This window comes from Parasteatoda tepidariorum, chromosome 11, assembly GCF_982258835.1.
Source record: "Parasteatoda tepidariorum strain Cologne lab strain chromosome 11, Ptep-v5.0, whole genome shotgun sequence".
Classification (NCBI taxonomy): Eukaryota; Metazoa; Arthropoda; class Arachnida; order Araneae; family Theridiidae; genus Parasteatoda; species Parasteatoda tepidariorum.
This window is the reverse complement of record NC_141765.1, coordinates 4,545,382-4,833,739: the sequence shown is the minus strand read 5'-3', so window position 1 is coordinate 4,833,739 and position 288,358 is coordinate 4,545,382. Positions and strand designations below refer to the sequence as shown.

At 30.3% G+C, this 288,358-nt stretch overlaps 3 protein-coding genes across 8 annotated transcripts; 1 reads left to right on the top strand and 2 right to left on the bottom strand.

Annotated features, from left to right (window-relative positions):
- Positions 1 to 21,341: 21,341 nt before the first annotated feature.
- On the bottom strand, positions 21,342 to 52,269 carry LOC107437020 (uncharacterized). Of its 2 annotated transcripts, XM_016048883.4 has the most exons (4): positions 50,167 to 52,269; positions 33,725 to 33,854; positions 27,982 to 28,188; positions 21,342 to 24,176 (listed from the first exon to the last, which is right to left on the bottom strand). In XM_016048883.4, the coding sequence occupies exons 1-3, from the start codon at positions 51,724 to 51,726 to the stop codon at positions 27,992 to 27,994; spliced, it is 1,887 nt and encodes a 628-aa protein (XP_015904369.1). In that variant the 5' UTR covers positions 51,727 to 52,269; the 3' UTR covers positions 21,342 to 24,176; positions 27,982 to 27,991. The 2 variants fall into 2 exon arrangements, 1 of the variants encoding a protein (XP_015904369.1); XR_006226203.3 differs by lacking the exons at positions 21,342 to 24,176; positions 27,982 to 28,188 and adding an exon at positions 36,866 to 36,946 and having other exon boundaries at positions 33,728 to 33,854; positions 50,167 to 52,255.
- On the top strand, positions 25,905 to 26,273 carry LOC147801191 (major centromere autoantigen B-like). The gene has a single exon (XM_087155179.1). It carries the CDS (start codon positions 25,905 to 25,907, stop codon positions 26,271 to 26,273), a length of 369 nt encoding a protein of 122 aa, XP_087011305.1.
- A 51,476-nt stretch (positions 52,270 to 103,745) lies between the features above and the next one.
- Positions 103,746 to 277,136, bottom strand: LOC107454254 (retinoid X receptor ultraspiracle). Of its 5 annotated transcripts, none has more exons than XM_016071379.4 (8): positions 276,995 to 277,136; positions 162,787 to 162,863; positions 136,667 to 136,761; positions 130,098 to 130,255; positions 114,904 to 115,049; positions 111,973 to 112,126; positions 106,152 to 106,376; positions 103,746 to 104,756 (listed from the first exon to the last, which is right to left on the bottom strand). In XM_016071379.4, exons 1-8 carry the CDS (start codon positions 277,026 to 277,028, stop codon positions 104,506 to 104,508), a joined length of 1,140 nt encoding a protein of 379 aa, XP_015926865.1. In that variant the 5' UTR covers positions 277,029 to 277,136; the 3' UTR covers positions 103,746 to 104,505. The 5 variants fall into 5 exon arrangements, with proteins under 5 accessions (XP_015926865.1, XP_015926864.2, XP_087011097.1 ...); XM_016071378.4 differs by lacking the exon at positions 276,995 to 277,136 and adding an exon at positions 209,081 to 209,377; XM_087154971.1 differs by lacking the exon at positions 136,667 to 136,761 and having other exon boundaries at positions 276,995 to 277,130.
- Between the last annotated feature and the right edge of the window lie 11,222 nt (positions 277,137 to 288,358).

Genomic DNA, 288,358 nt, shown 5'->3' with positions numbered 1-288,358 from the left:
ACTTCGATGTTCTACTGGGAATCATGTCTTTACGATCAGTCCACAACGGGACCAGTAAATTAATTTTTTCACAGAAATAAAGATGACAAATATCTTCAGTTATCAAAGATGATAGGATGTATATCTAATACTTATAAGATCAGTAAAGTACGGAAGCGATTAAAAATGATACATTATAAAATCATTTAACACAAAAAATTAAATTATAATTATTGCACAACTAAAAACACACATATTTGAACGTCAAATTTTCATTTCTGTTGTTGAATATAACCACTCTTACCAGTTCATTTCGGATTGCAAACAAACTATGGCGATATTCAAAGTGCGCCAGCATCGGTGCTTTTGGATGTGAAAATAATTCTCGTCTAGGGTGAAAGTTTAGTGTAAGCCTATTCAATTGTATGTGTTTAGACTTTAATTATGCATTTCAAGTTGTATATGTACATTCACTTTGGTGTTAACCTGGAATAAAATATTATATATACTATTTTTTTAATTGTTCAACATCTTATTCGAATAGAGATCAGTTTTTACATCGCATGAAAAACAAAATTTGAGAAATAAATGTATCATTTCATGAAAGGGACTAAAAAGGAAATAATTTATGAAAAAAACATAAATTGCCGATTTTCATTGTTAAAGAAATACGTTGTCGCAATCAGAAAACAACCATAAAGATTAAAAAAAGCCCAAGGATATGGCCTAAATAAGGGTGTGAGAGTAAATAAATTGCCTACCAGAGAATTTATTATTTTTTCTGCTATCTCGAAAAAATAATACGCAATAAAGTATTATATTAAAAGGAAAAAACTTTTTTCGAATATTTTTACAAATCGAGGGTAAATCATAAAATGTTACTCACTACTATAATAAAGAAAACTCATTGAAATTCTTTGTTAACAATTAAAATTGTATTTATAATCTGTTTTTATTATTTTACTTTTATTTCTTTTAACTTTTTAGATCTTAAATACTCTCGTATTGCTGATTTCAAATCTACTTTCGGTTTTTTTTCACAAAGCTACAGATTCTTTTTAAAATGACATTTTAAGTCTATTTTTTGTCGAAATGAAAAAGTTTAGAAGTGGTATATGTAACAGGGAGTGGCTTAAATGTTACGACAAATTTCTAGAAGACATATCATCAGGATTAAAATTACACAGAAACCCATGACCGGAAATGCCGCCAGGGGCACTTTCCTATTACGTGTGCCTCTGAACAGGTCATAATAAGAGAAGCACCCATTTATATATAACAGCCTGTTTAGTGTGGGAGCCTAATATGGTGCCCCCTTCAGATGCCTGTATGACATTCTCCAGCCGGGAACTGAAAATAGAATTTTAAAAGCTTTATGATTTCACATTTGAAATCCCTACACCCAAATTAGACAAGATTAAGTATATTTGCTCCCTAGTGTTGTTTCATTATAACCACATACACCAGGGGTGTCAAACTCAAAAGCTAACAAATAAACAATGCTTTACTTTAGGTGGGCCACACAAAAAATCAATGTTCATTGAAATAAATATTTTTATTTTGAATAGTACATTGTAATAAACATATATAAAGTTAAATTATTCTTTGATACTTGACATCTCTTCTCTGCTACTATCTTTCCCATTTCGGGAGAAATTTTATTGGCCGAGACTACTTTCAAAATTGACCCAACGTGAGCGTTATTAATACGGTTTCGGACAGGAGATTTATTTCCATTTATAACAGAAAATAATTGCTCTCACTGATAAGTACTTCCAAGCATAGAAATAATTTCATGTGCGAATTTTCGAGTATTTTCAAACCTTGCCGGTAAATATTTGTAAAATTCAGTCACACTCGCTTCTTTTGCCTTCAAAATTGAGTCGTACTGAATCTCAAACACTTCCATTTGCATATTACTGGGTACTGAGTCTATATTTATTGAGAAAATCGAAGAAAACAAAATCTGTCTTCCATGGAATTAAAATCTTTAAACCTTGTTTCAAATTCGGTTCTAAGATTTGAAATTTTTTCTGCGTATTTTTGATACGATGCAGTATCCCTGGAATGGCAAGTGCCGCAAGCCAATTAGAATTTAACATTTTCGCTCGTACAATTTAAAATGATCCGTATAGTTTATAAATAAAGTATATTCTAATTTTATACGCTAGTTTTCTTTCTAATTCACATTTCTATTTTATTTTTACTTTGCATCGGATATATTGACATGGCCGCACAAATGTTCATCTCAGGCTGTGAGTTTGACACCCCTGGCATACACCAAATGGTTCAATTTTTCATTATTCTCTCATTAGCTAAAAAAAAAACTCTTGACAAGGATAACCTTTGAGTATTACTAATACTGAGACAGCCTGTTAACATTATTTTCTGATGCCAAAATCGAAAATCGCTAAATCTAGCGTCTAGGTAACATGTCCTTCACGACATGTCGATACAGTTCGGAAAGTTTAACAGTGTTCGTTTCCACAATCCTATAGTTTTCCACTTTTTCATAACTTGTTAAAAATTATATCATTTTCACGTCACGTCATAGAATTGCGTCAATCAACTCTTCACACCTCAGTCACTAAGTTCCTTTCGTTTCAATGTATTATAACAGTCAGTGAACAACCGATCCAATTTCGGGTTATCAACTCCATAGCCTTTTAATTTTGAATCCAATCCAGAAGACGAAGCCTATATCAAGTATTGGGAGAAATTTCACCTTCATGGAGGACTTTATGATGGAACCAACCCGTATTTGCGTTACATGGAGGGGAAAACCACGAAAGCCTCCCACTGTTAGCCCGACGGCAAGGGTACTCTAATCCATGATCCGTCTACCACTGAGGATATTTTACGTCAGCTCTGTGGTCGGTGCGAGACAGGTGCGGAATTCGTATCAAGAAGCCATCGCTGGGATTTGAACCCGGTTCACCTCATTGGAAGGTGAATGCTCTACCCCCTGAGACACCACAGCTCGATGTATTGTCATAATTTCACACAGAACTATCCTATTTAGTCTTTTAAGGGCAGTGGGGAAAAAACTACCCCGCTTATTTTATTTTATAACCGGCGTTGAGCAGCCGACCCAATTCTGAGTTTACGACTATCACTGTTCAACTCCTTGCACTTTTGAACCCAACCCAGAAGACAAACTACCCAAGGTTAGCCCGACAACAAGGGGATTCTAACTCGTGATCCACTGAGGACATTTTTATGTTAACACTGTGCGAGCCGGGAGCGTATCTACCAACCACCACTGGGATTCAAACCTGGATCGCCCACTTATCTTTGACAATAATGTAATTGTAATTTTTTCTTATTTCTAATACAACGAGGGTGTACTGCCTAACAGTTAAGCTACTGATTTAGTTAAGCCAAGTCCATGCATTCTTATAGTATTTACTGGCATTGAGCCCATGTCCGAGAGTTCGATCTCCGCCGACTCACCTGTACAAAATGTTGACTGGTGCTCGTTGAATCTGTTAGGGTCTCAGAGTTCCCATTACAAATCAATACCTCTAAAAGTACTTTGATTCAGGTCAAAAATATGATCTGTGGATGTATGGTGTGCGGGGTGTTGCCTCTGGATCATTCTCAGGGATGTTTCCCAGCACATTGCGCAGATCTAGTGCGACGTCAATAAAAGTACAGTAGCATCAAATAAATAGGGTCCTCCCTTTAAACCTCCTGGCCTTATCAATTACAATTAATAAAAAAATATTTTTTTTCTACAGTATCAAAGGGCTAGTTTAAAAGTTCATGTCTTACGCAGTTTTAACAAATGTTAAAATTATATTTTTTTATTAATTAAAGGTAACCGCAAAAACATTTTTTAAAATTTTATTGAATACTTTTCCAGTAATAGCAAACAACATAAGGCAAAAAAATTCATTACAAAATCATACATATCTACATGAATATTTAAAGCTGGGTTTATGTGAATATTTGAACTACGTTACGTGAATATTTAAGTTTTTTAAATATTGCATATAATAATCAAAGAAATTGATACAAGTTACAAACTGAAAGCTCCATCTCTCTGCTTAGATTGTTCAAAAACACTCTTTTTCATTTGTAATTTATTATTGGTCCCTCAAACTTCTTATAATAGTGGCCCACAAGTACTAACGAGAAGAGAGTAGCAGTTCTGGCATTCCTGAGGCCAATGGGACAATGCATTCGAAGTGCCCGCCATTGAGAAGAAAAAAACTTCTTATAATATAAACTTTTTGATAATATTAAAGCAAAACATCATTAAGAAAATCCACAGCTTTCACCAAATAAAAAGTGTTATGGGTCTAATTTTCTAATATTTAAAAACTTACTCCAATGCTGAATTATCTGTACTTATAAAAGTTTGCAAAAAATGAAAATAAGGCATTGATTTTGATAATTTTTATCTAGGTCGAAAACTATCAATTTTATTAGAAGCGGCGATTTACTAACTTTAAAAATACTTCAGTTAGTTTGTCCGTTCTAAGGCCTAGAATAATTTTTAACGGTCTTTTAAAATTATAGCTTTGTTTCAAGTCTTGGTGCTTCGAAAATCCATGTTAATGGCACACTCATCCATCAAATTTGGGTTAAACTACTGGAACACCGTATTTTCCTGATATTTTGAGAACCTTAAAAACTATTAAAATGATGTCTCTTGAAACGAATAACTATTGAATAATTAAAAAAATTTAAAATAATGAAATAAACATATAAGCTTACAAAAAATTACTTTTAATGAACATTATAAAGAGTGTCGAAAATCGCTCACATATTCTAAAAATATGCATTATTTAAAATAACGGATTTTACTTATTATGTAATAATAATCAAAATACCATTTTCAAAACCTTTTTCCCTTCATTGATAAACAATAGCAGTTTATTTCAAGATCAACAAATGACATGATAGTAACCATAGCTGCTATTTTGTTTTGTAAACAATTCAAAGGTGATTCGATTCATACATTTATTCACTCTCGGAAACATTCGTGGAGGAAAGATATTCCTAGTTATTCTTATCATTTATTTTAGAACTAGAATTGTACAGCCAACTCATTGTTAGGATTACTTGTAATTTTGCACCAACTGCTGAATCAAACCACTACAACCTCCACTACTTTACACAAAGACAATGGAACTTTACCCTAAGATTCGTCTTTCACTGGTGATATTTTACGTCAGTATTGCAATGGGTGCGAAATTCGAATCAACCAGCAACTGCTAGGATTCGAACCTGGGTTGCCTCCTTGAACTCTCTATCACCTGAGCCATTACCGCTCATTATCACTAAATTCCACTGTTTGTTTAAATACTATTATAGTATGAATAGTATAACTGTTACTGGCAGTGTTAAACCAGTAAAAAGTGAGTAAGAAAAACCTTGTTATTAAAACGTCAACAGAGTGGTTTTTTTTTTCTTTTTACAAATGCTATACATTTCGCATTCTCGCTTGCGATTTTCAAGCTGTTTATCTTATACTTTCGCAGGCTCAAAAATTTCAGTCAGATGCACCCTCTAAGCTCACAGTTAATGTATCCTCAACCGGAAGTCATACTAACATTTGATGTCATAGCAGGACGTGACTAACTAACGTTTCCGGGTTTGTTTGTTTTTGTATGACACAGTTTGTAACACAGTTGAAGCATAAGAATAGAAACAGCAATAAATTTTTTTAACAAGGTTAGTCACTTAAAGTAAGAACAAAGTTTTGTTACTGAAAATAAAAAAGTTATCGTTTGATGTTGTTGTAGTTAATTTACGTCGCACTAGAGCTGCACGATGGGCTATTGGCGACGGTCTGGGAAACATCCCTGAGGATGATCCGAAGACAAGCCATCACAATTTTGATCCTCTGCAGAGGGGATGGCACCCCCGCTTCGGTAGCCCAACGACCTGCAGTTTAACGAGGACCCATACCGCACACCCTCGATCTCTACGCAGACTGATCGCAGCCTGGGAACCGTGTCTTAACGATCAGTCCACTGCGGGACAGTTATCGTTTGAAAACAGAAATCAGAGTAAGTCTTACATAAACTGCTAGCATGTTATGGATGGTGTTTTCTACACTAGGGAACGCAACAAGCCTATACATCCGGGTTACTGTTTTGGGTGTATTTTAAAGCCATTTGGCTCACAACGTGATCATTGTGTTTCGAGATTCTTGCAAACGTGGTAGTATTTGATTACTTGTGCTCACGATGCTAACACTAACATAAGATGGTGCACAAGCTTGCAACAAGAACAAACAGTAATAAACAAATGGAAAGAGGCCAAATCAGGACTGCCAAAAAAGCGAGTTATTCAAAATCTAGCAACCATGTCACCTTTTTTAACAATATATCAATAAATATCGAAAACAAATTTTCACTTCAAACTCACCAGAATTACTTAATAACGTTAATATCTAATGAGATAGGGCAGATTTGAGCTCAGAAATGATTTAATTTACTTCTTTTACTGAAAACAAGATTATCCGTTTGAAAATATCGCCTCCCAGAGTAAGCTGTAGTAAGCAGTCGCAAACCGGAACTAGAGCAGGTATTGTGTTGGAGATTGTTTACAATTATATTGAAAACAGCATCGATTTTAAAATTATTAAATTAAAACAATATATAAATAAAAGAGGGAGGAGTCTGTTTCGGTTTCAATGTCTGCAAAGATCGGATAATCCTAGATTTTTTTCATGGCTTCTTGTGAAATAAATGAACTAAGAGGTCAAACTTATTCTACACTATTGTCACCTGAATATGCCAACCAGCAGATTCGTTCTCAATATCGAGTAACAATACCTCTGTGCTATTTGGGTAAGGCAAGTCTCTGCTTTGCTGCGTTCGAAATGGTGGCGTAGAGCAGAACTCTCTACCTATGGCAACACTTCGTATGCTTTCACCATTAGAGAGTCATAGGAGAAGGCTATTTCAAATAGAGGAAAAATGTTATTGAAAATTTGTTTTAGTTATTTGGAGATATATTGTTAAAAGGGTAACGAGGTTGCTAGATTTTGAATAACTCGCTTTTTTGGCAGTCTTGATATGGCCTCTTTCCATAAGTTTATTACTGTTTGTTCTTGTTGCAAGCTGTGCACCATCTTACGTTAACACTTTTAGCATTGTAAACCCAAGTAATCAAATACATTGTTTGCAAGAATCTCAAAACACAATGATGCCAAATGGCTTTAAAATACAACGGAAACAGTAACCCGGAAATTTAGGCCTTACCGAGCTTGCGGCGTTCCCTAGTGTAGAAAACACCATTCATTTACTTATTATTGCGATTGTCATTATGAAATTATATTCAAAGTAAAATGCAAAATAGAGAGAAATGAAAATTTTACAAAAAGAAAAAAGTAATATTTCCAAAAAGAATTATGAAAAGGGCAAGCATTTATAAAAAATTGCAATAGCATTTCACATAGCTTAGTTCAAATCGAGATAAAATCGCATAATTTTTTAGCTAGAGCAAATTATCTCAAAGACTGTGAATTCAACTGTCAAACATAAAAGCAAATTTAAGATTATAAATGATAAAACGAGGAAAAATTTCATTTATCTTATTAAAAAGTTTTAAAGCTAAAATAAAGGAGTATTTTAATGGTTATAACGTACACAATTGTCGTTATTTACTTTAATTATGAAATTGCACCGGAAAAAGCTCGATTATTTAGGGTTCCGTAGCCGGAAAAAAAAATTGGGAATAACTGAATCAGGTATTTGTCATTTAATTGTGAACAAAACAAATCTTTCACTGAATGGTTTAATCAAATTTTTTGTAATCGGAAAAAGATCCGAAAAAGAGATTATCATTAAAGAAATTGTTACCATTTATATGAAATTAGTCGTTTGAAGCTGGTCTGTCTTTCACAGTTCCAGGTTGTTCTTAACTTGTATGAACTCATCGCTTCTGTTTTGGGCATTAATATTTCAAGGGCAAATCGGAAGGTTCTTTCTCAGACTCTCATCGAAGCACACCTCTTCTCGAGATTCTACACCACCTGCCAGAACTCCTCTCTTCGTTGTGCAAAAGAGTTGGAATCGGCTATGCTGCGTCAAACACAAGGTGATAATTGATGAGAAAGTGATACTTAGCATTACTGTCAATTACGATAATTGGCAAAAAAAGAAAGAAAATTTTCAATTTTATTCTTATCAATTGATAAGGTTCAAATTTGATATTTTTATTTTGGTTGAGACACGTTATTTCATATTACTATCAATAAAGATAATTCTCCCTAATTACCGCCAACAATGACAAAATACCAAAATAAAACAGTTTAAATTTTTCGTAATAATCTAACAATTGTCAAAACTAGAGATTTCTATCTTGATAGCTAAGTGTTATTTAACTTTTCTATCAGTTAGGGTAATTACCCTAATAAAAACTTTTGGGTTTTCCCTTTATATGAAAAGGAGGACATGGTCAAAATTTGAGATTTTAATTTCGGTAAAAAAAACAGTGCTATTTATCATTACTATCAATTAAGATAATTACCCTGATAATTACAAATATCAAAATGAAACTTTTTTTCTTCCTATTTATCTCGTAATAAGAATACAGTCGGAAATTGAGATTTCCATCTTGGCTAATTACCCCGACAATTACAAATATCGAAAAGAAACTTTTTAAGTTCTTTTTATCTATGAAATAACACATGGTACATAATGTGAGACTTCTATCGTGGATGAAAATTGTGATTTAACATTACTGTCTAGTACGCTAATTACCCATAAATGACCAAATATAGAAATGAAACGTTTTTTAGTTTTTCGATTTATCGCTTAAACAATATCTGGTCTAAATTTAAGGCACCCATCTTTGCAATAAATTTTTATTTAGCATTGCCAACAATTAAACTAAATACAAATATAAAAATGAAACTTTCTCAGTTTTTCTATTTATCACATAAGAACATAGTCCGAAATTGAGACTTCATCTTGAGCATATTGCTGTCAATCAGGCTAATTACCTCAATAATAACAAATATCGAAATGAAAACTTATTAGTTTTTCATTATTATCTGATGAGGAACAAATTATCCAATATTGGAAACTTTATGTTGATAGCAACATGTTATTTAGCATTGCTGCAAATTAGACTAATTACCCCTATATTTGCAAATCGAAAAAAATGTTTTAGTTTTTCTTCATATTTGAAAAGAAACAGATGATCCACATTTGAGACTTATCTTGGTAAAAACGTATTATTTACATTACTCTCCATTTGGCTAATTACCCGTTAGTTAGTCCGATAATTACAAAATATCGAAGTGAAACTTTTAGTTTTACTATTTATTTCATTCAGACTATTTATTTCATTATGGAACAAATTTTAGCTTTCTAATTTAATGGGAATTGGAAGGATTAGTAATGAGGGCTTACTGTTTTTCTTTTTTTTGTTGGTCTAATTCATATAGAATATGGGGTAGAGGGGTCAAAAATATAAGCCTTTTCCCTCATCTAAGGAACGTGTCGTCTAAGTCAAGAGCCGTATTATGTAAAAGAGGAATAAGTTACAATTAAACAGTGAATTGCTTTTGTTGCTGCATTACTTAAGGTCGCTTTTTCTAGAAATTTAATGTCTGTTTACTTTTGGCAAACGCAGTTAATGACCTTGAAACCTATGTAAACTTTCAATTTTTCACAGTTGTAAGGCCACTCTAAAAAGTACACACAAATATATTGTTTTCTACAAATACTTCTAATTGGTATGCTTCTAATGAAATATATACCTATTTGGTCTGACACACTAACTGTAAAATTTAAAAGAATAGAAATTTGAATGACCTTTGTGCCAAGAGTGAAACACAAGTATTTATATAATAATTGTGTGAAAATAGTAGAACACAAAATAAGTGTCAATACCTTTTGATTCGTTATTGGCCTTAGAAAAAAAAGTGCTATATGAATACCAATGTGTTTTTCTTAAACATTCTAAAAAAAACATTGTACGGTCCCGTGAGCGTATTGACAAAACATACCGTAGATAATAAACTTGGCGATTGCAGGTGGAATTGGCGATGGATTACGCGTGAATGTGGGAGAACGAAAATTACATTAACCTAAACAGTGTAATTCGATATTCTCTTTTTCTCCTCCTCGACTAGCCATGATGAATAAAAATAACTAATTAATTCCTTTTAGTAGAGAAATAAAAAAGAGAATAACACCTTTTTATTGATAGGATCACTTTACAAATAGTCTGTATTTATATTTTATTAAAAACAATAATTTATATTTTATAAAATGATCTACTTTTTGGATATAATAGATTTAATTTTTAAATTTTTTTTCAAGAAATTGTGTTTGCGAAGAAATATAAATTATTTATTAATGAACCAATCACAAAAAATAACGTAACATTTTAATACCATGTTTTATTTTTTATTGGAACGCTATTTTGAAGACGATATTGATAACGCTAATTATTAATAACGCTATTGTAAGAAAACATAACCTGTTTTATTTTAGTGATATAGTGAGCTATAGTGATTTAGTGATATTTTGGTGATACTGTTAAATCAATCTTGATAAAAGAATAATGTAAACTTTTTCATGAAATTTTTTTTTTTTTAAAATTAGCAAAGACATATTATTTACTAGAAAAAAAATTTAGAGTATTTAAAACTGTTATCACTTTTTAAAGTAAAAATTTCTTGCAAATGAAAAAATAGATATTTTTAAAATTTTAAGGTAATCGGATGTATGCTAGTGAAAAAAGAAATATGTGAAATAATTTCAAGCAGGAAAAAATATACAAATGAAGGGATGTACGCTGTTTCTTCAATGACATATGTCGCGTTTGTTTTATTACTAGAAGTATTTATTGTAAAAAAAATATTTATTAAATTACTTTTTTTTTCAGTGGGATGAGAATGTATATTAATATGTATATTAAGTTTATATCTTTTATGTATATTAAGGAACGTGAAAAATTGATTCAATTCCTTAATATACATAAAAGTCCGTAAATACTTCATTTATTACGGAGGTCATAGATACCTTTATACTGTTTCAATATTAGAATAATAAATGCAATGATAATGCACATTTTCAAAAATATATTTTATCATTTTCAAATATTGCGTGCAGGTTTATACGTAACATACATACGTATCAATTAAATGTTTTGAGTAATTAAAAACATAACATAAATAAAAAATAACATAACTAAAAAAGATAACATGATTAAATAATAATTAATATAATAGTAATATAATTAATATAGTAATATAATTAATATAATATAATTAATATAATATAAATAATATAATTAAAAAACTAACATAATTAAAATATATATATATAGTGAAACATAATTAAAATTTTCTAATGCGATGTAGCACTACTTTGATTTTTTCTCACATTTTCAGCGAGATTTCTTTTTTTCTTTGAGTGCTGCTCACGAACTGGTGGACGCTCAGAGGGTATCCTCTAGCTACCCCTAGTAACTGACTCTTCTACGGCTTATTGACGAAGGTTGAACTTCAATTTTACCTCTGGAGGTTTTAGAAATGTAAGCACCAGTTGTACTTTGAAAAGAGTCCCCTGTACTCCGAGTTTTCACCACATCGATCCTTTTCCTTATTCTATTTAAAAGTAATCTGGACGTGCCAAATTTCAGATGGCATCTTCGTTGAGCATAAAATATTAAAATAATTCTCTAAGAATTTCCAACATTAAATACCTTTAGAATTTGCAGTAAATTATTAAAATCAGACAAACGAGTAAATAACCTTAATGTTGTTTGTTTCAAATTTCGCATTATCCGTAAATTAGAAAAAATTGCCAAAGATATGAAGAAAAAAAGAGATCATTCTCATCTTGAAATATTTATTATAAGAAATTTTAAATTTGCTGTACAAAGAAATATTACTCATAATATTTGCTCTCATATAAACAGTATCGTTACAAAATGTCTTATTAAAAAAGGAGTAGAAAATAATATGAATTTCTTATTAAAGATCACTATACCTTTAGTTTAAATAATTCGATAAAAAAAACTTTTTCCAGAAACAAATTCACAGGCTCAGGACATTGAAAAACTACTGTATTTAACTGTCATCAACAAGCTAAATGATGGTTAATACTATTTGATCAGTAATGCATAATCAACTGTTTTAGATCCGCGTATTCTCGTAACTTAAACAATTTAAAATAATAAAAGTTCGTTTCGTTCTATATTATATACATATATATATGGAAGAGCGGATTTGCATCATTTCACCATCATTTTTGGTGATGATATTTGAGAATTTGTTTGGAAGATCCGCTTCAGCATTAGAAAGAAACGTCGCATCCATATATAACTTGTTGAATGTTACGCGATACCGAAAACAAAACAAAAACAGAAGCACACAGCTGTTTGGCGATTTGCGAGGAGCTCCTTCAACGCCAATAGAAATTTTCGCCAACCCTTTTATTAATCTACGGTATGGTTTGTCAATACGCGTCCCGCGATAGCTCAATAGTTAAAATTGAAGGTAATGCGAACTGTTTGTAATAATTAACAAATATTTATTTAACAAATGTAATTAATTAGTTCACGCATGAACTTGCATTAGAGAGCGACCATACGCTCTTAATTCAATCAACAAGAACAAGAGTGAGTAGTTCAAAGGGTTACATAATGATGAAAGATGGCTGGCGCCATACAATCTCGCCAAACGGCAACGAAAAAAATCAAATTGTCAAAAATGTGTGCAAGCCTGCCCGATTTCAAAATATAAAAAAAATTAAAAACTGGCATTGAAAAAACTACCTCTAAAGTCCATTTCAGCAAAGTGTTACGTTTGATGGGGGTAAGATGAGCATAATAAATTGAGAACAGTTGAAAAACATGTGTTACGATTTAACCTGGGTCCCAAGAACTCGGGCATGTTAGAAAAAATGGGCCCTGGGAGAAAAAAAAAAGTTCTAAAATTAAAATAAAAAGCTGATGAAAAGTTTAAAATATTGCAAAAAATATGCTTCACAGAAGTAATCAATTAAAGGTCAAATATCAGGGGTTCATGCAGATTTTATATTTTTAGACCCACTTTTCTGAAAAGTTGAAATATTTTTGTAAAAATTTGCTATTTATGCAAAATATTCAATTTTAGCCATTAATCGTCAATTATTAAAAGCATGCGTGGTAATTAGATAAACCCTTCTTGCAGTGCCTTATTATAAAACGGTCGGTACTTACGTTCATGCCCGCCAACCATACCAAAAACATAAAAAAAATTCACCCGGAAAAAAAATCTATCAGTAAAAATTAAACAATTGAAACGAAAATTATAGTGACTTCAATTATTTTTAAAATAAATCAATGCTAAACATAAAATGAATCACTTAGTTAACTAAAAAGTAAAATCAAGTCAACAAAGTTTAAAACATTCTAAATCAAGGGTTTCCTACTTGAAAGTTTCTGAGGGTCGTAACGTAAACTAGTGCATAACCAGGATATTTTTTTTCGGGGGTTAGAATTAAGGGTTTGATTAGAGCTGCTTTATTTTTATCACGTTATACGAGGTAAAAAATAAAAGCACTGAATTTCGAATTAAATTATAAGTGCGCATTTTAACACCCTTAATTTCATAAAATAATTTCCAGACAATAATTTTATTTTGACAGAAGTATTCAGATCTTCGCAATTTAAACCAATCCTTAGAAAACTACAAAATGGAGGAAGGAACTTAATTAAAAGCGTCAAAATGTTCAGATAAGAGATTTGAAGCACCGGTTCTTGATAAATCTATCGCAGTTTTATATTAACTTCAGAGCAAAAAATCACACTAATGCACAAGTACGTACTCTCGAAAATTAATGTTAATTTCCAACCAACCAAAATCTAGCCGATTTTGATAATTTTTGAGTAAATAAATTAAAGAAATTTTCCTTCTGTGGGTAGGAAAATGGTTAAAATAGAACACAAATGGAATTAGATTTCGTAGGAGCTCAGAGAAATTAAATTTACTCAAAAAAAATTTACCGCTATAAATCTTTAAAAAAATCAATACGTTATTAATACATATTTATAATAATACATTAATTAATACATATATATCTTGCTTCGAGAGCTGCAAAAAGAAGAGTCTCGAGCCACATGCGGGCCGCCAGTTTGAAACCACTGTTCTAATTCTTTATAAATTACAGAATTCTAAATGAAATAAATAAAGTCACTCTTTAAAGAATGATTTAAAAACAAACGAATTTAAGGAGAGGAAAATGCGTTTAGGACTTTTCATCAATTGATTAACAAAAAATATATACTTTTAAATATGACTAATCTAAAGTCACTAAATGTGTAGAATGCCGTGCACAATGCAACTTACCTAATTAAACAATTACTGTACAGTATCCAAGAAACCTAACTTTTACCTCTCTACACTTAAGCATCTATAGGGTACAGATGATTGTCTCAGATCTCCCATTTTTTCAAAGTTTTTTCTTTTCTCTTTTAGTGATCGATTCACTGAAGTTAGAATTGTAAAACGCATTAAAATATAAAATAACTAAAAAAAATTTCTTTTAACTATTTCACACAATGACAGAAAAATAAATTCAAAGGCAACATAAAAGTTTAATTTATTTAACAACTAATGACTGATGAAACACCACCAGTCCATGACTACAATATCTGGTTCTACAAATTACTAGACACTTTTTATAAAGAAGAAGATTTAGAAAACACATTTGCAAATCACATCCATGTCATCGCAGCAATGAAAAAAATGGATTCTATTCATTGTTAAGACTCTATAAAATATGCAAAAACATAAAATTGCACGAATTCTAAGTTTTACACACAATTTAGTTTATTTTTATTATTTTGTATTATATGCATATTCTTTGGTTTTAAATGTTAGATTAAATTTTTTATAGGTAAAGAGGCAACTGATAACTCAGTGATTAGTTGTAAAAGTAAATACAACTTCATGAAATCTGTTTAAGTGCTTAGTCTGAACATGTCCTCAGAAAAAATTACATTTAATTGTAATAAAATAAACAAAAAGAAGTTATATATCGTCAATAAATTTTGAAATAAAGATTAAATACTAAAAAAGTGGCAGATTGTAAGATGACTTGATTTACATTTAAAAACCTTTTTTAAGGCTTACGTAAAAAATGTAATTTAAAATAACATTTGATTATTTATCGTAAATTGCACGGTGATTGACGTAATTTATTTTTATGTAAGAGCATAAAATTTTTACTTTATTTTCTTAGAAATCGTTAAGAAATTTTTAATTTGAATGAACTGGTCATAAAGAATTTTCAGTAACTTAAGAGCATAATTGAAACTATCATTTAGAAAATACTAAACTAATTGAAAAGAAAAAGAGTTTTAATAAAATGTTTTATGTTAGGAGCATTTGTAACTTTACTTCTAGCAAAATTGGCAGTAATCATAAAAAGTTTGGGAACCTATACTATAAATTGATTACATATTTTTTGACACTGGTACACTTATGACAAATTTTCAAAAAAAAAAATTTTGAACATTTATCTTTACCACAGCCAAATAATCCATTAAATGTTATGCTTCATTTTAATGTATTTTTTAATAATTATCTAAAGCATAATATTATAAGTTTTAGGAAACTTATTAATAAATTACTGGGTTAAGTTATATTAAACATCACAGATAGTTATAATTGGTCATGAGAAACAAATTATTAAATGCTTTTTTAATTTATTCTTTTCTGCATATCAACTTCTAATCAAAAACTATCTCTTAATATTTTTAAAAAGTTTCACAACTTCATTTATACAGTAAGAGGATCTTGACTCAAATAGAGCAATACCAATTTCTAACACTAACTTTCACAGCTGTTTGTATTTTTAAACAATGTTAACACTTGATTTTTAATGTTTTTAATAAATCAATTTTGAATTAGATTAAAAAAACCACTTGAAAGTTGAGGTATATGAGGTAACAGGAATTTAAAAGTCATAAATGCAGATCCATATGAATACTGCAGAACTTGTAATTTCTTTAGTGCTTCAACAAACAGCATAATCTATGTTTTGGTGCTTAATACTCTGTTCTACAATACCTCAATACTCAATTCCTTCAATCTTACTAATGAAATCTCAGGTTAAAAATGCTTGAATTGAGTTTAATGTAAAAGCTATATGTACTAATAGCTAACATTGTGTTTTAATATTCTTATCTCCAAATGTTTTTTTTTTTGCATCTGGGCTTTTTTTGCTTTATCGGCTCTTAAAATTTTCAAGAACTTAAAATTTTGAAAGAAAAAAAATTCAATCAATTCAACCTAATTAGTTTATTCTAAGTATTATTTATCAAAATTTTTTTTCACTTCATTTATAACCATTACTTGTTTTTCTAAAATAATTAAATATACTAACACAAAACTGAACATACATTATATAAAATGTCATGACCATATGCTATCTTTCAAATCTAACATAATTTGGGAAAAGTAGTGGGAAAGTTTAAACTGCACTTGAGTTATTGGAAAAAAATTTTCAGAAATGATTTTTAGCACAATTATTTTGTTCTTAACTATACTTATATAAAAAAAATTATATATAAAATAAATATTTTAAATAATAAAGGATTCTTTGGCAGGCTAGAAAGTAAGAAATTTTAGAAAACTGGTCTAAAAGTATGTATTACAATACATTATATTTGAAAAACAATTTTGTCTTGACAAACAGCTATGAAAAGCTTGGAAAGCACATTAATAGAAAAGTATGTGATTATGTATTTACACATGCATAGCTATCACTAATATAAAATATTTATCACTAGACAGCTGAGCTAGAAAACTCTCACTTCATTATAAAGTTTAATATTTTTCACACTGAAAATTTACTGCATCATTTTCAGAATCACAGTGCAAGAGTTAAATCTATAAAAATTCTGTACAATACAAACTTTAAAATATTTACAACTTAAAGCATTAGAAAACAACAGGACAATGAACATAAATTATCAAAACTAGATTTCTCATACGAGAATAAGTTGTAAAAATAGTCCTAAATTAGAATTTTAACAATATTTATCAAAATCTGAAACTTTGATCACAAACAATTAAAATTTTGAAAAGGTGTTTTTATAAACTTAGTAATTTTCTTGACAACTTAAAATTTACATAGTATGGAGCAAAATAATCGTAAACATAACAGGTAAAAACATTATAGAAGGATGATTATTTTTCCATAACATACATTATAAATTTTTGATTAAATAAAATAACAGATAAACAAAGGAATACATACCAACTTTTTTTGGATTAATTTATGATTAGTTTGTATTACATTATTTGGGACATTAGGGTAAACATTTGGTTTCGGAGCATTCAGAAAATTCAAGAAATCATGAAAATTTTTCTTTAACCATTCAATGAAGAATACTCTGCTAATTTAATAAACACGTTACAGATAATAGCAAAGATATATCACTCACATAATTTTAAAACACACACTTTAAAAATGGAATATTTATCAATAAATATATTGATAGATACTTTTACAAAAATTGGTACAGAAATGAAAAGCTAAATCTATTTCAGGCAAATCTAATGTAATACTCTGATAATTTTTGTATAAGAAGTTTTCTAACCAACATGCTATTCTACAGAGCATACTGTTTGTTATGATATAGAAAAACAATGAGCTGGAAAGAAACTTCAGAAATTTTAGAAAGTACCAGAGAGTAAAACTGTTTCATTCACAGAAACTAATTTCTAGAACAAGTTAGAGTATTTTAAATTATAATAAGTGTGGCAGCAGTATAAATACAAATTGTTATTTCGAAAATAATTTGTAAAATAGAACTCTCAAAAATATACTGCATGATTTTCAATGTATCACTTATCAAAATTTTTAAAAAATTGCTCAAGAAAATAACTTTAGTTTCAGGAAAAAAATTTCAAGCACTTTATAAAAATCTACAACCACATTAATCAGAGAAAGGTTACTTTGACATTAAAAGAATAATTCCTAACTGTAAATAGAAAGCACAATAGTTTACAACATCTAGAATGCTAAAATCAGTTATTTTTTTAAAATGAAAAAACTTGTTATAAAAAAATCTATTGGGACATAGTAACATTTTGAAATATATCAATATCATGAAGTACGACACTTAAGGAAAGGCACTTTGACTGTTTGAATAAACCAATAAGACCATCTGCAGCTGTTAATTCACCATTCCAATTAGCTGTGCTGTTACAGTTTTAATAAATAAAAATGATAAGTTTAATAATATACTTTAATACAAATAACTTATTATATTTAATTAGAATTTTAATTTTAAAAACTATTTTAAATTAAAAAGCCAACAATAGCTTATTTAAGAGAAATATGCAAAACTACTAAACTTTATAGAGAACAATTATTAAAATCGTGTTCCTTTAGGGTTCACTTTAACAAACATAACACACAGTACTCTCATTTAGGGACAAATGCAAGTCAGTTTTATTACAGTTTCGTTTTCTTTTCTTAAACTTAAAAATAATTTTTTGTTAAATATTTAACATTTTTAACTGCATTAAAATTATTCACAAAAATAGGCATCAAAATAGAAATCCTGTTTTAGTCCCTGCTAATAATAATGTTACTATGTGACTAATAAGCATGTTTCAATATTTCATGTGATTATAGAAAGTAAATTTATAAGAAGTACCAGTTAAATAATTAGACTAACCAAAAAAATTAAAATGCTCTTTCATACAAAAAAGTAATAAAAAGTTTATCTTTACAAAACAATATTAAAAACTTATTATTAATTTTTTATTCAATGGAAGACTCAGCACTGTTTTTAAATAATAAAAAAAAAAATTTGATTTTTAAATGTTTTTTTAGTACAACTCCCTATTAAAGCAGCCTTTCATAATAAATGATTCATAATGTTCAGTTTGCTATTTCATCAGTCTGTTTGCATTATTATAATTTATTCTGTTTTTATCTATGCATGGCATAGTTTTGTCAAAAGGTGTGTATAGCATGGTTTTGTCAAAACTTTTAGTATATATTTACGACAATTTTATCAACAGCAATAGAGAAACCTCGTGCAGAAACTTTTTTTTTTTTAATACATTTTTGATGTTTATACAATTTAGTATTTTCTTGTTTCATGAAAACAGAATATGGGAAAACAGAAATTAGTCATTGAATAGAAAAGACAAAAATACAACAATAATCACAATGTTTGAATCAATCAGAAGAGCTTACACATAGGTTAATTAAAAGTGAAACAGTAGGAATTAACATACAAAGAGTTGATAATTAAGATTTTTACTCACATGTAATACAGTTATACAATATCAGTTTTATAAAAAGATTTATGCTTTGATTAAATCAATTTGGCCAACATTTCTCATAATAAACAATATTTTAAAGCAAGAAAGCTGGTGCCAAAGTTCTAAAAATCATCAGCTACAGCTGTGTGGTTGCTTCACTTTTAAGTGCCATTTCCTTTTAGTCTAGTACTCACTTAATTTATATATAAATAAACGCATATACAGAGGTCAACAAATATTTTAGTGCAACTTTTTTTATTCTTTTAACTGCCTGAAAATCTAAATATTATCAGGTTTCTGTTCTGGGTCCAAAAAATTGGGAACTTTTGAAGACTTTTGTGCATGCATATATATATATATATATATATATATATATATATATATATATATATATATATATATATATATATATATATATATATATATATATATATAAAGTAAAGGACTATACAAAATGAAGTAAAGATAAATATAGAATTGAGCAATTACAAGGCATTGAACAAGAAAATTTAGTTATAAGTAGAAAAGTTGAAGTACAAAGAGTGCAAGTAGAATTGCAATTGAGTTTTAAAAAGAAAATACCAGAAATGTAGATTTTTTTTAAAGATCTATAATATTATTTTCATAGGTCAAAAAAAATCAAAGAATGTCTAATGTCTTTGAATACCCAAGAGAACTTATCTGATTAAAACAGTAATTAATATATAATAAAATTCAAAAATTAATGACAACTGCTTATAGAGTAATTATGGATCAATCAATAAGAAATAGTTAAACTATTGTAAAATCTCGATACCCGAGAATCAATTTTAGTAAAGAATAAATATATATGATGATTAATTATTAAGTTATCTTATAACTGTATCTGGCAAAAAAAAACTTTTCAAAAAAACACATACTAGACACTTTTTTTAAATGCTAAAATTTATTTTTCTTTATGCTTTCAGAATTATCTCAAACTCTTTTAGATTAGAAAATATTCAAATATACACTTAGGTTTCATATAATCAGAAGGGATATATAATCAGAAGGGATATATAATAAGAGGATTCGTATAATAATTCATATCATAACTCAAATAAGTTTAAGAGATTTATTCTATTAAAGAATTAACTCGCTCCCAATTTCCTTATTATAGTTCATTGTTTTTTTTTTTAATTCTTACAATTTACTTTACATGAAGGAAAATTTACTGATTTTTAACAAAATTGAATTTCTTTTTTAATATTATTACTACTCTTAAGCAAGTAGAAAGCAATCATTTAGAAAAGAAAAAAAAAACCACTTTAACCATAATCGGTTTTACTGCCTTCATTATTAGACATTAGTCTACTTATGAGTTTTTATTAAACACTTATAAAATCTGTAAAATTTTATCCAATGAAACAACTTATTCACATTTATTTTTAAACATAGATTCAATTTTCATGCTTTAAACAATATCGTTGAAAATCACAACTGAAATTAATTTATGTAATTTTTTTTTACATAACACTATAGACAGATTCACATGAAAAATTCAATTTTGAAGAAACGGTAAAATATAAACATCAAAAATTTAAAAGTCATTGTAAAAGATTATTGATGGAATTTTAAGATAAAAAAACTTATTTAATAATTATAGCATAAAAATATACAATGTGATGAGGTAACTTTACACAGGATTTTTGAAGTATACTTAAAAATAAACATATAATAACATAATTATTTTTGTATATAATAAACTTTGCAAACTGTCTCAAGTTTGCAACATTTTAGTACTATAGTATCTTCCATATTTTATACTTTTCAAAAAAGTAAAAGAAAAGTGGAATGAAAGCATAGAATTTTTAAATATAAGAAAAGACAATTTAGTTGTTTAGAAGTATTTTTACATTTTTAGTTTCTTCCAAGGACTAACAGCAGTTTATAATACTTGAAAAATTATCAACTTCTATAGCTTTTGAGCAATTTCACTGAAAATCATAACTTTGCAAGACAAATTCAATTTTGATCAAATCCAGATACTTCTAGGTGGTTAGATGCCCTCTACATGGTATAAAAGTAAAGCATTTCTGCAACAGACAGTTATGAGTTATACTGTCATGGAGTTTAAGGCTCCACAATATTGTATAAAATGAAATGGCATGATGGTGAGTTACCATAGCATACCAACCAGATTTACTTGCCACACAAGCTGGCACCCGTCATTCTGAAGCTTCGTGTGATTTAAGCCCGCGAAGAATTGAACCATATTTCTTTACACTGATAGTCCTGAGTTTTAACTACTGAGCCATTATGGCTCTCACTACTTAGATCTTAATTGATTGCTTGTTTAGCAAGTTTAAAATCCGAATTAGCCAACCAAACAATAACCAAAAATTGCATGTTATTCAAATTTTGATTTCATTCTTGATTCTTGAATGTAATATTGAAATTAAATACTTTATAAATAAGAATAATTTACCCTAAACAAAAATCTATGCAAAAGTTGCAATAATTTCATGTGAACTTTGCATGTAGGTAATAAATAGACATCTAAGATTTTTTTTTTATAATCATAAGATTTCTAACAGTTTTGTAATCTATCAAGAGTATTTTTTGTAATCCATGAATCTCAGAGCTTTTTAAACATAGTTTCACTATCAAGAAGTTTTTAAAGAGTTCTTATTGAATCTAATTGAATTCTTATTGAATCTAATAATACTAAAAAAAAAAATTAAAGTTTTAAAACATATTTTTAAATCATTAATAATTTTAATCTTAAAAAACAATTATTAACTTATAATAGAAGAAATTAAAAAAATATGGCAAAAAAGAATTTTTAGTTAAAAATTTAATACAGAAATAATGTCATAATTATGAATAATCTTTTGTGTACTATGCAATATGACAAAAAACTACCAAAATAGATAATTAGTTTATTAATACATAACCATTTGTTAAGTGTTTTGCATAAATCCATTAATTTCAAGTTAATAAACAATTTTGATTAAACAAGAGAGAAAAAAATTGGTAAATTACAAAACCGGTGTCATGAGAAAAATTAATTTTTCTCAGCATGATTATGATGAAGTTAAGTAATTTAGTAACACTTCATAACTATTGAATACCATTAGATTTAAACATTTCAGTATCAGAGAAAAAATTAAGTTAAAATAAAAAAAAATTGTTGATCTGAATGAGGTTGAAACTTGATGTAAATACTTCACTATGGATCAAACAAATAAAATAAGAGCAATATTGAAACAAAGTAAACTATTTAGAATTACAATAAAGCCTTCAAAACTAACAATTTTAGAGAAAAAAAAACATGGAGCAATTTTTGTGGAGTATGTCATGAACAACATAGAACTAAATGTTTGCCCATTAATGATAAACAAAATACTAGATTAGTTTAAATATGAAGTTTAAAATTGTATTAAGTTAAGCAAATATTACCGAAAATAAGATATTCAATTGCATTATCTCTGTATTGTACAATATGTTAGAAGCATAACTTTGAAATTCCTTTCACAAAATCATTTAAGGAAACTAGAATAATGGACAAAACATAGACATACAGAAAAATAAAACAATGATTAAACTGATCCACAATCTAGCAAAAAATAATAAGAAAAAAACTTACATGAAGTGGCTAGGAAGTTTTTTTTTCTTTTGATAAAATTTAGGATTTATACTACAATTATCATACCTAATTTTCAGAATTAATTAATCATTGTCAATTTTAGAAAGGTAATCAACAAAGAGTGGTGAAAAGTTTTTCTTCAAAAACCATTCACCACTTAAACACAGTTTATTTCAAAAGTAATAGATGTAAATTATAACTTACCACATTTACATTTTATTTTTATAAACAAACAATATACTCATATTTTTCTTTGAAGTTTGCAGGTGACCAGATTATTAATTTACACAAATCTTAAAAATTAAAATGACTTAGGTATAATATCCAAACATTATTTTTTTAAAAAATGTTCCAATTATGAAACTTTTTGAATACCTACTTTACTAAATAAATGCAATTACACAAATATATTCCAAATTTATAAAGAAAATAAATACAAAAAGTGTAAATAATATGTATAACACAGTCAACAGTATAAAAAGTTTTAAAATTAAACAAGCTGAATATCAAAAAAGAGTATTTCTACTTAAATACTACACAAAACATAATGATAGTTGTCATTATAAAAAATTGCAAACAATTTAAAAGTGAAACAAAACATATTTTTCAGTTATATAATATCAAACATCACATTTATTATAACTGTAAGCTTATTTACCAGGAAAAGAAAGTCTTCATTAAAACTATACATAAATATCTCTATTTTTGAATAAATAATGTAATTAATCTATGCTTTGGTATTGTTCATAAGCTCATATTCCTAAAGCATTTAACAAAATTATCACACAAAAAATTGGACAACAGCAGACTTTCAATGATGAATACCAATTTAATTATTTGAATGATCAAAAATTGTATGAGAGGTATATAAAAGCAAATTAGACCAAACGAAAACCAGAAAAGCTATTTTACAAAAAGGAAAATTATAGACATTTTTTAAAGTTTCTAATGGACTCATAATATCCATCCAAAATGAGTGAGTGTTTAATAACCATATAAAATAAGGAATATTTTGAAATTTATATAAGCCTTCATAGTTTTGAAAAAACAAATCGGATAACAAAGCAGAGTTACGACAAATGTGAAATAAATCTGCGAATAAAACTATGTGATTCTTAAATTGACAAACACAAGATGATTTGTTTTTATAAAATTGAAAAACTATAATATTACTTTAAAAATAAATATTAATTTAAAATAAATATTCATTCCTAAACACGTAAATACGTACAAGGAAATGTACAAAAAAAATTTTTTATAAATGTTTCCATTACATTTCTTTAATTATGAAGTGACATACCAATATGAAAGTAAAATGAAGAGTAAGAGTCCAAACATCTGGAAAAAAATGAATAAAAAGTACATACAATATTCAAAAATCATTTTAAAATACAATTAAGAAGTAAACATCACTAACACAAAAGACTGTTTTACAAATATTTTTGATAAGCAAAAAAAAAAATTTCATATGTCCTATTCAGTCAGAAAAAAAATTTCATATGTCCTATTCAGTCAGAAAAAAAATTTATTTACTGTTTTCTCATATGAGTTTTGATGCTGTATTTTCCATTTAGCTGTAATGACAAGAGACATCTATGTCATCCTCATGTTAACCCCATTTACTCTTTTAACTAACAAAAAATTTTTAAAAGGTATATTATGTCTGGTCATGATGATATTATTGGGATACATCATATATAATAATATAATAGGTATTATTGAGACATACGAAAAGACAACTTTAAAACATTGCATATCACATTTAGAAATTTTCATATACATTAATCTACTCTAATTGTCATATACCTTAATCAACTCTAAAACGACTAACAGGGAATTTATTAAAGTGACCATTCTAGTTTAAACTAAAATTCTGCTTTGCAGCTTTTATTCCTTACTTCATTAGAACAAATTTGATTGTTTTGATAAGATGCTCTTCTTATAGTCTGTCAATGTCAAAAGTGTTGATGACTTTTATTGTACTATTAAAGATTATTTTCCTCCTATAAAAGATTATCCTGATTCTTTTTTCATGTTACAACATCAAGATTTCATTTTTAAGTTATAGTTATCTATAAAATGCAATAAAAGTTTTCTTTTACTTCCTATGTAATGTTTCCTTCCCAACATTATGTGATAATTCTTTTTCAAACCATTTGCACATTTATACCAAAACGATCCTTAACTCCTTTTAAATCAATGCAAAAGGATTGGGATATGATGCTCTATAAAATAGCAATACACATTATCTTTTAATAACTTAACAGAAAGACCAAGTGGGATATTCGCCAACATGAGCTGATAAATAAATGACCAGAGATAACAACTCGAATGCATTCAGATAAATGACAGTGGAACCCCGATTTTACTTTGTTCGTTTCGTACGTTATCCCGCTCCTTACGTCATTTTCTGCTGATCCGTGAAAATTGCGTATACCGATAATGTTAAAAAAATCACGGATTTTGCGTTACCCCTTTTATGAAAATCCCGCTTGATGCGTTTTTCTACAAACAGATCAAAATAATTTTTTTATTCTACAATTCTCACACAAACTTTTTTCTACTTTTTTGAACAAGAGAAAATTGTTTTTCAGCTGTATGGACCAAATCTTGCATTCTTTCTGTTCCGTTTTGTCTATTTGTCAATAGGGGGGGGGGGGTGAAGTTTCCTCTCTGTCACTATCAGAAGGGTGGGGGGTGACGCAATTCACTGGTACCCTAAAACCATAAGTGATGGAAGTATGACATCTACGCCTTCTATTCTCCCCCGCTCCCTATCAACAAAAGAGAAAGAGGGGGGATTAGAGAGACCACTGTCAGTAATGATTGAGTTTTACATGTACTCCAGACGTCTTACTGACGCTGTTTATTTGTGATACGAAGATAAGTCACTTTGAATAGAGAGGTGTGGTCGTTTCTTCAATTCTCCCCCATGAGAAATGGTTTCACCCATTTTTCCATGCTAGCATACCAAATGAGATTTTCAGTCGGTTTTGTTTGAGTTTGAAAGCTATAGCATTTTTTCTCATTTTCGAAAACTCCGTCATCGTGTTCTTTTCTCGAAAGATGTCGAAACGAAAATGCTTTTTTCTGGCCGAAAAGGCTGAAATCGTCGAAAAAGCTAAAGAATTTCATGGCACTAAAGTTGATCTTGCTAAATCTTTGGGTATTGCTTATTCAACTTTGCAAACGATTTTAAAGCAAGAAGCTTCAGTAGAACTAAACGCTGAAAAACTCGGAAAATATACCAAGAAGATAAAAAACCTTAAAACATCTTCGTATGATGAGTTAGAAAAAATTTTAATGAACTGGTTCAAGGAAGCCAGAGCAGCAAAGATTCCTATAAATGGATCCATCCTGAGAGAAAAGGCGCTTGAAATTGATGAAAGGCTTAAACTCCAAGGCTTCAGTGCATCAAATGGCTGGATCAATTGATTAAAAAAAAAAGAGACAAATTATGCTTCAAATCTATCTGTGGCGAATCGGATAGTGTGGATATGACAACTGTGCAACAGTGGAAAGAAGAAACTCTGCCAAATTTATTAAAGGGCTATAATCTTCTAAGTGACATTTAATGCGGACAAGACAGGATTGTTTTTCAACATATTGCCAAAGAAGACACTGACAATTAAAGGTGAAAATTGCCATGGAGGAAATCTTTCAAAAATGCATGGTGCTTCAAAAATATCAAGAGTTTTCCTACAGATTACGCTTCAAACAAAAAAGCACGGATGATGCAAGCATTATTTGAAAATTTTCTTCGAAAACTGGATAAGAAAATGAGTTTTCAAAAGCGCACCATAATTTTATTCCTAGACCAATGCACTGCTCATTTAAACCTTAAATTGAAAAGCATGCGAATAGAGTTTTTTCCAGCTAACTGTACGAGCAAACTTTAACCACTGGATTTAGGAATCATCCGATCATTTAAAGAGTTACCGGAAGCAACTGGTTAGAAAATCTTTAATGTTTCTTGGTTCTGGTGACTTTCGGGATGCTTCTAAGGCAAAAATTAATGTTCTTGAGGCTCTTAATTTTGATATCTTCAAATTGGGACAGTGTGGACAGAAAGTGCATTATCAATGGATTCAATAAAGCAGGATTTTCAATATCGGAGAAGGAGAGCACTGTTGCTTTGGAAGAAGGTAGCGTGTCTGAAGTTGAGGATCTTCCGGAAATCGATGATGCATACATCGACTGTGACACAGATATCATTACTTCAGAAATTCCTTCCATAAGTGATTTAATGCCTGATTCCGACGATAGTGCTGATGACGATGAAATAACAGAAGACGTGCCAACAGCTGATCAAGCAACACAAAGCATAAAAACTCTAAAACAATTTTTACTTGCAAATGTAAATCAAGAAGCAAATTTGCAAAAAAATTTTAGTATTGAACAAGTTGTATATAAAATTGTAGCTAAAAACAAAAAGCAAGTAAAGATTACTCATTTTTTCCATTTAACTGGCAGGTGTAAATTTTTAAAAATATGCATAGATTTTTCTTAACCCCGATTTTACGTTATTCCGCTTCGAGCGTTTTTTATCGCTAGTCCGACCGAAAACGTAAAGTCGGGGTTTCACTGTATATATAAAGCAATATTAAAAATAGCACACTATTTATATAAATTGAGTTTTTGCCAATTTTTCTTAAATAAGTATTTCATTATTTAACTTTTTTTTATTTTTCGCTTATTTGACTTATAAAGTTATGAAAAGTTAAAAAGAAACGTAATATAGTACAAGATCTATACAGTACAATTGTATAAAGTGCAGTTCTCTATAAATTGCACTAGCTTTTTGTGGGTGTAAACATAGCTAAGCAAGAACTACTAACTTTTTACTTTATTTGCTAAGAAATTAAAATTTCAGAAACTAAGCAAACCAAAAAAATGATTAATTTGTTACTCATTTTAAATGTTGCAGTTTTAAATTTAAATTTCTTTCCGAAAATTATTAATATTTATAACAATCTGCACAACAATTATACTGTATAACAATCTATTATAAAGTTTACTAATGATGGTAAATAAGTTTCCGATTACTCGAAATTACAAAAGCTCAAAACTTTTTAACAATGTTTGAGAGCATTCCATAATATTAAGTAAAACCTCTACATTTAATTCAGAAAAACTATCTTACCATAAAGTAGTTAGAAAAGAATATCAGCAGTCTCAGTAGTAGCTGACCAACCAACTGTATCACTGGGATCAGCTGGTATTAAGATATCAGCAATGGTTTCTTCCACTTCATTGCTATCTGGTGATCTAACAGTAGGTCTATGATGTGAAACACCAAGCTCAAAATCATCATTTGCACTAAGCACCAGAGGTGTATAATTTGATAACCCTAAAACAACAAATCAAATAAATCCCTTCTAAAGACTCCATTATAACTCCTAAGAATCTTGTTTATTAACATAAATACTATAAAACCATAAAAAATTTACATTTCGTTAAATATAGTTATAATGTACAGTGAACAGAAAAATATTTCCTTAAATAGCTCTTCATCTAATGATCAGATTTTAACAAACAAAGTGTCAAATTAAATGGTTCATAAGAGTAATCTTTAATATGCCAATTAATGATAACTAAACTATGAAGTTATACACAAAAAGATCTCTGAATAGCTGCAATCATAAAATAAAAACACAATATCCCTATTAAAAAACTTTCTACTAGCAAAATTGAAAATTAACTCTTAAATATTGCAATATTAATTATTCGCTGCCACTAAATTTTGGGGAAATTTGTTTAAAAATCAATTTTTAAAAAAATTTTCATTTTTATATTGACGGTGCGGTATGTGGGAATTTTGACTATTTCTGTTTATAATGAATGATACTAAAAAAATTTCTGCAAATGACAATTGTACATTTTTATATATTATACATACCTGGCTGCAGTATGGTTCTAATAGTTTTGGCAGAACTGCTGTTTAAAGTAAACCCCTTAATGTAAATTTCAAGCTTTTCATATTTAGCCATATTGAGAAATTTTTCTAGCAAAAGTTTTTACACACAATTTTAAAATTTATTTTTCTAAAGATAATTGCAAGCAGAAAATGATTATTAAAAATACTTTATTTTTCAGTGTTTTGTTTAATGATGGTCAAAAAAATTTCGAAGTGTAAGGTATACAAATACAATATCATTTTAAATGACAAAACAAAATTTAATATTTCTCGAAGAATAGAAATTTAAAAAGATGGCTTTTTTTGAAATTGAATAATTATTTTAATGATTTTAACTATTTTAATGATTCCACTTCAGCACTATAATAGCATGTCAAATACTCTAAAATTTTTAGACAGGTCGTAAAACCTAAGTAATGATGCATCCCCTTGGACATGTAATTCAATAGTAGATTTATGTACTCAAATTATAACTAAACTTCAAATATAAATCAAAATATTTTTTTCTTCAGTATTAAAAGTTTAAGGAAAGAATTAAGAATAATTTCAAGTGTTGACTTACGTCATTGCTTTGCTTTAGGTGCTGAATGGGTCTTAATTAAAAGCCTTGATTATTCAAATTGCAATTTTTTATATTTTTATGTAAAAAAAAAATTTAAAATTATTTATTTATTAAACTCTGATTTAAATTATGCTTCTTCCAAATATATAAAAGTCTCCAATTGCGCTCGCAACACTCGAATACGCCATCTGGGTAGAAGACTGGTTCCTTATCTAGACCCCTCCCCCTTTGCTTTTCGCTTCTCAGTTGTATAGGAATGTACGACATTTTACCCTTTCTTCATATTTTCCTATTTAATTAACAAAAATATTTTTTAACATTTTGGCAACGATTTCTTTCAGAACTATGTTTAATATTGTTTTCAGTTCCACATTATTTCCTAACTTGAAAGGTTTTAATCTATTTGAAAATTTGGACAGAAACTAATGAAATTCCTGCTATGATCAATTTTATTTTATAACCGTTGTTGAACAGCTGACCTAATTTTTTAGGTTCTTCTTCAACAATTGTCCTCACGCTAATGTGGAAGCATACATAGCATTGCCATATGCAGAGATTTCTGCTCTATGTCACCTGTAGCCTGTTTTGGTCGCCAATAATTCAGTCATTGGTTGTCTTTAAATGAAAAAACTAACTTTTATAAATTATCTTTATATTTAATATAAATTTTTATATAAAAATTGCGTAATAAAATTTTTTAACAATCTAAAATCTGCAGAGCATCTGGTCAATAGCTGTATAGAATTAAGAGAGTACTGTATCACTACTTTTTCCCCCCATGAGATTTCTTGAAATTTCATTTGATTCTTGATTTTTTTTGATTCTTCATTTCATTCTTGAAATTTTTTTTTTTTGCTAACAAGGAAAATTTTAGTTTTAAATTTGGGTTAAAATTTGTCATCAAATGTAAAATTATACTATTATTAAAACTTAATTTAATTTCTATTTACTATTTCCTAAAAAAATATTTGTAATTAACTTAATTAATGTGAAAATTTTAAATATAAAATAACTCTGCCACAGATGTACAACTTATCTGGTAAACATAAAAATCCCTTTCATAAAGAATATCTGCTTTTCATTTTTTTTTTTAAGAAAGTAAACTATTCGGCAACTAATCACCTTTTTTTCTTTTTCTTTTATCAAAAGCATAATTGTTTGTACAATTTCTTACAAGAAAATATGTAGATTTCAATTGTTAATAAGTTGCGGTAGTCAAGTAAAATGTATTTATTTCTCTTTAAAAAATTGGAGAGGAAATTTTTTCTATAACCATTTTGTTATCTGTTTGAGTTGCCTGGAAATCATTTCATGAAATTTTACTTTTTCAAAAAGTGACAAAGGTTAATCAAATAATAATTAAAAAAAATTCCCAACTATGACAAGAGTCAGGTACAGCAACACACTGTCAAAATCTAAGATCTTAAAAGCAGGCCTCCCACAGGGATCTGAAAGTAGCTGCTCCCTTTTCAACATCTACAGCAATGATTTGATTCCGAAAATAACAGAAACTCTTGGCGTCAAATGCCTCTTATACGTTGATGATTTGGTCTTCTGGACAATTTCTAAAAAAGATGCAGTGAGAACCATAGAGACTAAACTCTCTGATGCTTTGAACGCTTTGGAGGTTTGGTGTGATACCAATAATATGGAGGTGAACTTGAATAAATCATACGGCTAGACTTTTTCACTTGAAAATTCTCACTTTTCACTTGCTAGACTTTGGATTTCAGCTGACTTAAGGGCATCCAAATTCATTCGCGGGATAATTTTAAATATCTGACAGTGACGTTTGACTGCAAACTAACAGGGAAATACCATGTAGAGGACATTTATAACCGTGCCATGAAGACGCTCAGTGCCCTCAAATGCCTTGCTGGAGCAAGATTGGGCTGTACGCGACAAATCCTGCTTCAAACCTATCACACATTCAGTCTTCCCCTTTTGATTTACTGCTGAGAGCCACTTGTTGTGGCCAGGGAAAATGTTTTTGTTACCCTGGAAAAAATCAAAAATCAGTCCTTACATATTGTTGCTGGAGCAGTAAATACCACCCCAGTAGACACCATACTTATGTTGACTGGTGATAAGCCCTAAAGAACCATTATTCAAGAGAAGGCCTTAATACTCTGGGAATAGATCAAAAGAGTACCTGGGTGTTTTTCACTCTGGAATGAAGTCCATTAAGACCAGACAAGAAAGAAATTCTCTTTGCTTAAATCATGAACCTGAATAACTCATCCCATCCCAAAATCCAATAAATTTGAAATCTTCCTGGATTAATCTTGATTTTAGTCAAAAATAACTGAAAGTAATATGGACCCTTCTATTTTGAGTGCCCTTGCTCTTGAAGTATTAAACCTTTTTACCCTGAACCAGAGTGCCACCGGATCTTTACTGATGAATCCTCCTGTCTGATAGCCCAAATGCAGGTGCCGGAGTTGTCTCCAATTTTTTTTCTTTTTACCTTGTTGGACAGGGTACTGCGTTTGACGGAAAAATTGCTGCTATTGGCACAGCTCTGTTCCAGCTGTAATGCCACTTGGAAAAATTCACAAGAGCCGATATCCTCAGCAGTTCTAGAGCTGCTCTGTCGGCTATTGTTTCTGACAATAATCCTATAACACAGGATATATTGGAGTGCCCTTTTCTTAAAAGCCTGGCATCACTTGAGAAAACTATAGTACTCCAGTGGGTTCCTGCCCACTGTGGAGTTCCAGGAAATGGGGAAGCAGACTTCCTGACTAAAAAGGTTTGTTAATTATGCAAAAAAAATTCGCGTTCTATGACCTTCCATACTATTAAAAATATCTATTAAAGCCTCTGCTCAGGAAGACTTCTATAACAGTGTTTCCCAAAAGTAATGGAAGAATATCATTCCAAATTTGTTTAATGACCCAAGGCGTATAGCAGTCGCTGAATTACGCCTAGCCAACGGACATGACTGCCTAAAAAACCATCTTTATAGACTCAAAATTGTTCCTTCTCTGATATGTATGCACTCTGTACAACTCTGGAAACGTCATGGACTTCGCACATCAATTCCACTGTCCTGCTCTAGGCAAGACTTTTCTCACCGAGTGTTATTGGGAGGCTAACTTTTGTTAGATTAATGAACTCTAAGCATTTTTTTTTTTTTTTTGCACTTTGTTCTTTCTTTTTACTTGTTTTCTGCTGTAACGGTTCATAATCTGCCATTAGAAATAAATAAACAATAACAATGAAACAAAATAGTTTCATTTTAGAAACAAACAAGCATTCAAGAAACAAAAATTAAAGCAAAAAGATTTCAATATATGTAAATTAAGATTCTTTGAAAAGAGGGGAATTCATAATTATAAACAAATATTTGTTTTATAAATGCTCAAAGGAAACTTGCTCCTGCAATTTGGTTTCAAAATTCTGGACAAATTTCAGAAAGTATGTCATAAATTTGTCAACTATAATTTAAATTAACACAAATTATTGAAATTTTCACAATGGGATGTCTTAGACTAAAATAACTTTTTTTACTTAATTATTGTTTACTTAATAATTATATATAAATATTTATCTATTAACATATATCTTTTTATTATTTTCTTAGTGTTTGATGATTTTAATAATTTTTTGACACTCATAAGCAAAACTTAAGTCTGATTATTAGTTTGTAGATTATAGATATCTTTAAGTTCCTAAGTCAAACTTTTTTAAGCGTAAAAATAATGAAGTTGATTTTCGGCTTAAGGTTTTATTTTGCGGCGCTGAACAGCCGACCCAATTCTGAATTCACAGCTATCATTTTTAAACTCTGTAGCCTTGTAATTTTGAACCCTACTCAAAAGACAAGTGACCTCATGGAACAAGCATTCTAATAAACTAGCCCTTGTGGAGGACTTTTTGAAAGATCTAATCTGCATTTGCTTTACGTGGAGAGCAAAACCACAAAGATATCCCGCGGTTAGCTCGATAGCAAGTGGACTCTAATCCATGATCCGTCTACCACTAAGGATATTTCACGTCAGTGTAAGTCTGGAAAAGAATTCGTATAAACTAGCCATCGCCAGGATTCAAATCTGAGTCACCTCATTGGGAGATGAAAGCTTTATCCCCTGAACTACTGCAGCTGAAGCTAAAGGTTTATATACATTTTCACTTTCATATTTTCAGCATACTAGTCAAAGAATCTCTTAGTTTATACATAGATATTAAAATACAGTGTCATATCCAGGAATTAATATCAGAAAAAATTCAAATCTAAAATGACAATAATATTGACATACAGAAAACAAGGGATGTAAATTCAAAGTAAAACATGTATTATCTTTAGAAGCTATTATATAAACATAAAAAGAGATGCTGTTTAGTAATAACATTTTACTTTAGTACAAGAGCCCCTATAGCCTGTTTATATCTTTGTATACATACTAGAATTGGCAGCAGATCCCATGGCAATAGAGGAATCAAATGGGACTTTTTCTTCATTTGGAGAAAAACTGGTGTTTTCTGAAGGGTATTCAAAAGTAGAGGTGGCATTATCATCAAATTGAATATTGAGCTAGAAAAGTATTACTGAAATGTTATTAACAATATACTAATACATAATAACAATTGATAGACCAAAATCTTACACAAAACTTAAGTCTAACCCTAATTTTTTCTTATTGATCTGATAATTTTTAATACATTTTTAATCTTTAAAACTATGGAAAATAATTCAATCACCAAAATAAACAGTTTACTTCATGTTATACATATAGTGTTTAGAGAAGTTATTGAACTATTATGTATAACATGAACTGAGCCACAGATAATTGGCTCAGTTCATATTACACATACAGTAGTGATACAGTGTGGACCCCTAATCCGGCAGGACCCGAAATTCGACACTTAATCCTACCTAATTTTTTTTTTTTTTAAGAAATTTTATTGATATGAGAAAAAAAAATCAGTCATATTCTCTTTCTATTTGGAATTTTTTTCTCTTGAAGTAAGTAACTATATTTTGTCTTTAAAAATGAAAAAAAAGCATGAAAAAATAAATAAATCTGTGTCGAACAAAACATCTGTTCCTAAAGCAGTTTAAATTAAAGTGAAAAGTAAAAACATCTGCATTTCCAAATGAACAAAATAAAGAAATGCAAGTTGGGAGAAACTGATCAATCAATCTTGACAGCTGTGCAAGTGCTTTACTGGTTTGTCCCCACATTTCCCTCTCCTGTTTGACCATAAATTGGCCACACCCTGTTGACATTGAAACTACCATGTGGTGTACAAAATGAATTCTATCTCTTTTGCTTTTTTTTATTTGATTAATTTATTATTTTATTTGCTATTAACTGTTACTTTTTTTGTTAATTGTTAACATGTTTTTTTTTTTTTTTTAATCTTTAATAGTTGTTTGCTTCTTTTTTGTAGTTATTCATTGTTAGTTTCTTAGCATTAATTTTTATTTATTTATTATTATTATTATTTTTTGCAGTTTCTTGTTAGCTTTCTTTCTTTTTCCTTTTTTTTGCGAGGTGAGCGTCTTTTGTTAAAAAAAATATTATGTAAAGAAAAAATTAGAACAATGATCTTGCGCTGAAGAAAAAACTATTTTCTTTTTCGGAGGATTCGGATTATTTCATCCTGAATTATTTCTTCTTTGGATTATTTCTCCTTGATTATATTATATAGATTATTATTTTAATTGATGAAATTTCTTAAGATGGGACAGTTTTAAATTCACCCCATCATAATCTACAATCGGAACTTTGCTAAATTTATTGATTTTTCTGAAATTAACTGCATAATTGAATTATTGTAATATATGGGCGCCATATTGGAGTTTCCAGAAGAGATCCAAAATTCAGCAAATTCCGAAATACGGAATTTCGTCAGTCCCGTGAGTGCCGGATTTCGGGTCCTATACTGTAATTGGTCTGCTTCACAAGGTTTTTTTAAAACATTAATAAAAATTACAGACAGACCACTGAAAAAAATATTAAAACATCGAGAAATATGTAACTTATATAGGAAAAAAATTAAACCATACAACTGTGTCTGATTAAGACACAAAATAAAAACTCAAAAGAGGACAAAATAACTCTTGTTACATATGAAAATTTTATATTTTTGCACAGATAAGTTATCAAAAGTTAGAGATTCGAGAACGATGCTTCTTTTTCAATCCTGCCAAAAGCAATTATTTTCTTACTGCATTATGAAATTATTTAGGCAAAATTTGAAAATATTTCAATAATATTAAGAGGTAGCTTAGAACAGATCAAGTTTGCATTATTGTCTATTAGTGAGTGTGTTGAAAAAAAATCCAAATAAGAGTGATATTGTAATCTTCTAAAATCAATTGCAAGTCAAAGCAATAACAGCTATGTCTGATTGGAACAAAAAATAAAAAAGACGCCACCTATTTCTTAATGTCCACACCACATTGATTATTGCATATCTCATATACAACCAAAAAAAATAAAGATACATATTACTTTTTTCAACAAAATTTTGATTTTTTTACAACAGCAAACAACAAACTTAAAAAATAAAAATTATTTTATCTTCTAGGGTGTAACGAAAGCTAAATTTATATAAAGAGAATTATTCTATCTTAATTTTCGTAATCACTTTGTTTAGAACGGAAACAACAACAGTTGCTAGTATAATTTCGTTAATGACGCACAGAACTCATGGTCTTCACCTTTAACCCCTTAACCATTGGTTAATTTTCAAGAAAACGGTCATAAAAGTGCCTATTTTTTTATCATATCACAAATACACGTATTTGATTAGTGCTGACATCTAGTTTAAAATAAACTATCTATAATTACCTTAAAAATATTCTGGTACTGCCATCTGGTGTGTAAAATGAGAAATAAAATGTTTTCCGGGCAAAAGAAATGAATTAGTTTTATTCTTACTGGCGCATTACGACCAAACACTCCAGCCGAAAATATGACGGAAGCGAGAAATAGAGGGCGAAACCACGCCCCTTCATTTTCACGGGAGCGAGAAGGAAGAGGTTAAACAAAGATTATTATGCAGATAATCCCTCAATTTTCAATTTTAAAATTATACAATATATGATAATGGTTTTATAGATTAGAGTCAATGTATATATATTTTTTTAAATCAAATGAATGAAACAAATCTATAATTGTGGAACTCTAAATCTCTTCACCTATAAGAATTATAACTGCATTTGCTGAAAATAAGTTATAGTATGTAATTCAGGGACCATAAAAATTTATCCCTGAAAATTTTTTGAGTTCTTTTTATCAGAAAATGACTGAATTCTCAAAAAGTTCAAAACAAGATATCTTGACAATAAGACTATATGACTCAACCATGTATTTAATCAGTGGATGGTATAGAAGTTTGAACCATCAAATTTTGTGATTTTTACTTAATAAAAATAAAAAAATCCTGGATAAAAAATCCAATTCATTTTACTCTTCAAATAGATTATTTTAAAATCCACATCTTTATCCATAGAAGATAAAATGTTCTGAACACATACAAAAATCAGAAATATAAAGACAAAATATTTTTTATAAAGAAAATCAGACTACGAACTTTGTTATTTATGCAGATTTAAATGTCCCACTTCACCAGACTTGTCATATGTCATAGGTACTGCATTACGCAAACATTCCCCTTTATCAACATTGATGTTTTGATAAGCACAAAATAAAATAAATGAGAACACAAAACATTTTTATGTTTTTAAAATTAAGGCAAGATAAAGCAATAAAAAATAAATATCCTAATGTAAAAATATTTTATCTGCTTATTTTAAATGTTGATATAGTAAACAAAATGTGTGTCACAATTTTCGAGATCTCCTCTTCCCCCTTGCCATAAACAGTCACCATTTCAAAAACAATTATCTTCCTCTCCAAGTGAAGCATTTATGGACTATACTCAGTTCAACTGGAAAGTCACTAATAAGAATAAGTATGACACAGGATTCAATAATAAGAACATTTTTGTTTGAATGACTTACATAAAAGACAATATAATTAAATTTTCTGAACAATTGCACGATTTCCACTCAAGAAATGATTATCAGCTATTTCTTGACTTGATTTAAATATTTTGGGTAAAACATTTTCTCGTGGTATCATTGGCATCTGTTACTATGAGCCACGCTCAGTAGATGTCAAAAATATTGTACTGTTTTAAAACATGGATTAGTAGTTATCATTACATCACTATACCAATAGAAAAAAAGAAATTGCATAAGATATTTATATTGGCTATACACATGTAAAAAACTTATAAAACAGCTTTAACTCAAATTGTACCAAACAATGATGTTAATTTATTGAAATCTTTATTGCAGTATAAAAAGATTGATGAAGAGCCAGGGTTGGCAAGTTTTTGACACATGACGGTTTTTACCGGTTTATACCATGGTTTTTACCGTCATGTCAAAAATCCCTCTGTCAAAAACCCATAGTTTTGATAAAACTGTATTTTAATTTGAGTTTAACTGCTTATGATTTAAAATTAATTCATTTTTGGGCAATAAAATTAGAAAAAAGTTAAAAGATATTTAAGAACAGATTTTTGCATTTTCCCAACATGATTATATCAAATCATACTATTTGAAGTAAAATATTAGGATACTAAACAAAATTTTCAACATTTCCAAGCATCATTTTGTTTGACATATTACATTACTGAAGAATGTCAAGTCATTCCTGACTTAGAGTTTGTTAGTAGTTACAAGTTTTGAAAGTTTTGTTTATTTCTAATATTTAAGAAATGCCAAATTTTAAATTCTTTTTTTAGTTCCTGAATTTATTAATAGTTGCAAGTATTTTTGTTTGTTTGTTTATTTCTAACATTTAAGAAGTGCAAAATTTTGAATCCTTTGCAAATCAAGCTATAATGATAGAAGTTAAGTATCAGTATTTTCAATAAGTATGTTGCTACATTATTTCTGTATGAATGAATATCCTTCTATAAGAATACGTGTATATAGTTGCAAAATCAATAGCAATCACTTACAAGATTCATTTATAAAGGCAATTAAGTGAAAATAATATATTGTCCGCTATATGCCATAAATTAAAGAAAACAGTAGGTTTTTGATGGTTTTTACCACTGTCATGTCAAAAACCAGTTTTTGACGGCAAAAACCCAACCCTGTGAAGAACTAAGCTAAGTTGAATCAGAAAAACTTTTCAATCCCCTACGAATTTTAAACTTCAGCACTTTTTGACAATCAAGTGCCTCATTACATTAAAAGATAAAATATAATGACTTTGAAAGAAGCAAATAGAAAAGAAAGTCCAGAAAACTCTCCTTACATTAAACTTCTCAAAACTTTTATGAAAATCATTTTAAATAAAATGTATAAAGAGATCAATTCAGATTTTAGAAACAACTAATATCTTTAATACAAGATTTAATTTCCTTTTTTAAAACTATAGTAATCATAGGAAAATTTATTTAATAAAGTTTTTTAAGAAAAAACAAATCCCGCAGAACAGATAAGATACTTTACATTTGTATAGTTTGCTAATGGTCCCCCAGATTAAAATATCAAAATTTTAGAATGGTTAATCAAAAAAAATAAGTGGAATTTCATATTAAAATGGCATATAATTATGATTGCCTACTTTCCCTAGCCACCCAGTTTCCTAGAAAATGTCTCCCTCTCCTCTCCCCTGTTTATCACTTCAGAAGATAAACTCTTTAGCAATGGATTTTATTTGGAGGGAAGTGTAGATACTTTACAGCATTAACCTTTAAAAATATAATACATAATGCATAAAAAATATAAAACACTAAGTTTAGATATAGCCATTAGATAATACTAGATAATATTCTTCAGGATTTAACAAAAATATGAAGAAATCTAGCTAAAGATATCACTTCTAGATTCATAAAAAATATAAATATGCATTTGGTTTCTGCAGATATAGAATATTTCAAGATGCCCATATGAAGAGGTCAATATTTAAGAATTAAAATGATTATCAACAATAGATTTCTAGAAATTAAGCATTAGAATTGCTTAATTAAAAAATGCCTAATAATTAAAAAATTAATAATAATAAACAATTAAAAACTCAGCTTGCAACCTAATAGATACAGAGCAAATTAAAAATATTATTAACCGACAATTTGGAATACAGCGAGAGACCTACGGCACTTAATTGAAATTGAACAATACCAAAAATCGCATCGATTGAGACAATCCTTTGATATTTATTGTTGGCTTTTAAATAATTTGGCATAAAAAATCAGCTTCAGAAAGTTTATTGAAAATTAAACTTGATGGCACTTATGCTACTGTATACTTAGTAGCAGAAAGATGATATAAAATAGATTTTTGATGTCCAATTGTCCTGACATTAAATAAGTCAGTACATTAGTCAGTTGACATTGGTTGTAAACTTAGGAGCCCTTCAAAAATGACAACACACTTAGAGGAAAGGAGTTTTTGAAATACTGAGCTTGTGACAAGGGATAAACAAGAAGCAGGGATTGACTAGCCCACTGGGAGATTTCCTAGTGCACTTTATCAACTAGCAGCCTCTAGCCTAGTTACTTTTAATTTAAGAAAGAAAAAAAAACTATTGATATTTGAAGAAAAAAAATTAGGAATTTTCTTTTCAGAGTTCTTTTTCTTTCAGAATTTCATTTTTCTTTCTTAGAGCCAGCTAGGTGGCCAAGTGGTCAGCATGCCTGACTGTGAAGTCACTGGCTGCGGGTTCAAATCCTGCTCAGAGCATAGATGTTTCCCTCTCTGTGTGTTGTTCTATTGTGTGATGTGTGAATGTGGCCCACCCTATACATGGGTATCTGTGGCATGGGTAATGATGTTAATCTCCGTGACTTAGGTTCACCGGTGCCCACTGGGTAACGTTAATCTAGCAACACTTCCGGCATCTTCCGAGGTAAAGAACAAAAAAAAGTTCAGTGCCCGCCGTTAAAAATGTATATTATATATTTTAACTATGCTTAATATTTTAAAATATTACTTAATTTATTACACATCTTTCATTACAATATCAATTGTAATAAATGATTGGTTTATTAGTTTTTAATTACAGTGATCTCTCACTTATGCGCGCTCTCTTTTATACGCGTTTCTCACTTATGCGCGCTTTTCCAGCAGTCCTGGCTGGGAATATAGAAAAACAATGATAACTCTTTTTCATTTATGTGCTGCTCTGAAGAACCACCTCTCACTTATGCGCGGCGCAAAAATTTTCTCACTTTGAAAATAAGAGGTCTCAAAAGTGTAGCATATTGCTTATCATAAGAATTTTCATCCTTTTGACATATTTTTCTTGGAATGCTCTCGTTTTTCTTATCTTTGTGTGGTCACAACCCTCATTTTAAGGCCTTAGATGACCCCCCCTACTGCTTTCCTCTTTTATCTCTTACCCCTATTGTTCAAATTCCAGGAACATATTTCCCTTAGAGGGGTACAAGGAGGGGTTGCTCTTGTGATCGAGGTAGGTAAAACTGACAGCCAATTAAAGATGTTAGTGCAAAAACCACGTGACATCGTCGACTAACTGAATCGTCGGTGTTTAGTTAGATGCTTACTTTTCAGCATGGCGAAGAGAACAAAATTGTCGCTTTCATTTAAAATGGATGTTATAAAAAAATTCGAAGAAAATTCTTTCACCTCGAAAAAAGATTTGGCGGAGTCTTTTAATATCCCCGAATCAACGTTAAGAGGGATTTTAAAAAATCGAGAAGCGATTTTAATAGCTAATCGAGAATGTGGTGTGCAATCGAAGAAAAGAAGCAGGATTCAAGGTGGGAAGTACGAGGAATTTGAAAAAGTTTTATTGACCTGGTTCAAAGAAGCTCGTGCTTCAAACATTCCCGTTAACGTTGAACTCTTGAGAAAGAAAGCTGTAGAGTTGTCCAAGAGTTTTGATATGCAAAACTTTTCAGCATCTCACGGATGGACTGAAAAATTCAAAAACAGACATGGCTTAGCAACTCGTATCCTTTCTGGAGAAAGTGGAAGTGTAAATGAAGAAACTGTTCAACAGTGGACAGAGCAATTGGCCACTTTAATAAAAGGATACGAACTAAAAAACATTTACAATTGTGACGAAACAGGACTTTTTTTTAAAATGATGCCCGACAAAACTTTATCATTTAAAGGAGAATCATGTCATGGTGGGAAGAAAAGTAAAGAAAGGTTAACTGTCTTGTTATGTTGCAACGCTGATGGCTCCGAAAAATTCACACCATTAGTCATTGGAAGATCAAGCAAACCGCGATGTTTTAAGAACGTGAAAAAGCTCCCCTGCGACTATAGTAGCAATAAAACGGCGTGGATGACATCGAACATTTTTTTGGATTTCCTTCATAAGTTTGATAGAAAAATGGAAAAAAGAAAAACAAAAAGTTCTTTTATTCATGGATCAATGCCCTGCTCATCCACAAGACTTACCGAATTTCAATAACACGAAAGTTGTTTTCTTTCCTGCAAATTGCACTAGCAAAATTCAACCCTTGGATCTAGGCATCATCCGTTGTGTAAAAGTTCACTATAGAAAAACTTTAACTCGTCGTCTTTTGTCTGCCATGGAAACAAAACTTCAGGCAAAAGACGAGCTAAAGCAAATCACTGTCCTTGATGCAATGCACATGATGTGCTCATCATGGAGAAGCATCACAGACAAGTGTATTCAAAACTGCTTTAAAAAAGCGGGATTTCTGCTTCCAGAAGAATCTGGCTGTGAAGAGCCAGAGCCCGAAAATGAAAACGACATTAGTGAAGAGGATTGGAATACTGTGTCTGGTGGAATGGGTAATGGTACTTTCAACGAATTCGTTGACGTCGATGAGCATTAGATATTGGAGAAATTGCAGCTGAAATAAATGGTGGCGACAATGATGAAGAGATAGACGACACTGATGAAGAAGATACCGCAAAAGTTCCCCCAACCCACACAGCCGCTTTACAGGCACTAGAAACTCTACGAGATTATTTTCAATTTCATTCTGGAAGTGAAGGAACTTTTTCAAGTCTTGATGGACTTGAAAAGACTCTTTTTGAAAACTCCCGAAAACAAAAACAAACCTCGATTGTAAATTATTTTGTTAAAAATTCATAATTGGAATAAAAAATTAAATTTGGGTATGTAAGCATTTAAATTTTCTTTAACTTATTTATTTATAGTTAAATATATTAAAATTTGAATCTCATTTTATTTAAATGTTCAGTCAAGTACATATAGTATTAATTCGAAGTATAATGTTGTTTCATGTATTAATGTACTCTTTTTAAGATCTTTATTATGGCTTTTCACTTATACGCGTGTCTCACTTATACGCGCTTTTCCTGTGGCCCCTCGCCCCCGCGCATAAATGAGAGATCACTGTATTTCAAAAAAGAAATAATTCAATATAATAAAAAAATTGCATAACTGCTATACGAAACCAATGAATTCTGTTACACATATTTTTAATTTTATTTATAACAGCATTGAATAGCTAACCCATTTTTGGGTATGCGACTATGAATGTTCAATTCTGTAGCCCCATAACTTTAAAGTGTTGGGACAAACTAGCTTTCGTGGAGGACTTTTTGATTAAGCTAATCTGCATTTGCGTTACATGGAGAGGAAAACGTCGAAAACCACTCATAGTTTATCTCATGCCAAGGGGATTCTAACCCATAGTCCATTCACCATTAAGGATATTTTACATTATCACCACGGTTGGTGCGAGCCAAGAGCAGAATTTGTAACAATCAGCCATTGCTGAGATTCGAACCTGTGTCCCTTTATTGGGAGCTGTGTCATGCTCTATTCCCTAAACAAGCTATACACATATTGCATCATTTTAATATCTGTAAACAAGTTTAAATGATTTTTCTATCTTTTATGTTTAAATGATTTTCCTATCTTTTATTGCGAACAAACTTGAATATTAATTCGGTGGCTGAAGACTTTTGAACACTATTGTATATAATATAGTGTGACGTGTGACAAGGGGGTAGTAAGAAAATGTGTGACACTTAGTCCTGCATTAAAAAAGGAGGGGAGTCAAAAATATTGAAAAATGTGTAATATCATTATTGAAATAAATAAAAAAATATAATCTGTTATAAAAATATTTTCAAAATCTTTATTTTATAAAAATATAATCAAAATAAAGATTTTAATTTGTTCATCGAGAGAATAAAAAAAAATTTTTTGGAAAAGGTATAGGAATGATTAAAAATGATAATAACTTAATAAAATAAAGAATGATAAAAAGCTAGCAAATTTTTAACGCCCATAAGGCATACAATAACAGTTATTAAAAGTGACTGTTGCTTAGTAAATCCTCCATACTATACTGTCTTGCACGAGGCTTTGAGATCTCTCCCTCTCAACCAACTTTTAGTCAAAATTGTGGGCACATATTTTTAAACATTAGGGGAGGAAAAACTGAAATTGCAATAGGTAAAAAAAAAAGTAAGATGCCAAAAAAAATAATTTTTAATGACTTTTTTTCATTATTTAAAGGGGCAAATGTCCTTAAGTATGCCTCCTTCGGGAACTAAACATCTCTAGACCTTTAGAAGAAATTTGATGGTTAAAATATTTCTTACAAATAAAATTCATATCTTGTTCAATATTGATTTGAATATATCATTATAAATTATAAGATAATAGAAGTACATGATAGAATCATTCATAATTATAATAATAAATTCAATATTCTTATTTTGTATTTCTTCTCTCCAAAAACACTCACAACATTTGCACTTTGAAAACAAAACAAAAAATTTTTTGTACAAATCGATTATAATAAGTCTAATTATCCCCTCAGAATTTAGTATAATGTTTTATCTAGAACATTAAAAAATAAAGTTTTTTAAATGTATTTCGTAAAATATTTAGAACTACCTTGTGAACTAAAAGACATATAATTATAAGCCTCAAGTGGCTCAAAGTTACCCCATTTTACAAAATATATCAGGATGGTAGCAGATTTAAATAAATAAAATAAGAAACTCTTAATCACTATATTTAAAAGAAAAATTGTTGATTTAAGTCATTTAAGTGAAAATCAATGATTAAGATAAGCATTAAAAAATTTGCTGTAGTAAACAATAGAAGCCTTCTAATAAATAATAATCCATTTTATTTTTCAAACAAGTTTCTAATGCAAAAAGCCTATGTATATCTGGGTTTTCAAGCCAAATATTCACAAAACCTATTACTCCAAGCATGGGCGTAGTTTAATTGTATGTTTGGAGGGGGTTACGCCTTCTGACATACATATACGGGTGATTCTCACGAAATATGACAATTCACTGTCCCTTGCTCCAAGATCTAATACTATAATACTAAAAGAACTTTTTTTTAAAAAAATTAATAAATTGCATTGCTGTCAGCATTTTAAAATGACTTTGCACTAGCATTGACTGTTTTGTATAGTTAAAAAATTTATTTGAACTTCAAAATGTCATTTTCCTGGCATGTCCCAAACGATGTTTCCAATAATCTTCATAACTTCCCATAAATTTTTCAATATCTAATTTTTTTTTATCTCAACTGGTGTAACATTTCTAGAATATACGCAGAGGGAATTATTTACAAAAACTTCGTTTAAAATAATTTTTTCTGTCAATTTGTTTGTCCCAAGAAAATTTGTCATTTTCCTGGCTACTTTTATTTAGTGGTTTATAACCAAAATAGATAGAGACAACAACCAATATCTTACATTAATATATTGATTAGATACCCTCCTACATGAACATGTCTTGTTGCATGAATAAAGAACCAATTTTCTGGTTCAAAATCTATTTCAAAAATTTTTTTAAGATTAGTAGGTTTTTGTACTGTCATTTTCCTGGCTTCTTGAAATCATTAATAACAAACTACATAGATTTATCTGAGTTATTTTAAGAAATCCTGTTGTTTTCTGCAGAATGTAAAGGTCTTAGGTCAAAATATTAAAGTAAAGTTATATGCCATAAAATGGCGAATTTGTCATTATCCTGGCTGTCATTTTCCCGGCTTATGAATTCCAGGACATTGAAGTGTTACCAAAAAATTTTTTTAACTGCTAATACTGTAAGGAGGAAAAGCAAATAGTATTAACTTAATACCAAGTTTATGTATGATTGTAATATGGTTGGATGCAAACAAAGTTATTTATTTATTTAATGATTGATTATTATACACAATTTTATTCTGTACATATCAGCAACAACAAAAAAATTTTTATTCTTTCTACAGTGGATAAAAAGAATTAATTTGAGCAATTTATGGTCCATCTAACATAAAGGCTTATGTTGAGTTACTTACTATTAACTTTAAAATGACTGTTTTTTAAACTTCTAAGCCAATATGTCATTTTCTGGCATTCAAGATTTGGTGAATTTCTATTTTATTTCTTTTCTCGAGCAAATGTCAATAAACTACACTGCTGTCTGTAAGATATTAATAAATGTGACTAAAGAAGTATACAAAAAAAAATTTAGATTATTTTGAAGACTAAATTTGAAGAAATTTTTTGGTCCGAAATGTCATGTTTAAAAAGAGTGATTCTTTTTATATATTAATTCCATATATATATATATATATATATATATATATATATATATATATATATATATATTGGTCGCTTTTACAAAGTGGTAGTAAAAGAAAAAGTAAATTTGGAACGATTTTTAAATAATTAAACTAATAAAAAACATTTAAGACCTAAGTAAGCTTACAAATAGATCATATTTACATATTTTTTAGATATTGATTTGTCATGGTAGATTGAAATTGTTGGTAGGTTGAAAGATTTAATACGTCAAACTGCTATAATGTTGCTATTACAAAGAAGTTTTTTTTATCAACAGCCGTACAAGTTCGCAGCTATATATATTTATATTCTAAATGTTTAAATTTAAATTTCGAGAAAAATTAATAATGAAAATTTTTTATGTTTACTTTCATCTTATTTACTGAATACCTAACTAGTCAAGTAATGAATAATTTCGGAGGGGGTTTTGTCCCCCAAAACTACGCCACTGACTTCAGCATTTAAAAAAGCTGTTTAAAACAGAAAAAACAATGAAATTGTGAATAAAGATTTAAAGTTTCTTGGGCTCATTTCATACTAATAGTTAACTTGTCATTTTATGATTAGTTTTTCTAGACATTTTGTAAAAGGTTCTTAAATAAAAATTTAAATTTTGCAAATTTGTTAAAATAAGGCTCAAATTTGTGGAAAAAAATATAAAAACTAGGGATGTAATGAATATTTGGCCACTAATCGACCATTTCGTCATATATTTGGACAAATATTCAACTGAATAAAGTATTGTTTGAAAAATTATTTTCCAACAGTTTTTTGGGGGGGAAATTTTAGCAGATTTAATAAAGAGTTATCTCAAATCTTATTTTTAATGGTACATTATTAGAAATAGTTTTTACACATATTTGTTAAATTCTTAAACTTGTTAATTTATGTTCTGAAAGACACATGGAAAAGAGAAATATGAAGAATTGAAACTAGATTACATAATATTAAACCATTCTTTTTTAATGCTGATTTTTTTCTTTTTTTAAATTATATTCAGTCAAGTTAATTTATCGTTTTTGCAACACTTTATATTTTAAAAATTTAAAACTTTTAAATTTTTGTTTGTTTTTCTGTCTTAACTAAAGCGAAGCATGTTAACGAAGTGCTTCTAATAGAATTTATTCTCTTATTGTCATTTATTCCTTGCATGGTAAAACAGATAACTGCTAACATAGAATACTATGATTCTCAACGTTAAAAGTATATTTCAGAATTAAGAAAGAAAAAAATTTTCTGTTTCTCTTTTGATTTTTTTGAATTAACTTTTCCTTTTATCAGAACTTTTATTATGACAGCATTTTTCAAAGAGTGCATCTAATGAACAATACACTTTTATAGTCACTTTTTTCTAAAAATATAGCAATGTGAAAAAGTTACATTAAAATTTTTGCTGTTAAATCTATTGTTTAAAAGTTAAGAACGATTTTTGTTTTGGTTTCTACCTAGCTTTTTCTTTTTCAAAAAACTTATGTTTTTATAGACGTTTTAATTATGACAGGGCAATTAGGACAAGAGGGTCTTTATTTGACTTTATCTTTATTTTTTTTGAAAATATGGTAAATAGAAAGTGGAAATGCTTAACTTTAAAATTTTCATTCAATAATTAATACAGATTTTTAATTTTTCTGTTTTTCTTTTGACCATAATCTTTGTTTTTAAAAGCATTCCTGATTGACATAATTGTTTTCTGGATAATATTTTAAGCATTAAAGTTTTAATTTAAGAATTAAGAGGATATTTTTTTCTAGATTCCTTTTTTTTTAATTTTACAACTTTTTTAATAACTGTCAGTTTTTTTTTATCTTAAATATTTCTAAGCATATCTTAATATCTAATTATCTTAATTATCCTAAACATTTCTATTAAAGTTTTTCCTTTTTCCCCATACAAATAATACAGCTAAGTTTTAATTACTTTTTTATTATGACTAAACTAATTTCTATATAAAAATATTTATTAATGATTATTTTAAAAAAATATTGCTATTCGGCCGCCAAATATTCGATAGTCATCTATTTAGCCAAATCACTATTCGTTACATCTCTAATAAAAACTTGACTTATTATATTGTTAAATTTCTTTTTAATTTGTGAAAATATGGTATTGTTTTTGAGATGTCTTTCAAAAAGTTGAAATTCTGAAGTAGCGATGTCATTGACTTTTTATAAAACAAAAAATAAAAAATTTTGAAGGTTACATTTTCTGAAGGGTTTATTTCACAGATCAAAAAAATTCTGTGAATAAAAAATTTGTGAATTTTCCCTAAAATGACCCCTGATAATTAAGTAAAAATAATATCTCTGTAAAATCATATTTTGAAATACCTTCAGCAATATCTAAAATTAGTTATGAGTGATCACTTTTAAAATGAACTGAATACAGATAAGTGTTTTGTAATTACGATCATAATAAGTATCCAATAATTTGTTAATTCAATTATAAAAATTAATTTTAATTAATTTGTTAATTCAATTATAACAATATTCAAATGCTTCTTTAAATAATAATAAAACTAGGCTCAACTATACTTCTTGATATAAAACATTAAAAGAAATTATTGTTTCAAGTTCTTAAATTCCTCAAATTTTTTTTAAAATTGTATTTCTTTAGTTTTCATGAAATTGGAAAAAAATAATGAATTCAATTGCTTGAAAATTAATACTATTAAACTAGATTACAGTTATTACATGATTGTGTTAGCATAAATAATGTCAATACAAGATTTTCATTTTTAAAAATGTTTCTTCCATTAGAATTGGAAATCTATTCTGGGGCTATAATTTTTATTCCATAATTTTTCTCACAGTGGAATAAATTTATCATCCCTGATGTAAATATATTTTATAGTTGAAAATAACTAATTCTATAATAAATTGATTTTTTTTTTTTTTTTTTTGCCAACTCTACCAACTATTATTTTTTTGTGTAGATTCATTAAATGTCATATCTGCAAGAAATTAGTAAAGAGTTTGCACAATCTTAAACAATCATCCATTATACATACTTTATAATTATTTTATTCCTTTAATATTTAAGTACTCAAACAGTCTAGAATAAGATTTTAATTTTTCATGAGTTTTGTGAAGCTAAATATCACTCAACAAAGGAACATGAATTTTAAAATGGATGTGGACTACAATCTGAAAACATCTGCCAAAATACGAAAGTCTCAAAAATCTGATTTTAGAATGTTGGGAATTTCAAATAATTTGTTTACAGTATTAGCACATGTTTCTTTCTAAATAAATATTGAAATATAAGAGTTACATAGAAATTAAATTAACAAGTGAGGTAATTAATAAGCTATAAAAGTGAGGCAATAATATATAGTAGCATAGCTATAAAAAAGTCACATTTTAAACTATGTATAAATTAAACTTCCTTAAATATTCTAACACAGATTCAAATTTTAAAGCCTTCAATCAAGATTTACTTGACTTATTTATCATTGAAAATATTTAAGGATTAGGATTGTGTACTTCAGATAAGCACATGCAAGAGACTTAAGAAATACAAAATAATTATAAACATTTTACAAAAACATCTTTTTAATACAAAAAAAGGAGTTAATAGTAAATACTGTGTTATTTCTACAGAATAAAATATATTTGAACTCAAAATTTCGCATCCACCATCAAAATAAATCTATTATGTTCATTGAAAAAAATTTAAAAAATGAAGACATATAGGTATTAAATAAACTTCTATTTTCCAATTATGTAATTAAACTTTCATATATTCAATAAAATAAATTTCAATTCTGTTCATAATTTAAAAAGAATAAAGAGGTAACATCTTATTAGAAGAAATCTTAAGATATTATATTTCCATTTGCCACCTGTACAATGAAACTTTAAATAAATCCTCACATATTCATCAAAACAAATTTTAAATCTATTCATAATTTAAAAAGAAAAATTATAATAGCAATCTTATTACATAAAAAAATGTTCACTTAAATTTCAAGTAAACATTTACATATTCATCAAAATAAAACTGCATTCTGTTTATACTTAAAAATGCTAATTATAAACTTATTAAAAATTTTTCATTATATGTCCACACATTCATAATAATAAATCTTCATAGCATTTATAATTTAAAAAGAATAAAAAGTTATATTAAAAATACATTAACATCTCAAAGAAAACTTAAAGATTAAATAAATAATAAATTTCTATTTGCAAATTATACAATTAAGATTAAAATAAATGCTTAGATATAGCATAAAGTAAAATTCTATTTTAAAATAATATAAGCACATTTTATACGAAAATATATAATTTTAATAATAATAAAATAAGAAGTCTGACCTTTTTATTTCTTGTTTCTAAGAAAGAGCCTCTACCAACTTTGACATTTTCTCCAGCAAACACAATCCCAGAAATAAGAGGAAGATCAGCTCCTATATCCATCTCATCCCAATCTTCTTCATCATTATGGTCATCTTCCGGAAGAATTCCGTTGACACGGGGCGGAGATCCGGTACGCTTGGAGCCGGAATTTCGGGAAATTTTTGCCGGTCGACATCCAAAAGGTGCTGGATTAAGAGATATGTGCGGCTCCACATCTTTACGCCCTCGAAAATCAAAAACAATGGAGGTAGTAGGCTGGGGAGTTTTTTGCCAAGACTTTTTCTGGGGGTCCTCTCCAGCAACGACCATCACTGTCTGGTCACCCGTCGTAATGCTGGATTCTTGAGACAATGAGTCGGATTGTTTATGAGACAACTCGAAAGGTAAGCGCTCGGGCGTGACCTTGTTAGGTGGATCAGGATCCGAGGAATAGAACTGACAATCGTTTTCTTCTAAAAGGTCGCTGGTTTCTTGCGCAATTTCGGATTCACATGACCTATTAGCTGATAAATCATTATCAACTATTTCATTTATCACGAATTCGTCATATTTCTCCTCTTCAGGCACAGGTGAAGAAGGCGCGGCATTGTTTACATTACAAAAATCTTTGGCACACGTTGCTTTGGCATCCTCCACACTTTTCTTGACCGCTGGCCAAGCTACACTTTCGATTATGGCACTATCATTGCAGACTGCGTGAGTAGCAGGGGTCGTCGTACTTTTACGAAAACGCGGAGTTAAACTGCTGATTGTAGTTTTCGCGGAATTATTCCCAAGTGGTGATTCGAATATTTTTTTCACGTGCTTTACCGTGTCTGGTTTTGGAAGCTCGTCTTCGTTGATGTTCGGGGCTGAAACACTTCTTCCGTATTCCCATCGGCGTGTGGATTTATTAAATACCCTCGGTAATGTATCATTTTCGTCAGTGGGAGTTGCATTTTTTGACAAAATTCTTACTTTAGCACCAACAACTAGGCGAGCATTTGGTCGACGGCTTGAAGAAAATATATGTTGCTCAGGTGTCGTGCAACTCAAAGTTTCCATACTTTGCGCTTTCTTGACGTTGCCCGCACTGAATCCAGATTTAAAACCGTTCTGGCGAATCCCTCTAGTATTAACTCTGTAGGGAATTCCAGGAAGATTCTCTAAACTGGAAAACCTTCGTACTACTGGTTTCACCTGTTGTTTAACACCGATATTGAGAAATCTTGCCCGTAATCGGTCCACAATACCTGGACCATACCGTAAATCTTCCGAGAATTGCTCAGCTTCATCAAAATTATAATTATTTTTTTCCTCCACCAAAGAATTTGGAGTATCAACAGGCTTCACACTTCTTAATTCAATATTAATACTTCCAATTTTAACGGTTTTAGGATGATCCGTCACTTTTGATTTGTTGTTATCTTCACAAAAACCATCTGGCTCAGAAGCAGGGCTACACCCAGCACGCTTTTTCATGATTAAGATTTTTTTCCACTCAGGAATATCACAATCCGGCACATTTCCACCGTACATGATTATTTGGTATCCTTTTTCCTGTTTAGATTTTGTTATCAATTTCCTCTACGCTCTCGTCTTTTTTTTAATTTTTATCATTTTATTTTTAACGTCACTCATATTCTTTCACGAACAGCTCCATTCAAAAATATGTAAACAAGCCAATCATTGGATAACTTACCCGGTAGACTTAGTCATCAGTACACGGAGTCATTTCGACAGCTAAAATATTTCCCCGCAACGCCCCACATAACAGCCGGGAAATACATAAACGCTGTAATGAATCTAGTTAAATACTTCCGAAGTAAAGTAGTGGTTGTTGTTCGGTCATTCCAAAGCAATATTGAAACAGTAAATATTAGGCAACAGATGTTATGCGACCGTTTCTAAAGCGCCTACTTAAATGCATGGCAAACACGTGGTGAATCAAAGATTTGAAACTTGTTATGATAATTTTCATTAACTTTAACGATGATTGTTCGTCCATCGATGAAACAAGAACGCCGCGCCTGACATCTTGACCACATGAACAAAACGTCACGTTCATTAAACAGAAAAGAATTTTTGAGGTATACAATACGTGGCGCCATCTCTTTTATTTTGCCGTATTTACTACCTCATGCAGAAAAAAAAAAAATCTACAATCAGAGAAATATTTTTATTGCTTATGTGGTTGCGTAGATAATGCGGTTTTTTAAATTTAATTCTTTATATTATCATGAGTGCATAATTTGCTTTTTCAAAGTCTTTTAGGTAGAGTTTTTCAAGAAAAAATTTAGTTGATAATTACGAATTGATTTTATAGAAATTAGATTAATAATTGTCAACGCAAGTTTTAAAGAAACGAAGAAAAAAAAATCAGACACATTAAATGCTTGATTCTTAAAACTGACATTAATGAATAAAAAGTTATCTTTTCATTTTAATCAATAATAAATTTTTTGCTTTAAAATGAACTCAATTTTTCGTAAGCAATTATCCTGCTTTAAATAAAGTCAATTAGGAGAGTGTATTAGCAAGCATACTTTTTTAAAAATATTAAATAAAAAAATCAGCTGCTTGAAGTTTTGATTAAAATTCCATTACTAAAATTTTAATCTTTAAAACAATTCCCTATAAATTTTGTTTCAAAAAAAGGAATAATAATTTAAAAAAGAAAGCTGGAAATCATTAAAAATATTTTAAATAGAAATATTTCATTCATTAAAAATTATAAATTTTTTAGAGCTCATTTATAAGTAGTACAAAAAGTAAATTTACTTATTTTATTTTAGGAAACACATATTTTTTCTATTTTATATTAATTACATTGTAGTATATTTTTCCATATTACTATAATATATATAATCTATCTTTTTTTAGTGTGAATATAAAACAATTTTTTTTTAATATTACTTTTTTTTAAAATCTGCTTATTTGAGGATTTTTACTTTTTATTAAATCTAGTAATAGTAAACCTTGAAGCAGGAATGTGTGTGAGTCAAGTGTGTACGTGAGTCAAAATGAGTCTTAATGGGTAAAACCCTGATAATTGTCCTGGCGGCGCACCGTTCTAAGCAAAATACTATTAAAGAAAAGGAAAAAAAAAAAAAAAAAGAACAGCTTGAAACTGCTAATATTTTTTTAAGTCAGATTTTTTTTCTTCGTATCTACGGGAATTAAAATTAAACGAAAATTAAAATTTGAATCAACAAGGATTTCTTTTTTCTCTCTCTCCTTTTAACAATTTTAAAATAAAGTTATGTGAAAGAATTAGAGAGCATTATTTAAATTTTCCAATTTAAAACAGCAGAGAGGATGGGGTTAATTCGGCAACGGCCCCAGAAGGGATTCAAAATAATGCACTTCTTTTCATGTGTTTTACCTCCCATAGAATTTTTGAGAATCCCCCTCATATTACTCAATAGGAAAATGTTTCGATAAATTGTCTCTGTGTCTTATCTATTGCTTTGAGCTCGTTTTTCCCTCCATTTATAATATTTCAAAATATTAGATATCCACGGAACCAATTCTTTGCCCGATTTACTGTCATAAATTGCCTCAGGCAAAAAATGATCAAGAATTTCTAAGACTATAGATATTTTAACCTAAGACTATAGACATGTTTACATAAAAAAGAAGAAAAAAAATTCTGTTGGCATTTTTTTCGGTCATTCTATTTCAGTCATTGAAAAAGCGCTACCTCATTTATTTATTTTTTTTTCAACTTTTCAGAGTGAAATTTAACATTTTCTATTCAAAAACTTAGTTTCTAGGTTCTTTTTTTTTAAAAAAGAAAAAAAAAGAAATTTGTTTTATTTGATTTTGTTATTAAGTATTTTAACTCAAACTATAAATTTTTTATTTTTTTATCATGCGTTTTGCATTTTATTTGCAATAGTTTTTGTTCGCATTGCCTCAAACAAAGAATGATCTATAATTTCTAAGACTACAAATATATTAATCTTTTAAAGACATAAAAAAATTATATTTAGCGTTTTTTTTTTTTTTTTCAGTCATTCTGTCTAGGGTCAGTCATTGAAAATCACTACCTCATTTATTATTATTTTTTTCAACTTTTCAATGTGAAATTTAACATTTTCAATTTAAAAACTTAGTTTAAAAAAAAAAGGAATTTCTTTTATTTGATTTTGTTATCAAGTGTTTTAACTGAAACTATTGATTTTTTTATTTATTTATTTATCATGCGTTTTACAGTTTATTTGCAATAGTCTTTGTTCGCATTGCCTCAAACAAAGAATGATCTAGAATTTCTAAGACTACAAATACATTAACCTTTTAGAGACATAAAAAATTCTGTTTAGCGTTTTTTTCGGTCATTCTGTCTAGAGTCAATCTCTAGGTCAGTCATTGAAAAAGCGCTTCCTCATTTATTTATTTTTATTTGTTTATTTATTTATTTATTCTTTGAATGTAAAATTTAACTTTTTCAATTCAAAACCTTAGTTTTAAGGTTCTTTTTTTATAGAAAAAATTAATTGGGAGTTTAAAAAAAATGAATTTTTTTGAATGTAAAATTTAACATTTTCATTTCAAAACCTTAGTTTTAAGGTTCTTTTTTTTCTAGAAAAAAAAAAGAAGTTTCTTTTATTTGATTTTGTTATTAAGTATTTTAGCTGAAACTATAATTTATTCTTTTTTTTATCATGCGTTTTACAGTTTATTTGCAATAGTTTTTGTTCGCATTGCCTCAAACAAAGAATCATCTAGAATTTCTAAAACTACAGATATATTAACCTTTTAAGGACATAAAAAATTTCAATTGGCGTTTTTTCTGTCATTCTGTCTACAGTCAGTCTCTGGGTCAGTCATTGAAAAAGTGCTACATCATTTATATATTTTTTTCCAACTTTTCAATATAAAATTAAAAACTTTCAATTCAAAACCTTAGCTTTAAAGTTCTTAAAGTTTCTTAAATAAAATTATCAATTTTTAAATTTTTTTTTTATCTTATTATATACTAGACATTTCAAACAAATTGATTTATTTGGAGGTAAGCAAATATTCGTATTAATTCAATATGTGCATTTATATTTGTATGAATTATTTGTATTGTGCAACAAATTGATTTATATAGTAAGTATGATTTTATTGTACTTGGATGGTCCTATTTTTAGTTTCAGATTTTTGTACTTATTTCATATTTTTAAAAGTAGACTTTTAAAATTTAAACTCCTTTGTTATAATTCAAAAATGAAATGTTTATATCACTTTTAATTAATACTAAAGCATAATAAATTAATATTAGTTATATTAAGCTATATTTTATTAGCTAATATTAGCATTAATAAATAGCTGAGAATATGTCGTCATTCAAATATGTCATCATTCTAATATATCATCAATCATCATATTTCATCATTGATTCTAGTATAAATGAACATCTTAAAGTAAAATTATTTTGAGTCAATTAAAACTATATTTATTTAAACTAGTCTGATATACATTTGTCCGGTATACCCTACTATGTAAAGTAACTACACAGATAGAGTGCCAATTGGGACAATACCTTAAAAATTAAAAGATAGAAAGGGGCGAAGAAATGGTTCTAATACAAAAGTTCATTAAATAATATTATAATACCATTAATATAAATTTCACTATTTGCATATTTCGTTATATATCGAGAACTTATTAAGCAGATCGATTTTGAATTCATTTATTCAAAGATAATTCCATGCAAGGGATAATTGTAAATTATTTTTATTATTTTAGATTATAAAAATTCTCAGAATAATAATTATAATAATAAACAATAATTTTCTCAGAAACTGTTGGGTCGATTTCTTCCAAATTTTTTCTTGTATTTTGCCATATAAAATAATATTCTTTAAAATGATGCAGAAGTTGCGTACTATTAGATACAAATTCAATTATAAATTCATCACAAATTCAATTTAATGGTAAAAAAAAATGTTATTGTAATTCAAAACTTTTTCGTCCATTATTAAATAAAATATAAAAAAAATTATAACAATTTTTTTTTGTACGGAATTCTGTCTGAGTGAAGGAATTTTATAACTGTAGTCAGACATATTTCGTTTAAAAAGTTGTTGGGATATAGCTGAAAAAGTAAAATTATCAATAAACTTTTTACCATTCTCCTGAGCAATTTATTGGGACCACATTTTCCAGATTGCTTCAAATATTTTGGGATACAAATCCATGGGAAAAAAGTAAGGTGAGACAGGGTATCGAAATTAGTTCTGCCTTGTACCGGACGAACTCTGAATTTACATTTTACTAGTCAAGAAAAAAGACGTATTAAATTGGAGTGTTGTAGATAATTTCACAACGTTTGTGTAGATTTGTTTGTTTTTTTATTTATTTTTACTATGTCAGCTCTCTACTGTTTTCTTGTTTTAAAACTATCTTAATTTATTAGTCTTTGCAGTTACAAAATTTTTTTTAGTCCTTATTATTATACGTTTATTAAAGATCCATACCTTGACAAACCATGATTTAGTCCAATACTACCCCTTGTACCAATACTAGCCCATGATTTAGTCCAATTCTAGTTGTTGGGGTAACATCGGGTACTAACTACCCAGTTTTGCCCCCTCTGATAACCCACGAAAGCTGTAATGTAACGGAAAATAGTTGACGTTTTAAAGCCGTTGCACCTTTTTTTCCCACTGTATTATATATTTGTTTTCAAAGCTCTAAATTATAGAATTAGTTAACATGTGTTTTAAATGACATTTGTAAGAATAACAACAACAATATACAACTACGACTTGTGTGATGGGAAAGCTTAACAGTTTACTTTATCGTAGGTGGCCGAATATAAAACGAGTAAAATACAAGTGCATTTCTTTTTTTTACTGAGAATTCAAAACTGACCTTTCGATTTTTCACTACGATTGAAAGTCATAGTAGCTATGGGGATGGCTGATGAATTCTGCACTCGGCTTGCACCATCCACAATGCTGACGTAAAATATCCTCTGTGGTAGACGGATCATAGGTTAGAATCCCTTGCCGTTAGGCTAACCGTGGGAGGTCTCCGTGGTTTTAATCTTCAGGTAATGTTAATACGGGTTAGTTCCATCATAAAGACCTCTACAAAGGCAAATTTCTCCCAATACTTGATTCAGGAATTCCCTTGTCTTCAATATTGGGTTCAAATTTACAAGGCTACGGAATATCGGTAGTCGTTTACTTTGAATTGTATCAACTGTAAATAAAAAGCTCTTAAAGTAAGTTTAAAAAAATTTTCTAGTTCGCCAATTCCCTTTCAATCGATTCTCTTTCGCTTCGACCTTCTTTATATTTTTTCACTGGATCACTGACTCTAATAAAAAATATTTAGTCCGCTGTATTTAAATGTTTTTATTTTAATCGTGTGTGCCCTCACTTTTCTTGTTATTGTCACACCTTTTCCTTACTCTTGTCACATAATTTCGGAATTTTACAACCTCCCCTCTAAGCGCAAGATCATTCGTGGAAGGCCCCTGAAAAGAAATCTCTCTTTTTTAATATATCAAAATGCAAAATAGTTTTAAATGTAGTCTACAAAACTTTTTACCTATTTCAATGGCATATGCTTGAGCCATGGTACTCAGGGGAAAGAGCGTTTGTCTTCCAATGAGATGAATCGGGTTCGAATCCCTGACAAGGCTGGTCGATTCGAATTTCGCACCCAGCTGCCACCGATCATAGTGCTGACGTAAAATATCCTCAGTGGTGGACGGATCATGGGTTAGTGTTCCCTTACAGTCGGGCTAACAGTGGGAGATTTTCATGGTTTCCCTTTCCGTGTAATGCAAATGCGTGTTAATTTCATCAAAAAGTCTTCCACGAAGGCAAATTTCTCCCAAATCTTGACCCAGGAGTTCCTTTCTCTTCTGGATTGGGTTCAAAATTACAAGGCTATGGAATTGAACATTGGTAGTCGTATACACAAAAATTGGGTCGGCTGTTCAACAATGGTTATAAAATAAAGTAAACTGATGATGGATATTTACTTTATTTGGTAGCCTCTTTTGATACATGTAAGATACAAGATACCAGACCACCATCCAATCACAATATGAGATAAAATGCGTGCGGTATTTAATATTCTCTAAGCTGAGTAGAGGATCTGATCTTAGGATCTGATCTTAGCTGAGTAGAGGATCGAACCCAAGCTCCTCTAGACCGGATTCTCGAACCACTGGCCTAACACGACCCGGGTGCCAATACAATTCACCAATTAACAGTTATTGATTAGGCAGTTAAATAGTTGCCTATTTTCAGATTTATGATTAAAAAAACCTCTTTGATTTAATGTAATTAACGTTAAAAGAATTTTTAGTATCATCCAAATCGGTCTTCCCCTTAGGAAAATTTGCCATAGAGAAGCCTATGATAATCTATGGCAACCTATGGCTACCATAGAAATTTGTATGGCAAGATGCCATACGCCTATGGTTACCATAGAAATTTGTATGGCACAACCCCATAAGCCTATGGCTACCATAGAAATTTGTATGGCAAGATACCATAGGCCAATGGTAACCGTAGAGACCTGTATGGCATTTATATAGCACGTCACGATTCTCTCACGGCAGCCATAAAAATTTGTATGGCATTATACCATAGGCCAATGGTAACCATAAAGATTTGTATGGCAGTATACCATAGGGAAAAGCTGATCTAGATCCCCACCAACGAAACATCTCCTATGGAGTCCTCAAAAACATCTTCTAAAAGAAATAAATATCCATTTTTTCACCCCGAAGTTAATTAAATTCGACATGTAATCCCACAAGGCATTACAGGTAAGTCTTTTCCGGGCTCCGGGTGGCCAATTTTTCGATTTTTGAGAGTTTGAAATCCGATGTTCCATTGATCTAGGCTTAGAGTATCAGACCGCCATATTAACGCGTCATCCACTACAAGTGGAATCTTTCACTAACTTTGGCTACTTATTTTAATATTTTTTCAATCTCATTCTTGGTCAAAAACATTTTTTTGCAAACGCCAATGCGATTATCTATCTGAATTTATTAAGTTTTTAATTTCTGGCGGTCTAGTACTTTTATTATCTGTATCTTTTCAAAATATGTCGCGATTGGGTATAGGCTTTCTCAATGTTAAATTTTGCCATTTGTTAACACTGACTTTGTACACTTTAATTAATATCTTGCTCTTTATATTTTTATCTAAAATTTTTATATTTCTTTCTCCCAACTGTTTCTGATTGAACGACATCTTTTTTTTTTATTTCATCCCCTCCCTCTGATTTTATATAAATTTTTAAAGTCACATCACTTTTCCATTATTAATGGTGTTCTATTCCCCATAGCAATTTGTAAACAATCTTTATGATGAAAAACGCAGTTAAGTGCTTATCATCACGCCAGATCCATCATTTCTTTAATAATTAAATTTTTTTAATTCTTTTAACTTGTTCGGTGACAATTTCATTTTATTGCTGTCATATATCAATATCAAAGTCAGTGTTTACATTCTCATTAGTTTTTTATTTTAGTTCCACTTAGGTTCTTGCAATGCTTTTTTACATTATCTTACTTATGTTAGGGCTTTATATTTTTATTTTGTGTTTAATTTTTGATTGCCATTTTTTTATCATGTCTCTGCGTTTTACTATCTTACAACTAATATTTCTTAAGGGGACACTTCAGGTTCAAAATGATTTTTTTTAAATATCAACCAATTTTAATGAAAATTTCATAGATTGTGAATAAAGCATTTAGAAAGATATTCCCAAAATTTGAAGCAAAAATATTAATTTGTTGAAAAGTTATAATTTTTTTAATAATTTATCCGCAAGTTAAATTACTAAATGTTCCAATATTTCAAAATGTTTCCTGCGCATGAGTTTTTATCGTAGCTGTATGAAACTCATTTATATTACAGTTTGAATAAGTATAAATAAAATTGGATATGTTTGAACAACTTAGCACTTAATTTTAAACAAATAAAAAATCAAAATATCATAGTCTTTATATAATTTTTAAAAATTGAAATTTAAATAACAATTTAAAGTAATTTAAAAAATATTCAGTGAGTATTCAGCTTTTATTTATATCACATTGGTTACGGAACATTAGATCAATCATATATATGAGAAAAAAATAAAGATTTATTCAAAACTCATGCGCAAGGAACTTTTCGAAGTTTGAATATTATCGTAAAAAACAACATTGAGAAAAAACAGTTTAACTATAAAAACAGACAGTTTACATAACCTTGTTTACAAATCTTGAAATGCTTATAACTTTGCAAAAAATGATTGAAATTGAAAAATTTTTCTTTTAAATTGTAGCTAGATATAAGTATTATTTTTTGAAACAAAAATTGAAAAAAGTATAATTTGGTCGATTTTTGGGTTTTCCATCGTGAAGTGTCCCCTTAAGTATCCACATATATTTGTACAATGTTCTGTTACATATTTATACATAGCTAAGGGTCATTACTTAACTAGATTTGTTGGATTACTGGTTGACAATTGTTTTGCTTCAATATCGTCAACGGGACAGTCCCTGGCCATATCATCTGCTGCTGTTACCGAAAATGCTTTTAACAATTTAATCTTTCCTTAAGTGTACAACTTTTTCGTCATTGCGATTTCCTATACCCAATTAATTTTTATTTACTATATCTGACCAAGTGTCAATAGCAATTATTAATTTTTCCAATATTAATCATGTCTTAAACGTGTTTTGTATTTACCAATGTTTCTATATTGCGTTCTCTTTTCTAACGGTGCTTAACACAACTCAACATAAATTTTCCGAGTTTTATATCCCTCAGTAGTAGGGGATCAACTAATTTAGCCTGTTTTCTATTCTTTGCTTTTCGTAGTCTAATACCATCTTTTTTATAGATAAAATTTTGTTCACATGCCACCACTGGTTGCACCGTTACATATTCGGCTTTTGTCCGTTTGGTCTATTATAAACTAATTTCGCTTCGACCACCTGCCCGCTCTTTATCTTTTGAGTTTCATAGTATTTTATTGTTTTAGTAGTTTGTTTAATTTTTAGTTTAATATCACATATTAAAATTTTAAACATTTTCATACTCTCTTCGACCATCGGACCATTATTTTACTTCGCTTTCTTTTAGGTTCCTCTAATATCTGACGCTTATCTAACTTAACTAATTTTGATACCAATCAATCAAATTAACATTTTTTTATACTCGCTCCGACCTCCGGACCCACTTTCTATTTTCTTGTTTTTTACAGCTTTAACAAATATTGGTTGCCTGTACTCAATATATTTTGTTCCTAATCAACATAACCAATATTTTCCCCACTTGCTCCGACCACCGGACCCATTTTCTAACGGTTAGTACTAACCGTTTAAAATTTATTTGAATAAGAACAGCATTCAGAAAGGATTCTGCAAGTAAAACAGGGGAAGTTTATCAAAGAAATTTTAAAAAAAGCTTTCTGGATATATATTTATTCTACAATTATTAAGTTTTGCATTTTTAATATCCATTGCGAAAGATTCTTGTAAGTAATTATTTTTTGATGTATGGTAAAATATCAACGAGAAATGTTGCCATAGCTGTATGGCAAAGGTGTACCATAGCCTATGGAAATATATTTCTTCATAAGCTGTAACACATCTTAGTTTTATGGCAAAAAATTGCCATATAAAAAAATGCCATAGGATTTTCCTATGGGGTTTTGCCTATGGTAAAATTTTGCCATACACTTTTGCCATATACGTATGGCACAAATTTGCCACATAAAAAAATGCCATAGGATATTCCTATGGGGTTTTGCCTATGGTAAAATTTTGCCTTACGTATATGGCAAACCAATATGGCAACGTTACCAATATGGCAAAAGTGTATGGCAAAATTTCACCATAGGCAAAACCCTGTAGGAATATCCTATGGCATTTTTTTATGGCAAACCTATTGCAAATTTTCCTAAGGGTCATCAGTTTAAATTGTAATAAAATTAAATTTTAAAGAGTCTGAAAACTGAGAAACGTGTAGTTTTAAATGATTTATTTAAAACTACAAATCGCATCATTTTATGGTTTTATAGTTTGGAGGAAAAATTCATAAAAGTTTTTAAAATTAGCAAGAACTGTTCCTCCTAATCTAATAAAGCGACCACATTACTTTCTCATTAAGGTATTGTGCTGTCTAATAATATTATATCATCAAAAATTTGTTAAGTAGACAAAATATCAAGAAATCATAAATGAAAAATTTAGCCCATAAACCAAAATGACCAGGGTAAATGCATGGAACCTGCTATTTCAAATTTTTCTTCCCCTCATCTTAGAATTCGATGCCAAGCGAGTGGTTTTCTAGAGTTGCCAAGCTCACTTATAAAAAACTAGAAAATAAAATTAAAAAAATTAAAACTAAATAATAAAAAAATTTAAAATAATTAAATAAATAATAAAATAAAATAAATAGGTAATAAATTGTAACGTGCTTTATTTTTTATTATTCACTCTCTCTCTCCTAGCGGAAATCAAGTTACCGCAACTAGGATGAAATATAAAACTATCAACGATAATTTTTTATCTAACTCCCATAAAACATTTAGCCTTACATCAAACCATCTGAAACTAGTTCAACTACGTTTTCTTATTTTTATTTTAATGTAGCCTGTATAGTTTATCTCACCATTTATTAAGAACTTTCCTCTGTGAATCTTTTTTCCCATTTGAAATTAATTTTTTCACGAAGAACAGGAATTAATTTCTTCTTCTCTCTTATGTAAAATTTTTTGATGATTTACCGCACTTGTCAAAATCATCAATTCGGCCAGATTGCTTTTTCCACCTCCTAATCAGGAAACTTCTCTTTGAAACTGTTGATGGTAATACTTTTCCCTTCCTTACCTTCATCAGCAAAATACATTGTCCACAATTTTACATTTTATCTTTTTTAAAGGCATGTTTAAAAAAATTTCTCCGAAATAGAAGCGTTTAAAAAAAGTAATTAATAAAGGAATGCTTTAAATAATGTGCCATTTCTTTTCACTTTATGGCACAAAACCTTTCTCTCGCCGACCCGAGTTAAAACCTGTTCTACACCCCAATTAGTTATACCTCGTGGGTGGATAGGGGAGTTCTCACTTTAGACAAACTGTACCTTCCAAACAAAAAATATTCTCACTTACTTCCACATCTTTGGAATTAATAGATTTAGTATTATAAATGAATGTTATATAAACTTTCTCTTAGAAATCTAATTTTTTTCTTTTTTTACCTGCTTTTTCCACTCTGCACTTCATATCTGTTACCAGACAGGGTAGCAAATTTAATTTAAAAACTTCAATAAGCTAAGAAATTTTTTAAAGAAAAATTAGAATTCCATCTAATTTGCATTAAAAACCTATAATACGATAAATTTTCCAGTTGAAAAAAATGCTTGTTTCTTATACCACTAATTATGGTAAAAGATATGCTAAAATTTGATAGCATAGTAAAAAAGTATTTATCACAAAAAAGTTTTGACCTCGCCCACCAAATATAAAACACTCTAAATATCTGTTCTTATTTAACTTCAGTGTTAAATAGGCGTTGTCGTTCATAAATTCTAACTGAAAAAATTTAATATAGTCTGCCACAAAAGTTTAGGCAAATATAAAATTTTATTTACTTTTAATTCTCAAATGAAGCAGATATCTTGCCAATAATTATATTAAAAGTGTAATAAATTGATAAAAAGAAATACCACAAAAAACAGTAATTAAAGGAATTAGGATAGAATAAAATAATCACATTTTTACCGATTTTGTTTGTCCCAAATTTTTAAGCATGAATGGCAATGTTTATTCAGAGAAAATAAAATACAAAATTTGAATAATCGATGCGATAATTCTTTTTTTTTAATCGACCTAATTACAACGTTTCCTATAGAAAGTTTTCAGGATCGATATTAAACCATGCCATTTTAATAGCTTCTTTTCATTTCCTAATTCTTTTCTTAATTTTAATTTCCTAAACATAATTTTGATTTCCTAATTCTTTTGCTAACCCAATAAATATCCCTATATAAAGCTTGTAAAATAATATCACAAACATTTTGTATGGATTTAGGTGAGGGCTATGTGGGGGCCAGTATAGTACTGCTATGGTTTACGCTGTAAGCCATTATTGTGTCGACGCATGTATGCTGGCATAGTCTTGCTGAAAGCCCACTTTACTGACTGTCTCTGAAAGGTAGTAAGTGGCTGCGTACATTGATAGTCTACTGAAGCTTGAAAACCACTCAAAAGTGCTAAATTGGTTTAGTCATCACCATAGTTGGCCAGACTGTGGATCAATCCCTTCCTTTTCTCCATAATGACATCCGATTTATCTTTGATCTCCAATTCTTTTCATTAATTGCAAGAAAATCAGCCAGTTTTCTTGTTCCAGTAGGTTTAAAAAGCAGCATCTTTTTTATTGTATTGTCATCACTCCTTCGAATCACGTGGGTCATCTAATTCATTCTATTTATTTTTATGTATCTAATAATATCGGGTTGTCTTTTACAGTTCCTTCTCCAGTTTTTATTTGCACCACTCCGCAAAATCTTTCTCTCAAATATTGTGATTCCTCCAGCTTCGTGATTGTCAGAAGCGTATGTCAAAATTGGTTTAGTCATTGAATCCAAAAGAATGAAGTGAAGTCATATTTTCTGCAAAATAGATCACTCTTTCTTAGGTCATATCAATAATAACTATTGTCGTCTCAACCAGCTACATTCCAGTTCTATTCACATATGTATGATTCTATCTATTCTCGCTTGTTTATGATGTGGTTTAAGACAAGGCCTTTTTGCGTTATTTGACGTATCCGAATATCTCTTGAAACAATATGGCCCAATTCATTTTTTATATCACTTGTTGAACCATTTGGAGTTGATTTTTGAATTTTTTTTTACTTTTCACAAAGTTCTCTTTTGTCGCTTTTTACATCGTCTCACAACGAGCTAAACATGTACCTTGCCTTGGAAGGTTTATTGAAAATTAGATTTCTAAAATAGACTTAAATTTTCACTTCCTAATTCCTAAAATTTCTTCAGGCGTGAACCGACCTTGTTATATAGATGAAAGTAACACTAAGGAGTAAGCTAAAAATTTTGTATACTTCTAACTTGGCGTAATTTATTAAAAATCTCTATCTGCTTTTTGTCTCAACTTTTGTAGCAAGTAAAGTTCGAATTTTATGTTTTCCTGTTTAATTTTTTTAGCTTTCTCCTTCCTTTTACTCAGAATCGTCTCCAATCGGTTTATTATACTTACAGCAACTTAATTTTTGAAAAAATAACAGAATCAGAATACTTAACAGTTTAGAAAAAAAGCTCTACGTTTATCATATTTAAAATTTTAATTTTAAACTTTGTATGTTTTAATGACATTATATGTTATAATAAAGATTATATACATAACAATAATAATGTGTAATTGACGCCCGGTGGCTGAGTGGTAGCGCTTCGCGCTGCCGTGCCACAGGTCCTTGGTTCGATCCTTGGGCCGGGCAAGGCCGACTCAGCCTTTCATCCCTTCAGTGGGTCGATAAAATGAGTACCAAGCATGCTTGGGAACTAACACTGGGGGTTCCGCGTTCGGCTGACCACCTGACCGGAACATATGCTCTTGCACCCCAGAGCCCAAGGTCAAGAAAACTGAGATGGGCACAGTCGGCCTTGGCCCTCTTAATGGGCTGTCGCGCCACTGAGTTAGAGTTAGTTAGTTAATAATGTGTAATTATTTCGTATGAAATGAGATTAAGGTTTACATCAAAAAACATATCTAATAAACAATGGTAATCAACTATTTATATAAAAAATAAATTGAAAATAATAGTTGGAATTTAATATATTTTCTTTTATATCTTTACTTAGAGAATAAAATTAGGTTCCAAGGATTTCCTTTCAAACTCTTAATTAACATTTAATTTAGACCTAAATCAGCATGTATGTTTTTCGATTCAAAATAAAAACAACATTTTTATCCAAACTAAGCATGAAAAAAATATAAAAAATAAATAATACAAAATATTTAATCCGCTGATTTAAAATTTTTATATTTTAACTGAAATAATTGACGTTGCACCATTTGTTACCTTTTCCCCCATATCACTAATTTTTCTATTTTCAGGAACCACTCCCTCCCCTCCAAAGGAGTCATCATTAGTAGACGGCCCTTAAGTTTCGGAACATGCTGATTTGTAAACAGCTTCTTAATATTTCTATACATTTTAAAGATCAGGGAGAGATTACCAATTGTTCTGCCAGAGTTTCTGACAAATATTTAAATTGTAACTTTGGTTAGGTTTGTCATTGATTTTGTAATTTTAAAACTGCAACAAGTCATTAAATGATTTATTTATAAAATAAATAAAAAATTAGATTATTTTTTATAATAAAATATAAAAAATTACAACAATCACAAAATGACTCACTTTTTATAAAATAAAATTGCACATAATACAAAACTATTTAAAATCTGGAAATCATTAATTTTTAAAAGATTTTTCTGCGTGCATTTAGAAATTAAATCATGTATTTATATATTTGCTTTAATATCTCTATAACTATTTTTTTAATAAACAGTTTAAATTTTTTATAATCGTTGATGAACACCCGAACCAGCTTTGAATTTTTGACTACCAATGTGAAACTCCGTAGCCTTGTAACTTTGAACCCAATCCAGAACATTAAGGACCAAACCAAGTTTATTTAAAACAAAAGGTTGAATAATACTTTAATTTCTGAATAAAAGTAATTGAACTGTTATAAAGTATAATCGTATTTTTTATATTTTTAAATAATATTATCCATGAACATTTTATAAACATGCGAACATGATGAAAAAGAATAATTGGAAATTTTGAATACTCTTATACAATAATTTACATTTAAACCTATCATGCAATTAAAAATTTAATATTAAAAAATTTATATCAAAATGTTATATTAGTTATGTATGTAAAAGAGTGAGTTTCCTATAGTAATGTCACTGAGCTTTATTTAATTTCATTAATTAGCAGCATTCAACATTTCTATCAATTTATTACAATAAATTGATAAAAATCTTTTTAGCTACAATTGAATAAACCTAAATTTTAACATTTAATTTGAAGGAGCATAAAAAATGTTAGATAATATATTTTTTCATTTCAATTATTTTTTAGGCTAATGAAGGATGAAAAGGACTAAAAATGTTAAATGGGTTGCATGCATAAAAAGCTTTATATAAACTTTGTATGTTATTTCAAAAGGATTAAGAATTACCTAGGAAACTATGGTCGGAAATGTTATCGTATGCCGATAAGGGTGCTTTCTTATTATGAGCTGTTACATAGTGTACCCTTGAACATCAGGTACTTTTATTTATCTAAATTATCTTCATTTTTTGTTTTCTATTTGTGCCGAATTAATTTGCAAAAGGCGCTTTGGCGCACATTCCAATATCGAAAGTGCGAAGTAAGCAGCTACCGGCTGCCTCCCCTAAGTTTTTTGTAATACAGTAGTTGTAGTCGTGATTGTGATGAAAAAGGATTGCCTGCGGTCTTCCGCAGCCTGGGTTAACTTACCTCCGTTATGTAATAAAATGTTATTATTATAGCTCAACGTAGTTCTTGAACAATTCGTCGTAATCGTGCACATTTTGGTGCACTTGGCCGGGAAATGGCCGAATAAACCACCGATTTATCATTTTTTTTTTTTTTTTTTTTTTTTTTTTTTTTTTTTTTTTGTCGTTGTTTCGCTGCATGATTGTTCGTTGCGTTTTCTCTTGGAATAGTTAGAAATGTTAAATTTCTTCATTTAGTCGTATATTTGAAGGTATTCGTTGAATAAGGTAATTTTGAATTAACGTGTAGTTAGAGAATTTTGAAATGCAATTCGTATTGATAGTATGTGTTTCAATTTTCGTTTAGAATAGGAATTTGTTATATTATTGGAGATATTTGAATTATTGTATATATCTTGCTTTCGATTTGTTTAGATAAATAATTTAATCGGATATTTTGAATGAATAGTATTTGAATAAGGTTATTTCGAAATAAGGCGTGGTTAGAGTATTTTGGAATGTAATTCGTATTGGTTTTGATTTTCGATTTCATTTAAGAAAAGAAATTTTGTTAGAATGTTATATTAATAGAAGTGTTATTTAAATGATTGTTGGTTACTCTTTCGATTTAGGATTTAGTATTATGAATTTCAGTGTTTATTATTTGTATTTTTGTTTTGAATGCGTTTTATTGCATTTATTGTTGTTCTAAGAGTGAATTGAGGTTGTGACTGTTATTTGAGTATTTGTTTTGTAATTGAAATAATAAGTTTTAAAATGGATGCGGCAAAAAAGGCTTTGTTAGAAAGAACAATTAAAGCAGGGCTGTTTCAAGATCGTTAGGAACGAAGCAAATTAAGAAACTTGAAGCAGAAATAAATAATAGTTCCGATAAAATAATTGTTAACGAAACATTTTTACAATTAGTTGCTAAATTTGAAGAGATGTGTAAACTTGAGAAGGAAGTTCAGGATTTAATTGATATTGATAAGTTCGAAGAAGAAATTGAGAGTCGCGAAGATTATCGTGATAAATTTGTGTTGTGGAAATCTCGCGCTGAGCGTTATTTAGCTGCAACAGCTCCTCAAAATGTGGCGGAAACTCAACCATTAACTACTACTACAATTCCTCAAACTAGCCCGGTTTTAATAAACCAACCCCGTTTGCCCAAGCTTACTTTGGAATCATTTTCGGGTAAGAATATTAGTAGTTTTCCTAGTTTTTGGGCTAGATTTAAATCTGCAGTGCATGAAAATTCGAGTTTAAATGATATAGATAAATTTTCATATTTAAAATCGGTTGTTACAGATGATGCGGAATTAGCAATACAAGGTTTAACATTAGCATCAGAAAATTATGTAAAAGCGGTTGAAATTTTGGAAAAAAGATTCGGACGCAAAGAACTTATAATTGATTATCATATGAATTATTTATTAAATCTGACCCCTGTCCGGAACTCGTTTGATGTTATTTCATTGCGTAAATTGTATGATCAGTTAGAAGTCAACATTCGAGGATTAGAATCCCTTGGAATCTCCCCCGATTCTAATAATTGTCTTTTGTTTCCGATAATTATGAAGGTTATCCCTTCTAGTTTAGCTTTAGAATATAATCGAAAATTTGAAAAAGGGGATTCCGAGATCACTAATTTAACTCAATATCTCCGACAGTCTCCGAAAGTAGAGAAAGAACTACTGCATTGTTAAAGACTCGAAATGAGTCACAAATAAAAAGTTTGCCTTCATTTTCTAATAAATATTTCGATACGGCGCCACGCAGATACGCGAATATGAAACCTAAGTATCATTCGGAATTTCATCCCCCTTCTAATCATAACAGGCAGGCTGGGAGAGTATCGGCGACTGAATTAATGACATCTGCGGTTTTTAATTGTTTATTTTGTTCGGAAAAGAACCACTCTTCTGATTGTTGCGAGAATTTAAATGTTCAGCAAAAAAGAGACAAATTAATTAAGGAAATGAGATGTTTTTTATGCTGTAATATTTCTTGCAATGTAAAAATGTGTAAGAAAAATAATTGTTCGTTTTGTCAAGGGCGTCATGCAAGTGCGATTTGTTTTAAATTAGAGAATTCTAAAAAACAAAATTTATGTTTAGATTCGAAAGAAAAAGGAGTTGATGTTAAAACTACCTGTTCAAATTCTGTGGTAAATAATAATAAAGGTGGGGTTTTGCTGCAATGCGTGAAGGCAGAGATTATTGGTAGCGCTTCGTCAGATAAAATATTTTGTTTATTTGATAATGGAAGTGAAGAAACATTTATTAAGAAAAACTTGTCTCGTAGATTGGGATTAAGGGTGTTAGGCTCATAAAGGTTAAAAATATATTCTTTCGGATCTAAAGTGCCTAAAAAACAAACTTGTCGTAAGGTAGAAATTAGGTTGAGGAATTTATTGAATGGAGATGAGGCGATGATTGAGGCAGTGGAAATCGAAGAAATTTCTAGAGCTAATATTACCCTTCCAAATCCGGATACATGGAAGGAAATGGAGTCAATGGGAATTAGATTGACATTTAGTAATGATGAATTGTTTGAAAATTGTGAAATTTCATTGTTAATTGGTCAGGATTTTTATTGGTCTTTAACAAAACAAATTAAAAGATTGGATTCCTTATTGGTTGCTATTGATACCAGTCTTGGTTGGTCTCTTCAGGGTAAATGTGATGAGCAGAGTGTTTGTACGTCTGTAAATTTGGTTATTAATGAAAATGAATTAATTTCGGCTGAATTAAGGAAATTTTGGGAGTTAGGAAATTTAGGAATATTTGACAAGGATTCGATGAATTTAGGTAATAGAGATGAAGAAGTGCTTAGTGAGTTTGATAATTCAGTTAGTTTTGTAGATGGTAGATACCGTGTAAGCTTGCCTTGGAGACCAGGTATGAAAGAAGTTTTGAAAAATAATGAAAATATTGCTCGTGAGCGTTTTGAAAGGTTATGTTGTAGGTTTGGGATGGATCCAGAGTTGCATTGTGAATATAGGAATGTAATCGATGGTTACATTACGGGAGGTATAGTTGAGCATACTTCATGTGATTCTTTGAGGGATAGTACGGGATTTTTTCTGCCCCATCATGCAGTGATACGCAATGACAAATCATCTACCAGTAGACTGCACATTGTGTTTGATGGATCTAGTCATGAAGATGGGTATGCCTCGTTAAATCAAAGCTTATTTACTGGTCCAAACTTACATCCTGATATTCTGTAACTTCTTCTACGTTTTCGGGAAAATTCTATAGCGTTTACAGCTGATGTAAAATCTGCATTTCTTCAAATTGAACTTGATATTCCTGATAGAAATTTTACTTGTTTTTACTGGGCAGATAGGTTGAATGGTAATCCCTACATTTTGAATTTTACCAGAGTTCTATTTGGAGACAGAGTTCTATATACCTTCTTGCAGCGACTTTGAAACATCATTTTAGAAAATACAAGGAACAGTTTCCAGAGACATTTGAGTTATTAAATATCTCGGTATACGTCGATGATCTCATTTTGGGACAAAATAATAGTGAAGACGCTTTAAGTACTTCCAAGGAGTGCTTGCAAATATTTAGTGATGCGGGTTTGTTGTTACACAAATGGACCACTAATTCGGAAAATCTTGCTTTGTTATGGAAACAAGAAAGTATTTAAACACAACGCTCTAAAAACACGTTGGCTGATTCCAAACCTTCAATTAAAGTTTTGGGACTATCGTGGGATGCCGAAAATGATCTAATATATTTTGATCCGAAGGACCTTTTAAAATTTCTGTCTCGTAAAATAGAAGGAAAAAGATCAATTTTGCGTGTAGTCGGTCGAATCTTCAATCTTCTCGGTATACTAGATCCATTCGTCATTAAATTAAAATGCCTTCTTCAGGAACTTTGGTCTGCAGGACTTGATTGGGACTCGGACCCTCCCCCTGAGCTACGCCGCAAGTAGCAGAAGTGGAGTAGTGTGGTGGAGGATTTGACTTATATTAAGATACCACATTATTATTTGGGCGAACTGAATAAAAAATTAATGAATTTGGAAATGCATTGCTTTTCCAATGCAAGCAAAATAGCTTATGGAACAGTTCTTTATTTGCGCTATCTTACTTCAGGTAATAGCATAGAAACTAGTTTTATTTGTTCGAAAAGTCGTGTAGCACCATTGAAATCGCTAACACTGCCACGATTAGAGTTGACAGCAGCCCTATTATCAGCCAGGTTAGCCAAACAAGTATCGTCTTGTCTTAAATTTGAAAGCAATATATATTTTTGGACTGACTCACTTATTTCGTATTATTGGATACGTGGTGATTCTTCAACCTTTAAACCTATGTCAAAAATCGCGTTGAAGAAATTCAGACACTTTCTAATCCAAATCAATGGGGACATTGTCCAGGAAGGGACAACCCCGCTGACATTATTTCACGAGGTACATCCGCTACCAAACTATTGCATAGTGATTTGTGGTGGCACGTGCCATCATGGCTCAAACAACCACCAGATCAATGGCCAAACCTCCAACCCAATTTTGATTTGGACTTAAGTTCAAAGGAACTGGAACATCGCTCCAATGTCCATGTGGCTATTACCAAGCAGAGAGAACCATTTGTCGATATAAATCGATCCAGCAGTTTAAAAAGACTTTTAAGGGTAACTGCTTGGGTGTTACGATTTGTGAACAAGGCTCGAAATATTAATAAATCTACAAACTCGTGTCTCACTGCGGATGAGATACAAAGTGCAGAACAATTTTGAAAATAAAAAGTATTCAAGACGAATTTTATCCGGAGGATATATCGACTTTAAAAGACAATAAGCAACTTCGAAATAATTCTGAAATAAAAACTTTAGTGCCATACTTATAAGGACAATACATTGCGAATTACCAGCCGATTAAATGAAGCAGATTTGTACCTGGGTGAAAAGCATCCAATAATTCTTCCTCGGCGTAGTAAATTTGCCGAGTTGCTTGTGATTGGGGAATATGAAAGTATTGCTCATTGTGGTGTATCGGCAACTTTGACTCAAATTCGAAAAAATTGTTGGATACCTAAATGTCGTCAGCTAGCAAAATCAATCATTCGGCTTTGTCTCATTTGTAAAAAATATAATGTCAAACCAGCTGACCAACTAAGTGGACAGCTGCCTCAGGACAGAATTTCTCAATCTCCCCCTTTCCAAATTGAGGGAATCGACTTTACTGGAGCAATATTTGTAAAGGACAGACAAGACTTTCATAAGTCTTACGTCGCACTGTTTACGTGTGCAGTCACGCGTGCTTTTCACTTAGAGCTTGTATCAGATACGTCAACTAAGTGTTTTCTCCTTGCGTTCCGGAGATTCCTCTCCCTTAGAGGAAACTGCAAGATTATTTATTCAGACAATGCGCGTACGTTTAAGGCTGATCAGAAGGAGTTAGCGTATTTCACCAATATTTTGAAGGACAGTGAATTTCAACACTTCATCGCAGACAAGGGTATCCACTGGAAATTCATTGTTGAACGTGCCCCTTGGTGGGGTGGGTTCTATGAACGACTAGTTAAAACCATAAAGGAACCCTTGAGAAAAATACTAGGCAAGGCTCTACTAACATTCGAAGAACTTTCGACCGTACTCTCAGAGATCGAATTAATTGTTAATAATCGACCTCTTACGTATGTCGAAAATAGTCCAGGAGAGCCTGAACCTCTCACTCGAATTAGGATATGGACAATCAAAATATCCCCTCCATTTCATAGAACTATTAGATTCTATTAGTGCAAGGGATTCCTACAGTAAAAGAAAAACTTACCAATCTCTCCTTATTAAACAATTATGGAAAGAACAATATTTACTACAATTAAAAACTAATAACCAATTTAAAACTTCATCTATTCATAAAAATTTACAGGTTAAAGATATTGTTTTTATTGAAGGAAATGTAAAAATCAAAATTGTTGTGGGAATTGGGGATCATTCAGGAAATATTTTTAAGTAGAGACAATTATGTCAGATCTTGCTTAGTTAATACTTCTAAAGGCAGTTTTTAAAAACCTATACAGCTTCTTTATCCTTTAGAAATTAATTGATAAATTTTACTAATTTTGTTTCTATTTTGCAGATAAGAGTAACTTAAATAATTCACTTCTTTTTTAATTTGAAAGCCTTAAGTATGTATACATGTTTAAAAATATTTTGCTCTTTGTAATTTAGTAGAATTTTTCTTATATATTCAATTTGCATCGTAATGTATGTTTATTATATCTGTAATAATTTTTTGTAATTATTTGTAAATAGTCTCATTATGATAACAGTTTTAGTTATATCTTTGTTTTGATAAGTATTATTGTAAATGCTTAAGTGGTATTAATTAGGTGAACATTCTGTTCACCGGTGGGGTGTGTGCCGAATTAATTTGCAAAAGGCGCTTTGGCGCACATTCCAATATCGAAAGTGCTAAGTAAGCAGCTACCGGCTGCCTCCCCTAAGTTTTTTGTAATACAGTAGTTGTAGTCGTGATGTGAAAGGATTGCCTGCGGTCTTCCGCAGCTTGTGTTAACTTACCATAAAATGTTGTTATTGCTCATCGTAGTTCTTGACGTCGTAATCGTACACACTATTAATTATTGTTAGAAACTGCTTTAAAATAGATACAGTAGCGTAATTTAATGATTTGGCAACTAACTGGACAAGCTCGTCTAATCATTAAATTACCATGAAACAGAATTTCTGAGCCCATTTTAATGGAACTCTCTACAATAATTAATAGTAATGGCTGGGCCAGGGTAGCCTGGTTGATCGGACCCATATCCAGAAAGTCGTGGGTTCGATCCCAACCGACCGAAGACTCCCCGTGTAGTAAACGGTGACTGATGCACGTTAAATCTGTCGAATCACAAAGTCCTCCATGTTTCCATAACAAATCATACCTCTGGGAGTACTGATCCAGGAGTTTCCTTGTCTTCTGGATTGGTTCAAAATTACAGGGCTGCGGAGTTGGACATTAGTAGTCGTAACCCCAAATTTGGGTTGGTTGTTCAACAACGGTTATAAAATAAAGTAAAATAGTGAGGGCTCAGGGAATAGAGCGTTCGCCTTCCAATGAGGTGAAACGGGCTCGATCCCTGGTGTATACGTATTCCGCATCCTGCTCGCAGCGACCCCAGTGCTGACCTCAGTGGTTAGTGTAGTGGCCCCCATCCTTCCCAAGCTCTTGGGCGCTTTAAATTTAAATTGTTTTAAAATTTGAAATTTCGTTACAAATTGCGCTAGATAGGAGCATTTAGAATAATCCTTTCATATTGCGCATGCGCGGAAAACATTTTTTAAAAATATTTCATTATTTGTTTAGAATCGAATTAGAGGTAACTGATGAAAAGAGTCTGATCTTTAAAAAGGTGAAAGTTTCCAGCAAATTTTTAAGAAGCTTTTCTACTTTTTTATTAAAAACTCTAAATGATAAGGGGTTTTACATAAATTTCACTTTGTGTCATAAAACAAAATTTCATATCAATTAGTAATACCCTAAAATGATTGTCCGGTTAACAAAATGTGATGGTATTAGGAAATAAAACATAATTTATAGGAAGTGGTTCTATATCATTTTATGTCATTTTTAATAAATCTTGCTTAATAGTATAAAGCTAAATTTGTAGAAAACCCCTTACCAATCAAAGCTTTCTTTCCAAATTAACAAAAACTACTTTTTAAGATATTCTAATTTGACTTTTTTCATAATCATTAAATAATTTTTTTTCATGCTTTTATCAAATACGATTCAAAATAAAATTATGAAAAAATCTCATATAATTATGAATAAAATAAAATTATGAATAAAATTATGAAAAATACTTATATCTTGAGCAATTTTTACATTTTACATTTTAAAATAATATTTTTATTATTAATTAAAAATTACTCTAATTTTTTTTAAAATTGTATTAAATATTACAGTCATAGTAAGAAAACCTAAGTCTAAAAAAAAAATTTTTTTTTTTTGCAATGCAACGCTTGCGCAATGTCCATATCTCTATGAATATTTAAGCTAGGATTACGAAATTTTGTACAGTTATTTCATAGAATAATCAACGTAATTGACACGAGTTATGTGCTTATCGCTGTATTTTTTGGCAGAGAATGTTCAAAAACGTTGTTTAACGTTTGTAATTTATTGCCTCTAAAATCTTTAAACTTTATTGATAAAAGACATTTCTAGTGTTTCATAATAATTGTCTATATTTCTTGAGAAAAAAATGAGTTAGTAGAGAAGTGTTTTGTCCTATCCCTCTGTATTCGTGTATTGCGTAGATTATGATTTTATTGGTGCAATATTCTATCAATTAATGGTTAACTCTTTAACGCAGATGGTGTCCCTTTTATATATTTTTTTAGGGTTCTGCATCTCTCACAATTTGTCGCAAAGACAATTCATTATTTTCACAATTCGGCTTGGACAAAATTCATGAAGGGCATATGTCGCGGCGATAATTCTTCGTAGGTACAATTTGTCGTGGCGACAATTCTTCGTGGGCACAACTCGTCGCAGGGACAATTCATCGTGAGCGCAATTTCTTATGGTTTTTCTTACAAGTTAGTTCAGTATTTAAAGGAACAAAAAGGGTAATTTTTTGGATTTATTAACATCCAAAGTATTTTTTGGTTTTATGTCATTATAAATACCTACTTTTTTGAGGGAAATGATTTGAGGGGAAGAATTGAATTGCAGGCAAGTTGTTTTTTTTTTACGCTGAATAGGATGAAACCGGTTAATCGGACGAGTCTTCCATACAAAAAGTATAAATTTGTAGATATTTACGAACCTAACATTTTTATATAAACAAGTGAGTCATTTTTTTACGTTCAATCGAATGAAACCATACAAGAGTCTATAGATTAAATAGTTTATAAAAAGTACTTCTTATGTACACTTTTCTTATCTAGATAAGCATGTAAGGTACATTTTAATTTTTCTGGCCGAATTGAATGATTGCTTTCAAATTATATACCAATTTCTTCACAATAAATGCAATTCAAAAAATATTACTTTTTATAATAAAAAAAGAAACATTGCAACTTTTAAAATATTTGACTTGCGTTAGTTTTCATTCGATTAACCGAGAAAAAATGCATAGTCCCTCATTTGTCTGTATAGCATATACGAAGTTGTACTTTCTGTACACAAAACCCTTATAACTTCTTAACTGTTATTAATTCCTGTTTTATCTCAATCAATTCAGCATAAAAAATTACATCGAAACCTACATATTCAAATGGCTCCTACATAGAGTACATAACTGATGTTAAAAAAAGTATTTTTTAAACACAAAAATTCTTTTAAATTTTGAATTATTTATCCCATTGACTTGTATAAAATGTGTGTATTGTGTATAATCTCATTCGATTCAACATAAAAAAAATACATAGGAAACAATGCCTCATTTGTTTAGATAATAATGTCAATCACGTAAATATGTACAAGTACAAATTTGTACTTTTTCTGAATAAAACCCTTATACCTTCTAAACTATTCGTCAGATAGTCTCAAGATTGGTTTCATTCAATTTAGTGTAAAAATATGCAACGGAAACAATGCCTCGAGTAAAGTGCAATAAAGAAAAATTGACACTATGAAACTCGAGTGCTTTCCTAATATTTGGACCACATTTTTGTAAGCTACTCTTTATAATTTGAGTCAAAAATATGAATCCGTCTTTAAAAATGGATGTTGTTCTAGAGAAAGTACAGTGAAAGCCCGTTACAACGAACCTCTTTTTCTTTTATATCGGACAAATATTTTGATTTAAAATACTTATCTAGAGTAGACTGTTTTTTCTACAGATTGTAGACTAGCGTAGTTTAGTACTTTATAAAAGACAAAAGTTTATAAAACAGAAATGTTTGAACAACAAATTTCCAATTCGTAACAAGTTTTTGTTAAAATAAATTAAAAACCTTTTGCCGTCATTGATAAAAGGGAATATTAACGCTGTTTTTCGAACCTGTGCAGAGCCCTTTTTATGTTTATAGGGGTCCTGGGCCTGTCATTATTTGCGGGCCCTTTATGAGTAAATTTAGAGAAAAAAAATTTAATTTTGAATAATTTTTAAAAATTATTTTATTTCAAGAGTAAAAAACATATAAATTAATTATAAAAACTTATATACATTATTTTTATCGAAAATTTAAGGTAACAATACTTTTCACGCTTTTTCAGAGGCGAATCTTCTATCACATCAGTGAAATCAATTTCCTGTAAGACATACATTTTGCTTTACAGCTCAAAATCTGTAAGACTTAGAAACATCAAATTATGAAGGTGTGTAGAAAATATACAAGGAGTTAGAAAAAATACAAGAAAATAAAGTTTGATTATTATTTTTTTTTTTTTTTTATAATCGTTGAAAAACTGACTCAATTTTGAGCCAATGTTTAGCTACGTAACCTTGAAATTTTAAGACCAAACCAGAAGACAAGGAAACTCCTGGATCCTGGATCAGTACCCAGAGGTATTGAATTGTTATGAGAACTTGGAGGAGTTTATGATCCCGACAGATTTAACATGCGCCAGTCACCATTTCATACATGGGTATTATTCGGTCGGTTGAATTCGAACTCCCATTCTCACGAGCAGGAGTCCATAACCCTACCAACCAAGCTATCATGACCAAATTATTAGTTTATTTTATAACAGTCATTGAACAGCGCACCCAATTTCGAGTTCACGACTACTTATGTTCAACTGCGTAGTCTTCTAATTTTGAACGCAATCCATCATACAAGAGAACTCTTGGATCAAGTATTGGAAGAAATTTTTGCCTTCATGGAGAACGTTTTGATGGAACTAACCCGCATTTGCGTTACATAGAGAGGAAGAACACGAGTACCTCCCACGATTATCCTAGCGGCAAAAAGACTCTAACCCATGATCCGCCTACCACTGAGAATATTTCACGTCAGCACGGTTATCGGTAAAAGCTGGGTGTGGAATTCATATCGACCAGCCATCACTGGGATTCGAACTTGGTGCACCTCATTCAGAGGAGAATGCTCTATCCTTTGAGTAGGGCGGCAGGTGCCACTTTTACAATTTATTGATTGGTACCAATTTGATTTGCCTAAATTTAGTTATCTTCAAAATGTAAATAGTAATTCAATCGTATTTTTTGTAGAAAAAAAATGGAAATATACCGTTTTTCCTCTTAATCTGCAATGAATGCAGAAGCAACCACGAGGTTTAGGGTTTAATGTGCAAAATGAACAGGGAGCGGAGCCTTCTAGTCTTTTAAATAATTGTTAAATTATTAGTTTTTAACATGCATACTTAAAAAAAAATAAGTAAAATATTTTTCAGTATTAAGAAATAATAATTAAAGACTGTCATCAGCTGGAATAGAACCCTCGATCTCACAGTTTTGTGTTAGATTTCATAATCATTAGCCCCAAATATACACACCTGCCTTACGGATATTTTTAATTTTTTTTCTTTTAAATTTAATAAATTAAGTCATTTGGATACTTTACATTCTTGAAAAATGCTTTCCAAACTACCATTTTTAACGTTTATAGCAAGTATCTTCAGTTCATTTAGAAGTAAACCATAATTCGGCTTATCTTATTCATTTTCCGCTTATGTATAAGTAACATAAAAAGCTTCAATTAATCTTTTTATGCTAGTTTCTTCGTTATAAAACAACTCCTGTTTCTAAATCTATTTTTAGCCAACTATACGTAAATTTAAATAAAGATATTTTTCCTTTTAAGCTTTGTGGGAATCGTGTGATCTATTTAATTAACCAATAGTAATTTCTGAGATTTCCCTCTTTTCCCTAAATAGAGGCATTTTCGGATTTTTTGCAAGATTTTCCCTACCAGAAAGACTGTTTGCTGATGGAGTAAACATCACTTCTTCGCTCCCAATCAACTAAGAATGATCAAATAAAAGTTACTCAGATTTAATTAAAATCCTGTGTCTGTTTTCCTGCTCGGTCCGACTGCATCATTTTACAAGCCGAGCAGGATTATAAGAACTGATGAAACGGGCGCAGGATAATATTAAATGCTAAAATGCTTCTTCAAAACAGAAAGAAAAAAAAATTAACTGAAAGAACACACTTCTACTATGTTGGAAGATTTGAGCCTATTGTGGCGTTTTTGAATACTTTTGGCGTTTTTGAATAATTTAAATAAAGGATAAATAGAAGTATTACTTTTAATTAGTAACATTTTATTATTTAAACAATTTAAGAACTAACATAGGTATATTGAACAAAAATTTAACAATTAACAGGACTATTTTAGAATTAGAATATACAATTAATTCAACTTATTTATACATTAATTCTTACGTGCTTTTTAGAATAGATGGAGAGAGACTTACCAAGTTTAGTCATGGTTCGGCCTTTTGTCACTTAGGCTGATTGCTTTTGATTGCCTTCCGTGATAGCTTTTCAACCCTTTCCTTCGGCTGCTTTTATATCGTATTTTTTGGGTTATAAAAAGTTACAAATCTGAGGAAAGGTCAAGTTCAAACGTCATTGTTGTTTTCGAGTTTGTCCCGTGATGGGTCAATCACATGATGGGGGTGACATTGTAAGCTTTAAACCTAATCGTTTATTTGAATTACTCTATCCGTATTTAACTTACTATTTGCCGATGGAGATTTCCCACAGTAGTTTTATTTAATCGAAGACTCTGAAATGTTCTAGAAATCTAATCTTAGCACATTATATATATATATATATATAAGAAAATAATTTGTATTTAAAAGAGTTAAAATATATAGGATTTAAAGAAATGTTGTTTGATTAAAAGGAAAGGATAGTTCGATACGTTCTAAGAAACTTAGGTATCGTGATATTCCATTAAAAAAAATCTTTTCGCAAAAAAAAAATATACAATATATATATAGGAAAAATAAAAATATTTAAAAAAAAAGATATCCAAAATAATAGAAAATAAAATTTACATTTCATCTCCTACAACAAGTAATGCAAGTTGAGATGATGGTAATGCTTAAACAAATAATAATAAGAAAAGCTCCAAGCATTTTGAAACCAAAAAATACATTACTCAATGTAGAAAAAGATAAAAAATTAAAGAAACCTGAGCCAGAAGAATCAGAGCTGGTTATCGCTTTAGTGTATGAGGAATTAAAATTTAAGAGATTTATACTAGGCTCAGTTAAACAAAATGAAAGAAGTTTGCAATGCTTCATTTCTCTTGCTACAAGGCATAATTTTTCCTCATAACATTTTTGTTCAGCCTGAAATTTAATAACGAATTCCCGTGGCTCAGTCTCCAATACAAATGATTGAGTGTATAAAACAATTTTTTGAAGTTCAACAGATACTGTTCCAGCTTGGCAACTGGAATGAGCAGTAAACTTCAGCTCACTTAAAATCTGGCAAGAATAACAGCCTTTTGCCGTTACCTCACTTTCCATAATTTTGGGACAAATTTGTGACGTGTGTAGCATTATCTTGTAATCACTAAAACTAATGGAGAGTTTAACAGCTGCAGTTGCCAAGAGTTGTGATACTAGGGAACCCTTGTTCATAGAAAATAAGTGCAAGTCTCTGGCCAGTGGAAGGGCTTTTTCCTTTGAGCCGGTTATCAGGGTAAGGCCATCTGGTTTCCTTGTACATCTCAATGTTGTCTCGAAGAAATCACACTTAGTGATGTCGGGATCAAATATGAAACTTTTGGTGAAGCTTTCATTGGCCTGAATCTGACCCACCAAACCAGCCATAGGAACATGTTGAGGGCTAGCGGGCGTCAGATAAGCCTCTGATGGATTTCCAACTCGAACAACGAGGGAGTCGGAAAAATGAAGTTGTGGTTGGTTTAACGAACCTTGAATTTCCATAAAAATTCCATCTTTTGTTTGGGCTGATAAAGGGAATGTCAGTACTTCTGACGTACCATTTTCCGATCGTTCAACCTCTATTGTATAGGAACACTGATGACCTACAATGGAACGTACTAAAATAATTTGCTCCTCGTAATGAATTTAAAATGTCTGAAATAAGGGGTAATTTATAAGTAGAAGAAACAGTTATCTCGTTGAGTTTACGATAATCTACGACCAAACGATATTCACCTGCTGTTTTCTTTTTAACCAAAATGAGCGGAAATGAATACCGACTTTTTGATTTTTCTATAATTCCGGCATCTTCTAAATCAGATATTTGTTTACGAACATTTTCACGTAATGCAATTGGTACTGGAAATGGTCGACACTGAATGGGTGTGGAATTGGTGATTTCTATTGGAGGGGCTTCGAGAGTGCATTTACCGATTGTTTTCAATGTTATGCTAAAAATATCAGAAAATTCAAAAATTAAATTTTTTAATTTTTGTTTTGCGTATAAAGGAACACCTGACCAATCAAAATGCTCTTCCTTAAGTTCTTGTCTCCGTAATTCGCGTAAATTTTCATTTGATTTAATATCTATATTTGGCTCAATATGAGCTATTTTACTATGTTTATTTAAATGTAATTTGTTATTTGAAAGATTATTGACAACCAAGGATATAGTTTTGTTTTTGTTCACGGTACAAATAGAACGATGAATTTCAATATTGTATTGGGAATTAGTGGGATGTACTAAAACATTAGTTCCTGTAGGAATAGAATTACTAATTTTTACTTCAACTATTGAAGAACTTTGTGCTGGAATTTTTATTTTCCGAGAGAGTTTACCGCAGTGATTTACAGTTATATTATTAGTTACTTTATTTTGATATTTTACAATTAAGGTTTTGCCTCCAGAAAAAGATATCGACTGATCTTTAAAATTTATGGTGCAATTAAACGATTTCAAAAAATCAAAACCTAATATGAAGTCGTAATCTCGACTGAGACTGCCCTGAGTTATCAAGACTTTGTGTCTTAAAGGTTTGTCTTCTATTGAGAATGATAACAATGTCGTTGAACTTATTTTTATCTCCTCGCCAGATAGCGTAGAGATTTTCATGAATGGGTCAGACTGAGCTGTTTCGACATGTTTAGATGAAATTTGTTGAGATGCTTGATGGCTCATTAATGAAATGCTAGCTCCGCTATCTAATAATGCCTGAAAGGTTTTATTTCCTATTGTAATTGATATGATTGGTAATGAATTTTGAGAACTAGTGTTAAAATGTGTGACCCCTGTTACTGTTTGCACCCTATCCGCTTGATTTGGGAACTCGCGGGTTTTTAACGATTCCCTTATCGGTTTAAAGGTCCTCTACCCTTTGAAGTTGACATTTGCTGATCATAGTTTCGATTTCGACCCCTGATAGCATATGATGGAAATTCGTTTGGTTGACGTGTGTTTTCGCGTACATTATGTCGAGTGTCAAATGAATCACGCTTGTTTACAAACGATAGATTGGCATTACGAGTATTTTGATAAATGCCCATAGGGTTTTTGTTTTCGAATCGTCTTAATGTAAAACATTGTGAGGAGAAATGATTTGTTTTTCCACAATGAATACAAGGTTTGCGATTAACAACATTATGATTTCTAAATTTATTATTGTTTTTCCTTTCTGGGGGGATTTGCGTTGAAAGTTTATTTATTTGGCTACTTAATGCACTTATCATTTCGTTGGATATTTGCATGTGTTTATCTAGAACTTGCGATATTTTAAGATCTAATGTATTTTCTTGGAAATTTGGTTTTGTTTCCATAGCATAATTATGAACACATTCAGTATTAGTGAATTGCGAATTTATTTCATCTAAAAGGGCGTCTTCAACAGCCGCTTCGAAAGTAGTAGGATTTCTAGTTAAAGCTAAACGCTTAAGAGCTGGTTCTAAGCCTTCCAAGAATTTAGCGAGTTTTGTCTGATCAACTATAGGTTCAGCATCTGCTTTTGACGCGTTTTGTAAACCAAAATAGTTGATGGTTAAGTTTGACACTCTGATAGAAAAACTTCGAACTGATTCACCAGGGTTCTGCTTACAGTTGGAAAATTGTTGCTGTCTATGACTTAGCGTAGTTTTAGTTTCAAAATAATTCTTAAATTTTTTTGCTATCGATTCAAATTTTTTTTCGTTTATAAGTTCCGGATCTTCGATAAAGAATTGAAGTGCGGGCCCTTTGAGTTTAGACTTTAATACCGCAATTAGTTCTGCGTCATTCCAATCAGCAATTTCACCGATTTCTTTTAGATTGTTAAAAAAGTAATTAACATTTGAAAAAATTTCCCCATCAAAAATATTAACTAAGTTCTGATACCCCGCTATTTTATTTGGATTCGGATCCATTTTTTTTTCTTTCGAGCAGTTATTCGTTCTACGAACTAATTATGATCTTCTCTTAACATATTAACACAACATAGAATAATAAAATAGAACCTCAATTAACCTATACAAACTATATTGCATTCCAAACAGTAATGATAACAAAATATTGTATATGTAATGAATAAAGCATAGTACCATAGGAAAAAAAACAGTCAAAATATACAAAATATATTAACCAATGGGATCAGATGACAAAAAGTAATAAATTGTTTTAAATTAATTAGTTTTAAAAGCATGATGTATGGCAAACTATACAATTAAGTTACAAAGCTGATAGAATTTTTTTTTTTCATTTAAAAATCCGCATTTATTAAGGCACCACTTGTGGCGTTTTTGAATACTTTTGGCGTTTTTGAATAATTTAAATAAAGGATAAATAGAAGTATTACTTTTAATTAGTAACATTTTATTATTTAAACAATTTAAGAACTAACATAGGTATATTGAACAAAAATTTAACAATTAACAGGACTATTTTAGAATTAGAATATACAATTAATTCAACTTATTTATACATTAATTCTTACGTGCTTTTTAGAATAGATGGAGAGAGACTTACCAAGTTTAGTCATGGTTCGGCCTTTTGTCACTTAGGCTGATTGCTTTTGATTGCCTTCCGTGATAGCTTTTCAACCCTTTCCTTCGGCTACTTTTATATCGTATTTTTTGGGTTATAAAAAGTTACAAATCTGAGGAAAGGTCAAGTTCAAACGTCATTGTTGTTTTCGAGTTTGTCCCGTGATGGGTCAATCACATGATGGGGGTGACATTGTAAGCTTTAAACCTAATCGTTTATTTGAATTACTCTATCCGTATTTAACTTACTATTTGCCGATGGAGATTTCCCACAGTAGTTTTATTTAATCGAAGACTCTGAAATGTTCTAGAAATCTAATCTTAGCCCTTTCTCTTGATTTTAATTTTGAGTGACGATAAGCGTCACACTATTAACGAACGGATCGTAATTGGACTTCTCAGCGAAATGTCATAACTTCAAACTAGAAGAGAATGATGAGCAGTTTATTTTGCCAATGCTGCGAAATTGATTGAATTTGGATGAACCTTGACCCTGACTGGCGACACTTTACCCTTCTACCCAGAAATCGAAAACATAATCTGCTACAATTTCTCTATCACTTTCGGCGTTAGTCTGTGACTCATCTTAACGAAGAAAATTGGTTTATTACCCTTTTAACTAACTGTCGTGTTTACTCTTGGAATGGGGCGACTATGGAGAAAACATTAAGAAAGAAAAAAAAAGATGTTTCGTTTGTGTCAGGGTCCTGATTCCTCTCCCACGCATTTGATTGACCCCTTGACCTGAGGGTCAGAGGGTGAAGGACACTGGAAGTGTCGTCCCCTAGATTGGAGGTGGAGCAAAGGACTGTTTCTTATGAGAAAGAGGATTTTGAGAGATCAAGATTAGTTTTGAACGCAGAAGAGTTGAGTTTTTAGTTGAGCTATGATAAAGCATGAGCGAGAAGGGAGCAGCAATGCTCCGGAATATTATATTCTCCAATTCATGTATCATTTTGTAAATAATTATATTAATCCAGAATAATGAAATAAATAAGCTATAACTGAAATAATCCTTGGTCATCCTTATTGAGGAGGTCTTTAAATACGAACCAAGAGACAAAATGTCTCACAAATTGGCGCAGCCGACAGGATCCTCGCCTGGATGGAAGGAGGACTGCTATGCTAGTGAAAAGAATCATCGCCGATGCCCACTATGAGAAAGGCCGAGTACAGAGTGTTGCCTGGTGGAGTTTTAGTCAGGATGGAAGGAAGACTGCTATGCTAGTGAAAAGAATCATCGCCGATGCCCATTTAAGTTCCGAGTGAAAGAGATTGGAAAGATTGTCTGAAGGAAAGGGTGACGGCGGACTGACAACATCGACAGGAGTTGAAGAGACGGTACTGGAAAGGGACTATTATCGCCGGAGGCGACAGGAAGCCGACGCTACCCCCCGTGACCTGTGACCATAGAGAATAGGGTGTGGTTTCAACATCGGCTCTCTGCCAAAGAGGACAATTGAAAAGATAAAGGGAGGTAAGCTTTATCCCATGCATGAAAAGATAAATTACATGCTCACATTTCTGGGTAGAAGCTTAACAAAAAGGGTAGTTAGTTAAGGGGATAAGTTTATTTTGTTTTGGTTTAAAGTCAACCTGATGTGTTATTTTATTTGAGCTTAAGGGATTGGCCAGTTAGCTACAGTATTGTTTGTGTGATTAATGAGTATGATTATTATTGATAAGTATAATAAGTGATGATTCGATATTTTTTTTTAGTAACTTAGTGTGTTGGTTTGTTAAGAGTGTAATTTTTTTTATTGCTTTATTAAGAGTATATATGAAAGAAGAAGAGTATTGATTTAATAACTTGTAAAGAAGTATAGGATTATTTAAAGATTGTGTTTTTATATGTCAATAGCGAGCTGAGTAAACAAAGTTCTTGGTTTATTATTATTTAGTAGTGATTATTATTTATAATGCATTCTGTTAAAATAATTTTGGACCGGAAAAAAGGGTCATGGAAGGTGTTTGCTTTTGTTTAAATGATGAAATGGTTAATTATTATGACTGTAGAATCTATGAAATTTAAGAGTTTTAATTTTGGGGAAAGTAAAAGTGTATATTTTAGGTGTACCAAAAGAGCACGAAATTTTATTATTTTGCAATGAAAGTTGAAAAGAGTAACTTGTATTTATGTGTATTGAGAAGTAATGTTTGAATATTGCATGTGTTGAATATTGCATGATACAAATTGTGTTGAACATGTTTTGTTTCCATATGAAGTGCTAAATTTCATAATAGAAGGTCGGTGTACGGTGTATGAGTATAGGGGAAGGTGTTGCTAAGTTTTATTTTTTTTAAGGTTTATTTTTAAATAGGAGTATATTTTTTTTGTGTTTAAGAAATTAAATTTATATCGTCAGCATGAGTTTTTTTGGAAAAGCGAAAAAGGAAGATTTGATAGTTCTAGCTAAGGAATTTGGGAAAACGGTTCCCGAGAACGTCAAGCTTTTTGAGTTAAAGGCATGGATCACCGGGAGGTCGGATTACGACGAGCAATATACTAAAGAGGTTTTGAGTGGGATTAAAGAGGAGCGGGAACGGAAGCAGGAACGGGAGCGGGAAGATCGGGAACGGAAACGAGAGGATCGGGAATGGGAACGAGAGGAACGGAAACGGGAACAGGAGCATGCGGTGAGAATGCAGGAATTACAAAAGTTAATAGACGATAGGAAACGGGGAACAAGAAAATTAACAGAAGATAGGGAACGGGAGAAACAAAAATTAAAAGAAGATAGGGAACATGAGCAACAAAAGTTAAAAGAAGATAGGGAACGCGAGGATAAAATAAAGCGGCAAAAAGAGCAGGAACTAGAATTAAGAGAAGGTAGAAAACGGGAGTTGCATAGAAGGATACGTGAACTGGAATGGTTAAAACGAGAACGGGACTATGATCATGAGTGGATAAGATGTACTATACTAGGGATTGAGCGGTTAACAGAAATTTTAATGGAGGACCAGGACGAGGAAAGTAAAACCCAGGATTTTAAACCCTTAGTCAGTTTAAACGAATCGGTTGAATGTCTAGGCGCCGTGGAATCGGCGGAGAGGCCGGAGTCCGGAAAATTTGGATTTGGAGGAAAGGAGGTGAATGTGAAGGGTGGGGTGAGACAATTTCCTGAATGGAGTGGTCCGAATGTTAATAGAAAGGGTAAGTTTCTGCGTGAATCGCAAAGGAAAAATAGTACTAGCTCAGGAGAATGGTCCCCGAAATGTTATAAGTGTGGAGAGGTAGGACATTTAAAGAGGGGATGTCCGAAAATTACTAGATTTAGGTTAGATCAGAAGAAAGATCAGGCTAAGCAAGATTCTGTAGAACGCGTTATTCACGAAAAGAGGGTGAAGAAAGACGAATCGGATTTGCGTAGAATCGAGGTGGTTGAGGAGAAGTTTTGTTTCTCAAAAATAATATACAGCGTTCCTAATTTAAGCATATCAAGGTAATCTTTAGATCCTGAAGAAAATTTTGAGATAGGGAGATGGATCTTTGTAAGTTCAGAGATAGGCCCTGCGGTAGAGGAAAAGTTCAGTAATGTTCCTAGTAACTGTGGGATGGGGAAAGGAATTGTAAACACTAGTGAAAAAATCCCAGTAGTGATCAAAAGTGAAAATGAGACTATGGCTAAAACCAGGGAGTTTAAATTATTAGAGGAACAGGCTTTTGAAAATGCAGGGGATGAACGGTGGGGAAAAGAGTGGGAGAAAAAGATGATCGGTTCTGAGGGAAAAGAACAAGAAGGGAACAAGGCGATTGAGGCTAAGGACACTGACCTTGATTGCGACAATTCGGACAGGAGAGGAGTGCGAATCACTCCGGGGGGTCTTGAGGTGTTAGAGGGAAAGTCAAGTGGGGGTGAGGACGAAGATCCACCATGTATTTTAATGAATCCCGAGCGTGGGGAGAAAGTAGGGGGTCAAGATAAGAAATCACTCTTTTCTCAAGTCTTAAAGAGGAGCAGGTGCAGGGCTCGGAATTTGAAGAAATGCTAGAGGAAGTGAGGGAGGATGGTCAGCGTGGGGTTGAAGTGAAGGTTAAAAGTCCAATTAACGCGTTGAAGAGGATGGATTTGTCCTGTGAAAAAAGAAAGGGAGATAGCGACGGCGCGATGGAATCTAAACTTCTGTGGTTTGAGGGGAGAGAAAAATTGTTTAAGTATCCTAAGAGGGAGTTGTACACAGCTGCGAATTCAAAGACTCCCGATATCAGAATTAAACCCCGTAATGTGCAGATGAAAAAGGATTTGTTTCCAGGGGATTGGCTCAATGAACTTGGAAGAGTGGACATTTGGGCAATTTGGACGGTTAATTTTGTATGCTAATTATTATTATTTGTTAGGCAGGAATTTCGGACATGACTTTAAGGATTTTATTTTGAGGGAATTTTATAAATGGATTTTGGCATGGATATTTTATTTTTGGCCTGATAAAAGTGATTTTAATGTTTTGATTGTAAAAATATTAGGTTCTTTTATGCTATGTTTTGATTTTGTATTTATTAGTTTGTCAAGTGTCCTAAGTGTAATTTTATGTTTAATAAGGTATAATGCGGCCAATCTCTTTTGCGCACGGAAATGGAAATGTGTGCGTGTTATTGCTTTTTGGTGCAGGGATGGGGCTTGCATTGTTTTTAGGTTTCACTTGTACGACCAGGAAAGAAAGTCGAACTAGATGAAACCGGGGGGGAGGTGTCAGGATCCTGATTCCTCTCCCACGCATTTGATTGACCCCTTGACCTGAGGGTCAGAGGGTGAAGGACACTGGAAGTGTCGTCCCCTAGATTGGGGGTGGAGCAAAGGACTGTTTCTTATGAGAAAGAGGATTTTGAGAGATCAAGATTAGTTTTGAACGCAGAAGAGTTGAGTTTTTAGTTGAGCTATGATAAAGCATGAGCGAGAAGGGAGCAGCAATGCTCCGGAATATTATATTCTCCAATTCATGTATCATTTTGTAAATAATTATATTAATCCAGAATAATGAAATAAATAAGCTATAACTGAAATAATCCTTGGTCATCCTTATTGAGGAGGTCTTTAAAAACGAACCAAGAGACAAAATGTCTCCCAGTTTGCTTCACATTTTCGAGAATTCCATGCCTCTAAAGCCCTGTTCCATATTTTTGATTTCATGCCTATTTCAAAGTGACAGCGATTCTACATTTCCAGAAGTTCATCTTGGTGGCTACGATTCTGTTCGCGTGTGCAGTTTAGTAATAGTGAATGCTATTCGCGCAGTGATTCCCAGTGTTTAGTGATCATCCACGATAGTAATTTCTTCAATGGTATTTATATAATGAAAATTTACTTCGATCCGTGCTTTTGTTTTGATAATAATTTCGAAATGTTTTTTGATAATCAAAATATTTGGTGTTTAAATGGCAAAAATAATAATAGATTTTGATTATAATTTTAGAATTTTTTTTTCATTCTTGATATTTCTTTTGAAATACTTAAATTTTATTCATTGATCTTATTTTTAGTGTTTATTTTTGCATTTTCAAAAACTTATTTACTGTATTGAAATTTATTTCTTCTTTGAGGAATTTTATTTTAATAAACTGATTTAATAGGATTAGCATAAAAATGTTTTAGGATATTTAGTTTCGTTTTAATTATATTATGTGTCGTAATATATGATCAATTGAATATTTTTTTTTTTAAATTTAAATTTTGTTTTAGTGTTTATCGTAAGGTAACGATAAATAAGCAACTATGAGATTTAATTTACTTCTAAGTGGTATATTTAATTAGTGAAATTTATTTTTGGTTATTTGAATGCCCTTACGGAGCGGCAAAAATTACAAATTCAAAATGGATGAAAATGGTAAAAGCAATACAGATAATTCTGAAATTGAATTAAATGATAATTTACAAAAATTGAGTATGGATCGAAATGTACAAGAAACACCAGACATACTAATCTTTGAGCCTGACATTGGTGTTCAATTCTCGTCCTGGCTCAAACATTTTGAAACACAAACTCTAAATGCTAACTTAAATGACGAATGGAAAATTAGAAATTTTCAAAAAATTCATTAAAGGTTCAGCTTTGAAATTGTATATTAATAACTGTCTTAATTGTAATTCATATCAAGAAATAGTTGAAATTTTTAGAGAGCATTATTTTTCACCTCCCTTTGGCTTTAATGATTTTCAAAATTTAAAATTTTCTGGCCAAGCTAAAGACCAAAATTCATATTTTACCGAAAAGGTAGAGTTGGGTCGAAAAATAAATTTAAGTAATGAACATATAATTGAGGGTCTATCTATTGGTTTGCCCCACCAAATCAGAACACTTTGGGTTTTAAAAGAACCTAAAACCCCAATTGAATGGCTCACTATTGTCTCGAAAATAATTCATGATGTACCTACGGTCTTGCCCCAAACTGAAACTAAAAAATTACCTGAGTCTAAATTTAATGGGTATAGACCACAATATCAAGGCTGGGTACCAAGGCGGCCATTCTTTAACAACTCAAGTAATCCAAATTATAATCCTCGACAAAATCAAAATTTTCCCCGGCCTAATCAAAGTTATAACCAACAATCCCAATTTAGACCTAGAATTCAAAATGAAAAGTTTCAAAGAAATAAACAACAAACTAGTCATTTCGCCCAGGCTTCCCAGGAGTTGCCTCCTAAGCCATGTAAATACTGTGATAAGCTTGGTATAACCAATGCTTATCATTGGGGCCAAAACTGTGTAAACAAACCTAATTCTTTTATGACTGAGTATCAAACTCAGCATGAACAAGAAAGTGACCAACCAAAAAATTGACAATTAATTGTATCCGGATACATACAAAATAAAAATGAAAACTATGAAAGTGACAAATACCCGATTTTGACAAATAAAACTATCCTGTTAAATATTGATACAGGTAGTACTTTAAATATCATCCCAACTAAACTTTTTGAAAAACTTAATGTCCAAAAAGAAAGAAAGAACTGTGTTAATGTAAAACAAACAAAAGGTATTTTGCAACTTAACCACACTTGTACTTTAAATTTAAAAATTGGAAATATAGCTAGGTCAGTGGAATTTTATATTTTAAATACTGATCTACCTTATGCCATATTGGGTTTAAAGGAATGTAATGGGTTTAAATTTGTGATTGATTGTGATAAACAAGTTGTAATGCAAAATCGGAGAAAAATGATCACTTTTTCGGATTATAAAAGCAACTTGTCTTTACACATTTCTCCTGAAATCCAGGTTAATGATTGCAACAAAAATACCAACAAAGAAAATAAAGCTAAGAATAAAAATAAGGAAAGTAGAAATAAAAGAAAAAATGTTAAATCTAATAAAAATAAACAAAAGGAAGAATTTGTTATGGAAAATAAAATTTTGGACGTGAGAATAAACAAAGATAAAAATGTAAACAAAGTGAATTTAAGAAAAAATAAGAAAAATGGGATAAAAAATAAAGATTTAAATAGCAAAACTGAAAATAATCTTGAATTTTCAAATGTTCTTGAGACTAAATGTGATAATGGTGGCCAACATTGTCAAAATCATGTTGACGGAATTATGCAAATTCAAGATGATGAAAAAAAATTTCAGATATTTTTGCTAAAGATAAATATGATGTAGGGACAATAAGAATTGAACCTCAAAGGGTAAGATTAACATCTGACTTACCAATATCCTTACGAGCATACAAAACTTCCCCAAAACAACAAGAGGAAATAGATAAACAAATTGAGGAATTGTTAAAGCATAATATAATTAAAGAAAGCTCTTCTCCCTATTCTGCTCCAGTAACTTTAGCTTATAAAAAAGATGAAAATAAAAAAAGTAGATTGTGTCTAGACTTTAGAAAATTAAATCAAATCACTAAATCGGATGCAGAACCATTACCTCTTATAGAAACTCTTATAGATAAATTAGGGGATAGTGTTTTTATTTTAGTAGACTCGATATGGTAAGTGGTTATTGGCAAATTCCAATCAACCCTGAAGACACTGAAAAACTTTCTTTTGTCACCAATAGTGGGTTATACGAGTGGTTAAAATTGCCATTTGGGTGGAAGAACGCCCCTAGTATTTTTCAAAGAACAATACGTAGAATACTCACTAAACACAAAGTTTCATTTGCAGCTAATTATTTTGATGATATCATAATTTATTCTTATAGTTTTGAAGAACATTTAAATCATCTAAAGGAAATTTTTGAAATATGTAGATTTGAAAACGTAAAATTAAAAGCTTCTAAATGTTCTTTTTTGAAAACTAAAATTCAATTTTTGGGCTATGAAATATGTAATGGTATAGTAACTCCTGATAACAACAACATTGAAGCAGTTAAAAACTTGAAACCTCCAACTAATGTTAAGTCTCTTCGACGATTTTAATGTTCAATAAATGTGTATAATAAATTTATAAACAATTATGCTGAAGTTAGAGCACCTTTAAATAATCTCTTAAAGAAAAATACACCCTGGTGTTGGACTCCCAAATGTCAAGAAGCATTCGAAATTTTAAAAAATGCTTTAGTTTGTAAGCCAATTTTGAAAATATTTAATCCTAAATTACCATGTCATATTTTTGTTGACGCAAGTCAAACTGGTGTTGGAGCAATTTTGAAACAGCCAGATGTTTCAGGTGTCTTACATCCAATAGCATTCCATTCTCGTTCTCTTAGAGACTATGAGAAAAATTATGCAATCACAGAACTGGAATGTCTTGCTATTGTTGATGCATTAAACAAATTTTATCATTATTTATTTGGAAATAAATTTACCATACATACAGATCATGCGGCCTTAGTCTGGTTAAAAAATGTTAAAAATCTGAAAGGTAGATTGTTCCGCTGGTCTTTTACTATTAAGTATGTATGATTATGATATAAAATACACAAAAGGCACCTTGAACTTTGAAGCTGACATGTTATCCCGATCTGAGATTTCCCTCTTTTCCCTAAATAGAGGCATTTTCGGATTTTTTTACACCAAAAATAAATTTAAAACTAGACTGGATATAACACAAGGACTGCAAATTTAACTGTCGGATATAAAACCTTATTTAAGATTGATGATGATAAAACGATGAAAAATCTACATTCCTCTAATTAAATATTTTAAAAATAGTCTGTTTTTAGGTTATAATGTTCGTAATTACCTTAACAAACGTTAATCGTAATGTCGGGGTTCCGCCGATAGAAGACATTTAATATATCAATGGAACACACTAAAGCTTTATATCAATTAATTTTAGAATTATAATTATAGAATAATTATTTTTATTATAGAATTAAAGGTTTCAAAAGGCAAATATTTGTTAATGTTTAATATTTAATCAAAGAAAAAACTAAACCCATATTGAAATCTAACGAATAGCCTCAGATAAAAAATTGGAACCTGATTGATTTCCGGGTTTTAGAAACACCTTCTAGTTTTACTATTCAATCAAATCGGTTTCGATGTCTTTCATCCCACCTGTCTCACTAGTGATTCAGCATATTTTGGTATCATTTTTGCTTCGTTCTCACTTAATATTAATTTGTTTGCGACAATTATTTTATTATTACATTTTTGCGAGAAGTTTAAAAATATAAAATTGAGGGCATTAACTGATTTTTTTCCCCTTTTTTTTGTATGCTTTTTTTACTTATATCATCTACACCCACAAGCAACTGTCTGCTTTAAGTACTGCGATAATATAAAATGAAATAGCCAAACAAAACGTATGGAGTTATTTAAATTTATGTTCAAAAGTATTAATTGTTTCTTGAATTGACAATTTCAGTCATCTTTTAGGTATTTAAAACTGCAGCATATCTTTTGAAAGTATCATTATATATCATTTTTACAATAAAGTAAAATAAAAAAGAATTCTTATCCTTAGGAACAGATATTAAATAGTCTCATGATTGAATGATGGAGCATAATTACCATTTAAACAAGTAAATAAAAAAAATTACCTTTTAAACTAAAAATTTGCTTATTTTTAAATAATTTATTGATACTCAAATTGTTTAAAAGATGATATGATAACGAAGTTTTTTATTTTATTCAGTCATTTATTTATATTTTTTCAATTTTTTTTTTATTTCTTTCTATTTTATTAAATTAAATGCACACGTTTAAAATAAAAAAAGCTGCCAACATTTCATATATAGTTTCGATTTACAATTTTAAGAAATTATTTCGACTTTGATTTATAAATTTAAAAACCTTATTAATTAAAAAATTGAGAAGCCTTATTAACTTTAAACACATAATAACAACAAAAATTAAGGAGTTAAAAATCGAAACAAATATGATCAATAAACAATAAAATCATAAGCAAACTAAATAAATTAATTTTGTGTACGAAATATAATATTACAAATTAAACATATTTCATATTTAGGGGAAACATGGAAAATTTGGTCATACAGGAGTTTTAAACAGTTTTTTTCTCGTGTTTAAACATTTGTTTAGCTGTCAATGTTCTATTAAACAAAATCACATGTTGTTTCTGTGTATTAGCAGTAAGTAAAATTACATTTGTTATCTCAATTTCATCCAGAACAAACCAAATCAAGAGTTTTGGCAGACAGGCCAGTCAAAGAGGGAATTAAATAGTGGCCCGGCATTTAAATAAATAAACAAAAACAAAAAAAACAACAACAAAAAATCACAATGTATAAGAAACTGCGCAAACTTTCACGTTTTCCCTAACCATAACCAAAATTGATATAATAAACACATTTGCTTACCTCCAACGGGAAAGTCTTCTTAATATCCTATGAAAATTTGATATAGAAATTCCTAGTTCACGGATTCTCTCACGATTAATTTGAAAAATAACAAAATAAAATCAACTACAAAAATTAAGTAAATTAAACAATTAGGCTAGTTGATGATTAAAGGAAAAAAAAAGCTTTTATAATAAATTAGAAAAAATATCCGAATTTTCTAAGAAAGAAAATTTAGAATTTAACGAGGCCCAATTTAATGGTCACTATGGAAATCTCAAGACAGAGTGACCCAAAGGAATTCTAACAAGACCCTCCCCCTATTTACAGCCTGAGAAATTTTTTCTTCTTAGAAATTTATGACGAGAAATGAAAAGGGTGTTTCTGTGAATATCTGATATTTCCGAAGTAAGGAAGAAAGAGCCCCAAGGCAACATAAAGAAGCTAAAGACATTTTCTCACCGTGTAAAGTGAGGAGGCTATTTGACCTACGAAAGTGGGGATATTTTCATCAAGAGCATTTTATTGCTCTTTTGGTTAGAAAAGTGAAGAGTAACAATTATTTTACTTCGATTAGATTTTGAAAAGCATCCGACCATGCAACAAAGAAAAAACATGTATATTATGGGTTTCAGAGGGCTTCAGCTCTGAATGAAACTTTAAAAAAAGAAGAAAAAAGTGGGATCTGGGGGACCTCTTAAGTTATAAATAATAAATGAGTTAGAATTATAAAAAAAAAGAAAGAAAAATTGATGCAATGGGATTTTAGACTTTTCGGGGGCTCCATCAGAACTCGGGGCCCTGGGCCAGGGCCCATCCTTTAAAACGGCTCTGAACCTCTGTGTCTACAAGGAAAATAAAAAAAAGCCATAGCTTTTGTGCCTTGAAGCAATGCGATGATTTTAAACAATATTGCGGTGAAGAATTGTATGAGCAAATAATAAAATATTTTAAAAAAATTATTAAACTTCTTTAAATATCGCCAATTTGGCGACATTTTCCCACCTAGATGAAAATAATCAAAATCACTACCTTATTCTCAGACTTTTTATGAGCCCAGGTAATGCAGCATTAGAGTAAGTATTTAAATATTAAAAAAATAGACCACAAACGCTTTTCATTTTCACGAAATTGTGGCTTTTCTTCATATTGACGTTTTGTGCCATTTTAAAATAGGCGTAGACAGCGCAGGCTTTAGATAGGCTGAACTTGGCCTAACAATCATGACTAACAGTTGCAAACTCACAGCAGTTATAGAAACAGAATATTATTCGCAAAGAAACATCCTTTCATATTACGAAGGAGCTTTCGAAAAACAGCCTTAATTTTAATAGTAAGCTGTAATTAAAGAAAATAAGGGAACATGATAGATGTATGGTCAACGAAAGGTGCATTCTAGTGAATTGCTTAGGAATTTTAAAAATAACAGTCGAATTTTTATTTTGTTGGAAAGAAGATAACTTGCCCGGTGGTCGTACGCACATTGCTTTATAACAATAATGAAGAAAAATTGTAGGAAGGAAACGATGTTCTTTTTTGGCTTTCCTGTATCGATATTAGAAATAAACAAAAATGTCCATTTAAATCTTTTTCGTATAATATTATTCACTTAAACAGTAAGAAATTTTCCCGTTAACAATTCTTCCGTAATAGCGGATGGCTTGTAATTTTTAACTCGTTATAAATATATAAGTTTTGTAACTTTAACGTTAGGATTTTCATTGTGATTAAGAAATTAGGCGCAATAGCGAATTAATCGTAATATGCTTATTTCGTTATATCAAGCTTTTACTGTATGTTTCCGTGTAATCTTATAACTTATCTATCGCCTGCAGCATTAAATTAGCTCAGTTTAAAATTTTCATCTTAAATCATTGAGATAGCTCTGTAATACATAAAAGTCCGATCTTTTGATAGCAAAAAATAGAATATTCTGTTTTTCATTTTGATCTAAGGAAGTTTTTTTTTTTTTAATTCATAAATGACGCTGCAAAAATGGAAATTGAATTACTAACATCATGTTTTAAAAAATTATTAAACTTAAAAAAAATTAAAGTTTCACGATCTAGAATATTTTCAACAGCAAGGGCGATGAGTGGAATATTAAATATGTTACGACTAATACAGATATTATGCTTAGACTAGATAAAAGCTAATTAATAAATATTTTGCAACCATTATATATCTTTTTCCCCCTTGTAAGTAACACTAAACAAATCCCAAAATGAGTGGAATATTGGTGATGAGTGGAATATTAAATATGTTACGACTAATACAGATATTATGTTTAGCCTAGATAAAAGCTAATTAATAAATATTTTGCAACCATTATATATCTTTTCCCCCCTTGTAAGTAACGCTAAACAAATCCCAAAATGAGTGGATTATTGGTGATGAGTGGAATATTAAATATGTTACGACTAATACAGATATCATGCTTAGCCTAGATAAAAGCTAATTAATAAATATTTTGCAACCATTATATATCTTTTTCCCCTTGTAAGTAACGCTAAACAAATCCCAAAATCCTTCCAGCTTACGCATTTTTTGAACAACCACAAATTAAACATTCAGTTAGCTTTTATAGACAATGAAAGAGTTTTGTCTTCTTAAATAGATGTATTTCACCAAAATCTCAAAAAATTGTGATCGCGACGAACTGTGTTGGCGACGAATTGCATGTGCGACAAAATGTGCTGGCGACGAATTATGCCAATGGATTGTGCCTACGGTGAATTGCCACCGTTACGAATCGAGTTCATGACGAATTGTTGCTGTGATGAATTGTACCCATGACGAATTGCGCCCACCACGAGCTGTCGCCCAGACGAATTGTGCGCGATTAATTAATGTGACACTTTTTTTTTTTTGCATAATTTTTAAGAAGGTAATTTTAAATAGCAAAACACGAAATTTGAGCGGAATCGGCCAAATAGTATCTGAGTTATTAAATTTTTTAAAAAAAGGTCATAAATTTAAAACTATTCAGTCGATCTCGTTGAAATTTTGTATTTTTTCATATAAAATTACATTTTTTAAAATGATGTTAGAAATTGCATACCTTACAATTTAAAAATATATTTTTTTCTACATTGATTTATGTTTTAATAAACGAATTGTATAATTTGTTGCACAATTTTTTTGATTCGCTTAAGATGAAATATAGCGCAAAAAGTAAAATTAAGATGAAAGGGGGGTCAAACTTACGATCGTTCTCCTGCCTAAATTAAATATTTTCCAGGATTGCGGCTGCCCTCCATATTTTGAGAGTTAAGAATTCGAATCCGTCTAGGAAAAAAAAGCTATGATTATTAATACATTTTTGTGTTTGATTTCGTAGTTTTAAATATCGCCAGCACTAAGTAATTAGCATATTTAAGGTTAGGCCCTTGAACCATTAATAGTGAGTCTTGGTACGTGAAAATCCGATCATTAGATTAAAAGTTATTGAGGGTGTTTGTATTTTGCGCACTGTACACGTGGCCTACATAAAACATTAGAGATCGGCCTAATTTGAAAAACGGAAGAACACCACAAAAAAACCAAAATTTTAACGAGTCTTAAAAAGGTTTTCTGATATGAGGTAGTACCATTCGTTATAATCATGGACCATGGTCATTTATAGACAATTTTATGACAAACAGTACTAAATATTCACTGACATTTGGCTAAAAATAATTATGCTTCAATGAGACAAACTCAGCGGAGGCAATTTTTTTAATCACCATTCATGCTCTTTTCGTTTCTCCCCGTTCACTTGGACACGTGTTGAAGATTGTTTTTGGTTGAGTCCATCCGTCGGCCACAATAGGGGTTTCGCATGTTGGCCATCTTTACTCTACATGTATTTCTCTGAATTATCGAATATTGAGCAGAAGATCTGAATATCGTTGGAAGTAGGGATATCATTTTCATTAATTCCCTTTTTATACATAAATTTCTCAATTTTTAATAGTTAAAAAATTATTTAAGAAAAATGGTGTTTGTCAACATCCATTGAGTATTGATTAAGACGGTTACTGTTTTTTTAACTGTAAACTAATTAACTCGTAAAAAGCATGAATTACAGAATTTATTAGTTTAATAAAAAAATAAATAGAGATTGAGATTTTTGTCACATTTTTGCAGCTTCAAGTTCAATATCTTAAACTAAATTTAAATGTTTCTTTGTTCGAATCTCTAACATAATTTTAATTACTATATAGACATGAACATTTGGAAAAATATTAACCCTTAGACGCAGAATTTTAATTTAACATATTTTTCATACTTTTTTCAATATTTTGTATTAATTTGGGTCAAAATAACTTAAAAATATAACATTTTAATAATTTATGGATATGAAATACAGCATGAATTTAGATCTAGCACTTATTTAGATCTAAGAGAAACAGTTATTCATCATTGAAATTTCTTATATTTACCAAATCAATTATTGATAAATTTTTGAACATGATTAAAAAAAAATTTTTTTCTAACTAATTTTCTCGAATTTTGTATTATAGAACAAATATAATTCCGATAAGATTTTTTTAGTAACCATTAGACTGTTTTTTAGAATTAAAAATATCAACGTTCATTTTTGCTAGTACATACCTTACAATTCAAAATTTTTTCGATCCTTTACCTGCCGATTTACGTGATTCAATCCCCAGTGCCACCGTTTTTCGCTCAAGTGCACTTTTATAAGCGGTGATTTGGTGGTTGTGCACGCTTTGCAATTTAAAAACAGTTTACTTTCACAGGAGGATTGTTTTTTAGAATTAAAAATATCAACGTTCATTGTTGCTAGTACATACCTTACAATTCAAGATTTTTTCGATCCTTTACCTGCCGATTTACGTGATTCACTCTCCAGTGCCACCATTTTTCGCTCAAGTGCACTTTTATAAGCGGTGTTTTGGTGGGGGTGCACGCTTTGCAATATAAAAACAGTTTACTTTCACAGGAGGATTGTTTTTTAGAATTAAAAATATCAACGTTCATTGTTGCTAGTACATACCTTACAATTCAAGATTTTTTCGATCCTTTACCTGCCGATTTATGTGATTCACTCTCCAGTGCCACCATTTTTCGCTCAAGTGCACTTTTATAAGCGGTGTTTTGGTGGGGGTGCACGCTTTGCAATATAAAAACAGTTTACTTTCACAGGAGGATTGTTTTTTAGAATTAAAAATATCAACGTTCATTGTTGCTAGTACATACCTTACAATTCAAGATTTTTTCGATCCTTTACCTGCCGATTTACGTGATTCACTCTCCAGTGCCACCATTTTTCGCTCAAGTGCACTTTTATAAGCGGTGTTTTGGTGGGGGTGCACGCTTTGCAATATAAAAACAGTTTACTTTCACAGGAGGATTGTTTTTTAGAATTAAAAATATCAACGTTCATTGTTGCTAGTACATACCTTACAATTCAAGATTTTTTCGATCCTTTACCTGCCGATTTACGTGATTCACTCTCCAGTGCCACCATTTTTCGCTCAAGTGCACTTTTATAAGCGGTGTTTTGGTGGGGGTGCACGCTTTGCAATATAAAAACAGTTTACTTTCACAGGAGGATTGTTTTTTAGAATTAAAAATATCAACGTTCATTGTTGCTAGTACATACCTTACAATTCAAGATTTTTTCGATCCTTTACCTGCCGATTTACGTGATTCACTCTCCAGTGCCACCATTTTTCGCTCAAGTGCACTTTTATAAGCGGTGTTTTGGTGGGGGTGCACGCTTTGCAATATAAAAACAGTTTACTTTCACAGGAGGATTGTTTTTTAGAATTAAAAATATCAACGTTCATTGTTGCTAGTACATACCTTACAATTCAAGATTTTTTCGATCCTTTACCTGCCGATTTACGTGATTCACTCTCCAGTGCCACCATTTTTCGCTCAAGTGCACTTTTATAAGCGGTGTTTTGGTGGGGGTGCACGCTTTGCAATATAAAAACAGTTTACTTTCACAGGAGGATTGTTTTTTAGAATTAAAAATATCAACGTTCATTGTTGCTAGTACATACCTTACAATTCAAGATTTTTTCGATCCTTTACCTGCCGATTTACGTGATTCACTCTCCAGTGCCACCATTTTTCGCTCAAGTGCACTTTTATAAGCGGTGTTTTGGTGGGGGTGCACGCTTTGCAATATAAAAACAGTTTACTTTCACAGGAGGATTGTTTTTTAGAATTAAAAATATCAACGTTCATTGTTGCTAGTACATACCTTACAATTCAAGATTTTTTCGATCCTTTACCTGCCGATTTACGTGATTCACTCTCCAGTGCCACCATTTTTCGCTCAAGTGCACTTTTATAAGCGGTGTTTTGGTGGGGGTGCACGCTTTGCAATATAAAAACAGTTTACTTTCACAGGAGGATTGTTTTTTAGAATTAAAAATATCAACGTTCATTGTTGCTAGTACATACCTTACAATTCAAGATTTTTTCGATCCTTTACCTGCCGATTTACGTGATTCACTCTCCAGTGCCACCATTTTTCGCTCAAGTGCACTTTTATAAGCGGTGTTTTGGTGGGGGTGCACGCTTTGCAATTCAAAACTTTCACAGGAGAAGGGAAAAAAAGAAAATACAAAACTTAAATTAAAGAATACAATATATTAAAACTTCGTATGATAAATCCTGAAACATGGTTGGACACATTCATTGCACTGATAGCGGGATTCTCGACGAATATACACGGGAAACGAAAGAAGAATAAATCCGACCTTACTCAAATAGAAACACACAAGCAATAAGTATTAACTTTTCCAACACAACCCCGAAATTGGTAATACATTCATTGCAAGCACTTTCATTGACAAACACTTTTAAGGTCATTTTACTGCTGTTATTCTATTTATAGCAGCTCAATGCAAAGCGTCGTACTTCGGGAAAGCGTATATATACGCCTACGGCAGTTAACGTATCGTCTGGCCGAGGCGTATATATACGCCCGCGGTAGTTAAGGGGTTAAATAAAATGTTAAAAAATAATAAATAAATGACAATTTTTTTTTTGCGTGGCATTATCCTTGGATAAACTAACTTATTTTATAATTGCGAGCAAAATTTTTCAATTCTTTTTTTTAAATTTCTCTAACCATGGTAAAATACGCAAAAAGTAAAATTAACATAGATCAAAAGTTGTTCCATTTTATATTTTGCGCACTGAACATTTGATATAATAATAAGGAACATCATAATAATTATTATGTTCTAATCTTTATTTTTAAAAGAAGGTAATCCCTCAATGTCAAATTGTATAATGCGTATGCATGAGTATATTTAAAAACTAAAACTAAACTCAGCGGTGCGACAGCCCAAGAGGGCCAAGGCCTACTGCGCCCATCTCAGTTTTCTTGACCTTGGGCTCTGGGGTGCAGGAGCAAATGCTCCGGTCAGGTGGTCAGCCGAACGCGGAACCCCCAGTGTTTAGTTCCCAAGCATGCTTGGTACTCATTTATCGACCCACTGAAGGGATGAAAGGCTGAGTCAACCTTGCCCGGCCCGAGGATCGAACCAGTATCCTGTGGCACGACAGCGCGAAGCGCTACCGCTCAGCCACCGGGCGTCATGAGTATATTTAATCATTATATAAACAAAAATGCATATCACGTTTCATATTTAAACATGCGTATATTCTTCTTTAACAATAAGTTCCTAATTTCATTAAATGCATGCATAAATACATAATTAATCATGGCATAAATACAAAATATCATAATCTATATTAAAAAATTTAGTATTTTATTTTAGCATAGGTTTGACAGGTTTAAAAAAATTAAATTAAAAATTCTGAAATTAAAAAATAAGTTTTTATTTTCTAAGAGAATTTTATTCCATTCAGTTTCACTTATAATTCTTGCTCTCTAAAATAGTCTCTAACAATAAATAATGCTTGCAAGAGCTAAAAGATTATTTTTTTAAAATTTCGGTACGATCTAATATTTGACAAAATCACTATTTGTAATATCCCTAATAAATCACAAAAGTTTTATTAAAATTTGTACTCCTCTCTAGAGACAATTATAACGACAGACTTAATAAAATATTATTTCGTAGAGAATATTGTAAAATAGGCACATTTTTGAAAACATCGGTAAAAGTTGTTTTAATTGATTTTTGTAAAAATGTATATCCTATATAAATTCAAGGTTTGGAGAAAAATAAGAATGTAATTTCCCAAACTTTTAAATACATATTAGGGAATCATTCTAATTGTAGTTATAATTCTTTCTTGTTCTCAAACTGTTTTAAATGAAATATAATTAATTGTGCATAATTGTGTTCATTACAAAATATATTTATAATAAAATAAAGTTCGTTATAACTAAGGTTAGGAATCAACTACTCCTGTGATCGCTTTGTTCTAAGTGCTTGGTAGTTTATTCTTGTAATTCTAAAATCGATGTGGGACCTCATTAAAAGAATAAAATCTTGACTAAGTTTTTATAATTAATTTATGGGTTTAGTGCAGTACAATAAAAACACTCATGTAAATAAATAAACATAACATATAGATCAACCATTTTAATATATAAAGCAAATAATATAAAGAGATGATACATACAGATGATAGAATTTCTAGTATAATATTTCGAAGAAAATATTGTGAAACAATATCAAGGCACATTTTTGACTCTTTTAAAAATAAAAATGTGGAGGTCAATCATCAGTGAAAGCTGTTTTTAATCGGAAACATGATAATTTTAAGGTATGAATAAAAATAAGAATGTAATTTTTAAGTACATATTAGAAAAATATTCTAATTTTAATTGCGTTTCTTTCTTATTTTCAAACTCAGGTTGTTTGAATTGAAAAATAATAGATCGTAATTCCTGCGTAATTGGGATCATTACAATATATAAGTATATAATAAAATATAGTTCGTTATAATGTTAATTATAATTAGTGATGTGATCGCTTTACCTAAAGTGCTCTGTAGTTAAATTGTACAATTTTGAAATCGATGTTGGACCCGATAAAAATCTAACATTTAAAAAAAATCTTTACTCCGTTTTTTTAATTAATTTATGTGTTTAATGCAAGAATTACACAATAAATGCCCTCGATATAAATAAATAAATATAACAGATTACCCATTTTAATATATAAAGCAAATAACATAAAGAGATGATACATACAGATGATAAACTTTTATTAGAAAACTAGTGAGAATTTTTTTAATAAAATTTTGTTTTTATATCACATGAAATTTTGATAAATTACTAAACTCTACATTCTCTCATTTTTTTTAGAAGATCAAGTGAGGCTGTTATGGATCAATGGGTGCTTCCAACATAGACATAAGAAAGTTATCAATAGGTGTATCACCTATGAGTTTAAAAAAGAAAAGATGTTCCAAGCATTTTAGTCCAATACTCCGTAAAGCAGGTAAACGAAGCAAAAGTTTTGCAAAACGCCCAGGCTGGTCAGGGTAATTTTGTTTACAATAATCCTCCAAAGAGGAATAAATCTTTTCTCGCAAATTTTCAATCTGCGAATTACTTTTGAGACCCTTGACTTCTGTAAAAAAAAAGATTTGTAATTAGAATCATCTACAGCACAATAAACATAGCTTAAAAGTCATGGGCGCCATGGTATCCAATTTGTGAGGAGAAAATTAAACTACACAGTCAAATTAGTTCTCTAAATAAGATTTGTAATTAGAATTGTCCAGAGTACACTAAAGATAGCTCAAAAATCTTGGGCACCATGGTATCCAATTTTTGAGAGGAAAATTAAACTACACAGTCAAATTAGATCTTTAAAATTCACACAATAAACTTAAATCTGCTAAACATATGCAGTAACATATGTCAACTTCGTAAATAATATGAGAGTTCGTTGTGTAAAAAGGAGTGGATAATACAGTACACAAAACCATCTAAAAGTACAATTTTGGTGCATCATTTTTGGACTATCTAACTGTAATGACTGTAATTGTGATCTTAAATTTGTGATATTACTTTTATGCCATCCTTTTTTTTCATACTTAGATGCATTACCATATAAAATTTCATTTGAATTGATGCACGATTTAAGTTATGACAGAAAATATGCATGTTCCTTCACTTTTTGAACTTAACTTTAAAAGCTACTTTCATTAGTTAGGAGCGATTTTTTTAACACAGGGCACTTATTTTGTCTAAAATAAATATTTCAGAGCAAGTTTAAAGCAGTTTTTGGAAATAGAGCAATGTAGGTCATATAATTTGATTCTGGGTTGTTTTTAAAATATAATCTGTAGATTTCAATTTGGTTATGATATACTTCATGTCATGAGCAAAAACATGATTTTGGGCTTCGACAAAGAAATATCGAATTTTTAGCATAAATTTGGTGATTTAATTTTAATGCTGTAGGGCTTTGGGTGAATGAATAAATAAAGATTTGAGTCAGTTTTTTTTCAAATATAGAGAGTTCCCTAATGATCGCCCTTAATATTATACATTTTTTGAGTCCTTGTCAAAAATGAAGCAAATAAACCATGCGCATTAGAAGTCGCAAAATTAATATTCAAGCGAAAAAAAGAAAAAAAAAAACACCATCGAAATCTAACCAGTCACTAATGAGGAAGGCGTGATGCGAAACAAAACAAATTTGATTGCTTCACGAAAATTGGACGTGTTTCTAACAATCACATTTAAACTTTTCTCTCTCTTTAATGGCTATCAAACAGATTTCAATGCTTTTATTTTCGCATTCACACTAATAATTCGTTAGATTTCAATAGGATACATGTAACATGTACCCTTTTTACCTTCAAGGATTTTAATCATATATATTAAGGGTTGTTATTACGGAGCACCTTTTTATAATTAATAAATACTATTTTTAAAATGAAATACTCTTATTCATTTAAAATAATTTTAATAGTTTTTAAAAGTGTTTAATGAAAAACGTTTAGCTAAATTTTACCTGGATTAAAAAGAACAATTGCTCGAAGGCAACCAAGTTCAGATTTATCCATTTTCATTTCTCTCATTTTTGCAACTAGTTCGGCAAGGACTCGTTCAAATATAGCTCCAACACCAGCACTATGTGCACTATTTCGATGAACGACAAGTCCAGTTGCTAGCACTATACCATTTTCAACACCAATAGATCGATGGGAAAATGCAGCGATTAAGAGCTCATTCCAACCTATAACAACAATAAGTGTATCAATTCGAATGTATATCGATAATAAAACATTAACAAAACATAATTTTGCTCATTTCTTGAATGAATTATTTCCATAATTTCTAATTTTCATAATTTCTTGAATGAATTATTTCCATAATTTATAATTTTCATAATTTCTTAAATGAATTATTTCCATAATTTATAATTTTCATAATTTCTTGAATGAATTATTTCCATAATTTATAATTTTCATAATTTCTTGAATGAATTATTTCCATAATTTATAATTTTCATAATTTCTTAAATGAATTATTTCCATAATTTATAATTTTCATAATTTCTTGAATGAATTATTTCCAGTCATTGAAAACATTTAAAACAATATTTTTGAAATTTGATGAAAATCGAAGTGTGATAAACAAAATTGTTGGTCACTCGCGTGGGCACAAATAAAAACCCACAATATTTTAATTATCTGAGAGTGTTTCGTAAAAACTGCGCTTTATATACATCTTTAGAATAAAAAATTAAGGGAAAAAAACACTTGACGTGAGTCTTGAATAAATATTTAAGCGAAGATAAAAATGCCTCTCAAATCCAGCAGTATACAGAGCTTGAGAAATTGGAGTTAGAAACATTTTCTACTTGCAATCAAAGTTCTATACACCCACTATTCTTGGATTCCGATAGCATTTTTGATATTATTTAGCTGAAATATTTATTTGAGACTGTGTATGCGTTTTGTCGCTATTTTTGAAAACCATTCTAAAAACAAATATTAAGCGGCCTGTATATATACTTAAATACAAATTATTCAGCTCGTCCAGAAGGAAAATCATTAGCGGCGTCAAAAGTTATGCAATTTTCTTTCAGATTTAAGACTCTTTCTATTGAAAAAGACTGTAAGACAAAAATATACCTTTGTAGAGGAAAAAAAAAAGATTTTAAATTAAGTAACAAACATGTTATTTTTTTATGTTCACACTCCCAAACTCCGAATGTCCTTTATAGGGGACGCTGATAAAAACAATAAAATTTTATATCTAATGTAAATTTTTAAGGAATACGATAATCGTGAGCACATATAATGGTAAAAAAATAATTATATATAAATCCTTAACCCATTTTTGTAATATTTCCACATAAAATTCTGAAACCCTGTGGCAGAACTTTTTCTAGCTTTTTGCGACTGACCTCGCCTGCACTAATATCTTTCAGCAAGAAATTATTAATAATAATAAATTTATATGTTGCTAATTTAAAAAAGATGCGAAAGCGTTTTTTTTTTTTTTTTTTTTTTTTTTTTTTTTTTAAAAACCGCTATCTACTTGGATTAAATAAAACTGTATATAGTTTTTCTAATTGTAAATGTTTATTCTAATATTATGGGTGATATTCTCGCATTTTTTAGGGGTAGAAAACACTAATTTTTTGCATTTTGAAAAACATCATCACATTAAAAAAAAATCCGTAACAGTAATCATCCGTAACAGTAACGGAGTTAAAGGGGCGTTCTCGCAAATCGCCAAACAGCTGTGTGCTTATGTTTTTGTTTTGTTTTCGGTATCTATCTATCATTCACCAAGTTATATATGGGTGCGACATTTCAGAGTTTCAAATAAGCTGATCTTCATTAGATTCTTCTGCTTTAAATAAAATATAAAGCGTATTTTTTTGTTATAGCGCCGACATAATCGTTTGTATCTGTTAACATAATTCTGTTTATTAGCGTTTTTTAGCACGTCGTAATAAAACTAAGATAAAAAAATTATATATTATTACCTCCATAGCCCCTTCTATATTTTCATAACTTTCATTAAATGTATTTCGAGTAGTGAACTTCTTTACCTACTCATCCACTAATTAAAATTAATAATTTCACAATAAACTTTAATCCTTAATAATGAAATAATTATTACAATAAAGTTTGTTTACTTAAAAGATCAAAAAAATTTTTTATTGTTTAGCAGAGACTTTGTTTCCAATTCTATATTCATTAATTAAACTTAATGGTTCTGCTCGATAACCATTTACAATTTTTTTAAAATTTCATTTAATTTTCAGTCATTATGGAATTTTTTAAATATTTTTCGACGTAGAGATTATTTAGCAATAATGCGAAAAGCTGAAATTTATAAATGTATAATATTTATAAATGTTTAAGAGAATTTTTAGCAGCTATTTTGCACTAATTATTTTAGTTGAAATGTTCATTATACACAGTTTTATAATAATAATAATAGAATTCATTGAACAATCGAGTATTACATTTTAAAATGCAAGTACAATTCAATAATTATTTCATTTTATAATTGTAAAACGGTAGATAAGTAACTTCGTCATAAAATTTTACATGATACGAGAATATTATACGATTGCTTTATAATGAAAGAACAACAATTTAAGTTTTAAACTTTTTGTGCAAAATAAAAAAGAATGAAATTTTTTCCTGTCATCGGTGTTAGCGATTAGAGAATCTTTTACCATATAAATATTAAGTCAGTACTGTTCCATTTGAAATAAAAATGCATTTTGCTCCGGAAAAAAAATTACTTGAATTTGTCAATAGAAATCCTCTAATTATTGCAGCAAAAACTTTTAAATTTCTAATCAAACTTTCCTTTATTATAATTTTGTGCAAATAATTATTATTAATAATATAAATGACTATTAAAAGGAATTAATTGAGAATGTCCAATTTTAATGAATTAACTGTTTAAGCAATCAGATTAATAACTTTTTTCATAATTCACAAATGGAGAAAAAGTCTTTTACAGTTTAAAAGTGAAAAGAAAAATAAAGTTGAGATTATTATAAAGTAAAGTTGAGTAATTTATAAAGTAAGCATAACTCGATGGAGGTTGAAGTAAGGGCATTAAAATCAAAATTTCAAAAGAAAAAAAATCACGTTTTAGTGTACAGTGAGCAGTAAACAAAAAATCTAAAACTAACTTTTGATCTAATAATCAGATGTTTACGTTCTAGGACTCAAACTTTAGATTTAGAATTTCCTTAATTCCCTACCACTATTGTAAGATATTTACTTTTCACCTAACTTGTAAAATTAAAAAGTTTAGAATTCCTTACAAAATCACTCAGGCGAAGTGATTGTGTTTTATTTAAATATTATTTAGAAAGAATTTTTCTGAAAGTAAAAAGTCTTTCATTTAAAGTTTTTATCAAACTTTTGTTTTTTATTTATCTATAGTTATTGAAAGTTAAGTTGATAATTTTTAAGTTGAAATGAATGCTGCCCTGCTTTGCATATTTCAAAAGAAATGTATAACTTAACATTAAACACCCATGAATTACAATTATAAATCAAACAATCACTACAGTTATTTATTAAAAAACATTCTTATGACCTGATAATAAATTGATCTAAGTCTTAAATGTGAGTTTTATAACACATAATTTATTTAAACTCAGCACATACATCTAACCTCTGTTGTCGCCAATGTCTCAATTTTAAAATATAGTTTTTCTTTTATAAATTTTCTGATATTTTCATATGAAGGACAGTATTAAGTTCGAGAATTAAAAATTTGTGCCTAATAAAGTTGTTAAAAATTATGATTTTTATTAATATTTGAAAACAGGAAGTTTTTAATTGAAGGTTGAACATTTTTTTAATTATGTTATTTTTTTAATTATGTTATTTTTTTAATTATGTTATTTTTTAATAATGTTATTTTTAATTATATTTTTAAATACCAAACTCATATAACAGTATTTAGGAATCTATAAATTTATGTTACGTATGTTCGTTGCGGAATAGCCTGTACGCAATACAATGTAAATAAAAAATATTTTTGAAATTGTGCATTTTCTTTTAATTGCATTTATTATTCTTATATTGAAAGAGTATCAAATTATCTATGACCTCCATAATGAATGAAGTATTTACGGACTTTTGTATATATTAAGGAATTGAATCAATTTTTCAAGAAGTTTAAGATCTCATCTCATTGTTAAAAAAGTAATTTAATAAAATTATGCAAAAAAAGTAATTTAATATATTTTTTTTACAATGAATGCTTCTAGTAATGAAACAAACGCTTTCAAACTTTATTTTAAAAATATCGATTATTTCGTTTGCAAGAAACTATTACTTTAAAGCGTGATAAAATTTTTGAATACTCTAATTTTTTTCCGGTAAATAATATGACTTTGTTAATTTCTAAAAAAAATAATCTTCATAAAAAAGCTTACATTATTCTTTTATAGAGAATATTGATTTAATAGAGAATATCACTAAAATAAAACAGGTTATGTATTCTTACAATAAAAGTTAAATAGAATTAATTCTTCATAATAGCGTTCCAATAAAACATGGTATTAAAATGTTACGTTATTTTTTGTGATTGGTTCATTAATAAATTATTTTTATTTCTTCGCAAACACAATTCTTGTAAAAAAAATTAAAAAATTGAATCTGTTATATCAAAAAACTAGATCGTTTTATAAAATATAAATTATTGAGTTTAATAAAATATAAATACAGTGTATTTGTAAAGTGATCCTAACAATAAAAAGGTTATTTTCTTTTTTAATTCTCTTCTGAAAAGAATTAATGAGTTATTTTTATTCATCATGGAAGTCGAGGAGGTTAGTTTAGGTTAATGTAATTTCGTTCTTCCACCACATTTACGCGTAATCCATCGCCAATTCCACCTGCAATCGCCACGTTTATAATCTATGGTATGGTTTGGCAATTCGCTAACAGTAAACATCGAAAAGAAAGATGAATTTCAAAAACACGTGAATCAAAAATGGGCTACTAAACAAAGGTTACAAGAGGTTTTCTTTGGCGAAAGAACATCCGTCCTAATTAATGTGTTCCTTATTTTAGAATCCCTCCTTCATTTTCATTACATACAATTTTATATTTCAAACATAAACTGAGCCTTGCTGGCTTAGGGAATAGAGCGCTTACTTTCCAATAAAGTGACCCGGGTTCCCAAAGATGGCTGGTAGATACGAATTCCGTTCCTGACCACAGTGCTGACGTAAAATATCCTCAGTGGTAGGCGGATCATGGGTTAAATCCCCCCTGCCACCAGGCTAACCGAGGGAAGTTTGTGGGATTTTCCTCTCTATGTAACGAAAATGTGGGTTAGTTCCTTTAGAAAGTTCTCCACGAAGGCAAAGATTTCTCCTAATACTAGGTGCAAAAGTTCCCTTGTCTTCTTGATTGGGTTCAAAATTACAAGACTATGGAGTTGAACACAGATAGCTCAAAATTCGGTTGGCTGTTCAACGATGATTATAAAATAAAAAATCTCAAAGGCTGTAATCAAAGTTTTTAGAAGTTTATTTTAGTACAAAATATTATTCACTTAAGAAAAATGCTATATTTATAGGGGATGGTAATAATTCAACGCCAATTTGGGTTTTTTGTTCTTAGTGGACACCATTTTCTCACAGAGGGATCGAAATTTGCATAAATTTTTTTCTTGCATATTTTTTCCCGTGATTCAGATGATGCTTTAAAAATCCGAAAATTTACTTCATATTCGTATAAAGAGTATTTCTAAAACCAATCAATCAATAAATGTTCAGTTTAAATTAGATTAAAAAAAAAAAAAAAAAAAAAAAGAGTTAAAGACATTACCTGCTTTCAGCAACTTCATTTGATCTTCAAGTGGAAGTTGAGTAAAGTGAGGGATGTGTTTGGCCCATTCAACAAGTTGATATAATTGCCGATCAGCTGCTTGACAAATATTTATCACAGAATCTTTTGGAGGATCTTCTTGCTTTACATACCACTAAAAAATACATATAAAAGGTATAGTTTGTCCCCACAAAGTCTGAGGTCATCTGCTGCATTTCAGGGAGGTAGACTAGTTCTAACACAGTAGACCGAAGACTCTCGCCGATCCGAGCCAGTGCTAAACAATGACCCCACACGACTACTTGAAACAGTTATACTTCGTAACCGCCACGGGTCAAGACGAATGGCTAGGGGAGTTCTTGCGTTAGACAAACTATATTTCACACAGAAATTCTTTACTCAATAACAGGATGGCAAGTTTCATCCACAATGGAAAAAAACGGCCAAGGAAGAAGAAATAGGTTTCTTTCTACCAAATTAGAAGAAACTCTATGGGGAAAAAAATCTCCAAGATTGAAAATATTTTAACGCAATCTAGTTAATATAATAATAGTCTGCCGTGCAATTGAAAAAACAACGTAAGTGCTTCTAGATTGATTCCGAGAAAAGTCGCTTGACAACTATTTTCCTTCTATTGCTAATGCTATGAATGCTAAAATAGAGTTTCAAAAAACTGAGAAACTTATTATTTTGTTATTATTTTGTTACTTATTAATTTATACTGAGAACTTATTATTTTAGTTTTTTTTTTTTTTTTTTTTTTTTTTTTTGCAATATATATATATGTAGCTTACCATACAAAGATGCCAAATATATATTAAAAAAAAACCCAATTTTGAATTTTTCGTCGCTTACGTTGATTTTTTAATTGCACGGCAATATTAATCTCCGAGATATTAGAATCACTTTTAAATGAGTACAAATAAAAAGTAGCAATTAGGAAAAAAAATAAATCTAATGAATTTTTTAAGAAATTTAAACAAATCTCATTATGTTTTACTCAAAGGAGTATAATCGAATCTAATTTCATAATTATATAAAGAACTTTAAAGATATCTTCGTCACATTTTATAAACATAATTAAATTAGAAAATTAAATACTAATCATACTACAAATCACTTATTGTTATCACAAATACGAATAGCATATTAATTTTCAGAATCCAATCCTATGAAGTATAATACTCAAAACAACTCTTAGATGACATATCTAGATTATAAATTTTTGTACCAAACAAAAATAAATATTATCAAAACAATTAAAAAAAATTTTCTCGAAAAAATAGATGTGAAAAACTTTTTGAAGGTCAAAAATCTAAATCCATCGAAAAAAAGTTTGTTTGGTCAGATTTTTTTTTTGTGTCTGAAGCCGTTACATAAAATATCGTTAGCACTAATTAATCCACTTATTTAAGGTTAGCTCCTCGAATCATTAAGATTGCGTTTTTTGCGTTTAGTTAGCAAAATCCAAGTTTAAGATCTAAAAGTGTTCTTTTTTCCTTCAATTTTTGGCACTGTATGTACGACTTTTAGCCAAAACGTATAATACGAAATTCAAAAAAAAAAAAAAAAAAAAATGATCCTATGCCTACAATACTATTGATGATGGTGCTAAGTATTTATTCAAATCGGATAAAAATGAACTAATTTATCAACCCTCATGTTTATATTGGGTTGCTTGGAAAGTAATTTCGTTTTTTTTCCTTATGAAAATGAAAGGCGATTTTTTAATAGTGACTAAGTATTTAATTGAATCATATATTGTTCATTCTGGTCCAATACCCTATGCCATCTTTCGTACAGTAGTACGATTCAATACGCATGAAGTTTTTGTTTTTTGCTGGCAGGCTTTTGTTCTTCACGGGTGATTTTTGACCTCTTATTTGAAGTAAAGGTTTTTGTAGAGAGCTAAAAAAAATTTGTAGAGACCGTAACATTGTTTAAACAATCCATTTCTTGTCCCAAGTGCCCAGGCGCTTCAAAAGTTGATAATTTTCTTAATGTTTGAGAAGCAAATCACACGCGTCAAAGCGACAGCACAAATTTCTTTCCGTAAGAACATGAGAAATCCATAAGTCGCGCTTTAAGATTAAACCATAAGTTTTTAAAATGATTACGAACGGTCCCAGCAATCTCACAAGTTGCTATTCACCGGTTTGCATAAATTAATACCTTCATTTCAGGCATCATTAGCTTAAACTGGGGAGGTGCATAATCGTGCATCTTAAAAAAAATTTTGCAAACCAGTTTTGACGCTGGCGTACTGCCGCTACATCTTCTCCATGCACACTAGATTATTATTATTTATTATTATTTTGTTTGATCAGCAGTTAACCGAAAATTCTGTTTTTCACTTTTAATATTTGAAAGGGCACCAACCAAAAACTACAGCGTAGAATCAATCGAAATTTTTAATAAGCAAACCTTGCTGTATCAGCTGTCAAAGTATAGATTATGAAGTTTAAGTATGAGGTTGGCTGTGAAAAAGTATATTTAAGTTCTGCTGGAAAAAACGAAATTACTTTCCGGACAACCCAATACATCAAGGGCTGCTTTTAAAAATTTCAAATTCTCATTAATAGTGTATGATGGAATACTTAATAATATTTCTCACAAATGGCGTCTTGTTCTATATTATAAATCATTATAGAACATATTTCATTCAGCAGCTCAGATTTAATTCAGCCATGTTTTTTGTAGGAAGCCATTGGAAGGTGATTTCAAACAAGAATTAAATTGTGTTCAAAAAATAAGATGCCTGAATTAAATCTTAAACAATAACATACAACATTGCTCAAAGCACCATCTATGAGAAAGATATCATATTATTCTCATTCATAAGAGTTTTCTTAGAATGAAGAAAAATTGAGCGAAAAATTTGCTTGAAATATCGGATAATTGAAAAGTGAATAGAATGAGTTAAAATATTACTGCTGTATCCAGAGCTTCAGATTTGGGTTCTACTCTGAGTTCCGCTTCTAAAATGCGATCAATTGACATACCATTTTGAGAACTACTCGTACTTTCTACTTCATTATCGGGTCGTTCTTTTGTTCGATGTCTTTCTTCTTGAACAGCTGTAAAAAAATACTTATTAATTCTCATTTAGTTACGTCTCCTTTAATATACAGGGTGCTTCGTAATGAAGAATTTCGTAAAAAAATGAAGTTAAAGAAGTCATTGTCAAAAAGGAAAAAAATTTAAATACGGCAGGAGTCACAAATTAAATTTAAAGCGAGAAAAAAATAAACACGCTATTGAAATCTAACGAATCAGTAATGAGTAAGACAGGATTGGAGACAGCAAAATCAGTTTGATTGCCTTAAAGATGTTTATAATAATTACTTTTCACCTGTGTTTTTTACAAGTAACAGGTTTCGATGTTCTCAGTATCGTCTTTCTCACTAGTGATTCGTTAAATTTCGATAGGGCATTTGTTTTTCTTTCTAAGCTTAAATTTTAAATTGAGACCCTTAACGTTTATACCATTTGAATTCTAAGAATTATAGGTTAAAGGCGGTCATTACAGAACATCATCTTTTCGAGCCCTTTTTATAAAATTTTTACCTATCCCTAACACCCCATTTACAGGAAGATTGAAAGCAACCTTCCTGAAAAAAGGTTTGTCAAATTTTTATTACTCCTGAAGTGAAGAGCTCTATTTTGCAGGGATAGGTGGAAAATAACCAGGTGACGCAAAGAGTCACCCACCTCAATTCCAGCTTGACTCTAAGTTAACAAGCTACTAGGGACAAAACGATTCCATAATACAAACGGACTTGGAAAATTTAGAAAGAGAAAGAAAGGTCAAAATGAGCCCGATATCGGGATAACGTTGCTGTTGAGAGCACTAGAGCAAAATATCGCCTTATTTTAGCGCCAACATTGGAAGCCAAATTTTGACGGGGTTTCCTGAGACAAAAACTTAGCTAGGGTCATCAAAAAAGAAAGAATTGATTATTAGGCTTTACAGTGATGACAGTTAGAATGGATTTTTTTTTAAATCTTTAAAGAGAACATTTTGATGCAGAGATGTACTGTTGATAATTATCGGTTGAGGTTCCCCAGTAGGTACATGTTGGGGGAGAGTGGGAGATAGTAAAAAGAGTTCCGTGTATAAAGGAGATAGAAAGAAAAACAAGAAATTATAGATTTATAATTTTTGATAGGAAAAAAAAAACACTTATAATCAGCTGTTTTAATATATTAATATATATATATATATATATATATATATATATATATATATATATATATATATATATATATATATATATTAACTTGTGTTTACTTCAAAAAAATAATGTGGTTATTTTCTAATTTTGTGTTCTCAGAAACATTTTTTAAACTTAGAAATGTCATATCGCAGTTTGAAAAACAAAGTTTGAATTATGATCTATAGTGTAGTGTGTTTTTCTGAATTGTAAATATATATTTATGCAATATAATGTGTTAAGAAGCCCGGGGAATTTCAGTTGAATGGTGACAAAGAAAGATGGAAAATATTTTTAAAAAAGTGTGGCATCATTAATGGACAGAGTCTCACTAACACAGATGGGACAAATATTGTTTTTATATTTAAAATGTCTTTTCTCGTCAAGAGATGGACTGTTTGCAATTCATCAGTAAGGGATTCACAGATATCATCTAATATAGCTGTTATAGGTATTTTGTTCAACAATTTAAAAGCAATAACATTTCTTTCTTGTTCGCTAAGCTCCCAATATCATCTTTATGGCCTATGTGCGTTTTTGTGTATTCAACAGTAAGAACTGATTTTTCTTCTACAACCTTCATCATAGTTAGCATTAATTGTGTTGCTACCCATACATTTTATGTTTCTTTCACCAATACCTCTAGAATTAAACACTCCACTTCAATGACAATAGTAGTAGGTGGTTTTAGAACTACCATTCTCTTTAGATCCAGAATTCTGGACATACATAGCATGATTTTCATGTTCAATATTTTCTTTCCAAGAAGAAAATGAGTCTAACGAAGAAAATGCAAAAATTTCCTTCTTATTATCATGTGTCTGTTCAACATGAAATTCCATTTTCGCATTAGACGGAAATGTTTCATTTCAAACAGCACATTTGATGCCGGATCGTGATCCGAGCGGCATATTTTCTAGACTTTTATCCGGATGCTTCAGACGTATATGTTTATACAAATTGGAACTCATTGAATATATCTTTTCACATTCAACACATTTATGTTGAATATCATCATCCATTATAAACTGCAAATCGCAAATAACGAAATTAAAAATAACAAAAAATAACTAACTTTAAAGATAAAAAAAACAACAAAAAAAAACAAAGGCAAAACAGATAACAATAATAAAAACAAAAACATAACGAAAGAATTCAACAAATAAGATATTTTATACGAGTTCGAAAATGACAGCAAACGTCGCAAAAAATAAACATAAACAAATGCGAACGGTGACTGCAAACCTTTGAAATTTAGACAATACGCCAAGGAAGCGAATGAAAAAATCCCCAATATTCCCTATTTTCTCTCTACCGACGAAACTCTAAGTTTTTAACATTATGGAATCGTCCTCCCCCTAGTCGCTTGTTCAAAACAAGCTTCATATGTCATTGCTTGCCTGAAAAGCATCAAGTTATCGTTCCTCTGGTAACATCACGCGCTTAGGAAGTTGTGGCGTTGCAGTCTGAAATGCAAAGTCCGAACTTCGAATCTCTGACGTTGGACTAGTCGCTTGCAGCCGATAATTGACGTAAACCTCATACCTGAATGGAGATATGCGTGAAGGGCGAAATCAGCAAAACGCGCACAGAATGTTTTGGATATAACTTGGCCGCCTCCCCACAGCTTGCTCTCTCTCCCCGTCGGTTCTAGCTAGCAGTCCGGCATGTTCTCGCCGGTTACCTTTTCGCAGTTTTTTTCTATGCTGCTTCAATGTTAAAGTGGTTAAGTTTTATATATGTTAGAATGTTTTAGTTAAATTTACAAGTTTCCTAAATGTTAATAAAGATAGTTATTCGTTTAAACTTAGTGCTATTTATGAAGAAACCTATAATCCGTTCTCGGAAACATTTTCATGTGGAAGGCTTTTCTAGAGTTAGATTTCTTTTTAGAGTTTAAGTGGGGACTATAACAAAGATACCAAACAACCCACAAGTGGTGACCCGGACTTAGAAGTAGTGACACCCTTCTGAATCAAAGAATATGTGGAATTATGGATTACTATTTTTATTGAACGTGGCTGGCTTACCTGGTACGCAGTGAGTAGTTACTTCCTGGTTAATGTTTCTCTTTTTCAGAGCTGTGCATTGTGCCATTTTTATAGGTTTTAATGTTTCTATGCACTAGTGCAATTTAAATTTAAACGTATTGAATTTAATTAAATTCTCATGGACTTTGTCAGGATCCTGATTCCTCTCCCACGCATTGGATTGACCCCTTGACCTGAGGGTCAGAGGGTGAAGGACACTGGAGGTGTCGTCCCCTACCTTGGGGGTGGAGCAAATGACTGTTTCTGAGGATAAAGAGGATTTTTTAGACTAGATTCGTTTTGAACGCCGAAGAGAGAGTTGTAATTGAACGATGATAGATTTAGTATGAACAAAAAGAAAGGGAGCAGTTGCGCTCCAAAAACATTATACTCAACAGCTCATGTATCTATTTGTAACTTTTCTGTAAATAATTCTATAATCAAGAATTTAATAATAAATAAGCTATAATTGAAATAGTCCTTGGTCATCATTAAGAGGACATAAAAACGAACCAAGAGACAAAATGTCTCACAGACTTGTAAACAATTGAGTTAAGCAATACAATTTGAGTTTGAATTCATAAAGTACAATGTAAAATTGAATTAATGCTTACGTAAACTATTCATATTTTTTCTTGAATAATGTACTAGTTTTTAATACATTTTAAAAGGCATTTAAATCGTTAACTTGATAGTTTAGTGGCCGAAAACGAAATAGCCAGAGTTGCATTTCGAGCTCCACCCGTTTGGAAAACCGAAATAAATTTATGGTTTCTTCAAGTAGAATCAAATTTTGTGATGTCGGGAATTGAAAAAGAATTAACAAAATTCCACTGCGTCGTTGCAGCGTTAGATATGGAAGTTCTTTCTTATGTAAAAGATATCGTTGAGGTTCCACCTACAGATAATCCATACACGGTTCTTAAGGAACGTATTGTAAAACGTTTTACACAGTCCGAAAGTTCGCGATTGAGGACTTGGTTACAGGAATTGTATTTAGGTGGAAAAAAACCAACACAACTATTACATGAAATGAGATCGTTAGCTGGTAGTCAAATATCTGACGATGTTTTAAAAACATTGTTTATTCAGCGACTCCCTATTAATATTCAGCAAATATTGCCAATTAGTAAAGACAAACTTGATGATTTGGCTCAAATCGCGGATAAAATAAACGAAGTTTCTTGTTTCGGTACTTCAAGTACAGAACATAATATTTCTTCCGTTGATTTAAAAGGGTTGCAATCTCAAATTTCTGAACTTTCCGAGAAAGTTGAAAAATTGATTTTTCAACAAAAAAGTTACAATGGAAGTAAATTTCGTCAACGTTCAGGTTCAAGGCCTCGTTCGAATTCGAATAATGTCAATAAAACTTCGGAAAAGCAATATTGTTGGTACCATTTTAAATTTGGTAAAAATGTTAAAAAATGTGTCGGTAAATGTTCATACTCGGAAAACTGAATTCCGCTGCTGTTTCGGTGACGACAGATAGTGGGTTAAAGTTCAGTCGCCTCCACATATTTGACCGAAAATTAGGTTTTAATTTTCTAGTTGATACTGGCACGTCAATTTCAGTTTTTCCACACGACCCACACATTCATAAGCAACCGACTACGGAGATAGCAATCTACGCTGTGAACGGAACAAAAATAAACACATACGGTTTTCGTAGATTAACATTAGATTTTGGTTTAAAAAAGCAATTCAAATGGAATTTTGTTATTGCTGACGTAGTGCGACCTATCTTGGGTGCAGATTTTTTAGAATTTTTTGGTTTATTGGTTGACATAAAAAAAATCGCAAATTGATTGATAGTACTTCGAGATTTTCAGCTAAGGGTTCGCGGAAAATCGTTAGGTTTAACTACGATTTGCGGAAATACTGAGTATCATAGACTTTTGTCAAAATTTCCCGGTATTACAAATCAATCTTTTCTAAAGAGTCCTAAAAAGCACAATGTTACTCATTCTATCATTACAAGAGGTCCACCGGTTTGTGCAAAGGCTCGACGTTTAGCCCCAGACAAACTTAAAGCAGCTAAAAAAGAGTTTGACATTCTTATAGAACAGCCCTTATGAAAATTTAAGGTATATTTAAGGTTGATTTGAGGTATTTTTGAGGTATTAAGGTTGTTTTGAGGTATATTTAAGGTTGCAGAGAAAACAACAATAAAAATTATACCTCGTAAAGGTTGTAATTAAGGTGTACGAGGTTGATTTATATATACTTCAGCTTGTTTTGAGGTTGTTTAAAATTCACTTCAAATCAACCTGACTGATAAGGAGATTTTTAAGGTATACCAGGTTTATTTTCTTACACTTGTAACAAAAGAGGTATTTTTGAGGTATAAAAATTTTTACCTTATTTCAACTAACGATAAAAAGGTATTTATTGAGGTATATGAAGTCATTTTATTTATACCTAAGCTTATTTTGAGGTTGTTTTAAATTCACTTCAAATCATCCAGACTGATAAGATGATTTTTAAGGTATACGAGGTTGTTTCTCTTACACTTGTAACAAAAGAGGTATTTATGAGGTATAAAAAAATCAACCTTATTTCAACTAACGAGAGTGAGGTAATTACGAGGTATAAAAAATATACCTTTTTCTACTAACGATATTGAGGTATATATGAGGTATAAAAAAATATACCTTATTTCAACTAAAGAGAGTGAGGTATTTATTGAGGTGTTGAAGTCATTTTATTTATACCTAAGCTTGTTTTAAGGTTGCTTAAAGTACACTTCATATTAACTAACTCACTTCCCAGAGTTCCATGCGAGCCGGCAAATGGCGTGTGTGTTGACAATCGAAAGTCTATTCGGTAAGTGTGCTTGACATTTATTAATTTAGTTTTATCACTTTTAATCAAATATGCTTCAATTTTGAAACTTAAATTTTATTATTTTTGTTTTAACGACGCGTCCTGATCTTAAATAATTTAAGTTGGAGGATATTCTTAGAGGCTATCGTTGTAGGCTTAGCAATAAGAGAGAATAACCGAAATATTTCTCGTCACTGTTTTGGGTAACATTAATGGTGAATCGTTACAGCAGGTTATGCACAGTATATTTTATTGTTTGTAGTTCAGTCAAATAGAACTATTCTTTTTATTTTGCTTAAATGTATATGTTTTAACGTAGCAGTATTCACGCTGAGTAATTGAGAAAAATGTTCACAATTTCTCTTATAAATAAATCATTGAAGATTGAAAGATTTTTAAAATAGCTATTTTGCTTTGAAATTCCACTACAGCTGCATGCTTATCGTTTGGATATTTGTTGCAAGGTTTATATTATTGTTTATATATATATATATATATATATATATATATATATATATATATATATTTACAGAGCTTATCCACAGTTCCCTGATATTACTGTGATGGCCTAGGCTGTAAATAGCACATGCGCGGCGGCGCAGAAGAAGAGACAAGCAAGCAACTGCTCAGCCTTCCCCTAGGATATAGTTCTGAATTTATACCTCAAAGAAAAAGTAATTTCTCCTAATAAACTACAGAATTTATGTAATTGTTGATAACAATAGTTTGCTAGATATTTGATAATTGAAAACTAGTAACTGTACTAGCTCACTTCTTCATGTTTGATCACAAAACTGCTATTTTCACTACATGTTATTTTCTCGCATTTTACCCACGTTAATTATTTACTAAGCAGATTGTTATTACTTATTAGAATATTGGGCAGAATGAAATTAAATCCGATTTCAAGTTTATATGACAATTTGTTTCAAGGTTATGAGCTTTTTCATGCAGCTGTTTATGGTTCACTACTTCAAAAATGTGCGAATTTCGGAAATCTTAAATATTTTAGAAATAAGTCAGTATAGTATGCAATTTTAATCCTGAATTGAATAAAATAAATTGCAAATAAAAACATTTATTGTTGAAAGTAATATGCATTATTTTGAGTTTCATCCTATGGGATGTGTATTTATATTTAAACAAGTGTTTGTAACAACTAACTATTGGTTTTATTCTGCTCGGTATTATAAGTTATATAGGAGATATTATACTCAACTTATTTTAAAAGTATTATTTCAAATCATTCTCTCTTAGACATTTTCCTCACATAAAATTACTCACAACTTTAAAATAAATGCTCCTTATCAGCTTGTAATTTGTTCTATTCGATTGAGTGTAAAAAAAGAATAAAAATTGGTACATAACTTTAAAATTTTAATTTATTAAACGATTGTAGATTCTTGATTACATTGATTAAAAATTATTAAAATAACTATTTTTTAAGAAACTCTGATGTGATTGACAATAACATAAGACTATAACATAAGACAATAACTTTTCAGAATCAGCGTCAAAAATTTAAAAAAAAGCTGCTAGTTTCATGAAGTCTAACAAAAAGTTGAAAAATATTGACTAGGTTTGTTGAGTTTAAAGATTTTTAAAAAAGAAAGGGAAGGAAATCTAATTATTAAACTTACAAGTACCATAATGTTACAGATGTATAGAAAAATAAAAAGTGTTAAAATTGCATAATAAGATTGGAATTATACAGGGTGTTTATAAAGTCCCGGACCCATTTTGATGTTTAATAACTCATAAAATAATAAAGATAGATTAAAATTAATAACATTAATGGTTAGATAGACTCAAAAACATTCATAAACCTTGTCAATGAGCTTCCACGTGTGCCCCCTTCGTCGCACGGAGAATATCAAGTCGATAGTCAATTTCACGAGAGGTAGCTTTCTTTTTTACAGAAAAGACAATCTCATCAGTCGTATACTTAGACATGCTGGAAAACTTCGTATTTCCACAACTAGAAGAGCTTCAGCCACATATCTTTTTGCAGCAAGATGGTGCACCACCTCATTGGGGTATCATCGTTCGTAGTTCTTTGAATGACCATTTTACAGGAAGATGGATTGGGCGAGGAATTCCAATTCCTTGCCCACCCAGATCACCTGATATAACGCCGCTGGACTTTTTTCTTTGGGGATTTATAAAGGACAATGTTTACAGGAGGATCGTGTCGAACATTCATGGCCTAAAAGCCAGAATTACAACCGCAATAGCCTCTGTAGATGCCGACATGATTGCCGCTACCTGGCGTGAAATTGACTATTGACTTGATATTCTCCGTGCGACGAAGGGGGCACACGTGGAAGTTCATTGACAAGGTTTATGAATGTTTTTGAGTCTATCTAACCATTTATGTTATTAATTTTAATCTATCTTTATTATTTTATGAGTTATTAAACATCAAAATGGGTCCGAGACTTTATAAACACCCCGTATATTTGAATTTCTGTAAATGTTGTTAATGGTAATACTGTCTTCAGTGTATTTTATTTTGTGACTGTGATACATGTCATGCTTGTTAGCTACGAGGATTGAATAGAAATGGCAGAAGATATTTATCTGAAAAGGAAAATTAATTTCATCCAGTTAATTTAAATGATAAAAAAAAAATACTTTCTAATATTAAGACCTGCCACTATTATTGTAAATATGACTTTCTTACTAATTTATATTTTTTTTCCTTTTAGGTTCCAATAATTACAAGTTTCGACATGTAGACGGAAACAGTATTTAAAATAATTTTGTTGGTTTGTAAAAAAAGTGAAATTTTAGTTTTAAATAAAAGTACTTTGAATTTCAGCTGACTAATTATTTAAATTTGTAGTTTTATAGCTTTAAAAATTCAAGCACCTTAGACAACTATCTTCTAAAAATACGAGTATGAGTTCCCATAAATAATTTTTACTAACTGTAGAATTTGGATAAGTGTTATTTTAAGATGATTTAAATCAATCTATTAAAATTATAGAAGAATTATGCATTTGAAACTTTCTTTTATGGCTTAACAAAAGAAACAATTACTGCCGAAGGTTTAATATTAAAAATTTCAGGTTGATAAATGATCTCTACTAGTGAAAAAAATGTAATGTACATTATTCTTCATATAATATATATAATATCTTTATATATATATTATATTTTTTATAAAGTGAGTATAAAAATTAATAAACTAGGTGGTCCGTATAACACCTCACCTTCGTAAGTGCTAAAAAAAACATCTTTGGTTGATAAATTAATTCTTCTAAAAATACAAAAATATATACTTGAGGTTACGAAATAATAACTTAAGGTAGAACATGGAACACATAACGCTAATTAAAAATAACCTTTCCAATTGTTGAAAATACACTTCAGGTTGATTTATAACAACCAGAAGTGTAAAATGGCCCACCTTAGGTTGAAAAATATATACCACTACAAGCATAAAGTTATATATCTGAGGTTGAAGAATAATTACCTGAGGTAGAGCAAAATACATTTGAGGTTGATTTATAACAACCAGAAGTGTAAAACGACACACCACAGGTTGATAAATATTATACCTCTACAAGCATAAAATTATATACCTGAGGTTGAAAAACAATTACCTGATGTCGAACAAAATACACATGAGGTAAATTTATAATAAGCTGAAGTGTAAAAGGACACACCATAAGTTGAAAAATATCTACCTCTACAAGCATAAAATTAGATACCTGAGGTTGAAAAATAATTACCTAAAGTCGAACAAAATACACCTGAGTTTGATTTATAATAACCTGAAGTGTAAAATGACACACCTTAGGTTGTTGAATAAATACTTCCACAAGTGTAAAAAAATATACTTCAAGCTGAAACATATATACCTCTGGAGGTATATTTAAGGTATATTTGAGGTTGATTTTGAGGTATTCATTTGCACCCTTTTCAACCTTTACGACGTATTTAAACAACAACCTCCTTTATACCTTTAAAATATACCTCGTTTATACCTCATTTATACCTCGATTTTTTCATAAGGGAGGGTATAGTTTCTCTTTCAAATAGCCCATGGTCTAGTCCCATTCATTTAGCTAAAAAAAAAGAATGATGAATGGCGGGTATGCGGTAACTATCGAAAGTTAAATTCGGTCACTTTAGAGGATCGTTATCCCATACCGCATATTCAGGATTTTTCATCTGGCTCAGCTGGTAAAACTAGATTCTCAAAAATTGACCTAGTAAAAGCTTACCACCAGATCCCATTAGACGTGGATTCAAAATCTAAAAGTGTGGTAATAACACCTTTTGGTCTTTACGAATACAATTGCATGTGTTTTAGATTATCAAACGCAGCGCAAACTTTTCAAAGGTTTATTGATCAAATTCTACGCGGATTAGATTTTTGTTACGCATATTTAGATGACGTGTTAGTCGCTTCCGCAACTGAAAGTGAGCATATGATGCAATTGGAACAAATTTTCGAGTTGTTGTACTCGTTCGGTATTATTTTAAACGTCGAAAAATGCGTGTTCGGCCAAATGGAGTTACAATTCTTGGGATTTCCTGTTAATACTCAAGGTATTTCACCTCTACCTGATAAAGTAACTGTTATTCAAAATTTTCCCTTGCCAAAGACTGTTGAGGAATTGCGCCATTTCTTAGCTATATTAAATTTCTATCATAGAATTTTAAAAAACGCTGCTACTATTCAGGCCCCCCCTACACGATCTTTGTAAAACTAAGAAAAAAGGGATAAAACTCCGATCACTTGGTCAGAGGCAAACGTTAAAGCTTTCGACGCTTGTAAAGAATCCGTTGCGAATGCGATAACATTAGCGCATCCGATAGTCAATGCGGAAATTACATTAATGGTAGACGCTTCAGATATTGGCATTGGAGCAGTTTTGCAACAGATTGATAACGATATTGTACAACCATTAGCGTTTTTTTCACGCAAACTTACAACTACCGAACGTAACTATAGTACATATGATCGTGAGTTACTTGCAATTTATAGCTCTATAAGGGCATTTTAAACATATGTTAGAAGGACGAAAATTTTGCGTTTATACTGATTACAAGCCATTGACATACGCGTTTTGTAAGAATAATGGTAATAACTCGCCTCAACAAGTAAGAGACCTCGAATACATTTCTCGATTTACTACAGATATACGTTTCATTTCGGGAAACGAAAATTTAGTGGCAGACACACTTTCCAGAGTGTCTGAAATTCATATATCTGATAATATTAATTATGAGGAAATGGCACGTGCACAGTCTTCTGGGGATGAGTTGCATGAGGCTAGGAGATCAGAGGTTTTGAAGCTCAAACCTTTCGTATTAACGCCAGATGGTTTAGAACTATGATGTGACACGTCCACTGGCAAGGTACGCCCTTACGTACCTCAAACATTTCGAAAAGTAGTTTTCGAAAATCTTCATAACTTATCTCATCCAGGAGTGCAGGCAACTGTTGACTTGATCCGACAAAGATTTGTCTGGCATTCCTTAAAAAAAGACGTCTCAGAGTGGACAAAATCCTGCTTGCAGTGTCAGAAGTCTAAGGTTCAACGACACACAAAGTCTGAACCTGGCTTTTATCCTCTTCCTCGATGTCGTTTCAGCCATGTCCACATAGATATAGTAGGTCCCCTACCTCCATCTAAAGGATACAGGTATTGTCTGACATGTGTTGACAGATATAGCCGATGGCCAGAAGCATTTCCAATGCCAGACCAGACAGCAAATACAGTGTCTGAGAATTTCTTTTTTGGGTGGATAGCTCGCTTCGGAGTACCAGATGTAATAGTGTCCGATCAAGGCACACAGTTCGAAGGCAATCTGTTCCAAGATTTGGCTCGATTTCTTGGGTGTGAAAAGAGACGGACCACAGCGTATAATCCCTCATCAAACGGAATCGTAGAACGATTTCACCGGCAACTCAAGACCGCTATCAAATGTCACTCTACTGACCGCTGGAGTGAAGTTCTACCAGTGATTCTTTTGGGCATTCGTTCCTGTTTGAAGCCTGATATCGGCGTTTCAATAGCGGAGTTAGTTTACGGTTGCTTTTTAAGACTGCCTGGAGAATTTTTTAGATGTCATACAACTGATTTACCACAGTATCATGATTTCTTATAAGTTTTACGGGAATATATGAACAGATTGCGTCCTGCTCCAACATCTCGCCACTGCCACAAAGACATTTTTGAGCATAAGGATTTATTATCGACAAATCATGTTTTTGTTAGACAAGACTGCGTGCGCAAGCCCTTACAGCAACCGTACGATGGACCTTATGAAGTATTACAGCTTAATGAAAAATTTTATAAGCTCAAAATTAAAGATAAAGAGGTCAACATAGGTATTAACCACCTAAAACCAGTTTACATTTTGAGTGGAGTTGACAATGCAAGAGAACTCCGTTCAAAACGCACTGTCCATTTTTTATTACCTTAATGCTTGTATATCGTGTTATGTTTGCATGCACAATTTTATGGTTATAACTGCATACATGGTTACTGTTACATTGTTGTTATTGTTTTTTTTTCGTCTTTCAGACTGGAGGGGGGAATACCTGTGGCGTTGCGGTCTGAAATGCAAAGTCCGAACTACGAATCTCTGACGTTGGACTACGTCGCTTGCAGCCGATAATTGACGTAAACCTCATACCTGAATGGAGATATGCGTGAAGGGCGAAATCAGCAAAATGCGCACAGTATGTTTTGGATATAACTTGGCCGCCTCCCCACAGCTTGCTCTCTCTCCCCATCGGTTCTAGTTAGCAGTCCGGCATGTTCTCGCCGGTTACCTTTTCGCAGTTTTTTTCTATGCTGCTTCAATGTTAAAGTGGTTAAGTTTTATGTATGTTAGAATGTTTTAGTTAAATTTACAAGCTTCGTAAATGTTAATAAAGATAGTTATTTATTTAAACTTAGTGTTATTTATGAAGAAACCTATAATCCGTTCTCGGAATTATTTTCATGTGGAAGGCTTTTCTAGAGTTAGATTTCTTTTTAGAGTTTAAGTGGGGACTCTAACAAAGATACCAAACAACCCACAAAGTTATGGATTTGTACACTTCGGCCTCATCTGCTTCGCTTTCATATAGAATAGGCAAGAAACTTAAGAACCAGTGTGTTTTATAAAAATCGGGCAAATTGAGTACTTTACTTTTTTGATTTTGTCGAAATTTTCGGGATATGTGTAAAGCTAACAGATACGCGTCTTTTTCTCAAAACGTTTGGGGTCAAAGTTAAAGAGCCTTTTGAATTTTGAGGAAAATACATGGATTTACAGGCTGCAATATTATTTGCGAAATGAGTGAACAACTGTGCTGAGCATTATTATTTTGTATTTTACTACTTCCACATTAGCAAAAGACATTCATAGACATTAAAGATCGAAAGTCATTCTTTGAAATAAGGCTAATTTCTTAGATTTTAAAAGTCATATCAGTTCAAAGTCATGTCATATTCTGTTCTTAAATCCACTAACAGAAGTAACTATGTTTCTTGATTTTCAAACCTTTCCATGATTATCGGTGTAGGAGAGTCTTTGTAATAATTTGTTGCAATAAAACAGTACTTCAGTTGGTAAAAATTAATTTCTTTTCATTATTCCTATATATCCGGTTTTATCAAACCAGGTAGAATAAAACAGATAACTGCCATAAAATAATCAATTTATCCTCTAAAATATAGTTCTTTTAGAAATTGAACTAACGGATTAATGTATCATTCAAGTAAAATGTTAAACAAATTTATTCACAAAACAGCTTAGAAAAATACTTTATGGACCAGGTTTTGGAAGACACACAGCGTGCTTTAAATGGAAGTGGTTAAAATGAAAGAGCAAATCAGGCATAAAAAAAGGTATCAACTCAAAGGAACATTGAATTGCTAACATTATCGAAAACCACTAGAGGGAGCTGCAAATTATACGTTTCTAAGCTCGAAAAGGTGAACCATATCATGCTATATGGATCTCCAGTCGGATGTTATGTGGAGTCGATGTTATGTGGATCTCCAGGCGTCTAGAAAGAATCTTCTGTAAAAACATTGGCCGTAAATGAATACTACTAAAATAAAATAATGTTTTTATTTTATTTATAATACGTACAACTATAAACCACTATATCCTCTCCACTTTTTGTACACTTGCTTTGTACTTTCATTTTGGCAACATTATTTTGAAACACCCGGTTTATACATAAATCAATCCAAAAATAAAATCGCTTAAAAATGTAGATTTGTTGCACTTAAAATAATTTTTCGAGTATAAAATTTGTTACTTGGTAAATTGTTTTATAGTAATTTTAATTATCTGATGTTTCTGATAAGATTCGTTAGAGCAGTGTTCCCCAGCCTTTTTATCACAGCTCAACGTTTACTTATTTTACCGGGCGTTGATTGTTAAGATTTTAGATTATTTTGTTTTATTAATTTTAATTTAATTGTGTTTAAATATGCCTTCAAAATGAAATAAAGTTACACTAAAAAATAAATACAAAGTGATTTAACATTTTAACTTACTAGAACGTTAAATCAAAGAGAGCTTGTTTCTTTGCAATGAGACTGTTCCATCTGGGCGGTAATCGGAGACAATGACGCCCGAAGTGTGTTGATTATGTCCAGTTCATTCCGTTGCTTTGTTTTGGTTTCTGTTACTGCGGAAAACCCCACTTCACACAGATAGGTTGTCAGAAATGGCAATAGAGATTTAAGTGCTGTGGTGGCAATCTCGGGGTATTCTGCCATGACTTTAATCCAGAACACTGGCAGAGTTGTTGTCTCGGAAGTAGTTTTAAGGCCGACATAATTTGCAATCTCCAACAGTTGATCTTCTTCTTGCACAGACATACTAGATTCGTCCGCTTTGTTGACAAATGGGTAGCAGATCCATTCCTTACCACTTATCAGATATTTTTAATTTGGGGTATAAACCTAGGAATTTAAACTCAGTTTCAATGAAATGGGCGGCCCGGTACCATTTGATTCACGGACCGGGAGTTGGGGAACACTGCGTTAGAGTAAAAAAAAATTTAATGGTAAAATGTGAAAATAATTACCTTCTCTTTTCATTCCCATTGAAAGGCATTTTTGATACCGACAATACTGACATCGATTTCTTTGTCTTTTATCAATAAGGCAGTTTCTTTCTTCTCTACAGGCATAAGAAAGATCTTTTCTTACAGTCCTTTTGAAGAAACCTTTACACCCTTCACAGCTAAAGAAAAGAAGGATTAAAAATCACATTTTCCCCCTCTATTTAAAACATTTAAGAATAATTCTAGGAACTGCATAGTTAGCAAAACATAATCTCTCTTATAAGAAAAATATATTTTCTAACCAAATTTTAGTGAAATAAGCTAAAAATTTAGTACACATAGACTCAACTGCAAAAAAATAGAGACTCAAATTTCACGAAATTTTCTTCATTTTTGATGAAACCGTTTCCTGATATATGCTTCGAGCGAATATTTCGTCAAAGTAACGAAACAACTATCGTCAGTTTTCAAGGAAATGAATTTTGTCAACAGTAAAGAAATATTTCATCATTCATTTTTCCAAAATAAATAAATAAACTCGTAGTGCCTAATCTAATTTTCCTAATTATTTAACTTTTAATACAGATCTTTTTTTCTCTGTGACCTTAAAATGTACAAATCTAAATTTTTTTTGTGACCTTAATAGTAATCTGTGAGTTCTTAGAGCATTTGTAACATTTATACATTATTTCTTCGTACGACTTCGAATGTTTTGTCTTATAATAGGCAAAAAAGAAAGAAAAAAAATGGTTCAATAGAATTTTTTAAGTTTCAGAAAAATAATAACTAGGAGCCTGCCTATATAATTGTTTAGTGCATAAAACAAAGTCACCGAGAATAACTTTTATTTTATGGATAGAATTTTCATGAACTAAGTGCCGATGACAATGGTTCATAGGACAATCTCAAATATATTAAGTCACAGCATCAATCTCTTATCCACGGATTTCCTCTAGCCGGAATCTGCAAAATAGGGTCTAGTTTAGTGTGGACAACGGTTTTCACCCCTTAATGTTGGCTTCCGTTTTTACGTATTTCCTCATATCTCGGGAACTTTTTAAGAAAATTGAAAATGTTTTTTTTACACAATTATGAATTTAGTTTGTCTAAAGATAATTCGACGTAAAAAATCATTTTTAATAGTTTATTATTATTTTTTATTAATGAGATTCAAAAACATTTTGAATTGTAAGGTATACAAATTTTTACATCATTTTAAACTATGTACTAACTTTAAGTGACAAAATACGAAATCGGACGAATAGTTCTGAGAAATTGAATTTTAAAGCTCTTTTGAAATTTAAAAACTCAGAAACTATTCAGCCGATTTCGCTCAAATTTTGTATTCTGTCATTTAAAATTAAATAGTTTAAAATAGTGTAAAAAATTTTGTACCTGTTAATAGAGTATTGAAAAATAATTTAAAGAAATACTAAATATTATTTTTTAGTTATCTTTGGATAAACAAATGCTATAAATGAGTGTAAAGAAACTTCTCCAGATATTCAGATAAAGGGGGCCCAATTTCAACAACCAAAGCTATTGGAACCATGTTTACCCGTAAAATCAAAATCCGTTGAAAAGAAGATAGATTTTCACAGATAACGTATGTTTTTTATGTTATCACTAATTAATTAGCATATTTGAAATAATTTTCATTAAGATTGGCTCATAGTTTGTGAAAATCGGATCATTAGAACAAAATCTATTTAAGATTGATATTTTTAGTTCATTTATTTATTTCAAATGGTATGCTAAGAAATGTAACGAATTATGAAGCAAACAAATGTCTTTTACAAGCCCGTCTTATCTACATTACGCGCGAACCCGTATAATTACTTACTAAGTCACAAATACGTTTTTTTTTCTGTTACCTTAGCCTATAGTTATATAAAGGCATAACTCATCCGGGACAAAAAATCTATGCTGAGAAAATAACTGTTATTCATATAATATTGTTTGTTTAACTCATTGCAGTATAATTTTTGGCAAAAAATTAACCTTTATTATTTATTTAAAAAAATTACAAATTAGATCAATTTTTAAAATAAGCCATGTTTGAAATTAAACATATCAGACTTATTTTATGAGAAATTTACTGATCTACATTTTTCAGTAGTAGTCTTAAAAAATAACCTCTGAAAATACTCTATCCAGGTTATTTGACATGATCTCGTCGTTGGAGAAAAACATGATATCAAGACATTATAAAAGCGGGAGAAAAAAAGCTTTTTCAATAAATATTTTCCGAACTGAAACCATAACAACCACGTTTATTAAATAAAGGAAAAAAATTATATTTTTATTCTCGTTTAAGAAATATTTCGTTTAAATATATATTGTAATTTGAATTAATATTGTATTATATTTCTAGGTTATGTATGATTCAACTTCTAAAACACTATTATTCTCTGAATAATGAAATGATACGTACGTTGTTTAACGTACATCACGCCAACATTGACATCATCTTTCGATCCTTTTTATCGTTTTCTAACTCCCTAGAAAACGGTAGTATGTTTTATGTAGATTTATAACAATTGTTTTATTATAAAAACATGGAATTAACAGAAATCTAAACTGTCGTAGATGATTAATGGCACGCATTCACAGGGAGCTGAAAAATGTATCAAAATTCTAATTAACAGATTTTTTGTAACTAAGCACCAATTTTTGGTTCAAAGAGTTGAATTCATGTATGCTACTTAATTTGAGCTAATTATTAATTAAGTTACGAAATGAATTGTGATGCCACATTTGGCATTACATATGTATTTCTTATCTTTTTTAAAATATCCTTCATTACTTAAGCTTATTTTATTAATAGAAGGATTATATTTAAAATAAATCAAAAACTTAATCTTTTTAAACGAACATAAAATATTTATTTCTTCTCTTCCAGATCAATGTAACGGATACTTTCTTTTTATTTCATTATTATGCAGACATATTAATTCACTGTCGCCTCTAATCGAAAACAAAAATCTATTTATAACTTTTTATTCTAATTTCTAACCGCAAAAATGTTTCAGTTGCATGGTTGTAATAATTCTCATAAATTTGTTGGCGACTCATGATCGCCAAGGTATTATTTGAACTCTATATTGATAATGCTGGTTGGCTTTGTTTTGGCTATGTTATATTTTGATAATTCGCCAATTTTGGATCTCCTAACCATGCTTCTGTGTCCGTTGGGAACAAATTACACGTACTTTTTAATTTGGCTTTTGATTAGGCAGGTTGTGGGGGATTTGTCTCCCATGGCCTGTCCTTATTAATATTATTATGCAAAAATTGATACAACTGAAATTCTTATGGATAATATGTATATTTGGTACCTCGAGCTCTACAAATACATAAAATAAAAGCCTTTTTATTAATTCTAATCCGGCTCAACTATTATTTTCATCACCCTTCTGTTTTCATCGCAATCTTCAATTTGTCATTACTATCTTCAACTTAATCCACTATACCATAATATACAAACACCCACACCTTAATATTCCACCATCTCAACATATAAATGGCACCCCTGAATCTTCTTCTTCTCCATATGAATGTACATATGTTGCTTGGCTTTTTCACAAACAATTTGAATTCTTGATTATCAAAATATGTGGGTTAGCCTCAATTTGAAAAATAAGGTAATAATAGTTTAGTCAAGAGAGCAATCGAAAGTTTAGGCTCTTTTATTTAAATTTTTTCATATTTCGCGGGTTTAATATATGTAACTGCAAACTCAGCATGAATCAAACTTGTTCGGCAGAAAAAATAAAAGATGAGATCATGTAATATAAGAAAAATGAGTTAGCTATCATTATGATTAAAGAAATTGATAGTCCAATTTAGAATTCCTCATTGGATACAATCCTCTTAAGCAGTTAGGTATTTTTGTTAATTACTATTTTCCGAACACATACAGTTTATTCAGTACCTACACATTAAAAATATACTGTTCTTTTCTTTCTAATTTAAGAAGGAAGGTCTCCAGTGATAGAAATTTTAATAATCCAATAAATTATTCTATTTATTGGGAATTCATGTCACAGGCTTATTAACTAATCCGGCTGATTGGAAAAGTCTCCAGTATTTTCTACTTAGAATGATACTATTTAGGCTTATTGGAATTTGCTCACATACCTTCAGGCTAATTTGAAAAAAACTTTCATTGCTCAATTAACCTGATATATTTCAAACAGATAATAAGCCCAAAGTAAAGAAGATTTTTTGTAATGAGTCTTTTTAAAAGTTTATTAAAGCAAATTTATTCCGATTGAGTAATTCTTCACATATTTTCTTATTGGTCTATAAGCTTAAAGCGGGGCCGTGATAGCCTAGTTGGTAGGGCGATGATCTCATGTTCGTGAGAACGCGAGTTCGAATCTAGACTGCCGAGGAATCCCCGTGTATTAATGGTGACTGGTACACGTTAAATCTGTTAAGGTCACAAAGTTCCCATAACAAATCAATACTTCCGTTGGGTACTGATCCAGGAGTTCCCTTGTCTTCCGGATTCAGTTCAAAATTTCAAGGCTAAGAAGTTAAACATTAGTAATCGTAAACCCAAAAATTGGGTCGGCTGTTCAACGATGGTCATAAAATAAGCTTAAAGGAGCATCATTTTTACTTTAGGTCATTCATTCGATTATGAGGATCTGGAAACAGTTTTGGAATACTTCATGTTTTGAGCAGAATAACAATCGAATGTGTGAAAAGTTTAAAATTATGCGAGATACATTAAAATGATTTTGTTATTCCACATAAATGTAAAATTATCTAGAAAATGATGCTTTTTTGAAAAAAGTAGGTTTTAAATAATAATAAAGTCACTTAAAATAAATTCCTAAACAGAACACACTATAATTATGTTGATAAATCATTATAAATTTTGATATTCCGTTAATTTAAAAAAAAAAAAAAAACTACTATATTTTCTTTATTAAAACTCATTTTAAGGGATTTTGCCTTTATATTTCTTTCTTTGATAGTTAAGCCAGTAAGTATTGGCAGAAAAATAATTATTAAATCATAATTAAGAGCAGAGATTTCTGTGTGACTAACGTAACAAATTAGATGGGGATTGATATCTTGGAAAATCTAATTGCATTTTATTTGAAAAGGGAATTTCTCATATGTTAAAAGGAAAATAATAGCAATAATGCAATAGTATACTTTTTGATACAAGTCTTCCAAAAGTTTGATTTAACGAAATAATTTACGTATTTTATGACCTTTATTGGCCGTTGTAACAGAATATGGCGGTAATTCCTTTTTGAAAATGATCATGAAACTGGAAGATTGTTGAAAAGCATTCTGTGTGAGCTCTTCGGATTATAAGAATTACATATTTCATATCTGGTATACAGATAGATGAAATTTAATACTCAGAAATTAAGAATTCAAGGAAGTTAAATATCATATGTTGAAATACTTGAATGCAGCAATAAATATGTTTCATTTTTTTTATTCAATTGCTCATAATTCATCTCCAGTTGCGTTTCGTTATTGATACTATTTTTTTTTTTAAATTAAAATTTAGCATTTCTTTTAAACTTTTCCTGATATTTTATTTTAAATGTATATTATACAAGCTTTACTAACACATTAATAATATTTAAATATGTGGCAAAAATTAGTAACATTTAAACGTTTATAGAAACGCGACTGACAAAAGTGATGTAAAAATGTTATTCACAATATTAACTTGTCTGAATTAATTATTAGTAACAGCTAAAAATAATACCTTTTTGTTACAGCTACATAAATAATGATTGTTTGTACCATAAATACTCACGAATGGAAAACAATATAACCTCAATATTAATCAAACCAAAAATTCAATCGGCACTAAGTTCAAATATCCATTTTTAGAAATACTATAAATTTCAAGAAATTCCCTTCTGAAATTATCATAAAAAATCAATATAAGAGCAGAAATCTAACTTTGTTTCTTTGGCTTAAAGAAATATTTAAGGTAACAAAACATTAATTTTTATTTCAATTGCTCACATTTCGTCAATTGAGGTACTTACAGGGTAGATTTGTTGGCTATTTCAGAGGTAAGCCACAGTATGGACGCCGTGCACGAGATTCGAACCTTCTTGAAGCATGACCCCTTCATAGTTCAGTCGACAAACAACAAATGCTTAATTGGATCTATTTCAGCTTAGGTAGCTGAAACTTGCGCATTGACAGAAAAAAGAGAAACCCTGGAAATTTTTGAGAGAAAATTGAAAGAAGCACGTTTGGAAATGTTCAAGAAAATGAACAAATATAGAATATTTCTCGAAAGAACCGGAATTTTCCAATTAGTTCTAATGACGCTATAAAAGAAAGGTGACTTTGATAAAGGCACTTGAAAACCCAAACTTAAGTGGTTGAACTCTCTTTAGTGTAATCATTAAAAATAACTAGATGGAAAGATAAGTGGCCTCAAATTCTGTCCCGCCATAAAGAAAGGAGTTACTATGGAACAGATTGATTGTAATATCAGAAGACTTTCCTGATTCTACAAATGAAGAATGAGATTTTTCAATAAGCCTACAACATAAACAGTCTTGTTAAGTACACAAAGATAGAGATGAAAATACCTGTAAACTCCATAATGCTTCCCAGATGCTCGATCTCCACATATAGAACAGAGATGTTTACATCCACTTAAGGGATGATTCGGTGGATATTTGGGCTGAAAAATAAAATAGCTTTTTGTACAACTGTTTTAATGATACAGTTTAAATTAATAAAAATTCGTCCCTACTCTGATGCGTTTTCTTAAGGATAAGTGCCTTAAAAAATGAAATCGTAAAAAGAATCGTTTAGCTAGATCAAAGCATCCGTACAACAAAAGAACAGCTCACACAAATAACGAGGTATGCACAAGCAACAGGCATTTTCTAACTGTTAGAGCTGGAAATTACCCATTATCTGAAAATTATTACTTTCTTCATTGGTAAATATAATTAATTACCGATAAATGTGATAAATTCTAAAAGATAAATAACAGATTTACTTAATAATTATTAATAATTACCTATTAATTACATTGACCGTAACATATACAATATACAGTCCCTGGCCAAATTATTAGACGCACTATAAGATTCTATTTAAAATCTTAATTATCAGGTGACAGCTTAATTGTTTTTACGGGACTGAAACCGGTTTCAATTGTTTACGCTCGTGTATCAATTGGTTAAATGAGACGATTGAATAAATTAGACCATATATTATATAAATATGTATTATATCAGGTATTATATTAGCATATTATAATAATTAGACCAAATTATTAGATGCTGTAGTTACATGTTTTGCACAAGTTTATATTTAAACACACATGTAATGGGCTTTTTAGATTTGTATTTATTTTTAACGTATTGAATTACAATGTTAACCAATTATTACACGAAGGTAAACAAGTCGCGTAAAAACAATATGGCTGTATAGTATGACCTGATAATTAAGATAGAATCGTATAGTGCGTCTAATTATTTGGCCATGGTATAGTTCATATTTCGTGTACATCTTATGGAATATGGAGCGGCTAAAAATGTTAATTGTTGCCATATTCTTTCTGCATTATGTTAAGAAAAGATACGCTGGTAAAGTTGTTTTATTAGAGCGTCTTACGAAAATTGTATTATAAACATCATATAATTTACGTATTGCAGTTCCCTTCAAGTGTTTTCGTTTTAAAGAAAAATAAATAAACGATAACATAACATAAAAGTCATAACAAGAACATAAAAGTCATCTATAGTTTGTCTAAAGATAGGATCGTCTGCTGCCTATGGAGACAAAAAATAGCACATTTAAAATAGGGGAGCTCTGTCTTCCCTTTCTCTCGCCGACCAAAACCTGTCTTAAATATTAACCCAACACCCCTATTTGAAATAGTTAACCATAGACACCGCCACTACTCTAGACGAATGGCAAGGGGAGTTTTTACATAGACAAACTATAGAGTTTTAAAGTAATCTATCTGATAACTAATATAATGTACTAGCTTGAGGCAGGAAGTATAAAAAATAAACTTAGAGCACGAAACTGTTTTTCGGACTATCGTAAAGAAAAACTTGTTCTACACGTTTTTTAAATCGAACTTTAAATTTTAATGACAATACATGTTTAAAAAATATTTCTAAATTTGTAATTTTAAAACAGTTGTTGTAAGATGGAATCAACAATTGAAAGGCTGAAAAATGTAATAAGATTCGTGACATTTTATATATGATTAAATTATGGCTCGCAGTTTCCTTTTATTTGTATAAAAAAGGTTAGTTCCATAGTGGCACGACTATGGTAATTCCTGTATAGAGATAAAGGAATTTCCATAGTCGTGATATTGCGAACAATATTTCATCTAGTGCCAGGTTGACAGAAATATCCGATACGAATTTCAATTACAAAATTAGAGAAGAATATATAAAATCATTTAATAAAGCTCATATCCTACTACAGTTTTTTATAACCGATCCAATTTTCGGCTACTTATATTCAACTTCGTAGCCTTGAAATTTTGAACCTAATCCAAAAAAATAAGGGATCAAGTATTGGGAGAAATTTTGCCTTCGTGGAGGACTTTTTGATGAAACAAACCCGCATTTGTGTTACACGGAGCGAAAAACCAAGAAAACATCCCCCTGTTAGCCTGACAGCAAGAGGAAATAACCCATGATCCGTCTACCACTGAGGATATTTGTGCACCGAAGATATTTAGCACTGTGGTCGGTGCGAGCAGGGTGCGGAATTCGTAACGACCAGCCATTGCTGCTATTCGAACCCGGTTCACCTCAATGGGAGGCGAACGCTCTATCCCCTTAACCACCACGAAAGTTGCCACCGAAAATTGACATATCCTTATTATCCCCTGGGTCCGACGATAGCTCAGTTTCACATAAATTCTCGAAAAAAGTTCTCAAAAATCACAAAAGTTGGACTAAACACAATACTTTATTCACATAACTCATTTAGAGCAAAGCTCTTCTCTCACATCCGAGCTCTTCGGATTCATTGCACACACTGAATTTTCACAGATGGCGCTTCTGGGGTAAACATACCGCCGGGCGTTGAATGACGCAGCATTCAACAAAACACAAATAAAAACAAAACCATAAAAATACAAATATATAACAATAAAGCATAAACATATATATCAACATAATTTTTAATTAACATGAGGCAAAGTTACTAATTTAATTACTGGCCGTTATCACTAAAAATCTCAGAACATTCGCCTCTTCTGGATACAAATCTTTTAAAAGCAGCTAAAAATGCAGCTGTAGTTAAATCATTCACAATTTTAAAATGTACAACTTTTGTTGTGAAGCAAACAAAAACACAAATAAATATCTTTTTTACTTGCTTACTTCTACCAATAAAGCCCTTTACTACAAACGGTCCACAAAAGTCAAGTCCAGTTCGAGAGAAAGCTCTAGAAATGGTTACTCTAGCAGCTGGTAAGTCAGCCATTTGCTGTGGCTTAGTTCTAGAACTTACCTTTTTACACACAATACAATTAATAAAGACAATTTTTCCAACATTTCTTGCTGAAACAATCCAAAATTTTGATCTTATAAGCGATAATGTAGTTTCTGCACCTGCATGAAAATAAAGAATATGAAAATAATTAATCACTGTTAAAGTAAAATTATGTTTGGTAAGCAGAAATATTGGATGTTTTTGAGATGCACTTAAGTCACTGTTTTGAAGTCTGCCACCAACTGTAAGAATTCCATTTTGATCTAGAAAGGGACACAAATTTAAAAGTTTACTATTTTTAAGTATTAGTAAGCCTTTTCCCAAACACTGAATTTCAGTCACAAATGAAGTACGCTGAACGTTTCTCACAACACACAATAAAGCTTGGGAAAGTTCACTTGTTGTCAACGTTCCACGGGTAGGATGCAATGGATTCAAAGAATTATGCAATAATCTCTTGCACCAAGCCACAATTCTTAGAGGCTCAAATGTGTTAATTAGGGCACAAATTTCACTAACTACTGGTTTTCTCGAAGAAACAGTTCATCAGACTCTACAAATATATTATCTGTGCAATCATCTACTGACGATTGTCGTAGAAATAGAGAGCCACTCCACAAGTCACATGTTTTAAGTCTCAATGGATCGATACCTCTGGAAACGAGGTCGGCAGGGTTCTGTTTTGAGGTAACATGATGGATGCCACAGTTCACTCACAGTTAATTTTTGGATTATAGCGATTCTATTTGCAACAAAAGTCTTTAGGTCTCTACACTCTTTTCTCATAAACGCCAGAACGATGGTATTATCTGTCCAGTAACAAGTTTTAGAAACCTCTAGCTGAAGGGCACTTAATACTTTCCTCATTAGTTTCACCAACAGAACTGCTGTGCAGAGCTCTAGTCTAGGTATTGAGACACACTTCAGGGGAGCTACTCTGGATTTACTGATAAGTATACTTGTTTCTGAGTCAGCAAGAGAGTTGATGGATTTAGCATAGATTATTGCTCCATACGCCATTTCTGAGGCATCGGAAAATCCACGCAATTCTACGATGAGAAATTGTTCACTGAGAATTCATCTTAAGACACTGATTGAGTTCACTGCACTCTAGGAATTAAGAAAACTGTGCCATTCGGCCTTTTCTTTAACTGGAAGAGCATTACACCAATCCAATTTTAATAACCACAGTTTTTGTAAGAACAGCTTTAGCTCTAGTGATGATTGGTCCCAACAAACCAAGAGGATCAAAAATTTGTGCCATTTGAGAAAGCCCTGTTCGTTTAGTAAAAACCTCACTTTGGTCAATAATTACATTAAACACAAAACTGTTTTGTTGTGGTTTCCAAAGTACACCTAATGTTTCAGATTCATTAGTAAATGAGTAACTCGATTCATTAGTTTCATCACAGAGAAGGAATTTGTTATTAGCTGACCATTTATGAAGCTCCATTCCTCCCTTTTCTAACAACGATATAAGCTGTTGTTGAATGTCTCTTGCTTGATTTAAACTCTCTGCACCGGTGACTATATCATCCATGTATACATCATATAACAAAACAGTTGATGCTAATAGAAAGTCTCTTCCTTCATCTCTGGCTAACTGCTGCACTGTCCTAGTTACCAAAAAGGGAGCACTTGTTGTGCCAGAGGTAACAGTACACAGTTTATACACTTTCACTGGATCATTAATCTCTGCCTTAAATAAAATTCTCAATAAATCTCTTCGGCTATGATCCACAAGTATCATGCGATACATCTTTTTGATGTCAGCAACAAATGCAAATTGATGCTTTCTAAACCTAAGCATGATGCACAATAAATCATCCTGAATTATACCTCCGTTGTACTGTAAACAATTTAATGATTTTCCAGTAGAAGTTAATGCACTTGCGTTAAACACAACTCTCACAGGGGTACTTTTGGATTCAGGTATAAACACGCAATGATGAGGAATATAATACTGCACATCTGGTTATTCAGACTCTTGTACTTCCTCCATATTGAGCCATATTTAAATACTTTAGCATAAATGCTTTGTAAAGTTCACAAAATTGAGGTTCTCTAGCAAAGCGATTCCATACCGAATTCAAACACTTTACAGCTTTTTTCTTAGATTCACCCAGACACGACGGATCTTCTCTAAAGGGCATTTTAACAACATATTTTCCACTCTCAGTTCTTGAATAATTTTCTAGAAAATGCTCTTCACAAATTTCAGCTTCTTTAGTTTTAGAAATTTCAGACTCTCTCTCTACATTTTCTACTTCCCAAAAAGTTTTTAATGTTTTTTCTAACTCAAAATTATCTGTAACGAGCCCACAATATATTTTATTTTCGTTTTTGGTCGGAAGACTCCCACTGACAATATACCCGAAAACGTTATTTTGCAATCTTAAATTTGTATCCTGACGGAAAATTTGATCCGATTTTAAGATTTCATAAAAGTGTTTTGCTCCTAACAACAAATCAATAGGACTCGGAATAAAGAATTTTTCATCTGCTAGTTTAATATTATTTAGCGATAGAATATTTACATTAAGAGGATTAGCTGGTGTAAGTTCTGTAATTTTAGGAATTACTAAAAAATTTAAGTTTAAATCAAAACTTCTATCTCTATTTAAAATGGTAGCATTAACTTTCAATTTTATGCTCAGAGACGTATTATTTATTCCCGATACAGTTATATTTGTACTTGACCTATTTAAATTAAGAGAATCGGCTAACCTTTTACTCATAAAATTAGAATTCGCTCCCACGTCTAATAATCCTCGAACTTCAAAACACTTATTTGATTCATCTTTAATCAAACAAACTAAAACTGTTTTTAATTCCTTTCCCATCGATGCAATACATTTTCCACAGACGACAGGCGTCTCATAAATTCACAGGCATCTGGAAAACTGGTGCCGAAGAATTCAAGGTCGATTGAATGTTTCTAATTTCATTACTCATTTGATTCGAAACTATTTCTTTATTTATTTTTTGCTCTGGCGGAAAGTGAAGAGAAATAATGATGCTTTTTTCTGCAAATACTACAAGAGATTTTGTTTCTACACTCACTTACTTTATGATTATTTAAACAGTTAACGCATAAATATTTCGATTTAACGAACTCAACTCTATCACTTACGGGCATATTTTTATAAATAGTACATTTATACAAAGGATGAATTTCATCACATAAAATACATTTAGTATTTTTTACATCCGTTAGAAACACTTTTGACATAGTTTTCGAATTATTTTTATAACTCATTCTAGCATTATCAACTATGTACACCAACGTGCCATTTTCTCTAAAAAATTGCTTTATGAGGTCATAGACGTTCCGTCAAATAATTTTGACTTCGTGATTATTGGGAAAATAATAATACTAAATGCTATCAACTCAAAACTCTATATTTACAATGAAAAAATATGCATTTTGCAATATCTCAGTTATACGCGTAATTCAACTTTCAAGTAACATCAGTGTGACTTCTGTTGTTGCAGATTAGATGACAAATAACTTATATTAGGTTGTAAGATGTTAGTTTAAGCAGGACTGTTAATTTTTTTTTGCTAGTTATTTATTGTTAGCTTGTTTTTTATGGTTATTAATTGTTTTCAGCATTAATTTTTAATTTTTTTATTAATATTGTTTATTATTTTGTTCATTTTTTGTGAATTTTAATTTAATTATTACATATGCTTCAAAGTGTAACAACAATTGTGAACGGTGGAGTGCCCAAAATATTGTTCGCCATCCTTGCCCTAGAACAGCGGTCGGCAAACTTATTAGCCAAAGAGCCAAATATGAACATTACAACAATTTTTAAAAAAGTTAGGAGCCAAATCTGCTTGTTTAGTAAACTTTTATTACATTAAATAAGTAGTACACTAAATAAAACTAAATTTCATACTTAATAAATATTTATTAATGCGAACAATGTGCTTGCATCTCCTTGGAAAGTTTGAGTAAGTCAGGTTTGTATGTTGTTTTTAATTTTAAGCCAATTTGTACCCCCACAACTTTAGAAAAAGTATGCGCGCATGCTTGTGGTACCTTTGTATCACACCGGAGTACGCCGAAAACATACGAACAATTTCAGCCGGTAACTTGTACATGGTTTGCGTTTACGAAAATTAATAAAATTAAACTCGATGTTCGTTACGTATTTTTACAACAATATAAAATTCTAATTACCTATCTATCTTTTAACTTAAACAAAAAATTATACATGTTCTCGATTTATAGAAGAATTTTAATTTATCAAAATAAGATGTAATTTTTTTCTTACTAAGTTTTTTTTAATGGAAATATTATTGCGCCTTCCGTGGATATTTGTGCCAGAGCCGCACTTAAGGAGCCAAAGAGCCACATGCGGCTCCGGAGCCGCACTTTGCCGACCACTGCCCTAGAAGTATAGAATAAATCAGCTAATTCTACTGGTTTAAAGCACGAACTTGCTTGTATAAAGCACATAACCTCTCTATCAAGTGTTTGATCAGATATTATTAATTGTTTCGAAGTCGTCTTTTAACTTTAAATAATATTCCCAACTCGCTATTAATCTAGACGCACGTACGTTTCACTAGTCATTTTTTGTGCTTTCCTAAAATTTTCTAAACAGATTTGGGGGGTGGCTCGAATTCTCTCAGAACTATAGTTTTAACTTTAGAATAATCTCCAAATTCGTCATCCTTAATGTATGTAATTACATTTGTGGCTTTTTCCCCTAACAGATTTAGAAGAATTTCAGCTTTACATTTCTCAGGGACATTTTTTGAAATAAAAGCTCTTTCTAATGACGAATATCCCCATCCTTCTGGTCTATTAGGAATTTTAAGAGTCCTCACACTTTTAATGAGAGAGTCTAAAGATTCTGCGTTTTTCACACTATCAACAGGTAGTTCACTTTTAGATTCGATTCGCAATTTAGCGAGTTCTTTCAGCTTTTAATTTTTCAATTAATCGGATTTCGTCACTTTTTCTTTATATTATTTGCTAACTCTTCAACTAACTCAATGTTAAACTCTATATTGCTGTAATTAGATCAACAATAGTTTTCATATTAGAAATGTCTACATTTAGCAAGCCGAACACAGTCCTCTTTTTTAGCACTTTTAAACATATTGAATTTCAATAATAAATCACGTACCTTTTATTAGGTATATTATCCACTAATTTCACTACTGATAACTCCGATAGACAGGACCAACAATGGGTTCGACGATAGCTCAATTTCATATAAATTCTCGATACAATAAACAAAGGTCTCAAAAATCACAAAAGTTGAACTGTCAATAATTAAACACAATACTTTATTCCAGGGTTGGGTTTTTGCCGTCAAAAACTGGTTTTTGACATGACAGTGGTAAAAACCGTGTTTTTACCGGTAAAAACCGTCAAAAACCTACTGATTTCTTTAATTTATGGCATATAGCGGACAATATATTATTTTCACATAATTGCCTTTATAAATGAATGTTGCAAATGATTGCTATTGATTTTGCAACTATATACATGTATTCTTATTGAAGGACATACATTCATATAGAAATATTGTAATATACTTATTGAAAATAGTGATACTTACTTTTATCATTATAGCTTGATTTGCAAAGGATTCAAAATTTTGCGCTTCTTAATTGTTAGAAATACACAAACAAACAAAAAAGCTTAGAACTATTAATAAATTTAAGAACTAAAAAGAAGAATTTAAAATTTTGCATTTCTTAAATATTAGAAATAAGCTAAACAAAACTTTCAAAACTTGTAACTACTGACAAACTCTAAGTCAAGAATGACTTGACATTCTTCAGTAATGTAATATGCCAAACAAAATGATGCTTGGAAATGTTGAAAATTTTGTTTAGTATCCTAATATTTTACTTCAAATAGTATGTTTTGATATAATCATGTTGGGAAAATGCAAGAATCTGTTCTTAAATATCTTTTAACAACTTTTTTTCTAATTTTATTGCCCAAAAATGAATTAATTTTAAATTATAAGCAGTTAAACTCAAATAAAAATACAGTTTTACCAAAACTATGGGTTTTTGACGTTTTTGGCAGAGGGTTTTTTGACATGACGGTAAAAACCATGGTATAAACCGGTAAAAACCGTCATGTGTCAAACACTTGCCAAACCTGCTTTATTCACATAACTCATTTAGAGCAACGCTCTTTTCTCACATCCAAGCTCTTCGGATTCATTGCACACACTGAATTTTCACAGATGGCGCTTCTGGCGTCAACATCCTCCAATACGCAGTTTTCCTTTCGGACTACTGAAGTGACCATATATGGCAGTACTTTTACTTTCGTTACTTGCACTTCGTTACTTTTTAAATTTAGTACTTTCGTTACTTTTGTAGGGAAAAAGTACAAGTATTTGCAAGGGAAATGTCGAATGAAATCGTTACTTTTTCTAAAACTCGGTAAGCTTTCTAAAAAAAAAAAACATAAAAAAAAAAAACATAAAAAAAAAATTGCTGCTGGCCTGGTACCCTGCATCAAATTTAATTGGTTGGAAGAAAAAGCTAGGGAAGAGACTAAAAAAAATTGGAAAGAATTGTCCAAGCTGAACACCCTGCTATAACTAATGACGTTAACAGAAAAAAACAGGGATTTTAAATTTTCTAAAGCTGAAAACATCATACCAATCACCAGCGACAGAAGAATTTATGGCATGCATGAGCTCAAATGTCGAAACGGAAAGCATATCAATTTTGAATCGATATCCAATCGTAAAAAAATTACATGTGAAATATAATACTGCAGTACCTTCTAGTGTTCCCGTGGATCGCTTATCAGCGTGGGTAAGCACGGTCTGAGAAACTCTCGCAGCAGACTCAGTTACACCACTTTCGAAATGCAATTATTTTGCAAAATGAATAAAAATATTAATTAGCAAGTTATTTTCATTCATTTTCGAGTTTTATGCATTTATTTAATTCATTTTAAATAAAAAATGTTGGATTTTGTTATTACGTTTTTCAATTTTCTTTTTGAACTCACTAATAATACATTTCTGTCTTATACATTTTTTACTAAATACATTTTTACCTAGTACATTTTTTACTAAAATTATGTTTATGTCCGACCTTGTCAAACAACGCCTAGTCAAATCTCCAAGAACTTCAGAACTATTTGTGCTATTGAAAACTATTATAATTACTATTTTAACTCTTGAAAACTCGATGTATTAATTTAGCCACTGATACTAAAATTCGTTTACAAATTTTAATTATTTCGTTAGGCGGCAGAAATGTTCGGAAAATGATTTTCTTGCATGACTTCAGCATTAGCCATTTACAAATAAAACTGTAGACTGTTCTGTTTCAACTTATACTGCACATTCAATTATTTTTTACTAGCTCAAAGATCACAAAGCTATCTGAAACCCCGTTTTTGCTTTGTTTATGTTTGTGCTTTTAAAACGCGTTTCTATACAGTAAAACAATTTTAAATCAATGGTAATTTAAATAAATGAAAATAATAAACAAAAAATTAAAATCAATAGATAAAATTTCTTTTTCGTGCAAATCTATAAAAAGTTTGATATTAAAATTATATTTGATTTTAAAATTATATTATGCGATTATATTATAAAATTATATTACAATATTCGTCCGAATTTAAAAATAAATTAATGTCCATAACTTTCAAAATTAAAAATAATTAAATAAATAACAACAATTTTGCAAGAACATTAAAGAACATAAGAATATTATTCAATAAAATTTTAGGTTACTTTGAATTTTCGATTTCCTAGAATTTTTAAAATAAGAACTTTTTATTTTTTACTCGTTACTTTTTTTTAAAATACTTGTACTTTTACGCGTTACTTTTTAAAAGTAACGTTTCCATATATGGAAGTGACCCATGGGCAGGCCCTTTCTCTTCTAAGAATTCTTGCTACAAACGACAACTGGCAATAGAACCTCAGTCCTTTACATCACTGAGTGCCTTGACCACTGAATTATCGCGGCTTTTATTACAAGTAAATTTTCATTTAATGGCATTAAGAATAAGTTTAAGAACTTAAGAATAAGTTTTAATTGAAGAGCTGAGTAGGTGAACATTTTGGTGAGTTTTACTATACTTTTTACAACACTATACTATAATATACTATAGTATACTTTCTTATTACTTCATTGAATCACAGTGGGTGTTTGGAAAAAGTCACGCATGGGCAAAATATCGCAGCTGAAGTTTAAAATAATTACTTAAAATGATGCAAAAAGAAAAAAGAATGCTATCGAATGCATGACACGAATAAAAAAAAAATCAAATCACCTTTACCTTTTACAGTCTACAGATTTATAGAAATTAATATAATTTCATACGAAACTGCACTTTATATGAAATTTTGAATATTTTCCACAGTGATCTGAAAGTAAGAGCAGTAGAAAGTCAAGCATCACAGATAAAGAAAGGATCTACAAGACTAGGAAAGAAAGGAGGGTGTCACTGTTTAGAAGGTCCAGGATAATACCAGCACTATTTAATAACATATTTTATTTAACAAAACAACATCAACAATGGTATACAATTAACAAGCAGACAAACATAACATCTTACATCCAGATCTCGTACGTAAAGCCAACTAATCTAGAAGTATTTGGGGGAGGTTATCCAATGGATGCGCGCATGCGCTAACATTTAAGTTTCAGTTCGTATTTCTAAAAGTTTCACTTCGGATTTTAACTTACCACATTTCCTCCCACCTTGAGTAGAATACCTGTAATTATACTCAACAAACTTCTAATTTTTAGACTTATAAAATTTCGATATAAATGAAAGAAAAACATCAATGATGAAAAATCATACAAAATATTTAACATAAACAATACTTAATGAATCATACAGTTTACAAAATATTACGGTACAGTAGGTTTAACAATTCTTCCACTGCTACTTATTTTCAGTGATTTTCCTGTTACATCAACATACTCATTTTCCAGTTCTAATCTAAACAGTCTTTGAACTGGCCTTAAAATTTCTGAATTTTCTGTTTTTACAAGGGCTACTCTTGTGTGACCATCTCTGCCAGGAATTACTTTTAATACCTTAGCTAAATTCCAAAATGTCCGCTTCTTATTAATATCTTCGACTAAAACTATTTCCCCGACTTTTAACGGTTTATCCTTATAATCTCTTAACGATTGTTGGCGTAATTGCCCTAAATATTCAGTCCTAAATCTAGCTCTAAGTAATTCTCTTATTTTTTGGAGATATTTAGCTCGTTTACTTAAATTTTTCTTATCTACCTGATCAATATCTACTACACCTGAGGAAGGTATCTCGTGCAAGAACATTTCGGGAGTTAATGGTGAAATATCGGCCACGTCTTCGGATACGTAAGTGAGGGGCCCCGTATTTATTATTCTTTCACAATCACAAAGGAGAGTGAGTAACTCCTCATAGTTGAGCGTAGCGCGTCCTAATATTTTACGTAAGATTTGTTTCACCATCTGGATTAAGCGCTCCCACCAACCCCCCCACCAACTTGCTGAAGGAGGATTGAACTTAAAGCGTATTTTTTGTTCTGCAACCTTTGAGCTCAATTTATCCCAATCTATTAAACGAAGAGCTTTTTCTGCGCCGACGAAATTTGTTCCATTATCGGAATATATAACTGAGGGTCTGCCTCGTCGCGCAATAAATCGTCTTAAGGACTGAAAATATGCTTCCGTTGTCAAAAGGGTCACTAGTTCTAAGTGTACTGCACGATACACTGCACACGTATAAAGAACTATGTATGCTTTTCTTTTATCCTTAAGGTACAGTGGACCTGCTAGGTCAACCCCTATTATCTCAAATACTGCGGCATCATTTACTCTATCACTAGGTAAAATTCCTGGCATAACTTCACATCTTTTAACTTTAAATCTTTGACATTTCACACAATGCTTAATACAATTACGAATAGTCTTACGACTTTTCAAAATCCAATATTTTTCTCTTAAGTGAGACATCAATAGAGAAATACCAGCATGTAAATAATCAACATGATAACTTAAAATTAACAATTTTACTACAGGATGATTATTAGGTAAAATAATAGGATGGATGAAATCTGATGTATCATCACGATAATCAAGGTTGGTTTTAGCTCTAATAACACCATTTTGGTCAACAAATGGTCTTAATTGCTTAAGTTTATTATCATTTACATCTTTAAAACCATCCTTTTGAATTAATAACATCAGAGAAATTTCAGCTTTACGAAGTTCATCTACACTTAAAACCTTAGACAAATTTTTATCTTTATGTTTACAGTTATAAAAGAATCTATATATCCATGCTATCATCCTCAAAGTTTTCTTATATGATGAAAAATATTTACAATACCAATATTGATCACTATCATCCGTATTTAAAGCAATTATTACCGTTTTACGTAGCTCTGAATTAACCAATTCTTCATTTGGGTTTTCTTCCGATTTAGGCCAATTTTCTTCCTTATCGTAGAGCCAAATCGGTCCCTCCCACCAACGACGTTGAATTAACTGTTCAGCAGTGCAGCCACGTGATGCAAGATCGGCAGGGTTCGAGCTACCTGGCAAGTGGCGCCACATGGTGAGAGAAGTTTCCGAGCGAATTTCTTTAACGCGATTATACACAAATAATCCCCAATTTAACTTACGCTTAATCCAACTCAGAGCTGTGGTCGAATCAGTCCAACAATAAATTTGAACTTCACTGAGAGCAAGATCTTTAAGTATGGATGACAGTGATCTAGCTCCTATACAACAGGCTAGTAGTTCCAGCCTAGGAATAGTAAGTGGCTTTAGAGGAGCTACTCTGCTTTTAGCATTGACCAAATGAATTTTAACAATATCATTAACAACAATTCTTAAAAATATACAAAATCCGTAAGCTAATTTACTGGCGTCGCAAAATAAGTGTAAGCTAAATACAACATTAGATGGTTCATATTCTAGCCATCTAGGAATCTTAATGTCCTCTAATAAATGTAACTGAAAGAGCCAGAGTTTAAATCTCTTTGCCAAATTATCTGGAATTTCATCATTCCAACTTAATTTTAAATTCCAAGTCTCCTGCAAAATTATCTTAGGCAACAACATAACAGGAGCCGTATATCCAATAATATCAAATACCCTATGAGCCATTGCTAATACAAATCTTTTCGTAATTAATTGTTCAGAATAATCAACAGGTTCAATTTTACAAGATAGCGTATCACCTTCCGTATTCCAATTGAGACCTAACACGGACACCTCTTTCTTATCTGAATTATTTATCAAATCAGATGCATTGGTCTGCCAATCTCGTAAATTAAAAAGACCCTGTGCCATTATCGTTTGTGATTCCAAAATAAAATTTCGAGTTTCGGTTTCTGAACTTAAACTAGTCACACAATTATCAACGTAAAAGGAATTCTTAAGAATTTCAGCAGTATGACTTAAATGATCTGAAACTCTATTTAAATGATATCGTAACGTAAAGGCTAAACAAAAGGGTGAAGTGGTTAAGCCAAACACTAGTCTTTTGTGTTTATACTCTATCAATTTATCCGAATTGTTTTTATCATACCAAAAAAACCTTAAAAAATCGGTGTCTTTCGGGTGAATAGATATCATACAAAAGGCTTTCTCAATATCTGAGGTCACACCGATTTTATTCTTACGAAATTTATTGAGAATCGATGGAATTATTTCGATTAAATTTGGTCCCGTGGCCAAACAATCATTTAATGACGGTTTACCTGCAATTCGAGCACTAGCATTAAATACAGGTCTTATTTTAGTACTTGAATTTTCTTTAACCACTGGCCTATGAGGCAAAAAATGAACATTTTCCAATTTATTATCCGTCACTATTTCAATAATTCCCAGAGATAACCAATTTTCAAAAACCTCACAATAAGCAATAAAATTTCCTGAGTCCATTAATTTCTTTTTGGAATTTTTCGCATTCTTAAGTGCAATATTTTTATTACTGGTTAAAAGCGAACTATCCGTAATCCAAGGTAACGCGATTTCATATCTTCCCATAGAGTTGACTTTAATTGTCTCTTCAAAATGTTTAAGAGTTTCTTTTTCTAATTCGCATTTATTCTGACTCATCGTAGGATCGGAGATACCCAATAAATCAAGGCGCCATAAATCTGCGATTTCTCTTTCATTGATAAGCAGAGAAGAAATAAAAAGAGAAGCTTCATTCGTAGTTGTAGGCGTATCGCATAAATAACTGCCTAATAAGCAATTTCCGAGCTTCGTTTCTATACACAACAGGCCTGAACTTAAATTTATTATTTTTCCTGTCAGTATTTTACTCGCAATATCTGCTCCGATTAGTAATTTTATTTCTTTCTCAACAGAGTATCTTTTCCGTTCTAAGTCACTTAAGCGAATATTCAAATTATTTAACTCTCTAATCCATGGCCCATATGGAATTTGTTTAATATCAGAACAAATCTTATTTTGACTTAACACTTGAAATTTATATTTACATTTATGATCAACGCTACTTAATTCTATACAATACACATTATGAATACTTTCTGAAGTTTCTATACCACTAAACAATGATTGTTTTAGCTTAACATCACTTATTGGTTTTAAGTTCATATAATTAGCAACATCGTTACATAAATAACTACGATGTGAACCTTGGTCTACAATTGCTCTTATTAACTTATAGTTCTTACCATTATATATTTTTACGACCAAAGTTTGGAGCAATACATCCGAGAGTTGTAATTGATTACTTAAGGTATTAGTTTTATTTTCGTGGTTTTCTTCCGTAGAAACATGTTCTACCTTATTATTTGGATTATCTGGACATAATATTTCAAAATGTCTATTATTACAAATTGAACATTTAACATGTTTCGACCTACAATTGCTAGCTCTATGTCCTTTTTTTAAACAAACAAAACAAGCATTAGATTTCTTAATGATATCTCTCTTATTTTCTAATGACATAGAAGCTGTTTCTTTACAACTCTCTGATGCATGCGACTTATCACAAAAAATACATACATAATTATTTACTCTTATAGACTTATGTTCATTATTCTTAAATTTACTATTTGCAGTAAATAATTCATGCGAAGTAGGAACTGAATACTTGTTTTTATACTTATCAAAATTATTTCTCTTAGGCACGTATTTATCACATGAAAATTCTTTTGCCAGTTTTAGTTTTGATTCAGTTTCTACTTCAATTCTTAAGAAATCTATTATTAAGTCTAAATCAGACTTACCCCTTTTTTCAAACTGATTTCTTTGTCTTTCGTACACTATTAATAAATCCGGTGGTATTGCTGATTCAACTAACGGATACAAAAAATCTGAATACTTATCTTGCGTTAGTCCAAGGACTTGTAGGGCTCGTAATTTTCCTTGTAATTCATCGTATAGGACAGATAAGTCAGTTTTTGTTTTATCAGCAGTTACCAACTTCAGTAAGTCCTTGATATAAATCTGGATCAATACACTTTCGTTGCCAAACCTTTCTTTTAAATATTCCACGGCTTGTTTATAGTGTTCGGCTGTAAGGGGGAACGTTTCTAATATTCTTCTCGGTTTTGAAGAAGGCGTAGTGGCTTGCAGTAAATAGGAGAATTTGTCTCTATCATCCATTCTCTCGTCTTTGTGAATTTTTTCGAACTGATTCCAGAAAGACTGCCAATTCCTTGGATCCCCGTCAAACTTAATTAATTCCAATTCGGGTAACTTATAACTGTTCGTAGTGGCACTTCCTTCGGAAACGTTATTTACGGCATTGTTTACTATTTTGTCCTTGGCCGCTAATACCTTATTTGTTTTTACTTTTAGAGCTGAAAACTTATCGTAATAATCCTCAGAAGATTCGAATTCCGTAGTATAATCCTCTGGGCTGCATTTCAGACTCTGCATAAGTTTCAAATGTTCGTCTTGTGATTGGCGTAATAGATGATTTTTCTCCGTAATTCGTTCCAAATAAATTTCTATTTCTAAGAAATCTAGGACTGTGTCTGCTATGAGTGCTTCCAACCTATTTGCAGTTTTCGTAAAAGATGTTCGTAATGCAGTACGTGCCTGTTTAGAAGCCTCCATCTTAACTTAACTTAATGCGTAGTTGTTTTGCTGGCTTACGTAGTGCTTTCGTTTTTTACATTAATTCGTAATGTATCATCCCGGCAGGGATGCCATTAAATGTCACTGTTTAGAAGGTCCAGGATAATACCAGCACTATTTAATAACATATTTTATTTAACAAAACAACATCAACAATGGTATACAATTAACAAGCAGACAAACATAACATCTTACATCCAGATCTCGTACGTAAAGCCAACTAATCTAGAAGTATTTGGGGGAGGTTATCCAATGGATGCGCGCATGCGCTAACATTTAAGTTTCAGTTCGTATTTCTAAAAGTTTCACTTCGGATTTTAACTTACCACAGAGGGTGTCAGCAGAGGATGAAAATGTCTTCGGATCATCCTGAGAGATGTTTTCCAGTACTAATACTACTTCTACCATATAAATTTAAACAGGAATCCCCACACTCTGATTTTATCAATACTGTTTCAAAGTTTCATTTAAAAAAACTCACCTTCTTCTTTTAGGAAAGTTTTGGATTTCTGCATGCATTCTATAGTTACATTATAAATTTATGACTTCAATAATTTAGCTTATAATTTCTATATTTTTTAGAAGTTATTTTTAGCAGTACGCTTATGATTTTTTACTTTATTTATATTTCTTTATTTTTAAATTATTATGGTTTTCAATACAGGGTAACAAAGACCCTCAAACTTTTCCAAAAAATTGACTTTTGAGACTTGACAATAAGAAGCCCTCAAAAGAATGATTTATTTTTAATTTCAAGAATGTTTAAATATTCTTCTAAAGTTCGTACTACTAAAGGATCAAAATTCTTGTAACCCGTGTTGAGGCCTTCTCTCTTCCAAGAAATATTGAAATTACTCGACTTCAAAGAGGTAGTAGGGCTACCAAAGCAGGGGAGCTCTGAAGAGGATCGAAATTGCGATGGCATGTCTTCGGATCATCCTCCATTTGCCTGAAAAATTTTTTTCAGGGAAACATAGAATAAACCATAAGTTTCTAATGCTGATTTCTTTCTTTTCAAAAATATCAAAATGCATGAAGCATGGTTACTCGGAATGACGCTTTGGGAAAGTCATAACCTATTTGCATATTGATACAAAACAGAATTTTGTTATGAATGGTATAGTATCCTCTGAACTAACCATTTGACGAAGATGCGACGTCCCTTTTATATATATATATATTTCAGAGTACGCTATATTGTGGGAGAATTCCTTCTTGTAAATCTCTCTCTCAACAACATTAGTAATTTAAAATTAAAGCTGTAAAAAAATTTTGTTCAGGCAAACACAGAGTAAACCATAAGTTTCTAATGCTGATTTTTATCTTTTCAGAAATATCAAAATGCATGAAGCATGGTTACTCGGAATGACGCTTTGGGAAAGTCATAACCTATTTGCATTTTGAAACAAAACAGAATTTTGTTATGTATGGTATAGTATCCTCTTAGCTAACCATTTGATGAAGATGCGACGTCCTTTTTATATATATATATATATATTTCAGAGTACGCTACATTGTGGGAGAATTCCTTCTTGTAAATCTCTCTCAACAACATTAGTAATTTAAAATTAAAGCTGTAAAAAAATTTTGATCAGGCAAACATAGAGTAAACAATAAGTTTCTAATGCTGATTTTTTTCTTTTCAGAAATATCAAAATGCATGAAGCATGGTTACTCGGAATGACGCTTTGGGAAAGTCATTACCTATTTGCATTTTGATACAAAACAGAATTTCGTTATGAATGGCATAGTATCCTCTTAAGTAACCATTTGACGAAGATGCGACGTCCCTTTTATATATATATATTTCAGAGTACGCTATATTGTGGGAGAATTCCTTCTTGTAAATCTCTCTCTCAACAACATTAGTAATTTAAAATTAAAGCTGTAAAAAAATTTTGTTCAGGCAAACATAGAGTAAACGATAAGTTTCTAATGCTGATTTTTTTCTTTTCAGAAGTATCAAAATGCATGAAGCATGGTTACTCGGAATGACGCTTTGTGAAAGTCATAACCTATTTGCATTTTGATACAAAACAGAATTTTGTTATGAATGGTATAGTATCCTCTTAACTAATCATTTGACGAAGATGCGCCGGTCCTTTTATATATATATATATTTTATTGATGCTCTAATTGCAAGCAAAAATTTATTTTGATATTTTTTAACCATAAAAAAGCAGTTTAATAGATACTAAAAAAATTCAGTTCAATTATCGGAATTATATTTGTACTAAAATAATAAATTCCAAAAAAATAGTTTGAAAAATTTTTTTTTCATTCATATTTAAGAATTTTTTAATAACTGATTTCGTAAATTAAAGAAATTTCAATGGCAAATAATTGTTTCTCTTAGTTTAGTTCTAAATAACTGTAAATTTGAAAATTGTTTGGAAGTGAGCCGTGTGTACTGCTCATTGTTTGGAAGATTTTTACCTTTATCTGAGAAAAATACACCAGTGTTTCAGGATAACCATAAATTATTAAAATGCTAAAAGTAATATTTCTCAATATAATACAAAATAATGAAAAAAGTATGAAAAATATGTTTAATAAAAATTATGCTTCAAAGGGTCCTAAAGCATTTTAAACTGTTTAATTGTAAGTGACAACATTCACTATTTGAACGAAATTGGTTGAATTTTCCGATCTGATAATAATCACTCGCCACGTGACAAGTGAACGAAAAAAAGTCTTAAATTAAACAAACACTTTTTCCATCGATTTATTTATTTGTTGATTTTTTAGTCGAATGATAAAAGTACATGAATGCAGTCTCTAGAAAACACAATTTACATTAAGCTGTCTAGATTCAAACTTCAGAATCCATCAATTTGTGGTTCACATTTTGAATGTTACCGTGAATGACCGAAATCAAGAGAATGTCGACTTTCTCCGATGAATGTCAACAATCACACATCACTAGAAAACACAATTTACATTAAGCTGTCTAGATTCAAACTTCAGAATCCATCAATTTGTGGTTCACATTTTGAATGTTACCGTGAATGACCGAAATCAAGAGAATGTCGACTTTTTCCGATGAATGTCAACAATCACACATCACTAGAAAACACAATTTACATTAAGATGTCTAGATTCAAACTTCAGAATCCATCAATTTGTGGTTCACATTTTGAATGTTACCGTGAATGACTGAAATCAAGAGAATGTCGACTTTTTCCGATGAATGTCAACAATCACACATCACTAGAAAACACAATTTACATTAAGCTGTCTAGATTCAAACTTCAGAATCCATCAATTTGCGGTTCACATTTTGAATGTTACCGTGAATGACCGAAATCAAGAGAATGTCGACATTCTCCGATGAATGTCAACAATCACACATCACTAGAAAACACAATTTACATTAAGCTGTCTAGATTCAAACTTCAGAATCCATCAATTTGCGGTTCACATTTTGAATGTTACCGTGAATGACCGAAATCAAGAGAATGTCGACATTCTCCGATGAATGTCAACAATCACACATCACTAGAAAACACAATTTACATTAAGCTGTATAGATTCAAACTTCAGAATCCATCAATTTGCGGTTCACATTTTGAATGTTACCGTGAATGACCGAAATCAAGAGAATGTCGACATTCTCCGATGAATGTCAACAATCACACATCACTAGAAAACACAATTTACATTAAGCTGTCTAGATTCAAACTTCAGAATCCATCAATTTGCGGTTCACATTTTGAATGTTACCGTGAATGACCGAAATCAAGAGAATGTTGACATTCTCCGATGAATGTCAACAATCACACATCACTAGAAAACACAATTTACATTAAGCTGTCCAGATTCAAACTTCAGAATCCATCAATTTGCGGTTCACATTTTGAATGTTACCGTGGATGACCGAAATCAAGAGAATGTCGACATTCTCCGATGAATGTCAACAATCACACATCACTAGAAAACACAATTTACATTAAGCTGTCTAGATTCAAACTTCAGAATCCATCAATTTGTGGTTCACATTTTGAATGTTACCGTGAATGACCGAAATCAAGAGAATTTTGACATTCTCCGATGAATGTCAACAATCACACATCACTAGAAAACACAATTTACATTAAGCTGTCCAGATTCAAACTTCAGAATCCATCAATTTGCGGTTCACATTTTGAATGTTACCGTGGATGACCGAAATCAAGAGAATGTCGACATTCTCCGATGAATGTCAACAATCACACATCACTAGAAAACACAATTTACATTAAGCTGTCTAGATTCAAACTTCAGAATCCATCAATTTGTGGTTCACATTTTGAATGTTACCGTGAATGACCGAAATCAAGAGAATGTCGACTTTCTCCGATGAATGTCAACAATCACACATCACTAGAAAACACAATTTATTCGTTGAACATCTTTTGAAAATAGATTAGGAGAAACATGAGTGTTCGGAGTTAAATGCATACCTTAAGAAAGCATTGATGTAGGGCATACCGGGCAGTGGTACTGAACCTTAAAAAAACATCAGTGTAGAGTATACTGGGAAATTTTTTCTGGGCAGTGGCATCTATAGTATATAGTACCGACATTTACTAAAACGACTATTTGATTGTTAACATTCACCGGTTGAAATCAATTTCCGTCATTCACATACATATACATTAAATGTATTTTACCTCCTTAAATATTTTTAAAGTTCCTTAAAGTTAGTATGTTTAACTAAATTTCGTCATATATTTATATTATTTTTATTGTTGAATTAACTTTTTATAGCCGCAAATTATTTCTAATATGATTTTTCTTTTAAAAATTTTAATTAAATCGAAGAATAAAAAAAGTTTGCAAAAAGTGGCTAATTAATGAAAAGAACCATCGATATCAGTCACCGACTCATTAGGCCAGAGGAAAAGTGGCCACTAAGTTATAAGGGTCTATCGGCCACTGGCTACTAACTGAATATTTAAATTTTCAGGTCTACTGAGTATTATAATTATGAAAAAGTGTTATTGCTAAATTTTCATTTCTCGAGAGCTATTTTGCCAATTCCTAACAAATTGTGGATAATTATCATTAATTATTACACCGTTTAAAATGATGTAAAATTTTTTGTATTTTACATAACTTTTTCGTACATTATTAAATTACATAAAAAAAATAATTAATGATTAAAAACTATTTATGGCTTGAAAACAAGTTATATATTTGTATGTTATTTTTTCAATTCGCTTAAACTGTTCCAAAGATTGGTAAATTATGCGAAAAATTAAATTAACATTAAGGAGTCCATGTTTTACAGATTCCAGAAACCATCATATTAGAAGGTAAAGTTCCTGAAGACGGGGAAATCCTGAATCTCCTAACCCAAAAATCCTATCCAGGATTTTTTAGGAGGATCCACTTAAAAAAAAACCTCTTTTCAAAATTTACTGTACTAGATAAATTACTTTTATTTCAAAAGCAAAATAATTGTTATTGTTTTTAAATAAAAAACTTTCGTTCAATTAAAGCTAAATTAACCTGATAATGATTAACATATTATGTAGTTTAAGTAAATTAACTTGATACATAAATTGAAATGCATTCAATTTGTTTTCGGAACAACCTATTGTATCTTTAACACATTGTTGACCGGTGTCAAGTTAACTCGTCTTTTCATGCCCAAACACTGCAGACTGATAACGAGTTAATTCGCCTTTGCACTTGCAATGTCGAGTTAACTCGTTATCTGTCAACAACGCTTGGGCATGAAATCAATGTTTAGAATGTTCTGCTTTACTTCCATATTCAATTACAAAATAATAACCGGTAACATGACACAATTTCTGTGTCTAGTTGTCAGTCAAAAAAGTATTAACAAACACAGAGATCTGGCATTATGAAGAACACATAGATGCTTGTGAAACCTGATAAATATTTTAAAATTTACATGTAATGATCAAGGTTTCTATTAACCAAAATTCCCTTACAAGAGCTCAAATTCTGATGGCAGATCAATTTTGTATTTTTAGAATATGGAGGTAGATTGTAGTGATTTAAATCATATTTACTATTTATTTTTTATCATTTATGAAGAAATATCATTTTTAATGGGACATCTTGCAAGTCTTGAAAAGATTATTGAATTTTTAAGACATAATTCATGGAACAAAAAAATTGCTTTTATTTTTTTAATAACATTAATAAAACAAATTAGTCTTTAATTTTTTCGAATTGAATTAAGTTTTTAAATGAATTTTCGGATTTTAGATAATTTCTTTTTTGATGTGAGTAGAATTAATTGTAGAAATAGAGTTAACCTCTTTTTTTAAAGGAAAAAATTGTGAAAGGGCGAACTTTAAGTGGTAACTATATATCACTTGCTTAGTTGCAATGTAATTGCAATAGCTTTGTTGCAATATTTTAGTAAGATTTAGATTGCTACTCTATTCTTTTTATTGCTTAACGAGAAAGAGTGTTACACAAAAAAATTAAAATTACTCGATTTAAAGATACCAAAATTTATATTGTCTTAAAACAGATTTAGTTCCAAAGTCTATTAGGATACAATTTAAATTTAATCATTTTACAATTGCAACTTAATATACAATTTCGTTTTTTAAATTCTTATTCAACTTTTGGTTACCAAAAAATCAGTTAAATGTTTTTCACCAAACTGATTGTTTAGTAATATAACGTAAAGTTAATACTTTTTAGATAAAGGTAATACTTTTTTGCCATACTTTTTCAATTCCAACTAACAGCTTTGTGCTTATTACTTTAATTGTATATTTTAACTGGAAACAGTTTTATATCAAGCTGATTATATAAGTAAATATAACATGTTTACTGTTTAATAATTGCAAAACGATTAAGGTACAAGCCCTGTTTAATCTGTTTTTCATAAAATTTTACGTAATTAGGTAATATTTCTGGATTACCATAAAAATATGGAATACCACTTTTAGTTTTAAGCCCTTAATTTGGTATAACAATAATAATCAAATTTTAATAATAGTCAAGAATATTCAGAAAGGATGATAAATAAATATTACAAGTGAGTGATCTTGAAGCAATAAATAAATAAATAAAATGTAGGTAAAAAATACCTATACAATTTTGGTTAATTTTATGCTGATAAAGATCAAAAGAATTACGATTTTTGATAATTAAAATTCATACTATGTATTTTTCCAGTCAATAGGAATGTGTCTAGTCAATAGGAACATTAAAAATTTAGACCATTTTATTTACATGTATTACATTGAGAAACAAATACTTATTGCACCTATGAATTGCGAATTGATGAAACATATTGGTTCAAAAATTATACATTTTTTAAAAAAATAATTGCATTTTACATACTATAAAAGTTTTAAACAACGTTCATTGCAACGAATTTAAATGGTACTAAACTAAAACTAACGATAAAAAAGCGGAACGATACGTGGAGCCTGCATTTTACGGATCTGGATAAGACTTTATTTAACATGGCATAGTTAAGAAAGGTCTTATACAAAACTCTAATTCAACTTCTTAGCATTACGCTAACGATAAAAAAAAAGCAGAACGATGCGTGGAGATTAATAAGGCCTGGGTTTTACGGATCCGGATAAGACTTTATTTAACAAGGCATAGTTAAGCAAGGTTTTATACAAAACTCTCAAGCAGAACTTAATGCTGATGCCATTGCCACCATCAACGAGAGATACCCCAGCGATGAGTGGCTCCACCGATGGCTCTGCTGAGAGAGCTTCTGGACGAGCAGGCTCAGGTGTTTCCTCCAGATTTTTCCAACTCAAAAAGCCACTCAGTTCAAGCTCTGACAATTGCGATGGAGATATGTTCGCAATATACCTGGCTCTCCAAAGATATTAGAAAGACCTGAAAATAGATTTGTCCCCCTCATCGACTGCCAGGCAGCAATTCACACGGTTTCAAAATATGTTCTACTCCCTACAGCCCTGAATTCAATTGTAAAAACATTATTAATGCTCTTCTGCCTGGTGGAAAGGAGATAACTCTCCAATGGATCCCCAGCCATTGTGGCTTCTGGGGTAATGAAAAGGCTGATAACCTTGCCATAGAGGCATCTCTATTGGAGCCCCTGTGTCGCCCACAAATTTGAGAAATGTTAAACAAATTGTGAAACTAAAGCTTCGAAGTCTCCGGGTTTCTTCCAACAGAGAGCAAGTTTCTGGTAAACCTTGGAAGAGCCTTCTGGCATCCTGTCTTCCGAAAAATCTCCCTAGAGCTATCGGTGTGAAGGGGCACGATTACTTACATGCGCACTTGCACCGTGTCGGTCTTTCAGGCTCTCCTAACTGTACTCTATGTACAAATAGGGGCCATATGAATGGCGGGCATCTATGGAACTGCTCTGCCCTCCAGGAGGCCCGTAATTCTTCTAGTTTCAAGACGCTCTCCGGCCCTGGAGATATTTCTTTGTTATATTGGACTGCAAAACTTCTCATGCTCGAGAGAGCAAATGATTGACGAAATAAAAAAAAAAAAAGAAAGAAAAAAAAGAAAACACAAAACTCTAATTTAACTTCTTAGCATTACGCTAACGATTAAAAAAAAAGTGGAACGATGCTTGGAGATTAGTAAGGCCTGTATTTTACGGATCTGGATAAGACTTTATTTAACATGGCATAGCTAAGCAAGATCTTATATAAAACTATAATTCAACTTCTTAGCATTACGCTAACGATAAAAAAGTGGAATTACCGAATGATGATTAACCGAGTAATGGTTTTTATGTCATGCTCAAGGTGTCAGGAAAAAATAACCAAATTTTACCACTTTTTCTATTAAACAGCATGGTAATAATATCATATTTTATTCTTAATTTTAGCAAAAGCCATTAACAAAGCGCTGATTTTCCCATAGAGCCATAAACACGGTAAATTTTACCATATTCAGGTAGTTTTGGCCATACTTTTTTAAAGTGAACTTATCTTATACTTTTGAATCATTTAGGTAGACTTTGAAAAACATATCGAATTCGAAATGATATTTTACAAATTGTGTCTAGGTGAAACAGCATTTTTCCTTTTTAAAAAAGAATAATTTTTTTCATCGCTTACAAGCAAATTATATTTGTTCAAAAAGCAAAATTAATTCTGACCAGCATGACATAATCCTAAATCAACCACAAAAGGTTAATGAAATAAATTGAGTGTGCAGTACTTACAGGTGGTGTATAAGTGACAGGTCTACCTCCACCATTATTTGATATAGGTTGTCCATTATCAGCTGGAAGTGTCGGAGCTATGAAATAAAAAGAAAGATAATAATATAAAGAAATCTTTGATATCTAAAAAATGGATTTGAATAATTTCATTATGCGCAAGAAAGGATATCACGCTGAATGACTTCTGTAATAATGATCGGATTTCCCCGGACAAAGTGTATGCTAATTAAATAGTGCAGACGATATTTTAAGTAAGAAAATCAGACGCAAAGATGTATTTTATCTGAATAAACATATCATTATGTCGAGGTTTGTATTTTTAACCATCAAAATACGAGTGAGGGAATATCCACAATCTGGAAAATATGGTCCCAATAGTTAAGACAAATGAGAAGTTCTTTAAATTAAGTTTATTTTTGCAGATTTCACTTTGTAATAAGTGTAATGAATTGAAACTATTATAAAATTCGTTTATCCAAAGATACGCATTAAAATTTTATAAGAAAACTAGTATTTAATATTTGAAATAAAACACTATCTGCAACGAGCTTTTAAAAATAAGAAGAAGAAAAATAATGCAGTTTTTTTAGGTATGACGTGATGGTTTTATCCATGAATAAAACTGTCAAGAAAAACCTCGCATGAGAGTTATTTTAGCTTGATAATATTTAAGAAATCATTAATCTTTATTCACTATTAACAAGAGAACAGCTCTTTCTTATTTTAAATATAGTTAATATACTTAATATTTATATAAATATTAAAACTTTCAAAAAAAGTATTTCATAATATTAATTTTTTTAAATTTTATCTATCATTAAATAAATACTTATAATTGCTTTTTTTATCAAAATGTCACACATAAATTCATACCAATTAAGATTTTTTTCTCTCATTGCATTTATTTACATATCAATTCATGTTTAATTTAAAATATATATATATATATATATATTTTACAAGGAAATTTATTTGGATAAACGAGCTAAGTTTTTCAATTCTCTTGAAAGTTTCAGAGATAATACAATGCACACAAAATGTGAAATTAACATAAGGGGCCGACTACAAATGCTTGAAGGGGCGGAGGGGGTCCGTGAAATTGGGACAGTTTGTGACAAGAAGGGAGGAGAGGGTACATTTTTGTTAAAATAAAAACATTTAAAGTCATGAAATAAAATATTTTTATACAATTTGTTTTTAAATGTTTTCATCAAAATAAGTACGTTAAGTCATTTTCATAGTTATTCTTGCATATGTCATAAAAATACATATTAAGTTTACAAATGAAATGTGATCTAAAACCCGGTGCTTTGTCTCTGAACTACTAGTATTATTCGCTAATGTAATTTAGCGTGACAAAAGGTTATTGTGAAATGTTACACTTTGTCACAAAGAGAAGACGGATAAAAAATATTGAAAACAAAGAGGGATATCATCTATTATCCCAAACTTCAGTCTGCTCTCCTGACTAAACAATACTGGGTCCATATTTTCCATTTAGCGGCTACACACCGTATTTTGCGAGTTAATGGAGATTCGTCAAAAAAAAAAAGGTTTGTTTAATCAGAGAAAGAATGTTTCTTTTTATTTATTTATTTGTTGTGTAATTTCGTAGATAGTACTAATTAATTAGCACATTTAAAATCAACCATTGACCATGAAACATAAAGATTAGAGCGTAAAAATCTAATCATTAAAATAGATTTATTTCTCCCCTCTCTGTACAATAATGGATAGATAGCTGGATCTTTGAAGTGTCCGCTACACTTATTTGAAACTGGCTTACCTTACTGCCCTGTATTGTGGTAAGCAAAGTCTGATAATCACTTAGGTTCAATAGGCCTCATGATTTTTTATTTGGCTTCAAATGTTTGTTACAAGTCATAAAAATTATAAATATCTTTCTTAATCTGACTATTTTTTAAATCGGAATAAAATTTACCCAAAAAATGCAATATTTCTTTCAAATTTTTTTCTCGTCGCGATGTAAAAATTGTAAAAATGAGTAGAATACAAGGGAAACGCATGCAGGCCATTATCTGTTTATTTATTTATTTTCGTGTTCAGACTGTACTTATAAGTAGGTTAATTTTGAAATATTTTGTAAGGTGCTGGAAAAATTTATCGAGACTTGTGCGCATATTTGTCTTAATCGGCAATATTGCGATAAAGCACAATTTATTAAAAGTTTACATTTCTAGTATTGTTTCCTGTTACAAGTTTTCGATATTTCCACGAGCATGCAGAAACATTTTATTGTCACATGGAAATCGTGGTGATTTTTTCTCACCGCTTCTAGTATTGTTACAAGTTTTCGATATTTCCACGAGCATGCAGAAACATCTTATTGTTACATGGAAATCGTGGTGATTTTTTTCTCACCGCTTCTAGTATTGTTACAAGTTTTCGATATTTCCACGAGCATGCAGAAACATCTTATTGTCACATGGAAATCGTGGTGATTTTTTTCTTCCCGCTTCTAGTATTGTTTTCTGTTACAAGTTTTTGATATTTCCACGAGCATGCAGAAACATCTTATTGTCACATGGAAATCGTGATTTTTTCTCACCGCTTCTAGTATTGTTCCCTGTTACAAGTTTTCGATATTTCCACGAGCATGCAGGAACATCTTATTGTCACATGGAAATCATGGTGATTTTTTCTCACCGCTTCTAGTATTGTTTCCTGTTACAAGTTTTCGATATTTCCACGAGCATGCAGGAACATCTTATTGTCACATGGAAATCGTGGTGATTTTTTCTCACCGCTTCTAGTATTGGTTCCCGTTACAAGCTTTCGATATTTCCACGACCATGCAGGAACATCTTATTGTCACATGGAAATCGTGGTGATTTTTTCTCACCGCTAAAGAACTTTTTAAAACTTGGTTTGTATTGCACCACAAGCCTTTCAAATTATAAACTAATTCGGGATACAGTTTTTTTCGTAGGTTAAGTATACAAGCTGTTTCTTAATATGAATTTTGAGCGTGCTTGACAATAAGAGAAAAAAATGATGCACAAACAACCATTTCAACTTAGAGGAAACACAATCATAACCTTTCAGAATCATGCGGGATTAATAACAACAAAAAATGGCCTATGGTACATCATGTATGATAAAGCATGTAGCTGTTTTTAGCCACGTTGAACTTCTCCCTATTTCTTTTGACCGTAATACAATTTTACATCTCTTCAGTATTAATTTCTTAGATTTCGATAGCCCCTAATTTTAATTTTTCTTCTTCTCATTTTTGACAAAAAATAAAAATTCAAGCATGGTCTTCACACAGTGACATATGTTTGGTGTTGAATTACAGTTTGGAGAGATTGTATGGCGCCAGCCATCTTTCATTGCAGGATTACTTGACAAACGTTTCCCTAATTAATTAAGTCTTTTTTCAGCAATTTGTTTTGAATCTCCCAACGGTATGTTTTCACTAATATCCTTCTTAAATGGCATCTTAACTACATATTTCCCATTAGTTTTTCGATAAAACGAATTTTCAAAAAGTTCGTTGCAATAATGAGTTTTTGTTTCGTTTACATCTTCAACTTCCCAAAAAGAATTCAATATCTTGCTTAGCGAATTAACCTCAGTTGACAAAAAACAGCGATTAAAATCTTTAGCTTCATTACTCGAAATTCTAATGCTTCCTGAAATCAAATATCCGAAACAACTATTTTGAAACAATAATTCATTATCTCCCTTAGGAAAATTTGCCATAGAGAGGCCTATGGTAATCTATGGCTGCCATAGAAATTTGTATGGCAAGGTACCATACGCCTATGGTTACCATAGAGATTTCTATGGCAAAACCCCATAAGCCTATGCCTACCATAGAAATTTGTATGACAAGATACCATAGGCCAATGGTAACCATAGAGACCTGTATGGCATTTATATGGCACGTCACCATTCTCCTATGTCAACCATAGAAATTTGTATGGCAGTATACCATTAGGCCAATGGAAACCATAAAGATTTGTATGGCAGTGTACCATAGGCCAATGGTAACCATAAGGATTTGTATGGCACGTCACAATTTGCCTATGGCAACCATAGAAATTTGTATGGCAGTATACCATAGGCCAATGGTAACCATAAAGATTTGCATGACCTGATCTAGATCCCCACCAACGAAACAACAACTCCTATATGGAGTCCTCAAAAACATCTTCTAAAAGAAATAAATATCCATTTTTTCACCCCGAAGTTAATTAAATTCAACATGTAATCCCACAAGGCATTCCTGATGAGTCTTTTCCGGCCTCCGGGAGGCCAATTTTCCCAATTTTAAGTGCTTGAAATCCGATGTTCCATTGATTTAGGCTTAGAGTATCAGACCGCCATATTAACGTGTCATCCACTACAAATGGAATCTTTCGCTAACTTTGGCTACTTATTTTAATATATTTTATCGATCTCATTCTTGGTCAAAAACATTTTATTGCAAACGCCTATGCGGTTAGCTATCTGAATTTATTAAGTTTTTAATTTCCGGCTGTCTGGTACTTTTATTATCTGTATCTTTTCAAAATATGTTGCGATTGGGTATAGGTTTTCGCTATGTTAAATTTTGCCATTTGTTAACGCTGACTTTGTACACTTATATTTCTTTCTCCCAACTGTTTCTGATTAAACGACATCCTTCTTTTTATTTTATCCCCTCCTTCTGATTTTGTATAAATTTTTAAAGTCACATCACTTTTCCATTATTAATGATGTTCTATTCCCCTTAGCAATTTGTAAACAATCTTCATGATGAAAAACGCAGTTAAGTACTTATCATCACGCCAGATCCATCATTTCCTTAATAATTAAAATTTTTTAATTCTTTTAACTTGTTCGGTGACAATTTCATTTTTCCGACAATTTCATTCAATAAAATGAAATTGTCACCGAACAAGTTAAAAGAATTAAAAAATTTTAATTATTAAAGAAATGATGGATCTGGCGTGATGATTAGTACTTAACTGCGTTTTTCATATATTAATATCAAAGTCAGTGTTTACATTCACATTAGTTTTTGATTTTAATTCCACTTAGGCTCTTGCAATGCTTTTTCACATTATCTTACTTATGTTAGGGCTTTATATTTTTATTTTGTGTTTAATTTTTGATTGCCATTAAATTGTTTTTTATCATGTCTCTGTGTTTTACTATATTACAACTAATATTTCTTAGGTATCCACATATATTTGTACAATGTTCTGTTACATATTTATACATAGCTTAGGGTCATCACTTAACTAGATTTGCTGGATAACTGGTTGACAATTGTTTTGCTTCAATATCATCAACGGAACAGTCCCTGGCCATATCATCTGCTGCTGTTACCAAAAAATGCTTTTAACAATTTAAAATCTTTTCTCAAGTTTACAACTTCTTCGCCATAGCGATTCGCTATACCCAATTAATTTTTATTTACTATCCCTGACCAAGTGTCAATTTGTCAATAGCAATTATTAATTTTACCAATTTTAATCATGTCTTAAACATGTTTTGTATTTCCCAATATTTCTATATTGCGTTCTCTTTTCTAACTGTGCCTAACACAACTCAAATTAAATTTTCTGAGTTTTATATCCCTCACTAGTAGGGGATCAACTAATTTAGCCTGGTTTCTATTCTTAGCTTTTCATAGTATAATACCATCTTCTTTATACATAAAATTTTGTTCACAATGCACCACTGGTTGCACTGTTACATATTCGGCTTTTGTCCCGTTTGGTGTATTTTAAACTAATTTCGCTTCGACCACCGGCCCCACTCTTTATCTTTTGAGTTTTCATAGTATTTTATTGTTTTAGTATTCTGTTTAATTTTTAGTTTCGTATCACATATCAAAATTTAAAAATTTTTCATACTTGCTCCGACCATCGGACCATTATTTAAATTCGCTTTCTTCCAAGTTCCTCTAATATCTGACACTTATCTAACTAATTACGATACCAATCAATCAAATTAATGTTTTTTTATACTCGCTCCGACCTCCAGACCCACTTTCTATTTTCTTGTTTTTTACAGTTTTAACAAATATTGGTTGCCTGTACTCAATATATTTTGTTCCTAATGAACATAATCAACATTTTCCCCACTCCCTCCGACCACCGGACCCATTTTCTAACGGTTAGTACTAACCGTTTAAAATTTATTTGAATAAGAACAGCATTCAGAAAGGATTCTGCAAGTGAAACATGGGAAGTTTATCAAAGAAATTTAAAAGAAAAAAAAGCTTTCTGGATATATATTCATTCTACAATTATTAAGTTTTGCATTTTTAATATCCATTGTGAAAGATTCTTTTAAGTAATTATTTTTTGATGTATGGTAAAATATCAACGAGAAATGTTGCCATAGCTGTAGGTCAAAGGTGTACCATAGCCTATGTAAAAATATTTCTTCATAAGCTGTAGCACATCTTAGTTTTATGGCAAAAATTTGCCACATAAAACAAAGCCATAGGATATTCCTATGGGGTTTTGCCAATGGTAAAATTTTGCCATAAATGTATGGCAAAAATTTGCCATATAAAAAAAATGTCATGGGATATTCCTATGGGGTTTTGCCTATGGCAAAACTTTGCCAAACACTTTTGGAACACTTTCCCCATAGGAATATCCTATGGAATTTTTTATGGCAAACCTATGGCAAATTTTCCTAAGGGCTCCTAAACGTATTTTATCATTCTTCAAAAAATCAAAACATAATTCAACACCCAATAACAAATCCACTTTTTTCGCTATATAAAATTCGTCATCAGCTAACTTGATCCCTTTAGGAATATTCAAAGTCGAAATATTAATTGACTTGGGGGGCATCACGTCAGTTATTTTGGGAACAACAAGTAACTCAACTTCCCATTCCGAATCATTTTCTAAATTCGACAATCGAGTTTTGATTTGTGATTTTACATTCAAAGAAACATCACTGATTCCACTTGAGACATTTTTATTTTGACTAAAGCCTTGTTTCGGATTAAATGGAGAAGTAGCAGCCAATGAATACTTACTCTCCTGCACAGGTTGTGATTGGAAAGCAGATGGTGGCTCGAACATAATGGAATTGGGGGCAGCAAGTGAAGGAGTCACTCCTTGATTTAGGTTTTGTGATCCACCATGTCGTTTTCTCTCATTTGCTTTATCAAATGGTTCTGTTGGATATGCTAAACTCTCTAACCCAGGAGTGTTGTTGATCATGTGATATGATATCCATTATTTGTCAGAAAAAATATAATATACATAGGTCGCTGGTTCGACTGACCAACTGTACGGTCCCGTGATAGCTCAATAGTTAAAATTGAAGGTAATGCGGACTGTATGTAATAGTTGACAAATATTTATTTAACAAATGTAATTAATTAGTTCACGCATAAACTTGCATTAGAGAGCGACCATACGCTCTTAACAATTCAATCAACAAGAGCAAGAGCGAGTAGTTCAAAGGGTTACATTATGATGAAAGATGGCTGGCGCCATACAATCTCGCCAAACGGTAATTCAACACCAAACAACCTACATAAAAAATATAAAAAAATTTTAAAAAAAATCGCGTTTTGAAAAAAAAAGATTTTGTTTATTTATCATTTTATTTTATTTGGAAATTTCATTATTGTTAAATAAAATTTTAAAAAAATTTCTGATAATTTAAAGTTAGAATTAGCATTTGTTAACATATTAAAAATTACACACTCATTTTTTTAATACTTAAATAATACATAAACTATTTCACGATACATAGCGATTTTTTTTTACATTTTCTGATAATTCAAAAGTCAAAATTATAAACATACTAAAATTTTTTATTAGATGTACTGATATTGAAGGCAACTTTTAAAAAAATTAAACTTACTGTCACGGTTGTTACATTACAGTCTGAAAAATTATTTTTAATTATTCAAAAATAGTAATTATATAGGATATTCGTAAAGAGCGTTTGGCATAATGTTAATTAAAAACTATTATTTATTCTAAACTCACTTTGAAAGTGATCATTAAGACCTAAGCCATTTTATTATAATCTCAAAATTAATGACAATAGTAAGACAACAATTATTAAGAACTGTACAAGTGGGCGATAGATTTTATTGCGTTAAATAAGCAATCTTATCAATTAATGTGATAAAATTGTTAACTATTAATCATGTTGATTGGGAGTTATTCATGTTGATTTTGGAGACATTGTTTTTCAGGGGATAGAGCGCTCGCTTTCAGATGAAGTGACCCAGGTTCGAATCCCAGTGGTAGCTGGTTGATAGGAATTCTGCTCCCGGATCGCACCGACCACAGTGCCAAAGTAAAATATCCTCAGTGGTAAACGGATCTTGGATTAGAATCCACTTGGCGTTGGGCTAACCGTGGGAGGTTTTCCTGTCCATATAACGGACAAAGGCGGGTTAATTCCATAAAAAAAGTCCTTCACTGAACCTAGCTTGCTCTAATGCTTGACACGGGAGTTCCCTTGTTTTCTGGGTTCAAAATTACAAGGTCACGGAGTTGAGCAATGAAAGTTGTAGACTCAGAATTGGATCGGCTGTTCAACGCCGGTTATAAAATTAAATAAAACTAATCATTTTAATTAGATTAGTGCTTTCATCCAAATATCAGATTTGTATCAGGGTGCGTAGCCAAATCTTTGAATCAAAAATAAGCCCTTTTTAAAAACTTTTCAAGCACTTTACAAAAATTTTTAAGCACTCAAAAAATTCATATTCAAGCAATGATATTATTGAAAAACAAAAACTTTTTATAAACAGTTTTAACGTTTAAAAAAAAAAAAAAAAAAAAAAACGGGCGTAAATCGAAACAATCAGTACTTTCCCACATCACCGAGTGAATTCAACTTGACCCTGAACTCAGAACAAAAGTACCCTTATCCCCTACGCCAAAAAAAAGTGTTAGAAGTAAAATAAAATAAACAAGAACAAAATTAAAATACATTAAAAAGAAAAACATTTCATAAGGATCTGATATTCTTTATCCGAATTGGAGCACTCGGGTTACGGTTTAAAGTGTGCGCGCATGCACAAGTCATAACGTGGGTACGACATGAAGTCCGCATGAATGATTACGTAGCAAACTCCCCATTTTTCGTGAAATGCATGGGATCCACCAGATATCACTGAAGGGAGAAGAAAAAAAATTTCGGAAAAAAAGCACTTTTTTAAAACGCCAGCTGAAAAAAGCACCTTTAAAAGCTTTTAAAAACGAAATCCCCAAAAAAGCACCTTTAAGTACTTTTTACAAACGCTACGCACCCTGTGTATGTTATACTTATATTAAAACTTATAAAAACGTATTAAAACTTGAAACTTAACTTAAAACATATTAAAACTTTTGAACCAGAAACAGACGTTTTCTTTTTTTTGGAGCAGTGTATAATAGCGAGTTATAATACTTTCTATAATTTTGCATATTAACAATAATATACATTACAAAAAAGAACATTTATTATTAGAGAAGAAGAACGTTATAAAAAGAACAGAAAAATTTAACATTAGTAAAGAACAACGTTATAAAAAGAACAGTAACATTTAATATTCGAGAAAACATTAAGAAAAGTGAAAGAAAGCAAATGGGAGGTGACCTTGAAACTTAAAAGTAGGTTAGTCTTCGTTACTATGGTTACAAGCTCCATTGTAAAAGAAGGTCGTTTAACTCTTACGTTTTTGAAGCTAAACTTGGATACAGCTGAATCATCTGCAGATGGTGCAAAACAAACTATTTTATTCCCAAATATTCTTAAGGTTTTATTTTTCTTCTCTATTCTAAAACGTTGAAACTGTTAAGAAGCATTTTTACATCAGCCATTAGGTAGGGATTTATCTCTTAAATTTTCTACTTTATTCTCACATTTATTGCCATATGAATAGTTTTTGGAGAACAATTGTAATTGTTAACCAACAATAATATGTTTTTGGACAACAATAAGAGTTTTCAGGCGACAATATTTGCAAATTATCCCCCCCCCCCAAAAAAAAAACGTTGGGAATATACATATTTATGAAAATTTAAATACATATATTAATATACAGGGTGTTTATAAAGTCCCGGACCCCTTTTGATGTTTAATAACTCATAAAATAATAAAGATAGATTAAAATTAATAACATAAATGGTCAGATAGACTCAAAAAGTTTCATGACCCTTGTCAATGAACTTCCACGAGTGCCCCCTTCGTCGCACGGACAATATCAAGTCGATAGTCAATTTCACGCCAGGTAGTGGCAAGCATGTCGGCATCCACAGAGGCTATTGCGGTTGTAATTCTGGCTTTTAGGTCATCAATGTTCGACACGATCCTCTTGTAAATATTGTCCTTTATAACTCTCCAAAGAAAAAAGTCCAGCGACGTTATATCAGGTGATCTGGGTGGCCAAGGAATAGGACCTCCTCGCCAACAGAAAAGACGGTCTCATCAGTTGTATACTTAGACATGTTGGAAAACTTCGTATTTCCACAACTAGAAGAGCTTCAGCCACATGTCTTTTTCAACAAGATGGTGCATCACCTCATTGGGGTATCATCGTTCGTAGTTCTTTGAATGGCCATTTTCCAGGAAGATGGATTGGGCGAGGAGGTCCAATTCACATTTTAATTACTTTAAAATCTGCTTAAAGTCATTTAAATGAAAGTGATTTTATAATAAAAGTCATTTAATAATAAATTGTGTTTCTATTCGTTTATTATTTATTCACTTATTTATTTTTTGATTCACAAAATTTATTTTAATCAAAGTCATGATGACAAAAGAATATTATTAATTGTATCACTTTGAATTTTATAATTAATTGTTTTTATTTATTTATTATTATTATTTTTGAATTTATTCTAAACTAGAACAATGTTACTCCTAACCGAAACTAATTTATCAATTTGCAAAATAAATTAATTATTTTAGGTTTCAAACAACTTCGTAGCAAAAGAAATATGTTTACATAAATAAAAAATCTCAAACTTTTTACCTTCAAACATAAACCTCTCCTTTATAAATTTCAGTAAGTTTCTGAAATTTGTAATTAATAAATTTAAATCATAAAACAAAATAAACTTTTTTGAATGAAATAAATAAATTTGTTTTGTAACTATATAGTTAATTCAATTCAATTGAATCTATAAAAGGGAAAAAGAGCGATTAATTCAGAAACGAATAGGAACTACGCAAAAGACGAGAATCGACTTTTAGTCGTTCGTTAAATGTATATCAAGCTACCCACACTCCTCAGTCGGTGAATGTTTCTAGTTCTTTCCGTTTCTCAGTCTAGTCTGGACCTACAGCCAATCACATTTCTTCGATTTACTTGTTTACATTCGAAACTCGACATCATGGAAGCATCGAGCATTATAAAAAAGAATGGCGTTATATTTTAGTAAGTGTATTTTTCTATTATTTCTTACCTTTATTTGCATCTTTGTTAGTTACAGAAATGTTAAAACGTATGTTTGAGTAATATTAACATTTTAAGTAATCAAGACATGTATTACATCCTTGAATTATTACTGCATGAATAGGGTTACGATTTATTACCATGTACCATTGCATGAGAAGAAAGTATTAGTTTTCCTGGGATTCTTAATGAGACTTTAATCGAAACGCTTCGTCCACACGTTATTTACATAAATTCTCATAATATCACCTTTATTAACAAATTAATTATTTGTTTAGTTGTTCATAATAATTTTAAACTTTGCATTAATCGCAAATTCTTTTGTTATTTTTAATGTTTAATTTTATTTTACAAATTTTAAAGCATGTAATTTTAATTATGTTTTATAACCTGTTGGTATCCTGAAGTTTCAGTAAAACTAAAATAATATTTTAAAAACAAAGCAGTTGATACTTAAAAGTTTGATATTACTGATTCGATAGTTATTTTATCCTTTATAAATCTACATTTAGGGATAATTCAGTGTCAGGATCCCTTGCACTAGCTACAACTCTCAAGATGACTAAAAGATTCTAAGCTTGCAAACTTTATTTTTTATTTATTAATTTAAAAAAAAAAAAAAAAGACTAGTTGAGATTTGCCAGGGATGGCTGCAAGTTATACTCGTTAAATTGGTCCTCTTCTTTAATGTTTTTATCAATCTCATAATAAAACATTTTGCGAAAAGCAAACTTGCCAGCCCTGAATTCATTATATTCTTAGCTTTGTACATAAAAGTGATACAGTGTTTATAAAGAAATTCAGTTTGTTAATAAATTGAATTAGTGAAAACTTTTTGTAAGTTTTTGAATTGTAGTTACATATTAATTATAAAATAGAACTGAATGCTTCTTAGATTTTAATGAATGTAAAAAGTATATGCAAATTTAAATGTTTCAATATACTTCTGAGTTCAGCCACTGAAGAGTTCAATTTTTAACATTGCGTTCAAATTTTATTTGTTTAAAGCCTTTAATATGCTTTGTCATGATAATTAATTTAAATGTTAACCTTTTGACAAAGTTATGAGCTGAACTGTTTAAAAACTATTGTATTGAAACTAAAATGGTCAAAAGTTACTTCAGATCATTCATACTTAAATTTTTGCATAGAGTCACTCTAAAAAGTAGGTGGGTAATGTGCTTTCATTGTGGTTAGTATGAGCGATAGCTATGTTAGACATTAACTTCCCTTTATTAGAAAATCTCTTTCAAATTACAAAAATAATAAAATTTTGGTGGACCATTATTTTCTCTTACTAGGGTCTTGTTGATCTAAGTTTAAAATAGCCAGTTGTTGAAATATTGAGTATATTTATATTTGATTGGTATAGTACATAGTTGAAAAATAAGTATAGTATTTGCATTTCTCGTACTTAATAATTATTCTGAAAAATTGCTTTTCTCTATAAATTAGTCTATATAAATTGGATAATTGTTTATTCTTAATTACAAATTTATTTTAATCTTTTATTTATTTACAGTCTGTGTATTTCAATAGCTATTCTGTAAATTAACATCATACATTATTTGAAATTTTAGATCATTTTTAACTGTAATACCATTTTTTTTTTAATTTTCTGCAACCTTATATACTATTAAATTAATTCTCATCCTGTAAATTAATAACTTTTTATTATAATGTATTTTAATTTTTATTAAACTTATTTTGAACCAAAGTATGGTTTAATTTAATCTCATTAAAATAGTATCAAATTTCTGTGGTATTATGTTTCAAGATCTTGATAAGTAATAAGATAAATATTGAGTCTAATTTCTTGTTTGCGTTGTGTTGTTACTCTAGACCAGTGTTTCTTAACCTTTTTGGTATAATGGACCCCTTTTAAAAAATTTTAAGAAGTCACGGACCACCCCCTGTGAAAAAAAATATTGCAAAAAACATCAATTATTAGAAAACATTTAATTTTATTATTTTAATAGTATTCAAAATTTTTAAAATTTAATTTTTTAATGTGAAGGTTGCTGCTGCTTTTCCTTAATTAATAAATTGGATTGGGGGATAGTATTCGACAAAGCAACGCGCATATCATGTTCAACATTCAATCGATTTCGATATTTTGATTTTATTGTCACAAGTGTGGAAAATCCCGCTTCGCAAAGATTCACTGTAGCAAATGGAATTATAGCTGTCATAGCTCGCTTTACAAGCAATGGGTAGGCTTCCAAACATTTTAAAAATCAGTCAGCGGACCCCCAAAATATGACCCTTAGGGGTCCATGAACCACAGGTTAAGAAACCCTGCTCTAGGCAATGGATTTTTTTAAAATGTATGATTGAACAGTTCCCTGAATATTCGTAATCTTATTAATATGCAAACATATTTTATTTTAATTTTGTAAGAATCGCATATAATAAGAATTATATAAAATCTGCTTTTTGGGCATTCTGTGTTTTTGTCTAAGTTATTTACATCTGTACTAGCTAGTTTTTAAGTTTTTAAAATGCATAAAAATTAATTAAAAATTGGAGTAAATGTAGTACCCTATTAATATAAATAGTATTATTATTAAAAAGAAATAATAAGGCTTTACCAATTTTAGTCAAGTCAGAGCTAAAAAATCTATGCATCCTATTTGTTTCATGGTAAAATTTATCATAATCATATGAAAAATTTAACATAATTAAGCTTTTCGTTAATATAACTATAATTAACTGACATTTATAGCATTTTTCATTGTCTATTTATTTATTAATATGATGTGAAAAAAGTTGAAAGCTTGTAAAAATTCTTTACTATTTTTATTCGTTTAATAGTTTTTGTCGTCAATTTAATAGTTAGGAAAAAGTATACAAATGTCGAATGGAATTAACACTGCAATCTGAAATATTAACTTAATCAACATTGTAATCTAAAATTTAGCATAAAAAGATAAAGCACAATATTAAAAGATAAGGCATACAATGTTAAAAATGAGATTTTTTTTGAAATTGTTGTTTAGTCTACACTTTCTGTTAATTCAAATTTTGTTTATATTAGGAGCTCTAAATGGAGACATTGTTGCTGGCTCTTATTTGGGGAAGTTAGAAAGATAACTCAACTAGACAACCTCCAACTAGATGGTTAGAGGACATCAAAGAGACTTGAAAATTGACTGTTAGAAAGTGCATGATTGACGCAGCTAAGGCCTGCAAGCGACGGTTGTGTTTGTGAAAAATAAAAATGAATCGATTCAAGGAAGATATAATATTTAAACTATACGAATCAATAAACTATTTGAAAGCTATATTTTTGAATTCGAGCAAAAGTATACCTAAGGCGCTTTTTTGTCACTTCACGCTATTGGAACAACTAAAATATCACAAAATTCATTTCATTTGATTATAAAAAGATTAATATTTTTTAGTCTATTATGGTAATGTTTATATCAATTTAGTAACTGTGTAATTCTTATATCTTATAGAAGACAGAGTTTAAATTATGTCATATTCAATGTTTAAAAGTTTTAATATTGTGTTGTGTGTTTTTATTCAGTACATATATTAATTATTATATTAATTATATTGTGTTGAGTTCACACCAATTGTGATATAAGAAAAGTCTTCGAAAATTTAGACTCATTTTATGCTTCGTGAACTTGTGTCGATACATAGATAATTTGCTCTTCATATTTAATTTTTGTAGGTCATAACTTTTTTTCTTAATTTAATTTTCAGATATTATGTGGTAAGTAAATTATCGTAAAAATTAAATACTTCAAATAGAAAATGAGTATAACAAATTGTGCCTTAAGTCAACGAATCTTAAGAAAAATGCCAATAAAATGAATGTAAAATGATTCAAAACTTTTATTTATATTAGTTAACTACTCGTGTCATTTGAGCTTTTATTTGTAGCTATTATTACTACTCTAACCACTATTATGTTTTAATGATTAAAGTTAATTTGAATATGAAATATATCTAAAATTAAAATGGTTTGTATTTAAATCTATAGTAGCAAGCAAGTACATTGGTCAAGGTGTAACATAACTGTATAATTATATTTTCATTATTTATTTTTTGAAATAGTTTACTAGTGTTTTCCATTAGTTCTTTAAGGAAGAAAACCTTTATATTTTACAATATCTGATTCCAAAGTAAATGAACAGTGTCAAATTAGATTGATTTCAAATATTTTTGGCTGCATTTAAAACAGTATTTGGTATAATTGTTATTTGCATTCCATTTTATTTTTCAATTACTTAAATATAAACCAAAGTTAATTAATTTAAATGAAATAATAGTTTTATAATTAGATTGCTTAAATTTATATCTATAGATATATACACTTCACATAGTTTACTTATTGTGCATGTGAATTTGCATTGTCAAACATTTCCGAAGCTTATTTAACAAAATTTATTTTGTCGTTTCAAAAGATATGAAAAAAAAAGTTAGAAATTATGATTTTGACTTATTTTAGTCAGGTTTTTGGCTATTCATTATATATTTCTAATCCCCAATCCATTTTCATAAAATCTGAAGAATGCATTTACACTTTTCTAATGTTGCTGCAAAACATATTTTGTGTAGTATTTTAGATTCAAATATTATTGTTCAATTATTTCATATATATGAATTAAATATTAAAAGAATTCAATTAACTGTGAAGAAGTTTAAGAAAAAATTTGATTTTTATAAACATAATACAAACTATAGCTTTTGACAAAGTGAGAATTGAGGTCAGTGTTTTATTTCCCTGTATAAACCAGGTGACTTTACTTATTTAATCAATTGTATCAATGTTTTATTTTCTCATTCAGAGCAGTTCACTAACCTTCCTGTACCTCACTATAAATGTGTTAAAAGTAAACCGGATTTTAAAACACCATCCCGGTATACTGGGTTCGGTATCATACTGGAATCAATTTTATACCTGCTTGTGAAACACCGGTCCTGGTATGATACTGGTCCCGGTATTATGCCGGCTTATGAAACACCGGCTCCGGTATGATACTGTGTCCGGAATAATACCGGATCCAGTATCATACCGGAACATGTGTTTCATACGCCGGTATAATTTTTTTTATACCGGGAATTTTTTCCAATAGGGTTGTCCTCAATACTTAGACATTACTGTCATAAATTCACAAAACAGGACCTCATAAGGTCGGATTCTACAATACTTAAAGATTCAGAAAATTATGATTAGATTTTTCACAAAACAGGACCTTCCGATTGTTCGCAGAATCACTAAGTTTCTGACTTTTCACAGAATCACATAAACAGGACCTTATTTTCCCAAATTCACAAAATTATAAGTAGATCTTCTACAATGTCAAAAAAAGTCTAGAATAACTCCTGCCAAGAAAATTAATAGGATTAACAATAGCATACGTAGGGAAACACTGCATTCAGTCCTAATATCATTGCATTTTCAAAAATTTATTAATATTTTGGCCATAAGTTAAATTTTTTATACCTTATAATTCAACAAATTCATTACTAAAAATAATTTTAAAAAATTGGGATCAGCTAATAAAATGTTAAAACAAAAAAACGTTAAGACAAAAAAAAATCAATAAAATATTATTATGTAATATTATTATAACTAACATCAAATATAACTACTACATCTTATTTACAAAATTAAAATTTCAAAAAATGTGAAGTTTTATGTGTAAAACTAAAAATAACGAAAGAAGTTCTGTTAGCTTTAATCGTAAAAATACATATAATGACATAATTGTAAACCATTCACAAACTTTTCAAACTGAAAAGAAAATAGTTCAGTTTGAATAATTGGAGCCAGGTGAAAATAGCGATAATTTGATGAATTCAATAAGAAAATAATATTGTCATTATAATAATAAGTAACTAAAACTTCATTGCGGGATTTTGTCGACTGAAGTTAAAACAAATAGTACATTGAATTAGGAATACCTAGGTAATAACGAGGCCAAGAATTATATTGTTATCTAGAAGTGACGTAACAAATTCTGTTTGGTAATAATCATATCAATGATGCACATTAGTTTTCCACTTATTTTATTTATTAATATATTTATTTTGACTGAAATAAAATCAAACTGATTGCGACAATTCCATCATTTTTGATGGAATTGTCGCACTTAGGAAATTTTGTTTAATACGATTAATCTGTATTTGAGTAATTACTTTATGAGTGACTCTATATTTACACCGATTCCACTGCAAATTGCTTAGCTTTTTTGGCGGCTATTGCTACGAATTACCACGTGATTTTAAAAATCCCGATTATGATATTTGTATCTCGAATCACGTATATTTAAGTTATTTCTTTTAGACACGCTTGATTATCGTTGCTCTCTTCTTGGTGCATCCATATTAAGCACGAATTTATATTCACTTTAATGCTCTCATGGTAATTGGTTAATAACTCAGAAAGGGTTATAAGGCTCATCTGTATTTCTGAAGCTGTCACGCAAGTACACTTTTCATTTGAGGGTTCATATTTCATTTCATCCTTTATAATATTGTCCAATTTGTAACTCTTATTTTCTTAAGCTTCACATTTCTGCTATATCTTTCCTCGTAAGAAATAAGCACAAATACTCTTTAACTTCCCATAGTAGAAAGAATGGTATATGAATAATACAGTACACTCTCGATTATCCGTGCTTATTCCGGAGTCACACAAATATAAACATTTTCAAGATTAAAAATATTTGATTCATGAAGTTATAACACTACCAAATTTTTGGAAGCAATATTCGTTATTGGATTGCAGTATATGGAATATCAGCAGCATGATCAAAGGTAAAATCACAATCTTGGAGAAAGATCATACCGCTTGATGAACAATCCTCTTCAGATGTTCAAGAAAAATATAATAACAGTATTCTCGAACTAGCAAAAGAAATCTAAGGTTTCGAAATTCTTGATGAAGAAAATTTAGAAGATTATTTGACTGATGAAGACATCATTATGTTGTTAAATCAAATAGAGATGATAGTAACTGATGCAGAAGATGTAGTAAATGAATGAAATACAATTTCCCATTCTGCTGCTCTGTGGAAACTTTATTAGATTATATGGGAGGATTTGATTACAGTGACATTACTGCGGATTTTTCTTTAATAAAAGGAGTTTTCGGATTATCCGTGTTTTTCGATTGTCCGTGCGACTGATTAACCCGGATAATCGGGAGTGCACTGTATATATATATATATATATATATATATATGTGTGTGTGTGTGTGGTGCCAGTTCCTGTGCTGTAACCCGATATCAGTTCTCAGATCCGTAAGCTAGAAGTCCCGCAAGTCTATGTAAGCCGCAAGCTAATCCCTGTGCACGACGAGGAAGCAGTGGGGATTTCCCGGAGAGAGAGCGGGATGGAGAACGAATCGATAAAGACGTGTTGATATGCACTTCAAAGAGAAGTCATGAATATACAAAACTTTTAAAGACGTTCCTTACTTATTATTATTTTTGTTATTTAATCGTTAATTGTTAATCGTCCGTCCCAATGTAAATTTAATCTTCAATACATATGTTTTTGTTTAAGAACGTGTCTTTTATTTAAGACGACCACTCATGCCGTCCCCACATATATATATATTGAAAGGTCATTTGTATTGAGCAATAGCAACTAGAAAGGGCCGATATAGCCGGGTTGGTAGGGCGTTGAACTCGATTCCAAAACAATGGGAGTTCGAATCCAGCCGGCCCGAAGAATCCCCGTGTAATCTGCTACTGCAATGGTGACTGGTGCACGTTAAATCTGTCGGGTCAGAAAGTCCTCCAAGTTCTCATCACAAATCAATACATCTAGGGGTACTGATCCAGGAATTCCCTTGTCTCCTGGATTGGGTTCAAAATTATAAAGCTACGGAGTTGAACATTGGTAGCCGTAAACTAAAATTTGGGTCGGCTGTTCAACAACGGTTTAAAAAATGAAATAAAATAGTGACGAGAAAAACACTCTTTGCTAATTGGCAATTTATTTTTCAATCTTAGCAAATTTTTGTACTCTTTTAACATTTTCAAGACAACAACTACGCAGGTGTTTCTTTGCGGCCATTTGCTTCGCAAAAGATTATTAGTCCCATTTACAATGCATGTGAATTTAGTCAAATATCTATATCTAAATTTGCGAAATGCCGAACAAAATTTCCAGAACAGTGAAAATTTTTGGAACACTCTAGAACAGGGGTTTCCAACTTACGTGCGGCTGGAAGCCGCAATTAAAAACACCAGTTAAATGGCGGGCTGCAACTTTATCAAAATTTTATATAGGACTCTTTTATGTTTGAAGGAACATTAAATATTACTGTCAGATTTTTATCAAAGTTTTTTTAATATTAAAAAGCAAAATAACAAGTATTACAAAAAATGCTTGTTACGTATCATTTTGAATCTTCTCTTAATCAGAAACTTTGTGACAAAATTTTTTTTCTTTTAAATTTAATTCTGTAATAAATTAACATTTTTTCCGCCTTATTAGGAATTATAGCAACAACAAAACAAAAAATTCTCGAGCATCTGATATTAAATTTTTTTTTTCTTTTCCGCTCATACAATATTCAATTCAAGGAATTTGAATAAAATATGATATTTATTCCCTCTTTTATGCGTTTAAAATTTACAATGTAAATAATTTCGTCCAAAATGAGTGTTTCAAAAAGTTAAATGGGAGAATTTCTTCGAGAAAATTTCTGATGCGCACATGCTAAATTACAATCAAAAAAAAAAAAAAAAAAAAAAAAAAAAAAAAAAAAAATGAAATAAACAAGAGCAACATGCACGATTATTTTTGTATTTGAATAAATTATTTATTGGATGCAAAACCTGAGAAATAAATTTTTTTGCACCGTCGGTATGTTAAATTTCCCAGAAACGAAGAAATTAGTTTTTTTTTAACGAAAGAAAAGGATTTTAAACCCATATAGATTTTTTACGAAAATTGTCCGCAAAAAAGGCTTCGCGGGCCGCTAGTTGTTAACCACTGCTATAGAAATAGGAATGAAACAGTTTTGTACGATGTTATGGCGACTAAACTAATCCACAAAGTAAGTTTGGATAACAAATTAGATTGTAAACTAGGAGGGCAGAAATTACAAAAAGAATGATTTTAAATAATGTAAAGACATTTCCAATAATGCGCGCATGAATGAATTTCACAAAACGAGATACATTTTGTGAGGACTAATTACATGGCAGAAAACAGTTTCACTTTTGTGAAAGAAATTCAGAAAAGGTTTACAGCAGTGTTTCCCAACTTGGGGCCCACGCCCCACTGGGTGGCAATTTGATTGTTAAGGGGGGTAATTCGAAAATGAACTCGACACGAGTTTAACCCTTTTGCTCTGGACCATTTAAATGTAATGCTAGATTTCGATGCCAAAATTGAAAGAAAAAAGCAAATTCTTAAGTAGTTGCAGCCAATTAATATTATAAATTCGTTTGACGAAACCAAAATATCAACTGGGTTTTTGGCGTCGTCATGTTAAACCTCCCTGCGGCAGACGGCAGGCTCCGCGTGGACCCCCGAACTCTTTAAAATCTCGCTAAACAATGCAGTTGTTTGCATCTGAAAAATAGACGATATTGAAAAACAACTTGTTGAAAAGCTGAAAACAAGAAAATTCTCAGTGCAAATGGATGAATAAACTTTGATAAACAGTGTGGCAGTATTGATAACTTACGTAAGATATAATGATAAAGGGCATTTTGCTGAAGAAAAGTTGTTCTGTAAAAGATTAGAAAGCCCCACTACCTCCAAAGATATATATAATGAGCTAAAAAACTACTTAGATGTCAATAACACACCAATGAAAAATATTACATCTTGTGCTGCAGATGGTGCTCCTAATTTAATGGGCAAGAAAAATGGTTGCTTAAAATTGATGAAAGATGAGAATCCAGAAATGATTCTTGTGAATTGTGTTATTCATAGGGAAAACTTGGTAGCTAAAAACATCTCGCCTGTTCTAAATTAAGTACTACATTCAGTAATAAAGTGTATCAATGCTATTGAAGCTAATGCAAATGTGAGCGTCTCTTCAAGCTATTTTGTGAAGAACAAAATGCAGACCATATGAGACTTTTATTTCACACTGAAGTATGGCTCTTTAAAGAGAACTGCTTGAAAAGATTTATGGAATTGTTTGATACTCTTGGCGATTTTTTTAACCGACAATCCTGGAATGAATTATCTGTTAACAGTCGATGGTAAAGCATTTGTGAGTTATTAAGCCGATATCTCTGAAAAACTAAATATGTTGAATAAGCAACTTCAAGGAACAAATAAAACTCTTGTTGAAGCAAAAGCGAAGATATTTGGTTTCATTACCCTTATTGAGTTAGGTCAGAAATATATTTACAACAAAATCTTTGATCAGTTTCATTGGCTCCAAAAATGTGATCAACCGCTTTACTTGTTATTGTCGATCAACTGAAAATTCTATCGATTGAAAGATTATCGAAAAGAAAGATTTTCTGATTTAAAATAAATTGATTTTCCAACATGGATGATGCAGTCAATGTTAGTGGATATATCAAACATGCAGTATCAAAAAGAACTCACAGAAATGAAAAATGATGAGTTAGTTAAAACTTTATTTAATATAAAAGGAGCGATGGCAAGGGTTTGCGAGGAAACAGAAATCAAATACCTGAATGTGGATTTAGTGCTGTAAATGATTTACTGGTAAAAAAAAAAAAAAAGAAATCATCTGGATATAACACAACGGGGAGACTTGAGACTGAAGCTAACCAAATTGGAACCTAACATAAAATCTCTGTGCAGCAAGCATCAAGTGCAAGGATCTCACTAAATTAAAATTTTAAATTATTATAGAAAAATTTTGATTAAAATTTCTTCGCATTTGAATTTTAGTCTTTCATTATATGTTTTGAAAATTTACTTGCTGTGCTTCGTTAATAATTTCCTAGTGATTTCTTCCTATAACCTATCATTTAAGTTTCTTAAGTGAAAAATTCAATTTTTTAATATTAAAAATAATGTATATGAGCAATTCTACGAGTAAACGCCAATTAGGCGGCCAAAAAAAATTTTAAAAATTTTTTGGGGGGCACACTATTTCTACATGAATTTTCTTCTTTTTAACACCCTAAAAAGGCAAGAAACAATCGTGAACATGGAATTTTTTCCTTGTGACATACTTTAAATGTGACATACTCTTTCTGACATACTCAGATAAATCTGAGCCATTTATTCAGATAAAACGATTTTTACACAAATATAATATTACTATACTCTCTAAAATGCATTTATAGAGATTTCATACTGTAATATTATATTTTAGTATAAAAATTGGCGTTTATTTGTAGAATTGCTCATATCGTCGCTTTGAAACTAAACCGTGGTAACTCAAAAAAGCAAGTTTTTCAGGAGAGCAATTTCTAACTTTCCGCGCTCATGCTAATCGCGCCAATGCGATAACGATTTATCTGCTCTCTAAATTAATTTCATGGAACTATGAAGATAACACTTTGTTTCTCTAAAAGGGTGATTTTTTTTTTTACACAAAATGACCCAAATATCTCATTTTTCGATTTACTACGGTTAGTTTCAAAGCGACGATATGAGCAATTCTACAAATAAACGCAGATTAGGCGGCCAAATAAAGATTAAATGTCTTTTTTTTGGGGGGGGGCATGCTATTTCTACATGAATTTTCTTCTTTTTTACACCCTGAAAAAGCAAGAAAAAATATTAAACATGAATTTTTTTCTTTGTGACATACTTTAAATGACAAAATACCAATTTTAAATTTTTTCCGATTTTTTCAATTTAGGAACTTTGATTAAACTTTTTTATTTTTGTTTTTTATACTAAAATATAATCTTATAGTACGAAATCTCTATAAATACATGTTAGAGAGACATTATAATAATATTAGGGCAATTCCATATGTGACGGAATGACATTTTGACTTGCATGATGACAATTAATTGAAGTTTCTATGCATCTAATTTCAAATAAACATGATTTTTTCTCATGCATATCATTATTATTGGTATAATGTGATTCAGAAACTAAAAAAAAATAATTTTTTATTTTTTTTATTTTTAATTTTATGAACTTTTTACTTGTGTGATGGAATGACATTTTGGCAACCAAGCTTTCGGCATGCCGCTTAGAACTGGTAGTTTCTGTGAATTTTGCAACTATTATTTTCCTGAACTATTTTTTACTTTTAGTATAATGTGTAAGCAATGTAAATTGTGAATTTGGAAAATTAACCTCAGGTTGGTTAGCAGTTATTAACATCTATTTGCTGTGACGGAATGACCGTGACGGAATGACAAAAAGTTTAGTGGAAGAAAGTCTTCATTTAAAAAATGTTTTATTAATATGTAAATGAGAAACAGAATGTAACAGATAAACAGAATTAATATTTACGTAAGAATCAGTTAAAATTTCAACAATTTGAAAATTAGGCTGTCTCAGAAGAGGTTTTATATCTAACTTGCCAATGTCACATCTTATCTTCGTTCTCAGGAAATTTATGCATAAATCAATTTTTGTCCCATGTTTTTTAAATACTTTAACATCTAAATCGTCTTTGTTTATCAAAGTAATTTGCGCTGCATATAAATGTGCCTTCTTTTTTTTCGCAGTATGGGACAATGATTAAAGAGCCGACCGCATACTCCTCAATCATATTTTTCATTTCCTCTTCAAAACAGTGGCTTTTCAAATCATACACTTGGTTTTGGTTAAAATTAGAAAGCATTCCAATTTTGATGATTCGCTTCTCAACTACATGAGCATCTAGTGCAGGTCTTTTGTTCCTGGCAATGCTAATGTAGCAAGTGTCTAGCTGAAGTCATTCTCTTTTGCCCTCTCTTAAATAGAATAGCTGGACAAAAACAAAACTTCAACGATTTGTTGCTTCGACTTTATGAAATCAAAAAATTCTTTTACATATTATGTGCCGTTTTACAGTAGCCAACATCTTGTTTGTCCTTTTAGAACAACATCACAATTACATGGTATTTATAGGTGCATGTGCTGTGAGGTATTAATGAAATACACTTAACAAAAATTAGAATAAGAACAAAAATGAGATAAGACACACTTTACATCAATATATGCTTCTTTATGAAAAGCCTCTTTTAAGGCCATAAGTATATATTGCATCTGCACTCTTCGTTACTCTGTCAGTGTTTGTATTATGACTGAATCCTTCATACTTGGGGACTTGTAACTAACATCATCTTGACAGTAAAAATTTTTTTAACCAAATTAAACAGCTCATCAACATTACTTTTCTCACTTAGTTTCTTTTGAGTTCGATGTTAAATACTTCTCACATAAAGACTGAATTAATTTTTTTACCTCTATTGGTGATTTTGGAAGTGAGTACAATTTTTCTTATGGTGAGTGTACAATTTTTTTTATGGCTTTACCAAGACTCTGCAGGAATTTGTATAGGGAATTTAAATTATTTGTATGTGAAGAGATTGGTAGAATTTGATTTTTTCTTTGTTTACACAATCTCCGCACAACAGCGTTTGCACTTCTGAGTTTTTTAAGTCCAACTTTTGTCGCGGAAGCTTTCTTCTCTGCCTTTCTTTCTCTGTTTTTTTTTCTTCATCATATCATGGGGATCTTGGTCTTTTTCAACATTTTATCTGTCTTTCAACAGCTGTTTTAGCCATTAGGTTAATTGAAAAAAAAAAATAATTCCCTAGTTTTTGACTAAGCTTCTCAAGGACTCGTTTTGTCATTCCATCGCCGAAGATGTGTCATTCCGTCACGCTAATTATTGGAAGTTAATAATCAAATGCATAGAATTTTACAATTTCTCATTGATTCTTATGCCACATCTGCTTTATATTCCAAAATATACACATTTTCATTCAAAAACGCAGTTGCTATTTAAAAAAATATACTAAAACATGTGACGGAATGACACAAAAAAAAGTTACTTTTATTTAATATATTAAACTTAAAATGACTTAAAGGCTATGTTTTAAATGTTTAAATTTTGTACTATATGCATATTTTTATCAAAATATTGCAAAAGAAAGATACATTTCTTTTATTTTATAAGTATTTTTCAAGAAAACAATTTGAGCACAAATGTGAAGAATTCACTTGTCAGCCATGTGATTACTTTAGAATGCTGCCAGATTCAAAAAACTTAAAATTATCAAAAATTAAACAATAATATGTAGACTTTGGCTATTTTTGAACATATTTTTAAAATTAAAATATGCAATTCATAAAAAAAAAATTTCACTTAAAAGTTGACACTTTCGTGGAATTGCCCATTATATTTATGTAAAAATCGTTTTATCTGAATAAATGGCTCAGATTTATCTGAGTATGTCAGAAAGAGTATGTCACATTGAAAGTATGTCACAAAGAAAAAATTCCATGTTCACGATTTTTTCTTGCCTTTTTAGGGTGTAAAAAAGAAGAAAATTCATGTAGAAATAGTATGCCCCCCCCCCAGGGGCGGATCTACTTAAGGGCTTCTTGGGCTGCAGCCCAGGGCCCCGTGGATACAAAGGGCCCCAGTCGCCACTGAAAACAATAGGTGATATTTTGAATTAAAAAAATATCTAATATTAAAAAAAAAATTTATAAGGTTGGCAACCCTGAGATCAATCAACCCATGCATGTGCGCGTCTTCGAACGGAACGGGGAATTCCCCGTCGCTTGTTTTTGGTCAGTGTATTTTTTCACGTCTATTACGGGGGACTTCCCGCCGCGTCGCTTAACGCCCGACGTAATTTTTTTTCCCCGCACATCTGTTCTCGTAGTCAACGTAACAAACTTGTTTAGTTTACTAATAAATGATAACTTAAAAGTTATAAAGACCGGACCTTTCTCTTATTTTACTTATAATTGAAAGTACATAATCAGTATAAGAAAAGATTTCCTGCTCTTAGTTGGTAAGTAAAAAGAATTATAAACCATGTTTTTTTGTTTTTAATGTATTTTTTCAATACTAAATGAACGTTTTAATCGATTTTAATGATAATTTTAGAATTACTGCACTCATTACAAAGTATTAAAATGTGATGTGAAGAACAATATTACATCGACTGTACTGTTTTTTTGTTTGACTTGCAAACTTTTTTCTAAGATCCTTTCTCAATACACAACCGGATTTTCTGATTGGAAACACATAGGAACTTGTTTAGAAATCATTAAAATTCTAATAAACATAAGAAATCAATGTTAGTGTGTTTGACACGAAAGGAAAATAAATTTGTCTTAGACAAGCAGCTTCAGAAGCAATTAAGAAAAGAAACAGAATATTATTACTATGTCCTGAAACGGGTTATTGCAGTGGTCAAATTTTTAAGTATAAGGGGCTTAGCATTAAGAGGTTCCGAGGAAGTATTTGGTTCTCCACATAATGGTAATTTTATGGGTGCTCTGGAGATATTGGCTGAGTTCGATCCATTCATTGGTGAACACATTGAACAACGAGAGCTGCGACCAAAACCGATAATATCGCACTTATCAAAAAAAGTATATGAGGAAATAATTGAGATTATGGGACGACAGATAATTAAACAAATTATAACTCAAATAAATAACGGCGACACAAAGTATTATTCAATTGTGATGGATTCTACTTCAGGTCTATCTCACAAAGATCAACTTGCTATTGCATTACGATACTGTTATCGGGGAAAAGTTTATGAAAGATGTATATCCTTCATTAAAATTAGTAGTCATACTGGCTTACATTTATTTAATATTCCACAAGACTTTTTAGAAACTAATGAACTACTACTGGATAATTGTAGGGGACAATTTTATGACAACGCAGCTAATATGGTGGGTCACTACTAGGACTGGGCTATAAATCGATGTATCGAGACATATCGATTTAACGCATATATCGGCAAGACGATACAGCGACTTTCATTCAAAGCGATACATCAGAAATCTGATTTAAGCCGTCGAGTAAAGACAACGAGCGCGAAACGATATAGCGATATAAGACACGCAAGGATATAAGACAACGATATAGCGATATAAGACTCTTCTCTTACGTTCCGATGTCGACTCGCGCTGTGGAAGACGTTCGTTTCGTTATGTTGAAATGGCCTTGATTGATGAGCTGTAGAATCAGAATCAGAGTTTTGAGAACATATATCGTAATGTCGCATGTTCGTTTTCGCACCTCTTAGGTTTTTTTTTTTTTTTTTTTTTTTTTTTTTTTTTTGTAGCGACTTGATATCGTCTCTTGTAGATTATTTCCAGTGGGACTAACTTCGTGATCGCCGATGTTACCTTGTTCTGAAGGCAATCTATTATTGAAAAGAATATATAAAGAGGAGTTTCTTCATTAATTAGATAAGTTTTTTTTTAACAAAACTTTTTTTTATTTTTAAATGTGAAAATTATCGGAAATATAATTTAAGGCGCCCATAAAGAATTAAATTTGTTAGGTTATTTTTTTACTTTCTTTTCATTTATTAAAAACTTTTTGGATAAAACTCCTAATAATTTAATAGGTTTTTATTACTGATTTTAAATTTATAAATCTTGTTGTTTTTATTTTTAGAAATAAAGTTAAAACAAAACTTATTTTTTGTCATTTGGATTTGGACATAAATCACTCAACTTTGTTTATTCAAAAAAATTTGAAAGGTTTGCGTATTTTATTCATTTTTTTAAATCATTTAGCACTTCGTTTTATTAAAGAGAATAATAATTTTTTTAAAAAAATATTCTTTTCATATTATTTGTTAATGAGCTAAATATATTATCGAATATCACAATTCTTTTGTTTTTATTTTTAAGAAATTAAACCTTACTTTGTTTTTCGTTCATAATTAGGTCATTATTCAATTTAATTTAATTATTTATCTGAAATAATAACAATAAAAAATACTGTTTTAAAAGCGCTTTTTTTTTCTAAAATTTATTTAGCACGTTGTTTTAAACATACAAATAATTTTTAACGAACTTATTTTTTAAATTTTCTTTCTATACTGTTAGGTAAATATATTGATAAATTTCAATTTTATTTATTTTTTTATTATTTATTTTTAAATTAAGAAATATTTCATTTATTTGCGTGATCATTTTTAGAAAATGTAACAAAACTTGCATTTACTTTTTCATTTAGAAATTGAACATTAAGATCGAACTTAATAATTATGTAATTATTTATGCATAATAGTACAAGAAAATATTAATTTGTAAAAAACGCTTTAAAAAAAAGTTTTTAACACTTTGTTTTAAGCGTATTATGAATTTCTAAACAAACATTTCAATAAATATTTTAAGTAAGATTTGTACATTGTAGTCAATTTATTTAATATCTTTCCTAAGCAAAACATATATATCTTCAAATTTATAAATTGATTTAAATCAATCTGAGTATGGAGTCTTGATAGAAATCTGACTTTCTGTGCCTTACAAGTAAAGGAAATTCAAAAATACTATATCGCGATGCAAAACTGACGATGCATCACGATATATAATTTCTAATATCGCCCAGTCCTAGTCACAACAATGGTGTACAAGCACTACTAAAAAAATAATAATAAATCCGCGGATCATGTGCCATGTGCTGCGCATTCCCTTAACCTAATGCAGAAAGGTTGCTTTATAATTTATATAACATGACTACACATAACCTGTCAATTTCTTTTGCAATAATGTTGTACAATTACTGTTTGTATACATAAATAAATAATAAATAAATAAAATTATTTTATTGTCCTATTTTTTTCTATATACTTATCTACATCACTATAGAAAACAGTTTTTTGACAAAATGGCTATTAGGGCCCCTGAGTAGTTTCAGCCCAGGGCCCCACAAATTCACTATCCGCCCATGCCCCCCCCCCCAATTTTTTTTTTTTTTTTTTTTTTTTTGGCCACCTAATTGGCGTTTATTTGTAGAATTGCTCATGTGTTATATAGGGGGGCATAAGAATTCTAAAAAGGCTTAGGTGGGGCATGGCACAAAAAAGGTTGGGAAACACTGGTTTACAGCGATGTTAGAACGAGCTAACTCACAAAGCAAGTTAGTTGTTTGATAACAAATTAAATTGCTACTGCAATACAAGGAGCTCACGAAAAGAAAGTTTTCAAGTAATCTAAACAATTTCTAATATTAAATAAATTTTGTTTCTAGATTTAAAAAAATAAGACATGCTTTGACTTAATTTTCATGACATGGTAGAAAACTGTTTCATCGATATTAATGGCATGGTAGAAAACTGTTTTCTGCGATATTAATGATCAACAAAATAAGTTTAACCACAAATCAGAATGCCACTAAGAATGCTTTTAAATATTAATAACAAATGTGTATAAATTAATGACTTTCATTCTTAGATTCTATAAAACGAAATAAATTTTGCTTTTGCAAATAATAAATTTTTATTACATGGTAAAAAAAAATTTCGTTTTCTAAAGGCAATGAAACAGTTTTTATAACATCGCAGAAAATTGCTTCAGTTTTCCAAAGGGAATGAAACAGTATTCTGCGATTTTATAATGAGCAAACTGATCAACTAAGCAAGTTTGATAGCAAATCAGTATACTTCTGCATACTAGAGGAGCAGAGCCTACATTAAGAATATTTTTAAATATTCTAGACAAATTTGCAACAAAACGTGTAACTTCGTGCGTTTCTAGAGTCAAGCAAATGAATTTTTCTAATTCCTACACAACAACCCAATACAGCTCGAATTATTTGTAAGCCTTTAGTTGAAAAATAAAAATTGAAGGAGGCATTAAAAAAAAAATTTGGCTCGCACCTACATCAACAAAAAGAATCAACAAAGTACTTTTCAGTCTGTCTCAAGGTCGGGCAATGCGATTGGATGAACAACATCTTACGCAATGTTCAGTTGGCGGTCACATAACAACTACTTTGGAATATTTTGTTCTTTGTTTAGAATGAAGCTTTGTTAAGGTAGAAGAGATTTATGACAATACCAACAAAACTGAAGCCGAGGAAGTCAATGTCAGGGATTTCATTTGAGCAATAAAGAGTGGAGTTGATACTATTTTGTGTACTCAACATTTTCATCGAATTCTTTGGAAGTCTAGATATTATTACTAAGTAAATATCAAATTATATAATTCTACATTTTCTAAAGTGAAATTAGATTTAAAGGTATTGTATTTAAATTGAGATTTCATTATACAACATAGCAGTTTAGGAAAAAAACATTTTAATATAAGTAAAAATTGTTAAAACTGTAATAAGAGTTAGATATTAATATCTCGCACGCTCATTCGAATATACATATTTTAACGAAAAGATTCTTAAAAGTATATTTATGCACTGAGAAAAAAGTGTGGTCGGTACCACCAGAATATAGTTTACAATGAGTCTTGCTCTTTGGGAACACCAAAAAAAAATCGTAATTTTTACAGAAACGCATTGGTAATAGTAAAATTAACAATAAAATAAAATTTTACTACCATGCTGTTTGATAATAAATATCGTAAAATTTGGTAATTTTATTATGACATAAAAACCAATTGTTCGGTTAAATTTATTTTTCTGTTTTATATTTTTACTAAATGTGGAAATTTACTTTTGAAAACCAGAATTTTCCGTAAACCGTTACCTTGAGATAAAAAAACTTACTAAATGAATGGTTAAAATAACGTATATTTAGGTTTTATTATAAGAATTAGGATTTTTTTTTTTACCAGAAATGTCATTACCTTACAAGTACGGTAATTTTACTAGAATTTTTTTTCTATGCCAACTAGAAACTATTAGAAATGATATACTGAATTCATTCGTGCTATTATTTTCTTTAATTTTGAAACAAAGACAAATTTTTTTTTCGAAATTTATGACTTTCAGGATCATTTATTAATAACTCTTCAATTAACAACAGTTCCAAAAATTTTCATAGCTCTTTTACCATAGTTTAGTTTGGCACAAAAATTCCTAATACAGATGAAGAGGGCATCCAATCGACGAGCGTAGGGAGGAGTCATAAAATTGTGACAAAGGGGAGAGAAGGGGTAACAAAAAGTGTGACATATTTTGGTTAAAAGGAAAACATTTTAGTTATCAGTAGATCAAATACTTTGTTTGTTTTTTTCAACAAAAAAAGTGCGCACATAATTTATATTTAGTCACATAATGCATAAAGTAAAAATACTACATTTGATCAATAATGTAGTGTTTTGTTTTTGAACTGCAAGCATATGTGTATGTAATATAATGTTACTAAAGGATATTTAAGGAATGTCATGACATTTTGTGACAAAAAGGAGGAGGGGTTAAAAATATTGAAAAATAGTGTGACATAATTTATAGACTGCCTCTAAGGTGCGATGAGGTATCCATAATTTCGAGAGCAATTTTAATTTTCTTTCGATATTCAAAAGGAAAAAGTTTCCTAAAACTTAAAGATCCGATCATTAAATCAAAAGTTATTCAGGGTGGTCCGTTTTTTTCCCTTTGGGTACTGAACATTCGCATTTCAAGGTATGCTCAAAGTGATAAATTAGCTATTATTCTTAAGGGCTTGTCAAATATTAATCATTATATATAATGACTTGATTAAGGAAAAAACTTGCAGCTCTGGAACGTTAGATGCAATTCTTATAAAGCTCGGCCACAGAAGCAGTCTCATTGACAGTCCTGCAAAGATTCATACCTATTTGATTCAAAAAATTAGTTGCGTTTGAGCCTTGTTTCTTTACTAAACTAACGTTCAAAGTAGTTGCCAAGAATCGCTACAAACTACTGTTTTTCTTTTTTTTTCTTGTATAGCACTATTCACTAACACACTACTTCTTTTAAATGGACTACTACAGTACTAACTAACAAAAAAAAAATCAGTAGATTCGCTACTTGTAGCGCGTAACTTCCAGTCACTGTACCTATGTTACATTTTTTGGACAATTGTATAAAAAATGGCAATTTGTTGCAGAAATATTTTTCATAAAAATTTTAAGAAATGCCTAAATGCTTTAAAAATTATTTAAAGGATGGGTAAACAAGTTTGGAGTGCTTACTTTAATCTATTCTTTGTTAAAATAATAGCATGATTTCGTTCACTACTCCTTTCGACCTATATCAAAACACTCAGTTGCTTTTTCTAAAAATATTTCGCACAATAATATAACTTATCAATTTAAGGGTATATTTATTATCAATTGTTAAGAATATATTATCAAGTAACCGTCCTATTTAAGTGTTATACTCTTATTTTTTCACTTGTAAACATCTACAAATGTGATATTGTCTCAGTTAACATGATAAATATCCGAAATTGGCCTCTTCGGTTAGAAAAAAATATTTTTAAAAGTATTTACAGAACAAGTTTGTAGATATTTATGTTAATTCCTGTCGCTAGACAGAATTATAAATTTATTCGTCTTACTGTGAATTAAATTTAAACTTAATTGTTGTCAGAGTTTAGATCTGTGTCATAGGGCCGGGATAGCCTGGTTGGTAGGGTACTGGGCCCATGTCCAAGTGGTCGTGGGTTCGATCCCTGCCGGCCGAATACTCCCCGTGTAGTAAATGGTGACTGATGCACGTTAAATCTGTCGAGTCTCAAAGTCCTCCATGTTCCCATAACAAATCAAACCTCTGGGGGTACTGAATGGGAGATTGATCGTTCTCTAATTCAGGTCAAAATTACGATCTGTGGATGAAAGAATGGATGTATGAATGGGTCCACCCTATAAACGGGTATGATGTATGGGTGTGGAAGAAGTCGAATTCTTGGCCATAGATGACGCCACTGGAAAACAAGAACACTCTAACTTAATGGCATACGTCAACAACATCTGTGTCATGCTCACATTTTTTGAGAACTGCCCTGATTCCTTGATCCATTAGTTTTGAGATAAATTAAATAGATTTGTAAGTACAGAACTGTAGCAAAAGAATTGTATTAAGTTGTGAAAATAACAGTTGTGTGAAAGAATTAGTGCGAAACTATTACTTAAACAGTGCTCGTTTCTTAAGCGAAATGATGTTTGCAATGAAGCCATAAATCGATTCTAATGCGCAAGAAAATAAGTGTTGTCAGTAAACAAACAAACAAAAATGGAATAAATAAATAAAACAATGACACTGAAAAGTAAATAAAAATTATGGGTAGTATTTACAATACAACGTTCGTAAAATTTTTAAGGTCACTCAAAATGTGAGGAATATTTAAAAAAAAAAAAATTACCAAAATTTGAATGTTACTATGAAAGAAAAAAGCATATCAATACGATCTTTATTTTCGGGAAGAAATTCTAATAGTTCGTCGGCACTCTTCCCCCTCAAATAAGACCTTTTATAAAAAACATTGATCGCATGATGGTGGACATCGGATTATCTTAAATAATAAATTTATGTCAAATACTATCAGAGTTGCGTACGCTACATTTTGTGGATAATCCTATATTTCCCGTGTGAGAAAAAATGGCATTTCGTTTTAGAAATATTTCATAAAAACACAAGGAAATTCTTAAATGATTTAAAAATTATTTAAATGATGGATAAATAAGTTTAAAATACTTTAGTCTGCTTTCTACTAAAATAATAGCGCGGATTTGTATATTACGATTTTGGACATACATCAAAAAACTGAATTGTTTTTTCTTAAACACTTACAAGCAGTAATATAAATTATGAATTCCTGCCATTTGTTAAGGATATTATCGAGTAACCTTCTTATTTAAAATTTTACTCTTATTTTTATTTGTTAACATTTACATATTATTAAAAGAAACTTTTTTCTTGGTATTACTTTAGCTTAGTTAACATCATAAATGTCTAAAATTGTTTTTTTTGGTGAGAAAAAATATTGTTTAAAGTATTTCTAGATAACTTTTGCAATAATTAAATTTATCTTAATTCCTGTCACTAGACAGAATTATAAATTTTCTTTAAAATTTTTACCGGGACTTAAATGTAAACTTTTTCTCAGAGCTTAAAGTTTAAGTCTATGTTATGGTCCCATCATTTGAGAATTTCCCATAAATTAGTCAATTTGAGATGCATAACAGTTGTCAGCGATTTGGATCATTTAACGAACCTTTTACAAATTGTTTAATTGTAAAAACAAACCTCACATAAATATTTTATCTTAAAAATGAGCGCTTAGCTATTTTTTTCATAATCAATGTCAGTGACGTCATTCATTCATAATTTTAAGGCTAAAAATTCTTAAAGAACTTAGTTTTTGTTTTTCAAAAAAAAAAAAAAAAATACATTTTTCACATATTTAAGAAAACAGGACCTTCACAAAATAACCCGATTCTACGCTAATTTTAGATTCAGAAAAGTATGAAGAGATTTTTCACAAAAATAGGACCTTTCACAAAAAGTCTGAATAGACAACTGAATTTTCTAATTTTTGCGAATTCATAAAATTATGAGATTTTCACAATTTTTCGAAAATAGAATATGTTTTAAAAAATCTGAAAAAATCTTTATACCGATTTTATGTACTAACACGCGACATTTATATTTTTCCGTGTCGATATTTAATTTAGCATAGTAGAAAATAATAATTTTTATCATATCATTATAAATAATTTTTAATTATTTATTTTCAAGTTTCTAAAAGAATAATTATAACATATTTGCGTTTCGCACAGTTTTTTGAAGTGTAAATCAAAGATCGTCTCAAATTTACACCTTTTGAGAACTCAGCTCACCTTAAAATTTTCGATCTAAGTAATGATCAAGAGTTTAATAGATCGAAGAAGATGTTCGATCTAATGATTGAAGTTTCACATTTGATGATTCAAGAGATTAACATTAAATATGCTAATTAATTTAAGGAGATAATATGTTTAGTTTCTAAATCAAAGACAATCTATTCGTCTATCTATGGAACTATTTAAGCTGAAAATTTTTTTGCCCTTAATTATAAAACTCGTTCATCCAAACCTTTTTCCAAATAAAAAATATTCTTTATTATAATACGTGATAATCCGATCAATGAATCAAAAGTTTTTCAAAATGGACGCGATTATATCATCAAAATTAAGAGATAGAAGGAGATTTGGGTGCAACAATTATATGCAATTCTATCGGCTAAAGAAATAATCGAGTTGGCAAAGTGGTTTAACTCAATAACATCACCATTTCACATAGAATAAATTATGATTTGAAATAATAATTTTAGCTTTAATATTAATTCACTATCTAATACATTTTATTTTAACACTAAACATATTTAAATAATATTAATAAAAATATATAGTTTACTAAACATTATCAGGGCTCGAAATATCGATTCGACTTCTCAGGACATGTTAGTTAAAATTTTTCCTTTCTCTGGGAGAATTCATGCATTACTCTTCAAAATGTAGGGGGATTCATAAAAGTATGTATAATCTTCAAAATTCCTGTCCTTTCATATGCTATGGGAAATAATTTGTGCCATTTACACGATTTACCATTCACTGTTTAGTTCAGTCAATTCTAAAGATAAAAATAACTTTTTAATTTAATTTTTTTTATTCTTACTATTTTTGTTCATTGTTTTAGAAATTGGATGAATCATGTTATTAATGAATTTGTTTATTGATTTGCTTCATTTGAATTAACTAATAATTGGCTTAAACCATACCCTCCCATCCTTTGAATTATCGCCTTCTTTGCAAGTGTTTAACTTCTCTTACAAAAAAAAAATGAAATAAAACTACAAAAAATAGTAATTAAAATAAAAATAAATGAACACAAGCAATGATAATAATAAAAATAGATAAAAAATAAATCTTTTTTGTTCCATTTTCAGCATTTTCATATTTTTGTTATTATACACTTCTATAATCAAACCTTTAAATCATTAAAAATATTTTGACGAATGAATTTGCATTGAAATTATTATTTATTTTATTATATTTAGTTTTAAATTTATTTTTAAACTCATTTTGGTGAAAATAACTCATATGTGAACTTAAGTGTTTGCATATAAATAAATCCACTGTTTATATTTAATACTTATTTAAAATTATTTTTCTTACATAAACGTGAAATTTTTGCGATTCATCGCCTTTGTTTTTAATGAAGCTAATTGTGAGTGAAATATACGTAAAAATCAAATCAGAGTTAATATTTTACAAGCAAATAATAAGAAATCCGAATATTTTGATAATACTCAGGATTCATAGAAGTTCAAAATAAGAATCAGGATAACATTTTACAAAAAAATCGAAACATTTTTTGGTACACATCAGACTTTTTTTTAATTAGAGGAAATCAATAGCTAAAAAAAATATTGTAATCTTTGCTTGGAAAATGTTGTTCCGTGCGAAATATTTTTTTAATTGTCTTATACCTACCTTTAAGAAAAAAATCTAAGGATTCAAATAAAAAATGAAGACAAGAATAAGTTGAACAGAAATGAGTTTAAAAAAAGTGGTACGATTTCGCACATACAGTGAGAAATCTCTAAACCTGAATATTCTTAACTTAAGAAATTGATTCCTCATTATAAAAATAGATATAAATAAATTTTAAAGAATGATAATTATAGATATTTTAATGCAACAATAAATTACTTTTTTACTAAATCGTATCTAATCTACATACTAAAGATAAAATGGACACAAAAATTAACATAAATGATAAGACAACGTAATACACCGTAATCTGGAAACAAAGATCACAAAAAATTAAACCATTACTTACTGTAAATGGAAATCTAAAAATACTTTTACTTAAGCAATAAATGAAAAGTATAAAAAATGGTGAAAAAAAAATGTTTTAACTGGAACGTACAAGAGAAAAAAATTCTATCAAAATATTAATAAATTAATCCAAAACAATGCTTCTTTTTATAACTAATTTATAAAAATTGTTCCCTCTTCCTTATATAATAGGCTAATCAAGAACGAAATACTATTGAAGAAGAGAATTCTTTAGCGGACCCTTCACAAATTAATTTAATGTAATATTGGCCCCTTTAGTAGTTTTTTTAATATTAAAACTTCACAGTTGTATTTTTTTATTTTAAAAATGAACCATTCACAAATTTCATCCTTTGAAAAACCGAGTTGATGGCGTCATTAATTGATGTGTAGAATTTTTACCAATTCACAAAAAGACTGGGCAGTCACTGGTTTTTGTGGTCTTCACAAAACCACAAAAATATAACAACATTTTACAATATTACAAAATAATGAATAGTTTTTCAAAATTTTACAAATCGTCTAGAAGATAGTTGAAAATAAAGGTACTCAAACAGATACTTATTGTCCTCGAATTCTCTCTTTTTCTGCAATATTTCAATTATCTTATTATATTTTTCTGCAACATCTTTTTTCTGCAGTTCTCAAAATTTGGGAGCGGAACACAGATCTAAACTTGATGTGTGTTAATTAAGATAATATTGCCGTTTCTCTCTATATTTTGGGGGTCAGAAATCATAATCCATCGAAGAAAAAAAAATTCATTGAGAGAAAGTACGTTTTTGCGTATGATTTATTAACTTAAAATATCGATTGCATTAACTAATTAGCATATTTGTGGTCCCCCCTCGAACCATTAAGATAAACTCCTGATACCTGAAAATATGATCATTAGGTCAAAAATTATACCGGGTGATTAGTTTTTTCCCCCACTTACATTGCATAGGTACTGAATATTAAGTGCATATAGCATAAATATCAATAGAATCCAGAATTAGCTGTCATTAACGTTTTCACCTGTTAGTCGAAAAAATAATTGAAGAATAAATGGTTAAATATAACGGTAGCAATAATCAAGCTCCAATAATGTAGCAGATGAAATGTAAAAGCTGTTTAAAAAGTCAAATTCAGATAATATTTTTACCTCCTTTAAACCTCGTTTATGTAATATGTTTGATAAAATTAACGATTTAAAATAGTTTTATTAACTTTTCTCCGGCTAGATTTTCATTACCCGTTTATTAGCCAGTTCCAGTGAAGAAATCTTATTACCTGGTACCCAGACAAGTTTTTTAATATTTATAAACCGGTGCTGGGTACGCGGACAATTTCACCGGATAGTCACTACCAGGTAACACTGATTTATGTTTGATACAATCATATTAAGATTCATCATATTTTAATCAGTAACCTTAAAATTACTCATAAAAATAATTTTAGTTTTTGAAACCCATGAAGTTGGTAAGTTTTTTAATAATATTAAGCTGTAACTACAGGTTTAGACACGATCTAATTTACTACTATGTAAAATTTTAACTGATTGTTTTAATGAAAAGAAATGAAATTTTAAATGACATTGAAAACAAAATATATTTCTAGAATAACTTGTTGAAAAAAAAAACATAATTTATTTTGACGTGCTTTATCTTATTTTAAACATAAAAAAAAGAAAGAAAATTAATGATATCTCAGTTTAAATGCATGAAAAAATTGCCTCGATTCATTAAGTTAAACTAAAAAAGTATGAAAAAGCTTTTCTGCCAGGAAAACAAAAAAAAATCTATGGGTTATTTTACAAAAGGAAGAAAAAATTGAATTTACAACATAAAACTTTAGAAGATTTAATATGCTTAGATATGAGAAAATATCTTGTTTTAAACCATTGTATATTTTGTAATCAGGGTTGGGTTTTTGCCGTCAGAAACTGGTTTTTGACATGACAGTGGTAAAAACCGTCAAAAACCTACTGTTTTCTTTAATTTATGGCATATAGCGGACAATATATTATTTTCACTTAATTGCCTTTATAAATGAATGTTGTAAATGATTGCTATTGATTTTGCAACTATTTACAAGTATTCTTATAGAAGGATATTCATTCATACAGAAATATTGTAACAACATACTTATTGAAAATAGTGATACTTAACTTCTATCATTATAGCTTGATTTGCAAAGGATTCAAAATTTTGCACTTCTTAAATGTTAGAAATAAACAAACAAACAAAAATACCTGGAACTATTAATAAATTCAAGAACTAAAAAAAGAATTTAAAATTTGGCATTTCTTAAATATTAGAAATAAGCTAAACAAAACTTTCAAAACTTGTAATTACTAACAAACTCTAAGTCAGGAATGACTTGACATTCTTCAGTAATGTAATATGTCAAACAAAATGATGTTTGGAAATGCTGAAAATTTTGTTTAGTATTCTAATATTTTACTTCAAATAGTATGATGGTTTGATATAATCATGTTGGGAAAATGCAAGAATCTGTTCTTAAATATCTTTTAACAACTTTTTTTCTAATTTTATTGCCCAAAAATTAATTAATTTTAAATCATAAGCAGTTAAACTCAAATTAAAATACAGTTTTATCAAAACTATGGGTTTTTGACAGTTTTTGACGTTTTTGACAGGGGGGGGGGTTTAACATGACGGTAAAAACCATGGTATAAACCGGTAAAAACCGTCATGTGTCAAAAACTTGCCAACCCTGTTTGTAATAGAAAGAAAGGTTTTAAAAAAAATTCATGTTTTTTACATTACATTTAAAAGAAATATAAACAAGTTATTTTATTAAATGAATTAATGCAAAAATATATTTTTATTGCTTGAGTTTGTAAGCTCAACATTCTACAGGTGTATAATTGAGACAGAAATTACGAACAAAACAAATATTTACTTACAAATGTCACATTAGTTATTCTAATTTTATTACGAAATTAATTTCTTCGTAAACAAAAGCACCCGTTAAAAACAAGATGGCAGCTTTTATTTCTAAATAAATTTCACAAGTGGTGGTTTTTATTTTTAAAAAGGTGGTTTTTATTTTTTAAAAATTGCAAAAATATATTTTTTTTTTGTCAAAAACATTTTTATTTTTATTTAACCGAACAATAAGTTCATTTGCAAACGTTGTGTGATACTTCAATGCAAGCTGATTGAATATCGATAACATTTTGTAACGTTTTCTCTATAAAGCGAATTTCTTACTCGTTGGCCCAATATGTTCTGTTTCTTGGGTTGCAATTTACCTGAATACTGAGTGAGATAGGCTAACCCACAACGTATTGATCTTCTGTTCAACACTAGTAATAAAATAAAAATTTCATCCGATTATCCGAGTTCCCTTTGTATGTGAATTACATTTAGAGTAATTGGATAATTAAAAATTGTACCCTGACAGATAGTAATTAGATAATTAAAAATTGTACCCTCACAGATAGTAATTGGATAATTAAAAATTATACCCTGACAGATAGTAGTTGGATAATTAAAACTTGTACCCTGAAAGATAGTAATTGGATAATTAAAAATTTTATCCTTAAAGATAGTAATTGGATAATTAAAACTTGTACCCTGACAAATAGTAATTGGATAATTAAACTTGAAAACATTTTTCACCCTATGAACCGTCGCTTTAATAAAAATACTTTCAAAATATCCTGCTTTTAATAGATGTTACATAAACGAATGATTTAAAAATTTAAGTTCATAAGAAGAAAATGAATAAACTAAATGCAGTCTATTACTAGCAGACGCCTATGTAGGAAATTTTCATATCAATCATTATACATTTCACCATTTATCCCGATTTTCTTTCATAAATATGTTTAGATTGAGTTTAAGACTTGCAAAGAAATATAACAGTGAAAACATCTATTTTTACTTATATACGCGCAATAAAATTATTTAGCCTTAATAAATATTTGTTAGGTAGAAAATCTCATGATTTTTATATTGTTTTTCTTAAATGCTATAATACCCGGCCAGGAAATAAATCCAATTTTTATCGTGTATTTGAAACCTGCCGGGTAACTAAAAGTTTTTTTTTTGCCGGATACCCGGAACAGCCCTTGTCAAATATTCAGGTTTTGTTGAGTTTGCGCAGAACCGGCAAAATTTGAAGACCTAGTATGTCTCTATTCTAAGCACTGGTTTTTGCAATTCCTGAACATGATATGATTTTTTTAAAGTCAAATTGCTATTGATAATATAGCAATAAAGAGTAATCAAGTTATTATCAATTGATATAAAAATTAAATTTATTGTTGTCCCCAAAGCTAAATTTTTTTTTTTTTTTGTGGCACTCTTACATAAAAAGTTGTGGGCCGCTATTTTATATAAATAGCATATGATACGAAATGAATTATAAATAAATCAAAACTTAAATTATAATATGAAAAATCTACACAAAGTTAAGAGATTTGTGAAAATACAGTCTTGATTTCGTGGTTTAGAGGAGAATCACAAAAACAATGTAATTTTAGATTACGAAAATCTGCTCACAATTTTCTGAAACTAAATTTACCCTAGAATCGGATTCTTCTACCCAAGGTTCTGTTTTTGTGAAGGGAAAAAAACAAAAAAAAAAAAACAGAAAAAGCATGTATTTTAAGAAGGTGTAATATTAAAATTATGAAGATGTCATTGTCTCCGTTTTTCAAAAGAATTTTGAGAAGAGCATCAATTTTTGATATTAAAAAAAATTGTGAAGGATCCATTTTTAAAATAAAACATTCCGTTTTTACGGACCTAAATAATTTGTGCATAATACATTTTTGCGATAAAATAATTTGCAAAGAGTGCGTTTTCAATAATAAAAATTTGGTAAACAAAACAAATTTCTCCTAAAATGACACCTGCATATTAAAAAATTTTAAACTAAAAAAACTGTCAGTTTTTAATAAATGGATGTAAAAGGCAATTAGCTTCTAAATATTGTTTAAGTAAATTTCTATTGAATAAGTATGAAACGAATATTAATTATTAGCTTATGATAATACAACAAGGAATGTTTGAAATTCCAACCTTTACTCGTAATCCTTGATAAACTGTATTAACCGCATTATCACATACTTATCAAAAAAAAAAAAATTTTATCAATCATTTCCAAATCAAAATATTACTAGATTGATTCATGAACTTTTCCTGCCACAAAAAGTCTGAAAAATGTTTCTCCACCTCTGATTCCTTATCCTATATGCAGTGGTACACTACAAGCAGGCCTACCAACTACAACGCTTTTTGCAAAATATTTTACAGAGCGGTAGTCATTTAAAAACAAAATTTTTAAGAAATTTTGGTAACTTAGTCAACCTTTTTAAAAGTCTCATCACGAAGGAGCTAAAGCAAAGTAGCTTTACATATGAACTTTTAAATCAATTATATGTAGTGGTGTGGGAACTAAGTTGAAATGGCTAAAAAATAATACATTAAAACATAAACTTAGCTACCACTGGAATAAATTTTTACAAAAAGCGTAAAAAATTGGCAGCCCTATACAAGTAGCGAAACTACTGTAGTCGCTACATTTTTTCGTGATTTGCAATGTAGTGTGCTACTTTTTCTTTTTTAAAAAAAAAGTAGTATAGTTGAGTAATGCTATACAAAAAAAAAGTTTGTAGCGATTCTAGACAACTACTTTTAACGTTAGTTCAGAAAAGAAAGACGGTTCGAATTTGATGGGTACAAATCTTCACTGGTCCATCAATGGATGCAATGAAAATGACCCGGTGGCTGCAGCTGAACGTTATCAAAAATTACGTATTTAAAATCACTTACATTTAAACTAGCCATTAATAATTTATCTTATTAACTAGATTTAACTTTAATTATTTAACTTATCTTATTTATAATATTATTATTAACTAGCCATTAATAATTAAAATAGATAATATATTACTTTAGTCACATGCGACTCGTGAAACATGGATGTTAATTAAAAGGAAGGAAACGTATTTTCGATGTATTTAATTTCTTAGAGGAAATAACAAAACAATTAAAAAAGTGAAAGATTTCACATTTCTTAAATTAAATAATAGCTGTCGGAAAAGGAATAAGAAGGTTCATGTAACATGTAAACATGAATAAATACTTCTCAATTATTCCCTCATATTTGATGTAAGCCTTATGGTCTTATTCAAAACCATTTTGAACATAGGTGTGAATTCAGTTCGTCCAAAAAAGTTCGTCTACTTAAAGTAGTGAAGTATTTACTATATTCCAAAGTAGTTAGTAGTCACTGCATTTAAAAAAAAGTAATTAACTCCATTTGTAACAAAGTATTTGTAGTAAACTACAAAAATTAATGTAGACCACTGCCTATAAGTTTGTGAACGCCCCTTAGTGGGCTTTGAAAACTTTTATGAAAGAAAATGTTTAGTTAGTTGTGGAGCTATGTAGTGGGTCGTAACAACTTAGAGTGAAAATAAGTATTGATTAAAAATAAGCATTATTATTTATTTGCTTTCTAACTCACATTTCTGATTTAGGATATAATATTTGTTATCGGGAACAATTTCGATGCTCCGTTCCTAAACAATCAGCTAAGTTGCAGGCAATTTTATAATATATATTTATGAGCGTTTCAGATTATAATTTCAAATTTTTATTATAAAAGAAGCAAAAAAAAAAAAAAAAATCATCAGCTCATACAGAAAATATAAATTAAATTTAATTCGCACTTGAATTATCAGTTCATTCTTAAGAGAAGAATCTCAAAAATCCTTCTTCATATTTAATCACATTATCATAAATATATTTTAATGCCAAGAATAGTTTTTCTACTGCAATTTGGCTAACGGGCAATGCCGTTACAATGCGGTAAGCCTTTTGAATGTCTGTAGGAAACAATAAAATTTAAGCCCTGAAAGCATGAGAAGCTCCAACTATGGTCCCAGCTCCAGGGAAAACAAAGCTTCCAACTCTTACTCCTTATTTGTAATTGAAGCACTTACTAAAATTGTTAATCTAAAATTATTTAGAAATGTTAAATTGTAAATAGAAAAAAAAAAACGCTTTTAAATGAAGACAAGAAAATTCACTCATTTTACGATTCAAACGTCAAATCGCGCAAAGATATTGGCATGAGTTAGAAAATTCAGTACTGTTGCGGCCCGTGAAGTTTGCCTGAAAGGTTTATATAATCTTTAATTTCAATTTACTTAAATTTTTATAAAAGTCTTGAATTTATTATTCGAGAACTTTAAAATATTTAAATTTTTGTTCATTTTAACATGTTTTATAAAGAAGTATGTATTGAATATATTTTTAAGTTTTAATTCATTCGTGAAATTAATACGTTTTCTGCTTTGTTTAAGAATTCAAAGTATTTTATCGAAATATTTCAAAATATCAGCGTTTTCTGTACTAAGAAACACAGGCGACGGATTGCAAGTCAACCTGATTACATTTCTAAACGACACCATTTATTTCCCATTTTTGAAAATATTAAAAAAATAATGTTTGATTAGTTAGCTAATTTAAACTACAAAATGACTAGTTGAATTTATTTTTAAACGAACATGGAAAAATTTTACATATTAATTATGTTAATCAAAATTGGAATTGAAAAAATTTCGAAAATAAATACATTGAGTCAATGTATTTATTTTCGAAGGCTTCTTTATAAAAGTGTATTTATTATAGCAAGTATTATAGTAGGCTTTAAAAAGGGAAAAACGCCTTTATTGTGCTATATTGATAAGGGGTCACTGAAATTTTTTTGACTCGCTATATCAACAAAGGTTAGGGAAAAAGTAGGTTGGTGGACTAAAAAGGTTGGGAATTCCAACCATATGCACCATTTAGCCCACTGATCATCTTATGTGCGCAGGTAGGTTATGTGACTTCAGTTCATTAAAATTCTTTTCTTAATTACTAATCTAGTTATTTAATATCACAAGAATATTAACGACCAATTATCTACTAAAATCTATAAACAAACCGTCACTTCTAGAAAAAAATGTTCCATGAAACCAATTGCTGAAATGATTATTAATAAATTTTAAAAAAAACTTAACCCAAAAAGTTTCATTAAAAAAAAAAAAAAAAAAAAAAAACGAACAATTTATTGGTTGTTTGAACGTATAGCAAAATGTCAGAAAACCATCCAAAATTATGCGAGATCCGAAAAAAAAATGCCGTCTTGTAATTATGTTTATTAATTAATGTACAAAACAATCAAACAAATATAACACTTTTTCTGGAGGAAACTAGTTTCTTGGCCGACATTATCAATCAAACACTTTGGTTCCATTGATAAAGATGCCTGCCAATTTTTCTCGATAAAGAAAAAAAAATCACATTTCTTTCGCAAACTATTTCAAGAAAGAGAATTTTTTTTTTTTTTTTTTTTTTGAAAGACAGAATTTTTAGATACAGAAATACTTCGCAATTAGCAGCATAGTGAAAGGGAGGGACAATGGGCAATATTTTCCCTTCTACATTAAGCCAAAGGTTGCCTCCGATTGACGACTAAGTGAAATACATTTAAAAAATAATAAAATTTCATCATTTCACAAAAATGTATTTCTTGTTTTCTGCTAACAGTTAAATACGTAAACAAAAATGAGTCAAAATGTGTGTCAGAATTAAAAATATTAATTGATCATTTTATTAAATATTAAGAAATTGTAAAATAAATGTTATGAAGTAAATTATAAAGTAATTATTCAGCAATGAATAAAATCAGTAGTTTCTTTAGACATATTTTTCTTTGCCTTTCCATTTCTAAGGATTATGGAGAAGTAGTAACCTACTTATAACTGGGAGAAAAATTATAATAAAAAATGTTTTATAAAGTAAGCAATTCATTCATAACTCCAATGATTCATTCACTAAAGTTTTAAATGTATTATTATTGTTTTCATATGAATAAATATTACATACGATGTAAAAAATTTTAACAAATAAATATTTGATTAAAGAAAACTAATTCAAGGCGAATATAGTACGATATCCAAACGAATTTTATCAAGAAGTTGTAAGGTATTAAAATACTGAAGAGGATAATTTACAAATAATTTTTTACCAAAGAATTAGTTCCGCTAGAATTTACATGAAATTTTAATTGAAAATATGGATTATATGAGCATAAATTTTTTCCATGTTTCTTTTTTATTCATTAATTTGCACTTTCCAGTGACCCGCTTTACGAGATCATTTTAACCCACCTTTGCAAATAAAAAAACCTTTTTTTCTCCACATGATTGCAAAGCATTTCATTTCTAAAAAATTGGGATATTTTTTTTCAAAATATGGAACAATCTTAAATTTGATATGAAGTAATACTCACTTGTAGGGGAATGTAACCAAGGCAAACCGGACCCATATAGTAAAGCAGTTACCGAAAGTTTCGGTCGTTCTTTTTTCTGATTCATCATTTTTAAAAGAACATAATTTTATTTGACCACTCCTTTATCACATCACAGTCATCTTTAATGAGATATTTTTAAAATAATGCAATTTTATATATAAAATAAAATTGTGTCTTTTGAAAGGGCAACCTCTTTCAAGTTCTATCGAATATACTTGTCTCATAAAAACGAATCAAAACAAACCATTTCTAAGCAGTTCCCGTAGTAGTTTTGTTGGAAAATCGTGAGGGTTACTGCTAAAAGAAAATGCGCCAAAGAAGCCAACATGCGCCCAGATTTCAAGGCCGTGAAGAGGAAATGTCGACTGTAAGAACAGGTTGCGCAATTTTCGCATTTATTTTAGATAGAATGTGAATGACCCAAAATTGGAATAATTGATACAATTAAGGGCTCATTCGATAAAAGTAAATATTTTATTTTACTTTCAACTTTTTAATACTTCACGATCAATGCATTTTAACTACGGTTAATAGATTTTACTGAATTTTTATAATATTAGAGAAAAGTTGGTAATTTTTATATTATGTCATAATAGTAATAAGTATAAGTAAGTTTTTTATATGCTAAAATTAAAGTGTGCTAAACTTTTATTTTATAAAATTACTAGTTATTATATAATGATAGATAATTAAAGTGCTTACGTGCTTAATAAATGTAACTATTTATTGTATTAAAAAACTAGCTATTTTTAAAAATGAATTTTATTATACGCTTAGAAATTATTTTAATTTGCCAATATATTATCTAAATAAAAAATTGGAATGAACTTAGAAGAATAACTGAATAAGTAAAATGTGATAGTGTCAATTTTATAGTTTACAATTTTATAAAGGTGTAGGTCGGTAGCTGCCCCTAAGTGGGTGATTTCTTCCCTCAATGGGGCGATGAATGTTCCAGAGAAAATAGAAAAGAACAACAATAAAGAGCTAGCGATAATTATGTATAATATACGAACACTATTCGAAGAAAATGTGTCCCAATCGCGGTAATTTTTTTAGTTTTACGAAAAGAAAAAAAAAATCAAAATTACCTAATGTTCAGGTTTTTCTGACAGAGATTACTATGAGAATTTCTTTCTTTGGTTCGTAAAAATGCACTTTTCTACATTCGACTTTCAGGCATGCTAGTGAGTCTCTTCTGCTTTTTTCAATTTAATTTTAAAAGCCTTTTCGAAGAAAGTTCATTGTTTTAAATTTCCGCCAAAGGAAAATTATTTATTCTTTATCCTACATATGCAAACGCGATTTAAAATTGCATTCACATTTAAAATTACATTCACAATATTACAATCACAAATCGTGTTTCGTATTTATACGATATTATATCATATATCGCGTAAAAAAGACAATATTATGATTCGTTTTCAAGTGACTTAATTATACAACGGAATTCGTATTCACGCGATTTCAAAGTTAAATATTGAAATTTGTATTCACACGATTTTAAAATCAAGCATCGAGACTCGTATTCATGCGATTTTAAAATTAAATATCGAGATTCGTATTTGCGTCATTTAAAGATCACACATTGATTCACAAATTTTAGATAAATAAATAAAATCTCACATTGATATTTTTAGGAAAAATGCTGGTAACATTCTGTGGATAAATGCTTCTTATACAGATTTTTTTTCTTGCTTAATTTTCAGGCATTTTTCTAATGTATAAAGTGTTCTTTCATATAACATTTTTGGATTTCTATTGTTAGCTTCTTTTTTTTAATCAAACTTCATAAAAATTAAATCATTTTTTAAAAAATTAATTCTAGAGATATAGTGGACCAAGCAAAAAGTAAATTTAACATTAAAGGGATTTTAAACATTCGACTGCTTTATTTGGGGTACATTTTCAAAATTAATTTAAGGATCAAAAATATGTCGAAATGTTATTCAGAAAAAAGTAAATTTTTGGAATCATTTCGAAACTCAAAATATCGTCAGTGTCACATTAAAGTTTAGCTATCAGACTGTATGTAGAAATACGATTCAGTCAATAGATTTTGTGTGTGGATATTATATTTTATCCTTTTGGTCGGCAATAAAAATATTTACATATGACATTATAATTTAAATGATTTATTTTTGCATTTAATTGTTTTCGGATAAGCGACTTTTATAATTATTTTTATTTCGTTATTATTTCAGTAGAACACTCAAAAAGTAAATTAAACATTAGGAGGCTCAAATATTCGAATGATCTATTTGAGCTACATTTTCCACTAAATTTTGAGAATTCCGTCTACATAATTATTCAAAGAAAGTAAAACCTAATTTCGAAACTCAAAATATCGTCTGTGCTTAACATTAAAGTTTAGCTATCAGACTGTATGTAGAAATACGATTCAGTCAATAGATTTTGTGTGTGGATATTATATTTTATCCTTTTGGTCGGCAATAAAAATATTTACATATGACATTATAATTTAAATGATTTATTTTTGCATTTAATTGTTTTCGGATAAGCGACTTTTATAATTATTTTTATTTCGTTATTATTTCAGTAGAACACTCAAAAAGTAAATTAAACATTAGGAGGCTCAAATATTCGAATGATCTATTTGAGCTACATTTTCCACTAAATTTTGAGAATTCCGTCTACATAATTATTCAAAGAAAGTAAAACCTAATTTCGAAACTCAAAATATCGTCTGTGCTTAACATTAAAGTTTAGCTATCAGACTGTATGTAGAAATACGATTCAGTCAATAGATTTTGTGTGTGGATATTATATTTTATCCTTTTGGTCGGCAATAAAAATATTTACATATGACATTATAATTTAAATGATTTATTTTTGCATTTAATTGTTTTCGGATAAGCGACTTTTATAATTATTTTTATTTCGTTATTATTTCAGTAGAACACTCAAAAAGTAAATTAAACATTAGGAGGCTCAAATATTCGAATGATCTATTTGAGCTACATTTTCCACTAAATTTTGAGAATTCCGTCTACATAATTATTCAAAGAAAGTAAAACCTAATTTCGAAACTCAAAATATCGTCTGTGCTTAACATTAAAGTTTAGCTATCAGACTGTATGTAGAAATACGATTCAGTCAATAGATTTTGTGTGTGGATATTATATTTTATCCTTTTGGTCGGCAATAAAAATATTTACATATGACATTATAATTTAAATGATTTATTTTTGCATTTAATTGTTTTCGGATAAGCGACTTTTATAATTATTTTTATTTCGTTATTATTTCAGTAGAACACTCAAAAAGTAAATTAAACATTAGGAGGCTCAAATATTCGAATGATCTATTTGAGCTACATTTTCCACTAAATTTTGAGAATTCCGTCTACATAATTATTCAAAGAAAGTAAAACCTAATTTCGAAACTCAAAATATCGTCTGCACTATATAGAGAGCTTTTTTTTTTTTTTTTTTTTTTTTTTGAAACAGCACTATTGAAATATAAAATTCTTTCAGTGGACCTTAGCATCGAAAATCAAAGGTCATTCAAAAATCTTCGAAATAAGGCTGTTTTTTTAGATTTTAACAGTCAAAATTAACTAGTGCCAACAGTAAATTACAGAGGTATGTATTTCGGTGAATACAGAAGAATAAATAGTACTTTAAATTTCAACAAAATCAAAAAAGTCAAGTATCCAATCCTGCTCTTGACTCTTTAAAGACTGGCTCTTAATAATTAGCGTAATGAAAGTCTAGTTTAGGTTTTCATATGATAACATGATTAGATTTCCATAAGATAGCATTAGGTTTTCATAAGATAGCTTATGAAAACCTAATTATTACCCCAAAATTAAGTGTCGTTTTTCTCTTTCTTTTGCTTACTACATGGAAAAAAATGGAATCTCTTAATAACTTATAATCTAATGATCGTATTTTCTCATACTAAGACTTATTCTTAATGACTCGTGCGGTTAACAGTGCTCCTCAACCTTTTAATCGCCGAGGATTTGATAATTGTACCACGTTCCGATGAAGGGGGTATTTAATTGTATTTAAAGAGGCCTTCGAAACATGTGGTGATGGATCTTAGCTTTATCTCGATCACTGTTCATAACGTCTCGAGCGTATCATTTAATCCGGTCCACCGCCCGGGGACCACTGATGCCCGCCACTTAATTTCTGAAGATCATATTTTAAGCTATGAAATCAAACACAAAAACGCATTTTATCTCAATATGGGAAGGAGCCGCAATCTAAAATATCTGACCCAACTCTCTATAGTAAAAAATTGTGTATCAAAAGCAAATAAACTTAAAAAAGTAAAATATTAGTTTAATAACAATAAAAGCCGGCGTTGAAATTCACAAATAAATATATTTCAGTAGTTTAAAATTGGCACATCATCTTCAGAGCAAAATACAGAAAAAAATGGAGGAGGAAAAATATCCCAAATCAGCAAGAAGTTAATAAAATTTAAAACTAAAACAGCCCATAAGAAAGTAAGAGTCAAAACACATAAGTACTTCCACCTATCGAAAGATATTTTGATCGATAGAATTAACTAAATTGAACTGATAATTCAATTAGTATAACTGATAATTCAATTGCATGGGAAATTTTAAAGCTCTATCTCAGGGGTGGCGAACCTTTATACACCAACGTGCCATTTTTTCTAAAAAATTGTTGAATGAGGTCATAGACGTGCCGTCAAATAATTTTGAATTCGTAATTATTGGGAAAATAATAATAGCACTAAATACTATCAACTCAAAACTCCTTATTTACATTGGAAAAAAAAACATTTTGCTATGTCTCAGTTATACGCGTAATTCAACTTAAAGTAACATCAGTGTGACTTCTGTTGTTGCAGATGAGATGACAAATAACTTATATTAGGTTGTAAGATGTTAGTTTAAGCAGAACTGTTAATTTTTTTTGCTAGTTATTTATTGTTAACTTGTTTTTTATGGTTATTAATTGTTTTTTTTTAACATTAATTGTACATTCTTTTATTAATAATTGTTTATTATTTTCTGTGTTTTAATTTAATTGTTACATATGCTTCATAGTGTAACAACATTTGTGTAATAACAATTCATAGTGTAATAACAAATGTGATCGGTGGCGTGCCCAAAATATTGTGTCAGGTGCCATAAATGGCACGTGTGCCATTGGTTCGCCATCCCTGCTCTATCTAAAACACAGGTCCGGAGTGCTTCGGGTCCCTGAGCAGATATATAAATATTTTATTACAAGAATACTCTGGTATATATTCATGAATTAGGTACCTGAGCAGATATATAAATATTTTATTACAAGAATACTCTTTGGTATATATTCATGAATTAGTAAACTATTACAAATGATACATAAAATTCATTAGCATATATTTTTAATTAATTTTACAACTGAGCTAAATAAATTTGGTTTCATTTCAGAATTTATAAATCAAAAGATAGCTTCGTTAATAATAATTATAACTTACTTAATCTAATATATAATTATAAGTTAGTTATATAACTATAACTTATAATGTATCTATTATAACTCACTTAGGTAAATACTTATCTTGAACAAAATATTTAAAGTATAAAATTTTATAAGGAAGTTTTAGATCATTAAAATGTATTTATTTATTTTTTTACATTTAATAAAACTCAAGAATATTTTATTAGAGTTTTTGCAAAACAATAATTTCAGAATGAATTTAGAAAACAATGATTTATTTTTTATGACTATGTATAACGCTTTTTGTTCTTAAATTTTATTTAGATATTACCGCATCCAACTGATCAATAAGTAACTTTAAAATCGCTATTTATTTTTAAAAGAAATTTTTTTTATTAGATAAATAATTAGAATGAAGATTAAAATAAATTTTTAAATAAATTTAATGATGTTTCAGGTTAATAAAATTTTAATTTTTTCTTAAATTTCAAGAAAATATAGGAATATTTTGTTAGGAATTTAAAACAATAGTTCCCACAGACAGCTAAATAAAAATGAACTTAAAGTACGCATGTATTTTAAGAGTGTATGCTATTCCAATGCATTAAAAAATATTAATAAGGCTTTTTTGCCATCTCCAGAGAATCCAATATATTTTTTCAAGGGCAACTAACCAAGGAGTTTCTTCTGAGCACAATTTAACCAAGTAGAAGCGTTCAAATGTGATAAGTAATTATTTAAATAATTCTCATACTATTCATTATTTTTGTCCATAGAATTAAATTTAGAAAAAAAGTATGGTCAGAATATCGTACACTGTTTTTGGCTCTGTGGGAACATCAAAAAACCTCCGTAATTTTTACCAATGCGTTTTAGTAATGATTTAGGTAAAATAAAAAAACTAAATATGGTTTTTCATTGTGTGATAAAATTTCGTAAATGTGATTAGTAACTTTGTCATAATACTTTAGACCAGTGATTCTCAACCTTTTTTTCGTTGCGGCACACTTTTAACGATTTCGAAATTTGACGGCACACAATGAAAAAATTAGATTATAAGTTGTTTAATTACCTATTTTACACTGTGTTAAATAGTTTGTGATAATAATTTTGAATGTGGAATAAAATAATATGCACTACAAAATCACATTTATTAAGTGATTAATTATTTCTTTCGACCAATTTTTTATTAGTTAGTAACAGTTATTTATTTTTTTGCTAGTTATAAATTGTTAGCTTGTTTTCTATAATTATTAACTGTTTTTTTTTTATTTCTTGTTGACCAGTTTTTTTGCTAATTATTAATTGATAGCTTAATTTTTGCTAATTATCCTTTGTTAATTTGTTTTTTATATATTTGTTTTTTTAGTTATTCTTTGTTAGTTTGCTTACTAATTGCATAGCTTACTTTAATGATCAGCTCTTACAACATTTTTTAAAATTGTGTGCTAAACACTTCCATCTTATTTTAAGATTGTCAGAGACAATAAAATCGCCGACGAAGATGCTATTACGCTGTTAAAGCGTGGGAAAATTATAAAAAGTATATACATATACACTTTTCTTTATTTTAAACTTTACTCATAATAAAAAAAAGCATTATAATTTTTATTGTATCATTTCTAATATTTGGCGGCACATTTTAAGAATTTGGCGGCACACAAAAGTGCCGCGGCACAGTGGTTGAGAATCACTGCTTTAGACATTAGAACATGGCATAAAAACCATTTTTTCGGTTGCTTTTCAATTTTCTATTTTTTACTAATTGTGTCTTAATTTTGAAAAGCCGAAATTTCTGTAACCATATTGACGGAAAAATTACAAAAAGAATAATTTAAATCATGTATGGGTTTTTTCCCCACCAAAAATGTCGAGAAAAATTACCATACAGTACGGTAATTTTACCAGAATTTTTTTTCTCGGTGAAATAAATATTTATTTAATATTTACTGTCTACATATTTATTTAAATGAGTTAAGAAGATAAAAAAAAACATATTTTCTAATTTTAATCTATTAGGGCCTTAACTTTTAATTTAACCCAACAGTGCTCTAATTTTAGGGACAAAAAAATGTTTTGTTCAACTTTCGCTTCTTTTAAATTTTATTACACTCTAGCATTCGATATTTTTTATTCGAAATTTTCCAAGAATAAAACTTTATTTAACTACTGATTGATAACTTAATTTTCTGAGGGAATATTTTGTACCTCTTTTCATGCATTTCCAATTACGTTTTAAAATTTCACAATTTCTGGACTTTTTCGAATAAAACAAAAAGTTGCGATGCTGTTAATTTTATGGCATATGGATCTAAAATGAGCATTCGTTACTTTGAAACCCAACTATAATGCAAGGGCATGCAGAAAGTGAAGGGGAGCGGGGCACGAGGTCAACGCCCCAAGGTATCAAATTGACAAGTAAGCACACGAAAAATTTAAATTTATTGAAATAATTTTACTACTAAATTAAATTATTTTAACAGGTTAATATTTGGCTCAAAGAAAATGTAATAACAAGTTTTATAATAAAGTTTTAGGTGTTTAATTACTTAGGAAAAACATCACCTGCCCAAAGAAAAAAATTCCGAATCATATTGCGGTATAATGCATTGGTACTTTGGGTACATCATCCGTAAAATCTATTTTTGTCGTAAAATATAACACTATAAATTTTATAGTAATATTTATTTAATTAGAGTGATTCAGAAATTTTGCTGTAATAATTCTGGTGAATCAGATTTTTTGTTCCGTAAACATGCTCCAGTAAAAATGGATTTTACGGTAAAAAGTACCAGCACCCTGAGTGCCGGTGTTTTTACCATAATTTCATCCGTAATTTTACAGGAATTTTTTACGGTGTATAAAATCTAAATGTTTGCATTTATGAAAAAACACCGAAATAATTTTTTGGGATTTATTAACTACTATAGAATAACTTCATCTTACAAAAGAATTTAAAATATGGATTTTTTTATTATTATTTAATAGTTTTTTCTTGTCCAGGATTACACTCCTTTCTAAATGGGATAGTGTAATCCCCGTGCACCCACGCTCCTCTACGCGCCACCTTTCGTATGACACTCTTAAAGTTAAACATTACGCCCTTTTTGTTGCTGCACGTTAAACACCTTCCCTCGATGATTTCTTGTCAGTGATTTCAGCTATGAAATTAGTTAAAATTTAAATATATGGTGCAAGCAGCGTGTTTGAAATAATTAATATTTATACCAATTTGTAGGCAGTTTAACGCAAAGTTTACTTAGTTTGAAAAATAAATCTGCGGTAAATACGAAACTTTCGAAATTGAGATTTTCTTAGAAACACGTTTATCACAAGAGTATTACAGGTTAAAACCGTTTTGGTTGGATAAACATCTTTCATTACTACATCCTTTGGCTAAAATTTGACCTTGAAATACTAATCAGAATTTCAGACACAATAAGTGGCGATTTAGCACGAAGATTGGCAATAAAAATTACTGAACTCCCATTCAAGCGTGCAGGTAAAATTAACAATATTGAGAAGCTTAAAATAATTTTCTTTCTTGCTGTCTTTAGTACAAATAACTTTCTTTACCAGCGGGTAAAGTGACAAGCGTGTTACAAAGTAAATCTTAAAAATAATCTTATAAATTTGTAAGCGATGGCGCAGCATGAAATATTAATAATAATAATAATAATAATAATAACAATGTATATATATATATATATATATATATATATATATATATATATATATATATATATATATATATATATATATATATATATATATATATATATATATATATATATATATATATATATTTGGAGAAGAAGGGCACATTTTTTATGCTTAAATAAAATCGGCTGTTTACTGTTTATAGTAAATTGGACAATATACCATGCATTTTATGCTACCTATTATTTCTTTTCAATCAAAACGCTATATAAGAGGTGCACGGAAAAATTAAATGTAAAAAAAAGTATAAATATTGTGCTGTTTATGGTTGGGTATTGAAAAAATAAATATATATTAGAGAGATAAAAATAACTGAATTTTAGAAGAAATATGGCCAAATAATTTATCAAAACATATTATAGTTTGCAACAAGGCGAATGTGTTCCGACAAAAACCCTTGTAACAAAATGACAACAATACAATCTAAAAGAAAAACGATGAGAATTAAATCTTTAACATGATGATGACAACTGTAAAACAAACCAAAATAAAACAGTCTAGAGTTCAGATAAAATGAAATTCACTTTTATTTATCTGTCATCAGGGCAGCAGCAGAAATCAACTCATGGTAAGTTCGGAATCATGGAGAGGTGGTAAACTTATGATGTGGAATTTTTTTGGCAGGAAAATTCAGAAAAACTGCACCAATTGTATATCTATTCTACGTCCGCAAAAGTTGGGCTCCACCGAAAACACCGGTCATCATGGCACATGACTCAGAGAAAGAAACACTGGATATGCATTCGTTCTGGATCATATCTTGGGGGGGAATGATGGTGTCAGCCCCTTCAAGGTGGATATCAAGATGTTACAGTCGATGATAGCAAACTCCTGTGATGAATAAATAAACAACGGATGCAGAGTTCAATTAGAACGCATAAATGGTGATGACGACAGATCTTCCATATTCTTCAGGGCAGCAAATTTACTATGTCAAATAAAAAATGAAGAAGGTAAAATTCATTTGTAAAACTTAATGCAGAAAGATGGCGATGATGACGCCACGTTAAAAAAATGTCCAGTCCTAAAACAGGACGGAAGGAAAAAATACACTCCCTTCCCGAGCTTGACTTGACTTGATATAAAATTTGATGAAGTACCTGCCCGCGGCAACGGGCATCTCACTTCTTCGTCTAAATTTTGCCCTAAGGCAACTGTGACTAATTGGTTTTAAGATGTTGTAGTAGTTTCCACAGAAAGACTGTGGACGTCCTGAGTGGGTGGTGGCTTGGTGGGAGATGACTGTATCTATGGCTTTTCTGCTATCAGTGATCTAAGAAGGCTGACTAATTCCAGATCCTTCAAGAGTCTGGATGCTGAGTCTGAGGTTCTCTTTGGCTGGGTGGGTCCTCTTTTCGGAATAGTATCTAGTGAGTCTATGAGAATGACTAGGAAGAGGAGGAGGAGCTTAAGATCTTGGCCCTGCCTCTTTCTCATCTGCTCGATTTTTATTGGACGAAGTCCAATACCTACTAGGCTTTTTTCAATTTCTGAAACCTCAACGTCGGTATTAAGTCCTTTGATGAGTATTTTCAGCTTTCTACAGGTATGTGGATTTTCTGACTGTCCATCTGTTGCAGGGGAAGTCTCATCTGTAGCCGAGGCTGGAGTTGGGGCTTCTTGCTGTATGGCAGTAGTAGTGGAGTCATTTTCCTTTTCTGGTTCGATGGTGGGAGTCTTTTTCTTTTTGCGTTTCTTGGTTGGTGGCTCCTTTAATTCAGGTTCTGACTTTTTCTGTTCTTTGGTGTCTGAATCTGTCTCGTTGCTTGTCTCAATTGGGACAGGGTCAACTGTTATTTCTGGAGTAGTCTCCATAATCTCTGAATCTGGAATTTCTATATCCATAGTAGTCTCTACTGGAGATGAGATCTGGTTTTCCGAATTAGAAGTTTCAACTGGTGCTGCAGTCTGTTCTACTGTTGCTTGCTCGGAGTTTCATTATCTCTTTAAATTCAGTAAGGCTTGTAGGCTGAATTTCCTTCAGGGCTTCAATAATGTAGAAATTCTCATTCTATGAGCTCATCAACATCCATATCAGAGTTAACAAACATCATAGATGCGTTGCCATATCCTTTACTACGCATTCGTTCCTTCAGAGCAGTGTCATCGTTGTTCAGTGCGCGAGCGGGTCGGAAGACCTTCCAGCCGCGGCTGAATCGTTGAGTAAACATGGTAGCTCCGAGCTCAGTCACAACACAACCTCACTCGGTGAAATCCAATGCTCGAATGACCCTTGCCGAGCTTCTTTCGCTCCTCATATTTATACGAGTGCTTGAAAGTTAGAGTACAATTCCCTATTTTTGAAAGTTGAGGTGTTATATCTATTATTTTTTTAGTGTCATTCCCACTTTCTGATGGAAATGCCAGTGTTACGGTTATAACAATTCGAACGATCGCATCTTACATGTGTGAGATGAAAGATACCGTGCCAGATGTTCGTCCAAGAAAAAAAGGGTGAGAATGGAATTTCTGGGGGAGAGTGTCCCAATTGCATTAAGGCTTAAAGGGGCGAGATTTGAATTGGATCAGGATTTTTAGATTAGCGTGTGACTCGATGTCACAAATATTAAAAGTGTCTTTAAATTTAAAAGTAATTATACATATTTAAAAAAGAGTTAGTACACCGGCTCTCTCCCAACCAGGGGCGACTTGCCCAAGGGAAGAATTTCATACATTCCAGGGGGGGGGTGATTGAAGTAAGTGTAATTACATTTGATTTTCAATACAGACCCCTTTGCATTCTCATAAAATGAATTTGAGGTATGCTTTGTTTAACTGTCTAATGACGAGTTAAATTAAGATAATGTTTGTGATGAAAAAAATGTTTGTGAAGCAAAAGATATATTCTAAGAGAAATGAGTCAGAGTGTGTCCATAAGTGACAAAAAACCTATCATGGCATTGTTTCCATTTGTATTGAGCTAGGCTTTTCAATTGCATTACAAATGAAAACAACTTACAGAAGCAGATGGGTCGTTGTAATTGTCTTGCGCCTAATTGGCAAGCTTTTGTGTTTGCGTGTATTCAGGATTTAGCGAGAGAAAAAAACTATCATAGACATTGCATTAAACAAAAAGTGTTGACAGTATACTGGTATGTAGTACTAATACTCTTCTTAATAATTGAAGTGTTGATCTACTTTGCTTAAATAATTAGTTTGTTAATCTAAAAAGAAACTATGAAGGTATATCACAATTTTCTATGGTTTTGTTGTTTAATTTTTTTAACTTGTTAAGAAAAAAATCTAAATAAATATAGTATGTACATGCTTTGATGGAGAATGAATTTCTAAAAACAATGAAAATGAGGGGATGTGTCAAAATAAGTGGGGAACCACAAAGTTAGTAACTTGTATCGGCAATAATTAAAAACTTCTTTCGTGAGACAACAGATTCAGGGGATGTATGAAAATGAAAACGGCATGCAATTAAATTGATTAATTAAGCATAAACCATCTAAAAAATTTATAAATAAGCAGGAGCATATTTTGTGGTTTAAAAAAAAAGAAATGATCGACATTGAAAAAAAAAATCTCTAATATTAGAAAGCTATTGAAGGCAAATGCCCCCAAAGCCAACCTTCCCCGACGATATATCTTTGTAAGAAATTTTCTAAACTGGATACATAATTATTTGGATATATAGAACCAACAACTTGTACTTATAGATAGCTTTACATCTGCAAGATGAAGTTAGTAGGCTTTTCAACTTCAGCAATTTTTACAAAACACGAAATTCTGCGTAAAAAGTTTTTTTAAAAAAAGAACTATTTGTTATAATTCATGTACATAAGATCGTTAATAGTTTTGTTGGAGGACTTCTACTTGTTGTTTCATCACAAAAAAATAGGTACATGGGAAATTCTTATTATATATATATATATATATATATATATATATATATATATATATATATATATATATATATATATATATATATATATAACGTCGTTGCCGAGTGGAAGGATTAAAACAGGTCATAGGTCGGGAAGGAGGGTACAAAATTTATTTATTAATTATTAGACAAGAGCAGTCATGAGAAAGAGTAAAAGTGCCCATGAAAAGTTGCGCTCCTTGGTTATATGTTAGGGAAAATCTTGCAAAGTAAAATCCGTAATATGTCTTGATTTAGGGACAGAGGGAACTCTTAGTAGTTGCTATTGGTTTATGAAAGAAAACTAGCTTTTCCCACACAGAGCATAGGGAGATATGTCCTGCTCTTAATTAAATGCATAGTTGAGCCAAAAATAGATTTAAGAACAGGATGTGGCTTTTAAAAGTGTGAGAAAGTATTTCGTTTAGAATAATTAATTAGGATGAAGTTTTATAGCAAAGAAACTAACGTAAAAAGATTAATAGAAGCTTTTTATGTTACATCCCCCCTCGCCGAAAAATTTTAACTAACATCAAAAAATTTTTTAAAATTATCCCTTTGCAAAACTTTCCTTATGATGACACAATTAAAATAATAATAATATTTGTAAAATCAACAAGATATAAAGTAACATGAATTATAAAAAAAACACACTTGCACACTATGTAAAAAAAATTTTCATGCAGTGTTAGAGGAAGAAAAAAAAATTTGAAGTAGCGCTACTATCGAAATGAAGTGTTAGATCTCCATTTTCAAAATTTTTTTGTGATTAAGTTTTTTCAGTCCTTTTTTATAATCACAGTAAATAAAGTTATTCCTCATACTAACACAATTAAAATAAACTTTTCACTTAAGATAAGAAAATCTATAAAAATTTCCTAAAAGATGTAAATATTCATATTCAATAACAAGAAAGATACAAAAATATGAAAATGCAAGTGATATGAGATATAAAAATACAAATTGACACTTTTTATCAAAAAAAATTTTCAATATAAAATGTAAAAAAATTTGACACAATGGTCTTTAATCTGAAGTTTAAGACTTCAGTGTTATTAGGGGAAATTGTTTTGTTGGATTAGGGGCTGTATTCCCCAAAAGGAGGAAAACAGTCCCTATTCTCAACAATAATGTGCTGGAAGATCCTAGATTCAACAAGGTGCATAAATATTTATTTTTTTGGTTTTCACCAGAGACAAAACTACCATCGCCCCATAACCTACTAGATTGGGTAACGCTGAACTTGAAGAAAAATTTTGAAAGGTCGGATCTTCCAGAAAAAAGGGGACCGCATGTTCCATTGAACTATGCGTATTGTCGTCATATTCGGTGTTCTTTAATTTTATTTCAACAATGAAAAATCATTAAATTCAATATAAAATATAATTAATTCTATTATTTAAACTATTACTGGTTTTTTATTCGTGACATAATTTAAGTTTGTCAGGTGGGTGGTACCTTCGCAATTTTGATATATGAACTATTTCTGAATTTTCTTTATTATGAATATTCTTTTTATTTATTTTATAATTAACATCAGAAATTTTTTCAAGAATTATATATGGACCGGAAAAAGTTGGGGTAAGTTTCCTAGTATTGGGGTATTTAAAATCTTCATACATTACAGTATCATTTGGGGAAAATTCAATATGAGTGAATCTTGCATCATAATAAATTTTATTTTTTTCATGATATTGTTTTGTTCTTTCAACTGCAATTTTCCTTGCTTCTTCTATTGGTGGAAAAATTTCTTCAGATAAAGGATGATTAAATGGGAGAGTGCCAAACATTAAATAAGCTGGGGGAAATTTAGTTACTGAATGTGGAGTTAAATTATATTCTTCAGTTACTTCTTTTAATAATTTAGGCCAAGGAATTTTTTTAGAAGAATCATTAATTTTACATTTTAAACGTGTTACAATGGTTTGTCCTAAACGTTCAACTTTTCCATTAGTTTCAGGTCTATGGGCTGTAGTTAACAATTGTTTGATTTTGCTATGTTTAAGAAATTTTTTAAAGTGGGAAGAAGTAAACGCGGCATTTCTATCACTCAAAATACTGTTAGGGGTTTGAATTTGAAAAATTTGGTGCAAAAAATTTACATAAGTTTCCGTAGTTATTGATTTAGATGCAAAAGACCACATATATCGAGTGTGATGATCAATTACTAAAGTTAAATATTTTTTTGTAGAATTGTAATAATTAAAACCACCTACACTATCGATTGCAATTATTTCAAAAGGTTTGTCAACTGGGGGCATTTCCTGAAGTAACCCAAATCTTTTCTGTCTAGGTTTTTTATTAATTTGACAAGTATGACAATGTTTGTTAAAATTTGTAATATCCAAAGTAATATTTTCCCAATAGTAAACAGGAGTAAGTAAATTAATAGTTTTTTGAATTCCCGGATGGCCAAATTTTTTATGAGTTATTTCAAGTAATTTATGCCTTAAAGAAAATGGAACAACAATTTTGGTAAAACCCTTTTTACGTATACACAAAACATTATCTATTTTAATAAAATTTCCAGTTAAATTATCATTTTGTTGGGCTTCGCGAATTTCGTCTAATTGCAAAAGATGTGAAAAATGGCTTACATTATTTAAATCAACATTACTATTGTGTTCAATATTGTCAGGAATATCACGGGATAACATGTCAGCTTCAAAGTTTAAGGTGCCTTTTGTGTATTTTATATCATAATCATACATACTTAATAGTAAAGACCATCGGAACAATCTACCTTTCAGATTTTTAACATTTTTTAACCAAACTAAAGCCGCATGATCTGTATGTATGGTAAATTTATTTCCGAATAAATAATGATAAAATTTGTTTAATGCATCAACAATAGCAAGACATTCCAGTTCTGTGATAGCATAATTTTTCTCATAGTCTCTAAGAGAACGAGAATGGAATGCTATTGGATGTAAGACACCTGAAACATCTGGCTGTTTCAAAATTGCTCCAACACCACTTTGACTTGCATCAACAAAAATATGACATGGTAATTTAGGGTTAAATATTTTCAAAATTGGTTTACAAACTAAAGCATTCTTTAAAATTTCGAATGCCTCTTGACATTTGGGAGTCCAACACCAGGTTGTATTTTTCTTTTCTTTCTTTTACATTTCTTTTATTTCTACTTTCTTTATATTTATTTATTTGTACTTTTATTTTCTTTCTTGGTATTTTTATTGCAATTATTAACCCGGATTTCAGGAAATATGTGTACAGACAAATTGCTTTTATAATCAGAAAAGGTGATCAGTCTTCTCAGATTTTACATTACAACCCGTTTAACACAATTTATCACTAATTGAAATCCAAAACAAAGTTTTCAAATTTAATATGGTATTAAGGTAAATCAGTTTTTAATTTTTTACTGATCTAGCTATTTTCCTTATTTTTAATCTGAAGTGCAAGTTTGGTTTATTTGCAAATTACCTTCTTTTTTTCTTTTTGGACATAAATTTTTTTTCTTTTTTTTTTCAAAAAATTTTCGTTTGGATTTTTTCTTAAGTAATTTTTGTGCAGAGATCTTAATTGGTAATTTAATTTGTCACAATTGTTAGGGAATTCAAATATTTTCATTTCTATTTTAAATGTGTTTTTGAAGTGAATTTGGTTACTATTACTTTTCAAATTTTTTTGATCATTTTCCTATCTTTATGTTGTTTGTCTATGGAAATGTCTGAGCTACAACTTATTACCAACGTTGGACTAAAGCATTAATGTCTGGTTGCACTTCAATTTAAATTCTAACAACAAGTATTTTATTCATTTTTCCAAACTATTTGTAATAGTTTTAACATTTCTTGATCTAATTTTTGCCACACCGTAATAGCATTCATATATCTAAATTAAATTTCAATAATTACTGCAGTTGCATTATGAAGAGAAAAAAAAATTTAAATGGCATTTTCATTTAAATCCTAATCACTGTAAAACAAAAATATAATTTCTACTATTCAAAAAATCATAGAAGCTGTAACACATAAAACAATATGAAAATAATTTCTCGAAACACTTTTCAATCAAATAAATCAATTAACTGAAAATAAAAATTTAAAGAAATAAAAATTTCAACAGTAAATACTATCAATATATAAAAAGTAGTTTCACTTTGAAACATCAAATATGGGAAAAAATTAAAATCATAATCATTTAAGAAATTGATTTATGAGAAATGTAAAAAACTTTAACTCAAAGGATACCTGAAAAAGTTCGAATTAGTCCGAGATATTTTGAAAACCACAACAGAGATGGGAATGCGTTGAAATTCCGTAAACACAATTCCAAAACCAAAGACGTGAGCTGCTAGGGAAAAAATTTGTTTCTTCGTTAAGATGAATAGTAAATTAACACCAATAGTGACGGAGAAATTGAAGCTTATTTTTCTTTTGAATGTCGAATATTTAAGTAGACCATCGTGGGTGTGAGAACAATTATTCATCGACGATAAGATCCAGCTCAGCACTTAAGAGTGGCAAAATCAACGCTTTCTCAAAGGGATAGTTTCAATAAAACATTTTAATTAACAGGAATTCGATGCAGTTTTTCTTTTTAGTCCAAGGAAGGAATTGAAGCTCAGCTTTCTAGTATTCTCAGGAACGTAGACAAAATATGCAGCATAGACATGGAAAACGGATGATCGTTTAGTTCCACTGTGCGTAGGTATAATTTATAATAAACTAAACGTTTGATGATTGAAGAGATTATTTTTTTTTTTTGATGAAGATACAGGATGAATTAATTATTGCCATAAGTTGAAGAAGAATTTGACTGCTTATTTACCAAATGTCCATTTGAATAAATGATTTAAAGTTATTCCATATTTTTGAAGTACCCTCTTCCGAAGTTGATTTATTTAATTTCAAATGAGATATTAAATATCTTTAATGTACCGTACGAACTGTACCCCTTCCCGACCGTTAAATCCTGGCGACTTATAACGTCGTTGCCGAGTGGAAGGATTAAAACAGGTCATAGGTCGGGAAGGAGGGTACAAAATTTATTTATTAATTATTAGACAAGAGCAGTCATGAGAAAGAGTAAAAGTGCCCATGAAAAGTTGCGCTCCTTGGTTATATGTTAGGGAAAATCTTGCAAAGTAAAATCCGTAATATGTCTTGATTTAGGGACAGAGGGAACTCTTAGTAGTTGCTATTGGTTTATGAAAGAAAACTAGCTTTTCCCACACAGAGCATAGGGAGATATGTCCTGCTCTTAATTAAATGCATAGTTGAGCCAAAAATAGATTTAAGAACAGGATGTGGCTTTTAAAAGTGTGAGAAAGTATTTCGTTTAGAATAATTAATTAGGATGAAGTTTTATAGCAAAGAAACTAACGTAAAAATATTAATAGAAGCTTTTTATGTTACATATATATATATATATATATATATATATATATATATATATATATATATATATATATATATATATATATATATATACACTGGTTATCATAAATTAAGGAAAAATCACAAAAATAGCGATAACTCTTTCAAAAGTAAGCCAAACCGTGCAAAATTTGCATATGTTGTCCACTAAGAGTAGCTGAGTAAAATTGCAATATGCAAATTAGTGGCGCTGCACTCGGCTTACGTCATCTGCCTGGAGCATAAAAGTCCAAGTTTGAGAGAAAGCACACAAATTTTACTGTGATTGCGACATTGAAAATCTGAGATAGCCAATTCGTAATAATGACCTCTAGGCATCATTTGCCTGAAGAACTACGATGGAGAGCCATCGGGAGACTAGAGGCAGGGCAGAGTCAATCAGAAGTGGCCAGATGGCTAAATGTGAGTCCATCTGTGGTTCATAGACTTTGGAGGCAATTTCAAACCACAGATTCGGCATCTAGGAGGTTCAGTCAAGGACGGCCAACTGTTACGACCAGTGCCGATGACCGATATTTGACATTAAGTGCACGCAGGAATAGAACCGCTACTCCGACACATCTTAGATCCTCTCTTGCTGCAGCCACCGGAAGGTTGGTGTCAACGTCAACTGTGCGCAGAAGGCTCCACGAAGGTGGTCTGTATGCGAGACGACCAGCCATTTGCGTGCCGCTCACATCACGCCATAGGAGAGACCGTTTGCAGTGGGCCCGACAACATGTCCACTGGACGTCAGATCAATGGAGGCCTGTTCTCTTTACGGATGAGTCCAGGTTTAGTCTAGAAAGTGACAGTAGACGTTATTTGATATGGAGAGAACCTGGGACCCGTTATCATCCATCAAACATCCGTGAAAGAGATGCATACGGAAGAGGCAGTGTCTGTGTTTGGGGAGGCATATCCTTAGGAGGGCGCACATACCTCCATGTCTTTCCAAGGGGAACCGTGAATGCTCAGGTTTATCGAGACAACATCCTTGATGCTTATGTGCGCCCATATGCCGGGGCAATTGGTGATTGCTTCCTGTTACAGGACGATAATGCAAGACCACACAGAGCTCGCATTGTTGATGATTATCTTCAACAGGAAACAATTACTCGCATGGAGTGGCCAGCTCGATCCCCGGACTTGAATCCTATCGAGCACGTTTGGGATGCTCTAGGGAGGCGTGTATCTGCCATCAATCCGCCCCCTCAGACCCTTGCCACGCTTGCAACTGCTTTACAAGAGCAATGGCTCTCACTTCCTATTGAACTGATAGACCGCATAATTGAAAGCATCACACATCGCTGTTTGTGCTGTATTGCTTCTAGAGGCAATCATATTCCATATTAAAGGTACTTTTTCTATTGCAAACCGATACTTCCAATTTGTTTATTTTATACATGTTCTAATTTCTATACTACTATTAATGTCTGATAATTTCTTTTTATGTTGTTTAATACCTTACTATGTGTTGTATATTGTGGGTAAGTTTCATAAAATTCCATGTGTAATTTCTTGAGTTATCGCGATTTTTGTGAATTTTCCTTAATTTATGATAACCAGTGTATATACGGGAATACAACACTTTGGATAAAAAATTAATTTTAAATTTTCAGAACAGTTTATTTTTTAAAAAAATATTCATTTAGTAATCCTAATTAATACCTTCAAGAGCAGTGTAGTTTACGAATATTATGCAAATTACAATTGTTTAAAGGCATCCAAGTGCTAGGAAAAGACAACAAGGATTTTATAGTTTTTTACTTCCATGTTCTTCTACTTTTAAGTCTGGCACCTATATTTGTTATAAACAACAAGGATTTTTCAAAAAGCTCAGACTGAATAACATAGTTTAGTGTTATTAGTGATTTAGAGACAACATAAAAATCGACTTACTTTTTAAAATCGTCTTTTCTGTTCCTGCTAGAAGATTTATTTTAGCGAAATGGTTTACCAATCATGCATTTAAATAAAACATAATAAACACTAGGCGTGTAGATTATGTAGAAATAAGTGGTTAAGAAAATGTCATATTTTCGTGTGATATACAAATTATAGAGAGAAAAGCTTTTTTTTCATAAAATATTTTATAAATCATTGCTTGTGCACATACTCCGTCTTTAACAGTTTAGAAGTAAAACTTTAGACAGAAAAAAATGTCGTTTAAAAGCAAGTAATTATTAAAAATATCGAGGGTGACATGCCACGAAAATTACATTTTGAAACACACAATTTTAAATGTATATGTTACTGTGAATGATCGAAATCTAGAGAATGTCGACTTTTTCCTGTGAATGTCAACAATCACATAGTCGCTTTGATGAATGTCCGAAATATACGTTATATTTGAAATGATATTAAATTATTTGTATTTCTTCGATATTTTAATATTTTCTGAGAATACATTAGGAGAAACATGAGTGTTCGGAGTACTGGGCCTTAAAAAAACATCAGTGTATACTTAACTAAACCTAGTATATATTTGGGACCAAAGTGATTGTCAACATTCACTAGTGGAAGTCAACAATTTCAGTCATCCACAGTAACATATATAATTGTTAAGAGTGAAATTATTCTAAAAAGCTAATGTTAATTTAGCTTTTTAAAAAACATCATTTTATTGTATGATATTAGATTTGTGTGGCAATAAATTGTCGCATTTGGTGAGAGTATCCCCAATAAATTCATAATAATGCGTTACGCAGTCGGTGTGAACATCACCTATAACAATAAATACGAAAAGGATGACTTAACACCGCAACTCATTTCATTAAACAAATTTTTCGAAAAATTTTCTTATTATTCCACCGAGTTTAAAAAAATACACTTTAACTAAGAACTAAATAAATTTGTTAAATTGCATTGAAGATTAAAGTGTGTTTAATTCAGATACGTTAATTTCCATGCAGCTAAGCTAGGAAATAGTGAAATTAACCGAATGCTGATGAAAAACTTGAAATTGAATTCAAAACAGAAATAATCAGTACATGTGCAATTTACTTAAATATACACTACCAACAAAAAGGCCCTGAAAAATAAACGTACATATTAATACACATAAGTGTATTTTCGGGAATATGTGGAGGTTGGTGTTAACTATGAGATGAAAGGACTACGCTTTAGTAATAAACAAATTTAATTAAAAAAATAAGAGATATGAAAAAACCGCTCCATCTGTGCGTTTTGGCTGAAGTGGATGTTGGATTCCCACATTGGCAATCCGACAAGAAGCACCTGCCCTCAGGTGGGCATATAAAAAAAAAATCCAAAAAATACTTACATAATAGCTAAATATCATTTTACATTCTTAAATACTTATGCATGATCTGAAAAAGATTTCAAAAGACATATTAATAATCAAAATATTAAAGAAATAATTTTCAAGATAAAAAAAATTGTTCTAAAGAAAATGTCATTTTAAGTAATATCATCAGACCAATGTTTAATGTATTCTGCACATGTACTGGTCTTTGAAGGTTCATAAAAAAAGCACATTTTTCGACATCAAAAGTATTATTAGGTTTAATTTTTGTTATCGTATAAGGTCCTATGTATTTCGGTTTCAGTTTCAATCCTGGTCCAAATTGTGTACGTTTTATTGCCACTAGATCGTTAATTCTGAAGGATGCAGATAATTTTCGCCGAAGATTTAATTTCGTTTGTTTTCATCTTGGACTTTCTGTATTTGTAGTTTGGCTTGTTTCCGTAAGTCGTCACGGCTGTTAACGAAGACGGCTTGAATTTCCTCATTCAGCAAATTTGTTATTTTCAGATCTTGTTTTGTTTTAATAGCAGTACCAAATAACAGTTGAAATGGAGTAGTATTAATGTTTCGTTGAAAAGAAGAATTAATGATTTTCTGAACGTCTTTTACATAAGTGTACCATTTGTTTGGATCTTCTATTGATAATTTGGAAATTACAGAAATTATGGTTGAATTAAAATTTTCTATTTGTTCATTTACTCTCGGTAAACCAGTAGTTACAGGAAAGTGTTCAATTTGTTCAGCACTGCAATACTCAAAGAACTGTTTGGAAGTAAATGCAGATCCACGATCAGAAATAATTCATGATGGATTGCCAAAAACATATTTTTGAGACTCTAATTTAGAAAGAACTTCAGTAGCGTCTGTAGATTTTGTTAGGTATAACCAGCAAAACTTTGTGAAAGCCTCTGTAACTGCAAATATGTATTCATAATTCTTGTTTTTGGTAGGCAATGATCCTAAATGATCAATATGATAAGTGTGCAGAGGAATGGATTCTTTTTCGATCGGATGTAATAATCCTTCTTATTTTCCACACTTTCGATTTATTAAAATGCAAGGAACACAGTTTTTAATAAAACGGTCTATTTTTTCTTTCACTTTAGGGATATGGAATTGATGTTTCAATGATTCTTCAGTACGCTTAGAGGCATAATGTCCGCGATCATGAGCATTTCGTATAATATCATTTTGCATACTTTCAGGAACGATAAGAAGTTCTTCACCATCAACAAATTTATATAGTATGCCAGATTTAAGAAAAAAGTCATCATAGGGTTTAGTTTTCAAAAGCTCTTTAACCGTTTGGATTTCACTATCTTCTTCCTGAGCTTTTCTAATTTTCGTAATGAGACTATCCTGTACTATCATAATGGGATATCTACTTAGCTCGTCAACATGATACATTTTAGAACCGGAACGGTGTTCAGTGATATAATCGAAATCCTGCAGCAATAATGCCCAACGCGCTATGCGAGTACACAAATCCTTTTTATTTAATGTCATCGCAAACGCATAACAATCGGTCGCAATTTTAAAATGTTTCCCTGGCAAGTAAACTCTAAATTTTTTAAAGCCTGTACAATAGCTAAGACTTCGAGCTCATATCTGCTGTATTTCGCTTCGGCATCAGACGTTTTCTTACTCATAAAATATACCGGGTGAAACTCATTATCTTCTAACGATTTTTGCATTAAAATACATCCATAACCATTAATACTAGCGTCGCAATGTATTTCAGTATCATCCGCGCTTTGATTGTAAATACAAAGAACGGGTGGAGAAGACAAATTATGTTTTAAACTACTAAATGCTTGTATTTCATTCTCGGTGAATTTAAATTCACGATTTTTTTTTCAAAAGTTCAGTTAAAGGGTGCGCAATAATGGAGAAATTTAATATGAATTTTTGAAAATAGCTAGCTAGACCAAGAAATAATTGTAAATCCTTTCTATTTTTCGGTTCGGGAAAATTAAGTACAGCTTTAATTTTTTGTGGTGACGGGTACATTTTACCATTTTCAATTACATGTCCGAGAAATTCTATTTTTCTAGTTAAAAATGTACATTTTGAAAAATTTATCTCTAACCCATTAGCTGAAGTGAGTGAAAATACCGATGCAAGCCTCTCAAGACCTTCCTCTTCATTTTTCGATGGTATAGTTATATCATCCATAAAAATAATAATATAACCTTCATTTATTTGTATCAAATCCTTAAAAATAGTGTTAATATAATGCTGAAAAGCTGCGGGTAATTTGCAAAGGCCAAATGGTGTGCGTAAAAATTGAAATTGACCATTATGAGTGACAAAAGACGTATATTTACGACTGTTCGGTTCAATTTCCAGATGAAAAAATGCATTACGCAAATCAATTTTACTAAACGTAGAAGTATCTTTGAAAATTTCCTAATATACCGTCAATAAGTGGTGAAGGGTAATTATCTTTAACTACATTTTTATTTAACGCTCCATAATCAATACAAACTCTTGGGGTTCCGTCTTTCTTTTTTACCACTACAAGCTGACTGGAATATTCGGAAGAACATGGTTCAACTATACCGTCAGCCAACCATTTTGTCACTTGGTCATCAACAATTTTACGTTCTGTATAAGGTAATCGACGTGGTCTATGAGTTATTGGCGTTTCATTTTTTAAATTTATAGACATTTGAATTTCGCAAGTTTTAGTTTTGGTAGGTTTATAATTTGAAACCATATTTTGAAGAGTTTCTTTTTGTGTTTGACGAACGCGAGATCCGATTTCTAATTCGAAATTATTTTTAATGGAAATATTGGAAATAGGAAATTGCTCAACGGGTTCCGTTCTACTATCTTCTACCTTTGTTAAAGTGATACCAGCGGTATTAATTTTTATTTCTACCTGTGTTAAAATATCCATGCCAATTATAGCATCATATGACATAATATTATCTCTAACTATACAAAAATTTGTTTTAAATTCTTGATCATCTATTACAAATTCATGAGTACAACTACCTATTGGTTTAATATGTCCGTTACCAAACGCTGCTAGTGTACCATAAAAATAAGTTAATGGAGGTGAGCCTATTTTATGATAAGCTTGGTTCCGCAAAATTGTTTTCATAGCTCCAGTATCAATAAGAGCATTAAATGAAGTATTATTGACATTACCAGTTTTATACATCTAAGAAGGTGAATGTGTAATTACGCTTACAGTGTTATCAGTTAGGTTAATAGGTTTATTATTACACTTAGAATCAATATGTCCAAATTTCTTACATAAATTACATTTCAAACCTCGTTGTTTATCAGGACACAAACGTGAAATATCTCCAGTCACACCACAATTATAACAAGTTTTTCTGTTTATCAAACTTAATATCATTTTGAAAATCATATCCTCTTACATTGCCACGTACTAAATTACTACGCTCACGTTTGGAAAATTCAGGGGGAAAGCGAGGATTTGTACGGGAAAAAGATTTTTTGTTTCAATCATTAACTATTTTTTTTCATAAATACGCTGGGGGAATACCGTCAATAGTATAAAGAAAAATCGGGTTTTTACAATTACACGCTAGTTCCATGTTAAATTACGTTGTGTGAAAATAGAAGTTTTTGCTTGACCATGAAGTAAAGTTTTACAAAATATTATTTTCTGGGTATCACTTAAATGCGGCATAAAATTAAACGCGTCCTCAACATCGTTAAAAAACAAATGTATCCCATATGAATCAAAAGCATTGAATCGTCTCATTGAAGTTGATATTTCTTTTAAAAGAAAGTAATTCGAAGAATCAAATTCTTCATTCTTTGTTTTGTTACTACCCGATAAGCATTTGGGAGAGGCTTCAATGTCATCATGTACATGTACTGTTTCAGTTTCATCTTCTTCGCTCAATTGTGTATTAAAAGTTTTTATTCTTTTAAGTTCATAAGCGATTGATAAATTCTATCAATTAATTCAGGCTTTTTCCCTTCAACATCTAAATTTTGCACATTTAACACACATATTAATTCGTGTTCGGTAAAAGTATCAGAAATTAATTTTTTTCTTTCTTCAATGTTTACGTCAGGGGGAAAAGAAGAAAAGGATCGCAATTTCTTGCGTGAGTTACGATCAAACAAACCGTGACTATTGAGCAATTTCACAGTTTTTACATTTCCTGATTTTAGGAAATTTGCAATTGACTCAATATCGTTAAGAGATGCTATTATATAATAATTAATACAGTTTAAGAGAGAGAGAGAGTTCAAATCGAAAGCTGTACTTAACCGTCTGTGTTCAATTCGTTTGGTTAATTAACACCGTCTGTGTTAATTATCTTTCACAACACCGAGGTCACGACCAGAGCCCTCATGTGGAGGTTGGTGTTAGGTATAAGTTGAAATGACTACGCTTTAGTAATAAACAAATTTAATAATGAAAAAAAACAATAACAAGAGATATGAAACAACCGCTCCGTCTGAGCGTTTTGGCTGAAGTGTTACATAAGTGGGGTGGCGCTGCTGCAGTGGAGGTTGGATTCCCACATATAATATATTGAGATAGAGAGAAATGGATAGATATTTTCGAAAGATATGATGCCCATAAAACCAGTTTCAAATGAATAACGTAGAACAAAATTATTCGCAAGTTATACATCTATATATTCTATATTACATCTAAATACTATACATATATATGTATTCTAATCTATATATTATTTTAAATTTCTGTAGATATTTATGGGTATATATTGGTATTTACAGAAAATATGATGCCGATATCTTAATATGAAACTAAATTCAAATGAATACAGCGTTAAAAGAAATTATGAAAAATTCTCCAAGCGTCCACTTTAATGTTAGAGCTAACTATATTCAAGACTTCGCGTGTTTTGGTTTGAATAAAAGTTGTTTTAAAAAAATTCTATGAATAGTTCTAGACACATAGAGCTATTTCCTAAAAATATTATGCCTATATTTTGATATGAAATGAGCATAAATAATTTTATCTGAAACCAATTTGATATGAAACTAACGTTAACTAGCATTTTTATGCTAGCGCTATATATACTTTAAACTAGCGTATTATGGGCTTAAAAAGTGTTTAACAGAATTTTTATTTTTATTTTATTACCGTCGATGAACAGCCGACCCAATTTTATGGGTTTACGACTACTAATGTTCAACTCTGTAGCCCCTTGTAATTTTGAACCCAATCCAGAAGACAAGGGAACTCCTGGATTGGGAGAAATTTGCCTTCGTGGAGGATTTTTGATGAAGCTAACCCGCATTTGCGTTACATGGAGAGGAAGACCACGAGAACCTCACACGGTTAGCCTGACGGCAAGGGTACTCTAACCCATGATCCGTCTACCACTGAGAATATTTCACGTGGTCGGTGCAAGCCGGAATTCGTATCGACTGAGATTCGAACCAGGTTCGCCGCATTGGACGGCGAACACTCAATCCCCTGAGCTATCGTGGCTCTTAACAGAATTTTTGACATATATAGATTATATTTCCTCCATTTTAAAATGATATTAATTTCAAGTGGCAAAATATTAAGGGAAAAATCGCATAGTGTCCACTTTTACGTAAGCGTTATATAAGAGCTGACTTTCGTGCTTTGGAATAAACAAAAAAATTTTATAAATGTTTATTAGAATATAAGGGTATTTTAAAAGAGTACTACTCTGAAGTTTTGAAACCAGTTTTAAACGAGTCATACTCTTCAAAAAATCATAAAAAATTCACCCATCTTTATATTAGCGCTACATTAGCCCTTGCAATATTTTAGCAACAATTTGCTATAACTATTTCTAGACATAAATTGGTATTTTCCGAAAATACGACAACCGTCTTTTAATATGAAATCTATTTTAAATGAAACTCGAGTTGCAAAGAAATTATAACAAAATTACAAAAATTGCAAAATTAATGTTATCTTCATGCATTTCTGAACTTAGTGCGCTTTTGACTTAATATTTTCTTTTTTTAATTTTTTATAGAAATTTCTAGACTAATAAGGGTATTTTCGGTTGATATGACACTCAGTTTTAACATAAAACCAGTTTCAAATTAATCTTGTGTTGCAAAATATAATCAAAATCTGTTCACTTTTATCTATTCTAGACTGCGTGTATTTTTGCCTAAATAAAAGTTTTTAAAACTTAATAAATATTTCCATTTGTTTTCAAAACTCTGACAATTCGCGTTCACCAAAAAAAGTTTAATTATGGCCAAATAAGCATTTTTTCTCATACTACGTAAACCTTTTGCGAAAACTACATAATGATTTTTTATGTGGTTTGAAAAAACGTATTTATAAATGCTTCAAAAATTTTAAATTTGAAAAACGTTTAAAAACTTTATAGTCTAACTATCAAAAAAATATTAATAATCAAATGTAATTTTTTTCCCTCCAATTTACATATTTTTACTTTCAATTAAATTTGAAAAGCAGTAGCGTAGAGAGAATGTTTAGGCCTAACTCTTTGATTTGATGCCTTCTGAAAAGAAGAATAAAATCACTAGAAGGGAATAATAAAACAAATTTAATTAAAAAAAAAAACTAACTTTGTCTAAGATATTTCTGTAAATTAAAAAAAAAGTTATTGTTCCTGTAATTACCACTGCCGTTTCCTGTAATATGAAAATATGAATTTCAATATTCGGAAATGCTGTAATTTAGCAATAAATTGCTTTTATGGGATATTTTTTCTTTTATTATTTATTTATTTATTTTATCTTATTTATTTCATTTATTTATTTCATGTTATTTTATTTATTTTATTTATTTCTTTTTTTAATTTACTTTATTTTATTTTTCCTTCCGAAAAAAATTATTTATTTAATAAAACATTGATTTAAGCAAATTCTTAAGAAATTGGAAAATTGCGTAGAAATTCATTTTTACCTTTCAATTAAAAATAGCACTTAATAAAAATTTGATATAATGCCCAAACAAAAATTGTTTATGATTTTACACCCACAAACAAGTTTTCAACGATATACTTTATGAATTTTGAAAAATGAGATCTATAACTACTTTATTTGTTAAATTACATTGTGAAATCTCAAAAATGTAATAAATTTCCTACATCACGAAATATTTACTCAATATATTTTTTAATTTTTCTAATTTTAGAGTGAGGGTATTTTCTTCGGAAAAATTCGAGTCTAAGTAATACATTTCAACTATTTAATGCCACGAGCTTGACCTTATTATAAAGTGATGGTTGAATAAGAGCTAAGATTGGAAAGATAAGAAAAACGAATAACTCTCTTAAAAGGAAGAAACTCTCAAGCCTATTTGTAAGAAAAAAAAATTTTAATTTAAATTTGAATAGAAAAGTTCCTAATTGAAATTTTATTTTTTGCCCAATTTTTAGAGAAATACAAGAAACTTAATTGGGAAACTTTAATGGGTCTCCTATTTGACCACCCCAGTACTCTGTAGAAAACTTGGTAAATCTTTAACCAGTATTTGGTACAAAGTTTCTAATTAACTAAAAGTTTAGTTAAATAGAAGATCATTTTATTTTAGTTACACCATAAATTGTGAAGTATGATTGAGCAATACTTCCATGGTGCAACTGACAGCACAAAAATTTGGTAAAAGACATAAAACTTTGACGATGACTGTAAACTGAACGATATTTGTTTACGACGCCATATTTTCTTTACAACTCGATCTCGGTGTTTCGGGACGACTAATTCATGCTGTTTCTAGTATCAACTCATTTAGGTTGGTAAATGTTTTATTTGAATTAATTAGAGTTCATTTCTTTTATGCTGAATTTTTAAATTTGGTTTGCGGTATAAAATGGTTAGAGGTATGTCATAAAATAACCTACTTCCGGTAAATAGTTTTGTTACGGTAAATAGCAACCTTGGCTTGCATATGAGAGCTTTAAAAATACCCTATAAAGGTTAAACTTATCTCTGCTTTTATATATATATAAAAAAGGAAGAATAAAAATCAGTGTTTCGCTTCAAAACACCTACTTTTGGTGCAACCTTCAACTGATATTTGGAGCTAGTGAAGATACCAAAATATGGTAAAATTGAGCTCCATTTTATGCAACCAGCAAATGAATACCGTTTTTTGGTGCCACGTGGCTCGGAATTTTTAACAGTGTATTCCATAGATTCTCAACCTTTTTAACCTTTTTAACTCAACCTTTTAAGGAGCAAAAAACATTTCAACGCCCCCCTTTGTTAAAATCCAGTAACTTAGAGTATGAAACGTAGGGAGGTGTGCTGAATTATAAGAGGCAACATTTTTAAGCAATTTTCTTACGCTTTAAATTTGTTTAGTTCTTTTTTAAAAAACTAATGTGTACATCAACTCAATATTTTTCCCACGGCAGGTAATTGCAGCCTATTTGTTATGATCAAAATAAATACGTTTAATGGGAAAAAAATACAACAAAGAAACCAATGCTTAAAAAGAATAATTTATTCCTAATTAGATTATAAAAAAAACACCAAAAATAATTTTTTTACACTAAAAAGTAGTATCAACGAAATATTTAAGTAACTATGTTAGTGTGATGATTGTACTTAATGGTTCAGAACCAATTTCTTTACAATCGGTTCAATACTTTAAGTTAGAGAAGACGCAAATCACCTCGTTGCACAATTTCGAGTCGATTTCTCCTTTTTGTGACAAGATCTGTAACAGCATTGAATCCACGTTCAACAAGTTAGAAGAAAGGGAAGGCAGTTAAAAAATTTTTAACGATAGTCTATAGTTCAAGATAGAGACGAGTGATGTTACCTTTAAGCAAAAATTCTGCGAGACGATCACGATTTCTAAGTTTCATTAGTTAAAAGTTCGACCAATTCCTCGTAAATCTGAACCTCTGCTATTTCAATATTCACAAAAGGGTTCAGAACCCATAAACTCATTGAGGGACTTCCAGGGAACAAAACATCTCTAAAACGATCAGAAAAAGTCCATGTGAACAGAGTCAAGGTGTTGACAATATTCTTGTGCATCATCAGAGCGAATTTCTCCTGCTTGGCTGAACTCATTCTATCCAAAATTCTGCTTTCACAAAATGAGTTTGTTTAGAAAGGCAGAAATAACTGATTTCGTAGGGATCAAATTGAGCTCGTCGCCTTAAAGTTGCAAATTAACCCCATTAAATTTTGCTGATAAATCAGCCAAAGTCTTTCTTAAATTCTAGCAATCTGTCTCTCAGAGCTACATCTCTGTTTTCGAGGAACTCAAGTACAGAGTCGAAAATATTCCAATACCTATTAAGACAGAAGCTTTTGGAAAGCCAGCGAATCTCGGTGTATAGTAGCAAGCGATTGAATTCTTCATTGTTTTTTTTACACAGCTGTCTGAATAATCAATCGTAGAGAGCATTACTGTGATTTTTTTTTACAGCAGCTATGGCATATTGCAATGATTGATACAAACGGTCGCTGAGATTTTTTTCTACTAAATGCTGTCTGTGAGTCACGCAGTGAACAGCTAGAATATCTGGTACCACCCTTTCCAAAAGGGCGATGTCGACCCACCATTGCAGGAGCCTATCAGTGGCAATAGACATACTATTCGCAAGAGAAATGTTTTTCTCTTTAAAATAATCTTTGACAGTATTAAAAATAGATTTACCTTTGATATCTATAATCAAGCTTCTTGCAAAAAGCATCTCTTAAATAATTTTTCCCGCCCTTACGAACCGGGCCTATGCCTGCAGTAAAGCCTACATTACCTGGCAAGGCTGATTCCTCAACTTGAAGGGAAAATTCATTGGATATCAAAAGTTTGCATAAAGAAATTTCAACGTCTTCAGCCATCTCAACATTTCGTCTACGCACTGTATCGTTGCTTATGGGATATCTTTTTATTATATTGGATGCGACTGGATGGTGTAAAACTGCTTCTAAAACTTCCTTGTCAACCGGCAGTATCAACTCTGCCCCGATGGCATGAGCTCTCCTAGACCAATTGAGCTATCAAACCATCGTCGCATTTTTGTGATAAGGTTGCTAGTAACCCTGAGACCGAATGTGCCTTCAAAAAAGTGAAAAAAAATGTTCGTGAAAAATGACAAATCTTTATTTTGTTTGTCAGGATGAATTTTTTGCAAATGCTCCTGCTAACGGTACGATTTCATTACCTCATTGGACGAATTCATTAACGAATGTTTCCTTAATAAAACTTTATTACCAAGTAAACACATGGGTAGTTGAGAGTTCACCAGTGATTGAACAAATCCCTACTTCAAGTGCGTGGCACTCGATGAAAGAAAATCAACTATGTCTTAATATTAATAAATAATTTATTATAATTCGCGCACTTACCTGGCCAAATAAACTATGAGATCTAATCGAAACTGGGGAAAAAACCGCAAGGAAGCTAACGAAAACCATTATAGGAATCAGGGGTCAAATCAAAAATTCATATTGTAAACACATGCACTTCAATTTCCACCATACGGCTTGAGTGAGTCAGATGCTAAACCTACTGACTCATGCGCTGAACTGTGTTAGTTCGGATCAGAGAATAGGTGTATAAGTTCGTTTTATTGCTGGTACAAATGGTGTATCGGATAATCTTTATTTATTATATTAATTTAATATTTTTTTTCCTTAATATTAATTTTAGTTATTAAATAAATTTTAATTTAATAATTTTATTTGTGAGTTATAAAATTAAATTTGAATGACAAAACATGCTCATCGCCCCCCTACCGCCCAAAACATGCCCAACGTCCTCCTACTGCCCAAAACAAGTTCACCGCCCCTCAGCATACTTCCATCGCCCCCGTTGAGAACCAATGGTGTATTCAGAGCAATGTTGTGATGAGCGCTGAGTTTGTAATGGAAAACCAACTAGTCACCGATGGCGGCTAGTAAATAAAAATATGCTTACTCATCTGTTAACGGTAAAGAAATGATAAATTTTGTTTCTAACAAAGCGTAAATTTTTTAAATGAAAATTTCCTTTGGTGAATATTAACCTGGTGTTTTGCTATGCAACAACTATTTCCAATTAGACGCGAATTTAAGAAACCTTTTCAAAAAATAATTGAATTTTGTTTGTAAAGCCCTAGAAAAAGTTTACTTCATACTTATATATTGGAGAGGACTATTAGCGCATATGGAAATATCTTAGCGTGGAACACAAAATTCTGGAAATACATGTTGTTCTTAATAATAATAATATGAAAGTCACATGAAAGAATTCTTTTTGGCCGTAATCCAATCAATTGTAATTTATTATGAGACTCAAAAGGTCAGTAGTTTTATTTCAAAAATGATCATGACACATAAAATTGTGTTTCTTTGTCCCTAAGTACTGAATCAATAAAGGAACGAAGAAATTTCTGCTCTCTGAAAGTAACGAATAGATGCTTTTTTACTTGATACTAACCGCATGCGGAGATCAATTGGCCCGCCTACACGAAATCACTGCTTCGCGGCGGTCCAATTGCTTTCGGATGCATTGCTCTGAATCTATGGTAATAGTGCTTTGAGTGAAAATCGAAGGCATAAAAATTGCAAAGGAAAATGAAAAAAAGAAAATATTTGAATGCCTCAAAGCAAACAAACAAATATACAAAGTGTTCTGAAAAGACCGCACTTAATATTTTTAGAATCCTTATGAAAATGGAAAACAAAAAAGTGTACACATTGGAGGTCACCGATTAATATATTATAACAATAATTATTACTCTGTTTCGTCTCGCTATCAAACCTGTTATTTCGATTATTACTCTTCCTCGTAATTTTTATTCCCTCGCTTAAACATTCATTTGCAACCCTAAATGTGTACGTTTTAATTTTTGATAAGGATTCTCAAAATATGTAATACGGGCAGGGAACATCCTGGGTTTTTTTTTTTACAATTCTTTTGCAAAGAATTATTTAAACTTGAAAACACACAAATAACTTTAATACGTAAAAAATTTGAAAAATCATCAATTTGGCTAAATTTTTCCCCCTTGGTAGAAATTATTTAAATGATTTTTCGATTTTTGCGTAATCTTATGAGTCTAAACAATTCAATTCAAATCGTAACTTTCACAATATTAAAAATTTAGATCACAAACGTTTTTAATTTTCCCAAAACTAGCTGTTCTATATATTGACATTTTGCGTTATTTTCATAATTCACAAAGATGGCTAAAAATGGACAAAACTTAATCTAACAGTCAACATAACCTAATAAATTAACATAACAACTACGAACTCTTAACAGTTATTTAAATAGCATATTATTTTCGGAAAAGAATAATTTCATATAACGCCACAGCTTTCGTAAATGAAACAAGAAGAAGAGTTAATTTAAAGATCTGTTGTCTTTGTTTTCGCAATGTAACTCACAATCCATCTTTGTTTTATGGAAATTTCAAATCAATTCCGGAAATTTAAGATTCAAACTTTGATAAATATTAAGAAATTGCTCAATTTTGAAAGTAAATGTTTTGTCCTCTACTTAAATAATTATTTTCAATGCATAATTTTCGTCAAACCTCATCACAGAAGTTTGAATGACGAGAATACATTTTAAATTGTTCAAAATTAATTATGAAAAGACGTCTGCACTCATCGGGCATATGCAGGTCTAGAAATATTTGAAAAATATTGGTAGCCATCAAAACGTCCCATGTCCATGTAACGCGGGCTAGTTCCATCCAAAAATCCTCCACGAAGGCAAATTTCTCCCAATTCTAATTCCAGGAGTTCCCTCGTCTTCTGAATTGGGTTCAAAATTACAAGGAATGGAACATTGGTAGTCGTAAATCCAAAATTGGGTCGGTTGTTCAATGACTGTAATAAAATTGATTGTTGTGCCTCCATGTGATTAGTGCAATCAAATTAATTGATGCTCCTCCATTTTGCACCAATTTTATCGAAGATCCATGTGTTTTTTCATCAATTACGTTGCAACATGGTTTTCTGAAATTCCGATATTTTTATAGCAAGTGAATTTAGAATCACGCATTTGACACACCTCTTCGATTTTCGACAATTCCAACATTGTTTTTTGAATCCCTTTTTCGGCACCCATGTTTTTTTTTTTTTTTTTTTTTTTTTTTTTTATACGGCCCATAAAACATCGACCACATTCGTTCGATTTTGCACCGATTTCATCGTGAATCCATGTGGTTTTTCAGCGTTACAGATTTCTACATATTTTTTATGAAATCCCGATTCATTTTATCGGACATTATTGTTGCGCAGGTTTTTTTTCGAATCGCGTATTTGCATAATAACATTTACTTGCCCTGATTTCTTCGTAAATCCACGCTTCTTTTTTTTTTTTCTTTTTTGCAGTTCGGTTTCTAAATAATTTTTAAAATCCCTAATTCTAAATAATTTTTAAAATTTATTTTACAATTTGTGAATCTCAAATCGCGCATTTGAGTAATTACCTTTCAATTTTGCACTGATTTCATTGTAAATTCATGTAGTTTTCGATCGGAATTCTGCAGTTATAATTAAGGATTTCAGGGCATGAATATCTAAATTCCTATTTTTTTTAACACGATTTTATTACAAAATGTAGAATAAAAAAAATTAAGCAATAAGCTACAGTGAGAAGAAGATTTTTTTCCCCTCTCAAATGATTGTTTAAAACAGGTGCGGAAAAAAATCTCAATTCTCAGACCGATTTTATGAATATTATAATATTAAAAATCGCCTGATCGTAATTGAAATTTTAAAAATAGAGTCGCCACACAAAATTTATTGTTCGCAAATGGTTCGCCGTATTTCATGAGGCTTGATCCAGGACTAAATGTTTTATAACAAAGAATAGGTATGAAACAAAACAAAAAATGAAATTAATTTGATGTTGACAGTTTATATTTAATAGTTATTATCTCTAGGAATGGGTGACACATTTAACTTATTTCAAGAAGAAACAATTCTTTTTCTATACTGGACAGACCCGTAATAGGCGAGGTGAGTGTTGATGCATTTAAGTGATCTGAATTTAAATGCTAGAAATTTGGTAATTTTGTACAGCGTCTATATGTATTATTGAAATGGTTACTTCCTGCATTAAAATGCTCTGTACAGCGCACAAAAAAAATAAACGGACCACATTGTAAAACTTTTGAACTACCGATCGTATGACCTCAAATATGCTAATTATTTAGTGTCAAACGATATCAGTTCTCTCTCTTTGTTTTGACGGATTTGGATTTTTGACCTCCAAAATATAGGGGGTAGCCGCAATATGGGAAATATGGTCTCAATAATTTGGTCAGGAGAGCTGTCCGAAGTTTGCACCTATTAATGCTAATTTTACTTATTGCGTATTTCGCCATATATCGAGAACTTTTTAAGCGAATTGAAAAATTTTTGCACACAATTATACAATTTGTTTATCCTGAGATAATTCCATGAAAATATAACTTTTAGTAAATTTTTATTATTATTTAATAATAGTCGCAAAACTTTTGAATTGTTAGGTATAAAATTTTTTGCATTCCCTGATAGCGGCTACCACCTATATTATAGGGGTTAAGAATCCAAATCCATAAAAACAATAAAAATAAAAAAAAATTTATTCAGAGAAAGTTCGTTTTAGTGTCTGATTTCGTAACTTAAAATATCATCTGCTCTAACTAATTAGCCTATTTGAATTCACCCCTTCGAACCTTTAAGATTGAGTCCTAGAACGTGACGATCCGATCATTAGATCAAGAGTTATTCAGGATGGTCCGTTTTTTATTTTATGTACTGTACATTTCACCTGATAGTTTTGAAATGAAAAACAGTCATTTTTATTTGTTTAAAGATGTCCCAACCTTTCAAAAATGCTGAAAAATATTTGAAATTCGTTTAATAATTAATCAATGTAAATTATTTAATTTAAGGCTGCATTATAAGCATATTGATTTGATAACTATACGTCAATTTGATTTTTTCTATTCATTTTCTTTAAAATGGCAAATTATTTCATTAGGCGAGATATTAAAAATAAAATTACAATCGAAATTCATTTATTTTTAAAAATAATTTAATTAACGAATTATGTAATCAACTGTGAAAATTAAAGCGTAACTTTTTTTTAAAATTTTTACCTTGAAACAAGACATACAGCAAATTGATTATAAGTAAATACACGTTATTTATCTAGAAATCAGTGCACATATTTATTTAAGAAAATAAGGATAATATAAATGAAGACTATTGATATAAAATCTCTAACAATAAATAAAAATTAATAAGTTATAAGATTTAAATATATATCTATATATTAATAGGCTAGCAATATTTTGTCTCGCTAAAAACTCCCAAACTACGCAACAGAATTAAACAAATAAGGTGTCGTTTTAAAGGTATTGTTATGTAGATGTGCAATAAGGTCTTAAATTATGAAAATTTCCTTTAATTAATTAATAAAATTAATAATTTAGTTTCAACCAATGAGAATTCAGCAAATCATTTTTCGGGTGGTTCGCATAAGCATTGTTTCCGTAAGCATCGTTTGATTTAAAGCATTTCTGAATTAATAGATTGATAAACAAAAATAAGAGTGGATAAAAAAAAACGGAACTGAATTTCTTAAAAAAAGAATTCAATATCTTTAGTTCCTTTGATAAATTTTTAGTTTCATGATAAATTTTTTGTTTCGTTACAATAGAATGGCAATGGCATCGTGCGAATATTCAAACCAAAACAAACTTTCTAAGCGATATCTTAGTTATTTAGTTCTATTTTTATTTATTTAGTGCCTGCTGTCTAAATAAAATGCCTGCTATCAGGCGTCGAAATATCTCTGGCAGACGTCAGAGAAATGAATGGCGGAATTCTAAACGGGAAAGCATTTCTCGCCGAAGGGAATCGCCACCTCTACAAATTCGAGATTTTTACAAATCTGCATTGATTGTTCATGACGATTGTGACCCCTTTACTATTGGATCTATGACTTTTATTTGTAACTTTTGTCATGCTGAGCATTTTATGTTAGAGAAGACAGGAAGTAGCAATGAATATGGTATTTGCTGTCAGAAAGGCAACGTTGATCTTCCTTTATTGTCGCATTCACAATATTTTGAGAATTTGATTACTGGTGTAACATCTTTAGACCATACTGCAAAGAAACGATCCCAAAATTATTTGGACAATATTCGCTCCTATAATTCTGCATTTGCCATGATAAGTTCTGAGACACACTTAGATGAAAGTGTAACCGGTGGAATGTATCATTTTAAAATCCATGACACATTTTACCATCGTGTTGGTTCACTTATACCAAGTGAAGGTTGTCAGCCAAAGTACGCTCAGAATTACTTTTATGATGTAGATACAGCAGTTGAACACAGAATGCGTGAACAAGCTAATGTCAAATGTGATGCGAACATTATGCATGAAATAGCTGTATATCTGAACAGAGTGAATTCATATGTCCAATCTTTTCAAACAATGGGTGATCTCTGTAGGAATTCCAGTGATGGAAATGAAAAGGAAATATGCATGCACATCACTGTCAACGCGTCGTCTGATCAACGGCGGTACAATGATGCAACAAGTTCAGATGTTGCAGCAATCTTTAGATGCGTAGATGGAGTACCTCCTGGGGAACGAAACCTGGTGGTGATGTCAAAGTCAGGTGGCATTCGCACAGTTTCTGTTTTAGACTCATCGTTAGACCCATTGGCTTATCCGCTACTGTTTCCCCATGGTGATCCTGGATGGCATATTTATATTTCGCACACTGTTACAAATAATCAACGAAACAAAACAACAATGAGACAGTATGCTGCCTATCGTCTTTCCATCAGAGAAACTTTCAGTTTATTGCATCGTTCACAAAAACTGTATCTTCAGTGGGTTGTGGATATGTATGTTCGAATTGAAGGCACACACTTAAATTTTATAAGGCACAATCAAAGTAATTTGCGTGCAGATATGTATTAAATGTAGCTGATTACATACACCAGCGTGCAGCTGAAAACAATTTGAGAGTTGGGCGTCAAGTCATTCTTCCCTCTTCTTTCATTGGTTCTCCCCGTAATATGCATCAAAACTATTTAGATGCAATGTCCATTGTTCAAAGGTTTGGCAAACCTTCTCTATTCTTAACAATGACATGCAATCCACGTTGGCCAGAGATCAGTGTAAACTTAGCGCCACGGGAATCCTCTCATTATCGACCAGATATTGTTGTGCGTGTACTTCATTGTAAGTTGAAAGAACTTCTGGCCTGCATAGTAAAAAAACAAGTGTTTGGTAAAATTGCTGCTTTGATATACACAATCGAATTTCAAAAACGTGGTCTGCCACATGCCCACATGTTATTAACTCTTGATGACCATGATAAAATCAGAAGTGTGGCTGATATTGCCTCCGATGAATGAAGATTGCGAAGAAATCAAATCCAAACTTTTAAAAGATTGATGCCCGATGAAGAGAGACTATACATCAGTTATGATTTGGTGGTTACAGACAATGATCACGAGCAAACGCTTTATCCCTCTGAATTTTTAAATAGTCTTTCTGTGAGTCACTTACCTCCTCACAAACTCATATTGAAAGAAAACGCCATTGTGTCGAAAATTTTCATCGGAACAGTTTAGTTTGCGTAGTTTTAACTGGTGTTACGCGTGGACAACAAATTTTGATACAAAGAATACATTTCAAAAGTTCAGGGACACTATTGCCATTTATTTTTGACATAATTCAATTTCCGGTGATTCTATTTTTCGCAATGACAATAAACAAATCCTCATAAAAATGACGCTTACCCAAAACATGCGAACCTTGCAAAGTTAATGGGATTGTATTAAATTTCTAAATAAAATTGGCAATGGTACATTTGGTGATCTTATTGAGATATATTCTCTGCTACAGCTCCAAATTTCTCAGCTACATGAAGAAAAGATAATCAAATTGTGAAGGGGGCAGAGAAGTGTATAAATTTCATTAAGTAATTGATTTCAATATCTGGCATTTTTATTTTAAAATTTAAATTTGTTAAAATGTTTTTATAAGATTGCGATGCAATATGCAATGGAACTGCGAAGCAGTTCTGGGGGTTGGCGAGCGTAGCCCCCTAATATAAATATAAAACAAATAGTATAAGTGTTTATAAACATTTATAAATTATTACATAGTAATTTATAAATGTTTATAAGCAGTTCTTTTTCTAGATGTTTACATTACAAAGGTAACAGGATTTCTTACAATAATTTACTAAAGACTTGGACAAATCAATGGAAACACATTATTTTATCTTTCTCGAGCGGACTGCGGGTTCGCATCCCGCTCAGGTCATGGATTGCTGTGTTGTGGCCCAACCTACAAACGGGTATCTTGTAATGTTGCTCGCGTCCGTGACGTTAAATGCCCTCTTCCTAGGCGAAGAGCGTCAGTGATTAGGAAAAAAAATATCTTTCTCCAAAAAAATGCTTAGTATGGAAGTGTTTCCATTCTTTTGTCCAGCCCCTGTAAATCTAAATTTTTTGTTCATATATATATTTTTTTTATCTTTCTAGAGTCCCGCAGTGGACTGATCATAAGTAGAACACCGAAGTCAAACGTCACTGGCTGCGGTCAGTAAGCAGGTGACCACTTCGATCAGCCTGCGTAGGGACCGAGAGTGCGCGGTATCGTTAACTTTTCCTGCCGTAAAGTGCTTGACTTTTCGCGTAACGTCATGTGGGGCTACTTTGTGCAGCGGGGTCTACTTTGGGCAAATTCGAATTTGGCACTTTTCAAGTGCTGCTATTCAGTATTATGTTTTTTTCACTTTAAAAATGTGTGGAAGATAGAAATGTTTGAAAGCAGTTGCTGGTGGTATGTCGATTGCAGAAGCTTCTCGGAAGTACAAAATTCACAGAGATACTATCTCTAATAAAATTCACAAGAAACACGTGAAACGTGCTGGTAAACTTTTATTTTTCTTCTACAAAGATTTTTCTAATGAATTAATCAAACGATTTAACACATAAAAATATATTTTATAGGACATCAGGTGATTTTGACAGAAACTGAAGAGCAAGTTCTGCCATGTTCATTCAAGCATGTCATGTTCAAATTTATCAATATTATAAATGTTAATGAACATGTAATAATTATTATTTTTGAAATTTCATCCATTTCAATGTTCAAAAATGTATATGGTTTCCTTTTGTTTAAACTCAAATGTTTTGAAATAAACATTCTTTTTAAGAAAAAATTCTTTATAAAAAATGGCTTTTTAGTGTTGAAAATTATTTTAAAACTAATATTTTGACATATCTTGATGTTTTTGTTATTAAAAATGTCAACAATTAACTTTTTTAGCAATTTTATATCAATATTTTACTAAAAACATGATTATTAAACTGCATTCCTATCACTGCACAAAGTAGCCCCACTTGGGGGCTACTTTGTGCAAGGTATGTTTTGACTTATTATTTGTAAATATTACATACAAATAATGCCAATATTGATCAAATTCACTCGTCTGAGTCCAGTTATGAATATAATATCGATAGATTTTACTAAAGTTTGAATTAACATAGTTTTTTTTACATGTCAAAGTTCAAAAACTGCGAAATTCTGCACAAAGTAGCCCTACATGACGGTACCTATCTTTCTCAAAAAATACTTAGAGAATATTTTATAAATTTAGAACTGTTTAAGGTATGCGATTTTCCTTAGCATCAATGACGTTTAAAACTTTTAAAGTTTTGAGGGAGCGACAGTAAATTACAAACGAAAAAAAAATGTTTTTGAACACCCTATGACAAAAAATGTTTTGTAACTTGTGACTGTTATTTTTTTTATTATGTGCAACAATTGCACAAAATTTTGTAAACCTGGCTTAAATGGAGATATAGACATTTATTTTCATGAAAATTTTTTTTCGTCTTTTTTTTCTTTTTTGCTTTAGCTTTAAAACTATCCAAACAAAAAATTAAACAAAATTTTTGGAGCAATTTTTAAAATTAATTACAAAATTATTGCCTTAACATTTGAGAAAAATTCGTTTGAAACTGCGTAAGATATGAGTAATTTAAGTGGGTTCTTTTATACTGCGCATGCGCGGAAAAAATTTTAAAGTATTTTTTCTTAATTTTGTAGAGAATCGTATTTGGCAACTAATGAAAAAGTCCGACTTGAATATCTTAAAAATTTAAAAAGTTTCAAGCAAACTTTGACAGTATTTTTCGTTTTTTTTTTTAAAAAAAAAAAGCTCAAAATCATAAGCGGTTTTCCACATATTTTAATTTGTACTATTAAACAAGATTTATTTAAAAAAAATAACGGCATTGTTGGGGACCATCTTCCATTAAAATATCTTTTCATTCTTCTGTTTGCTTTCCTTATTAAATCACATTTTGATGTAGGAATGTTTATTATGAGGTATTATCATTTGTTATTAAATTTTGCCTTATGATACAAAATAACATTTGTAGAAATCTCTTTTTCATTTTGAGCTTTCTTTTAACTACTACAGAAACTACTTAGAAAATTGCTTGAAACTTTTTAAATTTTTAAGATATTCAAATCAGCCATTTTTCCTTAATTGCCAAATATGATTCACTACAAAATTATGACAAAAAGTATTAATTTTTTCCCCGCTCATGCGCAGTTTAAAAGAACTACTTTAATTACTCATATCTTGGGCAGTTTTAAACGAATTTTTCTCAAATGTTATAGCAATAATTTTATAATTAATTTTAAATTTCTCCAAAAATCTTGTTTAATTTTTTTTGAATAGTTTTAAAGTTATATAAAAAAAATGCAAGACAAAAAAATTATTTTTATATGAAAATGTTCATTACTCCATAAATATTTAAGCTAGGATTACGAAATTTTGTGAAATTATTGCTTATAATAACCAAAATTACTGTCACAAGTTACAAATCTATTGCTACTATTTTCGGTGTTCAAAAACATTATTTTCCGATTATAATTTATTGTTGGTTCCTCAAAACGCTAAATGCTTTAAATTTCATTGATATGTATGAGAAATCGCTTGATCTAAACATGTTTGTAGTTATAAAATGATTCTTTTAGTATTTCTTGAGAAAGATGAAAAAATGCATCGAAGTATTTCTATTATTTTGTACACATTATTTTGTGTTCCATTATTTTGTAATTTCAATATAGAATGTAAAACTGAAATAAAAAAATTATAGCGGCGAGTATACAAACATTTTAAGCAATTAAGCAGATATACAACCTGCTGCCTAGGAACAAGATATAATGTCCTCGAATATTTTACATTAGATACCGTACCTCCTAGCCCAAAAATAATTAGAAAATCGCTTCATAATTTATTTTTTTGAAAACATTAACAAAATTAGACAAAACATTTATTTAATAACAAATCTTAAATTTATTCACTAATTTGAAACATAAATTTTTTTAAATCATAAATTTTTAAGCGATATAGCGGCGAGTATACAAACCTTTTAAGCAATTGATCAGGTATACAATCTGCTGCCTGGGAAGAAGATATAATGTCCTCAAATATTTTACATTAGATACCCTACCTCCTGACCCAAAAATAATTAGAAAATCGCTTCATAACTTATTTTTTTAAAAATATTAATAAAATTGGACAAAACATTTATTTAAATAACAAATCTTAATTTTATTCACTAATTTGAAATATAAATTTTTTTAAATCATAAATTTTTATAACTGAATATAGCTTAAAGTATTAAAATGTAATCTGGTGAAAAATGTTTTTTAAAGAAATACTGACGAACCTTTATTCATCCTTTCCCGTATGTATCATATTGTTTTAAGACAGGGGTGTCAAACTCAAAAGCAAACTTGGGCCAAATAAACAATGCTTAACTTTAGGTGGGCCTCAAAAAAAAAAAAAAAAGTTTAAAAAAAATCAGTGTTTACAGAAACAAATATTTTTATTTTGAATTGTACATTGTAATAAGCATATATAAAGTAAAATTATTGTTTGACATCTCTTCTCTGCTACTATCTTTCCTATTTCGGGAGAAATTTTATTGGACGAGACTACTTTCAAAATTGACCCAACGAGAGCTATTAATATGGTTTCGGACAGGAAATTTAATTTTCGTTCATAACAGAAAAAAAAATTGCTCGCACTGATAAGTACTTCCAAACATGGAAATAATTTCATATGCGAATTTTCGAGTATTTTCAAACCTTGTCGGTAAGTATTTGTAAAATTCAGGCACACCCACTTCAATAAATTTCGTCTTCAAATTTGAGTCGCACTGAATCTCAATCACTTCCATTTGCATATTACTGGGTACTGAGTCTATATTTATTGAGAAAATCGAAGAAAACAAACAAAATTTGTCTTCCAACGAATTAAAATCTTTAAACCTTGTTTCAAATACTGTTCTAAGATTTGAAATTTTTTCTGCGTATTTTTGAAAAGATGCAGCATCCCTGGAATGGCAGGTGCCGCAGGCCAATTAGAATTTTACATTTTTGCGCGTACAACTTAAAATGATCCGTATAGTTTATAAATAAATTATATTATAATTTTATATGCTAGTTTCCTTTCTAATTCACATTTCAATTTTATTTTTACTTTGCGTTGGATATATTGACTGGGCCGCAAAAATGTTCATCTCGGGCCGCATGAGGCCCGCGGGCAGCGAGTTTGACACCCTTGTTTTAAGAGCTATTCTTATAATAATAGTTCTTTAGATCGTTTATGAAATTAGCGGTTTCCATCGTTCGGAAATTCTACCGACATTTGAAAAGAAAAAAATATTGAAGTTAATTTAAATGAAGTTAAATATTGAAGTAAGAAAAACCTAACTAAATCCTGGTGGCTAATAAAGAAGAAAATGCCGATTTTTCACAGTTTGGGTAAAACACCTCTAACAGATTTAATTTTTATGCAGCAATTTAATCAAATATTGAAACTTGTCGGTTCAAGAAATGGTTACAGAAGTATTAAGTGATACCGATGAAGACTGATAGACAGTACCAATTAGAGTAAATATTTACGGAAGGAAAACAATGATTGTATTCTCACGAAATTTAAAAAAAGGAATAGCAATTTGTAACAAAGTCGAAAAGTTATTGTTTACGCTGAAATGAAAAAAAAAAACAAAATTTCAATATAAATATAAAATATATACATAAAATATATTTTAAGTAAATAAATGTATATGTATATATCTTTCTTTTATATTGTTAACATTTTTGTAACACAAGTACTTTATTTTTCCAACTAACATTTTTTATACTTATTACAAATTTACTAAAATTTTCATATATTTTCCAGTCATTTATGAATATTTTATATATTCTAGTCATTAACTGACATTTTAAGTTGACCAGCAATCGTCATTTACCCGTATCTATCGTTCTTAATGAATGATCATTAGAGGATCTCTTTTTTTTTTATTGAAAATAATGTGCGCGCACTTTTTTTAATATACTAGGAAGCAAGCTAGTAGTTTAAAAAAATTTTTATACACAGACTTTTTCAGAAAAAAGGCTGCTGTAAAAATAGTTTCGATTTTTAGGGCCCGAGGCATCGGCTACTGTACATATTGAGCTTTAGCATTTAAAGCACAATAAAAATGTACCGTGAGCAAAATAAAAAAAGTTATCACCTTGAATAACTTTCGTTCTAATGATCGGATTTTCACGTTCTAAGTTTCAATCTAAGGGGATGTCTTCAAATTTGCTAATTAATTTGTGCTAACTATTAATTAAGTTACAAGATCAAACACAAAAATGTACTTTCTCTGAATCAACATACCTTTTATCAACAGATTCGGATTTCTGACTCCCAAAATATAGAGGGTAGCAGCAATCTGTAAAATATGATCATGATCACCATAGTTTGATCAAGAGAGCGCTCCAAAGTTTGGACCCCTTAATGTTAATTTTACGTTTTGCGTATTTCGCTATATCTCGAGAGCTTTTTAAGCAGATTAAAAAAATTTTACACACATTATGAAATTCGTTTATTAAAAAAATTTCATGCAAAAAATAACTTTTAGTAAATATTTATTTATTATTATATTTAATAATGATCGAAGAAAATTTTGAATTGTAAGGTATATAATTTTTGCGCCATTTTAAAGAATGTAATTTTAGATGGCTGAGTACAAAATCTAAACAAAATTGGTCGAATGAAATCAAATTATTTTAAAGAAGCCGTATTTTTAAATCGTATACAATATCCTATTTATCGAGGAAATATTTTCGTTCACATTAATCAAGTTTTTAATTGTTTTAAAATATTTAAGAATAAAAAATTATGTTCCAAGTACCATTTTCATTTTTAAGATTTTTAATCTATGTAAAAATTTCTATTTTCATTCATATATTTATTACATAAAAATTATATAACTGTGCAAATTGTAATTTATCTAAAAGGCATAATTACAAATAAACATTTAATCTGAAAATAAACAATAATAGAATGGATAATTTAAATTAATAATCAAAATAAACAACAATTTAACTTTCTAATTTAATTCCTGTGTTAAAGGATATCAATATACAGTCCAAATTATTAGACGCACTTATGTAAAATCTTAATTATCAGGTGACAGCTTTATTGTTTTTACGCAACAGATTTGATCTTCTTTACGTTCGTCTATCAATTCGTTAAGATAATATAAATTCGACCATAGAATGAATTGCACGATATTTATTATATAGGTATTATATTATAATAATTAGACCGACTCACTCTAGTGTTTTAGTAATTACATGCTTTGCACGAGTTTATATGCAATACTTTTATATTTAAACACACATGTAATGCATTTTTATTTTGGAGATTTTTTTATATACTTTCTATTTGCATGAATATTTTTTTAACACATTGCATAACTATGTTAACTAATTGATACACGAGCACAAACTAGTACAAACTGGTTTCAGTCACGTAAAAACAATAATGCTGCATAGTATCACCTGATAATTAAGATTTTACATAGAATCTTATAACTTACAAGATATTAATATTTTTCTTTCATCTACTAAATATCTGTAAAAAATAATCGGCGAAATTGATTTTTTTTTATTTTTAAATTTCTTATCTTGCTTTTAACTTTGGCTAAATTTAGATCAATGATGAATTATGAATAAGGAATCATGATTTTTTTTTATTTGTCTGAAATATTAGGAAGTACTTTTAAAGTTTTCTACTTATTGAGGGGGGTCTATAACCAACATCCCCCACGGCAAGGACGTACGAGCCAACACAAATTAAATCTGAAAAGGTTAAACCCTAATTCTTCGTAATTTCTATTTTTATAGTATGAACCCACTCGCATTTCTGTCTCAGTTTTTGGGATTTAATTTGATCTCATATTTTATTTATTTATATTTTTATTTATATTTTTATTTATTTATATTTTTATTTATTTATATTTTTATTTATTATATGCTTCGACCGTGTAATTTTATTGCAAAAACTGCAAACATGCTCTTATTTCCAAATCTCACTCTATTGATCTCAATCTATTTGATCAAAAATTATTTATCAAATAGACATTAATCTATTTGCTAAATAATTTTATAATAATTAGAATCTGGTTCATATAAATAGATATGCGTACTATTATCATAATGCATTAATAAAATATGTGGATGCAGTTAAGTTCCGCGTAGAAGAATGTGGAAAAGAGAAAAAAAAGGCGTTGAGATTTTTTGCAAAAATAAATTATTTTTATAAACCTAATTTTTTATTTAAAAAAAATGGGGGGATCTCGTTTTAATACTGAGTTTATTATATTTTATTCATTATAGAAGCGCAGAGAGTAGTGGAAGTGGGGAAGGGTGGGATACACGCATTCCTTCCAGGGGATGACTCACAATTTTCTTCAATTCATTTTGGCGGGCCTAGCCTTGAATTATTGAGGTGCCTGGCTCCTCATTCTGATCAATTGTAGCAAAGGGCATGACTCAAAAAATTGGTTTGGCATATCAGTAGTGTAATGTTAAATATTTTAAAATAAATGTTTCCCTAAGTAATTAAAAATTAAGTTGAAGAAGAAATTTAACTAAAATTGAATAATTAAATTGGTTAAACTAAATGATATAATAAAAATTAATTAGCCCCTATGTACATTAACAGAGGCATGAGAAAATAAAAATTTATGAAATTCTAATTTTTTATTATTATTATGAACTAAGGTCATAAAATCTTATGTTAAAATATCGTAACTGTATTTTTTTCCTAAGTATGAAAATGATTAAATAAAAGTAATTCGAATAAATATAAGAGAATGAAACCAAAACAAGGCGCCCGCTAGAGGACTAGTAGTTAATGCCTCTGAGAAGGCGCTGCAGTCACCCTAGCGGTGATCAGCGCTTAAATTAATTTAATACGAAAATAAATTTATATTAAATGGTAAATTAAATTTAGTGATTGTTAATAAATTGATCAGATTTTAGGGGTCTGGGAATTTTAAAATTCAGGATTTACCAGGGTCCTATACCTATTAAATAAGTAAATTAATAATAGTTTCGTTTTCCGAACGATTAATGTAAATTCTTGCAATTTTCGGAAAATAATGTCCTGATTTTAGGAATTTTAAGTTCCTAGCTGATTTCATCACCCCAGATATACCAAGGGATGTTGGTGATGAATTTAATTTGCAATGATTCAATTTTATTAATCTTAGTATCATGGGTATAATTCCACAAGCGTGAGAAGTGGACGAAGATAAGCTTTGTAAATAATAATTTTGTTATCTAGTGATAGATGTGATTTCCCATATAAAAATGTGTGCCTTTAAATTTATCAGTAATGTTTTTAAGATGTGTGATCCATTTTAGTTTATTGTCGAAGGTGATATGCGTCAGATCAGGGCAGTGTTATGTAAAACCATTTACGAGTAAATAGTATCCTCCATATAATGAATCATTCTTCAAGATTGTTAAGGTGCTCATTAAGAAATGAATTTAATCTATGACGAGAGGAAAAAAATATCACCTGTTAAGGCAATTCTATGAATGGTGAGATTGTAGAATCTGATAATCTAGATGGTATCTTAATTATGTAATTCCGAGCCACTAGATGGCGTTTTATACAGAATAGATTGAATTCAATTTTACAATGAAAGATGTGTGAAGAACTCTTTTTTTTAAGAGGACGCCATACCGCTGAAGAAAATTTATTTTAATTTAAGTAGACCTAGAGTTAGTTTCAATTGCTGAAAAAGCTGCTTTTTAAAATTTCTTTTTAGTCTTCATCACTTACTCTAGGTTTGTCTGATTTTATTTTTACTAATTTAAAGAGAATTTGTCTTGATATGGAACTCCCAGTTTATGCATAGAAAAGTTCTCTCAAGGGAAACATATTTTTTAAATCTTTCAAATTTTGAGCTTGTACATTTTATTGCGATATCCAAGATAATCTTTTTCATAAAACACTGTTATTGAAATTAATCAGATAATTAATTGTATTTTCTAAAGGAGCTATTAAAATATTTCGTTAGAACCTAAAGAGTGTTTGTTATTTTATTTTATTTTATAACCGCCGTTGAACAGCCGACCCAATTTTATGGTTTTACGACAACTAATGTTCAACTCTGTAGCCTTGTAATTTTGAACCCAATCCAGAAGACAAGGAAACTCCTGGATCGAGTATTGGCAGAAATTTGCCTTCGTGGAGGACTTTTTTGATGGAACTAACCCGCATTTGCGTTACATGGAGAGGTTGACCACGAGAACCTTCCACGGTTAGCCTGACGGTAAGAGGACTCTAACCCATAATCCGTCTACCACTGAGGATATTTAACGTCACCACAGTGGTCGGTACAAGCCGGATGCGGAATTCGTAAGCGTTTGTTATTTGCTTATTTTTGCTGATGAGGGGGGCCAAGCTAAAAGTAACGAAACATACTCGCGTAATATTTGAAAGACCCCAGCAATATTCGCCGAAGTTTTTCTTCTAAAGAAACTTCGGCGGGCTTGTTCCTAGATTTGGCGAAAAGTTTGAGTTATAAAGTAAACCTCATCAATTCAAATTTTTATTACTTTTGACAGAGATTTTATATAAAGTTGCATTTTGTAAATTTAATATTTTTTATTTTATTTTAAAAGTTATTTAAAATAAAAATAAAAAAATCAAATTTTGGCATTTTAAAAATATGTTTAGTTTCTCAAAGGTAAAATAAACGTATTTTTAAAATGTTTCCCTTAAATGACGTGAATTAGTGAGAACAAGTTTTTTACGTATATTTTGCGTCTACCAACAGTTTTTTAAAATGAACTAGAAATCAAAGAATGTTTTATTTCTAATTAACTTTAAAATACGAAACAAAATAGTTTAACCAAGGAAATGGACATTCTAAAAAGGTAACTTATTTGAATTAAAGGTTTGATTTTACAAACCGCAGCTCTATAAATATTATCTTTCAGTAGTGTCATTAGGAATAGAATAGTGTCTTTAGAACCTCAAGTTTTAGCCAATATTATCGAGATGAATGTTTTAAATTTAATTTCTAAAAACAAACAACTCAACATTTAACCCAACAAATTTTATGGTATTCTTTAATATTTATATTTTTTTTGCTAAAATTTTTAAGGTAACGGAGCTTTCATGACGGGAAATAGTGATAGATGAGAACAAGCTTGTTACGTCTTTGCGTCTACCTACAATTTATCAAAATGGTGGACAAAACTAACAATCAACTAAATTTTTTTTTTTTTAAAGTTTGGTCTTAACTTAATAAGAAACAAAAAAGTTGGTTTTCATAAATAACAAAGGAAAAAGTGTTCGGGGCATTCTAAAAAAAGTAATTCAAATTAAATGCTTTATTTTAGAAGAGAAAAACCGTCAGAGCTCTTTAAATAATCATCTTTCTCTGGTACCCTTATTAGGAATGCAATACCACCAACATTTATAAGGTTCCACCAACGGTTAAGGTTTATATTAAGTCGTCTACCTACAATATACATTACTTACTATATAAATTGTATTGTATTGTTACCTATTATATATATATATTACTTAGAACTTCAAGTTTTAGCGCATATTATAGAGATAAGTTTCTTTTTTAAATTCAATTTTTAAAAACGGAGAACTTTACATTTCGTCCAGTAAATTTTATATTATTGTTTAAGTTGTATTTATTGCATAGGTAACATAGGTGGGCTTTTGAAGTGAGAAATTTTGCATTTAAGAGCCTTGTTCAAATAATAAATACAATAAATGTTATATTTATTACTATACTTTAAATATTATATTTATTATTATAAATGTTTAAATAAATCTTATTATATAGTTTTGATTTACTTAAAGTTTTTTTTTCATTTTTTTCATATATTTCATCGAAGTTTTCAAATTTTCCATATTAAAAATAAATTTTAAAGAAATGATATTATCGTAATTATTAAAAAATATCAACATTGTGGGACCCTCTGTTTCCCAATTTTTTTCAGCTTTCGATTCCTGAATGATTGAATTTTTTCTGGCGCAGACTTTATAAATAATAATATAAAAACAATTGTGAGCGTATTGAAAATAAAAGTCTACTTTATTTTGAAAATATTTAAAAAAAATTCTTTTTTTAAAATTAATTTTAAAATAGGATTTTATCTGAAAGTTGATTTCGCAACTCCTGAAGCGGTATCTAATTTAGTTTTTGTGTTGTACACATAAGTGAAATTGAAACAAATAAGCCATACTATTGGTTTTGTTGAAATGAAAGCTAAAAGAACTGTTATAAACGTTGAAAATGATTACCCGGGAAACAAATCTTTATCAAATTATTTTATTTTGATTTGAAAATCGCAATGGGAAATGTCAATGCATGTTATTTTCATAATATTGTTATTAGAATCATTTCCAATCATTCAAATTCAGAAACAAAACAAGTATTTCAAATATTAAAAACATAGTTAGTTTAAAAATAAAATTTTCTTAAACAAAAAATTTTGCCATTTCTTTTTCATCACTTTAAATAATTTCATAAATACAACCAAAATAATAAATAACTTTGAGATTATTAGATTTAAATATAAATAAGGTTTCAAAAACCATTACTTCTGAGGTAAGAGTTCGCCCCCTCTGAGAGAGGAACCCCTTTTAGCCTTCCACGGAACCCTAGGGCTCTGTGGAACACAATTAGTGAACTCTTATCGAAGGCTCTGTTGTAGGGAGAAAATAAATAAATAGGAAGGATATGAAAATTTGACAACTTAATAAATGTATAAGAATTAGATTCAATGAAAACAGCTTACCAACATCATTAAAAGTGTCCCCCAAACTTAGCACTACATAAGTATATGCCATAACAGTGACGCGTCAAATTCAAATGAGTTCTGATCTTTCGCATTTAAATTTTAATCCTCCAAAGAATTGAATTCACAACAAACAACAACAAAAAAAGTATTTACGTATTGTTTTTTCCCATTGTCTTTTCACTTTTAATGGAAAAAAAAAATTCAATGATTAATGATCTAAAAGCAGTCTAAATTTTGATTCAGTTAGGTTTTTTAGGTTCAATAGTGAGTGACATTGAACTTGATATTTGAAAGCAATGCCCGCACGTGGGAAATTCAATTAAGTTTACTTGTGAGAAAAACAATCACACTCGAATTCGCGGAAGAATTTCTTAAGAAAAATTTTTTTAGAGTAGCACCCAATAATGATAAATTGCTTTTTTTTTTTTTTAATTTGCTTCTAACTTAAATTTTTTTAATTTATTTAAGTTTCTAAACCCGCTAGGTCACACGCTGGATCTCACGGGTCAGATAGTTCAAATAAACATTGCCGAGACAAACCAGTTTTTTCTTTTTTTTAAGGATTTTGTATTTACAGCAGCGGCATTGTAGATTACTTTTAAAAAAAGCGCAATTTTAGAATTTACCACCCGCACTTATAAAAATACACGTTAAGGTTCAGTAGTTCCCAAACGCTTGCTTGCACTCAGGGCATTTCTATTTTCTTCTCGATATTTTTGCATTACCTGAAGAAATGTCAATGAAATGATGTAAGTTAGAAACTATAGAAGCTAAATTCTATAATAACTAACGTACAGTGATTAAATCTCTTATAAATCAACCAGAAAATATTATCTAAAAAGATTATGATCTATAAATGAGAAATATACTATATATTTAGTACATGGAAATTCGATCACTAATTAAACATTTTACTTTGTGCACTAGATATATTTATATCTTAAAATCTTTGTAAAAAAATGAAGACTAAAATTATTTTAGAAATCAAAAATCGATGTTAAAATTAAGGAAAAGCAAGTTAACTAATAAAACCAGAGTGAAAAATAGTAAATGCGGAATTAAAGCAATCAAAACCAATTCATTTTTTGCATTAAAAAAAAAAAGAAATAAAGGCAAATGTGATTATTTAGACTATTTTCTATTTTTAGCAAACAAATAAACTGGGTTTAATTTTTTTTATTCCACTTTCATACTACCCTATATTGAAAAAACTTCGAAATACCAACATCAAAAACCAGTAAAAATGATACCAGTATAACCAAACCGGAAATTTAAAACCTGGTATGAAACCATGCCAGAAATTTTAAAATCTGGTATGATACCATACTAGAAATTTTAAAACCAGTATGGATCATACTGGAAATTTTGATACCAGTTTTCAAACATGCTAGAAATTTTGAAACCAGTTAGCATCCATGCTATAGCAGTAGTATACCAGTTAGCATCCATGCATCCAGTAAGTAGTTTAAAAATATACTAGGGAGCATTTAAGCAGTATACTAGCTTAAATTCTTAGTAAGTGCAATCAAACAGGTTTTGACGTTTTCAAACTAGCTTTTCTCGTTAATAATTCTCAACTATTTTAAAAATTCTTTGTCTCTTTTTTTCTTGATTATATACTAATTTCCGATAGTTAATTTCTTAGATTTTGATAAGGATTATTAACATGGTATTGATAAAGGTGGTGATAACGTACACTTTCCTTATATATTAATGAAAAACTTATTAAAATCATTTTATAATTTTAGAGCGAAGAAAGCTTTTGAATAAGATTTTTACACATTTTAATTAGAGTTAGGTATTTAAATAAAAGTAATTTTATAATAAAAGTAATTTAATAACAAAACTGGTTTTTATTGTTTTTTTTTTAATTTTTTTTTATTTAATAAAAAATACTTTTACTCAAAGACATTATGACAAAAAATATTATAATAAAATATAAAGTAATACAATTAATAAGTTTTTTTTTTAAATTTTCATTTATTTATTTATTTTGAATTCATACTAAACTAGAACTATGTTGCTCCTAACCTAAACAAATTTATCAATTCGTCTAATCAAAATAAATTAATCAGTTTAGGTTTCAAACAACTACGTAACAAAAGAATCATGTCATGTTTTGTAAACATAAGTTTTGAATATTGTTTTCATTTTTAAAATTGCTTTGTGATTCAGATCATGTGATCTGAATCATCCAGATAAATATAATTCTGGATTCCCTTAGGAAAATTTGCCATAGAGAAGCCTATAGTAATATATGGCAACCTATGGCTACCATAGAAATTTGTATGGCAAAACCCCATAAGCCTATGGCTACCATAGAAATTTGTATGGCAAGATACCATACGCCTATGGTTACCATAGAGATTTGTATGGCAAAACCCCATAAGCCTATGGCTACCATAGAAATTTGTATGGCAAGATACCATAGGCCAATGGTAACCATAGAGACCTGTATGGCATTTATATGGCACGTCACCATTCTCCTATGGCAACCATAGAAATTTGTATGGCAGTTTACCACAGGCCAATGGTATCCATAAAGATTTGCATGGCAGTGTACCATAGGCCAATGGTAACCATAAGGATTTGTATGGAAGTATACCATAGGGGAAAGCTGATCTAGATCCCCACCAACGAAACAACAACTCCTATGGAGTCCTCAAAAACATCTAAAAGAAAGAAATATCCATTTTTTCACACCGAACTTAATTAAATTCAACATGTAATCCCACAAGGCATTCCTGGTGAGTCTTTTCCGGCCTCCGGGTGGCCAATTTTTCCATTTTTTAATTGTTTGAAATCCGATGTTCCATTGATCTAGGCTTAGAGTATCAGACCGCCATATTAACGCGTCATCCACTACAAGTGGAATCTTTCGCTAACTTTGGCTACTTATTTTAATATTTTTTCGATCTCATTCTAGGTCTAAAACATTTTATTGCAAACGCCTATGTGATTATCTATCTGAATTTATTAAGTTTTTAATTTCCGGCGGTCTGGTACTTTTATTATCTGTATCTTTTCAAAATATATCGCGATTGGGTATAGGTTTTCGCTCTGTTAAATTTTGCCATTTGTTAACGCTGACTTTGTACACTTTAATTAATATCTTGCTGTTTATATTTTAATCTAAAATTTTTATATTTCTTTCTCCCAACTGTTTCTGATTAAACGACATCTTTTTTTTTATTTCATCCCCTCCCTCTGATTTTATATAAATTTTTAAAGTCACATCACTTTTCCATTATTAATGGTGTTCTATTCCCCATAGCAATTTGTAAACAATCTTCATGATGAAAAACGCAGTTAAGTGCTTATCATCACGCCAGATCCATCATTTCTTAAATAATTAAAATTTTTTAATTCTTTTAACTTGTTCGGTGACAATTTAATTTTATTGCTGTCATATATCAATATCAAAGTCAGTGTTTACATTCTCATTAGTTTTTGATTTTAATTCCACTTAGATTCTTGCAATGCTTTTTTACATTATCTTACATATGTTAGGGCTTTATATTTTCATTTGTGTTTAATTTTTGATTGCCGTTAAATTTTTTTTATCATGTCTCTGTGTTTTACTATCTTACAAATGTTCTGTTACATATTTATACATAGCTTAAGGTCATCACTTAACTAGATTTGCTGGATTACTGGTTGACAATTGTTTTGCTTCAATATCGTCAACGGGACAGTCCCTGGCCATATCATCTGCTGCTGTTACCAAAAATGCTTTTAACAATTTAATCTTTCCTTAAGTTTACAACTTTTTCGTCATAGCGATTCCCTATACCCAATTAATTTTTATTTACTATATCTGACCAAGTGTCAATAGCATTTATTAATTTGACCAATTTTAATCATGTCTTAAACATGTTTTGTATTTACCAATGTTCCTATATTGCGTTCTCTTTTCTAACTGTGCTTAACACAACTCAACATAAATTTCCCGAGTTTTATAACCCTCACTAGTAGGGGGTCAACTAATTTAGCCTGGTTTCTATTCTTAGCTTTTCATAGTCTAATACCATCTTTTTTACAGATAAAATTTTGTTCACGTGCCACCACTGGTAGCACCGTTACACATTCGGCTTCTGTCCCATTTGGTTTATTTTAAACTAATTTCGCTTCGACCACCAGCCCCACTCTTTATCTTTTGAGTTTTCATAGTATTTTATTGTTTTAGAATTCTGTTTAATTTTTTGCTTAGTATCACATATCAAAATTTAAAAAATTTTCATACTCGCTCCGACCATCGGACCATTATTTAAATTCGCTTTCTTCCAAGTTCCTCTAATATCTGACACTTATCTAACTAATTACGATACCAATCAATCAAATTAATGTTTTTTTATACTCGCTCCGACCTCCAGACCCACTTTCTATTTTCTTGTTTTTTACAGTTTTAACAAATATTGGTTGCCTGTACTCAATATATTTTGTTCCTAATGAACATAATCAACATTTTCCCCACTCCCTCCGACCACCGGACCCATTTTCTAACGGTTAGTACTAACCGTTTAAAATTTATTTGAATAAGAACAGCATTCAGAAAGGATTCTGCAAGTGAAACATGGGAAGTTTATCAAAGAAATTTAAAAGAAAAAAAAGCTTTCTGGATATATATTTATTCTACAATTATTAAGTTTTGCATTTTTAATATCCACTGCGAAAGATTCTTGTAAGTAACTATTTTTTGATGTATGGTAAAATATCAACGAGAAATGTTGCCATAGCTGTATGGCAAAGGTGTACCATAGCCTACAGAAAAATATTTCGTCATAAGCTGTAGCACATCTTAGTTTTATGGCAAAAATTTGCCATATAAAAAAATGCCATAGGATATTCCTATGGAGTTTTGCCTATGGTAAAATTTTGCCATACATGCATGGCAAAAGTGTATGGCAAAATTTTGTCATAGGCAAAACCCCATAGGAATATCCTATGGCATTTTTTATGGCAAACCTATGGCAAATTTTCCTAAGGGTTTTGATCTTTCCTCAATGAAATGTGATTAGGATCAACTCCGGGTCAACTCCTTTGAGAGATTGTCACATCTAAAATAATTGTTAAATAGAATTAAGGGATCTTAAACCAAAATAGAATTATATTTTAATTGTAGATTAGCCCTTCTTAACAGATTCAATAGTCTCTTTCACATAATATTGTTAATTAGTTAAAAATGCATTCTTTATATATAAAATGAATCCATACTGCGCAGTAAAGATGTTAGGAAATATCATTCAAATGAAGAAATATTTTGAGATCCGGTCTTATGATTACTTATTACAACATCAATCCTAACAAAGAAGTCTGGGTATTATGGATCACATTGACATGAAAGAAATAATAACTATATGCTGCATGTGAAAAAAAGTGCGCACTTGTCTTTTTAAAATAAATATGCAGTTTCCAGCGCTCCATATACATTTGTAAAAAGTTTAATTTCTTTAGCCTTTTTCCCTTAATAAAAGTTTAATAAAAATTATAATGGAATCATTTATAAAGTGGATTTACACTAAATCCCGATATCATAGAAATTATAATGTTAAAAATAGATTCGAATCGACGACTGCGAATATAATGAGATAGATAAACTCGGCACGAAAGCGTAACAGAAAAGCCGACAATGATTTTTTTTTTTTTTTTTTTTTTTGGCGGGGAATAAATAAACTGTGGATTTTGGAGTGAACTGGAATTAAGAAATGATCGTTGCAATTTTAAAAGTTTTGATGAACTCAGGTTATCGTCCCTTCTGCTGGAGGGAACGAAAAGTCTGATGAACCCCTTGAAAATCTGTTTGTTGCCTATTGGCCGCGTTTAAACTCACAGATCGGTAAGCTTTAAAAATCATTTTGTTGAACTAAGAAATTAAAAAATGATAATTATTTCGTAAATATAAAGTATATTTTATTATAGTGTGTGCGTTGCGATTTAGGAAATTTATTATTTCTTCTTTTGCATTGATTTTGTTTTTATTTCGATTTCCCTTATTATCCCTTATTATCCTATTTTTAAAGCTATTGTTGTGAAAAACGTCGTATCTCGGAAAATTAGTTAAATCGGAACTGGTTAATTTAGTGAATGAGTTAGGTTTTGATGTAAATAACGCAGTTACAGAGATAAAAAATAGAATTTTAATGCAAGATAATTATGACGAATCTATAACTAATGAAAAAATCCATAGAATTTTAGAAGAAAAATGGGAAAAATCAAAATTACAACTTATAAGAGAGAAAAGTTTTAAATCTTGAAAATAACGACAAAGATGTATCATATTTTCGTAAATTAGTAAAAACTGATTTAATTGTTTTGGCAGAAGGAATATTAACAAGTAATACTGAACCAGTTTTCGAAATAAGGAAAAAAATAATATCAGATGAGAATTACAATGAGAGTTTAACCAAAGAAATTATTAACAGAATTTTAGAAGAAATGCAAGAACTACAAATTTTAAAAGCTAAAAATCAAGAACTCTTTAACCCTTTCTAATGCAGTTGTAAGTATACTTACTACCAATTTTTAAAGTTTTCTACCGCTTTTTATTTAGGTTTGTTAATAACTTCAGCTTTCTTGAATCCATTTTTTAGTATAAGAAAACGTGTTATAACATGCATAATTGCTTCTGAAGTCTGTAGCATTTATATCATATAGAAAGAAGTTCCTCGTGGTAAATATACCCCAAAAAATGGCATTCAAATAAATTTTTTATAAGAGTTTTTCTTTTCTTATAACAATTATTATTCTTATATCCAAAAGGGTTAAATTAAAAATAATGATAAGTAAAAATGCTCATCTAATGTAAACATTTCCTTAATGAAATTGTCCCTACCATTTGAACCCCTTAAGATGAGATATTTTTGTATTTAAAAAATTTCTTAACTAAAGCCAAATTATTCCCTCAACTGAATATGTTATTTATTCATTGAATCTTTTACCTCATTATATTGTAAACCACCTTACATGGGAGATTTAGCTTATTCACATATTAAAACATTATTATTGAAAAGGTATAAACTTAATCCAGAACAATTAAAATTCTTTTCAACACCATCTCAGGATTCTTGGCACGATTTTTGCAATGAAATATCTGCTTACTTTATTGATTGGTTAGCGGAGCTCAAAATAGACACATTTGAACAATTGAAATAATTAGTTATTGCTATCCTACGGGGGAAAATATCAGTTGGATCACATAGGAGGAATAATATCAGTTGTTCCATCAAAATTCTTAAAAAAATTTTAACTACAAAAAAATTGAAGAAAAAAGTGCCATTACATTAAACTCAAGATACAATTCATAATTTTGATGTAACTGAAGTAGATGTTCGCATTGATAATTTAACAAATAAAATTAATATATAGGGCAGCTTGGTAGAGCGTTGGGTCCATGTTCAAGAGGTCGTGAGTTCGATACCTGAAAGCCGAAGACTCCTCGTGTAGTAAATAATGACTTGGTGACTGGTGCACGTTAAATCTGTCGGGTCACAAAGTCCTCCATGTCTCTGGTAGCACTGAATTGGAGATTGATCGTTCTCTAGCTCAGTTCAAAATCATGATCTGTGGATGAATGGGTCTGACCTATAAACGGGCGGTGACGTATGTATGTGTCAGAAGTCGAATTTTTGGACATAGATGGCACCACTGAAGAACAAAAAGAAGCCTCAATGGCATAATTAAAAAATATTGTGTATCAATACGAATTTGAATTATTGTTTGCTATCACTACATGGCATGTACTTACTTGTTTAATGTTAAAATAGATTTTGATAAAAGGATTGTTATTCAAGGTGAAAAGGAACGCTTAAAAATATTACATCTTATTCAAAATTTTTGTGCTGTTTGCCCAACAATTGAATATAACTCACCACAGGAAATAGTTTATTAAAAGAAAAGATATGAGGTAATTTATATATTTTTGTTAATCCATATTCTTGTATTTCATAAATATTAAGGTTAGTGAATGAGAAGTGATGGAAAAAGGCTTAAAAATGAATATTAGTTGTGAAAAAGTAATACGTACAGTCAAATTATTAGACGCAATCTAATATTCTAATTATCATACAGCTTTATTGATTTTACGCGACCACTTGTTTACGTTTGTGTATCAATTCGTTAAATTAAAAAATATATAATATAAATTTGACCAATGGATAAATTATATATTATAAATATACAATATTTTTATATCAGGTATTATATTAGTATATTATAATAATTAGACCAATTTATTAGACGCACTGTAGTTTTTTAATAGCTGCATTTTTTGCACGAGTTTCTATGCAATACATACATGTAATAAGTTTTTATTGAGGAGATTATTTTTAACACATTGCATTACAATGTTGACTAATTGATACACGAACATAAGCTGATATTTCTCATAGGGGGTCTAATATTTTGGCTAGGGACTGTAATATAGGTACGAGAAAGAATACTGAGAAGTGTATTTGAGGTTTTGGAAATTCAATTTTTTAAGGATGACAAAGCTTAAGGAGTTAAGTGATTAAAGAATTACAGAAAAGAGGAAAATATTTGTAAGAGGAAAAGAGTTTTGTAATGAAGTTTTTATAAATATGCTAAAAGATCCTCAATCAAGTGACTAACGTCATAAGGACGCAATTTTTAAGGCCTATTATTTAGTTGCAACTATGTATATTTTTTTTATTTTAAATTGGATATTATTTTAGAAGTGTATTTTTAATACTTTTTATATTATGTATTTTTAGAGAAATAACAATTGTTTCATATGTTTTGTAAACGTAAGTTTTGAATATAGTTTGTATTTTTAAAATTGTTTTTGTCATATCATCCAGATTAATATAATTTTAAATCGAAAAAAGTAAGTAAAGGATGAATGAGGTCAAATCCGGGTGAGAATTATAGCTAGATTTGCCCTTCTTAATATTCAATAATCACATAATAAAAGAAGCGTATGTTAATTAGTTAGGAATGCATTCTTTATTTATTAATAAAATGAATCCATACTGTTCAGAAACCGAAATATCATTCAGATTAAGTAATATTTTAATATATCTTCATCCGGTCTTATGATTATAGCATCAATTCTAATAAAGAAATCTGGATATTGTAGCATGCTGCATGTGAAAAAAGTCTTTCCAAAATGAATCTGTCTTCATGTACATTTGTAAATAATTTCGTTAGTCTTTTTCTCTTAAAATTTTTCTTATAAATGTTTATATTATTTATAAAGTAGATATACACTTAATTCCGATATCATAGATATTATGAAGTTAAAAGGTAATTTCTAATCAACGACTGCGAATATAATGAAATAAACTCAGCACGAAAGCGACCGTAATACACATTTTTTTTTTTTTTTTTTTTTTTTTTTTTTTTTTTTTTTTTTAAATCTCGATGTCTTCAATTGGCATTGCTCTGTTATTATTGATATTCTCGTGCTGTTTTTTAATTTTTATATATGTATATAAATAATTTTATCACATGCGAAATTCAGATCACTTATTTCATTTACTTTTAATGGGGCGATTTCATCGTTTTTTCGGCTTTTTATTGCTAGTGCTACATAATTCCACGGAAATTCCAGTCATTTTCCAGTTGATATTCTTTCTACACACAAAATTTGAATCCTGCATTTAAATAATCACAATTCACGCTGATAGTATTATTGTAAATTCATAAAGTGTTTCGATTGTTAATTTTTAACGTAATGATTATCGATTTTTTTGGCAGTTACGGATTTCACGATTTTTCATTTTTTTTTAATGTGATGATGATTTACAAAATGTGAAAAAGGAAATATTTAGTATGTCTTTCCCACTACAAAATGTGAGAATATCGTTCATAATATTAGAATCTAAAAAAGATATTACATATTCAATTAAAAAAATTATATTTTATCCAAATAGTTTTTTTTCTTTTTTTGTAAACACCATGCACCTGCTACTTTAAATTAGTAACATTTGTTATTATTAAAAGTATCTTGCAGAAAGTGATAGAGAGGTTTAACACGGAAAACCCGCTGCAAATTCTGCTGCAGGGTCATAATATCGACTATTACGTTCTACAACTAAATATTGTTATTTTAAAACTTGCTATTAGACACTTAATATTGCGAAGTGCAAAAATTCAGATAGATTTTAATTAATTTATATTATCTTTGCACAAAAAAAAAAAGATTATTTTTCTTACATATGGATAATTCACAGGGATGCCAACTTTCTATGCTTTTTGTTCGAATTTCTTGTAGTGGTAGCTAAATTTATGTTATTATTCTTTGTTTTGTATATTCGATTTAAAATTATTTTCCAAACCACTATATGTGTAACTGATTCAAACGTTTAAATGGACTCCCTTTTGCTACAGTTCTCTTGTGGTGATGCTTTTCAAATGTTGTCAAAATTACCAAGAATTGTGAAAGCTTTAATTATCAATCTCTTTATAAAAGGTTTTGCAAAAGGCGTAATAGCCCTGAATTCATAATATTCTTATCTTTGTACATAAATGTGATATGGTGTTTATAAAGATATTCAGTTCGTTATCAAATTCAATTAGTGGACATTTTTCGTGAGTATCGTAGTTACAAATGAATAAATTTAGAACTGAATGTTTCTTAGATTTTAATGAATGTAAAAAACTTAATTGAAATGTTTCAATAATTCTGAGTTCAGCCACTGAATAGTTCAATTTTACGTTCAAATTTTGTTTGTTTAAAGCCTTTAAAATGCTTTGTCATGATAATAATAAATTTAAACGTTAACCTTTTTATAAAGTTATGAGCTGAACTATTTAAAAACTATTGTATTGAAATTAAAGTGGTAAAAAATTACTTGTCTTACATAGAGTCACTCTAAAGAGTAGGTTGGTAATATGTTGTGGGGGTTTGTGATTTCTTTTGTGTTGTCAACAAGAAGTGGGTAGTACGAGCGATACCTCTGTTAGACATTAAGTTCCCTTAATTTGAAATAAATCCCCTTCAAATTACAAAAATAATAACATTTTGGTGGACATTTTAAAAGGAAAGAAAAAATAATTCTTATGAAAGCAAAATTTAAAAACTCATTTGCTTACTTTTTTTTTCTAGGGTGTGGAGGATTTTGGAGTTCAAATCGTGAGCTTTATAATTTTGTAACTATCATTATATTTCGAATTATTATTATATTTCGAATTATTATTATATTTCGAATTATTATTATATTTCGAATTATTATTATATTTCGAATTATTATTATACTTCGAATTATAATTTTGTTTAAATTAGCAATTTGAAAAAATATGTATATTTGTAATTGATTATTTAAAAAATAAGTATGAGTAATTGTATTTCTCGCACTTAATACTTATATTAAAAAATTGTTTTACTGTATGTTTCTGTGTGTTTCAATAGCTAATCCGTAAATGAACTTTGTTAGAAATTTTGGATTACATTGAACTGTAATACCGTATATCATTTTAATTTTCTGCAAACTTATCACAGTATCAGTTTACTGTATGTTTCTGTTTGTTTTACTGTATGTTTCAATAGCTAAATCCGTGAATGAATATCATACTTTGTTCGAAATTTTGGATTACATTGAACTGTAATACCGTATATCATTTTAATTTTCTGCAAACTTATCACAGTATCAGTTTACTGTATGTTTCTGTTTGTTTTACTGTATGTTTCAATAGCTAATCCGTAAATGAATGTCATACTTTGTTCGAAATTTTGGATTACATTGAACTGTAATACCGTATATCATTTTAATTTTCTGCAAACTTATCATAGTATCAGTTTAAATATCATCCTGCAAATCAGTACTTCTTAAATTTTATTGCAATGTATGTTTTTTTTTAATGAAATTATGGTTTAATTTTATCTCATTAAAGTTGCATCCAATTTCTAGAGTATTATGTTTAAAAGTCTCAATAATGAGTTTGAATTTTGATTCTATTTTCCTGTATGGTGCGTGTTATTACGGGTATTGGTGAACTCAGTTATAACCCCCACTCCATACTTCTCTCTTCTAACTCCATGCGAGGGATGCAATTTATGAAAATCATGCACTATCTTGGCTACCTGGACGAGAAATATAATATGCCAAGTTATGCCGGGATTACATTGCAATCAGGATTAGATTTACAACTAGAAAATAATGAATGCCTTTCAAATGTAATCATGATTTAAATATTTTTTTTTTTTTTTTTTTTTTTTTTTTAAAGAAATTACTGATTTAAATCAGCTGTGATTTTTCTTAAAAAAACATTAACTTAAGCAAACATAAGTTTCCTAACATTTAATATGAACATACTTAATAAAAAATTATTTATTTAAATTTAAAATATTTTCATATAAAATAATTAATAAATACATTATTAAAAGTGTGACTTTTTAAAAGTCTGATTTCATTGATAATGAATGTTTTTCAAGGGAGTTATTTTTTTACTACAAAATAATAAAAGGCATATGCATTGAAACTACTATATTAACCCGTTCACTATTCCATTAAAAATGTATTGATTTAAATCAATAGTAATTTTTAAAAAAAATAATGAATCAAAAATTTAAACAACTTAAAAAAAATACATTGATTGAAAAAAATATAATTTAAACATAAAATATTTTTCTTCAATAAAATTAATAAATACATTCTTTAGGGAACGTTTTTTTTTAAATCTGATTCTATTGATAATGACTATTTTTTACTAAAAAATATCGAAAGGGACATTTATGTAAATTATTATGTTTCAAAATAAAGTAAATGAGAATAATTTTTGAATTGTAATTTTCCATTAAATACATTCTTTCTTTGTTTAAACTAGGAGACTTTACTTATTTACTCAACTGTTTATTTTACAATGTTATATATATATCCCTTCATCTCATCCCTTATCCCTTCTCATCCCTTCTTCTGCCGCCATGATTCCAGCGTCACAACTTCCCCGCACCACCGCCTCTCCTTTTTTTTTCTTTTTAACCTGAGACTCACTCTTCGTTTTGTTGCTGAACAATCAACTGCAATAGCCCAGACGGGGCTTATGGTTGTGATAACAGGGCACAGGCCCATATCTTTTGAACTGCATAGCCCAAACGGGGCTTATGTGTTAATAACCGGGGCTGACGGCCCATTTTCTTGCTCAAATCATCGGGGCTGACGGCCCACACTTTTCCACTTAATATTTCTAAAAATTTCAAATCTCATCACATGTGTAAATAATTCATTTTGTTATTGAATGTTTCCATCATCGAAAAAAACTGTCGTTCCTCTCCAAAACACCACACACAGATATATATATATATATATATATATATATATATATATATATATATATATATATATATATATATATATATATATATATATATATATATATATATATATATATATATATACAGTGTTTTCATCTCAGAAAAAAAATGGGTGAGAATTTCTCACCCTTTCTCAAAAACAGGGTGAGATTTCAAAAAGTCAAGTGAGACTTCAAAAATTAAAAAAAAAAAAAAAAACACCGAGAGACTTGAAAAAAAAATTATTTCTTTAATCATAATGCATTTTTAATATCTTCTAATTTTTAAAGCATTGAATATTTTTGCAGCATCATCAAATGGAAAATGTTCTACATCTACTTTTTCATCAGCTATTCTCATCAGGTTGCTCAAATGCGTATTTGTTTCGTTTTTATCGTTTCTACCCACATTTGTTTCATTTTCATTTGTCCGTTTCGGAGTAGAAGATATTGGCTTTACAAGGTATTTGTCCATCTTACATTAACGAGCAAAAAATTTGAACATCTTACATGAAGAAACCTTACCTACGGTAAACACGTGGTTGCAGAGAAATGCGTTCTGAAAGAGGTTCCGTGGTTCGGAAGGATGGTGTACTGTTGTTCTTAAAGTTTCTGAACAATACTGGTAAATATGGAAGCTAGATAATGGGGCAGATTTTGAAAATAATAAAAGATCCAGGAAGAAAAGTGAAACGGATTTTATTCTAAATGGCGCAAATGAGAAATTTTTTTCAAAATGCGAGAAATTCGCGAATTTTGAAATAGGTTTATAGAATGCGCGAATTTCTCGCGGTTATCATTTTTTAATGCGAGAATATAAAAAAATATGCGAGATTCTCGCGTTCTCGCGCTGTAGTGAAAACACTGATATATATATATATATATGTAATACAAAAATGAAATACTTTTGTATTAATAAAAGCATTAAAACTTCATTCCTTTTCATAAAATATCTTTAGTAATGGATAAGGGTAGAAATTCTATTTTGGGACTTCAAGGCTAAAAACATGCCAATGAATAATAATTAGATTTATACTTCAAAAGAGAAGTTATTTTAAGGTCTTTCACTTCCATATAAGGAAAGATTAAACGATTTGCTTTGAGTAATAAATAAATTGATGAGGCGTAGGAATACAAAAAAAGGCAATAATGACTGACCACTTTACAACTTGTAATCATCCTATAAAACGCAGAGCACAAGTTTTTGCGTGGCTTTTTGTTGTTTATCATGCTTTAATAAAGTCCGTCAGCTTAGACGGGATATGTGTTCCCCCTCTCCCGCTTTGGAGAGGGGTTAAACTGCTATTTCACCATCGCTTAGTAAAATAAAATATTATACCGAAACTGGACTCGTTCATCATGTTGCACTCACTACTAATTTACTAAAAAATATCGGTGTGGATACACCGCATATTATATATCTTGTTATATATATATATATATATATATATATATATATATATATATATATATATATATATATATATATATATGCGTGTGTGTGCGCGTTTGTAATTATGCAAAAAAAACAAACAAGAAAAATGAATAAATAACAAACAAAAATATTATTTTGGTATTTTTTAATTATTTAAAAAACAGACTAATATAAATACTAAAAATTATAAATACTGAAAAACATCAGATAGATTATCAGAATTCTATTTGTACAAAAATATAAAATCCGATAAAAGTAGTCAGAAATATCTGCTTTTATTCATAATGAAAACAAAAAATGTATCAATAATTGATTTTGTAAATCAAAGAAATTTCAATGATGAACACTTGTTTCTCTTAGATCTAAATAAGTGCAAATTTGAAAAATTACTGTTTGGAAGATTTTACCTTTAACGTTTTAAAAGGCACCGGTGTTTCATGCTGTATTTCATAACCAAAAATTTTTAAAGTGCTAAATATATTTGTTTACTTTTTTTTTTTAACTAAATTAAAACAAAATAATTTAAAAAAATGAAAAATATGTTGAATCAAAATTCTGCCTAATTAACAATAAAAATTTCCATAATCGAAAAAAATTTAAGAACTTCAATTTATAAGAAATTGATTAAAGAGAAAAATTAAAAGTTCCCATTTCACGTAAATTACGCTTATATTTAATAGATAATTAAAAAATAAACTCAGACGGGTATAACGTATTTTATTTAATGTATTTATCTTATTAATTATTTTATTTTTTATATATAATTTAAAATTTGTAGAAAAATCTACAATTCAAAACATATACTTTTACATTTATGTATGCGAGTAAAAAATTTACTTAAAACGAAATCTTGTAAAATATTTGTTCAATAAAAAGGTAAAATTGTTATGTTGCCATGCATAAATATTACAAAACGGACTTCAACCAGAGCCGTCTAGATATAAATTCAATTTTTAGAACTTGCCGGGAAAAATATTCTATTTTCACCGGTATCCGGTACATTCTTAGGATCCGGTACATCTCTTAGCGATAAAAAAATTGCACTTTTTTTATTTAATTTAGAACAAATGAGTGCTTCAAGAGTTTTTTCCCACAAAAAATGTGTCTGGTTATGTTAGATGATTTTGTAATGATTTAATTACTGAAAGCATTGTGGGTAAAAAGAAAAAGATGACAAGTGAAATTTTAATAAAAGCTGTCAAACTGAAAGACAGCTCATTCTAGGAATTTAGTTTAAATAAATTGAAAAGACACCTTTAAGAAAGAAAAAAAAAGCCACATGACGCAATGCACCAGAAACTAAAAACATAAACAAATCTACCCAGTTATGCACGTTTACCTTCCCCCTCCATATGTTCAGGTCCCTCCCTCTGGGTCACTGAACTTGACACAATAACAAATGATAATCATAGAATTCTTACTTCTTTGGAGTGATGTCATATTAAATTTTCGCATCCAGGAACCTTAATTTATTGTCAGTTCTTCCTTAACCACAAACAGCTAACAAAATTAGTATACTCGAGCAGTATTGAGGGATCTGAAGAGAATACGTAGCGCCATCTCTTAGCTAAATTAAATATCTTATAAATTGTAATATTTGAATACAGAATAGTTGCTAGAAGTTGCTATAAAATATACACTTAGAATAAGAGAAGCAGTGAAGATATCCGACTCTGAATTTTCCTGAGAACTTGAATACTAACTATAATACATAGTTTCCACCAAATTATTAATCAAATTATAAATCCAAAGTATTAATTTTTTGTAACCCTTTGACGCAGAATTTTTATTAAACATATTTTTCATACTCATTATTTTCCATTAATTTAGGTCAAAATAAGTGAAAAGTATTATATTTTAATAATTTATGGTTATGGAGGAAACATCTTTTTCTGCTCTAAAGATTAAATCTTCCAAACAAGAATTTTTCACATTTGCAGTTACCTAAAAGAATATGCATCATTGAAATTTCTTTAATTTACAAACATAATTCCGATAATCTAACAGATTTCAGTGACTATTAAACTGCTTTCTAACAAAATATATTTTTGTTTATAATTCGAGTATTAGAAATATATATATATATATAAAGAACACCGGTGCCTAGCTACGTAAAGTTATATATTTCTAACTTTTTATGAACGGTTAAAGTTAAAAACACATTATTTAAGGTCCCGTAATTAAGACACGGTTCCCAGAAGATCACCGAAGTCAAGCATCACTGGCTGCGGTCAGTGTGCGGGTGGTTGACCACTTGGATTAGTCTGCGTAGGAACCGAGGGTGTGCGGTATTGGTCCTCGTTAAACTGTTCTACCGTAAAGTGCTCGACTTCGCGTTGGGCTACCGAAGCGGGGGTGTCATCCCCTATGCAGAGGATCATCCTCGGGGATGTTTCCTATACCGTCGCCTATAACTCATTGTGCACCACTAGTGCGACGTAAATGAACTGCAACAACATATTATTTAAAATTATAATTTGTATTATAATATAAAAGTTGAATTTTAAAACATTTGTAAAAAATATTGAATTTTGCAAAACCCTTATGATAAAAGAACTATTTATAAATATCTCACACGTAAACTCCATATTGGTAAAAGACAAAATAAATAAATAAAATTGTTTAGTATCCTTTTCATTACTCAAATATAAAGAAAAATGGCAAAAAAATATTTTACAGTTGAGAATTTCTATTCTACTTCTATAAATAATAATAAGATAAACAAAATATGAATTATAATGCCAGGGGAATAACAATTTTAGGTACGTGAACCTCAGTATGTAAAAGAATATAAATATTTCAAATGTTAAATTGCACTAAAGTAGGAACAATCATGCATATTGTTATATTATGGCCTACTTAAATACAAAGATGAATATATTTAATAATAATTTAGAAAACAAATACGGTTTTTCTAAGCACATTGCAATACTGCTTTAAATATCAGTTTCAAAACTACTTTAATTATGCATACCACGTAAAATAAATAATAATTGAAAAGAATCTTTCATTAATTATTAAAAAAAAATATTTAATTCTTGGGAGTAAAATTTCAAAATCATGGGAAAAATACACAAGAAGTTATTAAATATATGTTACCTTACATAAAACAATTAATTAAAATACGCATAAAAATTACTGAATCGTTATAATCTCTCTAAATAGATATGTATCTTATACCGATTTCATAATACTGTGAGATTTCTCTTGACTTGTCATAAATTTCGCCATATGTGGACCTGCATGTTCTTCATTGTATTATTTTTAAGTATTAATTCAATATAAATTTAAAAGCTTTATATAAATCTTAGAACTGCAAAGTCAAAAAAAAAAAATATATATATATATATATATATATATATATATATATATATATATATATATATATATATATATATATATATATATATATATATATATATATATATATATATATATATATATATATATATATATATATATATATATAATAATAATAATATTTTCAGAATAACTAAATTTTATAATATTTAAAACTACTATCTTTTTCGATCAGATGGATATTGTGTCATTTTTCGAACTATTTCTGTGGACTTACAGTTTCCACAGAACTTGGAAGCTTAAACGTCTATGGATGTTTCAGTGAGGGCAAAATTATAAATTTTCTTATACTACAGACCCTGGACTATAAGATTCTATGTAAAATCTTAATTATCAGGTGATACTATACTGCTTTATTGTTTTAACGCTGCTGAAACCGGTTTGAACTTGTTTAAGTTCGTGTATCAATTGGTTAACATTGTAATGCTATGTGTTAAAAATAAATAGAAATTATATAAGAAATCTCCTGAATAAAAACTCATTACATGTATGTTTAAATATAAAAGTATTGCATATAAACTCTTGCAAAACATGTAATTATTAAAAAAACACAGTGCGTCGAATAATTTGATCTAATTATTATAATATAATGTAATACTTGATATAATAAATATTCTATATTTATATAATATAAGTTCTATATATACTGTAAGTCCCGCAGTGGACTGATCGTTAAGATACGGTTCCCAGCAGATCATCGAAGTCAAGCATTACTGGCTGCGGTCAGTGGTGTGCTGGTGGGTAATCACTTGGATCAGTCTGCGTAGGGACCGAGGGTGTACAGTATTGGTCCTCGTTAAACTGTTCTACCGTAAAGTGCTCGACTTCGCGTGCAGGTCGTTGGGCTACCGAAGCGGGGGTGTCATCCCAACTGAAGAGGATCAAAATTGTGATGGCATGTCTTCGGATCATCCTCGGGGATGTTTCCCAGACCGTCGCCAATAGCCCAATGTGCAGTTCTAGTGTGACGTAAATGAACTACAATATTTATATAATATATCGTCTAATTTATCCAATCGGCGAATTTATAATATATATCGTCTAATTTATCCAATCGGCGAATTTATAATATATATCGTCTAATTTATCCAATCGGCGAATTTATAATATATATCGTCTAATTTATCCAATCGGCGAATTTATAATATATATCGTCTAATTTATCCAATCGGCGAATTTATAATATATATCGTCTAATTTATCCAATCGGCGAATTTATAATATATATCGTCTAATTTATCCAATCGGCGAATTTATAATATATATCGTCTAATTTATCCAATCGGCGAATTTATAATATATATTGTCTAATTTATCCAATCGGCGAATTTATAATATATATCGTCTAATTTATCCAATCGGCGAATTTATAATATATATCGTCTAATTTATCCAATCGGCGAATTTATAATATATATCGTCTAATTTAACCAATTGATACAGGAGAGTAATCACAAGTGCTAATTAAGATTTTACATAGAATCTTATAGACACAAAAACGTACTCTCTCTGAATACCTTCTTTATAACCGTCGTTAAGCGGCAGACACAATTTTCGGTTTACAACTACTGTTGTTCGACTCTGTAACCTTCTAATTTTGAACCTAATCCTGAAGACAAGGGAACTCCTGAATCAAGTATGGGGAGATATTTGCCTACGTGGAAGATTTTTTGATGGAACTAAGCAGTATTTGCGTTGCATGGTGAGGAAACCACGAAAATTTCCCACGATTAGCTTGACGGCAAGGGCACTCTAACCCACGATCCGTCTACCACTGAGGATATTTTACGTCCTCACTGTGGTCGGTGCGAACCGGGTTGCAGAAATCGTAACTACCAGCCATTGCTGGGATTCGAACCCGGTTCACCTCATTGAAAATAGAAAGCTCTATCTCCTGAGCAACCAGGGCTATACTTTTTTCTTTCAACGGATTCGAATTTCTGTCTCCCAAAATACCGCAATCTGGAAAATTTTGACACAAAATTGTAAAATTCGTTTAGCCAAAGATAATTTCAAGCAAAAAATAACTTGTAATAAATATTCTTTTTTATTTCATTTAATAACAATTTTGAATTGTAAGGCATGCTATTTTTTACACTATTTTAATGAATATAATCTTTAGAACAGTTCCTGAGAAATAAAATTTTGAAATTTTTTACAAACCATGTAAAATCTTTAAAATGATGTAAAAAATTATGTACCTTACAATTCAAAATTTTTCGTTTGTTATAAAATAAAATAATACAAAATAATAAATAATTATTAAAAATTATTTTTGCACAGAATTATGTTTGAATAAACGAATTGTGCACAAAAATGTTTCGATTTGCTTAAAAAATTGTCAATATATTGCGAAATATGCAAAAAGTATAATTAACATAAAGGGTTTCTAACTTAGAACCAAACTTTCGAAATTGCGGCTACCACTTATATTTTGGGGGTCAGAAATCCGTTGAAAACAATGTATGTTTATTCAGCAGAAGTACGTTTTTGTTTAATCACTTAAAACTGCACTGATTAATTAGAAGATTTGAGTTATTAAAATTAAATAGTAGAACGAACAAAAAATGCAAGAACGTTGGGATTCCCTAATGTAGTGTGTTGTCATGAATACGAAAATGTACAGAGAAATTTTGAGTAATAAGTATTCATTTTAGCCTCCCTTCATCTCGTTTTAGAGTTTCAAAAATTCTGAAGTTTTGGGAAATTATTGTTGGTTACTCCACGAAGCTCTGTCTGTACATTATTTTTATTAACAATAATGTATAATGAATTGTTATTAACAATAATGTATAATGAATTGGCACCGATGTATCAAAAATAATCTGGAAAGTTATAATAAGACTAAACTGCAGTGTACTATCTGGATTTGATGTTGAACAACCGAAAAAAATTGTGCAAGCAAAACTCTTTTTCAAGCACTCATATACAATTTGAGCATTCATATACAATTTGAAGGGTGAATCTAAAACACCTACAATGGACGCCAAGTCACACGCAATCACACCATTCGTTAAATATTTTCGCTTCCGAAAACAACAACGTTGGCGCACTTTTTAGAATAATTGCAATCGATCACGAGCTGGCGTGATCACGTAGCAATACATCCACGAAACAAAAGTAAGTTCATACAAAATGAGTGAATATTTTAAGTTGAGTAATAAGTCTCTGTAAACTGTATTAAATAATTTTATATTGTATAATTTCTATCCGCTTCTGCTCTGTTAAGCCTAGATCGAATTCGTTTTAATGTTCTCTCTGTACTACGCGTATGTATGATTTTCAAATTAATTATGTTTTAAGAATTAGTGTACGCATGCATTCTAAATTAGTTTTTGCTTACTGCTGGTACAACATGTGCTAGTACAACCTGTACATGGTAAACCGCAAATAAAGGGTAAGGATTTTTACATTATATTGTCTCATAAAAATAACTTAACTGGCATTAGTGTGTATCTTATGTTACTGTAATTATAAATATGTCAAAATATGCTCGCAGCTACTTTACATTAGGTAGTATTTTATTTTATAACCGTCGTTGAACAGCTGACCCAATTGAACCCAATCCAGAAGACAAGGGATCAAGTAGTGGGAGATTTTTTTCCTTCGTGGAGGACTTTTTGATGAAACTAACCCGCGTGTGCGTTACATGGAGAGGAAGATCGCGAGAACCTCCCACGGTAAGCCTGACGGCAAAGGGACTCTAACCCATGATCCGTCTACCACTGAGGATATTTCACGTAAGCACTGTGTTCGGTGAAAGCTGGATGCGGATTGGTATCGACCAGTCATTGTTGGGATTTGAACCCGGTTCATCTCATTGGAAGGCGAGCGCTCTATCCCCCTAAGCCACCGCGGCTCATTAGGTAGTATTATAAAGGAACATTATTGGTGTTTCAGAACAGCACTTTTGGTTTTCCACCATTTTTAACGTAAAAATATACGAAATTTTTTTAACTCTAACACATTTGCAGAGAACATTTTTTATAAATTAGTGAATAATTTAGCGAATTTTTAATTTGTACTATATGTTTCATTCGATTCTCAGCGTTAAAAAAGATATAAACAATAGTTCGTCAATCTAGACAAAAATATCAAATTAAATATACTTATTTACTTAAATGTAAATACACTCATTAACTCTTAAGTACATAAGTAAATAGGCATATTTATTTTGACATTTTAATTTAATTGATATTTGAATTTGATAAGTCAAAAATTATACATTATGCATGCTAAAACCATCTAAACTATCAGTTCTATCGTATTGGCTCATTCGATTGAGATTTCAAAAATATAGGTTCTTCCGTAAAGATCACCTTTAATATATATTTTTAGAATCTTTTAGTCTCAATGAAGACAAAAAAATCTACATATAAAGGTAGCATTACTCGAATTAATATTTAAGTGAGGAAGGAACAAAAATGCTTTCAAAAAGTGAAAAATTACAATTGAAAAAAATTTATTACAGGAAGCACGTGGAATAAACACTAAAACAGATTTGATTAAGGAAAAAAGAAAACTGAAAGGGTTTCGTTCCTTATCATCAGTCCTGTATTTCACCTTCGTTCTGAACTGGGATTTGTTAGAATTTTGTTTGTATGATGAAAAGGATTAAAATGAGCCGAATTATGGTTTAATTCTAAATTAAAACTTTAAAGAACGTTGAAAATGGTTAGAATGGAAACAATTCTTTATTAACACTTAATATATACCTATTTCTACCATAGCCTTTATGTTTCTTGATTGAATGTATGAAATATAGATGTTAGGAAGGAAGGAAGTAAACTAACAAAAACTTTATTTTATTTAACAAAATTGTATATTGCCAATTTCTATGTTTCGGGGGGTAAAAACTAATAGTTAGTCAGAAATGAAGTAAAGCTATCAAAATAAAATATAAGCTAACATTTAGTTTGCGTCACACAAAAATGCCAATCTAAAATTTTAGGTACTTTCTTGAATTCAGTTATTCTGGTTGAACGCAACAGTCTTTGCAGAAGTATTTTCAGTATTCAACAGTATTTTCCTTGAAAAAATGCTTTTTTACTTGAAATAATTTCATTAAGGCAAGATTAAATAAATTGGGAATTATAGGTTGGATTATAGTCAGATTTGTCAAAACTCATCATTGGTTATTAAAAGTGTTAACTCGTGGAACTCTTTGAACTTTTCCACGCACGGAACACCATTTGGGAACCGTTGGTGCAGGGCCTCGTTTGACAAGATGCTAATTTCTTGAAATTCTTCTTTTAATTTTTATATTATTTTACAACGTCTATGTAGATTTTATTATATACACTTAGATTTAGCATAGGATTTTCTACGTACGAAGAAGTATTAAGAACAATAGTTTCAGAGTATATCAAAATTATTATTTTTAATATGACTAGCTCCGGGAGTTGACGAATGACATCAATCTGGATACGTAGTACGTAGCCTTTAGTATAATTTATATGAAGTATTTTTGTTTGTTTGTTTTGTTCCAATTCACACTTGTCATTCAGGTATCAGTAGGGGAGATTTGTCATAATATTAGGTGGGCCAACGTTGCTTCCACAGTAAGAACAGAGAATAAAAGAGCATCCATCGAAATTCGAACCCAGGACTTTATACTGCCGGCATTTACATGAAGTATAAAGGATATTGAAGTAGTATTAACAGGGCCGGACCTTTCATTGAAGAACCTAGGCAACCGCTTAAGGACGCCAGAGAAAAGAGCAGAGAATTCACGTTAATGAATTATATAATTAAGCTTATCAGGGGCGTACGCAAGGGGGGGGGGATTCAGGGGTTTAAACCCCCCCTTGAGCTCAGACAAAGTGAATTTACAAAATAATACAGACAAAAATAAAAAATTTAGTAGAAATTATGCGGGTTATTATTTTTCAAGACTATATATTTTTATTTGCCTTATGCCTACTTTTTTTTTCTCACGGTATTTCTCAGAATACTGATAAAACATTTACTATAATAGGGTTGTATTTTTGAAACCAAATTCACGTGATACTGTTACGGGCGAGCCCCAATCACTGGTTCCTTTCTGACCTGCCAGTCGCGATAGTTTTCGAGACTGGCTGGCATTCGCGAGGTCTGGAATCCTAGATGTTCTGTCGTCTTTGAGACAATTCGAGAATTTTGTAGATGCGGTTAAAAAAAATTATGTGAAAGGGGGTTACATTTATTTTCGATTTTAGTCAGACTAAGAGTTATCTCTGCCGCTTGTCCTTCGGAGCTTGTTTCCAAATCTGTTTTGTTTTGGAGACTCTGTGCTCGTTGAAGTTATTCATTCCAGCTCGAAACTTTGAGATCGTAGATTAGTGGATATTTCTGTGCCAATATATATGTATATATTTTTGCTGTTCTTGGATCTTTATGATGTCTAAACGCAAGAATTTAACAATTTTTAATTACTTTGAGAAAAAATCACGACCTGAAATTAGTGAGGTGACAGCATCTAGTACCAATGTAAGTTTTTCTGTTGAACAGAAATGTGATACTTCCGTTGAAGAAAACGTTTCTAGCGTAACAGAATCTGATGAATGTGAAAGCGGCCCTCAAAGTGTTACTTCCCACCCATATGACATTGGACTTTTTTCAGAAGATAATACATGCGAGGATAAAAAACTGGATATACTTAAAAATGTTTGGGAACCCAATCCAGCATTTGTTTTTCCTGAAAAAGGAAAAAGAAAATTGAAATTTCAGTACAAATGGCTTTATCGCTGGAAATGGCTTGCATATTCAGAGGTTAAGGGTGGTGCTTTTTGCAAATTTTGTGTACTTTTCGCCCCAAGTGGTGCCTGTTCTGGAAAGCAACCTTTAGGCCAACTGTGCAATGTAAAATTTGACAACTGGAAAAATGCTGTAGAGCGATTTTCTGAACACGAGAAATGTCTTTATCACAAAAAATCGATCGAAACTGCTGGGACATTAAACGATATTTTATTTGGAAAGATGAAACCTGTGGATGAACAAGTTGACAGTGCAGCAAGCAGAAGAAAATTAGAAAATAGAAAAAACATTACTCCAATCATTGAAACCATCCTATTTTGTGGAAATCAAGGTCTCGCTCTAAGAGGACATAAGGATTCGGGAATAATTGCTGAACAACCAGGTGAAGAGAACGACGGAAATTTTCGGGCATTGCTTCGTTTCCGGAGTAAGAACGATTCGACTCTTAAGAACATTTTAGAGTCAAGCAAAAAAAATGCTCAGTATACCAGCCCTCGTTTTCAGAACGAAGTTATTGAGGTTTGCAATATTTTAATCCTGCAAAAACTAGTCAGCAAGATTAATGATGCAACTTGCTTTTCCATTCTTGCAGATGAAACAACTGATATTGCAGGTATAGAGCAATTATCGTTATGCGTTCGATATTTCGATAAAGAAAATTTTAACATCACCGAACAGTTTTTGCAATTCATTCCGGTACATGAATTAACCGGAAAAGCAATAGCAACAACAATATTAGACCAATTACAGTCTATGAAAGTTGATATAAAAAAGTTACGTGGACAGGGGTACGATGGTGCTGCATCAATGAGTGGAAAAATTAATGGTGTACAAGCCCACGTAAGAAGTATTGTCCCATCAGCACTCTATGTACATTGCTCTGCTCATAGCCTCAATTTGGCTGTATCAAATGCATGCGAAATAACTGGCATTAGAAATTGCTTAGGGACAATTAAAACATTATAAGACTTTTTAAATACGCCAAAAAGACAGTATGTCCTATCTTCAGCAATAGAGGAGATGGAAACCAGCTCTAAGAGGGAGAAAATTAAACAGCTATGTGCAACCCGTTGGATGGAAAGATACGACTCAGTAACCGCTGTGGTGGAACTTTTCGAGCCTATCGCCGAAACACTACAAAAAATATCAGAATGGAAGGATAAGGAATCAGCTACCCAGGCTAATTCTTTACTGTGCACAGTATCTAATTGCCAGTTCGTAATATCTCTTTTGTGCATTTACAAAGTTTTCACCATAACAATCCATCTCTGTAGATACCTACAAAAAACAAGCATAGATTTGATAGAGGCAGTGAGTCTTGCAGAAGATGTCATTAAAGACCTAAAATTAATGCGTGAAAATGCCACTGAAACATTCTCTGAAATATTCAGCTCTTCTTCTCTTATGCTAACAAGCATTGGATCTTCCACTTCCATGCAAATCCCTAGAACAACAGGAAGACAGAAAAATCGCGATAATTTTCCCTCATCGACACCGGAAACATATTTCAGAGTTAGTGTTTTTATTCCATTTATAGAAAATTTTATAACACAATTAAACTTAAGATTTGTATCGCATCGTGATATTTTGAAAGGATTTCAGTGTCTTCTACCTGCCGATCCTTTCATTTGCCAACCTTCAAACATAAAGGCTTTTGAAGCTTTAGTGGAATTTTACGCTGGAGATTTGGATACCTGTAAAGAAAGCCTTAAGTCTGAACTAAAACTCTGGTATAAAAGATTAAAAAGGATTAGTGAAGACGGAGGTAGTGTTCCAAAAACTGCGGCGGATGCTCTTGGAATGTGCAATAAAGATATAACACCAAACATTTTCAAACTCCTAGAAATATTGGTCGTTCTACCTGTTTCAACGAGTGCAAACGAAAGATCCTTTTCGACTTTGCGCCGTTTGAAGACTTATTTACGCAACTCAACGGGAAATAATAGAATGAATGGATTGATGCTCTTAAGCATTCATAGAAAATTTACCCCAGCTGTCGAAGACATTTTAAACGAACTTGCAAAAAAACCCCGTCGTTTGGATATTACAGTATAAATCAATAAATTTTTAGCGTGTTTGTATACTGGTTTAATTCCCTCTTTGTTGGTAAGTCATTTTTTAGTTAAATTCATTGGTTTTCTATGGAATATTCACATTTATATGGTTATTATTTAGGTAGCTGTTACAGTATGAGTAGTTCTTTCTGGCTTGATTTATTCCTACTTTTTAATAAAAATAAAATATTTTACCTCTTATTATAAAAAAAATTATATTCTTAAACTTAAAAAATAAAAACAAAATTTAACTAAACAATGTTGTCGAAATAAAAAGTCAAAATTGTCTAGCTGTCTAAATTAGGGAAGTAATAGTGCTTTATTACATACTCGAATTTCTTTTAGTAATTTCTGAAAATTATGAACCCCCCCCCCCCTTGAAAAAATTCTGCGTACGCCACTGAAGCTTATGATTAATACAAATTTCATGCGAAATAAAAATGTGCATACAATTAGAAAATGTGTAGAGTTCGCTAGATCAGACCTGCGGATCGGAATACCGGACCTGCGACCTCTCATCCTGATATTCTTTCTGCTGTCAGTAATTAACTGCAGGATACTGATGTCATAATTATTCATCGCACATTTTCTCCAGTATATATATGTATCTGTAAAACCACAAAACTACTACTACTC

Coding starts and splice junctions, on each gene's coding strand:
- LOC147801191 (XM_087155179.1), top strand. CDS start 25,905: ATGTCGAAACGAAAATGCTTTTTTCTGGCCGAAAAGGCTGAAATCGTC.
- LOC107437020 (XM_016048883.4), bottom strand. CDS start 51,726: ATGTACGGTGGAAATGTGCCGGATTGTGATATTCCTGAGTGGAAAAAA. Junction 33,855..50,166: donor TAGAAACAAGAAATAAAAAG/GTCAGACTTCTT, acceptor ATACTTTTCTAG/CTCAATATTCAATTTGATGA. Junction 28,189..33,724: donor GGGATCTGCTGCCAATTCTA/GTATGTATACAA, acceptor TTGTTGTTTTAG/GGTTATCAAATTATACACCT.
- LOC107454254 (XM_016071378.4), bottom strand. CDS start 209,168: ATGATGAATCAGAAAAAAGAACGACCGAAACTTTCGGTAACTGCTTTA. Junction 115,050..130,097: donor AATGGGAATGAAAAGAGAAG/GTAATTATTTTC, acceptor ATTTTTTTACAG/CTGTTCAAGAAGAAAGACAT. Junction 104,757..106,151: donor AATTGTTCTTTTTAATCCAG/GTAAAATTTAGC, acceptor TTTTTTTTACAG/AAGTCAAGGGTCTCAAAAGT.